The sequence below is a fragment of the Aethalodelphis obliquidens genome, unplaced genomic scaffold (assembly GCF_003676395.1).
Source record: "Aethalodelphis obliquidens isolate GAN/ISIS:26980383/991018 unplaced genomic scaffold, ASM367639v1 scaffold32, whole genome shotgun sequence".
NCBI classification, from domain to species: Eukaryota; Metazoa; Chordata; class Mammalia; order Artiodactyla; family Delphinidae; genus Aethalodelphis; species Aethalodelphis obliquidens.
The window spans coordinates 311326-599683 of record NW_020837976.1 but is presented as its reverse complement, the minus strand read 5'-3'; the positions used below and the strand labels follow the sequence as shown (position 1 = coordinate 599683).

Sequence of the window (288358 nt, the reverse complement as noted above, 5' to 3'; positions counted from 1 at the left end):
GTTACCCAGTACCCTGTTACTAAAGACTGTTAAAATTATGCCTAATTAATAAAACCTTAGTAAATATTAAATGATTATTAAGATATTAACCAGACATGGTTAATAATAGAATGATCTATTTATTCTCCTTCCCAACAGCTATCGTGTTCCCAATAGCTTTCTTTTATCCATGAAGGTTGCCCAAAAGCTAATTCTTAGAAGAAAATTTTTATCATTGGCCAGGTGAAATTTAAATGACTTTCTGTTTTTTTATTCATCTTACAGAAAAAGGTTTTGAACAATCTTGCATTCTGAAGCAACTTATAAGACATTCTTATCTTCATTTATAGTGAAAGAAAGCAGTCTCGCAAGCTTTCTGAAAGTAATTTTTAGAAGTTGCTGGAAATAACCTTGTTACAAAATTAATTAGCATCCAAGCAAGAAGAAACTAGAATTATACAATCTTAGAGCTTGGAAAAGTTTAGAAGTAAAGTTAAAGGCCTCATGTAGCTGTGTGTCTGTAATGACGTTCTGAGCACTAATAAAGTTGTCATTTATGAGGCAGAAAAAAAGCTGTGGTCTAATGGTAATGCACAATTCGCTCAGCACAGATAAGAAACAAGAATGAATAGAATATAGTCCCTTTAGTCCAGCTTAGAGAAGAAATTATACGTGAAAATTCATGAGGTGAGGGAGGGGCCAGCAGCCGGGCTAGCTACAGGATTTGTGGGGCCGATGCAAAATAAAATGTGAGACTCACTTCAAACATTATTAAGAATTTCAAGGCAGTGACAGCAGAGCATTAAATCAAGCACAATGTGCTTGCCCTTGAAGCCAGCCAGCCTTGGATAGTGGTAACCACTGCCCTGTTGCACCAAATACAGGTGCTGGGGCTTTTCCTCTCTTACCAAGGCCACCTCTCTGGATGTCAAGAAGCTCACCCTCTGTTTTCCAGTACTTACAAGTATTTCAGGCCTTAAAAGGCCCACGAAGGACTCTATCTGCCCCGACAGATGTCAGGACAGGAGTGATCTAAAGCGGCTCAAGGGCATCTTTGTGTAGAACCATACTCTGCATTAAAGAGAAGTCTGCCTTTTAGGGTTCCTTTCCCTGAGTGGTCTGCTCTATTTGACCAGCAACAGTCTCAACGAATCTTAAGGCAATGGGAGCAAAGCAAAGCTTTTTTTGGTCACATCCCTCCCAGATCCCGCATAGCTCAGCAATTCCGGGCCCTGCCTTAGAAGTCCCACCCAGCCCACCCCACCTCACAAGCTTTGCCTTTACAGTTCTCGCTCTGAAATGTTTTGGCTAAAACCTCGTCCTCTTAAAACGTCCTCGGAAAAGGAACGGCACACAGCCATGAACAGCTCTGGAGGGAGGGCTTTGGCAAGTTACGTGGGTTTAGGAGCCCCTCCTGCAGAATAATGAGCACACATGTGGCATTTGGGCCATGAGACAAACTTCCCACGGCAACTGCACCTGGACCTCCCCTGTGCCTTGTTCACTTGATCAATGAAAACAGACATGCCTTTTTCTTTGGACAGATGGAATCTGACACCAAATTGACAAGCTGTTGGGATGGGTGCGAATCAGGAGTGTGGTGCAGGGTAGTGAAAAGGGCTTTGAACTAGAACCCAAGGGTCCCACCTTCTTAATTTGTCACAGCCTCTTCCCAGCTGTGTGAGTTTAGGTAAATTACATCTCTCTCTGGGTCTCAATGACCTTGTCTGTTTAATGAGGAGCTTGGACTATCAACTTTTGGGTCTCTTCCTGTGAAAGAAGAGAAGCTCTACACACATTTTCTTGCAAAGGTGTTGAGGGAAGATAGGGCAAGGAAAGAGGAAAGAGTCTGTTGAAGGGACAGAGTTTGTTCGTTGACATAAACAATGAAATACCCAGGGAGAGTGAATCATGTCCAGGAAACCTGAGAAGACAAGAGAAAAGACTAATATTTAGGGATTGAGATAATTAGCTACAGAACATGTCAGGGTGGTAGGCCAGGGAATTGAAGTATGTTCAAGGGCAAGTTCTTGGCTTGGCGTAATGTAAGAGGCGGGAAAAGGGCTGGATAGGATACAGATTTTAATTTCAAACTTCCAAGAGGTTATTATAAACAACTGGAGAGAAGGTTGTTTTAAATTGTGTTTAATGGGAGTATTCACTTGTTGGCAGTGATCAGCATTTCCTATAAATACCACTTACATCTTACGGAATGAAGCTGTAACGTGTAATGTGTAAGGAGAAGAGGTGAAGAAAGAGCAGTGAGGGAAACTTGGAGCCCGAGCTCTTGGCATGAAAAAATGGGGAAATTGAATTCCCCTCCTTTTATTCTTTTTGGAACTGATGGTGAACAATTGCCTTTTGAATGGCTGTGTTCTTATTAATATACATTTTTGCTTTGCTTTCGGGTATTTAATGTGCTCCTCAGAGAATTGTTCAAAGCATTTAAAACAGCATTTGCCAATTTCTCCTTCTAATTAATACCAAGTGGTTTCATTCAAACTGAAGTTTCAAGCTGATTCTACGTAGGCTACAAAAGTAAGTGTAGAGTCAGGCTTCAGAGCCAGAATGACCTGGATTCCGATTCCTGCCCCACCCCTTACTAGCTGTGTGACCTTAGGAAAATGATTTAACGTATCAGAATTTCAAATGCATCTTTCTTATAAAGAGGATTGTTCTGATTATTAAATATGATAGGCAAGGTATGTAAAACATCTAACACATGTCTTGACACACAGTAGGAACTCAACAAACAGGAACTATTCCTCTTTCCCCACTCACTCTTCCCTAGAGGAGACGCGTGTAATTTTGGAGGTCTGAGCTATTCGTCCAGATACTGACATTGGTCACAGTTACCAAGGATGACCACATCCCCTGTTCCACTTAAGGCCTGCAGAGGAAGGTTGGGTAAGAGCCTCTCCTAAACATCTTTGCTCCTTATTTAGCTCGCATGAGTACCCCATGCATTGGCTCTTGCAGCCCCACGGGCCCACAGCAACCACCCAACCCCACCTTCAGTCTCATCCCAGCAGGTAACTCACGCAGAAGCCTTCCCAATCCTTTCAATTACAAGTCGTCTCACAGAGCCCAGGGCACACAGTGATGAATCACCTCTTTTTATTGCCACGACCTATGTATGTGCCAGGCTTCCCCCACTGGTCTGTGTGTCCTGAAGGTAGGAACTTGGTTCCCAGTACATGATGGGCATGCCATATTTGTTGAGTGAAAGAATAAAAATCATCGTACCTAAAACTACCTTTTCCCATAAACTTCAGTTTCTTCCTGGCTTTCCCATTTTGGTTGTTGCCAGCCAGCTCTTCCAGGAATGCTTCTCCAAAGATCCAGCCAAGTTTTCCTCACTTCCTGTTACCCAAAATAGGACTGTGTGACAGTCTCTGACCAGGAATACTGACCAGAGGCTGAGATTATGTGATTAGCTGAGTCATACACCCAGCTCTTTCATGCAAGCATGTAATCTTTTCCCCTAAAGCTTGCACTTGGGTGGGTGGATATTTAAATTAACATTGGAATGGATATCAGGAAAAAGGGGAATGGATGTTGGGAAGACAGCCACTAATAACTAGTTGATTGAAGGGTAAAGCTAGTTGGTGATGATGCCCATTCGATTTTGCCTGAGACTGGTGTTGCTTTCATGTTTCCCTCTATGATTTGACACACTTATGTAATTTTGGTTGAGTTCTGATCTACTGAAGCTGAAACTGGGGGAAATATGTATGGACCCTAGCAATGGCCTCGGTGCCAATATGTTAGGGGTACTCAGTTCCAAACTGGATTCCACCGTGTTCAGGAAGTGAAAGTGGGAAGCCAAGCGCCCCAAGAATGAACATCACTGGATTATACCTACAAAGACAAGCATCTCTTAACTGGGGGAAAAGTCCTGGCGACAGGCTGGCTCCTCCTGTCCCTCTAGACAAGGCTCCTGTACCTTTTCACGATAATGGGAAGATGAACTGAGAACAGATTTTCAAATGTAGACTTAGAAAATGGGATTACGTTATATACGACACTTTGTCAAAATTCACTTCTTAAAGTTAAGCTTGGAACATTGCCTTGCCTCTGCCTGACTCCGTGAAACCAGTATAAAGGTTCTGGGGTTCTTCGTGTCAGACTGGCTTTCCCCCTCAACCTCAGAGAAGCCATAAAACTAGGACCCTTTGTCCTAGAAGTAGAAATATGTTTTCACTCTCCTGCTCAAAAATTTGCAATGGGGGTTTCCCTGGTGGTGCAGTGGTTAAGAATCCGCCTGCCAATGCAGGGGACATGGGATCGATCCCTGGTCCGGGAAGATCCCACGTGCCGTGGGGAAACTAAGCCCGTGCACCACAACTACTGAGCCTGCGCTCTAGAGCCGATGAGCCACAACTATTGAGCCCACATGCCACAACTACTGAAGCCCATGTGCATAGAGCCTGTGCTCCACAAGAGAAGCCACCACAATGAGAAGCCCATGCACCTCAATGAAGAGTAGCCCCCGCTCACCGCAACTAGAGAAAGCCCACGCGCAGCAACAAAGACCCAACGCGGCCAAAAATAAATAAATTTATTTTTTAAAAAAGCTCAATTTATTTTGTACCTTCTTTTACATCAACATCTTCTTTCCTGCTTTAAAAAGGCTTACATTCTCAGTTGAAACCCCAAATGTCAGTTTGTGGGACACAATGTTATTTTCTGGGTAAAAACTGAAGTGCTGATATTAATTAACCTTGATTAATTACAAAGCAGTTCTTCTCCCCTTCCCTTTTTTATATGCCCCCTTCTCTCTCTCCTCTTTGAATCCGCACGTAGGCATGGTGATTCTGCCGAATGAGTAAGTTGAAATGAAAAAATTTTTTTTTTCTCAGCCAGAAGCGTGTCAGCATTGACCTCGGGGGGGAAAGGGGCTGATAAGTGTCCTGGCGGACCCTGTCACAGGAGAAGCACCAAGGGTGTCTGAGGGAAATCTAGCCTAAGTCCGTGGATTGTCTGATGGTTTAATAAGTGTGCTTGCACTAAACGGTCTAAAACTGGCTGTCTTTCCAAATGAAGTATGAGCAGGCTAGATGCATGACTAGAATTATTCCAAGCCTGTATTGGTTCTAAATTTTAGTTGAGCACGTATCCAGAGCAGCAGGCACAGAAGGAGTTGTCATTCTGACTGTGCAGTTTTCTGCACGGGCCACTACTAAGGAGTTCCATAAGAAAGCTGTGAGAATGGCTTGTGACTATTTTATCACATGTATAGCCAGCCAAAGTCCTATATGTAGGTCCCAGCAGGAGCTTTTCTACTTACATCAATTAATCCAAAACTACTAGCAATTTTTGAATGTGTATCAACACCGACAGGTGGCACCGATCCCAGGGGCAAATTCACGGAGCAAATTCCTACTGTGAGTCCTGACACAGGTGCCCCCAGAACTCAGAGGCTTCTGCTATATTTGCTTATGAGAAAATTAAGAAAATGGATGAACTGTGAGCAAGCTGCTTTGGGGTGAGGGTCTGGGATGCTAAGGGGTTAATATGACCTGAGTGATTCATGGGAATTATGGTCGTGCACTCAGGGGGAGGGAGACCCGAGACTCGTCCACCCATCCCCCACTACAGTTAGTGATAACTTTGCAAGGTGGAGAGGGCAGGACAGGCAAACCAAAAATGAGACTCGGGCCATCCCCTACCCCCCACTCCCTCCTCTGCCATCTAGAGCACTGGCCTTGTGGTGTGTGAGAAGGAAAACAATAAGATTTCTGCCTTTATTAAAATTCCATTTTAAAAATAAGAAAAATAATGATTTCCTAATACTTAACATAAACTGCCATTGAAACCCATGTTCCCACAGTTTGTTAGGTTCACACACATTCTGTTTACGCAAAAAGAATTTTTGGGTTCACTTTCAGTATCTTTCAGGGTTTTAAAAAGATGTCTTTGTTGAGATGATTTTATAAAAATAAGATTGTAGTGAGATGGAAAAATGACAAAGAAAGTCTAAAAAAATTAAGCATTAGAGTTACCATATGATCCAGCAATTCCACCAAAAGAAGGGAAAGCAAGGACTTGAATGGATATTTGTACACCCGTGTTCATAGTAGCATTATTCACAATAGCCAAACTGTGGAAACAACACAAATGTCCATAGAAGAAAGGGTAAACAAAATGTGATACATACATATTACAGAATATTATTCAGCCTTAAAAAGGAAGGAAATTGGCTAAATGAACTAAGCCAGTTACAAAAGGACAAATATTGTATGATTCCATTTATATAAGGTACTTAGAGTAACCAAATTCATAGAGACAGCAAAGAGAATGGTAGCTGCTGGGGGCTGGAGGGAGAGGGAAATGGGGACTTACTGTTTAATGAGTACAGATTTTCAGGTTTGCAAGATGAAATATTCTAGAGATGGCAGGTCATGATGGTTGCACAACAATATGAATATTCCCCCTGAACTGTACACTTTAAAATGATTAAAATGGTAATTTTATGCTATATATGTTTTACCACAATAAAGAAATAGATAAATAAATTAAAATAAACTCTTTTACTCTGTCACTTCATTATAAAGGTGATACGTTCACAATGAATGAGAAAGTAAATATTGTCTAAATGCAATTTGTGCTATGAAAAAAGCATTGTGAAACTGGATTTCTGGAAGTATTTCCATGATTATGAACTTCTGTTTCCAAAAGTAGTATATGTGTCACCTATAAAACTCTGATACCTGCTCTTTTTAAAAGCTTGGAAAAAGACAACTTCATAGCTTCTTTTGAAGAGTTTCAGTGGGTTTTTAATCCATCTTCAAATGCACATACAGAAATGCAACACTTTAAATTGCAGGAACCAACTGATTTAACATCAGGAAATATTTAGGTTTGCTAAATGGATTTGAACAAAAAGCTTTGTATAACGGGTTGATATAATTGAAAATTAGTATCATTTTTTAGAAAATTCAATGATACAATTCTACTTTAGGGCTATTTTCTCTGTGTTGTCTGTTAAAAACCAATTATCATGCGTGGAAATGTGAGTTAGTGTACGTATCTCTGTGTGTGTGCTCTAGTTCTGTCTGCTAAATGGGCCTAGAAGTAATGACACCCCAAAAGCAATGAACAGACAGTGATTTCTAAATACCATTTTCCAATAAAAGGCACCAGGACTCCTCAGAGAAATGACTAATTCCAGGGCTGGGCAGGGAAAGTACAAGATGAACCTGGTGTATTGTGTAGTAGCAGCAAGTGAGGAATTGCCTCCAAAAAAAAGAAAGTGGGTTGGTATGTCAAAAGGATAGAAGAACCAGCCTAAGAGAACTCCCAATGGCCAAAGCTGGAAAAATTGAGCAAAAAAATAGATAGCATAGTATTGGATTATAACCCAATCTATAAAATAAATATCCATGAGTCAGTGCTGATAGACATAAATGATTGAATAAATCAATAAACGGGATGAGAAGAGACAAGGCTCACAGAAGAATCCCAAACAACGTGTGTAGATACAACCCATCTACCCAGGAGGTAGAGCTTAATTCCAACCATCATGTCCTCTGCCATGAGGATAGGTTAGACACACTTCCAAAGAATAGGTGGGAAAAAGGAAAAATAGTAACTCTACGGTAGAGAAACTTGGCAAACACTGTCTTAACCAAGTGATGGCTAACATCCCTGTGATGTCATATAACTCTCATGTCCTCCTGACATAATATAACGAGAAGAGCACTTTACCTCTGTGTTATTCATTCCATAAAAACATCACCCCAGTCTAATCATGAGAAACACATCAGACGAGCACAGATTGAGAGGCATTCTGCAGGGTACGTGGTTAATAGTTCTCAAGACTGTCAAGGTCAGGAAAAACAAAGCCTGAGAAGCTGTCACAGACCAGAGGAGACTGGGAGACATGACAACAAACGTAATGGGAGACCTTGCATTGGATCCTGGAGCAGAAATAGGACATTAATGGCAAAACTCATGAAATCCAAATCCGTCTGGAGTTTGCTTAACAATAATGCACTAATGTCAGTCTCTAAGTTTTGACAAATAAACCACAGTAATGTAAGATGTTAACAATGGGGGGAACTGGGTGAAAGGTACACAACTCTATTATCTAAGCAACTTTTTACAAATCTAAAATTATTCCAAAATAAAAAGGTTATTTTTTAAAAAGAACTAAAATACATTAAATTGAGGGCTAAACTCGAAAAGCACTACATCACAAAGTAGTCACCAAAATTGTCATAAATACTAAAGCTTTGACCATCACAGTATCTTCCTAAAAATTAACATTAATAATTGTAGTTAGGGCAAAATTTGTTTTTGCTTAATTAATAAACTAAATGAAATATTTTTTAAACAGCATTTCCCTTATTTTTTTACCCTTTCATGTCTTTTTTTGTATTTTCTATAATGTACTTAGTATATTAACATTGTCATACTTTTTTTTTTGGCTACGTTGGGTCTTTGTTGCTGCGCATGGGCTTTCTCTAGTTGCAGCAAGTGGGCTCTACTCTTCATTGTGGTGCACGGGCTTCTCGTTGCGGTGGCTTCTCTTGTTGCGGAGCACGGGCTGTAGGTGCGCAGGCTTCAGTAGTTGCAGCACGTGGGCTCAGTAGTTGCGGCTTGCAGGCTCTAGAGTGCAGGCTCAGTAGTTGTGGCTCATGGGCTTAGTTGCTCTGCAGCATGTGGGATTTTCCAGGACCAGGGCTCAAACCCATGTCCCCTGAATTGGCAGGTGGATTCTTAACCACTGTGCCACCAGGGAAGTCCCTGTCATACATTTTACAATTTGTAGATAAGTCGACATACATATGTTTGGAGTACACACTCAAATATTTTCACAGGAATATGAGGCTTAAAAAAGTGTGTCTAGGAATTCCCTGGTTTCCCAGTGGTTAGGACTTGGCGCTTTCACTGCCTTGGCCCGGGTTCAATCTCTGGTTAGGGAACTAAGATCCCACAAGCCACGTGGTGCGGCCAAAAATAAATAAATAAAGGAGGAAAAAACAAAATTGTGTCTATCAGTGGTTTAAGGGTATAACCAACACATCAAAACAGAAATCAGACCAGAACATCCAGGTTCAGGTTCTGGCTCCACTGCCTACGAGCTGAGAGAGCGTGTGCAGGTGACTTCACTTCTCTGAGCCTCATTTTTCTCATCCGTGCAATCGGAATAATGACAGCACCTACACCCCAGGGTGTTTATGTTGGCCAAATGAGACCATGAATATGAAAGGCTTTATAAACAGAAGGTGCTCCATAAAGGTGAGCAGGAAATCAGACTAAAAGAAGATGGGGCGTCCAGGGTACTAACACTGAAAGCTGAAATCAAAGGTCCGAAAAGGCACAAAGTAGAGAATTTTTACAAACTGAAGAAACCTAGCTGACTTTAAAACATGCCCCCTTGGTCTTCTCCTGGGCTCTCGAGGTGTCTGGAGTCACAGCTGTGCCCTGCACTCCTTCTGGTCAGCTGGGGGCTTTTGAGCAGCTGAGGTCATGAGGTCACAGAGGCCTGGAGGCTGGGCCTCATATTTTACTTTTTGTTGAAAACCTTGCTGTAATCAGTTCATTCGGGGGTGTCGGAATCTGGAGAACGACTGTCTACACTAACCAAACTTCAGAAAAATGATTTATGAACCGGGAACACATCTCTCAATTATGATAGCCGATGTGTGCCATGGAGAGGGTCATAGTTGGCCTGCAGGCCAGGGCCCGCCTTTTCTTGTAAGTTTGCCTGGAGAATGGAGGATTCGACTACAAAGAGTTAGCTTTTCATCTGGCGGGATCCAAGTCTGTTCTGTGGCAGGAATCACCTGCTACACACATCAGAATTCCCTGGTGTGCTAGACGGAAGCTTCCATTTCCGGGTTCCCAGATGACCGTCTCTTTCTGTTGCCATGACAACATGCCGTCTTCTCTGTACCATCCAGTTTTCACTGTGGGTGACAATTCAGGGACAAAACGTGACAGAGATGGTACCTGCTTCTTCTGATAGCTCCAGAGGCATGTTAATTTCATCAGTAACGTCTCTAAGCTCCACGGCAGGGCCGTTTCATTCTGAGAGGGCTTCAGACCATCTGGACCTGTCTGGGTGAATTTCAGTAGCTTCAATCTTGGAAACTATTGCTGTTGTAATGGTTGTCATTTTTTTAAAAAATGCTCAGGGGGTGGTATTTCCCTCACTGGGACATTGTCACATCCCACTCCTGACCTCCCCCTCCAGACGTGTCCTGTCTTAAATCTCAGGGCCTTTCTTGAGGCTGTTTGTATTTCCTCCACGATCAGTAAGACGTGATGCTTGTGTGTGCGGGCATTCAGGCACTTCTGTTTACCGTCTCACTGATCTTCAGAGATTTGAGCCTGGAACCTACTGCTGAGATTTCCTGTCCAGTGACTTCCTGTGTAAACAAAAGCAGCTCATCAAGATCCAAACAAAAAAATACAAACATCTTTTGTAGCCCAGTTATACCATTCATTCCTCCTCGAGAAAGACTTTACATCTTATCCCAGTAAGAAGCTGGGTGCCCCAAACTATGATTATTAAGATTCTCTTCACATAAGGTTTTGAACAAAGTTGGGCCTCTTTTTTTTTTTTAATTGTTGGGGCCGCACAGAACACAACCACCTCTTTCATCTAAGTGTTTTGAAAAGAAAAGCTACAGAAGTTATGGATTCCACTGTCAGAAGGAGACTCCTTTGATAGAGGAATGTTTTTAATTATTTAAATACCTTCACAGCGAGAGCTCACGGTGGGTTGGTTTCTAAAAGTATTATGAGAATCTCACTGCAGGTAACCATGTAACTTGGTCAGAGGCGTTGATTAAACAACCTGGCATGAGGTGAAGTATCCTCGTGAGAGTGTGCATCCTGCATGTAAACATGCCGTGCTGAATGTTTGCAGCCATTTGTTCACTAGGCTTTATTCACTTTCCCTTCTAGCTCTGAGTATCTGAACCCTCCAGGGACTTCCAGGGCAGAGGCAGAGGAGCATCATCCAGCAACAAACCTCTGCTGGCTTGTTATCTTTTAAAAGACAGTGAAAGAATAATATGAAAGACAAAGGATTATTTTCCAATCCAGAGGCAATGAGAGGTAGCCTTGAGACTCTCTGAAAATAGAATTCACTCGTTCCTCTGGCCCTTGGGAAAACATTTTCACATAGAGAGAGGTAATCGCCATCCTGAGAATCTTTTTTGACTGCTCTCATGAAAAATAAGCATGGAAAGGCTTTAAATAAGGTCAAAGTTGAACTGGCCAAATCTACCAAGCATTCCTTTTAACTAAAACATCCAGACAAGAACATATACAATTATTCTCTGTCTCCTTTTCTCCTCTCTGTTTCTTTCTTCCCGAAAATATTTAGCACCTATTATGCACAGGCATTATGCTACATACTTGGGATACAGAAATGAATAAGAAGTGGTCCCTCCCGTCAAATCATGGTCTACGGAGGAAGTCAAACACAAGGTCATTCATTCATTCATACATTTGCCCGTCCATTACCTATTGAGAGCCTACTGCATATGCATATGCCTACTGTATGGCAATTACCATGAAACACAGTTTCTAGGGGTGTAAGTGAATGCTGAGGTCACCTGGGTCAAAACAAAGGGAGAGTGGATGGTCATAGTCTCAATTTCTCTACCTGCCAGTTAGATGTAAATAATGATAATAAATAAAAATAAGCTTTTTAAAACAATCCACTGTCTAGATTTCTGACATTAAAAAACTATGATTAAGATGAAATGTCAGGCTTCCCCGGTGGCTCAGTGGTTAGGAATCCACCTGCCAATGCAAGGGACATGGGTTCGAGTCCTGGTCCAGGAAGATCCCACATGCTGCAGAGCAACTAAGCCTCTGCGCCACAACTACTGATCCTGCACTCTAGAGTCTGAGCCACAACTGCTGAGCCCACGTGCTTAGAGCCCATGCTCCACAAGAGAAGCCACCGCAATGAGAACCCCGCTCACCGCAACTAGAGAAAGTCAGTGTGCAGCAAAGAAGACCCAACGCAACCAAAAGTAAAAATAAATAAAATGTTAAAAAAAAGATGAAATGTCAGAGACAGTAGTCTGCCATATTCTTGGCCTGCCGGCTTTCCTAATAAAGTTGTATTCCTTACCTCAAAAAAAAAAGATGAAGTGTAGTGAAATACCCACAAGGCAGTAGGAGGCTTCAGCTGAACTAAAACTTAGTAAAATGTTTTATGTCCAAGATAAAAAATAGAGAAAAGATAGCTTCTGCACAGTATGTTTAGAAATCTTTCCATGATTATGTAACTTTCTTGCCCAAAAGATGTGTTTCAGCTCTTAGAACTCTTTTATCTGCCTGCTTAGACTTGGGAAAAGATTATTTTTTTAACTCTTCCAGATGAAGAACGTCAGTAGTTTTTGAACCACTTGTCAAATATAGATAAAACAACATCCTCAGATCAGCAGATCAGCGTAGATGGAAATTTCCTAACCACATATTAAGAAAAACTTTGCATAATTTTTGCCTGGAACTTAAAAAAATGGATACCATCATCTGTAAGTGCACCCAATGATGCACATTTTTCATTTTGGTATTTATATATATTTTGTGAGGTATCTTTTTCAGCTAAGATAGTCATTAACATCAAGTATAGAAATAAACTGAACTTAGAACCAGTACAACTACTTTCAAGTAGTTATATCATAAGCTATTAAACCAAAAATTTAAAATATGAAGTGTATTAACTATTTTGACAAAGTGACAGCAAAGATTGCTTAACCTTAATAAAAGTTTTAAATATCTAATATTAATGATTATTTCTAATTATTAAACATTGAAATATTTTAAAGGGGAGTAGAAAAATGTTATAGCCTTAAATGCATTAAAGTAAAGAATAAAGGCTGGGGGCTTCCCTGGAGGTGCAGTGGTTAAGAATCCGCCTGCCAGTGCAGGGGACACGGGTTCGAGCCCTGGTCCGGGAAGATCCCACATGCCGTGGAGCAACTAAGCCTGAGTGCCACAACTTCTGAGCCTGTGCTCTAGAGCCCGTGAGCCACAACTACTGAGCCCATGTGCCACAACCACTGAAGCCCACGCACCGAGAGCCCATGCTCTGCAACAAGAGAAGCCACTGCAATGAGAAGCCTGCACACCGCAACTAAAAGAAAGCCTGCATACAGCAACAAGGACCCAACGCAGCCAAAAAAAAAAAGAATAAAGCCTGAAAATTTGTGAACTAGGCATGCTGCTTAAGGAGTTAAAAAGAGTAGCAGGAGAAGAAAAAAGAAAGTAGAAGGAAGAAAATAATAAAGATAGAAGAAATTAATGGGGGAAAACACTATACGAAAGAGGATCAACAAAGCCAATGCTTGGTTATTTGAAAAGACTAATAAAATTGCCAAATCTCTGGCAAGACTGGCCAAGAAAAAAGATAAAGCATTCATAAATAATGTTAGGAATAGAAAAGATAAGGCATTCATAAATAACGTTAGGAATAGTAACAGAAGAGATTTAAAACACTATGTAATAATACTATGTACAACTTTGTGCCAATAAATTTCAAAATTGTAAGTGAAACACAAATTACTACAAAAATTTAAATGATCAAAATCATAATATTTCTATATACATTAAAGAAATTGAGCCATAAAAGAAATCATTAAGGAAATTGAATTCATAAAAGGAATTGAAGTAATTAAAAATGTTTCCTCAAAGAAAATACCAGATGTATTGTTTTACTGTTGAGGTCTACCAAACATTCGAGGATTTAAAAGTTCCAAGCTTTACAATGTTTTCAGATTATAGAAAAAGAGAAATTAATCCCAAACTTATATTATGATGCTAGCTTAACCTTAACACCCAAAGCTGACCAGGAAAAAAAGCATTGGCTGGGCTTCCCTGGTGGCGCAGTGGTTGAGAGTCCGCCTGCTGATGCAGGGGACACGGGTTCATGCCCCGGTCCGGGAAGATCCCTCATGCCGTGGAGCGGCTGGGCCTGTGAGCCATGGCCGCTGAGCCTACGCGTCCGGAAACTGTGCTCCGCAACGGGAGAGGCCACAACAGTGAGAGGCCCGCGTACCGCAAAAAAAAAAAAACGAAAAAAGAAAAAGCATTGGCTAATCTCGCTCAGGAACATAGATGCAAAAATCCTAAACAAAATACTAGCAAACTGTAGCCAATGATGTATGAAAAATATAATATATTATGACCAAGTTAGATTTATTCTAAGAATATAAGGTGGGCTCAATATTAAAAAGTCAAGTAATATAACAGTATAAAAGAGGAAAACATATTCGTAGAACACGCAGGAAAATAATAAAATCCAGTTACCACTCAGGATTATAAAACAAACACCTAACCAACTAGACGGAGAAGAGAATATCTTTAATCTGATTATAATACACACACACACACACACACACACAGAAGAAACATTATAATCAATCATGAAACTTAAAAAGTAAACCTTTTAGAATCATGACAAAGATAAGGATTTTCACGTAGCACTTGATGGTCCTTGCAACAGATTAGATTTTTTTTAATTTTATTTTATTTATTTATTTATTTATTTTGGCCGTGTTGGGTCTTCATTGCCGTGCATGGGCTTTCTCTGGTTGTGGCAAGCAGGAGCTACTTTTTGTTGTGGTGCATGGGCTTCTCGTTGCAGTGGCTTCTCTTGTTGCAGAGCACGGGCTCTAGGTGCACAGGCTTCAGTAGTTGCAGCTCATGGGCTCAGTAGTTACAGCACGTGGGCTCTATGGCACGCAGGCTTCAGTAGTTGTGGCATGCAGACTCAGTAGTTGTGGCTCATGGGCTCTAGAGCACAGGCTCAGTAGTTGTGGCACACAGGGTTAGTTGCTCCGCGCCATGTGGGATCTTCCCAGACCAGGGATCAAACCCATGTCCCCTGCATTGGCAGGTGGATTCTTAACCACTGTGCTACCAGGGAAGTCCAGATTCGATTTTTTTTTTTTAATTATAGGGGTTGGAAAAGGGAAAACAAAACGGCTATTCAGAGATGATATAGTTGTACGTGGAAGATCCAAATAAATTTACACATTATTAGAATTAAAATAAGATTAGCAAGATTCCCAAAATACTAAATCAGTATACCAAGCCAACTGGATTTCTCTTCATCAGCTACTGCCAGTTAGAATGTTCAAATAAAAGAAAAAAATACCATTAAAACTAGCAACAAGAAATATAAACTACTTAGGAACAAGTCCAATAAGAGATGTGCAAGGCATATGTAGAAAATCATACAACTTTTAAAAAAAGACCTTAAAGAAAACTTTCTTAAAAATGAAGAGAGAGATGTTTATAGATTTAAACACACAATATTTAGGACATAAATCCGCCCCTCCCAAAAGATTTATGGAGTCAATGCAAATCCAATCAAAAATCCCAAAGAGAATTCATTATGGTATTCAACAAGATGATAAATAAAATTTATAAAGAAGTCCAAACAGTCAAGAATATAACCAAGACATTCATGAAAAATAAAAGAGATTTGCCCTACCAGAGATTAAGACTTATTGTAAAACTGTAGTAATTTAAACAGTGAGAGATTCAGGTGTAGCGACAGACAAACAGAATTAAATGTCCAGCCACAGACTCAGCGTACTTGGGAAACTGATACAACCATTCAAACTATGATGCTCAAACAGTTTTCCAAATGGAAAAAAAGGAAAATGGACCCCATTCAAGATAGATTAAGAAACTTAAATGTGAAACATAAAACTTTGAAACTTTTAGTAGAAAATACACTAAATTAAAGTAGAAACAGATCTCTCAAATAACATATTAAAAGCACTAACCATAAAAGAAAATCTTGGAAAATTCAACTATAGTATAAGTCAGAACTTTTGACAGTGAACAGATAACATAGAGAGAGTAAAAAAGCCAGACATTGGGAGAAGACTTTTAGAAACATATACAATAAATTGTTTCTATTATCTATGGTATAACAAACTATTCCAAAACTTGTTGGCTGGAAACAATTATTTTATTGCCCATGATTCTGTGGGTCAGGAATTCAGGCTGAGCTCAGATGGCCAGTTCTTCTGCTTCCAGAGGCATTAGCTGAGGTCATATATGCATCCAGCTGGGAGCTTGGCTGGAGCTAGAACTTCCAAGACAGCTTCACACACATGTACACCACATGAGCTGCGGTGGCTGGAAAGGTTAGGGGGTGACTGGTCCTCCCTTTCCCCCTGCACGGTCTCTCATCTTGAAGAACCTCTCTTTCTACATGGTCTCTCTCACCAGCAGGAGAGCTGGAACTTTTCACAAGACAGCTGGCTTCCAAGAGGGTGGAATGGAAGCTGTAAGGCCTCTAGGCTGAGGCCTCGGGGTCACACAGTATCACTGCTGCTCCATTCTATTGATCAAAGCAAGACACAGGGTCAGCTCAGAACCAAGAGGAGGAGATACAGATCCCAGCTCCTGATGAAGGGGATATGTGCCTACAATAATGGGAGAAATTGCTGGCAGCCTTCTTTGCAGATATTCCATGTGCCAACAAAGTTTTAGTATTCAAAATATGTAAAGAACTCCTATGAATCATCAAGGAAAAGACCCCAAAAAGTGAAAACACAGACATTCATAGACAAGAAAATATGAAGGGACCATAAACATATGAAAAGATGCTTACTCTCATTACTCATCGAGGAAAAAGATTAAACGGACCAAAGGACAAAAATTCAAAAGTCTGGTAAGACCAAGTGTTGGTGGGAACTATTGTACAGAGATAATAGGAATGTAAAATGATACACTACTTTAGAAAACAATTTTGCATCACCTAGTAAAGATGAATTCATATACATAAGCAATTCCACTCTGGAGAAATTCTTGAACAGATGCCCTGAAGACCAGTACAATAATATTCTTAGGAGGTTTTCTGGGAGGAAAAACACTAAGAACAGCCCAAATGTCAATCAACAATAGAAGGCATAAATAATTTGCAGTAGACTCTATCATGAAATACTATAATGCAGTGAAAATGAATGGTTGACAGCTAGACATGCATTAACGTGGATGAATATCAAAAATATAATGTTGGAGTGGAAAGAAGTCACAGAATACTTCAGTGTAATCGTATTTATATGAAAAGCTCACAATAGTCAAAACACAACAATATATTGTTTAGAGGTCCAAATTTACATATGGTGAATACACACACACACACACACACTCACTGAGCTATGATTAGCCCAAATTTCAGGACAGAGGGTAACTAGAGGAGACAAAAAGGGAAAGAAAACAACGTGCTTCAAAAACACTGGTAAGGGGCTTCCCTGGTGGCGCAGTGGTTGAGAGTCTGCCTGCTGATGCAGGGGACATGGGTTCGTGCCCCGGTCCAGGAGGATCCCACATGCCACAGCGTGGCTGGGCCCGTGAGCCATGGACGCTGGGCCTGCATGTCCGGAGCCTGTGCTCCACAATGGGAAAGGCCACAACAGTGAGAGGCCCATGTACTGCAAAAAAAAAAAAAAAAAAAAAAAAAACCACACAAAAAAAACACTGGTAAAATGTTCTTGGATTGGAAGACTCAACATTGTGAAAATGACTGTACTACCCAAAGCAATCTACAGATTCAGTGCAATCCCTATCAAACTACCAATGGCATTTTTCACAGAACTAGAACAAAAAATTTCACAATTTGTATGGAAACACAAAAGACCCCAAATAGCCAAAGCAATCTTGAGAAAGAAAAACGGAGCTGGAGGAATCAGGCTCCCACTACTGGGCATATACACTGAGAAAACCATAATTCAAAAAGAGTCATGTACCACAATGTTCACTGCAACACTATTTACAATAGCCAGGACATGGAAGCAACCTAAGTGTCCATTGACCGATGAATGGATAAAGAAGATGTGACACATATATACAATGGAATATTACTTAGCCATAAAAAGAAACGAAATTGAGTTATTTGTAGTGAGGTAGATGGACCTAGAGTCTGTCATACAGAGTGAAGTAAGTCAGAAAGAGAAAAACAAATACCACATGCTAACACATATATATGGAATAAAAAAAAAAGATTCTGAAGAGCCTAGGGGCAAGACGGGAATAAATATGCAGATCTACTAGAGAATGGACTTGAGGACACAGGGAGGGGGAAGGGTAAGCTGGGATGAAGTGAGAGAGTGGCACAGACATATATACACTACCGAATGTAAAATAGATAGCTAGTGGGAAGCAGCCACATAGCACAGGGAGATCAGCTCGGTGCTTTGGGACCACCTAGAGGGGTGGAATGGGGGGGTGGGAGGGAGACGCAAGAGAGAGGGGATATGGGGATATATGTATATGTATAGCTGATTCACTTTGTTATAAAGCAGAAACTAACACCACTGTAAAGCAATTATACTCCAATAAAGATGTTAAAAAAAATAACATTTAAAAAAAAAAGACTAAAAAAAACACTGGTAATGTTCTTTCTCTTTCTTTAGCTCAATCATGGTTACATGGGTGTTTGTTGTAATGTTATTCTAATATTTTTAGTTCTAATGTTATATGTTACATAAACATTTAGCATAGATAATGCTTTTTCAAGTGGTAAATAGCCTTACAATAAATTGCTCACTGAGAACACTCTGATGGCAACGAACAGAAAAATAATACTTTTAAATATGGCCAGGGGGCTGGGATAGGGACATCAGATTGTCACAGGAATCAAATCTTTCTTAGTTTATACTGAACTATTTATAGATGAAATGTCTGGAACTAGTTTCAGAATGACCTATGGATGGGTGTAGTGATGAAACGGTTATGCCCATGAGTGGGTAAGTGTTGAAGCTGGGTGATAGGCTAATGGGGGTTCATTTATACTATTCTCCCTTCTATTGTGTGTGCCAGAGAAAGAGGAGGAGGCGTAGGGGGTGGAGGACAAGAAATCTCTCACAAGAGAACTGAAATAATGAGGGTATTTACAGATTAACTGAACAGTAAGCATTCCTTGATATAAAGAATAAAACATAGAGTAGATTAGAAAGGAAAAGGAGGGCTTCCCTGGTGGCCCAGTGGTTAAGAATCCGCCTGCCAATGCAGGGGACATGGGTCCGATCCCTCATCCAGGAAGATCCCACATGCCGTGGAGCAGCTAAGTCCAGGTGCCACAACTACTGAGCCTGTGCTCTAGAGCCTGCAAGCCGCAACTACTGAGCCCACATGCCACAACTACTGAAGCCTGCACTCCTAGAGCCCATGCTCCGCAACAAGAGGAGCCACCACAGTGAGAAGCCCGTGCACCGCAACGAAGAGTAGCCCCCGCTCACTGCAACTAGAGAAAGCCCGCGTGCAGCAACGAAGACCCAACGCAGCCAAAGATAATAAATATTTTTAAAATTAAAAAAAAAAGAAGGGGAACAAATTTAAGGGGGACTTGCCAGTTTTTTACTCATGGGGAAGAGTCTAGTTGGCTAGAACACATCCAATGGGCAGGCATGAAGGTCCAGCCAGGTAGGCAGGGTATTGTGGGCGGAAGTGAGACCTTGAAGGGGGCCGTGGAAGATCCTATGAGCTGTGTGAGAGGCTGTCCCCTCTCCTGCTGCTGCTGCTGCTGCTGATGACCTTCACGGCCTTGCAGTGGACCTGGGCCTGTGGGCTGGCCACAGAAAGTGCACAAGCAGATGAAACGCTATGGTCGTCCTGCTGTGCTGCACCTGCCAGCAGCCGCCTGCCAGGGTTGGTCTACGACAGGACACCCGGATCTCCCCCAGACCATCCCATTCCACGACTCCGACTCTCATTCCCAGGATTTCTGTGGCTGGTACCTGCCACCCCCATGCCTTCCACGCATGGGCGCCCCGCAGACCTCCATCCCTGGCCAGCCCCACCCTCCTATTCACACGCACACACATCCAGTACTCCACCAGGAAGGCCACCTGTGGCTCTGGACTTGCTGTTCACTTTCTTGCTTCTACTCCTTTGTGTGTGTTTTTCCCTCTACCTGACAGTCTTCTGCTCCCGGACAATTCACAGCTACCCTGCCAGAGTGGGCTCCAGTGGGGCCTTCTGTAGGAGGCACTCCCTGACTGCAGGCGGAGAGCTACGATTATTTACAGCGATTCTCACTCCTTTCACCCTGCGGAACTGGCCCTTACTGAGTATTCCACAATCGTGGAAGAACTCTTTTCTCGTGTCTCTGCGGTCATCGTTATACCTAGAGACATCGTTTCCAAAAAGCACACGTTCACTATTTAAGAGACTGTAGACGGTATCAGAGGAAGGTTATTATGCACACAAGGGGATGTTGTAGTTTAATCCTAGTTTTGCTCCTGATTTTCTGTAATTGCACATTGCTGGGATTTAGATGGAATTAGCCTAGAGAAGTTTCTGCTGAGATAAAGGACCATGGTGGTTGCCTTCCTCACCCTTTAGCCCTATGTCACATTAAACGGCATCCCTCACCAACACCGGCATCTGCAAAGCCAGGCCAAGAGAGCCAGGCATGGGGGAGACGGCAGAGCAGGTACCGGTTTTTAGAACGTTACAATGCTAATGCCCTTCTTACAAGAAAAGAGGTATCTGGCTCATTAAATATTAAGCCATTCCAAAAAAAAAAAAGGCAACCTATATTACATCATGAAATCTATGCTAAACCGAAGCAGGATGCACTTGAACTGAAGTTCGTTTTTCTGCTCCACTTTAGAACTCCCATGTTTATTACTCCTGGGAGAAGAACAGTGCCGGCTCTAGCCAGACTTGGCAATTTAAGCTTCTGTCATTTCTACAGTATCTGTTTTTATTTAGTGACGTAACATATTTTTATCCAGTGCTGTTCTATTTCGCATATGACATTTTGGTGCATGTTCAGTGTTTTGGACTGTATCTATGGTACAGAGGGCAGTCACTTTAATTTATGGGTGATCCCAATTGTCACTTCCCCCAACCAGCAATGGAATTTTTCAATATCCTCAGAATAAATCCCTCCTCTGGAGCAGTAAACATAATATGACAGCGTGTCAACCACGGATTTGTTTCAAGATTATTTACTTACAATTCAACAACACTGCTGGCCCACGGAGTGCCCCATCAGCAAAAGCTGCATTGTTTGAAGTAGCTCGGGGAAACAGCCAGGGTTTCAGAATCCAAAGAATGCAGTTTTCCTAAATACCTCAGGATTACAAGATGCTATAGAACTAATAAATTTGCTTCTTAAAATAGTCCAGAGAAATCCTTAATGTTTGAAAGTGTAGGTTATTGATGGGGAGAGGGAATGCAGTTTTGTCCCTTAGGCTCACGTAACGTATCATGAGAAACATTTTTCTGCTTTCTTCTCTTTCGGATTATTTTTAAAGGATAAATTCCAGAGGTAGATAATCTTTTGAAAGAGAAGGACATTAAGAGAGAGTATCTCCAAAAACCCACTTTAGGGCAACCTTTTAAGCAGCGAATGTTTATCTCATGCTGATCACTGTTTCCCGGGATGGTGGGCTGGGCAACCTCGCCCACCTCTGGGGTGAATTGGATCCTGCGCTGTAGGTGTATCTGTCTGGCAATCTAACTACAGAATGAAATGGGACATTCTGCCACTGGTTTTTTGTTTACATTTAGGCTGTAACCAAATCTAGCCTATATCTCATCTTTTTTCTGTTTTAAAGCACTTTCCCATCTGCAATCTCATTTTTCTCACCACTACCCAGAGAAAAGAGTTATTACTATCACCATTTCACAAATGAGGAAATTTAGGCCCGGAAGACTTAAGCAACTTGCTTAAGTTAACACAGAAAATGGGTGGAAGAGCTTGGACAAAAACTCAGGTCCCACCTCTCTGGTCCATCCACGATGTATTGTGCAAATTCAAATTCATCTAACTAAGAGAAATATCCATATGAAGCGTGTGCAGAGATGTCATCCATTCCAATGGATTTTTTAAGTGGGAGCGTGGCCACTCAGAATAAAGAAGTCATTTCTTAGCCTCCCTTGCAGCTACACGTGGTCCATGGATTGTGACAGAAGGGATGGGGGCAACTTCCTGTTCATAGGACCGTGTGGTCCCCTCTCTCCTCCTAGGTTCCCCTGAGAGTAGAATCTGAAGGTAAAGGTCAACTGCAGGTTTATTTGGGAAGTGGCTTCTGGGAGCAGGAGTGAGGTGACAAGGAGGGGTGTGAGGAGGAACCAGGGAGAGCCCACACGAGAACGCGTTACTGCACGGGCCAGTATCATAGGTGAACGGCGCTCAGTCCCACAGGACCTTCTGATGGGGAGATACAAAGGGGGAAACACCAACTGACAACCAACTGCCATTGGTCAAGGTGTAAATTCTCCTACACCGCTAGGTTGCACTTCCTGTACAGGCCTAGAAGCCCCAGAACAGAAAGTGGAAAACCTGGAGTATGGACTAAGATGAGGCATTGCCTGGATGCAGTTGTGCAAAATAGCAAAGGCTGCACAGCTGTGGGCAGCCAGGAGTGGTTAGGTGGGGCTGAGAGGATTAGAAGTGCTGCTCAAAACAGTGTGATACATCCCCCTTCCTGCTGGCTCAGATGCTAGTGGAGAGCTGTCTCAGACCTGAAACCAGAGCAAACTACCTGGGAGGGTTGGAACAATGATATCGAAGGTTGTTGGCACCCTGGGAATGTCTGAGTAGCCATGTGAGCTTGGACTGTATGAGAGAGAGAAATAAATTTCTTTTATTGAAGCAACTGTTATTTGGGGAACTAAAAAAAGATAAGTCTGATAATCACAAGCTGTAAACATCAAACTGGAGGGATTTGTTTAGACAGTGAATACAAATTTTAGGTGTCAGTAAACAGTTGGCAGACCCATGGTCTACATGACAATCATGCTGAGAATCTCAGCACCGTGTGGCTCAGTCCATGACACCAAAGAACAGTCTAACAACTTGGTACTGAATCAACTGGGTGGTGTTGCCATCCAAACAGAGCTCCTCCAAATACCTTATTAAATATACACATTCTTGCCTTGCCAAAGTATTTTAAGCTGAAACAATGCATTCTTTTACAAATATGATTATCTTATATCACCGATCACACCAACTCTTAAGAATGAAATAGCCCATGGAACACTAAATACATTTCCACTGAATAATTAAACTTTGTAGCTAATGGCTAATAAGCGACCATACTGGACAGAGCGTTGAGGATAACATTCCTTCAAAGTGCCTACGGTGATCTAAGGGGAACTGGGTGCCACATCATGAAGGAAGAGATAGGGACAGAGAGGTGGGACGGCACAACCTGGAAGTGGTGGAGCTGGGATTTGAACCCAGGTTTGTTTGCCTCAAAAGCCCATGCTTTACCCATTACGCTAGATCTGATTGAGGTAAACTGTGAGCTTTGCTATTCTCTGGGACTTTAGAAGGTCTAAAATAAGTAGTTCACCTGCCTTGTGCTTAAAAGGCAGGAGTGGGGATGGGGGGGAGGATGGGGGGCGATGGGGGTTGAAGATTGTAAGGGAGGAGCACAGGAGTTGAGCTGAGTACATGGGCTGAGTCCTTGCCCTGCTGCTTGCTTGCTGTGTGAATAGGAAAATGGCTGAGAATCTCTAACCTCAGGTGCTTCACTGAGAAAATGGCAACAATAAAATGTACCTGTACCTCGCAGGCTTTTTTGAGAAGTGAAACAAGGCTACGTATATATAATATTAGAAGTGCTTTGTAAACCATAATGCCCTACATTTCCTGAGCATTTACGGTGGACCAGACATGGTGTTAAACACTTTAGACGGATTATCTCATTTAATCACCACTGCAACACTATGAGCTAACTGCTTTTCCACCCCGTTTTCCAGGAATTTGAAGCTTAGCTTGCCCGAGGTCACGTGACTATTAGTGGGCGGCGCTGGCATTGGAAGGTGGTACCCCGGGCTCTGGGCTACTCTCATCACACAGATGCCTGTGCACCTGGGCCATATGAGCACCCCCTATATGCAGACCACTGACATAATGTAGACAACTTGTCTCAGATTAAAATGTACCCTAGGGACTTACCTGGTGGCCCAGTGGTTAAGAATCCACCTGCCAATGCAGGGGACACGGGTTCCAGCCCTGGTCTGGGAAGATCCCACAAGCCGCGGAGCAACTAAGCCCATGCGCCACAACTACTGAGCCTGCACTCTGGAGCCTGTGCTCCGCAACAAGAGAAGCCAACGCAATGAGAAACCTATGCACCGTAAGGAAGAGTAGTCCCCACTCGCCACAACTAGAGAAAGCCGGTGCACAGCAACGAAGACCCAACACAGCCATTAATTAATTAATTAATTGATTGATTTAAAAAAATAAATGTACCCTAGAGCTGCAAGATCTCCGGCTTCTCCTGTTGGGGCTGCCCCGGCCGAGATGCAGGAGAGACATCTCTCTGCCTGTGAGCTCTTCACTAAGATGAAGAATACAGTTTCTGAACATGTTCTTAATCTTATTCCATTTATCTAGCCGTTAATCCCAGCCTTGTAAATGTCTGCAGAGCCCCCATGCTAAATGTATGTATTTGGTTTTGTGCTTTCTCATTAATCCTAATGAACTGGGGATTCTAAGGCATTCTTTCTTTTATTTTGAACCATATGTAAGCATAAAATTGTTTATGTCTTAGTCTCTAAAATTTGACTGTGTTGGGAAATTAGGATGTTCACAGTTTTAAAGCAGAAGGAGAGGCTAAATAATGTCTATCACTTTCTTAGGATTCGCTAAATATTCACGATTTTGATAAAGTCACAAAAAGGCCTGGAGTGAAATATGCATCCTCCTTGCCTTTTTCAACCCAACTTGGTGGATGAGGTTGAAATGTGAGTTTATATCTGAGAGCCAGCTTTCTCCCCTTGCCTCATTCCCATCTGCTATCCTTAAAATATTATTGAAAATGCCTGTGTGAAATTCTTAGAGGATGTGAGAGCTTTAAAATCAACTAACTAACTATAGGCTCCCATTAATGCACTGAAGCCTGAAATCACCTTGGCAGACAGACATTTTGTATGAGGTGTAACTGAAAAAAATACCACGAGTAAACCACTTCTTTTTCATTTTAAGCTTTGTCCCATTCACAGTACTCAGGGCAAAAGAAACCCTGACCTATGCCAAAGGAAAAAAACAAAAGAACATGGATTTCAGATAAGAATGATCCAGAAACCAAAGGAATTTGGAAAGGGCTTTGTAGATGCAAAGTAGCAAATGCAGAACATGAAGGCAAGTAGGGGGGCCAGCAACTCTGGGTGGTGAACCCACCAAGTTTCAATAGACGTTTTCACCAACATCTAAACGAAAAACCACCGCGGGGATGGTCAGTTGCCAGCTGGAAAGGATGAGGGAGACATCATCTCCTCCTGCCCAGATTGCACCCCTTTCCTATTTAGAGGCTTCACAGGAGGGAGCTGTAATATGATTATTTGTTGATGAAGGGATTTCTAATTGCTGCTTCAGAGGAGACTAACATGACCTATTGGTTTCCTTTGATGTTTTGTTTGCTGACACAATTGCTAAACTTTGAAATGCAGTCAAACTGTAATTTAGTTCAGAAGCTTCTTTTTAAACGTATATTGCAGCACAGAACTGATTTTTAGTGGAAATCTACTTCTCAATTTTTTGTTAATGCAAATCCTTTCTTCATAAAAGGCATACGTGGGCTTCACTGGTGGCACAGTGGTTAAGAATCAGCCTGCCAATGCAGGAGACATGGGTTTGATCCCTGGCCCAGGAAGATCCCACATGCTACGGAGCAGCTAAACCCATGCGCCACAAGTACTGAGCCTGTGCTCTAGAGCCCATGTGCCACAACTACTGAAGCCCGTGCTCCGCAACAAGGGAAGCCACTGCAATGAGAAGCCCGCGTACCGCAACGAGGAGTAGCCCCCGTTCACCACAACTAGAGGAAGCCCGCACGCAGCAATGAAGACCCAACACAGCCAAAAAAAAAAAAAAAGATAAGATAAAAACTTTAAAAAAAAAAAGCATACGTTTTCTCTACCATCTACTGTCACCTTCATTTGGTTTCCTCAATCCCCAGTGAATTGAGGAGCAGACCTCTGATAACAGGGCAGTTGTGTCATACGTGCAGGAGGGGTACAGTCCCTCGCTATCCTGCTCCCTCATGGTGCCAAGCACGGGACTCAAGAGTAGCCTCTAGGGTCCTACCTGGATCAGCCTCACTGCCAATCACAGGGGCCCTCTATTCCCAAAGGGGTGCTTGTGGAAAAGGCCACAGGGACATGGGCAGGCAAAGTGGGCTCCTCTCCTACCAAGCTGGTTCAGGGGAGAAAATCAAACAGATTATTGCTACATCTGCAGTAGTTCACTTTCCCTATGGGCTGCTCCTATAGCAGGGTCTATACTTCAATAAAGATATTGATGCTGCGGGGACTTCCCTGGCGGTCAAGTGGTTAAGACTCCATGCTGCCAATGCAGGGGGCTTGGGTTCAATCCCAGTTGGGGAACTAAGATCTCACATGCCTTGTGGTCAAAAATTTTAAAAAAAAAAAAAAAAAAAAAAGATACTGATGCTGTGCTAAAGGAACTAGGCATGAGTAGGCTTGAGGCCAGAATTCAAGTTTCCCTCTGTCTGTCCTTTTCTCTGAGAAGTGTCCTTACTACTTGAACCCCAGTGACCAGTACAAGGACTGGACAAACACCATGCAGCCAACAGGCCAAGTTCTGCCTGACCTGTATTCCACAAGACCTGTTTTCTTGGGCCTGCACAGTTATTTTTTTTTTTTAATTTGAATTTCAATGTCTTTTAAAAGGGCACAAGCTCTCCAGGTCACTGCTAATCCCTAAATATACCCTTAACATGCAGGTCACTTGGCTAATTCTGTGTCACTAACACCCCCGTGGGCTTTTGACCTTTCTGCCTCTGGTGACCAGAAAATTCTCCTTAGTTAACAGAGGACTCAGCTTTTGACACTGAAGTCTCAGGGGCCTTGGATAATGAAAAAGGGTGGATCAAAGAGGAAACCAATAGCTTAGTCTATGAGATATTTTAAAAATCCAACTAAGCCACTCGGGTCCTCTTAGTTCTGCATTTTCTGTTGTGTGCCTTAACTTGGTGGCTCTTGGCAGACTACTTACAGGGTGGTCACCTTCTGGGTCATAAACCCCATGAGGTTCTGCTTTGAATTTATGTCAACATAGACTGTGTCTTTTCTCAGCTTGTTGCCAGCAAAGCAATGCTTAAGTTGGGCTGATTTGGGCTCTGGGAAGAGAGGGCAGCCATTCTTTCAATGGATGCATTTCATTTTGCCCCACCTCTCAAGTTCCAAATGCTCTGGAGATTCATTCATCTTCCTTCTTCTCCTCCTCACACTTTTCCTTCCTTCTTTTTCTTTGACACCCAAATCCAAATGATGTATAAGTGGAGCAGATCTTGGTTGGGTAGGAGTGGGAAACATTGTCCATCTTTATTTTTTTCACTGCAAACTCCACGTTAGATCCAAGTTTGCTAAAACATACAAGGTCCTCCTAACCCCTGGAGGTATACTTAAACTCAGCAAATAAGCACAGTGCATTTTTTTTGAAAGCAATCAATTCCTCGATGATCAGTCATTTAAAACTATACTAAGACCAGCAAACTTGCAGTGAAGCAGAAAGCAAAATTCACTTTTTAAAAAGACAAAACACAGGATCATAAAGACATTTCATTCCTCCTGTAGGCTTCTTCCAAATGTTTCCCTGGATCCCAAGGGAGTGCTTTACATCTCCATTGCTATTAGGAGTATCTGGGTGAAAGTTTGAGAAGCAGTGTGAGATTCTGGTAAATTCTTTTCTAAAACACAGTCTGCTTTTGTATCTGAGAGGAGTATTTCTTTATTTCTGGGGTTCGTGGAATGAGAAATTATGTAGTCCTTGGCTGGACACTTAAGTCTGTTCCTGGACTTGCCAAAAAGGCTTGGGTTGAGTTACTGGACTGGACTACATATTCCCACTCTGAGACCACCGGGATTGTAAAACTGTTGATGCTGAGTCCATTTCTTGTAAATGGCTCCACATATTCACGAATAAATAGTTTAGTTCTGTTATTGTTGGTTTTGGAGTCACACACACACACACACACGCACACAGTTATCTTGTTTATGCAGAAGTATCAAGCATTGGCATTCTCTCTGTTCCGCATTTGTTGGAAGGTAAAGAGGCACCAATAAAGAAATTGTATGATGCATGTTTTCTGCATTGGGTGGCACCTGGAATTTGCTGAATTTGCTGAGAGCACCTTAAATTTTAAAAGGTCCCTGAGCCTCACCTTTTTCATGCCATTTGAGTCAGATGGAAAACCAAATAATTAGAATAAGCTAGCTGTGTGGGTCCTTTCTCTTGCTCTCAGCTGACTCCAGACCCTGCTGTGGAATTCTAGCACCTCTTCCCCACCCCCGCTTCCAGCTGCTAAACTTCCATGACCAGATCTAAACAACTATCTTCCCTCCTCTCCCCATCTCAGATAATCAACAACTGAGTTAGCATATTACCTAGGACATCGCAGTACAAAAAATGTTCAGAGTAGAAAACAAAACAAAACAAAACCACTCCTAACCATTGGTTTATCAGAACATCTCATTTACTTTATGTTGGTCTTCTTCAAACTTGAAAAATGACTTTAAAGCAATGAAGCTGATTTTCACCAGCATTATATAGACTCTGACTAATGCCGACCAAAAACACTTTGCCCAGACTGCTTCCCACTAACTCGTACCCAGAGGGGATGGGGTGAAGCAGAATTGAAGAACAAATGTAAACAAAAGTCCAGACATACTGCTCTTTCTTTCAGTGACTCACCCCCGAATGGGACCCTGTCTGAGATCCCACAAAATCCTGTTAAATCTTTCTAGGCAAGATGCTTAACTGCTGTTAGGCTTAGGGAAGAAAATCAGTATCATAGCTTCCCAGTGATACTGCATTTTGGTAATGATCTCAACTTCTGGAGAAGGCAGCATGGTGTGGTGAACGAAGATTCAGCATCAGACTCAGACCAGCCAAGGTTTAAATCCCAGAGCCACCGTTTTTTCGCTGTGCACCATTAGATACGTGACAGGTCCTCCTGGGCCTCTTTTTTTTTTTTCTTTTTCCCATCTGCAAAATGAGAAATGATGACAAGGATTAAATGAGACAGCAGATGAGAGAAGCAAGCCCAGTGCTAGGCACACTATCAATGTAAGCATCCCTTCTTTTTTAAAATCAGATCACAGGCTATGCACATAAAGTAACTCCCCACCAAGAGCTGACTCTGGCCGAGGGCACTGTTTTCTACGAAGGGAGCTCTTGGTGGCCCTTAGTTGTGACTGCTGATTGCACACATCTGGAAACTATGACAACTGTTTTGCTTTGAGCTCAACTTGGCCCAAATATAGCTCTATATAAAGCAGCTTCTATCCCTCAGTTTTTCCCAACACATCATAGCTTGGCATGAATTTGGGCAGAAGAGTGGGTGTCAAAAGAAATGCAAAATATCTGGGAGGAATTCAGATTCAACTAAGAATCACCCAGCCCTGTATGGCCCCTGGAGTAGCTCCCTGTAGTAACTGTCCCTGGAGTAGTTCATTCAACACTCACAGGAGCCTAGTACGAAGCTCTATTATTATGCCTACTTTGCAGAAGTTTCAGCTGAGTCTGGGAGGTTAAGTGGCTTTCTCAGGGTCACAGAAATAATAAGGTTTGAGATAAGACCCCAGGCTTTTTGACCTGGTTAAGAAAGCAGGAGGATTTACAGAGTTGGAAGATGGGCAATGGCAGTGTCTACTTGCCAAAGCCTGCTTTGAGTTGACACCATCCACAACACGTGCCGGGAAGGGGGGTTGTTGAGAGGAATGTCCCAGGTAAGGTGCTTTTACCTTTAGAAACCCTGTGCCGAGGCCCTCTGTCCATTATGTCACGTATCAACTGGGGCAGGTAGTGAGATCTGGCTACTTAAACATGTCATGTAAAAAATATCTGATCACTAACTTTAAAAACAATTTGTAAGGGCTTCCCTGGTGGTTCGGTGGTTAAGAATCCATCTGCCAATGCAGGGGACACGGGTTCGAACCCTGGTCTGGGAAGATCCCACATGCTACGGAGCAACTAAGCCCGTGCGCCACAACTACTGAGCCTGCACTCTAAAGCCCGCAAGCCACAACTATTGAACACTTGTGCCACAGCTACTGAAGCCCACGTGTCCGTGCTCTGCAACAAGAGAAGCCACCGCAATGAGAAGCCCACGCACCGCAACGAAGAGTAGCCCCTGCTCACCACAACTAGAGAAAGCCCGCGCACAGCGGCGAAGACCCAATGCAGCCAAAAATAAATAAATTTATTTTTAAAAAAAGAATGCTACCATTGTCAGCTTTCTGGGGTTTTTTTTAACTGTTTAAAGAAATACAGAGCAATTCTTTTCTTTTTTACCACCAAAAGCAACAATAGTTTATTCGAATTATTTTTAATTCTTTAGCAAGAAACATTCATTTTTTTTATGTGAAGGGAAAACCCTGAAGATGTCCAGCCTTAGGTCAGACAAAAATAGCTGAGTCTTAGCACCTACAGAGCAGTTCTAAACACAGTTCCCTTATGGGTTTAACTGATGAATTTGTTCTTTCTTTTCACCTGAAAAGCTTCCATTTTCCTCTTGCCCCTTTGTTCTCAGGAGGCAGTTTTGAGTCCCAACATGCCCTGCATCACCTCCTCCTGTGTCCACTGCCGAAGCAGGGCAATCAGAGTGTGGGCTTCAGCACAACCCCAATTGGATGACAAACAGTGAGAGTGATAGGCTGGTAGAGTTTTTAAAATTCCAGAATACCAGAATACAGTACTGCAGCCCCCCTCTCTCCAAATCAAAGCCTACTGAATGAAATGATGACTGTACTCAAGTGCAATTATACTGAGCATGTAAAATTGAAACACTGAAAGTAAATCTTACATTCGGATATTGCATTTCGTATTTCAGCCTATGCCAAATAAGCTAGTGACATTTTTATCATTGTTGAGTGTAATGTCAGGAGACAAACGTCTACAAATTTTCTACATAAGTTTTTCCATTTTATCTGTTTTCCATTTATGGAGTTGAACACATGGTGTGACTTTTAATATTCTCTCCTCCTTCTTCCCCGCATTTTATGACAAGGGATCAAACTCAATCTTGATTATCCTAAATTTACCCTTAGGTAACCTCAGACCCAGAGGGGTTTTTTGTTTTGTTTTGTTTGTTTGTTTTAATTTGTATGGAAAAAGAGAGGAAAAACTTCCAAATTACCCTGTAAACCTGGTCCTATGGATGCTGGCAAATGGCCTGGAAAGAACAGGTGCAGCATGTTATAGAAGACCATGTGGCTGGTGGCTACCAGCTCAGGTCTCTCAGGTCGTGGAAACTCGGTAATAACTGAGGGAACTGTGGGTTTTAACGTATGTCAGATTTCGAAGATGGGGCGGGCTTAGTTGAGCGGGGTCTCCCTGGGGGCGCACAAGGGAAGCGGTTGGGAATGAATGAGCCGAGGCCCCGAGCCCGCGTTCCTGGCGGTGGCGCCCTAGCTCCAGCGCCGTGACAACAAGCGTTAAGGTAACAACCGCCGCCGCCGCCGCCGCCGCCGCCGCCAGAGGATGGCTTCCAGCTTCAAGAAGTCAAACGTGGCCTCCACCAGCCAGAAAAGAAAGGTGGAGCCTAAGCCCGAGCTCACTGAAGATCAGAAGCAAGAAATTCGCGAAGCGTTTGCCCTCTTCGATGCCGACGGCAGCGGCACCATCGACGTGAAGGAGCTGAAGGTGGCCTTGAGGGCGCTGGGCTTTGAACCCAGGAAGGAGGAGATGAAGAGGATAATCGCCGAGGTGGACAAGGAAAGCACAGGGAAAGTCAGCTTCAATGACTTCTTGGCTGTGATGACTCAGAAGATGGCCGAGAAAGACACCAAGGAAGAAATCCTGAAGGCTTTCAGGCTCTTTGATGATGATGAAACCGGGAAGATCTCTTTCAAAAACCTAAAGCGCGTGGCCACCGAGTTGGGGGAAAACCTCACTGATGAGGAGCTGCAGGAAATGATTGACGAAGCAGATCGGGATGGAGACGGTGAAGTGAACGAGGAAGAGTTTCTTCGGATCATGAAAAAGACCAGCCTCTACTGAAGTCGGTTTCTCCCGCAAGCATGTGTAGGGAGATTGAGTTGACTTGCTGGGTTCCCTGTTTCTGTTTTGTGAAACCTTGAGGTAGAGCCCAGCACTGTCTCTCCTCTTACCCCCAGCTGGTCTAGATAGTTCTATTTCCAAATCTCTAGCTCAATTATAGAATTTTAAAGATGCTTTTAATGTGAGTTTTGGTTTTTCATTGCCAAGAGCAGACCTGGAGGAGTGTAGGTTGAATCAAAGATTCTGAAACTTCTTTCCATCCACCATTTGCCTTGCATTGGTGGACACCCATTAAACTGAAGGCAAGACATACTGCCTTCAGTTTATATATATATATATAATATATGGTTCATATATTATTCCTTAAATTCAAGTCATTGTTCTCGCATGATAAGGTGGAATCCCCAGCAGGTCATCCTAGCCATTGATTTTCACTTAACTGAATACTGGTTTGAAGGAAAACAGTGCAGCCATTTATTGGGCTCAGGAAAGGTACTGCTCTAAAGGATAGGCTTGCCTTTGGCTGGTGGTAAATGGTGCTATTTAAACTGTTCTCTGGTTTCATCACATGCAAATGATTCTTGATTTGTGTGTACATTATCTACTGTGGATATCGGGGCCACAATGTATTCTTGGGCTACAGAATAAAAACAGAATTTAATATTGGCCCAAGCAAAGTATGATTGGCTTAAGAGATTAAGCTTACTAATGACTTTGAGTAAATATTTATAAATGTAAGATCTTAGCTTAGGAAGTTGTAAAAAAAATATCTGTAACATACTTTGAGCTACTTATCTGTCCTTGGAAAGATAAACTAGTGTTTTAGTTATTAGACGAGTTATACTATAACCTTAGTCATTTTATTATTGCGTTATTACAAGCCACTGTCTACCTTCTAATTCTTAGAACATCTTGGTTCTTGATACTTAATTTCCCCTCCTCTGGTGTATAGTTGATGCCAGAATGTCTGGCATTTAAGTAGTTCTCTATTTTATAATCCCAGGAAACTATTTGTTATGGCTTGTGTATGCATTAATACTACTTGTTCTCTGTTATAAATTAAACCTTTCTTGTTTTGAAATAAAATACCTACCCATTTGAACATCTACAAATATGAAGTTAGAGAAAAGTTAAATAATATAGCTGTGGGAAGATAATGAAATCTATCTGCTGAGATGGAGGCCTGGACAAATGTTTTGATAATAGGCAACAAAACTAGCAAACAGGCAAGATATTTTGGTCACAACTAAATTAAGTCTTCATACAAAGTCCCATTAAAATAAATGTGAAATTCTGGAAAATTTTTCACTTGCTTTGCCAGCAGTTTTACCCTTCAGAGGATTGTTAATCCAATCAGGAAAACTACTACTCTGGGTTTAATTCTCATTAACAGGGACTAATTTGTCAAAGCAGCAGTACTAGCTGAAGTGATGGGTATGTGGGCATTTACTGTGAGAAAGGATTTTGCTGAGGCGGCTGGCACAGGGCAGGGGAACTCACCCAGACTGCAAATGCTAACAGTTCAGGTTCAATGTCTTAGTGTGGATTCAGGTGCAGTTGTAGGGGATACAGGTGCAGCTTGGACCAGCGACAGCATGAGGGGCCCGATCTGAGGGCAAGGGGAGGAGCGTGGCATTCTGGGAAACAAGAGTTCCTGGCATCCTGATGACCAGAGTCTCGGCCCAAGGATCTACATATGGATCAAGGTAGAAAAAACAGAAACAAAGAAAGTTGGCAGGAACTAGGAGAAAGGGTCAGAGCCTTGGCCAACTGGACTGGGTTCAGTCTTGGCTCCCCGCCCAGCAGAGGATAGAAGCGAAAACCAGGAACCCAGGCTGAAGCCCAGGAATCAAGCTGCCCAGACACCATGGGGTCAACTGTGGAGGCTGTAGCCCAGGACTTAAAGGGTTGCCTTAAAGACACAGTCCGTCCTACACACAGGAAGGGGCTCCAGAATATTCCTGAATCCCATTCACTGCTAAGGAAGAACCTCTCATGGACTACTAGTTTTGCTTCTCAGTCGGCACGTATTCTGGGAGATGGAGGGTAAATCGGGGGCAGGGGAACAACTAGAGCAGACCTAGATTGACATTTGAATTTTAAGAGAAGTAAATCATACACGTCTGGCTGGGTCAGACATGTATCCCAGTCTTTACACAAGTAGAACACAAAAAGTTCAATGAAAATTTAAAAACACCTTTTTGCAGATGAGTAAACTCAGCTATAAAGGTTGGGAAGAACTCAGAAAGTAGTTTTCACTTTACTGGCACTATTACAAATGGTCCCAATAAAGAAGCAGGAAGTATAGCAAAGAAACTGTGTAGGGAGCTCATTGATAAACTCTTGCTTTCTAATGATAAATGTTAACAGGCGAAAAGCAGAGCATCAGGCCAAGGATAAAAACATGACAGTCTCAAGGTTGTATTGCTATCAAGGGAGCTAATGCCCCAAATGAGCAGAGGACAGTAAAGGAATTTTTTTTTTTCCTTAAAGGCATCTTAGTTATGTCTAAGATGAGAAGATTGAGGATGGGATAGGTCCAACTCTTTAAACTGTTGCAGGTTGGTTTCCATGGGAAGCAGGCTCTTTGAGTCTTAGGTGTGTGTACAGGAAGTTTATTTGAGTTCTCTGGATCCCACGGGTGAGGGGGAAAGAAACCAAGACAGGGCAGAGGGAGAAATTGGGCTATGATATGGTCACTAACAGAGGCCTCAGCTGATCTCATGGGGAGCTCTGGGGCAAGGGTGACCCTGCAGATGACCCAAATTGTGACGAGGAAGCTGGGCCTTTAAAACTTGTCATTGACTGACAGTCACTGGACATGAGCTGTCCCTAGGAAGAGGGTATGACCTTGAGCAAGGTGGCTGGCCTCAGTCAAGGGCAGTCAATCTCTGGGAGAGGGAATTCAGTTGCAAACTATTAGCTGTCAAGACTGCCAGCACCTGGGGGATGACTTCAGTTCTGAGGGACAGGCCAGAGGGGAGATCTGGGCAGGGCCCCACGGTGTCCACTACACCCCACACCTTATACCACTTAGATCTACTGGCTAATTCAGGATTCTGATGGATCTTTCTAGATCTAGAAGGAAATCTAGAGGGATGAACTTCAGCCTCTGTCACAGCAGCTGGTCTCGAGACCACAAGTAGTGCTCATCCCAACCACGCGGTCTGGATTCCCCTCACCCTCAGCACCTCTGCTGACATATGACTTGCCTTGTGGGATGACCCAGATCCTCATCCCTGAGGAGTCTGGGCCCCTAATCACCATGCCCCTCTCAGGCTCTGGTTGCTGCACACATCTCTCTGCCCTCAAAATTGACTACAGGAGCCCCAAGAGACGTTCAAGTGTGTCACCTGGGTGCCAAGCATACCGTCCCCACGTTCTGCCCACAGCTCTGCATCCTCCTGATGTCCAGGAGCAGTTACCCATGGTGGTGGCACCTTCCCTGGACTGCCGCCCTCTCAGCACGAGGAACCCAGCGTAACTGGGTGGCACGCATAGTTTGACATTTAATGGGACTCTCGCTGTGCCTACTGAGGGGAACATTCCCCCTCTGGGAGCCAAGATCTCTAAACGCACAGAGACCAGAGTTGTGGGGACGGGCAGCACAAATTAAAGGGTAAATGCCTGGCAGCTGTGGTAAGAATGACTTCCGCCCTTGAGTTGCTGGACTCAGGTGACACCACACCATATAATGGCCATCAGTTTTGCTGCATCCTGGAGGGTGGCAAGGCATCCTCACTGGTTGTGATGCCCAAGCTGGCCCCTCAGCAGCATCGCCAGCAGGCTTTTCCACTGCTCCATCAGGTCAAAAGCTTCTGTGTGTTATTGGACCAGTAGACTCTGGGCCTGAATTCCCACTGTTGCACTTCCTTTCCTATAAAGTGGGTGCCTCGGTCCAATGGAATATTATGTGGGATCTTATGTCAGTAAATACTCAGCTGTGGTCCTGGCTGAAGCTCCACAAGCAAGAGAGGCAAACCCTTGACCAAAATATGTGTCAAGTCCAGTCAAGATGAGTCGCTCATCTTTCCAGGTGGAAGGGATCCAGTTAGACTACTTGACACCAGGAGGCCTATTGGCCTCCTTGGGGGATGGTGCTGTTCCCATTTGGTGGCCACAGTAGCTATATCACCCTTCCTGAAGGGGAGTCCGAGCTGCTGGACCCACGCACAGCCTCCATCTCTGCCCAATGACTACTCCATTCATGTGCGTATTGTGCCAGCCCTGGGGTGGCAATGACAGAGGTAGACTGGCATCAACTGGCCAAGTCATTCTATCTTCCTAGTTGTTTGGCATCTCTTATATGATACAAATGCTCTGATAGGTGTTAATATGAATTCCTTACACTTCCTACCCATTGCCATAAATCCATCTATGTACCTTTTTTCCAGATCTTTTTTTTTTTTACATCTTTATTGGAGTACAGTTGCTTTACAATGGTGTGTTAGTTTCTGCTTTATAACAAAGTGAATCACTTATACATATGCTCCCGTATCTCTTCCCTCTTGCGTCTCCCTCCCTCCCACCCTCCCTATCCCACCCCTCCAGGCGGTCACAAAGCACCGAGCTGATCTCCCTGTACTATGCGGCTGTTTCTAGATCTTTTTATTCCTGATGTTTCCTTTTCCAGAGTCCTGAACAATCAGCCAACTGATTGGTCACCACTGTTAGAGCCCACATGTATTCTAATTTCAGGCCACTTTTCTTTCCACACAAAGTGGATTCTGGTCTATCAGAAATTCTGTCCATTGGGAGGGTTTCCTCTTTCACTGATATCTTTCTGGTCCACCTTTGAGTGTAATGAACCTATGGTCCGTTGTACCAAAGCTGACGTATCCCTGAACCAACTTCAGCATTTTTACTCTTCCAACAGCTAGTCATAATGGACCACCTACCCTCACGTGGACACAGGTATGAACTGAGGGAGGGGCTCTGGTGCAATTTGATGGATGACAGGGGCTTTCTCCTCACGCAGCTTACTTGGGTCCTCTAGACTTGCCTATGCCGGATCCCAGGCATGCGGGTTCTTAGTTCCCCAACCAGGGATCGAACCCATGCCTCCTGCAGTGGAAGCATGGAGTGCTAACCACTGGACCACCAAGGAATTTCCCCAGATATACCACTTCTTTTTCTAGTTTCCCAAGGTAGCAGATTACACTATTGATTGTAGATCTTTCTTCTTTTCTAACATATGCATTCAGTGCTATTCATTTCCCTCCACTTTTCGTTGTATCCCACTGCATTTTTTTTAAAAGATTTTTTGATGTGGACCATTTTTAAAGTCTTTTATTGAATTTGTTACAATATTGCTTCTGTTTTATGTTTTGGTTTTTTGGCCCTGAGGCATGTGGGATCTTAGCTCCCTGGCCAGGAATGGAACCTGCACCCCTGCATTGGAAGGTGAAGTCTTAACCACTGGACCACCAGGGAAGTCCCCCCCACTGCATTTTTATTTAGTTCCAAATATGTTTTAATTTCTCTTGAGCCTTCTTCTTTGACCCATGTGTTATTGTTTGATCTCAAATATTTTGCAATTTTCCTGCTATTTTTCTATCTTTTCTAATTTAATTCTCTGTGGTCTGAGAGCATGCTTTTTTTTTTTAAAGCACTGTGTTTTTTTGTTTGGTTGTTTTTCTGTTTTTGTGGGTTTTTAAAATTTATTTTTGGCTGTGTTGGGTCTTCATTGCTGCGCGCGGGCTTTCTCTAGTTGCAGTGAGCGGCGGCTACTCTTCGTTGCGGTGCGCAGGCTTCTCATTGCGGTGGCTTGAGAGCATGCTTTTTGAGATTTATTCTTTTTAATGGGTTAAGGTGTGTTTTATGCCCCATAATGTAGTCCATCTTGGTGAAAGTTCTGCATGAGCTTGAGAAGAACATGTCATCTGCTGTTCTCAGATGCGGTCGTCTATCGATGTCAATCATATCCAATAGATTGATGGTGCTGTTGAGTTTAGCTATGTCCTCACTGAATTTCTGCCTCCTAGATCTGTCCATTTCTGATACAGGGGTGTTAACGTCTCCAGTTGTAATAGTGGATTCATCTATTTCTCTTCACACATGGATCAGTTTTTGCCTCATATTTTGATGCTCTGTTTTTCGGTGCATAAGAATTTTATGTCTTCTTGGAGAATTGACCTTTTCATCATTATTTAATGCCCCTCTAGATCCCGGATAATTTTCCTTGCTCTGAAGTCTGCCTTATCTGAAATTAATGTTATTACTTCAGCTTTCTTTTGATTACTATTAGCATGGAATATCTTGACTTTTAACCAACCAGTGTCTTTATATTTCAGGTAGGTTTCTTATAGACAACATATAGTTGGGTATTGTTTTTTTTATCCACTCTGTCAGTTTCTGTCTTTTAATTGGTGTTAGATCACTTAAGAACAAGAAAAATAAAAGATTTTATTTTATCTTCATTTATTTCTTCTATAATGCTCTTCTTTTTGTTCTTCCAGCTTTATTGAGCTATAATTGAAACATAGCACTGCATAAGTTTAAGGTGTACAGCATAATGATTTGACTTACATACATCATGACGTGATTATCACAAGAAGTTTAGTGAACATCACCATCTCATATAGATGCAAAATAAAGGAAAAAGAAAAAAAATATTTTTCCTTGTGATGAGAACACTTGGGATTTACTCTCTTAACTTCCATAACATACAGAAGTGTTAAGTATATATTAATCATGTTGTACATTACAAACCTAGTACTTTTTATCTTATAGCTGGAAGTTTATATATTTTGACCACCTTCATCCAATTCGCCTTCCCCCTACCCCCTGCCTCTGGTCCTTTTCCTATGAGTTTGTTTGTCTGTTTGTTTTTATATTGTCTTGTATAAATTTATTTATTTTTGGCTGCATTGGGTCTTCATTGCTGTACGGGGGCTTTCTCTAGTTGCGGTGAGCGGGGGCTACTCATTGTTGAGGTGCACGGGCTTCTCAGAGCGGTGGCTTCTCATTGCAGAGAATGGGCTCTAGGCACACAGGCTTCAGTAGTCGTGGCTCCCGGGCTCTAGAGCGCAGGCTCAGTAGTTGTGGCGCACGGGCTTTGTTGCTCCACGGCATGTGGGATCTTCCCGGACCAGGGCTCAAACCCGTGTCCCCTGCATTGGCAGGTGGATTCCTAACCACTGCGCCACCAGGGAAGCCCTTTCCTTCACTTTTGAAGGATTACTTCACTGAAACCAGAATTCTAAGTTAATGTTTTTTATTTTCAGCACTTTAAAAGTTTCACTCCACTTTCTTCTTCCTTGCCTGGTTTCTGAAGAGAAGTCAGTACAATTCTTATCCTGGTTTCCCTAAAAGTAAGGTGTTTCCCCCACTCCGCCTCTGGCCTCTTTGGGGAATTTCTCTTTATCTTTGATTTTCTGCAGTTTTTTTTTTTAATTTGATAATGAAAGGCTTTAATTGTAATGTCATTGGCACATGTCATTGCTTTATAGTTTCACAACTTAAGTTTAAATATTAAGAGATACTTGGACTTTTTTTTTTTTTTTTTTTGCGGAACTCGGGCCTCTCACTGTTGTGGCCTTTCCTGCTGCGGAGCACAGGCTCCAGACGCACAGGCTCAGCGGCCATGGCTCACGGGCCCAGCCACTCCGCGGCATGTGGGATCTTCCCAAACCGGGGCACGAACCTGTGTCCCCTGCATCGGCAGGTGGACTCTCAACCACTGTGCCACCAGGGAAGCCCAGACATTTTTTAACCAAATAGGAAGCATTAAAATACCATGGTGTTTAGCTAATGTGTATTTAAAAGTATAAAGGAGATTCATAAAAATAAAAAGATGTTTTAAACATAGGGTCTGTAAATACACCCTATTTTATCATTTATGGTAACATAGTATGGTATTTATTTGTTTATTTATTATTTTATTAATTAAAGTATAATTGACCTACAACATTCTTTGTTCCAGGTGCACAACACAGTGACTCAATATTTCTATACATTACAAAAGGCTCACCACTTCTACAGTTTGATAATTACATGCAGATTTTTGGTGTTGTCTGAGATTCCTGGATCTGTGGTTTGTGTCCATCATTAATTTTGGAAAATTCTCAGCCATCATCATTTTCAATATTTATTCTTTTCCTTTCTCTCTTTCTTCTCCTTCTGGTATTCCCTTCATACATATGTTATTGTGGTGGCTTCTCTTGTTGTGGAGCACGGACTCTAGGGTGTGCAGGCTTCAGTAGCTGTGGCACGTGGGCTTTGTTGCTCCGCGGCATGGGGGATCTTCCCAGACCAGGGCTTGAACCCGTGTCCCCTGCATTGGCAGGAGGATTCTTAACCACTGCGCCATCAGGCAAGTCTGCTTACACATTCTGATCTATCTTTTTCATTCTTTCTTCTCTTTACATTTCAGTTTTTGAAGTTTCTATTGACATATCTTCAAGCTCACTGATTCTTTCCTTGGTTATTAATGAGCCCAAAAAAGGCATTCTTCATTTCTGTTTCAGTGTTTTTGATTTCTAGCATTTCCTTTTGACTATTTTCTAGAGTTTCCATCTCTCTACTTACATACACATCTGTTCTTTCATAATGTCCACTTTTTTCATTAGTGCCCTTAGCATATCTGTTATTTAAATGATGATTAAGTCCTGTTGGTTGTTGGTGATGTTGAGTTTTTCTACAACCCTGCTGACTTTCTGTCCACTTATTCTATCAATCTGTTGAGAGAGAGATATTGAAGTCTCCAGTTATAATTCAGGATCTGTCTATTTCTCCTTTCAGTTCTATTAGTTTTTGCCTCACGTATTTTGCCGCTCTGTTGTTTGGTGCACAGGCATGTAGGATTGCTGTGACTTCTCAGGGGATTGACCCTTTTACTATTATATAACATTTGTCTCAGTCCCTGATAATTTTATGAGCTCTGAAGCCTATGTTATATGATATAAATATATCACTTCTGCTTCCTTTGATTAATGTTTGCAAGATATATCATTTTACATCCTTTTACTTTCAACTTGCCTATACCATTATATTTGGATTGAATTTCTTGTAGAATGTATTTAGTTTTAATCCACTCTATCAATATCTGTCTTTTAATCAGTTTATTTAGGCCCATTCTTTTAGTGTAGATCTGCTAATGACAAATTCTCTTAGTTATTTTCTCTTTCTCTGAGAATAACTTCATTTCCCCCTTCATCCTGAAGGACACCTTCACAGGATACAGGATTCTGGGTAATCAGTTCTTTTCTTTTGGCACTTTAGTGTGCAGAGATGCTGTCAAAGTAAGGACTAAACTAAAATAAAAATGAATGTGTTCCCAGGCTACATTCATAAAAGCGCGATTCACCGAATGAGGAGGGAGACCCATTTCTATGGTCTGGAGGACTGTGCTCACTTGTAGGTTTTACATCTTAAAAGGAACTGAAGAAATCAAGGCCTGTTGACAGCAGTGAGATAAATAGGGTGAGGGGATACAAAACCACATCCTAAGAGAAATGGCTTAAAATAACTAAGGCTGTTTCTCCTGAAAAGAAAATTCTCTCGAGGAATATGACTTCCAAAGAAATAGGACTTGTTCCACGGGGCTCCAAGGGGTTTCAGAGAGAAGGAATGATAAGGGAAAGAGATTTCAATTTCGTATCAGGAAGAATTTTCAGCAACCAAAGCTGCACAAAGATGGACTGCACTGCGTAAAGATTATGTTCCTGTCATAAAGGTTCAGAGGTATGGGTTGGATGAATATTTTGCCAGTATGCCACAGGTATTTCAAGATATTGATATTGTGATACCTTACCAAGCATCTCTATTTTCATTTGGGATTCCTGGATGTAAAATGAAATGGAGTGTATTTATTTATTTATACATTTTTATTGAAGTATAGTTGATTTACAATATTGTGTTAGTTTCAGGTTTACAGCATAGTGCTTCGAGTTTTTTACAGATTATATCTGAAATGCAGTGTATTTAGATAGAGAACCTTTAGACGTGGCAAATTCCACTTTGATTTTAACAACCAGACAAAATTATTTATCCTACATAAGAACATTTTATTACCACAGTTGGTGATGACACTTATAGAAAATGTCTGCCCTGTTACGGATCTTGCCTGATACATTTATAATTCGAGGTGATGCTATAAAGTGCTATGTGTGATTTTAACAATAGCCAACACTTAAATAGCACTTACTCTGTACCACCCACTGTTCTAGGAGCTTCTACATATTCAATAATTATCTCCACTTTACAAAAGCAGTAACTGAGACACGAAGAGATTAAGTAATCTGTGCAAGGTCACACAGCTAGTAAGTGGTAAAAGGAAGTCTGTCTGACTCCTAAGTCTAGACTTGAAATGTATACATTGCCCACCACCCTAACTCTTTAATTTAATCAGCTTGTCAGGACCTGTCTACTTACTCCCCAATGCATGTGTCCCTTTCAAAAGTCACGCTTAACCAATGGTACTGCTGGGCTCAGAATATTTTTGGAAGTTCTCTTTTGGATACAATCTAAACACCTCCAGCATATTCTCTGGAACATTCTCAAGAGGCAAATCTAACTCCACTGAGACTGGACTTAAGCTTTGGAAATAGCCTCAAGTGATTTGTAGTCAAATCTGATGGACAGAGTGGCTGGAAAAGCTGGATGTTATCATTTGACATTTAAAACCATCAATGCCACTGAAATGATGAGCCTAATTTCTCTGAATGGTTTGTAAACTGGCTTTGAAGTTTCTTCCAAAAGAGAAGAAAGGTGGTGACTGATGACAGTATGGCTGGAATAAGTCTCTAATCACCATAGCAACCCAGTGTTTTGAAAGAACAACACTCACTGGGATATGTCCATCTGGTGATGTTGTTATTTTCAAAGTTATACACTACACAGATGCATCCTTTGCTTGGTAAAAGAACTGTTCTTGCTTTTTTCTTTTTTTTGGCCATGTAGCATGTGGGATCCTAGTTCCCCGACCAGGGATCGAACCCGCACCCCCGGCATTGGAATCGCAGAGTCTTAACCACTGGATCTCCAAGGAAGTCCCTGTTCTTGCATTTATCAAGAAATAAAAAGGAGAAGGGAGAAGGCACCAAATAGGAGATTTCCATGCATCATGTACTTGAATAACACAGATCTTGATTAGGTGCCATTAGGGAGAAAAGCTAAAGCCTTTGGAATCTCAGTTAGAAGTAACAGAGTCATCATATCATCATAGGGCAGCAATAGCTTCCTAGTGACAGACCTAAGTTTGAAGCCCAGAACAGAGCCAGTTCCTAGCTGGTTTTGGCAGAAAAATTACTTCTCTGAGCCTTAGTATCTTTATCTGTACAACAACATCTTTTCAGGATGTTGTCAGAGTTAGAAATAATTTCTATAAAGGGATCTGATCCATACTAGACCAATAGAGGGAACATGTTAAAAATAATTGTAGATGAAGTGTACTAAGAAAGGCAAAGTAGATAAACGAGTACATCCTCCTCACATACAGAGTTCAATAACCTCAGAAAAATGCTGTCTAAAATAAACTCTCCTACTGATTCACCGTTCACCCCCCAGGACCACTGAGAGCAAGTTTGGGACACAGCGTAGAAAAACTATTTTAAACTTTTATGGCTCCTTAGCAAGTATAGGCCTGCAATTTCTGTTGGCCTCCTGGCTCACTTGCTCCCTCCTCCATCACCCAGAGTTTGTGAATCTGCCCGCCCCCCGCGGAGGCCCAGGGGCAGAATCTGGCCTGTAGAGACTGACTTGGCGGCTGAAGGAGAGCTGCCTTCAGCTATGCACGGTGTACCTCGCACAGCGCGCAGCCAGCGGGCAAGTGGAAGCTGAACCCTGGCCAGGACGCTCTCGTTAAACCCAGCGCCTGGCACAAGGAACAACTGCCCAGAAGTGCCTTTTACTTGGCACACATGCACTGACTGCTTTTTTTTTTTCCCCTGCTTTATCTGCCCAGAGGGGTGCTTTTTTTCTAATTTGCACAAAGCATTGTATATATTACGCATGGGCCTGCCATCAGAGGGGTCTTTTTGTTTTTCTTTTTTAACCAAGTTAGTTTGCCAAGTTTGAAAAGTCAGGGATTTCATGCAAGATTCTATATTCCTAGCTTCTTTCGGAAAATGGGATGTTCTTTCCACAGTAGGCCCATATTCCTTCCTGACAACATTTTAGCTGGAGCCAGATGGCCACTGCTCGCTGCAGACCCAGATGGCTGGTTCTCCGCAGGCCAGGGAGCCTCCTAGGTTCCCCCCCGCCACCGGGGGTTGAGACGGGTTGGGGGGTCACGGATGGGGCTGGGGGTGGAGGGGAAACGAACGCTCTGGGCTAACAGGTCTGATTTCCAGCTAGTGGCACAGCTGGTGAACGTCTTCAGGGGGCAGCACGTGCCCGCATATGAGTGATAGGTGAGGCATGATGTCCTTTAGGAGGAAGAAATTTCTCTCCTTACCAAAAGCCAGAGAAAGGCACTGTCTGGTCACGCAAACCCCGTGGATATGGGGCCTCTCCGGTGTAGGCAGAACAAAGCCACCCCCTGTTCTTTTTCCTGGGGAACGTGCAAACAGTGGTGGCTACTTCAGAGGCTGCCAGCAAAACTCAGGCCACCTCCTGGGCTATTCCAGGACGTTTCTTCTCTTTATCAAAACAGCCGGGAGGAGGAGGTAGATGCTAGGAGACAACCCATCCCTACAAATCTATTGGCAAAAAAAAAAAAAAAAAAAAGACAGCGGAAGAATCGCTCTGACACTTGTGTATCAGTGTCAGGCAGTTCATGGCATTCTCCGCGCAGGTGGCTAAATCAGCATCAGAGGAAACCGCGAAAGGGCCCAGTGATTTCAATCCACATTCCTGATGGGCCCTGGTTAATGATGTTAATGAAATGAAGAGCTGCATACACTATTTATGGCTAGATTAAGCCGATTACTCTAGCTTAGCCTACTTTCAATGTACAAATCTCACCAGTGGACAAGGCAAGGCTCTGTTATCTGTTTTTGTCTCCCTGGGACTTTTCTCTGGACATTGGAAACAGGAATCCTAATAAGACCATTTTTTACCTGTCTCATTTGAGAACAGGATTTTCAAACTCTCCCTTCAACATTAATGAAAATCCCTCAGTCCCTGACAGTGACCGCAGAAGCTTCCAAAAATATGCAGCAGCACAATTACTAGGAGAGATGAGATGTTGTTAACTAATAAAGGTGCCATAAATAAAGAATGATGAACCACCATGGGAAATGAATCGACAGAGAAGGACACGTCGGAATGTGGGAGAGTAAAAATCACTTAAACTTTGCATGACCTTGCAGAAAGTCATGGTGATGTTCTGCCAGGTCCCTGGGAGAGTGGATTGAGATATGGCTGTTTCCCAAGACTTACTATCTAGTAGGCTGTGTTTAGACCCGCTCTGAGCCTTCTTCCTTGGACAGCCTGGAGTCTCTCTCGTGTCTAAAGGGTTATCTGAGTTCCTCTCTGCACTTTACAACCTTTAGGCAGGAGCAGTTAATGAGACTATCAATTCCATGGGAGCATCTTGTTTGTAGCAATGGGGACGGGGGTGCCTCTTTGATAATTTAGAACAGTGCTGAGCAGAGGGTCAGATCTCCCTGGGGTGGTGTTACAAACTGGAAAAGTGGCTGTGGCACTGCGTTCCTCTACGGTTTTCTACAGCTGTTCCAGATTTTCCATGGGCTCACCTTTAAATTAAAAGAATTTCTGCACTTTCAAGAATTTGAAAACAAAGCCATGTGTGAGAATATGAGACCCGCTCCTATGCCCTTGCAAGAAATAGGTTGCATTCCTTTTTCTGCACTCAAAAAAACAGTACCTCCTCTTTTTTTGTTTTAGAATGCCATATATGTAAATGATCCCAAATTAATCTTTAGCATGTGCCCATGTTGTTTTGATTTACTAAACTTTATAAATATGCCCATTGTTCCCTTTTAACAGCTTTCGGCAACATTTTCAGAAATGGAAATATATGAGCAAATTAGTAAATGAGTAGAATTAGCCAGTACCATTCAGCAAGCATTCAAGGTACGAATACTTCTACAATACACAAAAAGCATCAGTATAGATCTTATAAGGTTTCTTATTTAACTTCACTCTTAATTAGCAACATACAATGAAGATTATATAGAGAGAAGCAAAATAATATAGTCACTGGAATAGTATTTTTACACACTTTTAAGTGATTTTGGTTTTGTTTTTAAGGGAATTGTGTGATATAGTGGAGAGAACAAAAAGATCTGGTTTAGATAGAATTTTAGTTCTCTGCCTTAACAGTTTTGTGACATTGGGCAAATTACTTAACTTCTCTGATCCTCGTTTTATTAAACTGTGAGGTGGAGTTGGTAATACTCATATAACAGGGTTGAAAGGATTAAATGAGATTCTGTGTAAAATGTCTAACGGTGCCTGACACAGTGTAAGATGTTCAATTAAGGTAACTCTCATTATTTGTAGTTTTCTCAGGTGATGGTGACTTCAGATGCTTAAGTAAATTTTTTTAAAGCTTTAGAAATAGTTGATTTTTCAAATTATTTAAATGATGTGGTGATCATTTTATAATGTACAGAAATATCAAATCACTAGGTTGTACACTAGGAAATAACATAGTGTTGCAGGTCAATTATGTCAATACTTCCAAAAAAAAAAAAAAAAACCAAACTCATAGAAAAAGAGATCAGATTTGTGGTTACCAGAGGCTGAATTGGATGAAGGTGGTCAAAAGGTACAGACTTCCAGTTACAAGATAAATAAGTACTAGGGATGTGATGTACAACATGATAAATATAACTAACACTGCGGCATGTTATATATGAAAGTTATTAAGAGAGTAAATCCTAAGGGTTTTCATCACAAGAAAAAATTTTTTTCTATTTCTTTAATTTCGTGTCTATATGAGATGATAGATTTCCACTAAACTTCTCATGGTAATCATTACTTCTTGTGGTAGTGATGGATGTAAGACAAATCATTATTCTGTACTTTATACAGTGCTGTATGTCAATTATATCTCAATAAAACTGGAAGAAAAAAGGATATAACTCACATATCACACAATTCCTTCATTAAAAGTATACCGCCCAAGGGGCTTCCCTGGTGGCGCAGTGGTTGAGAGTCCGCCTGCCGATGCAGGGGACACGGCTTCGTGCCCCGGTCCGGGAAGATCCCACATGCCGCGGAGCGGCTGGGCCCGTGAGCCGTGGCCGCTGAGCCTGCGCGTCTGGAGCCTGCGCTCCGCAACGGGAGAGGCCACAACAGTGAGAGACCCGCGTACCGCAAAAAAATAAATAAATAAATAAAATAAAGTATACCCCCCAAAACTATTTAAAGGATTTATTTTTAGCACCAAAAATGTCAGTGACATTTTTGTCACTATCATGGAATTGTCATATTGTCACAATTATAAAACTTAATAATGATTTAAATCAGGGGTCCCCAACCCCCGGGCCACAGCAGACTGGTACCGGTCCGCGGCCTGCTGGGAACCGGGCAGTACAACAGGAGGTGAGTGACAGACAAGTGAGCGAAGCTTCACCTGCCACTCCCCATCGCTTGCATTACCGCCTGAACTATCCTCCCCACACCCTGGTCCGTGGAAGAATTGTCTTCCACGAAGCCGGTCCCTGGTGCAAAAAAGGTTGGGGACTGCTGATCTAAATTAACTTTAATTTAATAAATAATTTAATTAAAGTATTAATGAAATTATTTCCCTTAGTGTCACATCACAGAGGCAAATCTTAATTTTGGTGACTGGAATGGGGTAACTATTCCTCTTATTTGCAAACTATCACTTGTTGTTACTGTATATACAGCAGTTGGATTTTTGTTTTTAATTTACTTCAGTAGCTTTAGCCTTTCCCACCAAGATTCAAGGCAATCCATTTGCCAATTTTTTTTCTAAAAATCTCTCATAAATTATAAATACTATACACAGGCTAAATCTTTCCTGTACTTCCATATAGGACATAAATCAGTATCTATATGATGTTTCTCACTAATAAAAGGAGTGTATCTGGTTCCAGAACCAGGCAGTTTTATTGCAATACTGAGTTTCCACAGTTCAGCCAAAAGTTTGAGGATGAAGACTTGCTGCAAAAAGCCTTAACTAGTTCTCAACTGCTTTCTCACTTGGCATATAAATACAAAAGTTAGAAATGGCCACTGGTATAATAGCTGTGAGTGCATATTCCTCCCGTAGAATATCAGAAGAGACTTGCAGTTTACAGACAAGGCTGGCAAGGTGTTCGGAAATATATCCAGAAACCTGAGGAAATTAGTGGAAAGAGAAGCTTGTTATTTCTGTAAATATGCTAGAGTACATTTTGATTTTACACCTGAGGAACCAATTAGATTAAGTATGTTTGTAAGGTTTGGGGTTAAGAAAATACTGTCAGTGGAGGGTTTTTCTTAGGACTTCTTAATTGATTCATCAGCAAAGTTACCAGATCCCAGTCAAAGAAGATTCTAAGTTTTACAAAACTCAAGATAACTGTCAAAGAGCTAGAATAGCTTTATCACCTCTGAATAATGCCTCAATGAAGCTATATCGTGAGGAATCTATCTATCTATCTATCTATCTATCTATATATATATATATATATTTTTTTTTTTTTTTTTTGGAAGGGCAACAAATGTTTATTAGCTTCTCTACGAGCCGGGCTGGAGACGCAGCTCCTCTCCCAGACGGTGGCTGCCCACCATGTGCGAGGTGGTCCCCCTCCGAGCTCCCTGGAGCCACCCCGGTGACGGGGCAGACCCCAGGGGAGAGGAAGACAGCGTTCCGCACCCCACGTGAGGGACGGGGACAGGGAGGAAAATAATCAGGAGAAGCAAACACTTTGCAAGGTTTTGTTTGTTAGTCTGACAGCAGGTACGGGTAGAGGGCGCTCCCGGGCAGGGCTACCGCCCCGTGTTCCGCGTGGCCGCGTGAAGAGACCCACGCGGAACCAGCCAGACAAGATCAGCTGGAACGCGCTGATTTCGAAGCTTTGTGTTCATTTCGCCCTGGGCCCCTTCTCGATCGGCTTCCCAATGTCTTTCCCCCGGAGCTTAAGGCCGATGGCTCTCTCGATTTTGCCCAGAGCCTGGTTGTTAGAAATGGCCCGGCCCCTCTCACGGTCAGCGACGACCTGTGGCTTTTCGTTGATTTTCGTCGCCAGGTCCTTCTGCGTCAGCCCTTTGCTCTGCCGGCCCTGCGGGATCACCTTGCCCACCTCCAGGCTCACCCGGTCGTGATGCAGCTTCTCAGTCCCCAGGTCCAGCTTGGCTGTGTTCTTGGTGATCCAATGCTGTTTGTTCTGGCCGGCGGCCCATTTCTTGGAAGCCTCCACATATTCTCCTCCTCTCTGAGCTGCTAGAGAGGAGGACTTGGCCTTGGCCTGGGCGGCCATGGGGCCCTTTTCGGGCCAGTCACTCTCAGCCATGGTGGGGCAGGTGGTCCGTCCGGCGGCTCCGAGGCAGCTGCTCGAGACCCGGCGACGAGACGTCCCCTTGTTGCTCGGCCGCTTCCGGCGCTCGCCGCAGCCCCGCCCCCTAAATCTGTATTTTTTAATTAACCCTAATTGTAGGGTGAACAACTGTCCCAGCTGACCTGAGACAGAAGGTTTCTCAGGCTGAAGGATTTCAGTACTAAAACCAGGACAGTCCCAGGCAAACCAGGATGGTTGGTCACCCTACGCAATGGCCTGATGTATATCATTAGATAGAGTATCTGGATTCTTTCATGCCTCAAAAATCTACACGGCTTGCCTGACTCTAGACAGTCAGCAAGCTTTTATTCATTGCCTGCTGGGGGCCAGGATCTGGAGATGATGTTGTACAATTAGTAGACAAGCATCCCTAACTGAAATATTTTGTGTGTCTCACGCCCTGTGTCTTATGCTGATAGCCCCACGTGGATACAACTATTTCCAGGTTCGTGTTGCTTTTGGAGCTATTAGACTGAACTCAGCAAAGCAAGATGACCAAAATTAGCCTTTCCAGTGGATTCTGTCTTGGTTGTGCTGTTGTCATCTAAGTTAGATATGATATCAAGAAACGTATAAAAACAGTTCCATGTGAAAGCAAATTAAAATGGGCCAAAGATAGATTGTAAACAGCTTGCCTGCCTTCCCGCCTACTTTCCTATAAATATTAAGTTAAATATAGTATATGCCCTAACATTGTAATTCACTTCCACGAGGATTTATTGGATGATTATCCTGGGTCAAGCCCTGTGCTAGGTGCTGGGACTACAAGAACGAATGAGAAATGGTCCTGCCCTCAGGAACCTTCCATCTAATGGGGAGAGAAACATGTGTCACTTGGTCTCTATTTGCCACTGTCTCCCCCAGATCCATTCTCGCCCTCTCTCTGCCTTGCTCAACGCCTCAAGGATTGATCTCTATGAGCTGCATCTCTGGGGCTGTCTTGCTCTGTGGCTTCTGGTTGAGTTCAGCCAATGGGAGGCATTGTTTTGGCTTGAAGCTCTGGCCGTTGCTCTGTGATTGTAATTCTCTCCTCCAAGCCTCCAGCACTTGCAGGGCTCCCTTAGCCAATAATCAATTTCCTTACCTCTGCCCACTTCTGTGAATAGTCCCTTCATAAAGTTAGTTTCATGATTTCATCTGAGTGTGCCTTCTGTTTCCTGTACAAACCCTGACTGATTCAATAGGTAAATAAACTACTGAATTAAAGGAGGTAAGTGAAGTAATAGAGGTATATACATAAGTAGAATGGTGTGATACAGGAGGGCATGCTCAAGAATGCCCAGAGAATGGGAATGAGTAAATGCTTCTTGATCTGAACACTGAAGGATAAATAATAAGTGGGAGAAAGACCTGGAAGGGGCAATGTCTAGCATGGAGAGAAAACTCACCAGGATGTATTCATGCAACTGTTAGCAGGTTAGGGCAGCTGGAGCACTAAGTATAGGGAAGGCAGCAGAGGGAGATAGTGTGGAGAAATAGACTGGGTTCAGGACGTGTACGGATGTTAAGCAATTCTGTTCATTTCACACGCACACTGCCTGCCTCTCTCTCTCTCTCTCTCTCTCTCTCTCTGCCAAACACTGTTCCAGGCACTGGAGATTCATTAGACCATAAAACAACAATCCCTGCTCTTAGGGGATCTAAAACAGGGCAGCAGTAGAGATGTAAAAGAGGGGACACATATTGTAAAGGAAATCAAAAAGGAGGACAATGCCCAGGACAGTGCAGACAAATCTGAGAATTTTTTTAATTTTTAATTTTGAAATAATTATAGATTCCCAGGAGGTTACAAGGAAATGTATAGGGAAACCCCATGTACACTTCACCCAGCCTCCGGCAATGTTCACCTCTTATACAATTATAGTAAAATATCAAAACCAAGAAATTGTCATTAATATAATCACAGTGTTTTCAGATCTCATCAGTTATACACACACTCGTGTGTATGTGTGGCATCGCCACCATAATCAACATGCTCAAGCCATCATGTTACCTCTTGATAGCCACATCCATCTGCCATCCCTAACCCCTGAAAACTACTAATCTGTTCTTCATCTCTATAATTATGGTATTTCATGAATGTTACATAAATGGAATCATGTATCATGGATCCTTCGGGGACTGGCTTTTTTCACTCAGCATAATTTGCTTGTGGCTCATCTAAGTTGTGTGTATCAATATTTCACTCCTTTTTCTTGCTGAGTAGTATTCCATGGATGTACCAGTGTTTGTTCAACCCACTGAACCCACCAAAGGACATGTGGGTAGTTTCCAGTGTGGGGTTATTATGAACAAAGCTGCTATGAAGAATTGTATACAGCCTAGATACTTTTTGAGTGAATGAATGAGATAAAATGGATAGAATGCAGTGACCAGCTGTAGGGGATGAAGCCTGACATTGTTAGTAAAAAATGAACCCCAAAGCACGTGCAGCCACCAAGTACTACAAAAAGGGTTTATTTTGTTTCATATATGTATGTGTCTTATACATGTGTATACATATACTTTATTAATAATCAAATGGTATCTTTTAAAATAAAACAATTTAAGATAAGCAAACTGAATTTAAAACTCTAAAGTAAAACTTGACAACATATTTATGTTGTCAAGAGACAACAGCTCTCAGTACAATCATTTTAAATATTTAAGTAAATTTTAAAGGATCTTTGTTGTGATCTGGCATTTTTAAAATTCTGATGCTTTACAAATTCTGTTTTGTTAGTTGCTTGAGTTCCTGTTCTGCAATGTGCTATTATTATTATGCAGGATTGTATCCGTGCTCCTGAAAGAGTTTTAAAATTAATTCTAATTTGAAGAAAGAACATTCTACCCATAGAAAGTTCAAAAATAAAAATGATGAAGGACACATTTCAGGAAAACACACATGGTATTTTACGTCACCTACTTTAGAATAATTCCAGGATAGTTTCTTTTACTTTTATTTTATTTATTCTACTTTTTAATGAATTTACAAATAACCCAAAATGTTCCCTAGTTTTTTTGCCTTCCAGAGTCACAATTTCCTTCAATACTCAAATAAGGATAATTTATCCTGGCAAGTCTGTTGCCTCCTTTTGGATAAAAATCTGGCAATAACCCAAAGACCATTTGTAAGGGCTCCTGATCTATCTACAAGATACGTGTATAATTTCTTTGCCCATTTTAATATTTTAGGTGTGTTGCCTTCTTCTAAAAATTTGCAGTCAGTACCCATGAAGAATTCTTTTTTTCCATGTAGAAAAAGCCTAGTTTGGACTTCCCTGGTGGCGCAATGGTTAAGAATCCGCCTGCCAATGCAGGGGACATGGGTTTGATCCCTGATCCAGGAAGATCCCACATGCCGTGGAGCAACTAAGCTCGTGCGCCACAACTACTGAAGCCCACTCACCCTAGAGCCTGTGCTCCACAAGAAGAGAAGCCACCGCAATGAGAAGCCCGCGCACCACAACAAAGAGTAGCCCCCGCTCGCCACAACTAGAGAAAGCCCACGCACAGCAACGAAGACCCAACGCAGCCAAAAAATTAAAAAAAAAATAAAAGACCTTAAACAAAAAAGTCCAGTTTGCTCAGAAAAACCCAACAAGCCAGGTGATATATTCTATTATTTATATGCTCTTGTTCATATTTTATTATTTAATTTGGACTTGCAACTACTTAGGCAGTTATGGATCAGAAGGTGAGGCTGAAATGTACTATCCACAACTGATAGAATGATTTATTCCTCCATAGGTCATTGGTATAGGCTCCAGTTGTCATCAAATACATATGGTATTTTACCTATCCTGTTGCCATGGAGATCAAGAACCAAATTAAAACACATTTGCCAGGGTCATAATAATGTAGCCAGAATTTAAAGAAAAACCTGATTTGCAGTTATATATAATTTTGCTTGTTTGCTCTGACGGTCTGTTGACTTCTACGTGCTTTAGCTTATCAATAATAATAAAGCTTCTCGAGCCATTAACTCACATGGGTCTTGACATTCCATGAGCCCAAATTCAACACATCGTCTGGCAGTCTGCTTGGGTTGGCCCCTGGATTGAAGAAGAGAGGGAAGTCTGGGATAATTTTCAAATATCTGGATCTGGTGACTGGGATCCCATGGTAAGGCAAGCTTGAGGAGAAAAAGCTGGATTAGGAACTGTTGAGTCTGAAATCCCTGTGGGCCAGGCAGTCCGAGAGGCAGCCAGTAGAAGGCTGGCTATGAGTGTCTGAGGTTCCAGGTCACATCAGCCAAAGAGTGTGGCTTGGCATTTTCCCCAAGAAGAGAATCCTGGGGAATATAAACATCTAAGGCTGGGACAGAGGAAGAAGGTCAGGAAAAAGACCGAGCAGGTGTCTAATGTCTGATAAAGTGCCTGGCACACAAACGGCACTCTGCAAATACTGTGAAAGAATACGGAACGCAGCCATGGGGATCTACAGCAGGATGGTTGGGCAAACAGGCTCAGCTCACTCTTACCTGCAACTAGTCAGAAATGTGCCTGGGGCTTCCCTGGTGGCGCAGCGGTTGAGAGTCTGCCTGCCAGTGCAGGGGACACGGGTTCGAGCCCTGGTCTGGGAAGATCCCACATGCCGCGGAGCAACTGGGCCCGTGAGCCACAACTACTGAGCCTGCGCGTCTGGAGCCTGTGCTCCACAACAAGAGAGGCCGTGACAGTGAGAGGCCCGCGCACCGCGATGAAGAGTAGCCCCCACTCACTGCAACTAGAGAAAGCCCTCACACAGAAACGAAGACCCAACACAGCCAATCAATCAATCAATCAATAGAAATGCTGTAGAATTATTTAAAAAAAAAAAGAAATATGCCTGGACCCAGAGGTTCATGTAACATATCGACCACTCTTCTCAGATCACTTCTGGTCAGTGCTGCGTCCACGTCACATGCCCTTGGTCTCCCTTACATGTGCCTCTTCTCCATTTCTCTGGGGTCCTGGCTTGGTTCACCCCAGGGATCTCTTCCCGCCTGCCTGTGTCATCATACCCTTGCAGGGGGAGCAGTATACACTGCCTCTCACAGCATAATTGCGGTTTGTTATTATCCTAAAAGACCCTCTTCCTGCGGAGGGGTTGGGATGGATGAGATAAAGGAGATTTAGAAGATGGAGAACCCAGTGAGACTAGGTGGAATTAAAAGAATGAAGGGGAAGGTGAACCCCATCCTGCTACAAATAAAAGGAACAGTCTGAGGAGTAAGAGGAGAACCCAGAGAGAATGGTTCAGTAATACCAAAGACCAGCTGCTTTAAAAAATAGTTGCGGGGGCTTCCCTGGTGGCACAGTGGTTGAGAGTCTGCCTGCCGGTGCAGGGGACACGGGTTCGTGCCCCGGTCCGGGAAGATTCCACATGCCGCGGAGCGGCTGGGCCAGTAAGCCATGGACGCTGAGCCTGCGCATCCGGAGCCTGTGCTCCGCAACGGGAGAGGCCACAACAGTGAGAGGCCCGCATACCGCAAAAAAAAAAAAAAAAAATAGTTGCGGGACTTCCCTGGTGGTGCAGTGGTTAAGAATCCGCCTGCCAATGCAGGGGACATGGGTTCGAGCCCTGGTCCAGGAGGATCCCACATGCTGCGGAGCAGCTGGGCCCGTGAGCCACAACTACTGAGCCTGCACTCTGGAGCCCGCGAGCCACCACTATTGAAGCCCGTGCACCTAGAGCCCATGCTCTGCAACAAGAGAAGCCACCGCAATGAGAAGCCCGCGCACAGCAACGAAGATCCAACATAGCCAAAAATAAATAAACAAATTTATATTTAAAAAAAAGTAGTTGCTAGTCAACTGTGCCAAATGCCACGTGGAGGACAAGAAAGAGGACAAAAAGTAAGCCGTGGATTTGGTGATCAGTAGCTCCGTGATGCGTTTAACAATAAAACTTCCCACTGGCAGAGAGAGTGAAATCCAGGCTGCAGGTCAGGAGTCGTGGGAAATGAGGGAGGGCTACACGCCCCAGGCTTTCTCATCCGGGGCAGGGCATCGTTGGACACACTTAGTGCATCACAACCCCAGCAGTCCCCAGTGATTCTGCTCCTTCCCTCAGCTCACAATCCAGTCCTGCCTCCAAAATAAGTCCCAAGCCTGACCACTTCTCACTCCACCCAAGGAGCCACCCTTGTGTGGCCATCTGTCCGGGTGATGGAAACTCCCTCCCCCCTGGTTCCCCTCCCACCTGACTGTCCCATAATCGGTCCTTCACAGTGGCCACAGGGGTCTGTTAAAACCAGTCAATCAGACCATATCATTGCCCTTTGTAAATTCTCCACAGTGATCCTGTTATTAAAAATAATTGTTCATGCCTGACCCTGCCATACTACATGATCCGCACTTTCTGCCTCTTAGCATCCTACTTCCCCTTCCTCTCGCTGCCCTCCACCACATGCGCCTATTTTCAGTTCCTCAAACGTGCAGGGTTTGTTCCTACCCTTGCACTTGCTATTCCATCTTTCAGGCAGGGCTTGCTTCTTGCGCATGAGTCCTGCACCCCCTGATCCCTATGGCCCCGTATTGGTTTAATGCTCCGCTGTTAGCATCTTGAAATTCTTCATTTTTGAACTGAGGGGCCTCACCTTTCCATTTTGCACTAGGCTCTGCTCTCAAGGATCGTGTTAGATAGACGTCCCCTCCTCAGAGAGGCCTCCCTTGGCTTCCCAGACTAAAGCTGCCCCCACTTTCCAAAACACAGGCAATCCCCTTATCCCGTTTTATTTTCTTTGTAACAGCTTTCACGCTCTGATACGTTCTTGCTTAGGTACTTATTTGCGTGGTGGCCACTTCCCTCCCCCTGGAATGTAACAGGAGCTCCTACAGGGCAGGGACCATCTATTCTGTCTCGCCCCAACGTCCATAGAACCTCAGTGTGTGGAACACAAGGCTGCCCAACATGTATTTGCTGATAAATGAGCTGTTCCAAGACTGAACTCCCTGGACGCAAGAGAAGAACCGTGCTCGGTGTCATGGAAATTCTAGAATGTTTTTGGTATTTATATACATCCTGATCAATAATTAAATTTTTGTGGTGCTGGTCTGTTCTGATAAATTCTGATTTCATGATGAGGTTAAATGGGATATAAATTCTTCATATTATATTCAAGGTTGGTCTTTTTCATGAAAGATTTTGAAATCTGGATTCAATGCCTACTTTTGCTGCCTATGTTATATGAGCCTAAAACAATCATTTTAGTTTAGTCTGAATTTTTTAAAAGAGGTTGTTGGTCTACCTTCCAATTACATTGTGCTCTATGGCTCAATAAATCATTTTCGTTTGTATTAACTAATTTGACCTGTTCAGTAACTCTATACAAGAGATAAGGTGGCTGTGTTATTTTACAGATGGACTCAAACTATGTTGAAGCTTGATGAGAATACAAGAATAATAATCACAGATATTTAGAGCTGGGAGTAAGTGTTGAGATTATTTCTTCCAATAATTTCTCATTTTTAGATGAGGACACAGAGAAATCCAGAGCCCACCACGAGGCAAGGATTTTGACAGAACCTGATTCTTAAATCAGTGAACTTTATACTTTACCCTTGGTCCTCTCTGCCAACATTTGCCCCAAAAGAGTATTTACAGTCTACTTCAAAATTTTGCTTTTTGATATGAATTATATCTTTAATTTTATTAAATGAATGGCTGAATAGATGAAGATAAAGAAAGAAAGAAGGAGGGAAGAAAAGGAGGGAGGGAGGGAGGGAGGAAGGAAGGAAGCAGAGCTAGGGAAATTATTACTATTGTTACTGAACCAGGATCGTTTTGCCTGACACTCAGCAAGCGAAAACACTGAGTTGCCAAGTTTTGCAGCAAAGAGAAGGTTTATTCACAAGGCAGTCAAGTGAGGAGATGGGAGAACAAGTCTCAGACCATCCTCCCCCTTTGGGGTGCAAAGGCCTTGGGGTATTTGGGAGATAAAGAATAAAGAAGCAGGATGGTCTGAGGGGTAAGGAACGTGGGGAGCATGAGGAAAGTGCTTGGGAAAAGGTGTGGTAATCGTCATCGTTCTATGAAGGCCTCTGCACATTCAAAACTGGAGGTGCTTAACATGGTCCTGAGGGTGGAGTTTTTGGCCCTCTGACATCGAAACGTCACTGACTGGACACTCACACATGCCCAGTTGGAGGGTTGGTGGTCCTAACCAGTGTTAACCACTTCAGCTTGGTCCTATCCAGCTCATCTCCAACTAGACACAGCTGACTCCAAGTACCTGGAAAATAACTTGGGCAAACATCTTATTGCTTCAGCTGCCTGCTGCTTGGAGGATGTGCAAGTCTTAAAATGACCTTGATTAGCAAAGGCAGGTAAAATGGATTTGACTAATAATTACCCACGGTTTAATTATAATCTACATAAGTCATTTATTTGGATCTTTATGCTCTTGTATTTTACTTCTCTTATGCAATCCCTCCTTGATTTTTTTTTTTTTTTTTTTGGTGGGAAGGGAAGGGACTTCTGCCAGAGTAGCACTCCCTCCCAAGCGGGAGTGGGTTGACACACGGGAGAATCCAAGTTGTGGCAAAAGCATTAAGGCTTCGCTCTCTTTCCTCCCCTTTCTGACCTCACTGGTGCAAGACAGCAAATCCCAACTTATCCACAGGACACATGCAGGGCTGCCGGATTACACAGCTCCACGGACCATGGACATCATATCCTGGAGTTGGGCTCCACAGAAGAAACAGCACAAGTGGCACAGGTTTCCTGGCCTGCTCTGTGCCAAGTAGTTACCCGAAGGGAAGCCCAGAGGTTGTCTAGCTATGCCAGTGGCAGGGTGGGCCGATATAATCAGGGGTGACATAGTAGCAAGTCCATTATGGGCACACATCTAAGATGCTCTGTCCAAGCCCAAACTTACCAACAATAAACCTGACATTTTGAAGTCCATCTGTCTGACTTCTCTATTTTTCAGTTAATACCCTGTGCCTCTTTTTGTTGTCCTTCTTAATTAAGATGACCTTGCTTCTAGGTGTCCTTAGTTACTGACTAGCTATAATATTTTACAACCCACTTAAATCTTGAATGTAATGATGTCATAATTATGAAAGTAACCAGATTCACACGAAGTGTTACCTAATCTTAAGAACAAAATGGCATCTGTGAAAACAGCTGAAACAATTAGAGGAAGAAAGTTTTTGGAAGCTTCAGGATTTTTTTTTTTTTTTTGCGGTACACGGGCCTCTCACTGTTGTGGCCTCTCCCGTTGCGGAGCACAGGCTCCGGACGTGCAGGCCCAGCGGCCATGGCTCACGGGCCCAGCCGCTCCACGGTATGTGGGATCTTCCTGGACCGGGGTACGAACCCGTGTCCCCGGCATCGGCAGGTGGACTCTCAACCACTGCACCACCAGGGAAGCCCTGCTTCAGGCTATTTTAAAAGTAATTAGTACTAGTTAGCAATAAAGTTCTCTTCTAGGAAATTACACTTAAAGGGGGAACATGGAATACAGAAAAAAATCTACCACTAGAGCATGAACCACCAGTCTTCCTAAACATTGGTTCCACTTTCAACAAAATGTGGGTTGTCGAAAAAGAGCATGTAGATGCCAGCCAGGACTTCAAATGGGTCCAAACTTGGACAACAGCAAACTAACAAGAAAGGTTCTCAGGGTCAGAGTTTGCACTGATGCTGCACAATTTCCTATGATTGACTTTCCCAGAACTGTGCTCTCCTCTTCCTGAGAAAAATACCCAAAGTACTGCTTCTTCCTTTGGCCAACCAATCACCTCTCAGGATAGGACACATCTGTTTGTAGGTGTGGATTGTAGTTGCTCAAAAATGACGTGAGGCTTCTTAAAATGATAATAGGTCAATTTGCTTTGAGCTGATCTGTTTTCCAACAGAGCTAAGAGGTTTTCCACTAAATCAGAGATTCAGCAGGTAGTCAAAACAGCTGAAATGAGGTGTAGGCAGGACTTCACGTGTGTCCTGTAATTGCCCATCCCTATGTCCAAGCAGAGCAGAGATAAACTCCAGACTGCAAGTTACTCAGACACAAGGATCAACTTCTAAGGGCCCTGAAAGGCAGGTGAACCAGTTCAAAACAATGTGACCTGCTTAGAAAGTATTGAGTATCTAATAAGTATTGATTGGCTAATCCTTCAAAACTTGCAAAGGGGGCCCAAGACAATCTTGAGATTTCAGTAGCCAGAGAGACCCAGACAACACCTGGCTATGGTGACTCTCTAAATTGCTTTTAAATGAATCATTTGCTGAATTTTCAGTTCAGCTAATCAATTATCAAATTGTAGTAAAATACTCATTTATATGCTCAATGTTATCACTTTAGTTAAAATGTGTTTGCATGTATTTTTTAAAATGCCAAATGACTATGTAAATAATCTTCAAAATGTTTTTAAATTAATTTTTATTGGAGTATAGTTGATTTACAATGTTGTGTTAGTTTTTGCTGTACAGCAAAGTGAATCAGTTATACATATATGTATATCTACTCTTTTTTAGATTCTATTTCCATATAGGTCATTACAGAGTATTGAGTAGAGTTCCCTGTGCTATATAGTAGGTCCTTATTAGTTATCTCAAAATGTTTTAACTAAGCATTTACTTTATTTCATATTGTTGCTTATACTTTCAATCAAAGAAATTTGTTTGGCCTATAGAAGAATATACATAGAATAAATTTCTATTTTATTTATTTTATTATATTATTATTTTTTGGCTGCGTCCAGTCTTAGTTGCAGCACGTGGGATCTTTCGTTGCAGCAGGCAGGCTCTCTTGTTGTGGCACGCAGGCTCCAGAGCATGTGGGCTCAGTAGGTGTGGCAGGCAGGCTTAGTTGCCCAACAAAGGATTGAACCTGCATCCTCTGCATTGGAAGGTGGATTCTTGACCACTGGACCACCAGAGAAGTCCCATAAATTTCAAATTAAAAAAAAAAATATATATATATATATATATATATATTTTTAAGGCTTTAATGAGTCCTATCAAAACATATTTGTGGGGACTTCCCTGGCAGTCCAGTGGTTAAGACTTCACCTTCCAGGGGGTGTGGGTTCAATCCCTGATCAGGGAGCTAAGATCCCACATGCCTCGCGAGACATGCCTCGAGGCCAAAAAGCCAAAACATAAAACAGAAGCAATATTGTAACAAATTCAATAAAGACTTTAAAAATGATCCACATCAAAAAAATCTTAAAAAAAAAAATTGTGTGTGCTCACTTCGGCAGTACATATAAATACTAAAATTGGAATGATACAGAGAAGATTAGCTTGGCCCCTACACAAGGATGATATGCAAATTCATGAAGCATTCCATATTAAAAAAAAAAAATTTGTGTAAGATAAAGTAACTCAAGGTCATTGTTCCTGATCGTGTAGACAGCCCGCCCTCTAGTGTTTCTTTCTAAACCCTACCGCATTTTAAACCATAATCTCAAAATGCTAGGTTAATAGGATTAAGAACTGTGTCATCAAATTAATAGAACAAGGCAAAATCCCTGACACAGACAAAAATTAAATCAGAGAAAAGTGAAGGTCCTTCCAGAAGCTGGTGACAACCTCACTGGGGAGAGCCTGCAAAGTTGGTGGTAAATATATTAAAACTTCATTTGGTAAATAGGGTCTTAATAGAAAGAGAATTAGTCCAAATGATAACCGTAGATATAAAATGTGATAGCTTTGTAAATATTAGTATTTTTAAAAGATATTCCAAATGTTGATTAAATAATGGAGTTTTTTTTTAATAACAAATATACATAAAGCAGATAAATATCCCCTTTGGGAGGAATTAAGATAATCTAAGTTATTTTATAGATATAACTTTATGAAAGCATACATTTTTATTTGGAATGTTTGCAACTAATATTTATCAAATTAAATTTAAAAGGAAATTTATTATCTGAGAAGAAACAAATTTAACTGTGCATGATTCATACATCCTGATGGACTTTATAAGATGTATGAGAAAAATCTGAGGGGTTTTTGCTTTCATAAAAAAATAAGTAGTAAGCCATTTAGTTAAAACTTACTTGTGGACTCTGAATTTTGAAAAAAACAGTCCCTTTGACATACCTAATTCTGTGTTTGGGGATATTTACTGTTGACAAGGAAATAAAATGTAGTTTGGATTCTATGGGGCTGTTATTCATGCTATTGGTTGCCCTAAATTTCAAATGCTTCAGATGATGACCTTATTTAACTGTCAGGAAGAATGTAAACAAAATAGGGACTTGGGTTGTCTTTTTTAAAAATTTATTTAGATTTCAGGTTTCCTTATGTCTCAGCCATATCAGCATACATTGTCTAAAGTCATAAAGAAAAACTGACAGAAAAATGCTTTGGATCACCATGTGTTTTCAATTGATGCCAGTAGAAACTAACTTAACCTAAGGCATTTGATGCAGGCTTATTTTTCCTTTGCAGTCACAACGGAAACATGAAGCTGCCACTCTTGGTGTTTATTGTGTATCTGCTGTGGTTGAAAGATTGTCACTGTGCACCTACGTGGAAGGACAAAACTGCTATCCATGGAGGCCTGAAGGGTAATGTTTGGTTTTTTTATCTGCGCTGTGTCCCGTTTGCCTGTTTGCATGTTCTGCTGGCATTTACGGTGATTTACAGTTGAGAGATAACCGTATTCAGGATGCCCTCTAGTTTCACGGTGAGATGTTCTCCAGGCACTTAAGCCAAGTAGACAAGACGCCAAGCATCTGGATAAAAATAGAAAATTCCAAATGCGTCTCTGAGAATGGTCCACATATCCAGATGTTTGCCATCACAGAGATAAAACTTGCCAACGTTTTGAGTTGCATTGCTTGGTCTCATCCAGATGTTTGGTGTCCTCTGAGCACAGTTTTAATGAACAGTGAAATTCTTTTCTAGCATTTGAAAAATTTAAACAATTAAAGTAATCCATGCAGTTATTCTTGAGATAGTGAAAGAATGGGTTATAATGACATTGAATCTTGTTGGTCTGTGCTCACTAACTTGTGGCCTTTGCTTGATGAGATATGCTTTGAGTACTTAACAGGAAAATAAATTAGTTTAAACGTTTCTTTTTTGGGGATCTGTAATTAAATTTGGAGGCCAGATTAAGCTCCTCTGGTGGCCACATTGGCTATTGTGAAGAGAGAATGACAAACCATGAATTTCATACTCGCTAAAGGCTTATTAAAGGGGTATAAGAGATGTCCAGTAGGTTATTAAAGAATCTTGCATTATACAAGATGCTTTCTAGGTTTTATGCCTCCTGGGAAGGTAACTGAAGCTGAAAGAAAAGGAAATTGTTCACTCTGTTTAAGGTTCCCAGTTGGGCATTTAATATAAATTGTCTGTGAAGAAAATTCAATGTTTTCTTCTAATATAAACACACTTGAGTTTTAAGGGAAAGAAAAACAATTGGATAAATGAAAACAGGCCCTGAGGAAAATGATAAGAATAGGGTTAAATGAACTCTGACTTGGCTAGCAGTTCAGAAGTGAGGAACAGAAGATATCACCCGGGTGGTAGCCATGTCCATGTGGCAGCTGACAGCCCAAATCATTGTGATCTGCTTTCAAAGTTTGATGCTGTTAAAAAAAAAGAACAATTAAGCCTCTGCTGGGGGATCATGAAAAGTTGGCGAACTCATTGTGTTTTGATACATTGTAATCCGATCAGATCTCAAAAGAAAAAACTACAACTACATCGTAATCTTTTAGGTTTTTCCAAGGCTGGGGAGATAGATATAGATGAAGAGGTGAAGAAGGCTTTGACTGGCATGAAGCAAATGAAAATCCTGATGGAAAGAAGAGAGGAGGAACATAGCAACCTAATGAGAACCCTGAAGAAATGCAGAGAAGAAAAGCAGGTACAGTCATTGAAAATCACACCTGTCCTTAACTATATCTGGACCATAAATAGTGCATGTCTAAGTGCACTGGAGGAATTACTTATTTACCCTAATCATAGATTTTCTGGAGAGCAGCCCTTACTGGAGGAAGAGTTTGAAGAAAATTTCAAATTTCTTCAAAGAAGATATTCCTTGTAGATCAGGCCTTCGCTGGCCTCCAAACTCGGGAATTTGGGGGATTCGGCTTTGTTTGGGAAGTGCTGCTTTCTTAAAAATGCTTTATTGGTGCCTTTTGAGTTGCGATATTGTGTCAAAAGTGTCTGGGAGTTTTTGGCTACATCAGTGGCCTCCAAAGATTTTTTCTTTCCCATCCCTATTACCATAATTATTGTTAGCATCCACTCCTGAATATATGCATTTTAATTTATTTATTAAATTAGACACATGAATTGCTACTGTTATTATCTCAAGGCACAGAACGCACTTAGGGATCATCATTAGCTTGGGTAGATGTAAGTCCATATTTCAAATCATCTAGATATTTTGAAAATATTTTAGCTTATTGCCAAATCTGATTAGATCATCATATTTTTACTGACACAAGGCCAAAGAGCTTGTAATGAAAAAGTGGCAGCCCTGTCATTTGCTTCTTACCTACTTGAGCTTAAGTTATTCATATTTTTTAATCTGCTGGGGGTTTTTTTCAAGAAACTTTTAAAGCCTCCTGTTCATTTTGTGAGGGCTAGTTTAGTTAAAAGTAGTTTAAAAACATCATTTACCTGAGTTCTCTTAAATGGCAAGTCATTGCAATTGGCTCCAAGTGAACAGAGAGAGGCAACCAGTGTCTCTTCCGCAGGGTCCTCACGCACAGCTAGCCACACACAATGGCCTGACACAAGCACCAGTGCATGTGAAATAGTACATCAGCCTCATCAATTTTTTAAATTCAAATACCTTTACTTAATAGTTGTTGTCCAAACTATGTATCTTATCAATGGAGAATATACATTATATTCAAATGTCTATGGGCCATATTAAAAACTGTTCATATGTTATAGTATAAAGCTCAATACATTTCTAAATTATAGACATTGCATGGCTCATAGTTTAATATCATTAACCGTTAACATAACACTCAGAACAGTTAAAAAATTTTTAAATTTATTTTCCAACATACCCTTATAGAGAATATCAAAACTATAAAAATAATTTGGAAAATATTTTAAATTTTAAAATTGGGAGTAAATTACTTTTAAATTTTATCTTCATGAAAACATTTTTAATTATGGTAAAATATGCATAACATAAAATTTGCCATCTTAACCACTTTTATGAGTACAGTTCAACAGTATTAAATACATTCACAGTAATTCCCTGGTGGCGCAGTGGTTAAGACTCATGCTCCCAATGCAGGGGTCCCAGCTTTGATCCCTGGCCAGGCAACTAGATCTTGCATGCATGCCGCAACTAAGACCAGCGAGCTGCAACTAAGACCCGGCTCAACCAAATAAATAAAGAAATATATATTTTTAAATGCACTCACATTATTGGACAACCAATCTCCAGAATTCATCCCATTTTGCAAAACTGAAACTCTATACCCATTAAACAACTCCCCATTTCTCCTTTCCATAGTTGATTTTTAAATTTAAAAAACACAAATACAAGTTCTAATATCTCTTCTCTAGACCTTGATCTACACCTAGACCTGTAGACCTATAAAGTTGGGGGTTACCAAGCTCCGGAGCTGCTGGAATTCACGGTGGCCACTGGGTGTCCCCTGACCCATTGGAGCAGGGCTACATCACAGGCTGGGACCCCAAAGCTGTAGTCAGCCTGTCACCAGCTGGTTGATTTTGCAGCCATCCCTCTCCCTGCACCACACAGGGTCCCTGTCGAGGAAAGGAGATTGCTTGACCAGCAGCTGGAAGCCCTCCTCCCTTTTGGCAGAGATCAAAAGACCTTGAGGAAATGAAAACCAGCTCCTCATGAGGAAAATGTGGAAGCCCCTCTAGCTGTGTTCTTCCCTGGTGGGCTTGTGAGTCTGGCCACCGGGAGTAACCACACTAGATATCATTCACAGGCCCTTTATAAAACACATTATCACCTGCAGTCCTTCCAACATCTGAGTAAACCATCACTTTCATTTTACAGCTAAGGAAACTGAGTTTTGAGATGTTAATTAATGTGTTGTTGTTGTTGTTTTAAATTTTTATTGGAGTATGGTTGCTTTACAATGTTGTAACCCTGTCATGACTGACCCAGGACAAAGTCCACTGGTGCTGTGCCTGTGGAAGACCCAGTGACTTTCTGTTTTTCTCCCTTTCCCGGGCCTCCTGGCAAGCCAAGGAGGGAGCACATGCTATGGAAAGAATGCTTGGTGTAAGTCAGGTTAGCAAGTGTTAGTTCCATTTCTGACCCTGAAGAATCCCAGGAGCTAGTGGAATTTTTATTATTTCTTAAGACGTACTTATTTTATTTTTTAAAAAATCATTGAATTATACTCTTAAGGTTTGGGTACTCATTTAAAAAAGGAAAAACCGGGCTTCCCTGGTGGCGCAGTAGTTGAGAGTCCGCCTGCTGATGAAGGGGACACAGGTTCGTGCCCCAGTCCAGGAGGATCCCACATGCCACAGAGCGGCTAGGCCCGTGAGCCATGGCCGCTGAGCCTGCACGTCCGGAGCCTGTGCTCCGCAACGGGAGAGGCCACAGCGGTGAGAGGCCCGCGTACCGCAAAAAAAAAAAAAAAAAAAAGGAAACACCGGTTTAACCCTGAGTTTCCCTCCCTAAAATTATTTTCAATCTAAAATAAAGGATACTTCACACAAATCACGAATTGACAAATGTGGGGTGGGTGCCCCCAAGTCTCCCAGAACAAAACACATCCCATCCTCAGGTGATCCAGTGTAATCTCGATCCTCCTCATCAGCTTCTCCCTATTTATATTTAGTGGGAGCATCTGAAACTTGCTCTTACTAAAGTGGGAAACCCTAAAGCAGCTTCAAGTGATTCCCCACGCCCCACACCCCCATTGTGTGGGACTTTGAACTGCAGGAAGAGAGTTCTAAGTATGGAATCTATCGCTGGGTGGGACATTTAGGGGGAAGCAGAAGGCATGGACAAGGCATTCCTAAACCAGAGACCTTCTTCCTCCATGGCAACATTTCAGTACCAAAACTTGGGCCATGTGATTTGGTCATTGGTTCTTGTTACACTCTTGGAGGTGAGTGGAAGGAAATCAGATGATTACGGACTATGTGCCTTGCTTGCTCATCTCACTTAATACGAAACCTTAAGAGGTAGATCCTACAGTTATTGCTATTTGCTAAGAAGGAGACAGGGGCTCAGAGATATTAAATAATTTGCCCAAGGGTCCACAGTGAGTGTAGTTTGTAATTGGAAATATTGGGATTTCGGTTTATAGTGACAATGGGCAGAATATTTAAAAGACTGATTGAGAAAATCTGGGCAGTACTGTTGCCTGTCCTGGTGAGGCAACCTTTCTTGAGAAGTTGTAGGATTCCAAAATTGTTCTGCAAAGCCCAAAGAGACAAGTTAAACCTGTCTGGATCACGAGGTGCATTTGGCGGACTGGAGCCCTGCCAGGTTTCTTATGTGGGACGTAGCAAATGACACCCAGCTTAGCCCCAGGATTCTGCCATGAGGGCAGCTGAAAAATCCGAGCCCTGCAGAGGAAATGTGGGGGGATTGTCAGTGCCCAGGTGTTTCTTTGGACTTAATATGCCAGGAAAGGGTGATTTCTTTTTCTTTTGCCGTAGGTAAAAGTGCATAGTACATTGGTGTTAGAAACTGTGCTCCCTCGTGTTTTTTTTCACTTAAGGGAGTCTTCATCCGCTCTGAGGCTTTCTCCTTATGGACAGGTCCATTATATCCCCTAAATCCCCTGAACTACTTCTCAGGCCTGGAGGGAGCCGGTCTGCAGAAGCCCACGCTTGCAGGGAGACGGGGGTTGGGGGCGTCTACGTGGGGCTGGCCTTGGGGGAGCTCTGGTGGCAGGGTTGACGTTCTCAGGGACAGGTGTCGCTTCTGCTGGGCGGGACCTGGCCGAGTACAGCAGGCACCACAAGGGGGAGTGCTTGGAATGTGGATGAGAAGAACGAAGCCCCTCAGAATCCAGCATCTTTGCCATTAGAATGCAACTCACTACAAGAATTGTGATATACAGTACACAGGAATTTGATATACAAGATTTGATTTGATACACAAGAATTGTGCTTCCTTGCAGTGTTTAAGAACATACAAAAATTAAAAGCAGCATAAATGAAGGAAATAAATGTATCAACTTTGTAAGCCTTAAAAACCCATCTTCCACATCCTTCAAGGACTAGAAGTGAATACAGACAAGTAAACAGATCAGTTACAGTCATTCAGCAGAGATGGGGCTGTGTCTTCATTGTTGCTTCACCCACAGGCAGTGAATGTCCATCCCATAGCAAGCACTCAATAAATAGCTGTTGACTGTATGAATGAACAGGTGAATAAGAACTGCCCGGTCTTCAATAGAGATCAAGCAGTGCTCTTAAGTTAACAGAAAGCTTCAGGGTAGATCTGTCAGACGCTAAGGGCTTGAAGAAGGAATGAGGTTTAGTATTTTTTGTTTTTGTTTTAATCTTTGGCTGCCCCACAGGGCTTGTGGGATGTTAGTTCCCCGGCCAGGGATCGTGGAACCCGGGCCCTTGGCAGTGAGAGTGCCGAGTCCTAACCACTGGACCACCAGGAAATTCCCAGAGGTTTAGTTTAGAATACGCACATTTTGTAAAAAGTGAAATCAACTAAGGTACAACACATAGAGTCATGAAATGGAAATAGGGTGTGTGTTTCTACTTTTTAATTAGGAGGCTCTGAAACTTATGAATGAAGTTCAAGAACATCTAGAAGAGGAAGAAAGGCTATGCCAGGTGTCTTTGACAGGTTCCTGGGATGAATGCAAATCTTGCCTGGAAAGTAACTGCATGAGATTTTATACAACCTGCCCAAACAGTTGGTCCTCTATGAAAAACAAGGTAAGGGAAAAATAGAGCTCAAGCTTTCTAAGTTCTTAAGGTATGTGCTTCAGCTTACTTTTAAAAATTAACTTATGTTAATATTTAGAATAGATATGGATGATCTGATGTTGGCCTTTTGCAACCTAGAATCTAGCATTCATGCTTATGTATGAATCACTTGTGGATATATAATTTTTAAGTTAGAACAGCCATCCAGTGCTTGCCCTCCCTTTCAGGACACTGTGTGTATCTCTCAGAAACACCCTGACTCTTTCTGCCTTGTATTTGTTATTTATGAACACATTCCCACTAGATTGTAAGCTCTTTGAGGGCAGGAACCATATCTTATCTGCCTTCATTTAAGCATTGTAGGCATTCAATAAATGTTTGCTGAATTGCATTCTGAATAATAGTATTATAGTCTCTGATTTCAACCTGCTTTAATGTTTTCTCTGGAGGCCAAGCCTTTGAAGGTGTCCTCTGCCTCCTGAGTCTCTCCTTCAACGGGCTTGCCCTCTTGTGGCAGCACACACATGCCCGTGCACACACGTACCCACATTCACGTCCCCTTTACCCCAATCCATGCACATCCTGTAGGACTGGCATGTTTTCTTTTTTGTCCTCTTTGGCTCTCTTCTGGGCAGAGGGAATCACAGAGGGTGGTGACCTGATTAGGATGAGCTCTGACCCATAAAAAGCTCCTATTCTCTTGGCCTGAATTTCCCTTCCCCTTCAAGAAGTGGGCTGAGTAGGCAATGCAGAGAAATTCCCCTCTCCATATCAGAGCATGCAGTAATCAGAGTCTGCGCCTGGCTTGGCAATGCCTTCCCCAATTACAGAAGGAACAACCCCTAGGATAATTCATATGCCAAGTTAATTTGCCTCCACTGTTAATTGCATCTGCTCTATTTTTATAGCCACTCTCTAACATACCAGAGTATACTGGAATGAGCACTGGCTGGAAGTCAGGAGCTTTGGAGACCATTCCTATCTGCACCTTTTGTGTGACCTTATGACAATTTCTTGGGCCTTTAAAGTTTCATTTTTGTGGCTGGGTTCAGGTAAACAGAAGCTGGCAGAGGGAGAGGCAGATGATCCACCCAGATTACTTTTTGAGAAAGGCATGAGTCTTCTAAGAATCCCTGGAGAATTCTTTGAACAGCCCTTGAGCAGGGGTGGGGAGTGCTCCCACAGTGATGTTTGATGGTTGCTACATTCCAAAACATACAACAGGGTCATATCACTATCATACAAGGGCAACTGTGTTCTGGCACGAATTTATGTGTCACATAGATGAAGTAGAACATGGTGTGACTGCTGGAAGATCTCCCCCTGAATAGGAAATTCTATAATTAGAGCTTCATTCCTTTGACTACAGCCAAGGAGGGCTTTGATCACTGGTAATATGTAACATCTCGAAGTAACCTATTTAGCTGTATTAAGCATCTATAGTTCAGTGTGAATGTATTGATCTTTTCCCTGGACTAATTTATGAGATGAGAGAGAGGAGAGCATAAAGACACGAATAGCATGCCACTGAAGGAAAAAAAAAAAAAAGAAGAACTAAGGCAGAGGTGAAAGACAAGAGCCTTCTTCACAGTTTTCAGGCTGCACGGTCTAAAACCATGCATGCCAACCACCACCAGTACATCAGGACTGTGGCTTGTCAATAATATTGAAAACTTGGCCTTCTTAGGCCTTGGTAGACAAACAGAAACCAGGAGGAACTTCAGACCCTATTTCCATAGTCAAAGCCAAAGCCAGGTACATGAATGTTAATAAATTATCTTAAAGTGGATCACCTTTTCCTAGTTTGCCCGGAACTGTTCTTGATTTGGAATGACTACTTGTAAGTTGACATAAAAATTCACAATAAAAAAATAGTCCAAAAGAAAATTAATTTATTTCATTTCTGTCCCCCATCCCACCCCACAGCTTGAACATTTTTTCGGGAAGATATATCAGTTTCTGTTTCCTTTCCATGAAGATAATGAAAAAGACCTTCCCATCGGTGAGAAGTTCGTTGAGGAAGATGCACAACTGACCCAGATAGAGAACATGTTCAACCAACTGACTGTGGATGTGGGATTTCTCTATAACAGGAGTTTTGACGTCTTCAAACAGATGCAGCAAGAATTTGACCAGGCTTTTCAATCGTATTTCATGTCAGATACAGACTTCATGGAGCCTTACTTTTTTCCAGCTTTTTCCAAAGAGCCAGCAAAAAAAGCACATCCTGTGCAAAGCTGGGACATTCCCAGCTTCTTCCAGCTGTTTTGTAATTTCAGTCTCTCTATTTATCAAAGTGTCAGTGCAACAGTTACTGAGATGCTGAAGGCAATCGAGGATTTATCAAAACAAGACAAAGGCAAGTATTAAAAGATTATTTAGATATCTGTACTAAAGTTGAGTTTTATTTAACTTTGGAAATGGTAGCCATTTCTAAGTCATTGTACAATGTTTCTGAGAGTGATGGTTTATGGATGATCAAAGTCTCACAGCCTCTTAGAAAAAGCTTTGAGGTCTGCCAAACACTAGCCTTCTCCCGTCTTTGTCGAGAGCTCTGTGGGGCTGTTCTCTATTTCTAAAGCAAATTTTCAAAGCTGAGAAAGAAAATGCTGGTAAGGTGAGAACTTGAAAAAGACAGTTGCCTCCTTTATTAAAACTCAGGCAGATGCTTGGCTCTATTCTGCTTGAACACCATGGGGTTTCTTTAAAATCAGTCCAGGCTCCTCAACTTCCAGTTTGGGGAGAAAGCTTAGTGCCATGTAAAACCAGGTCATATTTAGTGCCTTCCAGGACCTCCTCTGCATCGCTACTGTAATCCCTTAGATCACATCTTTTATGCACAAAACCAGAGAAAATACTCAGAGAAATGATAGAGAAATTTCTGTAAATGATAATAATCGCCTTCTACCAATACCACTCATGCCCTCTGATATTCCATATTGGAAAAAGCAATGCTGCTTTATGTTGTTAAGGCAGAAGGAGGTAACTTCTTTGGGCTTCTGTGGAGAGCTGGGAGGCAGCATCTCAGAAATGAGAGTTGCCGTGGGGGCCACAGGTAGAATCTGTGTTTCCTTGGACATATCTCTATGGAACATTAAGTCAAGGACAGGGATGCTCTTCTCTAACAAAAAATGAAACGGGCTCCTTCTAGAAATCCCGCCAGTTGTGACAACATGGATGAACCTGGAGGACATTATGCTATGTGAAATAAGCCAGACACAGAAGGACAAATATTATATCCCACTTACATGAGGAACCTAAACTAGTCAATTCCTTCCTTGCACCACCATCACCTCAGTGATAATCTAGAGATCCAGGGTCCCCTGCAAGTGCAGAAAGTAAAAACAAAACAGCAAACAAAAAAAGCCTTTGTTACACCTTTATACTCTTCTCTCTCCAGTGTCCCTACCCTAACCAGACAGAAAGTTCAACAGATTCTCTCCCCAGATGAGTACATGAGGACAGTTTATCAAAAATAGGCAGGCAGGGGCTGTGGGGTATTTGCGTGTAGTTTCCATCACTTTTCTGGACTGGTGGTAGGTGAGGAATAAACCTATTGCCCCTAGAAAATCCACCTAATGAGAATAAACCTTTGCCCCTTGCGGTAGGTGGAATAATATAATAGCTTTCCAAAGATACCCAAATCCTAATCCCCAGAACCTGTGAAATGTTGGGTTACACAGCAGGGAAAAGTAAGGTTGCAGATGGAATTGAGGTTGCTAATCAGCTGACCTTAAAATAGGGAGAGTATTTGGGGTTGTCCAGGTGGCTCCAGTGAAATCACAAGGGCTCCTAAAAGTAGAAGGAGGCAGAAAAGAATCAATAGAGACAGCCTCACGAGAGGAACTTGTCCCTACTTTGCCAGCTTAGAAGATAGAGGAAGGGGAACAGGAGGTAAGGGGGGGGGGGTGGCCTCCAGACTCTGGAAAGGCATGGAGATGGATTCTGCCCTAGAGCCTCCAGAAAAGAACAGCCATGCCAACACCTTCATTTAGCCCACTGAGACCCACTTCAGACTTCTGACCTATAGCACTGTGAAATAATCTATGTTGTTCAAACCACAAAATCTGTGGAATCTGTTACAATAGCACTAGGAAAGCTGCCTCCTGTCAATTACAGTAGTTAATATCTTCTGAGTGTAAACTACGTATCTGGCAGCCTTCACAGATAGGCTTTATTTGTCATGATCATCCTAAGAGCCAAAATTAGAAAAGTAGCTAAAATTGAATAATGAACACTGTTAAAAGGAAAAAGGTGATAAAAATATGAAATATCTTGTGTAATATATTTTTTAATTTTATTGAGTATTGTTTCATTTTAGTCTCCATATGAAAGAATTTCTTTCCCACTTTGTTCTTTCTAGACTTCAGTTGCTGAATCTGTTGAAACAGAATAAGATAGCTTTTGCAGTTGTCCTCGCTTGGCTTACAAATCCCTAGAGAGAATAGATGAGATCCATTCAGTAAAACTGTGGTGTAGTAGCTTCACACAGTGCTGGGTGCTGGGAGCTGGGAGTTCTGGGTTTTAATCCTGCCCTGGAGAATTTTGCTGTCCTTAATTTTCCCATGGGGGAAACAGGCAAGTTGGGAGGGTAGATGATTTACTAGAAGTAACTGCCTAGAAGGGCCCTCAGGCTCTGTTCTGGCATGGCCAAAGGTAGGCGATGGGCTACTCTCATGAGTATAGCATGGGGAATTGGTTTAGATGGCCCTCAATTTGCCATCCTTGAATATACCAAGTATTCATCTAGATGCTGTGAATAAGCAATGATTATGACAGAGATGACACAGCCCCTAACTTTTAGGAGTTTAGTCCAGAGAAAGAAAAACAGGTCAGTGAACAGCTGCACTACCATATCTTAAGTGAAATGACAGAGGAAGTTATGGAAGAATGACAAGATTAAAATGACAAGACCAAATCCCCTCTCTCAAAGGACTCAGAGTCTAATAGAGAAGACAAAATTAACAGCACATAATGCAGAATTGCTCTACAGTAGAACTCACAGGGGTTCTCTGGGGTGAGAGGAGATGCCACTAAATCTATAGGGAATGGGAGAAAATGACTCCTATTCAACCAAGGGGATGGCTGCCTTACCCACCAGATGATCTAGCAAATGCCTCGTAGGTTTTTAAACAATAAACTTCACATCTTTTGTTTGTTGCTTTTGGCTGTGCCACGCGGCCTGCAGGATCCTAGTTCCCTGAGCAGGGATTGAACCCCTGCCCCCCTGCTGTAGAAGCACAGAGTCTTAACCACTGGACCGCCAGGGAAGTCCCAGTAAACTTCACAATTTATCTCGAAATGTTTCATTTTTTTAACATCAAGGATTTAATATAACAGAATATCATCAGGTTAAAAATTAATAACAAATTTTTCCTAATGTGAAACACTCAATTGGGAATTGTCAATTTGCTGTTGGACGACTTCTTTTTACATCATTTTTATATGGATGGCTAATTATTCCAGGAAAAAAAAAAGTTTCTTAAAAGTTGATCTGCTTTAGATGTTTTCCTAAATCTTTGACGTACTATTTATAACATTATATATGTGAAATGCAAAAAAGAATAGTAATAAATACCTACCACCCAGTTTAAAAAACAGACATTTCCAATATCTTTGGAACTCCAATACACATTCGAATTACAGCTTGAAAAAATTAAAATAATTACTAGAAAAAATTTTAATAGAAGCCCAAAGAGAAAAGTGGCTTACAATTCCCTATCTAGTTAACCCCAATGATATCAGAAATAATAATGATAAAAATAAGACACATTAAATTTAAAATAATTTAAATATACAAAGGAACAAAAGAAATGAAAGCTGCCTTCTCCCACCCCATCAAGTCTCTCTTCCAATAGAGTTACTATGAATAATTCCTCACGATTCCTTCCTGAAAATAAAATTATATGCATTAACCTCTGTGTGGGGAGTGGGGTTTGGGGGAAGCAAGTAGTAATAATAGTAATGATGAGTAATAATGACAGTAATGAGACTGCTGGATTAAAGGATACATGCACTTTTTTTTTTTTTGCGGTACGCGGGCCTCTCACTGTTGTGGCCTCTCCCGCTGAGGAGCACAGGCTCCGGATGCGCAGGCTCAACGGCCATGGCTCACGGGCCCAGCCGCTCCGCGGTATGTGGGATTCTCCCGGACCGGGGCACGAAGCCGTGTCCCCTGCTTGGGCAGGCGGACTCTCAACCACTGCGCCACCAGGGAAGCCCGATACATGCACTTTTTAATAGATGCCAAATTGTCCTAGTAACTGGTTGCACCAGTATGCACTCCTACGATTGAATACAGAACAAAGATTTTGCAAGTGCTGGTTAGAAAGAGAAATGATATTCTATCCATGCCTTTAAAGTTCAAACTCTCTAACGACACTGATGTGAAAATGCTGTTGCTTGTAGACTCCGCCCACGGCGGCCTGAGTAGGACGGCATTGCCTGTGCGGGGCCGAGGGCTGTGCGGAGAGCTTCGCCAGAACTCGTCGGAATGTTTCCAATTTCACGCAAGATGCCAAAAATGTCAGGATTACCTACGGGAAGGTAAATGATTATTATGTTCTCAGGGTTTCGATTGTATTCTGGTCAGAGGTCACAAATCTCGCTTTTACAGGCATCGTGGATTCATTTGCTTCCCTTCAAGCTCTTTTTGGCGTGCTCATTGCCGTCTGGGGGTGCTCGGGGCAGGTTTATAAACGTTTATTATTCAAAAGTAGGTCAACTTACTTTTCCCCTTTTAAAAATTCCCTCATTATTCCCGTGAAAAATTTTTATGGTTAAAGACCAAGCGAACACTCTTGTGTGCAAAAGAGAACTCAGCAAATTAGGGTAACTTCTTTCTTCTTACTGCACAGAAAGAAAACCACCAATGAAGAAATCTTCAAAATGTGTAAGCAAATTTTTTGCCAAATAAGTTTTTTTTCAAATGGCATTAACTCTTTCCAGATGGTGGGTTAATTACTAATTAGTATTTAAATACAGATAGTAGCTTCTCCTCCCAAGCCCTGAGCAGCGCGTTTCGCCTCCTCCCAGATCTGACCAAGAGCAGCTTTCATTCCTTCCCCAGGTGAAAAATTCTCTCCACCGGCCCTTCCCCCTTTCCTCCGACCCTCATGTCCCTTCTCCTCCCCAGCTGAAGTCACTTCCCAACCGCTAGGGTCTGAACGCAAATTTTCTTGCAAAATCCAAGAAGAGCTTTTGATTCCTGTGCTTCTGCTTTTTACCTTGCCAAAGCCCTAAGGGAAGGAAATTCTAAAAAATGTGGCTAAGATTTGAAGCAAGAGATTGAACATACACTGGACCTTTTTATTAGAGCAGATGAGGGTCTTATTTCTTCAGAATTGCTCCCTGGGTGACTTTCTGCAGCTCTGTTTCATCATTTGGAAAATGAAATTAATATAGCTACTTCACACAGGTGTTTTGAGGATTAAATAAAATGTCTGAAGTACTCATGATTCTCATTATTCAAGTGTTTGTTTTTCAAGTCACAGTTACAAGGTTGCATACAGACAACAGAAGTTTTTACAAGAGAAAAATATACACTAATATACTGACCTCTTACAAAAATAGTCCCACTCAAACATGCCACCTATGTATGATTAACTTCCTTTAACTTCCAGTTAAAAGCTTTGAAGAATAATCTCTCCCTGACTGTCCTAAGATAATAGAGAAGATGGGGGGTGCGTGTGTGGGAAGTGATTGGAAGAAGGTGATTGAAAGGTACAAACTTCAGTTACAAAATAAATAAGTACTAGGGCTGTAAGGTACAAATGATGACCATAGCTAAAGCTGCTGTGTGATATATAGGAACGTTGTTAAGAGAGTAGATCCTAAGGGTTCTCATCACAAGGAGAATTTATTTTTCTTTTTATTGTATCTGTATGAGATGATGGATGTTAACTAAACCCACAACAGTAATCAATTCAGAATATATTGTGAATACGTAAGCCAAACCATCATGTTGTTTACCTAAAACTTATACAGTGATGTATGTCAATTATTTCTCAACAAAACTGGAAAAAGAAAGACAATATATAAGAAATCAGATAATACAATATAAACACATCAAATAATCAGTATACATCAAGTCACACAGTATACATGCAGCATAAATTGATTGCTGCAAAGGTAAAACACAGAGGAAAGGCTGTCCTAATGTGCTCCCAATTTTGTTTTTTTTGGCTGCTTTGGGTCTTCATTGCTGCGCGCGGGCTTTCTCTAGTTGCGGTGAGCAGGGACTACTCTTTGTTGCGGTGCGTGGGCTTCTCATTGCGGTGGCTTCTCTTGTTGCGGAGCACAGGCTCTAGGCACATGGACTTCAATAGTTGTGGCTCGCGGGCTCTAGAGCACAGGCTCAGTAGTTACGGCGCACGGGCTTAGTTGCTCTGTGGCATGTGGGATCTTCCCGGCCCAGGGCTCGAACCCGTGTGCCCTGCATTGGCAGGCGGATTCTTAACCACTGTGCCACCAGGAAAGCCCTCCCATACAATTTAAACTTTTATATTTTATGATAAATGTATATAGAATAAAATAATAGAAACACATGTGCCTAATACTAGATGAAGAAATAAAACATTACCAAAATAGATGAAGCCCCCGCTGGTGCCCCTTCCACATCACATCCTCTTTATCCCCTTATAAGGAAATCGTTTTGGGTTTTTTTTTTCCTTCCAGTTTTATTGAGATATAATTGACATACAGCACTTATAAATTTAATGATTTGATATTGTGAAATGATTAACACAGTAAGTTTAGTAAACATTCATCATCTCATGTAAAAAAATTTTTAAAAAAGAAAAACATTTTTTCCTTGTGATGAGAACTCTTAGGATTTACTCTCTTAACAATTTTCATATATAACATATACCAGTGTTAATTATATTAATCATGTTGTATATTACATCCCTAGTACTAACATCTTATAACTTGAAGTTTGTAACTTTTAACCACCTTTGTCACCATCACTGACTATATTCCCCATACTGTAGGAAACTTCTGTTTTGAATTTGGTGCTTATTATTTCCTTGTATTTCTTTTTTAAAAATTTATTTTATTGAAATATAGTTGATTTACAATGTGTTAATTTCTACTGTACAGCAAAGTGATTCAGTTATACATATATACATTATTTTTTCATATTCTCTTCCATTATAGTTTATCACAGGATGTTGAATATAATTCCCTGTGCTATACAGTAGGACCTTGTTGTTTTCCTTGTGTTTCTTTATACTTTTATCATGTGTTTATATATAGCACACATACACACATATACCATACATAGCAATGTTCTACATGTTTTTAGTTTTTATATTGTCAAAGTATAACTTTTAAGCTTAAAAATATGACTCATACAAGTACAAAATGAGCATGTTAAGATTGATTTAGGGCTTCCCTGGTGGCGCAGTAGTTGAGAGTCCGCCTGCCCATGCAGGGGACGCGGGTTCGTGCCCCGGTCCGGGAAGATCCTACATGCCTTGGAGCGGCTAGGCCCGTGAGCCATGGCCGCTGAGCCAGCACGTCTGGAGCCTGTGTTCCGCAACGGGAGAGGCCACAGCAGTGAGAGGCCCGCGTACCGCAAAAAAAAAAAAAAAAAATTCAAAAGATTGATTCCATTAACAAGGGAACGAGCAGAATGATTAAGCTGGTTTAAATGAGTACAGGAGAGACTGAAGTATTTACAGTCAAGGACAGAATGTTGAAGTAAGATTGCAAAGTTAGATATAAAACTAGTTGATGTACCAAAGGGTAATAAAACTGTAACTTTTGCAGTTATGATTTCTATCAGACCAAAATAATTTATGTCTCTACTGGACAAAAATTATTTGCAACTTTTCAATCTGTAATTTACATCTAATTTCGTGGAGTCTGGCCCAAATCAACAGTGACTAGTAAATCCAACAAAGGATCATTTCCCTAGAGAATTAAGTAATCTTTGGGTGGACCTCTTAGACAATACTTTATGTGACATTGAAAGGACACACAGCCATTCTTCTGCATTGTTTCCAAGTTTTGGATACTATTTCTTAATAGTATAAATGTTATCGCTTATGTATTCTTTTGCACCTTGGTGTTTCACTCAGTACAGTTTGGGAGATTTAGTCATGTGAATGCGTGTGTTTCTAATTTCACGAATTCATTGTTGTATGTTAGTCTGTGTAAGCACATTACAATTTATTTATCCATTCTCCTGCTGAAGCACATTTAAGTTGCTTCCAGTATTTTACAAACAACTCTTGTATGTTTTGTCAAACAATGATTTTTGCCTCTTTTATCAACATTTAACTCATTCTTTGTTCTAAGACTAAGCATACAGCTGTAATTATAATCTTATATTTGAAAAATATAAGATAAATGAAATATGTTCCAAAACATTATAAATCATTTTTTTCATTATTTACCATACATTTTTGGTCCCAATTTTAAATGGACTCACTGTAAGTAGCTCTTTTCCCATACCAGTTACTGGTACTAGATGTATACACCTAAATTCAAAATAGTAGTTTCAAGATAAAGGAGTTTGATGTGGAATGGTCACAGTGGGGGGTTCATCTGTTTAGGTTATATTTTGTTTCTTAATATAGGAGGTAGGCACATGGAATTTATACCAAGGAATGTCTGTCTCCAGCCCAGTTTTTGTTACATGAGACCATATAATTATCAATTAAACTGAATCTCTTTTGAAAGTGATGTAGGCAATATTAATAATTGCTTGACAACCACAGGTATAAACTGGAAACTCTCACAGGCAGAAGGTGATACATGCACACTAAATTAAAGACAAAACAGCCACAATATTTTGCAGCTCCTCCCATCAAAAGCTGGAGTCTGTTTTTTTCAACCTGAGAATCTGGGCTCGGCCATGGGTCTGTCCTTAAGCAACAAGATATTGGCAAATGTGAGTGGCTTGAAATGTGCTTGTGAATTAAAGTTGTCCTCTCTTGCTACTGGAAGCCTATCCACCACTGCGTGATCAAGCCCAGGCTAGCCTTCTGGAAGATGAGAGGTCCCAGCCATGCCAGCTGAGACCCTCAAAATGTGAGGGTCTAGACCATCCAGCCCCAGCTGAGCTAGCTCAGACTTAAGAATAGTCCAACCAACCCACAAAAACATGAGAAATAATAAATATTTGTTTGTTGTGCAACAAAAGCTAATGGATGCATATTGTCACATTTCATAAGAGACACCTGCTAAATGTGGGTTTTCTTTCTTCCTTTTCTTGAAACACTCATTCTCATGTCTATACGGTGACTAAAAAAATGCCTTAAGGTACTGATCATGTGAGTGTATTTTTTTAAGTAACAGCATTAAGATACAGTTCATATATCATAAAGTATACAATTCAGTGTTTTTTAGTATACTCACAAGGTTGTATAACCATCAGCACTATCTAATTCCAGAACATTTTCACCCCAAAAAGCAACTCCATACTCATTGGCTGTCATTTCCCATTCCCCGCCCCTTTCCCCTACCCAGCCCCTGGCAACCAATAATCTGCTTTCTGTCTCTGATTTTGCCTATTCGGGGTATGTCATATAAATGAAATCATACAATTTGTGGTCTTTTGTGACTGACTTCTTTAACTTGGCATAATTTTTTCAAGGTTTATCCATACTGTAGCATCTCTCAGAACTTCATTCCTTTTTATGGCTGCTTAATATTCCATTGTATGGATATACCACATTCTGTTTATTCGTTCGTTAGCTGATGGATATTTGGTTTGTTTCTACTTTTTGACTATTGTGAGTAATGTTGCTATGAACATTTGTGTACAAGTTTTTGTTTGGACATATGTTTTCAATTTTCTTGGGTATATACCATGAAATATATATGGGTCATACGGTAACTCTATGTTTAACATTTTGAGGAACTACTAAACTCTCTTCCAAAGTGGATGTACCATTTGCATTCTCACAGAAATGTATGAGGGTTCTAATTTCTCCACATCCTTGTCAACACTTGTTATTGCCTATCCTTTTTATCTTAGCCAACCGAGTGGATGTGAAGTGGTATCTCATTGTGATTTTGTCTTGTATTTCTCTAATCACTAATAATATCAAGCATCTTTTCATGTTTTTATTGGCCATTTGCATGTCTTCTTTGGAGAAATGTCTATTTAAATTCTTTGTCCATATTTTAATTTTGTTATTTGTCTTTTTATTGTTGAGTTGTAAGAGTTTTTTTTTTTTTTTACATATTCTAGATACCAAATGCTCATCAGATATATTATTTGAAAATATTTTCTCCCATTCTATGTGCTGTCTTTTCACTTTCTTGATGGTGTCCTTTGAAGCATGGAAGTTTTTTATTTTGATGAAGTCTACTTTATTTCTTCTTTTCTTTTTTTATTTTGGTGTCATATCTAAGAAACCATTGCCCAATCCACGGTCACACAGGTTTATGCTTATGCTTTCTTCTAAGAGTTTTATATATTTAGTTCTTGCATTTAAGTCTGTGATGCATTTTGAGTTAATTTTTGCATATGGTATGAGGTAAGGATCCAGCTTCTTTCTTTTGCAATTGGATATCCCGTTGTCTCAGTTTCACTTGTTAAAAAACTCTATTCTTTCCTGTGTAGAATTGTCTTGGCACTCTTGTTGAAAATCCATGGACAGCAAAAGTAAGGGCTTATTTCTGGACTCCCAATTCTCTTCCATTTATCCATATATCTATCCTATGCCAATTCCATACTGTCTTGATTATTGTACTTTGTAGTAAGTTTTGAAATTGGGAAGTGTGAATGCTCCAATGTTGTTCTTTGTTTTCAAGATTGTTTTGGCTATTATAGATCCTTTGCATTTCCATGTCAATTTTGGGATCAGATTGTCAGTTTCTACAAAAAGGGCAGTTAAGATTTTGATAGGGATTGCATTAAATCTATAGGTCAATTTGTGGAGTATGGCCTTCTTGACAATATTAAGTCTTCCCATTCATGAAAATAGATGTTTTTCCATTTATTTAAATCATCTTTAATTTTTCTCACAGCGTGTTTTAGTTTTCAATACAAGTCTTACCGTTCGTTTAAAACATTTGTTCATAAGCATATGGTTCTTTTTATGCTATTGTGAGTGGAATTTTCTTAATTTCATTTTTGGTTTGTTCATTGTTAGTGTATAGAAATACAACTGATATGTGTATATTGATCTTGTGTTCTGCAACCTTGCTGACTTATTACTTTTTTAAAAACAAAATTTATTTATTTATATATTTTTGGCTGCATTGGGTCTCCGTTGTTGCAGGCGGGCTTTCTCTAGTTGCGGTGAGCGGGGCTACTCTTCATTGAGGTGCGCAGGCTTCTCATTCTGGTGGCTTCTCTTGTTGCAGAGCACAGGCTTTAGGGCACACGGGCATCAGTAGTTGTGGCACACAGACTTAGTTGCTTCACGGCATGTTGGATCTTCCTGGACCAGGGCTCGAACTCATGTCTCCTGCACTGGCAGGCAGATTCTTAACCACTGCACCACCAGGGAAGCCCTGACTTATTACCTTTAATAGTTTTGTGTTTGTGTATGTGTGTGTGTGTATGTATTCCTTAGGATTTTTTGTATACAAGACTATGTCGTCTATGAATAGAGATAGTTTTACTTTTTCCTTTCTCATGCAATTGTGTTTTGCACAAAGTTTCACCTTTATTTTAGGGAAATCTTTTTCCACTCTCTAAAAGAGTAAATGAGTGTCCCTTGTAGAATTCTCCTTGCCTAAGATCATGAGGTAACTCACCACCTTCTTCTCCCATAATTAAAAAAAAAAACAAACTACACCACTATTCTAAAAGTTAACAACTCTAAACTTGCAAATGAAGACATTTTAAAAGAATATCTAGATCTCCTTTCAAATGTATAATGTATCTTGTTAACTGTGACTCTCTTTGTTTTCAAAATATTTTCTTGAATTACTTTTCAAATGTACACTATTGCAAATTTTTTTACCTGCAAGTACAAAGATCTCCCTTTCCTGAAGATCCCAACACAAATTTTGGAAAAGTGTGAAGGCTGGAGGATCTTGCATTATATCTACATATCAAAAAGAAACAATAACTGATTTTTAAGACTTGAGATGAGGTAGTCACCTAGCTTCTGGTTGGTGGATTCTCCCCCACCCCTATCTTCCTGAAGGCATGGTTTCTTAGTAAACAGCAGAAGACATAGTCGAAAGAGCCTGTGATCTTTTTCTACAATAACAATCTTTTATGATCCCAGATGCCCTAACACATAGACACTTCTGTAGTTTGCAGATAAATAATCTTTACACAGTATCAAGATGCTCATCAACGCAGCTCTATAAATTCCTTTAACCCTGTTTCAGTTCAGAAGGACTGTTGTGCAATAATAACACAGAGCTGCAGAATCTTAGTGACTTGTGAACACAAAGGTTTCTTTCTCTCTCTCTGTCTTGTCAGTTACAGCTTGCATGGGAGCTCTGCTGCACATCTCCTCAGGATGATGGAGCCTCCACCATATGGAGCAAAACTAGTTCCACTGTCAGGGGAGGGAGGGTGATAAATCCTAAACCATTCTTAAAGGATTTCTCCAGCAGTAAGACACATCACTTTGAATATGGCCATGCTCAACTTCCAGGTGGCAGAAAAGTGCAATCTCCCATGTGTCCTGATCAGAGTATAAGTGAGCAGCCCTAATGACCTTCAGAGACACTATGGAAAGGAAGACAAGGAAAAGGAACATTTTAAATCTTCAGTGTGTGCTGGCTCTGTGAGCAGGCATTTTGCAGTGTTATTTCATTCATGACGATTGTACCTGGCTGAAAACTCACTCAAGGTCAAAAGGCTGGAAGTAGAAAGCTTAAGGGCTGGGACTTAAATCCACAACACCCAACTCCAAGTCCCACATACCTTTTTCTTTACCATGTTACTTTCTTCTTTGCTAGACTGTCCTGATGTTCCTAAACTATACACAAAAGTAGATGAGGCCCTTGAGTTGGTCAACATATCCAATCAGCAGTATGCCCAGGTTCTCCAGATGACCCAGCATCACTTGGAGGACACTACATACCTGATGGAGAAGATGAGAGAGCAGTTTGGCTGGGTGACAGAACTGGCAAACCAGACCCTAGGAACCAAGAACATCTTCAATTTCATAAAGGTAATGGAGAGACTCAAGAGCAGTTATGGAGACTAAGTGTGCATACATTGATTTTTCTGTTAATTTACTTATTAATTACGTCTGAATTTGAAAACAGGCTCTAGAAGGATATTCTACTTCCATTGTGATTGTACTCAGGCTGACTTGTGCATGGTCTTTAGAAAACAAGAAACTCTATAAAGAAAACCAATTTAAAACACAAAATACTTTCTAATCCAGAGATGGCTAATTCTGCGTAGAGCTATAGTGCTGATACAAGTAACCATGAAGAAACCTGGCTAATGTCATTTTTAAGGGAGAAGACTTTCAGGTAAAGCAACTTGAGATCAAAGGCTGACTCTGAAACCTACCAGCTGAATAAGTTTGGGAAAGTTCCAGAATCTTTCTAGGCCTCAGTTTTTCCATCTAGAAAATGGGAATAATAATAGCTACCTTAAAATTAATGTCTGTAAAACAATGAGTATAAGTTCCTTATCCAAAACAAGAGCTCTGTAAATTATAGCTCTCATTAGCTTTTGACACAACAAGCTACTGACTTACCTTGAAAATTAAACACAGTTATATATTAATATTCACATATAAACATTGCTATCTTAAGTTGCACTTATACCATGTCTCCCACTTGCAATCAATAACTCCTGTTGCATAACATAAAATAGTGATTGAATTTCTTCCCTGATGCACCCCCTTCACACACCATATTACATTAATATACGATGCACCAGGCAAGTGATTTCTGATGAGGTTGGTATTGGTGGGCTCCTAAAAAGACCCAGGTACAAAAATCACCGGCAGAGCAATTGAAGGTACAATATTTTGTGTAACATGTAATGTTAACAATCCCCCGGGATCCCTTTACCAACTCCAGCTGGTGCTGCTGCTAACTGCTCACCCCTGAAATCTTCTCCAAAGGGTTGTCCTTGGGGCCACTTATGCTCCAGAGCTCCCTGCAGGATCAGGCTGAGGCTGGAGGTCACCTGAAGGCCACCTCCCAGATTAGCATCTCCCTCTTCTCTGTCTTGCTCGCCTCATGCCCCTGAAAGTTTTACTGAAAGCACCCTTAATAAATAACTGTCAGAATCTCAGGCTCTGCTTCTAGGCAGTCTGACCTAAGACATTCTGTATCCTAGTGATTCACTCTCTTTCAAGGTACAAGGTTGTGGTTTGAGAAATAAGTTTAGAGAGTCACAACCAGCACATTAAACAAACAAACAAAAGCAGAATAGAACACACCAGAAGAAAAAATATTAGAGTGCATTGCATTTAATAAGTCAGATACATATGTCATGGAACTTTCATTTCCATGATGTGTGTTTATATATGTGTATAACTTATATGTAAGATGTGGTTTATTTTCTTTTTCTATTTGAGTATAGTCGATTTACAATGTTGCATTAGTTTCAGGTGTACAACAAAGTTATTCATTTATATATATGTCAATATATTCTTTTATATATACATTCTTTTTCAGATTCTTTGCCATTATAAGTTATTACAAGATATTGAATGTAGTTCCCTGTGCTATACAGGGTCCTTGTTGTTTATCTATTTTATATATAGTGGTATGTATCTGTTAATCCCAAACTCCTAATTTATCCCTCTGCCGCCTTTCCCCTTTGGTAACCCTAAGTTTGTTTTCTAAGAAATGTGTGTTTTTGAGTCATGATGACAAATGTGTTTATAACTGTAGACCATAGTCAAAAGGTTTTGAAAGCCACTATCAATTCCTGCTGACTCTCTATTACTTCATTAGATAGATCATTCCCTAGGAGAGTAAAATAATGTGATATATTTGATCATTCTCACAAATATAGACTTTTAGTTTAAAGAGGAAAAATTCTTGTAAGGAATAAGAGAAAGAATAAAATTTTAAGAAAAATTTTAGCAATGCTTTCAATCTTTAGAAAAGTAGAGCCAATATTTAACTGTTTTTATCGTCGTCAGGATTTCCATTCTATGCTTCAATTTGCTTCCATTCTAGTGGCTCTGAGTAACATTAATTGATTTAACTAAAATTTTTGATATTGATAACAAAGACACTTCTATACAAAAAACTCCATAGAAAATAAAATTATGGTTTTCAATGGTATATTTTTCTAATAATAATCTCTGCTAAAGAGCACTCAATATTTGTCTGGCAATGTTCTAAGAACTTTTCCCGTGTATTAGATCATTTAATACTCTGTGTTCCTATAAGGTGAGTATGATTGTTTTACAGATTCTTCAGATGAGGTACAGAGAAGTGAAACAACTTGTCTGAGGTCGCACAGCTAGTAAATGGTAGAACTGAGATTCAAGGCCAAACAGCTTTTCTTCAGAATCCTTGGACTTAACCACTTTGCTGAACCACTTGTAAAACTTATTTTTCTTTAAACGGCTCTTATTTCATCATGTAATGGAAAGTGCAAATTTGTAAAACAGCACATACTGAAGAGGAATCTTTTGTAAAAAAAATATACAAATTCCAGCAGGTGAAAAAAGTTATGCTTTTTAGGTTGTAGTTACATGTTAGCGTTATAATTGTTTATTCAACTAGACGTAAACGCTTTATGCAGTTTTTATGTGTGTGACGTGTATCAAAAGGAAAAGGGGGAAAGTTATGTTAGCTTTATAAACTAGAATTAAGAAATCACCAGTGTTGATTTGGCTTCTTAATATTCTGCTTTAGTTTTTTTGATAGGGAAATTTATTTGAACACATTTTCAAAATAGTTCTTTTTTTATATAAATTTATTTATTTTATTTTTGGCTGCGTTGGGTCTTTGTTGCTGTGCGCAGGCTTTCTCTAGTTGCGGCGAGCAGGGACTGCTCTTTTTTACGGTGCGCGGGCTTCTCATTGCAGTGGCTTCTCTTGTGGAGTACAGGCTCTAGGCACACGGTCTTCAGTAGTTGTGGCACATGGGCTCAGTAGTTGTGGCTCGCAGGCTCCAGAGCACAGGCTCAGTAGTTGTGGCGCACGGGCTTAGTTGCTCCGCGGCATGTAGGATCTTCCCAGACCAGGGCTCAAACCCACGTCCCCTGCATTGGCAGGCAGATTCTTCTCCTATTTTTATTTTATTTTATTAATGTTTTGGCCACACCGTGGGCATGCAGGAGCTTAGTTCCCCAACCAGGGATTGAACCTGCACCGCCTGCAGTGGAAGTGCAGAGTCTTAACCACTTGACCTCCAGGGAAGTCTCTCTGGCAGGCAGATTCTTAACCACTGTGCCACCAGGGAAGCCCCAAAATAGTTCTCTTAAGGTTACATCAAGTTGCATGTCATTACAGTTTCGTGTAAATTATTAAAATCAAAGTATATGCCCTTGAGAACTTATTAAGAAAGTAAATGACATGCATTTCAGATGACTGGTTCTTACAAAAATCACACATACAACCATAAATTGTAAATTTCCTGTGGAAACTCAGTACAAAACTTGGTACATCACATTAACATTTGTGACAGACAGTAGTGCTCACCAAATATTCCATCCGCCCACTCACACTTTCTTGCTCCTCTTGCAGTTAAGTGGTGCCATGTGTTAAGTTCTGGCCAATGAAATGGGAACAAAAATGAAAAGAGTTATTTCTAGACTGAGATAGAGAAGAGCCTGTGTGTGATTATCCATTCTCTTTCTCTGATGAGGATGTAAAGAAAGCCATGCGTTATTACATGTGCTACAGCACATGTGAGATGATGTTCCTTTCTCAGCCAGGGTCCTGAGCATCTAGGTGGTTCAGAGCCCTTGTAATGGGCATGTAACATGAGTGAAAAATAAATTATAAGAAGCCACTGGAATGCTGGGGCTAATTTGTTACCTCAGCACAACTTAGCCTATCCTGACTAATGTGGTATTAAATTAATGCTGAATGTGTGCTGGGATTTAGTAATCTTTTGTTGTATAATCCTTCTTCTTAGGTAGTTCCAGGAGTTCATGAAGGAAATTTTTCCAAACGAGATGTAACAATGACAGAGGTAAGCATTCTGCCTTCCCCTAATTTCACACTCACCATCCCTCATGAAGAAAGTGCTGAGAGTTCTAACTTCATTAGCTACATGCTGGCCAAAGCTGTACAGCATTTTTAGGAACATTTTAAATCTTGGTAAGCAGAGTGCTTGATTAGGAGTGCTTGTCAACAGGAATAGATGATTCATAAAAGGGGAAAATGACAAAACTAGTTTTAAAATACCTTGAAAATATATTCAACCTCATTAATAAAGACATGAAAACTAAGACAAGATAGCAATTTTTGCCTATTAAATTTGCAAATTAAAAAAAACCCTGATAGGATGTGATGAAATGAGAATTCCCGTATGTTATTGCCGGGAACATAAACTGTTTTTGCCTTTTTGAAAAGCTATTCAATTATACATATCAAGAGTCATAAAATTTCTTTTTGATACATTAATTCCACTTCTGGAATCAATCAGAAGGAATAAATCTAAATTTGAATAAAAGTTCCTACCCCAAGATCTATATTTGCAAAATTATTTAAAATGTTAAAAACAATCTGAACATCTAAAAATAAGAAAATGGTTAAAAGATTATGGCTAAATATGCTCAGTAAGTCTTATGAAACCATTAAAGATATTTATAAAATTTAAATCATAACATGACAGCTACTGGAACAAGGGTTTATTCTAAGCCTATCTGTGAGGTAGATATTATTATTACCATTTTCCAGAAAGGGAACTTGAGACTCAGGATCCAAGGTTAAATGAATTATTCAAGTCAGCAGGTAGTAGAGCCAAATTTTAACTCAGTTCTCTCTGACTCAAAATTGCCACATTATACTGGTTCCTGTTAGGACATTTGGTAAAAAAAAAAAAAAAAGTACAAAACTCTATAAATGTAATGATCAAAAAAATCTAAAATCTGCATTAAAAATAAAAAGGATTGTCAGGAATTACAATGGGAAATGGATGATTTCTTTTAAAAACTTTCCATTTTCTGATATTTTTACAGTTTTCTGTAGTGAATAAATAATTTTAAGATTTCAAATTAGAAGATGTAATTTTGCTAAAATAGCTAGGTAAATGTAGATTGAACCGTATCAATGTGTTCCGCATCTCTAAACCTTAGTATAAGTACTTCCATTCCATGATAATCCTACATTGAGATAAAATGTAAATCTATTAAGTCTGCAGAGAAAATAAATGAATGACATTTCAGGCATACATTAGTCACCATCTCTGTTAAACTTAGGATGATCTAAATTAGTGGCACAATTAAAACTGTACATAATAGTCTCCTTTGGTAACATGATCAATCTTAAAAGAATAATTTTTAATTCTAAGTTATTATTCATAAGGGATCTTGTTAGTAGGTCACCATCAGTGTATAATTAAGCTGGATATTACTGGATTTGCTGCCTCTCCCTTTACCTCTGAATTTTGGAGAAGTTTCTTTTCAAGTTACATCAATCAACCAATATCTTTTTAGCATCTACTAAGTGAAGGCACAAGACCCAGGTACGGTGGAGGAGAAGATGATGAATTTGAGAGATACAAGACACACAGAAGAGTAATAGGAGGCAGCATTTAGTGAGTGCCCAAGGGGGCCCTCTAGGAGTTGAGGGGAGTGTCTTTACTTTACCATGGAGGAGAAACTTCTCAGTGTGGTACATTTCCATTTTTTTCCTCTTCGTTTTCCATCGGTCTTCTATCTCCCTCATATTTTCCTCTTCTTTTCTCTTTCCCTCCCTCCTTCCCTCCCTCCCCCCCTCTTCTCCCTTCATCCCCCACCAAAATATATATGATATATATCATATATATGTTCGATCATATATATATGATCAAATAATATATTTGATCATATGTGCATATATATATATGGTCAAAATATAAAGGTGAGAATATTCCAAAAAAGATTCCAAAAATAGGGGAAAATGTGAGCAAATGGGGCCAGAAAGACAGGAGTGTCTAGATACTAGGGATGCTGAGAAGTCCTATTAAACGAATCTACTCCCACCAGGGCCCTTTGCACCTCCCTCTATCCAGGAACCTCCCCCATATGAGTTTGTGTTCTTTCTTCACTTGTAAGCATGGAAGGCGGCTTCCCTGGTGGCGCAGTGGTTAAGAATCCGCCTCCCAATGCAGGGGACACAGGTTCGAGCCCTGGTCCGGGAAGATACCACATGCCGCAGAGCAACTAAGCCCATGCACCACAACTACTGAGCCTGAGCTCTAGAGCCTGCGAGCCACAACCACTGAGCCCGCAAGCCACAACTACTGAAGCCCATGTGCCTAGAGCCCATGCTCCGCAACAAAGAGAAGCCACTGCAGTGAGAAGCCCGCGCACCACGATGAAGAGCAGCCCCCGTTCACCACAACTAGAGAAAGCCCACGTGCAGCAACGAAGACACAACGCAGCCACAAATAAATAAACAAAACATAAATAAATTTATTTAAAAAAAAGAATACAGGAAGGGCTTAAACACCTTCCAATATTCTATATATATATTAAAAAAAAAAGACATGGAAGGATACTGTCTGCCTCACAAAATGAGTGGGGAAGCTGGGCAGCTGTGCCTAGGGCCCAAACTCAGTGGGCCACAGTGAGACACTGCAGGATTTTGAGGGAAGAAACAGTGTGCTATTGTTCAAATGGGTATTGATGATTTATTTATGACTGAATAATAAATATATTTTCAATAAAATCTTTTCACAGATTTTGGAATGAAGAGGCTGCAATGACAATGGAAAATATGTTGAAAAATTGAGATAGTGAACAAATTATTTGCTAATATGGCTCACAAAATGATCTTTCATAAAGGCAGTACTAATTTTTTTCTTTTTAATTTATAGTTCTTTAATTCTAAAAGTAACAAAATCACAAATTCCAAAACTTTATTTATTTTTCTTTTAATTTTTTTTTTTTTGCCATGCCACCCAGCTTGCGGGATCTTAGTTCCCCCATCAGGGATCAAACCCAGGCCCCAGCAATGAGAGCACGGAGTCCTAACCACTGAACTGCCAGGGAATTCCCCCCAAAATTTAGAAGGCAAAGATTATCCACAGTCCCACCATCTTCACAAGACTGTTATCATCTTACTATTTTTTCTTATTCACATTTTCCACTTATTTTCTTAGATGGATTCCAAAAAATTGAATTATTTGTTTAAAGGTTAACATTTTATTGATATATATTGCCAAATTTGATAGCAGCAATGTCTAAAGTACTACTTTCTCATATCCTAACATTTCAATTTAAAAAAATCTTTACTAATAAATGAAAACTTTTCTTACTATTACAACTTTTATGTTTTTGATTATAATGTACATTTTTCCAAGTTTGCTTACTACCTGAATTTCTTCTTTTGTGCATCCTATTTAATTCAGTGGGTAAGACTTTGTGTGTTTTGATTAGATCAACATACCAAGCTCTCAAACCTGCCAACAGTGAAATAGCAACATACTAAGGAAAATAACAGGAAAGATGGGGGAAAAGAATCACCCTGTCATTTCCATTCAAATATATGAATATTTGTTAGGCCCTTACTCCAAGAATGTAGCTCGTTAAAACATGAATCCCAATTTTATAGGGTAGAACATATATTAAGAACCCTCTGGAATTCTCATCTAGTCATCTAGCATCCTAAATGCCTAACTTTATTGATTGGTTTGGGATGTGTTTATTTCCCTATTCCAGACTTTCACAGCTGTAACTGTGGTTGGGATCCACAGTTACAGGCTGTAACAGAATGTCTTGCACATCCCAAGTATCCAATAAGCATTTGGTGATTGGTTCTTACCGTCATTATGAGAATGAAGGGCACACAAAGGGAAGAAACACCTTGAATAAAGTAATGTGTCGTAAACAGTAGAAGTTTATCGAACAAGTACTATGTGCATGTAGAATACAGAATGAGTATCTTCACATCAGAGGCAGGGGCAATTGTAAAGGTTTAATAATCCAGGGTTACTGAGAAGATCCCTTTGAATAGTGTTATTAAAAATATCCATACAGATGAGTTTTCTGTTATTTTGCTATGTATTAATTTTTTCAAAAGCCAAGGGTATTTATTCTGTCACTCATTCTGGACTTTATTCCAAGAAAAATGCACTCAGTCTATAAGTAATTTATTAATATTTTGATTATTGATGCTTTTTTAAGGTAAGAACTGATGCATCCTATATGTGGCAAGTAGAATTACCTCTTCAGCTGAGACCTGAAAATCCAGAAATACATAAGATAATGCAGGAAATGTAGCTGCAGGAGAGTATGTCAGTTATATATTGTAAAGTACTGTTAATTGTCTTACGCTGAATGGCAGTTTAATAACTTCAAATTGAGTTAAAATGAAAATTCCTTTTTAAAAAATCAAATGTAAATATTACTGTATTCTATGGTATATTCATAGTTTGTATATTAAATATTAAATCACCAAGGGGTCTGTGTTCTATCACTTCTACTACAAATGTGCCACTTTCTAATTAACAAAGATTCTTTTTTTCAATTTGCTTTTACAATATAAAATATTTGACTTCTTGAAAAAAATCTGTAATTCATTCCTTTGTTTAGTAAAGATCTATAGCTTCTGCATAGATTTTTTTTTGTGGTAAAATATGCATAACAAAATTTACTATTTTAATCATTTTTAAGTGCACAGTTCAGTAGCATTAAGTAAATTCACAATGTTATGCAACTATCACCATTAATCATCTCCAGAACTTTTTTCATCTTCCTAAACTGAAACTCTGTCCCCATTAAGCAATAACTCCCATTTCTCCCCTGTCCCCCAGCCCTTGACAGCCACGATCTGTCCAACTCTGACTACTTTAGGGACCTCAGATAAGTGGAATCATACAGTATTTGTCCTTTTGCAATTGGCTTAGGGTAGTGTCCTCAAGGTTCATCCACGTGGTAGCATATGCTGGAATTCCTTTTCTTTTTAAGGCTGAATACTACTCCATTGTACGTGAGTATCACATTTTGTTTATCCATTCATCTGGAGTTGGACACTTGGGTGGCTTCCTTCTTTTGCCCATAGTGGAGAGTGCTGCCATGCATATGGGTGTACTGCATAGTTTCTTTTAAAAATTAACACAACAGTGCTCTTTTTTAACAAGGTCATACAGATTTTACATAAAACACAAAGTGTTTTTGACTGACTCTTACTTAACCTCAGAATTTGGACCTTGGTGCAATACAAAAGGAGAATCTTTTGCCAGTATATCTCACTAAGGATTACACTGGGGATATATTTATAGTCAGTCTTTCAAATTATAAAAAGAAATATAAAGAGAGAACTTGAAACCTTTAAAGCATTTTTCACCCAGTTGAGCTATTTGGTAGGAAAGCTTGTCGGAGAGACTTAGAGTTCAAAGGCAGCCCATCGAATATAGTCAATTCCAAATGAAGACAAAGCTGTTTTTATCATAACTGAAGGCTATATTTAAAAAAAAGGATACTATTGATAGAATCCTGGATACCGTAATGTACAGTAAATCTCAAATAAATAGAGCCTATTCAGCCATACATTTGATATATTTGTCAGAGAAGGTGCCAAAAAATAAGTTATAAAGGGAACCTGACTATTTTATAGCCAATGTGCCATCAAAACCTTGTAGAGTAAAGAAAGGAAAGGAAGATACTGGCCTCAAAGCACCTGGCAGAGAAAAGCCTTCCCATGCAGGCTGACCTGGATTTTAATCCTGGCTGCCAGATTTCATAGGTGTTTGACTAGGCAAGATCCTTAATCTCTCTGAACCTCTGTGTTTTTAATCTATAAAATGATAAAAGTAATAGTTTTTGTTTTATTGGGTAGTTGTGAGAACTACAGTAAATAATCCATAATGATAAGCATCAATCGATGGTAGCTTTGACTATATAAATAATACTATTATTTAGTATCTGACTCATAGTTGGCTCTCAAAAATTTTAGTTTCCTGCTTTCCTTTACCTAATTGTGCCAACATTTTTGAGAATTTGTCGTGTAAAGAAGAATCAATATCCAGACCAATAATATTCAAATGTTCTTGCTCTCATACACACTGAAAAGGAAACTGAAAAATGTATATATGCTCTTGCACATGATTTTTCAATATAAGTTGAAAGAATAGGGAATTTTAATTTTCCCATGTATTGTAAATAGTAGCATCTTTAAAAATATCTCATCCTTTTTTGAAATGTGCCCAATGGAATCTACATATCATGGCAATTTGATATCCAGTATCATCCATTTAAACAAATACACAAGTTTTTCTTTATCAGTAAGAAATTTTATCTCATTCCATTTTCTCCTTAAACTCTTATATTTTCATTCTATTTTCTCCAGAGAATTTTATTCTAATGTAATATATTTTATGCTTAAACATCTTTATTGATCAATAAAATATAAATATTTTTAAATTTTGAAAATTAAAAATTTCCTGGGACACAAAAATCTAGGTATCAAATATTCATTCTGGATTGAGTTATCATTGTAATTTATTGTACATAATTGATCAAAATAAATATATTACACATTTCTATGGCTATTAAACATAAACAGTGAAATTTTTAACAGAAATAGATCTCTTAATGAGAAGAAAAAGCTTTTTTTCCTCCAGTAAGTTAATGGATCCATTAATAATTATTATTTCTTCCTAGAATGAGATAGGATTCAGCATCAATATCATCCTTATTTTGCGTTTTTATAGATGTGAGTGCTGTGAAAGCTGCTGGTGTAATGCATTTGAGGTTAGAATGCTCTTTCCCCAGATCATCCCCTGCTGGTTTCTTCTCACTATTTAGATCTCAGCTCAAATGTGACCTCCTCAGGGAGGCCTCACCTGATGGTGGGATCTAAAGCGCTCTCTCTGAACCCGGTTATGTAATCATCATAGCACTTGTCGCTCTCTGCAGATGTCTTGTTCTCAGATTTAGAAATTGCTCCTCTAGGCTGTGAGAGTGACCTTGTCTATCTTGCTCCTTGGTGACTCGTGGTAGGCACTATGATGTAAACGCTGTTGGATGAATGAATGAATGAATGAATGATAAGCTTGTCTGAGAGGATCATTTGTTTATAGAGCAGTAACCGGGAAGGAAACCGTTCTCTCTCCATTATCATCAAACCAAGGTCCTCCAAGTACTACAATGGAAGAGGAGTCTCCACACAGGCGGGGGAGTCTACACTTGTGTCCCAAGATTAACCCTGTGGTACAAGTGATATTCAATTGGAACAATTAAACTCAGCTCAAAATAACAAAAGGGAAATAAACACGGAGAGTAACTGCAACTAGGTAATCTGGGAGATTTTCAGCCTGGGACCAGGCACATGGTTGGAAATGTGTGGAGACACTTTTGCTCGGCGTGGGATTGGGGGAATATCTATCTGCATTTAGTTGGCCTTGCACAGGTACCTACAGCCCTGCGGTAATTAATGTGTGGGACGATCCCTCGCAGCGAAGACCACCTCCACATCGCATTTGAGCTTCTCACACCCAGGGGCGCTCTCAAGCTAAGGCAGACAACGTGAGTCCCCATCCCTGTCTAAAGCCTGTTTTCTGAGTTCAGGTTTCCCACAGAGCAGTCTCTGCCCAAATGACCATCAGAAAAAAAGCCCGCCGCGTCTGGAGACAGCCACCACGTCCACCCCATCCAAGCAGTACAGCGCAACACAGGACGGCCATCATCCCCAAAGCAGATACAGGTGACTTTTTAATACTATTATTACACTGGTGTGGGCGTGGGGGGTGGGATGAGGAAGGTGCTGGGGGAGGGGAAGGATGAATCTAGTTGACCTGGGAAAGGCCAGCCTAGCAGGTGACGGATTAGATAGGTTTAATAGATTAAATATATCTAAAACATCTGCTATCCAGTGCATTTCAGTTTACCCTTTGTGAGCACTCATACAACCAAAGAGCAAGAACATTCCACCCAAAAGAAAACACAAATGTAACATTGTTTTTGCCGAGCAGATTAGGCAGAGCTGCAGGTGAAAGATATTTATCTCCTCCCAGAATGTTTTCCTGTTACAAAAATTTTAACCTTGAGTTTGAGAAGTGCCCTTTAGCAGAAAGATTCGAGAATCTTCCACAGACAATAAAGTTGAGATGGGGGAGGAGAGGGGAGAAAAAGGAAAAACCATCGACTTTATTGAATGGAAAGAAATAGTGTTTAGTATGTTTCAGAGAGAGCCCACATCTCCTTCTTGGTAACCCTAGACGCAGCGACATCAAGAAATTTATTGAGCATCTACTATGTGCTCAATAAACAGGTGATTCAAAAGACTGCTGTTGCATGTACATGTATTAGTACCTTTTAAACTCATTATCAAATATTTTCTACCCACCAGTGTTTATACTATAAACGTTACGCTAAAACTGAAAAATTTGGTATTCAAAACTGAAAACGGCTGGCTGTTATTAATCAAGTAAAAAAGCTGCCTTATTCTATTTGCTCCAGCTGCCGGCCTTGAGGGAGGACGGGGGAAAATGGAAATGCAAATCACTTGCAGCAGCCTCCCTCAGTTGTAGGAAACACCGCAGGTAACGGGTTTTGTTTGTTTTTCGATTGCGCGAACACGTGTAAATTGTTTCAGGGTCCTCTTGATCACCTAAACGTGCGGTCGACCCTGAATCTTTCCAACGAGGGCGGCCTGTCTCAGGCAACGCACCAAGATACAGCTTTAGGATTTCCTTCTAGGCCAAAGGTTCTTGACTTTTAAAATGCCATAAAGGTTACGCGATTCGGGAAAGTGATCGCGGTCCCAGCTGGCGGCCCAGCGCGCTCAAGGGACGCGAACGGCGGGGCCCCGAGGGGGTCGGGGCGGGGCCGACGTCATGGAAGAGGCGGAGTCTCAGGAGCGGCGGCGGGAAAAGAGGACCGTTGAAAGCGGCGGGTCGCCTCGCCCGCTGCCGCGCTATGCCCGCCGCCGGCTCCGAGCTGCCGCGCCCGATGTCGCCGCCCGCCGCGCAGGAGCAGGGCGCCGAGTCGCGGCCGCCGCCGCCGCACGGGGAGCTGCAGTACTTGGGGCAGATCGAGCACATTCTCCGCTGCGGCTTTCGGAAGGATGACCGCACAGGCACCGGCACCCTGTCGGTGTTCGGCATGCAGGCGCGCTACAGCCTGAGAGGTGAGGCGGACGCGCCACGGGGGCGGGAAGGCGGGCGCGCCCGGTGCGCACGGAGCTGCGGTGGGGAGAGCGTTCCGGACAGGCCGGGCCCCGCGGTCGGCGTTTATTCAACCTCAACCCCGCGAGGAGGGGAAGCGGCCTTGGCACCACTTTGCAGACGCCGAAACTGAGGCTCGGATTAGAGAGATGACTTGCGTAGGGTCACACGAACTGGAGGGACAGAGCTGGGAGGTAAAACCAGGTCCTCTGGCTCTTAATCACGCAGTTATGCTGTCTCCCCAAAGCGGGCGCGATCCTGCAGCGTTTGCCCCAGATTAGAGGGTGGGAGAGTATCTGCTCGGGCTTGACCGGGGCCTTGGCTGGAGGGCCCCTTTTCTGCCCCTCCTCTTCCCTCCGCGTCTGCTGTTTCGCTTTGCAAAGTTTTTAAAAATTGGAGCCAAGATGACGTGGGCGAGGCCGCGTTGGGAGGAGCGAGCCGAAAAGCAAGGGCGGGAACTTGTGGTTCACTACAGTTTTGCCATTCGGTCCCGCGAACCAGCTTTCCTCTTAAACCTTGAAACAGGAACGCGAGAGTCCGAGTAGGAGTTCATATTTATTTGTCTTTGTCTTTAAAACAGGGTGGCTCCTGGGAAGAAGTGTGTCTAGGGGGCTGTTAGGGTTGGGCTTTCAGGGGACAGAGGGGCGGGGTGGGGGTCGGCACCGGACGAAAGTTGAAACAGGCGTGGAGGGCGGTTGTGAGTGGGGAGACCAACTGTTGGTGCAGCAGATTGACCCAGGTCAGGGGAGAAACCCTCCGCCGCGCACCCATTGGAGAGACTGGAAAATACGGGGCTGCAGTGGCCGATGTGGCTTGGACAGCCTAGGGAGTTTTGTCTGAGCAGAGGGATCCACCTTCCTGCAGCTCCAGCGCAGTGGCCTCCGGGGAAACACAGACCTCGTTTCTACCCCCGCCCCTTTGCTTAGACCTTTGGCAAGTGGCTTAACTTTCCCATCTTCAGCGTCCCCATGTGCTCAAAATGGAGGAAATCATCCTCAAAATGGAGGGAAGCAGGTGCTTGAAGACTCTGTTCTTGTTACATGAGTATCACCTGTACAAGTGATAATGTCGACTGAATAGGTACCAAATTTAGAGAGAAGCTTTTACAGTTTTCTCTGTTGCTTGACGCAAACTTACGTATTACCTCCTGGTGTCTGTAAAAAGGGAGGTCATAATGGAGCCTCAAGGAAGGCTGTTTTGAGGATCAAATAGGATCATGCATATTAAGTGTTTAAACAGTTAACTATTTTTATTACACTTAAAAGAATAGAGGTTAATTTTCTTTGCGACTATCTAGAAACTATTCATTTTGGGCCAGGGCAGTATCTACTATCCCGTGGTCTTGAGCAAGTTATCCCTGGCAGGATAATCATGGAATAGGAGCCTTCAGGCTTTGTCCTAGGTCACATTCTATGTGTTGTCTTCGCACCTCTGTGATGAAGGGTTCACGCTAACCAGGTAGTGGGTGGTAGCTCTTTCCCTGCGTACACGTGCATCCCTGCCTGTTCCCTGCCCCAAATACTGTGTGGAATTCCTGTGTCTGGTGGTCAAGGGGCACAGGAGGGTGGTCTCGGTCTGAATTGTGTCACTGACTTGGGGCTGCAGCCTTGGGAGCTCCACTCTGATCCGGGGGTGCCCACGTGGCAGAGGTTGCAGTTTTCCAGCTGCTCTGTGGTCACTCCAGGGCCTTGTGTCCTGGAGCAGTTTGCTTTTACAGAGAAAGTTGGATGGCATGTTCTGTTTTCCCATCTTGAAATTATACGATAAACTTTGTTTTCCAGATGAATTTCCTCTGCTGACAACCAAACGTGTTTTCTGGAAGGGTGTTTTGGAGGAGTTGCTGTGGTTTATCAAGGTAAAGAAATTGCTGCTATTGGAAATCAATAATCTGTTCTCAGTACAGCATCAGCTAGATCCTTTTAAAAGTCACACCATGTCACTCCTCGGCCTAAAGCCCTTAGTGGCTCCAATTTCACTTAGTAGGAGCCAAGGTCCTTACCATCCTGTCTCAGCTCTGGCCTCCGCCAGAGTCCTGCTCACTCTGCCCCTCCCACCCTGGCCTCCTTGCTAATCTTCGAGCACACCAGGACATTCCCACCTAGGGCCCAGGCACCTGCTGGTCCTGCTCCCTGGAACCTTCTGCTCCATGTAGCATGACTCGCTCCCTCACCCTCAAGTCTCTGCTCAGTGAGCTTTCCCTGCCTCGGATCTAAAACTGTGATTACCTCCCCACCTTCTCCTCCCACCCCTCCTTTGTTTTCTCTACAGAGAAATACCTTATGTATAAGGTCTGCCCTCCCCCTTTACCCCCTTCAAGGGTAAAGGCAGACAATCAAATAAATAAAATTTTTTAAAATGAAAATATATTTAAAAATAATTTTTTTTTAAATTTAGAAAAGTATTAGAAGCTCCATGAGGGCAGAGAATTTCTCTTGTCCACTGTTGCATCCCCTGAGACACAGCCTGCCACACAGTAGGCACTCAACATGGAGTGATCACTGAATATAGATCCCAACTGTGCTCTTGTGTTGGGATAAGCTGGAAGGGTCTCTTGAGTAACAAGCTAGAGTGAAGTGATGATGGGCAGCAGCCACACCTGGGCTTCCCCTCGCTCCATCTGGTTCAGACCAGTGATATTCTGGCCAGTGCTGGTCACAGGGTACCTGAGGAAATGGGCTCTGTTCTGGGCTGGGCTAGAGGTTGGGATCCCTTCTACAGGGCACTTATGTGGCTTGTATTGTCTTGGGCCAAAGCAGGCCCAAGGCCTCTTAACACCTTTTAGAAAAGGTTTAGATTTGGATTCAATCCAGTCTCCCTTAGTTCTGTATTCTCGGGGTATTTTCTTCTGCATTGGCCTATCTCAACTGAGAGTGAGCTTCTACTTCCAAATACACCAGCGCAAATCTCAGAAGAGGACGTTTGTAAAGCAGCTAGAGCCCAGTCTGAATAGATGGGAAGGGAGACTTTTGAAGCCACATGCGAAAGGTTGAGAAATGAGTTGTTGGAAGTGAAAAAAATTAGTACAAACTCAGTGACAGAAAGGGTGGAACTGAGATGCTCAGAAATAAAATGTATTCGCTTGTTTTATCTTAAAGCTTGAGTGCAGGATTCTAATAAATCCTTGTCAGGAACACATCAAACTCACCTCTGATCATCACTCCATGGGTGACTCAAAAATACAGGAGTTAGGGATTTCCCTGGCAGTCCAGTGGTTAAGACTCCGTGCTTCCACTGCAGGGGGCACGGGTTTGACCCTTGGTCGAGGAAGTTCCACGTGCTGTGTGGTGCAAAAAAAAAAAAAAAAAAAATACGGCAGTCAGAGTTTACCTGCACTTCAGCTGGGATCTTTGGGCAATATGGAGATGTATGGTCTGTGCAATAGTTAATATTGGGTCGAGTGCCAAGCGTTTTGCTTGTATTTTCTACTCACAGTAATATGGGTGGTGGTTACTACTGCTGTGCTCTTTTTTGGGTGCAGATGGTGAGGCTAGAGGGGTCAGGAAGCTGGTCAGAGAAGGGAGGAAGAGAGGCATGGGGCCCAGGTGTGTGTGGCCTCATAGCCTTGCTTGGAACCTTACAGCATATCATACCCAGAGGCCAGTGGGGTCTGTCCTTGACCTGGATGCACCATCAGAATACAGGTTAGGATGACATGGGCCAAATCTAATGAGGTAAAATATATAAGAGGAAAATAAAGCTTGTACTTGGCACCAAAAAAATAAATAAATAACCCCCCAAAACCCACACCTTAACTTTGCAAATATAGGCTGGGGGTAAACATGACTTGATAGTGGCACTTGTAAGATGTGTGACTGACATATTTGCCAGAAAAGCTAAGACTGATTAGGCCAATCGGTGGAAATATCTGATATACCAGGTCTAAGATACACCAAACAGATTGCACATGAGGCATTAGATTCATCCTGGGGCATCACACTTAGACACAGAACACATTTAGTTAAGAAACACAAAACTGTTAGATGAGATGGAAGTAATTAAAGGACTTGGAGGTGTTTCGAATTTTAGTTGAGGGGAATAGGAAAAAAGATTTGAGATCGTGATTGCAAAGAAGGATTGGACCATCCTGGGGGCCCTCAGAAAGTTTGGACTGGGACCAGCCTGCTTAATGATGGGATGTGTCAGGTGCTGTCCCCTGTCTGTCAGCACAGGCCCACTTGGGAGGAGGCTTTTGGGGGATCGACTGATGGCACAGAATTCACTGGATGCTGCTCTCTCCCATCTCTTCCAGGGATCCACAAACGCTAAGGAGCTGTCTTCCAAGGGAGTGAAAATCTGGGATGCTAATGGGTCCCGAGACTTCTTGGACAGCCTGGGATTCTCCACCAGAGCAGAAGGGGATTTAGGCCCAGTTTATGGCTTTCAGTGGAGGCATTTTGGGGCCGAATACAAAGAGATGGATTCAGGTGAGGAGACGGAGTGGGGCCTCAAATTTCCTGAGTGCCTCTCACAGCCTGAGTTTGTTCCAATGTTGCAAGTGGAGCCTGGGGGATAGGAAACCGGTGATGGGGAAGTGGATGTATAATTTGGACCTTGTGAGGGGCGCTTCAGATTCAGGTGGAGGATCAGATCAGATCATAGCAGGGTGGTTAGCACTTGCTGGGTCTTAGCACCTTCCATACCTTGTTCATCAGCAGATAGTGACCCGGTTGGTGGTTGGTCAGTGTGTTGGGTGTAGGGTTGGAAGTTCATCTGGGGGACAAGAGTGTCAGGGATTGCCCTGTGGTGGCCTTGATCTCCCCTTTTAAAGACTGAGCTGCCCAGCACACTGTAGTGGTGCTGGGGACCGGTCTCTGGTCACCCTCTCTTCCCCATCCTGGTGGGATGGAGGAAGGTGAAACATCTCACCCCTGGGCGCCCACCCTCCTCTGTCACTTGGTGGCTCCACTTGCTGACTGTCACAGAATCCAGTCCAGGTCCTTTGACCCTTCCTGTCCCCCCATCCCTAGGTCAGGAGTTGCAAAAGCAAATGCCTACCTCGGGGTGGGTGTGTGTGTGCGCGCACGCCGCGCATGTGCATACACACAGGAAGTAACAGTTTGCTGGCTGGGCAAAAACCAGTTACCTGGAAAGCCTGTGCCATCTAAAGGGGACAGTCACACCTCAGCTCTAGCCAGCTGGAGGGATTTGGGCCTGATGTTGTTGGGTTTTTCAATAAATGGCTAAGTCTTTGGAATGGTGGCAACTTTGGTAAGTTCAAAATGCCATGCCAACCTGAAACAGGCAAATTCACAGAGACCAAAAGTGGATGGGGAGTTGTTTAATGGGTACAGAATTTCATTTTAGGAAAATGAAGAAGATTTAGAATGGATAGTGGTGATGGTTGCACAACATTGGGAATGTACTTAATGCCACCGACTGCACACCTTTAAATGGTTAAAATGGTCAACTTAATGTTATATAAATTTTGCCACACACCAAAAAAAATGCTCTGTGGGCCAAACAATTTCTCTGCAGGTGAATGGTCTTTCTGTTGTTAGAATGTAGCCCCCGTCCTAGGACATCCTCAGGATGTGAGGCTACACCCCTGGCTTAATTGTGCCTTAAATCCTGCCTCATGTTCAATTATTTATTCTTCCTTGAGGGACCTGATGAAATTATGGCCTTAGTTTAGAGTTGTATGAACGCTTAGCTGTTGGATTTCAGTACAAGAGTTTTTGTTTTGTTTTGTTTTTAATTTTTACCCTGAAATAATTATAGGTTCACAGGAAATTGCCCAAGAAAATGTAACCTCTCACATAAATTAACATTTGTAAAACCCACAGCACTTACCAGATTTCTCCAGCTTTATAGATTTGTGTGCAGTTTTAGCACCTGTAGATTTAGGTAACCACCACCACAATCAAGATACAGAACTGTTCCTTCACAGTTCATCTTTTTTTAAATCTTTGATGTTACTTTTCTGGAACTGTGATGGTGATAGGACTTTCTTCCCCAAATTTGGAACTACTGGACTTGAGCATAGTCTGACTCCAATAAGTGGAAGTTTAACCAGAGGGGTGTGAAGCTCTGCACATCTCGGCTTCCAGTTCATTTCAGAAGGAGGCAGGGACTTAAAAGTCCAGAGACCAGAAATGGGACAAAAGTATAAGGTGGTATAATAATTAGAGGTTTCCTGATATTTACAGTCAGTAGGTATTTAGCTGTTAAATTGTAATTTTAGGTGGGAGTGTTGGAAGGATAGTGTCTAGATGACAAAAAGGAATTCTCATCCTCTGTTAGTTGGACCGTGTATTGTAGGGTAAATTAGTGAAGATCCAGCCCTGTGCCTGGCAGTGGAGCGTGACAAGATTGGTTGATGGTATAGAGACTACGTCCTGTGGGGACCACTGGAAGAAACAGATTGTTAAGGCTGAAGAAGGTTAGCGATAGGAGAAGGGGGAGGAGGGGCACCACGGCCAAGTATTTAAATGACTCTTAAGTAGGTAAGAAATAGACATTGTTACGGTTCCAGAGGACAGACCTAGGAGCCAAGACTCAATATAACCCGACGAAATATAAGACATTTGTATTGTTCATTGGCTATCATGTAACTGTGCGCCAGGGGAGGCCGTGGGAGGACAGTGTGGTCGATGACCTCTGAGACCCTCTCATGGGATGCTGTGATTCACGTGTGAGGTGTTCTCTCTTTTTGCCAATTCTGCAGATTATTCAGATAAAGGAGTAGATCAACTGCAAAAAGTGATTGACACAATCAAAACCAACCCTGACGACAGAAGAATCATCCTGTGTGCTTGGAATCCAAAAGGTTGATTGCATCCCAGTCACCCTGCCATGTCTTAATTGTACCTCCTGCAGAGGCTGCCCGGCTGCCCCTGTGACCCTGGCCATGTCGCACGTGGTCCCATTTTCACCTTCAGAGGGTGAGGTTGGGCCCAGATGAAATTTGTATTTTATGGGCTTTAAATTGCCTATAAAATTACACATGAAAATTTTAACATTTTAAATTGAGGCAGATGGAATTTCAGATCACCTCCCCCTCACTATTATGAACATTTTAAACAATTATATTGTAAAACTAAACTCTACCAAGGTGTACTAAATACCCAGAGTGGAATATTTGCATTTATGATAGAGATTTTGAATACGGGAAGGTGTGCCTGAGTGGCCAATGTCCTGTGGCCCCTGCAAATGAATTCATTCCTCCTATACTTGTGGTTTGGTGCCATGGTGGTAGCACAAGTAATTCATTTCAGCTCGGGTGGAAGAGCATGGCTTCAGTTGTCAGCATGCATCCATAGAAGTCTCACGTTGATGGACAGGTCTCTGTTGTCGACCGTATGCCATCCCTGGGGTTGGAACGGTCTGTGAGGGTCATGGGGGTCGCTGGCCCAGTGGCTCTTTCTCACCATCTCCGCTGTATGAGTTGGTTCTGTTTCGCTTTGCCTAGAGCTGTGTTCTTTAAAACCACTGCCCCTCCTGACTTTCCTCTGCCGTCTCCTCAGATGTCCCTCTCATGGCCCTACCCCCGTGCCATGCCCTTTGCCAGTTCTACGTGGTGAACGGTGAGCTGTCCTGCCAGCTGTACCAGAGGTCAGGAGACATGGGCCTGGGTGTGCCCTTTAACATCGCCAGCTACGCCCTGCTCACCTACATGATCGCACACATCACGGGCCTGAAGGTGGGCTCCTCTCGGGGAGGAACGGCTGTTGCCAGCCTAAAGCACTGAGCTCTTATTTTCAATGATTTTTTTTTAATTAATTAATTAATTTTTGGCCGCATTGGGTCTGCGTTGCTGCGCGCGGGCTTTCTCTAGTTGTGGCGAGCGGGGACTACTCTTTGTTGCGGTGCGTGGGCTTCTCATTGTGGTGGCTTCTCTTTTGCGGAGCGTGGGCTCTAGGCGCATGGGCTTCAGTAGTTGTGGCACGTGGGCTCAGTAGTTGTGGCTCATGGGCTCTAGAGCGCAGGCTCAGTAGTTGTGGCACACGGGCTTAGTTGCTCCATAGCATGTGGGATCTTCCCAGGCCAGGGCTCAAACCTGTGTCCCCTGCATTGGCAGGCAGATTCTTAACCACTGTGCCACCAGGGAAGTCCCAAGCACTGAGCTCTTAGATCCTGTAACGTGGAAGAACTAATTGCAGAGAATTTCGTCTCCAATTAGTCTTTAAATGTGATAGATGTAAATGAGGAACTGGCTTACTCTGTAACCTCCTTGGAGCTTTCCCGTCCTTTTGCTCTGTATAAACTAACAGGATCGTATAGGTTATTTATTATAACTTTGATGAATCAACTTTTCTCAAAATTGACGCTGGTTAAATTCCTTGTGAAAAGCTTTGGGATGTCTGCATACTCTATCATGTGTTTCTACATGATGTGTTTTAAAGGAATTCAAACTAAAGAATTTACTGTTCTGCTTTCTCCCGTGGGGTTTAGCCAGGTGACTTTGTACACACTTTGGGAGATGCACACATTTACCTGAATCACATTGAGCCGCTGAAAATTCAGGTAAGAAATGTATCTGTCACACTTTGGGGTTTGGTACCTTCTCTTGATAAAAGGTCGATATGGAAAACATCCCTCCTGTAATAAGTGTTCTCCTCGGTGCTCTGACAGAGATAAGAGGACCTGCTTCCAGGTTTGCGGGTGGTGGTGGGCAGGCAGGGACAAGGCAGACAGGCCTCAATGGCCACAGACACTTTACATGACACGTGCTGTGAGGTATTAAGTACCAGTACCAGAGAGGAGGAGCCATCTTTGGACCAGAAGGTTTAGGACCTTCCCAGAGGTGGCATTTTAATTCATTGTTTTACTTGGAAGAGTGTTTAAATGCAAATATTTTCCCTTAGTTTTATGCTAACATACAGTATTTAGGTCTGAACTTTGAAAAGTCTGTGTTCACTTCCATCATTTACAGCAGCCAACAAAGGATTTGTTTTTTGGATGTTTTTTGTTGTTGTTTTGTTAATTGAAGTATAGTTGATTTACAGTGTTGTATTAATTACTGTTGTACAGCAGACTCAGTTATACATGTATATACATTTTTTTCATATTCTTTTCCATTATGGTTTCACAGGATATTGAATATACTTCTCTGTACTATACAGTAGGACCTTGTTTATCCATTTATATATACTAGTTTGCATCTGCTAATCCTGAACTCCCACCCCTTCCCCACCTTGGCAGCCACCAGTCTATTCTCTCTGTTCGTGTTTCTGTTTCATAGATAGGTTCATTTCTGTCATATTTTAGATTTCACATGAGTGATATCTCATGGTATTTGCCTTTCCCTTTCTGACTTCACTTAGTATGATAATCTCCAGTTGCATCCATGTTGCTGCAAGTGGCATTATTTCATTCTTTTTTATGGCTGAGTAGTAGTCCATTGTATATATGTATTGCATCTTCTTTATCCATTCATCTGTCCATCGACATTTAGCTTGTTTCCATGTCTTGGCTATTGTGAATAGTGCTGCTGTGAACATAGAGGTGCGTGTATCCTTGAATTACAGTTTTGTCTGGATATATGCCCAGGAGTGGGATTGCTGGATTATATGGTAATATTATTTTCCATTTTCTGAGGAACCTCCATATTTTCCACAGTGGCTGCACCAACTTACATTCCCACCAACAGTGTAGGAGGTTTCCCTTTTCTCCACACCCTCTCCAGCATTTGTTATTTGTAGACTTTTTAATGATGGCCACTCTAACTGGTGTGAGATAGTACTTCATTTTAGTTTTGATTTGCATTTCTGTAATAATCAGCGATGTTGAGCATCTTTTCATGTGCCTATTGGCTATCTGTGTTTCGTCTGTGGAGAAATGTCTTTTGGTGTTGTTTATGGTTTCCTTTGCTATGCAAAAGCTTGTAGTTAGTTTAGGTCCCATTTGTTTATTTTTGTTTTTATTTCCATTGCTTTGGGAGACTGACCTAAGAACATTGATACAATTTATGTCAGAATATTTTACCTATGTTCTCTTCTAGGCGTTTTATGGTGTCATGTCTTATGTATTTCCAACAAAGGATGATTTAAGATGGCAATAAAAATATGAGTGTGCTTAATGAACCTCAAGGAAAAAAATTCAAACCAAAAACCTTTAGCCCCTTATGGATTAGGTCTGGGTTTGGCAAGTCTTTGAGGAGCTTGGCTGCTGTGATTAGAGGGTGACCCAGGGCTCATCCAAATGCTCCTCTCTGGCAGTCTGCTCCAGTCATGCTGGACGGAATACTATGTGGTCGTGACCTGTGTCCATGTCCTCATTGCTGCTGTCTGTTCATCCCAGGAGTCCTGGCTTGCATCCCTTTCTGTTGTCAACACGTGTCATCTTCTTTGCCCTTTCTGCCAGGGACAGTTGGGCTAGGGTTCAAGGGACTCAAGTAACCATTCTGTAGCTACTTTTTATTAAAGTAGAAGGCTAGGCCCTGTCTTTAACAAATTTACCAAGAGCAGTCGATTATAAGAACTTAAACCTGGTGAGCCACCAAGGCTCCTGACACCATGTGATTCTACTAAACACCCTTCACTCTCCATGTGGGTGAAAGAATTGGTCAGCAGCATTGAATAACCAGGGACAAGGTATCTGTAGTATTCCACCCCTGAAAAATAATATTGATACTTTATTGGTAAAATACTGTTATTTGTTTCATGAAGGGACACAGGGAGCAAAATTAAAGCAGGTTGTATGGATCTGGCAAAATAATGGCCTTATGTTGTTTTTAGCTTCAGCGAGAACCAAGGCCTTTCCCCAAGCTCAAAATACTTCGAAAAGTTGAGAAAATTGATGACTTCAAGGCTGAAGACTTTCAGATTGAAGGCTACAATCCTCACCCGACCATTAAAATGGAAATGGCTGTTTAGAGTGCTTTTGAAGGAGTTGTTTGAAGGATATTTACAGGTGAAAGTTCATTTTGCTCTAAAGGAGAAGGAACTAGGTCAAAACCTGTTGGTGATCTATCAGTTATTATTCATTAACTTTTAAGGATGTTGCCACTGGCAAATAGAACTGTGCTGGTTCTCTTAGTAATAAAAGACCTGGAGTTAGGGTAACTCACTGAGGATGTATGTAAATGTAGAGATTGTGAATACAGACAGGAAGGAGAAAATATATATACTCTTAATTCAAACTTTGTTTTTATGAAAATGGTCAGTGAATTTCAAGAATTATGTATAACTATTGCCCAAATTGGAGCAAGCTGGATAACACCATCAGTCATAATGCTTAGTGTGGTTATGAACATATTTGTTTTATATCTTGCTGTAATGTTCTGCATTCATGTTTTGTTTTGTTTTTTAATTCCATGTTGCCATTTATCTGCTCAGTTCCTGCCTAAAACAGATTTAACTGAACCCTCCTAAACAAACATACCTGTGCTGTGTTCTCTTTTGGATGCTGCTTAGATGGGTAAAGTATATTTTAGAAATGCTGACTAAGCTGTATTTCACCCTATTTTTCTATGATTCATCTAATTCTAGCTGCATTTTATCATTAAAATACAATGATTATTTGGGATAAAGGCTTTAAGGGTTATAAAAATAGTCTATGAAATATCCCTTTACCCTCATTAGCTTCAGCATGGTGAATTCTCTAATAACAGTGCTTAGACTGAGCAAGAGAAAGATGCTAAACCACCTCAGGGCTGATCAGTGAATGTTTTTACCTTTGCTGCATATCAGATACCTCATAGTGCTGCACGACTGTTTTATTATGCTAATTTATGACAAGTGTGTTTTTTAAAAAGATTAAGGAATTATTCCAACATGCTGCTTATTTTCAAAGTTTAATGTCTAGGTACCAGCACTTGATAGAAATTTTAACATCTTCCTGGACTTTGAGACAGTTGGATCTACTTTTGTTTAAAGATTACATAGGAGAATGTTTTTTGCTGAAAGAATCAAGTAATGATGACTAAGCTGATGCCTGAGGTTAGTATGACTTTCAGCTGAACTTGTTCTGATTGGTAGGATGAATTTTTTTTTCTATTTTTGTAAAACCATACCCAAGAAATTTTAAGCCTTTTCACTTAAAGCAAAAGCTGTTAAGCATTCAGCTCTAATTCCCTTGAGCAGCAAGGAGCTTCTCCCAAACTTCACCATCTGGATACTGGTGTTTCTTTACAGACTCCTCCTTCATTTCTGTTGAATAACCAGCATCCTATCAAAGACAAAAAATGGAATCATGTTAATAACCACCTAGAACAAAAGTCATTTATTTTACTTATTTCTGCTGTTCCTAGAAATGCTTTTAAATCTAAGTCAGAGGCAACTGAATTAATGTTTTAAAAATAAGTTTGCAGGTTGTTTGAAATGGGGGAGAGGGACGTCCTTTATTGGCTGCTTCTCAGGATTAGTGAACTATTCACACCCTTTGATAGTTCAACCTCTGTTGGTGAAAATGAGCCCCGATCTCTTGAATAGACGGATAAATGGCGCAGACAACACAACTGCAGTCAGAACCTTTCACTAACTTGCTAGATGGTGCCGGGGTTTTTTTTTAGTTTTGTTTTGTTTGGGGCAGGAAGGACCCAAGGAGTGCATGTTTTCAGGTCCAGCTGGTGAGGAAAGGCTGGCGTGAGAGAAGCCTTGTCGGGGGCATCCTGACCTTCAGGTCTGGGGAATTTGACTAAAGAGCGATATGTTTCTAGATATTGAAAACAGACTTGAAGGAGACAAAGCTTTGTGCTCTGGGGTCTAGCTCCTGAGAAGAGTAGGGCAGGGCTGGCAGTGCCTCCTCGGGGATGGGGGTGGGGCCTCCCTGGCCAAACTCACCTTAGGAGGCATGTAGGAAGCCTTCTTGATTATCACGGGGTACTTGAAGTGCTCGTGCAGGTGGTCGACGTATTCACACATCCTGGGAGGAAGGAATCGGGTTGGGGTAAAAATGCCTTCAGTTAGATAGTTCATGTGGTGCTGTTAGGGCAAAGGGGCGAGCACCACTAAGAAAGGATGGACTCTGCCAAGGCCTGGCTGATACCATGTATTTCTATGTAAGTCCCTCAGCCTCTGGACTTCAGGTTCTTCTCTGTAAGGTAAAGCAGTATGGGGGATTGGATGAAATGAACTGTGAAGTATCTTTTAACTTAAGGTTTTGGGAACCAAAAGGCATCAATTTAGACTTAGACGTATCTGGGATTTGGGTGCCTCTAGCCAAAAGGTGAACAGATTAAAGTCACCAAATGAGGTCCCTTCCAGCTACACAAATGATTTAGAAGAGCACAGGTTTTAGGATCAGACCAATCTGTTCAAATTTGGTGTCAGCCACTGTCTAGTTTTGTGACTTGGGGCAAGTGACCTAACTCTACTGCCTTACTTCAGCCATTGGTTAATGAACAGCTGAGATGAGCAGGCCATGTGTCCAGTGCTGGGGACACAAAGGAACTGGTAAGAGAGGGCCTTGTGGTTTCAATGGCCGTAGATACCAAGTTGTTGACTATAATATGTACTGTGTATAATCTATAAAGAACAGGCTACAGATGAAGAACCGGCCGCTTGGGAGAGGACAGCGGGCCTTGAAGAATGAATAGGGAAGCGGTGCTCCACACACAGGGTTACAAAGCAGGTGACAGCACACGGCATCTCTGTCTGGTGGCTGTCCCTCCTGCATGGTGGCATTCCCAAACAGTGAGGTCTGCTTTCAGGGGGTGGCATGAGGTTCTCACCCACTCATGGGCGGGCATAGTGCCCAGTGGGTCAGAGCTGACCCTCTTTTGTATTCCTCAAAACTTTGCAGGACCTGTCAAGGTTGGTTGGAGCCCCTCCCTTAGTCCTGCTTTAAGGAACTGAAATGAGGGGGCAAAAGCAGAATAACCCAGGAGTGTTCGTTTTTCTAGTTTAAAATATCTCAGGTTTAAAATACCCAGCTGCAGAAAGAACCATTACTTTATAGTTGAAGTCCCCGTAGACCCTCACAGGTCCCACTTCTCAATCCTGAACTTGATGTTCACCTTTCCCGTGCATGTCCTCATGCTTTCACTGTATACTCCTAGTGATCTTTCTGCACTATTGCATTTAATTCTTGGAGGAGAGAAAGGCATAATAAAGTTGTATGTCTGCAGGTGACTGGAAGGAGACTGTCCTAATTTAAAGCTCACCTGGCACATGCTGAGAAATAAGACGGAACTAAAAGATGCAGCCAGATCCTGAAGACTCCAGTGTTGGGAAGAAATTGGACAGAAGCAGAGAGTATACATATGAAAGCGGGGCTTTAGAAAATCAGAAACAGGAGCTGTTTCTGGTTTCCATTTGGTTGCAGACTCTCCCCATCCCCCTTATGTACCTAGAAAACAGTAAGTCAGCTACCAGGAAACCACCCTCTAGAAGAAAAAAGACTATTCAGTAGTGGGGCTCAAACTGCCTTTGAGTTATGGGATGTGCCAGTGGCCAGGGGTCTGGCCTGGAGTGAGAGACAGTACTGAAGTTAATGCCACATCACTGACCTGTCTTTGAGGCTTGCAGAGACTGATATGAAGTCAAATATAATCAGGTGCTGCACCAGTTCACAGAGGCCAACTCCACCAGCATGCGGGCACACAGGAACTAAAAGTGAAGACAGATTTCCACTGAGTGCTAAGTAGGGCAGCGAGGGAGAAGTGAAGGAGAACCTGTGGCTTTTCTTGTTGCCTGCAGGTGATTAAATCGTTAATAGTTAGGAATGAAAATCATCAAAGATTCCCTGATTAAGCCTAACTCAGAGTTAGAAAAAAGTCAAAATGGGAAACTCCAGAGGGAACCAGGCAGGGAAATGGTGTTTGGTCCGCGACCCCGCGGTGCCCTTACTGTCAAACTTTTTGGCCATCAGCAGCACTGAGAGGTTCTCATTTACACTCCCCAGCCTGCAGCTGTCGATCTGGAGAAACTGCAGGGCTTTTGCCTGTAGGAGTTGCTTAAATATCACTCTATTGTGGCACTGGAAATAGAATTAAAATACACCAACAGAAGAGTCAGCCTCGGCCTTCAGGATCTGTATACCTGGCACTGCCCCCATTCCAAGTCTCTCATTGGTGGCCTCCTGGAAGCCCGGACTGTATTCATTTTTTGTTCTCACTTGGCATGAGGTGAGCCCTGACAAGCCAGGCAGGGACCTTCTGATCACTTTGTTACAGATTTGCTGGCGGAACCACGTGTGTGTCATGTAAAAGTCACACCACTCACCATCTATCAGTGCATAACCGCCACCTCTAAGTGGGAGATAAAGCATCAGGATGAAATAAGGGGATGGCGATGAGCAGGTGGCACGGGCGACAAAACAGAAGTGTGGCAGAACAGCACTGCTCCTTTTGCTGGGAAAGCCGAGAATCTGTTCCCTCACAGAGCTCTACTCGTGGGCCGCCTGCCGCGGGCTTTGGCAGGCACTTGTGCTTCGTTTATAAGCACAAAAAGGGAACGCAATCATGTTTACCCAGTTTGGAAGCTGGCTTTCTTAAAACCACATGGTGCACATTAGGCCCCTACAGCTTTAAATTGCTGCCTTGTAAATTCCGAGGAGCTACTTTGAAAAAGATAAATGACCTTAGTCATAGGAATTGTAGAAGAACATGCAAACTCGACTATATATATGTCTTACTCCAGACTATGAAGTGATCTAAGGTGACCCAATTTCTAAGATGAAGAAAATCTCCCAACTCAGAACAACAACACAGGTGATGGAGCCTAGCATATGCCAGTGTCCCCAGTCGGTGGCCAGTGTGTGCTGACCCTGAGGAGACATCTCTTACCTGTTCTCCGGTGGCAACGCCAATTCCCAGGGGGACCAGTGCCTGTAAAATATAAGGCAACCTGATGTTATTTTCCTAAGTTTTTGAACTGAGACTCCTAATGTTTAAAAATATTTAGAGCTGTTCAGCTATTTAGAGCTGAAGAAGGAAACAGCCCTGCCGTCGAGCCGTGTGAAGTTTAAGGAGCCACAGAAAGTGGTAGAGCAGGTGGGGGAGGTACACTGGGCCATCTCTGTCTGACGCCAGCACGTGTTCCATCCCACAACCGGTACCTCCCTGATTTCTCACCCATCTGGCAGCCTTTGGTTTAAATAGGGCTGCTCATGGAGCTCACTCTGTCAGAGGATGCAAAAATATAGGGCTCCCAGAAGTTACACTTTCTCCTATGAGTGACCCACCTGGCGCTCTGGCTTATAGATCTGTGCTGTGAACCCGGCTAATGGGAGACTCCCTGAGAGACAGGATATTTCTCACATATTCTTACATATGAAAGGGAGAGAAGCCGGCCCAAATTCAGGTGAGTTTGCCCAGGAAGCACCCTGGTTAAAGGGCTCTGTGGAAACGGATGGGCAGCCTTCTCATGGGGAGGCCTGAACTTGACATTAGCTAAGCAAACCTTTGCTTGTGAATCAGCCAGAGGAATCTACACTTTGTTTCAATCTGGGTGAGTAAAATATTTGAGTATCAGTCAGATTTCTGTATTTACAAAGTATGGGAATCAGGTCTGTTAACCTTTGGATTGCTGGTAGCCTTTCAACTGGTAGCAATTTAGTTTCTCTAAAATAAATAGAACTGTGAAAGGGAATAAGCCCAGCAATCTTAGGATCTGTGACCACCACTCTAGCAGCAGCAGCAGGTTTTTTACCTTGGAAATGGTGGCATGCCCCAGAATGTCATCAGGGGAGGTGGGCTCCTCAATCCACAGGGGCTTGAACTCCGCCAGCTTCGCCATCCACTCCACGGCCTCAGGCACATCCCAGCGCTGGTTGGCATCCATCATCTGAAAGGAGGGAGAGACCCTTCATGGGGAGGTGTGCCCGCTGCTGACCTTGCTGCAGGCTGTGGCTCCCAGGGAGGAAACGCTGTCACTTGGTGCCCCTGACTGCTGGGGCCCAGCACACACCCATAACAAAGGGAGCCCAAGAGCAGCCACCAAGACGAACTCTGGCTCCAGATACTGTCTCAGGAGATGCAAGCTGCTCAGGGAGCCACTGTCAGGTCCAGAAGTGCTTGCTGGCCCTGGAGCTCCAGCCTGATCTACATTTAGAAACCACCCAAATACATTTGTCTTGCAGGGTTCATCATTTGTAGGAACTGTTTTATCACATTCTGAATCATGCACAGTTAATACCGAGTTTGTTCAATAGTCACTTATTGGCTATTACCTACTATGTGTTTGGCACAATAATAAACCCAAACTCTACCATTAATTAGGCATCTACTCCACTAGGCATTTAATGGATTTTGTTCCATTTAATATTTATAATAACTCTATGAGGCAGTTCACATTAACCCATCTTACAGACAAGAAAACATAAGCAGAGAAGTAACTTGCTCAAGGACGATAAGTAAATGGCGAGTTCAAATCCAGGCCTCTCACTCTAAGGCCTGGGCCCTCTGTGTGCAGTGAGACTGCCAGGAAGCCAGGGTGTGCAGAGACAAGAAAGGGCCCCTCCATCCCCGATATCATCACACTTGGAGAAGCCAGACACAGAGATGGAATTCTTTAGTAGAATGTGCTGAGTGGCAAGAGGTCCCTTGTGGGACTCTGTGGGAACCAGAGGATAGTGCGCCCAGAATCTATTCCTGTCATAAATTATTTAGATGAGCATGACCTCACAAGACAAAAGTAACATTAATTCATGTATAAATAGTGGGACTTTTGATCTTAGGTCCAGGACTCAAACTTCTATTTTAATATATGAAACATGCCTCCAAAAAAGATATAAAAACATCTTATTGTGACTATTTTATGAAAATATTTTACACATAGGAAGAAATGTTTTATAAAAATAGGTAGGAATGACTGATATTTAACATTTATCTCGGCAAAAGTTCCAGCATTTATTGAGCAATGGCTCCCTGAGACCCACCTACCTGAAGGCGGGTTGGCGGATTTAAGAAGTGGGGGGGGGTTGAATGGTTGACACACCTGGGGCGCCAATGGGAGACCTGTTTGCTCAGGCGCATCTGTCCTAGCACAAAGGAACAATCCCTAAACCTGATCTTACTTAGTTCCGCAGAATAAAAAACTATCAATCAGCCCCCTCAGTTTTTTGTTTTTTTAAACAATTCGCCTACTCCAAGAGCTCAAAGCTGTACTTCTGACATACGGTGTTAAAGTTCCCAATGTTCTTTAATCCTTGCTTGAAACAAGTTGTATTTTGGCCCTGGACAAGGCTTCTCACATACAGCTGCTTACTTCTCAGTGGCAGGGAGGTTACTTACCAGCGTCTTCTCAGGGCCGATCATGTTTCTGATGAGTCGGCATCTACGGATGTCATCCTGGAGATCAGCACCAACTTTTACCTTAAACCTATAAAATAAGTTTGGTCTCATAATTTAGATCTGTCCCCTGACTTGGCAAAGACACGTGGCTTTTCTGCAGAAGTAACTGTTTCTGTCAATAATTCACAGGTCACATTTTCTAGTAAACTCTTGCCCTTTCCCAATCAATCTTCAGACAAGCCACTCAAAAATAACCCTGTAAGTGTATCTTTTTACTCAGTATCAGGGCAGTAACTCTAAATTACCTGCTGTCCTGAAGTCCAGCAATGGACAGAGCAGCTAGATCTTTAATAACATTAACTGAGTTTTTTGCTGTGCCATGAAGAAGAGTTAAGAACGGAAAAGGCATAGTCAGACTTGGCGGGTGAGCTGGCATCCTCTGCCTCACTCACCAGCCTCTCTGTCCTACACACGGACATCAGGCTGCCGCTTTGGAGCCAGGATGGCCCAAGGTCCTCCTCTCCACAACGCCCACCCGCTGTGCTAACAAAAAAGCCCCTCTCACAGCCTGTGCTGTTCTCTCCCCTGTGCTCAACACCAAACACACTAAAGATGACCTTTCTATCCTGGGTGGAAGCCTTAGCTTCTGGATGCTGGGCTTCCCATGCTCAGGGGCCTAGGAATCTCTCCTCGGCCTTCTCTGACTCCTAGCGGTGTCTGCTCCAGCCTTTCCTGGGCACATGGAGGGAGGGAAGGTGCCAGCACTCACTGAGCACCTGCTACCAATCCTGGCTGTGCTGGTCCTTTTCAGAGACAGCAACCTTGAAAACCATGAGATATTATGATTCCCATTTTATAGAGAGAAAATGAGGTTCAGAGAGGTTGAACAATTTGCCCATGGTCACACAGCAGGCAGGCACTGCAGGAGATGAAAGGAAAAGGCATGATGTTGATTCCAAATCCACCACATCCCAAGCCTCTCCACTGCTTCATGCTGCCTCCATCAAGTTCTCAGTCCCCAACCCTTTACTTAGCTGAGGATTCAACCATAACTCAGTGCCTCTCACAGTTCAGTGGGTATGCAGATCACCCAGGGATCTTGTTAGAATGCAGATTCTGATGCAGCAGGTCTGGGGTGAGGCCCAAGATTCTGCACTTGTTTTTTAAAGTTGATGGGAGATCTTGTTTTTGGTTCTTACTTATTAAGCAACCTATACAAATGGTTTTCTAAATCTACCGCGAGCAGCAGGGCACGCTAGTGCTGCTGCTCCACAGACCACACCTGGAGCGACAGGAGGCGGGTGGCCAGACTGTCGCGCAGAGAGCCTGGTGACGGCTCACAGGCACAATGTCCACCTTGAGCCGCATGGATGGGCTCAGTGACCAGATCAAAAGGTGATGGTCCCTGTGTCCTGCACAGCTTCGGGATTCGGGGCCACTGCCCACCGTAGTTTACCCCAAGGAAACCCCAGGATGCCCAGGGGTCCATAACCATGAGGGAGAAGGAGAAGAGAAGGCAGAGGCTTGGTCTGGAGAGGAGGTGGCCTGGGGAAGAGGGGGGCCAGACTCTTGGGAGAAGAACTCCGAAGATAATTATTGCGACCAGTGGCTGGAAGTTATAGGGAAGCAAAGGGTCTGCTACATTGAAGCTCTTCCAACACTCAGAGCCTTCCAACAACGCACAAGCTCGCTGCCTCTGGAGGTTTTCACATAGAAGCTGAATCAACGCTTGTTATATAGTAAAGAGTAGATTTCTAGATCGGGGCTGGAAATCAATTATCTTTTTCAACTCTGATGTTCCACGATTCTAACTAGACTCATAGCTCGTCTTTGGAGAAAGAGCTTCAGCTGAAATTTCCCTGGTGTGTCCCTACACACCAGACTGCCCCGGGCGAATCCTGGCCTCCTTGGTACTTTTGGATCCTGGCTCCTCTCCACCGACCAGCCTCTCTCGCTAACTGGAGAGTCAAGTTCACCCAAATAAGTTACCTGGTCCAGCCGTCCTCCAGCGCCTTGCTGCAGAGCTGTGGGGAGAGGAGCAGAGCCATCACCACACACACACTCCTAGATCTAAGCAGCACCTTGGCCATCTCTGATTTGGCTTCACAAATGCTACGGCTGTACCATGAACCAGAAGAACCACCATGTGTTGAAATTCAGAGCAGAAACAGCTTAGCCAACAGAGCATGACCACTTGGTGACTTTCTTTCCTCATCTCTATGGGAACCATTTCATTAATGGTCACAACATTCCTGGTTGGGGAATGGAGCATTTCTGTCCCTCTTTTTAAAGCCAGGATGTTCTGTGGTATCCACAGGAAGAGTGGATAAAAGAGTAACGAACAGAAGCTAGTCTCCCCTCTCTCTCGCTCTCAGCGGCAGGTGAGCACAGGGTGATGGGAAAGGGCAGTAAAGCAGGAAGGCGCTGACCACCCACCAGGTGCCACCACGTGCTGCGAGCATCACACCACGGCAGCATTCATCGGAATCCTCAACCCCCTCCACCCCGGACAGCTATTATTTCCCCACTTCGCAGTGAGGAAACTGAGGCAGAGCACGGTTAGGGCTCACATTGCACCATGTTATGCTGCTGCCTCTGCCCGGGAATCAGCTTCCCCCTCCAGGGCCGAGGTGGGGCTCACCAGCTCACGGGCCCAGCGTCCACAACGGAAACGGCTTTCCTTTTGCTCACATCCAAGGACCTCCAGGGCAAGGCCTGGGATCCTTAACGATTCAGAAAGGCTAAGAGGAAAACATGATGTCCCTCCAGAAAGCCTGTCTAGAAAACCAGGTTCAAGCACCCACCTGCTTCAGCGTGGTGTCCGAGTAGCCCAGCCAGGCGCACGACGTGGTGTAGGCGGGGTAGCCGTGCACCAGCATTTGTTCTTCTGTGGAAACACAACGCTCGTCAACATTTTGTGTTTGCGGGACCTTCAGCTTTAGACTTGCCCGTGGCTAAGGCGCTGCCCATGGAGAATCCAGCTGTTCTCCTGCCCGCCCTGCACAGGCACCTGGAGGCGGTGCGGATCCCAAGGATGTCACACCCAGGTCCCGGGATACCCTCTGGGACGCCCTGCTGGCCAAGGCCTTGCCCGTGGCGTGTGGTGTAACCCTAAAAACAGCCTTGCTCCCAGCAGTGGCCGAAGTGAACTCTGACCTAAGAGGTCACACCAGGAGGCCGCTGCATCTAGACTCAACCGTCTGTCCGTGGGCCTGCTGCAGGGGGATGATGTGAACCCCTGGACACTCAAGGACGGGGACACTCAAAAGTGCACAATGATAGCAAAAATAATGAAGAGAATTTCCTCACAACCCACCTCGCTCTTTTTTCCCAACTTGACCTTTCTGCAGGATTTCTGGAAAAAATAAAAAGCATTATCACTCTTTTAGACAACAAAGCACTCGGCCCTGTTGCTTCCATATAAGAATGGACCAGAAAGCTCCCAGCTCCTGGGGATGACTCACCATAGGCTTCCTCCTCTGTCAGGACGTCAGTGATGTACCTAAAATCTAGGCAGGATACCAGCTTCCTGGGGTCCTGGCAGCAAGAGAGCAGGTAGGAAAGGCCCACATCAATTCACAAGTGGATTATGTTTCTAAGAATCTGCTGGACATGGGCTTATTCTGACCGGGAAAGGACCTTTGGGTCCCCTTCTCCTCCCTCCCCGAAGTCGGGGCTTTGGCCTCACTGGGGAGGCCCACATTCTAGGCTGGGTCTCTGGCGAGACCTCCCCACCCCAATCTAAGTCAGTCAGTTTGGAAGCAGGTTGCACTGTGACCAATAGTACTCCGCTGTAACCCTTAAATATCATAAAAGCTCTCAATGCCGAGATTCTGCTTCTTTTAAGACCACTGGCATTGAAACGGAATAGGATCCAAAAGAATGAAAAGTCCACAGGTGGGATTTCAGGCACCTTCCTAGTGGCCCCAAATCATTCAGTTCTGGGGGCCACCTCCAACACCCCTCTCAGAGGCCAACCTTGAGCCTGCAGGTGGCTCAAGAGGTCCACGTCCTTCCCCTTCAGATGGCGCCCCCATGCCACCCGCAACCATGTCAGAGAGATGATGTTACAGCCTCTCATTTTCACTTTCCTCCAGAGAAGAGACAACGTCTGCCGGCCCAACAGTCTTCAAGGCCGTGGTTCTTTGTTTTTTCTTTTTTTTTTTTTAGTAAATTTATTTATTTATTTTATTTTTGGCTGCGTTGGGTCTTCATTGCTGCACGCGGGCTTTCTCTACCTGCGGCGAGTGGGGGCTACTCTTCGTTGCAGTGCGCAGGCTTCTCATTGCGGTGGTTTCTCTTGTTGCAGAGCACAGGCTCTAGGGCACACGGGCTCAGTAGTTGTGGCTCGTGGGCTCCAGAGTGCAGGCTCAGTAGTTGTGGCACACAGGCTTAGTTACTCTGAGGCATGTGGGATCTTCCTGGACTAGGGCTTGAACCCGTGTCCCCTGTACTGGCATGCGGATTCTTAACCATTGCACCACCAGGGAAGTCCCAGGACCTTCGTTTGTTAACCACCAGATTTTCAGCAACCATCTAAGGCATTACCCCAAGCAAGATGATGCTCAGAGAGGTTAAGCAGCATGCTCAAGGTCACACAGCCAGGAAGTGGTGGAGTCCAGATTCAAAGCCAGGTCTGCCTGGGTCTGAAGTTCACTCCCCTTAACCTGCCCAGAGTTTTTTCCTCCTTGGCAGCCAGGTGCTCATCCCTGATATCAACAGGTCAGGGAGAAAGGAAACGGCAGGGGCACATCTTTAGAATTCACTGTGGGCTCCTTGCTCAAGAGTCTGATCTGCCATTTGCTCTTGGAGTTAAAGTGACCAGATAATATTTCAATAATAACATCTTGCTCGTCAGAGTTTGTAAAGCACTTTTCTCAATTGGTCTTTAAACCAATTCTATGGAATTTCTAGAGAAGTTATGATTATCCCCTTTTCACAGTTAGGAAGCGGAAACTCAAGAATTTGTGTTACATGTGGAAACAAGTGCCACAGTGGGGGAGGTGGGACCATCGGACCTCCCTGCCTGTGTGAGCACAGCTCTTCGTTACTTCAAATACCAGAAAAAGAATATTAGACTTGGGACTTCCCTGGTGGTCCAGTGGTATAGAATCCATCCTGCAATGCAGGGGACGTGGGTTTAATCCCTAGTTGGGGAACTAAGATCCCACATGCTGCGGGGCAACTAAGCCTGTGTGCCACAACTACTGAGCCCACGCGCTCTGGAGCCCATGAGCCACAACTAGAGAGAAGCCCGCACGCCACAACTGGAGAGAGAAAAGACCCACACGCCACAACTGGAGAGAGAAAAAACCCACACGTCACAGCTAGAGAGAAGCCCACATGCCGCAATGAAGAGCCCGCGCGCGGCAAAGAAACATCCCGTGTGCCACAACTAAAGACCCGACGCAGCCAAAAAAAAAAAGAATATTAGACTTTACTGGGTTTTGTTTGATCAGCACTATAGTGATTGATCCAGAGGCAGTGCTGAATGTATTTACTGATTATCAAAAGGCAAGTAATCCATGAAATCCATTTCATTTACAGAAACAATGAGAATATTAAAGAATTTACTTACCATGTCAACAAGTAACTTCCACAGAGGCTTGAAGAAAAGAAAAGATTTGTAAAATGTGTGAAGTACCCAAAACGTGTTAAGTACCCACTTGTTTTCTGACAGTAAATGCACTAGTGGCGAATTCCCACTATCAGACTAACACCTGCCTCCCAGCCCCTCGCCTCTGCTACCCCTTCTTGCTCAGCCCTTTCTAACCTACTCCAACAACAACCTGACTGTGGCCAGTACCTCTCAGCGGAGACGAATAATCGAACAATTCTCCATATGTCACTTGGGAGCCTGCTGTGCGTTTGCCTTTGCTCATAGAGGAAGTGTCTGTGCTGCAGGGTCACAGAGGTGCTGCCTGGAGGATTACCTTTCCCTCCTGCTTGGCCCACAGGTCCCACACGGCATTGAGAACGGCCGACGTGGCCAGATGCACCACACCCTTCTCGGGACCGATCTGGTTAGGAAGCAAAACACACCAGCACTTCTTAGAAAAGAAAAAGATATTTAGGTCTTCTAGCCAGGGACATGTTTCATGAATTAAAAGGCAGCGATGGAAACTCACTTAGAGGATAAGCTCTTTTTCAATAGTTTCTAACCTATAGAAGATTTGCAAGAATAGTACAAAGAACTCCTATATATTTCTCTGTCTCTCTCTTTGTATATACATATATACACATATACACATATGTACAGAAAAATAAAATATATTATATAAACTTATTTTACTGAGTCATTTGAGAGTAAGTTGCAAATATCATGCCCCTTTAACCCTAAATACTTCAGAATGTAGCTCCTAAAAACAAGGACATTCTCTTACATGACCATAGAACAAGGATCAAATTCAGGGAATATAACATTGATAGAATACTATTACCTACAAAGACAGTCTATAATCAAATTTCACCAACTGTCCCAATAACGTACTTTCTTGTATTCACATATTAGATTTAGCTGACATTTCACTTTAGTCTCTCTTTATCTGGAGCAAATTTTCTTCTTTTTAAAAATGATATCAATATTCTCAAAGAGTACAGGCCAGTTGACTTACACAATGTTCCTCCACCTGGGTTGGTCTGCAGCCCCATCATGATTAGATTGCAACGTTGCCACCACATTTTTTTGTTAGGGCTATTATCTTTTAGCACTTGGGTAAGGCGTATCCTTTAGGCTTCCCCACTGTGTGGTTACCATTTCCCTTTCTAAGTAAGGAGATTAATATTGCCCCCAAGTTTTACCATCCATTGGTGATTCTTGCCTCAGTCAATTACAGGTATGGTTGTAATATGGTGGTTTTCTAAATTCCTGTTACATTAGTGTGTATTCGATTGTAATGACAAAGTTTCCCTTGTTGGTTGGTTGTTTGCTATCTGAACAGACTCATGGAGTCTTAGGTTATTCAGTGACTTGTACACATCACCACCACATTTCTCTTGATGCTTGAATTGTCCCAGATTCGACCAGTGGGAACTCCTTCAAGGGGATGCTTTAAAAGCAAGTTTCACTTGGTTGGCAGAAGTTAAGAATGAAATTCGAGGCAATGTGGACAATAAGCCTTTCTCTGTGCATGGACAGGAGACTGAGCGCTTAGGAAAAGACAGAGCTGATGTCAGGAGACATTGGCAAGGTCTCTGCTGCTAGACTGACCTTACTGTGATAAAATCCTCTCTCTAGAACCTCATTTTCTTCATGCTTTGAACTTAGGGTTCAAATATAGCCCTATACACATAAAGGTGCTCTGGTCTTTCTCTTCTTAACCTTTGTTCTTCTCTTACGTTTGTCCTTAATAAGTGCCTCCCACAACTTCAATTCTACTCACATTATGTCTCCCTTAAAATGGTTGCCCATGGGCTTCCCTGGTGGTGCAATGGTTGAGAGTCCGCCTGCCGATGCAGGGGACGCGGGTTCGTGCCCCGGTCCGGGAGGATCCCACATGCCGCGGAGTGGCTGGACCTGTGAGCCATGGCCGCTGAGCCTGCGCGTCCGGAGCTCCACAACGGGAGAGGCCACAACAGTGAGAGGCCCGCGTACCACAAAAAAAAAAAAAAAAAAAATGTTGCCCATTCAGCACTTTATCCTCTAGAGAGTCTAGACCACTTCTCCCCATCCAGGGAGCAGAGATGAGGTCCATAAGGGCAGAGATAGCTCTCAGGATCCAAATATGTCCAGATTCAAGTCTTACAGAAAGGAACAGATTACCTCAAAATACTGATTGTCCAAATGGTTCAAGCCCTAATTTATCTGAATAAAATGTTTTACCTTAAAATTGTAAACCTGTCTCTATTTTCACAAATGCTGCAATCAAAGGACAAGAGACCTGAGTTATTTATAGAAGTGTTTTACAAAACAGGTGCCTTACCCATCTGAGCTGGCTGTCGCTCGTGAGCTGTCTGTAGAAGCCTCTGAAATCACCAACAATGTCCCCGAGGTCCTTGTTAAGCAGGTGGGGGGCCAGGGCATTCACAGCACAGACAACTATTAAAGGGGATTTAATTCTTGTTTAGTTTTGGTGTAAATAAATTAAGACACGCAAGCACCACAAACAATCTAATGTGGGCATTAATGAAAATAATTTTAAATACAAAAGGTACATGCCTTTAAAAATTGCCCCAAATATGTCTTCTATGGTTGTCATAACTAATAGCACACGATAGAATGACTGTTAATCTATATACTGAGCTTAATTTCTGAAAAAAGCAAACCCATTTTGATTGACAGAGCCATAGATCTGAAAGTTTAAATCACGTTCCCAAATCATTTTCCTGTTCACTTTGTAAAGTGTCCATATGTCAGCTTCAAAACCAAACCTTGCTAATTCATTGTTCCTAAGGAATAAGACTCTGACTTACAGAATTTTTTTAAAAAATGCCTTTTGATCATTGTCAAGTATAGAAAGTATCTTGAATTCACAGCATAACTCTATTAAAAATGAAATGAATTTGCAAATGGCTTAATACTTACATGTAAAATGTTAAACTACATGAAAACACTTTTCATAAACATTAAATTTCTTACCATTGACTTGTGATAGACTACATTTTTCATAATTTCAAAGTTAATCTGCATTTGGGTCAGCATTACCATCAATTACTTATTTTTGGTGTTCTACTTAAAAAAGACTTTATTGTGTTATTTCAGATGAACAAGTAAAGTAACAAACTGTATGGGAAAGATCCTTCTATCCTTTGCTCAGTCTATAAAACACTCAGTCTATGTGTAAAAGGCCAAAATAATCAAACCAAGTCATCAACTTAGCCCTAAAGCAATGAATTTATTATAAAAAATTTTGATCGACTTTTGTTTGGTATAGCCACTGCTTCAATATTAAAATTCTCACATCATTTCACAGGATAGTTGTAGAGGCAGTTTTACTATCAGTCAGATCTTAGGAGAAAGATGTTTTGAAAGTATTTAAAACATGTTCTTAGGATCTGCTTGGTCTCTGTGACGCAGCCCTCAGATGATTCGCACTGGCTCTCACATACAGCATTTAGGGCTGATCCACACTTTCTGTGTTCTCTAGGGCTTTTGTTAATGGAATGCAGACTGATTCCAGTTCAGGTGCTCAGTCCCTAGAACTGTGAGAAGACAGAGTGCTCCTCAGTCCTTGATGGTTGGTGCTCTTGGATTAAAGACATCTGAAGAGTAAGTCAGCGACTCTCGTATCATTATCTGCATTAAACCTCTGTTCTACTGAGATGGTTGCTGAAAACCATGGACTGTTCGCATCACAAAGCAAACACATTTAACAAATGTTAAGGATGGGCTCATCTTTCACAGCTCTAAGAGAAGCGCAAGCAACACTAATACATTCATCTAGAGGATGTGGATTCTCCTTGCTCAAACTGAGGCCACTGCAGGAAGTTTACTAAAATTTGGTGCCTTCCACAGAAATTCGGGCGGTGGTGGTCTGACTCCAGTGTGGAGAACAGTCTGCTTCAGGTGTGCACATCTGAAGCAATGGGTGGGAAATCTGTCTGGAAACACTCGGCCTTGAAGGCAGCTCCGTGCTGACTGAGGCCAGGGTTCTCTCCTGTGACTACATCTGTCCAGGACTCACTTCCTGGGACCTCCTGCCCGGGAGGGACAAGTCAGTAAAGGCTATGGAGGACCGTGGGTCTGAGCTCTCATGCTGGCAAGAACGCTTGTGGCCATCTTTTCTCTTTAAAAATTATGCTTTTTTCACCTCTTTTTCTTTTCCTATTAAAAGAAACTATATTGGTCTCATTTATACATAAAAAATCAACCATAACTTCCCCGCTCTCTCACATACAGGCGCTTTCTTCACAGTAATGAGGAAAGCATTGTTTTCTTTCTGTTTTCTTGGATCATAAAAGATGATTAGGTAAGTAGGCTGATAAAGGCTGCAGAAGAACCGTGATGAGCTAATGGAATTTTTTTCAACTTTAATTTGAACACCACGTAACACGTTCAGTGAGACGGCAGTGGCAGTGAAAAATGCAACAAGGTTAAAATTAAAATGGGTTCCGTCATGCTGTGGTCTGAAACAGGCGGAAGCCACCTCCATCACCACAAAAGAGCCATTTGTTCCAGGCACAGAGAGATGGAAATTGATTTCTCCTGCTCGAGGCATCCATTGGGACAGTGTGGGGGAGGGGAGGGGTCAGGGAGGTCCCCACACAGTGAACTCAGCAACACATCTGTCCCAGGGACCACGTGACAGTGCAGCGTCCCTCCACTGCAGGCCCAGTTCCAGGTCCTGGCTGTTAACAGAGAGTGGTTCTCATGGCTTGTCCCAGAACACATCTTGTAAGCCTGCTGAGTTTTGTACAAACTTTGGGGGCTGCCCTGTATGGCTGGAGAAAGCAGCTTCATAAAGTGCTCAACTTACACCAGTGAATTAAAGTTGCAGGAGAAGCTGATACACAGCTCAGCAACCTGTGGGGGTCAGCGGTCACTGCCTGGGAGAAAACATCAGCAGTGAATGGTTGACTTAGGGGGAGGGGGTCAGGGAATCATTGCCGAGGTGCCTCCTTCTGCCCAGCCAATTCCTAGTTACCCCTCAAGGCTCATCTCAAAACCTCACCATTGCTCTGAAGCCGTCCTGACCCTCCTGGACAATGAACTAAACTTCTTTCCGTGTAGCTTGTACTCAAAAAAAAAAAAAAAAATAGTCCTTCTCGCACTGCACTATTGATTCTTTTATGTCTGTCTCCCTGAGAAGTTCGTGATTTCCTTCTCCTTGTACGTGGGACTCTGTCCCCTTTCTCTCTCTTTGTTTGTAAAGTCATTTCTGCAGTGCCTGGCAGAGCGCCTAGCACACAGGAGGTGTCTGCGGAAGGCCCAGCTGACGGATGACTGGACGGCAGCCCTGGGAGGAGCTGGAAGAGCCTGATGGCATCCACATAACGCTCAAGAAAGGTTCCCTTGTCCTACACACACACACACACACACACACACACATACATACACATACACACACACATACATATACACACACACACACCCCTTTTATCTGCTCGATGATACTAAAATCGTTCGGTGGGTCAAGAGTTTTCTTCTACAACTAGGCAAGGGCTGACAGTACAAATATCCATGAGGGAGGTATCGCATCACCACCAAAGTTAGAGAATCTATTTCCTCCCTTCCTGGACCCTCACCCTTCAACCTATCATAATTCGGCTTCAGCTCCTAATGAGCCATTGAAATTGATCTGTCAGAGGTCTTCTTTTTGTACATATTGAATTTTGTACACTGTGCGTGCATTAAAAAAAACAATTATGCATTTAAAAAAAAACAAGCAAATAATTTGTATGTAAATATTCCGGAGAGAAAGCACTTCGGGCAGTCAGGACTAACCGAGCAGCTGTCTGGGCCTCAGTTTCCTTATCTCCAAAAATGTGGACTCTCAAGACTGCTGAGCCCTCGTCCAGCTCTGAGAAAAGACAGGCTTACTCACGGCTCAATGTGCATTCTTCACTATCTGCTCTTCCAGATGAGAGTTCTGAAACTGGGCAGGACCTACAGCCTTTTCTGCCCAGAAGAGCAGTGAACTTGAAACCAACTCAGTGTGGAATATTCAGAAAAGCAAGTAGGCTCTCTGCACACAACAATAAGCCTTGTTCTGTGAATGCATGCCTGCCTACGTCACGTCCCTCACTCACTCACACAGTTCAGGTCCTCAAAGCTCTGCACAGAAATCGGCTGAGATTCAAGGATTCACCTGTAGTCTATGGATGACTACAAGGAGAGAAGCCAAAATCTGCTATTTAAAAATTTATCCCAATGAAATAAACCATTAAACATTGTTTTTACTCACTTCAAGCAGTGTAAATACGGAGGAAAATAAGGTCAGAACTGGAATGTAAATGAAACTTAAGCATTCTGGAACCTCAAGGGATGTTCAACTCACCAACTTCAGTGCCTTTTCCCAGAGTGAAGCTGATTCCGTAGCCCTTGAGTCCATCTTCCGCATCCGTCTCCAAGACAACATAGGCAGCTGAGTAATCAGGGTCTGTGTGCTGGAGGGGAAATGATCCCCCCAAATCCGCAAACGTGAGAAATCCCCAAATAAACCCGGGAATGACGTCACGTAAGAACAGAAAACACCAAAAAGAGTTCCCATCAGAGGGAACTGTTCATGTTCCCCAAAGGAAACACAGGAGCTCTGAATGGACAAAAGGAATGTCCTCCTGAAGGATGGCAGTTGGACTTGAGGTGACAGTGAAGATCCAGGAATGAGATCTGGGAGTCTTTGGCATAAAAGTGGTCACTGAAGCCATGAACACAGAGGGGGTCTTAATGGGAGTGTGTGATGAGACAGGAAAGGCATTGAGGCCTGAGCCTTGAGAGGGAAGAAGGGGGTCAGTATAGGACGGAGCAGCCAGAGAGGCAAGTGGTCAGCGAGGGAGGGATGGGCAGCAGACAGCAAGAAATGTAGACCAGGGTGAAGGACACTGGAAGCAGAAATAGAAAGGGCAGTTCCAAGAGAAGGAAGGAGACACAGGTCGACTTCAGGTTAAGGAGGAAGTAGATGAACGGATGGAGGCAACAGGCATGGACCAGTAATCTAGGGTTCGGTGGGGAAGGGACAGAAAGGGGGTGGAGAGGCCAAGTAAAGACTATTCCAAAGTGGGAAGCCCTGTCCATGTGGGATGGAGGGGGGCCACTAGAAAAGGAGAGACTTAAAATGAAAAGGGAACAGGCCCTGGCAGTCAGAAAAGGTGGGCATGGGGACACAGGCATAAATCAGTTCTGGAGAAGGACATGCCTTACAGAATAAAGGGAAAGGTGAGAGGGATGGCTGGAGGCTGATGTGCAGAGATGGGGCCAAGGGCGCATTAGTCTTCAGTCTTTGTGGCGACACAGTGGCACAGGACTGGGTGGCAGAGGCGGGAGAGAGTGGTCTGGACAGTAGCTCCAGGAAGCTCAGCAGACAACGGGGAATGGAGAGGAAAAGTATGGCTGGGACAAGACATGGAAGCAACCTAAGTGTCCATTGACAGATGAATGGATAAAGAAGATGTGGTACATATATACAATGGAATATTACTCGGCTGTAAAAAAAAAGAATGAAGTAATGTCATTTGCAGCAACATGGACGGACCTAGAGATTATCACACTAAGTGAAGTCAGTCAGACAGAGAAAGACAAATACCATATGATATCACTTATATGTGGAATCTAAAATATGACACACAAATGGACTTTACAAAACAGAAACAGAGTCACAGACATAGACAACAAACTTATGCTTACCAAAGGAGAAGGCAGGTAAGGATAAATTAGGAGTTTAGAATTAACATATACAAACTACTATATATAAAATAGATAAACAAGAAGTATTTACTGTATAGCAGAAGGAACTACATTCAATATCTAATATAAACTATAATGGAAAAGAAAAAAAAAAGTCGGGCTGGGAAGTGGCAGGCTCAGCTAGAGCTGGGCTCTCTGGAATCGTAGTTAGCTCCTGCATAAGTGCTGGTAAGAGCACTGCAGGCCCAAGGGCTCCATGTTTCTTAAAAGGCTGGTAAGAAATCGTAACTGGAACCCACTGCTTGAACAAATATGGGGAACAGTTTCAGGGCTCCTTCATGAAAATACCCTACTTGTGATCAGGAAGACTCGCTCTGCTGCTAAGTGCTAAGGGAGCTGAACTGCTGAGTGCTGCGTGCAGTGAGGGTGCGGGGAGCAATCCTCAGTCATGGCAGTACTGCTGAGGACTGACAAGCAGACTTGCGATTAAGAAGGCACTTGGGGGGAGTTCCCTGGTGGTCCAGTGGTTAGGACTCTGCGCTTCCACTGCAGGGGGCACGAGTTAGATCTCCTAAGATCCTGCATGCCTCGGGGTGGCCAAATAAATAAGTTAATTAATTAATTAATTAAAAGGAAGGCACTTGGAAATCAGCATACAACACACACCATATCTCTGGGAGATAATACTTCAGTATTTATGAGCTTTGCAATACAGCTGTCAGATAATAACCTCTCCTGACCCAGAGGTCATAAACCACTCAGGCCAGAGACAAATTCCATTTCCTAAGTTATTCCACAGTAAGCCAGCAACCTTAACACTTCACAAATTCAAAGAAGAGAAAAATGGAGGTCAGCACTCTTCTGCTTCAGTTTCTTCATATGTAAACAGTAATTACAGCCACAGTTATTGCCAGCCTTCTCTGTGTCAGGCTCTCTACACACATCTCATTTACATGTATAAAGCAGACACTGTTATACCCATTTTACAGATGAGAAAACCCAGGCCTGGAGAGATTGTGTGGTTTCCCCACAGCCGCTACACCTCAGAGGGGCAGAGGCGATAGCACATGATCAGGTATTTGAATTTTACAAGTCAGTAAAATTTCAAATATTTGTTTGGAGATCCACAAAGGATTGCCCAGTGGGTGTTTTTTGTCATTTACCATAACATCATATAAGAAAGAACAAATAAGGGTTTTTAAAAGCAGGAAGAACCTAATCTAAGAATAAAGGACATTCTTTTAAGTAACTTTAGCACTTTTTAACAAAAGGTCATTTCAGGTACACAAAGAGCATAGGGAATGTAATACACATCAAGGTGTCCTCCACCCAGCTTAAGAGGCAAAACTTTACAGTGTGAATGAAAGCCCTTGGGTACCCAATTCCCCTCCCTCCATACAAGTAACAAATAATCATTATCCTAACACGGATGTTTCACACATTCATTACATACCCTGCAACTTTGTTTTTCCAGTGTGCCATGTGTGAGTGGGCCGGGAGGGGCAGTGAGGATCCAGTGGGGACAGGCCTGGAGGAGACCCTGCACAGGACTCATATTTGGGAACCACTGCACTAGAAGGTGGTGGTGGCGTGGGCTGTCCCGCTAACACTCTCAGGGAGCAAAAATGCCCTTCAGTGCTTACTTTACTGCATCTCCAAAGGCTGACATCTACTTAACTCTTTATGTGACACATCCTCTATAATCATGTTTTCAGGTAATTTCATGAGAGCCCCCTCTTACACGACCCAGTTACTGCGAGTTTGTTCGTCTGGTTTTCCAACCAGACTGTGACTCCTTCACTTCGCAGATGGGCCTCTTGGGTTAGGAGCTTTCCCAGGTCACACAGCAAGCTGTGGCGGAAGCAGGATCACCACCTAACACCCTGCCCGGGTCTTCCTGGTCTCCTTCTGGTTGAGAAGCTAGCGCTGTGTTTTAGGGTTTCACTGGTGGGAACCTAACAACATCGTTTTGCAAATACGATTCGCATTTCCAGCAAAATGAGAATTGTAAATGTAAAAACAGGCAATACTAAATGTCAGCAAAGAAAGGAACAGTAAGAAAAGAGAAAAAAACCTAGGAGGGTGGAGAGTCTCTAGATACCTTCATTCCCCTTCCCGACCTCTCCACTTACAAAAGCAACGGTTCCAAGGTTGGGAACCTTCCTGGGGCCTGTGGGGTGCCCCGAGCCTAAACGGCCCAGCGTCGGAGGGGCGGGAGGGCACCGGCGGTCAGGCAGCGCTTACCATAGCGTCCGAGCCGTGGCCCCCGAGCGATGTGGGGAAGCGCACGTCGCGAACCGAGAGCCGAGAGATCCTGCCGCGCACCATGTCGCCCGCACCCCGAGGCTGCCAACTCTGCGGGACACCCTCTGCACCGAGGCGCGCGCGCGTGCGTGCGTGCGTGCGTGCGTGTGTGTGTGTGTGTGTGCGCGCGCCCGCGCGCGCAGCCCGGCGCTGTGGGCGCTGATTGGCCGCGCGGCCACACGGCCGCGCTCAAGAACTTGGCGAACTCGGTGAACTTGGCCCAACTGGAGTGGCCAGCCCAGTTCAGGGTCCCATGACTCCTACGTTTTTCGCGCCAAGTTTCCGCCCGTACTGGGGGAGCTGCACCACAGGCGGACTCGTTCGGGTTCTCCACCCACCTCGCTCCGCGTCGGCAACCCCGCAGGACCCTGCTCCGCCCAGACTAGAAACACGCAAAGTGACCTTACCGGGAGCGGTGCCCGAGAGTGCGAGCCCGAGAGTGCGTGTCCGGTCAGAGTGAGATCGCCTAGCAGCAGATTCGGGTCAGCTCAGCGCCTGCCCTCAGTCGGAAGGTCAGCCAGGATAGCCTTGGGCTAGAAGATCCTAAGGGTCTTTTAAGTGACCTCAGCCTGTTTACCACCTGATAAATAAAGAGGCGGCTCACGATTTATTACACCCTTGCTGATGCAGAGTGCTTTAAATACATGACCTCTTATCCGCCCAACTCTACAAGTAGGCAGGTCATGTCCATTTTATTGGTGAAGGAATGGGGATTTGGAGAGATTGATTTAAGAGACTTGCCCAAGGCCACAAAGCTAGTTAAGTGGCTGAGAGTTCTAGCTGCAAACCCAGGGCTCTGTCCTCTGGGTTGCAGGAACTCTGGGGTTCAGAGCTATAGGATCCCTCTGACAGCATGGTGAAGGCTATGGACACCGCCCCCTCCAACGTGCACATGTAAGTTTTTATACCATTTTGGGGGGGGGCGGGGGTCACTGACCCCTTGCCTTGTAGTACAGCAGGCCACCTTTCAGTTCCTACTTCTGGGGACTGCTTTGAAAATTAAATGTTTGGGAAGCAGTGCTGTATAGATATTCCATTAATATATGTTCCTGTTGGTATGGCAAGGATGTTTTCAGGGATACCCAGGTCACCTCTGCTGCTCAAGGATGCAAACCCCGTTGAATGAATTCCTTTGGCTAAAGACTGAGATGGTTAACTCAAACGCCTACAGAGGCTGCATGGACACCAAGAAGCAAAGGTGTGTGTGGGGGCGGGGCGTGAGGCAAGAGGCAGTCACTGCAGCTAAGGGGCAGCCAGTTAGCTCCAGCTGATTGTGGCCCTGTGGGAATTAGAGCCCGGATTGCTGCATCTTCACATTTTCCAAGGGAAGTCTGAAATTCGGATGTTAATAGGAAATAGCCCTTCTTTTCCCTGTCCTACCCACTTTGCCATTTAGATAGAGATAATTTTACATATGGATCAACATTTATTAACACTTAATTGTGTTACCTATTTGTTCACCCCTATTTTTTGCTTTCTTGATTTTGGGGGTTGGGGGTATGTGGCTGGAATATATGCTCAATTTATTTTTTTCAGAATGGGTCTCTGGCCTGGGTGATATATTCCGAGTACTTTGTGTTCTGAAGATGTCTTTTTCTTTCAGATCTGAAGGATTTTATTGTATAGAATTCTTAGTTCAAATGAATACTTTTTAAAGTAATGTTAAGTCTCATTCTTTAAAGAATACGCTGAGTTTTGGGGTTTTTTTCCACTCTCTGGAAAATGTTTGGATTTTCTCTTTATGGTTTAAAAATATTACTAATATATGTTTAGGATGAACTTAAGTATTAATCTTACTCTACAACTGATGGATTCTTTCAAGCCAGAAGCAATGTATTGCTCTGGAAAGTTTTCTCTACTGTTCCTTTCATTGGTTCTTCCTCTTCATCTGGAACTTACGTTGGTTTGTTAAGTTCAAATCTGAATCTGTCACCCATGCTTTAACTTAAACAAAAACAAAAAATCCACAATTTTTTTGACTCTTTGTTGAGTTCTGGGCATATCCTTTGGTTTAATATTCCAGCTTACTGACTGGATCAGTTTATCATACAGGGAGAGGCCTGGCTACCCAGCTATTCCAAATGCTGACCACACCCCCCATCCAAATCCCTATAATTAATAGCCCCATTACTTCTAGGAAAAATAAAGTAAAAGGGACAGGATTTATACTCCCATCTTACACAGCTAGAAAACCAGTTAAAATATTTGGAAGAAAGGACTTCAGACACTGGACCACAGGAGAGCAGAACTGTGATCTTGGAGAGAAGAAAAACAAAGCACCCTACAGTTGCACCAGCTTACTGTCTGGAGGCTGGAGGCTACTGGAAAGGGGGGTCCCAAACTGAGCCTAGCAGCGTTACTGACTTGAGAAGACTAATATTAGTGTTTGAGGAGGCCAATGTGGCTGTAATTTTAGAGGCAGAAAACAGAAGGATCTCTTCTAATCTTTGGCTGAGTGTGGATATGCACATGAATTAGAGGAAATTATTCAAATTTGAGGAAAGTCACCAGAAAGGAATAGGCAAAAAAATTATTGGAGGTTGCACAAGGTAGGGAATGGTACCTATTCCTGCCAGCCAGAGTGAGAAGATTTAGTAATACATGGGGCATCAGGTAGAACCCTCAACGGGGTATTGCCTTACTGGCAGAAAAAGTCTCCTAAGACTAAAGACTGTTTTGGATCTAACAGAACTTGAATGCAAAACTTGGAAGGATTCAACTGATTCCAAGTTAAGACTAGACAAAATAATACCTGGAGTTTCCACAGGGCTTAAAATAGTTCCTGTCCGCATGAGCCAGGGTAGAAAGTGTACATGAATCAAAATTCAACATTATTTAAAGGAATGCCCCCCTCCAAATTCTAGCAACCAAAAATTACAATTTATAGTGTCCAGCATCCAATCAAATTTACTAGGCATATATAAAAGCGGGAATATATAGCCCATGAACAAGATAAAGGTCAATAAATAGAAACAGACCCAACAGTCCTAAAATTCAGACAAGGACCTTCAAGATGGAAACTACAAGCATAAAGAGGAGAGGTATGAAAGATACAAAAAAGAAAAAAATGAAAGCTACAATTTCTAAGATTAAAAAAATACACTGTATGGGATTATAAGCAGAAAAGACACTTCAAAAGAAAAGATTAGTGAATATGAAGACAGAGTAAAAGAAAGTATCCATAATGAAGCAAAAAGAAGGATTAAACAGAAAAAGAATAGAAGAGAGCATCACTGACCTGTGAGACAATAGTAAATGGCCCAATAGACACGTAGAGGTCCAGAAGTGAATACAGAAAACAAATTGAAAAATAATGGCCCCAAATTCCCAACTTTGATGAAAACTATAATCCACTGAATCAAGCATCTTAAACTCTAAGTAGAATAACCTTTAAGAAAGTCATGTGAAGGTACATCATAAATAAATTGCTGAAAACCAGGAATAAAAGACTATTTTTAGGGACTTCCCTGGCGGTCCAGTGGTTGAGACTTCGCCTTCCAATGCAGGGGGCGCAGGTTCAATCCTTGGTCAGGGAGCTAAGATTCCACATGCCTCGCAGCCAAAAAACCAAAAACATAAAGCAGAAGCAATACTGTAACAAATTCAATAAAGACTTTAAAAATGGTCCACATCAAAAAAAAAAATCTTTAAAAAAAAAAAAAACTATTTTTAAAAAAATCTGAAAAAAAAAAAACACTACATTTAAAGAAATAAAATTGAGGACAACAGAAGACTTTTTGTCAGGAATAATGCAAGTTAGAAGACAGTGAAGAGACATCTATAAAGTACTAAAGGGAAAAAAAAAACCCTGTCAACCTAGAATTCTTAACTGAACTAAAACATTTCAAAAAGGAAGTCAAATAAAAACTTTTAAAATGCAGTACTATCAGACCTGTGCAAGAAGAAATATTAAAGGAAGCACTTCATGGAGAAGGAAAATGATATCAGAAGAAATCTGGATCTATGCAAAGGAATATTACCAAGGATAAAGGGAAATATTTAATAATGATAAAGGAGTCAATTTGTCCTGTGACACAATAATCATAAATGTATATGCACCTAATAAGAGTTACACATGAAACAAAAAAGATAGAATTAAAAGGAGAAACAGAAAAATCTACAATTATAGTTGAGGATTTCAACATTCCTCTTTCAGTAATTGATAGGAAAAGCCAACAGAAAAGCAACAAAAATATAGAAGACTGAGCAATACTATCAATTAATTTGACCAAACTGACATTTCTAGAACACTCTAGCTGACAAAAGCAGGATGCATATTATTTTCAAGTACAAACAGAACATACATCAAGGTAGAACATATTCTGGGCCATAAAACAGAGTTTTAATACAGGTATACATTTGAGAGGATTGAAATTATACAAAATATGTTCTCTGGCCAAAACAGAAATAAACTAGAATAAGAGATTTCTGGAAAATCCCCAAATAATTAACAATTAAATAGCAAACATATAAATAAGCCACGAGTCAAAAAAGAACTCAGAAGGGAAATTAGAAAATATTTTGATATGATAAGAACATATCAAAATATGTGGAATGCAGTTAAAGTAGTATTTAAACGGAAATTTATAATATTAAATGTATTAGAAAAGAAGGAAAGTCTCAAATCAATGATCTGAACTTCCACCTTAAAAAAAGCTAGAAAAAGAAGAGTAAACTCCAAAATGACAGAGCAAATAAAACCCAAAAGGATGAAATAAGTGAAGATAGGAAATCAGTGAAACAGAACACACATGCACATGGGTGATCGTGCACACATGCACACATACACACACATAAATACACGCATATAGAGCAAATCAATGAAACCAAAAGCTAGTTCTTTGAGACAAATCACTAAAATAGATAAACCACTAGCCAGACTAATGAGGAAAAACAACGGAGAGAAGACACAAATTACCAAGATTACAAATAAAAGTGGAGGCAGCACTACAGATCCTACAAACACTAAACAATAATAAGGGAAGATTATGTACAAACCACCAAAGTTCATTCAAGAAGAAATAGAGGGTAGGAGGGAGGGAGACGCAAGAGGGAAGAGATATGGGAACATATGTATATGTATAACTGATTCACTTTGTTATAAAGCAGAAACTAACACACCATTGTAAAGCAATTATACTCCAATAAATATGTTAAAAAAATAAATAATCCTATAACTATTACAAAGTTTAATAATTTAATTCAAAGTGAAAATTTTTCCCTCAAAGTAAATTCCAGGCCATCTCAGCTTCACTGTTTACCAAACATTTATGAAACAATAGCAATTCTATGTAAACTCCTCAAAAAAATATGAGAGAACATTTCCCAGCTTTTAAATAAAGAGGTTAGTATTATCCTGATATTAAAACAAAGATATTATAAGAAAACAAAACTGCAGAACAATAGCACTCATGAACATATTCACAAAAATCTTTTTAAAAAATAGCAAATCTGACATTAGCACTATATAAAAAAGACAAAACATCACGACTGGGTGAGATTTATCCCAGTAATGCAAGGTTAGTTTAGCATTCAAAAATCATTAATGTAATTATTCTTCTTAATAATAGACTAAAAAAGAGAAACTATATGATGTTCATACAGACTGAAGAAGTATTTGACAAAATTCAACAATGATTCATGATTTAAAAAAAATCTCTTATCAAAGTAGCAAAAGAAGAAACTTCTTCAACCTGATAAAGGACATTTGGAAAAAACTATTGCCACCATCTGACATTATAGTAAAAAATTAATGCTTTCCCCATAAGATTAGAAACAAGCGCAGTGGTTGGGAGTCCGCCTGCCGATGCGGGGGACACGGGTTCGTGCTCCAGTCTGGGAGGATCCCACATGCCGCGGAGCGGCTGGGTCTGTGAGCCATGGCCGCTGGGCCTGCGCGTCCGGAGCCTGTGCTCCGCGGTGGGAGAGGCCACAGCAGTGAGAGGCCCACGTACCGCAAAAAAAAAAAAGAAACAAGGCAAGGATATCTGCTTTCACCACTTCTATTCAATATAGTTCTGAAAGTCCTAGTTAGTGTAATATGGCAAGAAAAAGAAACAAAAGGCATATTGGAAAGAATAAAGTAAGCCTCTTTATTCTTGGATGACATGATTGATGGTTTTTGTAGAAAATCAACTTTGACTCACAGACATAGAGAACAAACTTACGGTTACCAAAGGGGAAAGTGGGGGTGGGGGGAGGGATAAATTAGGGGTTTGGGATTAGCAGATACAAACTACTATATATAAAACAGATAAGCAATAAAGTCCTACTGTAGAGTACAGGGAACTCTATTCAATATCTTGTAATAACCTATAACGAAAAAGAATATGAAAAAGAATATATATATATATGTGTATAACTGAATCACTTTGCTGTATACCAGAAACTAACACAACATTGTAAATCAACTATACACCAATAAAACTTTAAAAAAGAAAATCAACTTTGTAGAATTTACCAAAAAAAGCTTCTAGAATTAACGAGTTTAGCAAGTTTTAGGATTCAAAGTCAATTTAAAATCAATTAGGGATTTCCCTGGTGGTCCAGCGGTTAAAACTCCATGCTCCCAATGCAGGGGGCCCTGGTTCAATCCCTGGTTGGTGAACTAGCTCCCATATGCCACAACTAAGAGCCTGCATGCCGCAACTAAAATAGCCTGAATGTCACAACAAAGATCCCGTGTGCCGCAACTAAGACCCAGTGAAGCCAAATTAATTAATTATTAAAAATATAAAATCAATTACATTCAATATAACTAAAAATGGGAAATTAAAATTAGAAAACAATGCCTCTTTGTATTAAAAGTCTGGAATACTTAGACACAAATTTAACAACGACAACAACAACAAAAAAGCAAGATCTATACACTGAAAACTTAAGACCTAAATGTACAGAAAGTTCATAATCTTGGATTGGAAAATTCAATATTGTTAAGATATCAGTTCTTCCCAAACTGAACTACTGATTTGATGCAGTCTAATCAGAATCCCAGCAGGATTTTTTGTAGCTATTAAGGACTTGATTCTAAAATCCCTATGGAAATTTAAAGAACCAGAATAGCCAAAATAATCTTGAAAAGAAGAACAAAGCCAAACAATTTAAACTACTTGATTTTAAGACTTAACTATTATAAAAGCCACATTAATTAAGACAATGTGATATTGGCATAATGATACATGTAGATCAATGAAACAAGAGTCCTGAAATAGACCCACACATATACAGTAAACTGATTTGAAAAAGATGCCAAGGAAATTCAATGGGTAGAAGTCTTTGCAACAAATAGTGCTAGAACAAATGGATATTTGTATGGAAAAACAAACAAAACACTACCCTTGGCCTTTACCTTATATCATATACAAAGTCATCTTGGAATCCAGACATAAACATAAGAGCTAAAATTATAAAACCTCTGTAGAACACAATGGAGAAAATCTTTGTGAACTTGGGTAAGGCAAATTTTCTTAAGATACAAAGAGCGTAAATCATAAAAGGAAAAAAAATGATAAATTGCACTTCATCAAGATTGAAAATGTTTTCTCTTCGACAGACACCATTAAGGACATGAAAATGCAAGGTGCAGAATGGGAGAAAAATATTTGTAAAACATGTATCTGGTAAAGTCCTTGTATCCAGAATATTGAAAGAATTACAACTCAGTAATAAGACAAACAACTTGGTATCAAAAGATGGGCAAAACAGACCCTCCACCAGAGAAGATATATGAATTTGAAATAAGTTTATGAAAAGACTCTTTTTTAATATAGCAGCCTTATTCATGATAGCCCCAAACATCCATCACTTGGTAAATGGACAAAATCAAATTGCAGTATATTCATACAAGGGGAAATTTCTAAGCCATAAGAAGATGAATCTCAAAAGCATATGCTAAGCGAAAGATGCCAGACACAAGTGACTACATACTGTGTGATTCCATTTATGTGAAAACCTAGAAATGTAGAACTGGAGTGGCAGAAGGCCCTCAGTGGTTGCCACGGGTCAGGAGTGAATGGAGAGGACTGACTGTAAGGGGGCATGAGGGAACTTTTTGGAAAGATGAAAAAGTTCTACATCATGATTCTGGCAGCGGTTTCACGACTGTACACGTTTGTCAAGACTCATCTAATTGTACACTTAAAATGGTGAATTTTATTTTATGCAATTATACCTCAATAAAACAAACAAAAAAATGTTGCGCTGGGGCTCCCTCCTCCTTTTATTTGTTAATTTTGAGTTTGAATTCTCTGAAATTGCACTTAAAACTCTCCAAGAATTTTCTCTTGTATTTATTTTGGACTGGGTTTCTTTTGGTTCCAGGAGTTTCTCAAAATTTCTGGATTGATGTCATCTTTCTAATTTTCTAGCAGTGGTAAGGATTACGAAAACAGACAAACCAACAACCCAAGATCTTTGATCCTTTGAAAGAGTTTGGGGGGCTTCCCTGGTGGCACAGTGGTTAAGAATCCGCCTGCCAATGCAGGGAACACGGGTTTGAGCCCTGGTCCGGGAAGATCCCACATGCCGCAGAGCAACTAAGCCAGTGCGCCACAACTACTGAGCCTGAGCTCTAGAGCCCGAGAGCCACAGCTACAGAGCCCGAGAGCCACAGCTACTGAGCCCACGTGCCACAACTACTGAAGCCTGCGTGCCTAGAGCCCTTGCTACGCAACAAGAGAAGCCACTGCAATGAGAAGCCCACGCACCACAATGAAGAGTAGCCCCTGCTTGATGCAGCTAAAGAAAGCCTGTGTGCAGAAACAAAGACCCAACACAGTCAAAAATAAATAAATAAATAAATTTATGGGGGGGGGGGGGAACAAACAACTTTATAAAAAAAAAAAGAAAGAAAGAGTTTGGGATCGGGAGACGTAAAAGCATACATGTAGTTTGCTAATTCCACAGTATATTCTCTCAATGTTTTAGGAGACCAAGGCTGAGGCTGTCCTTGAAAACAGGGATTATAAATAGCAATTGTAAGTGAATAAAAGGACTCTCATAACATTTAAGGGACACACCACTTTAAATAATTCAGTTTTTCTATTAGGATCACTGTCACTCCTTCTGGCCAACTGCAAAGTTGTTTCTTTTTATTTCTCTTGTCCCTATTACCACTTGGGCTGGGGGCAATTTTTTACTTCGGATTCTCGAAGTCCTCCAGCTTCCTCATGCTAACTTGACCTTTAAGATGTGACTGAAGGTGTACTGAACTGCTCCCCTGTGTATGTGGGAAACCTAGTGTCTGTCCCTCCCAGGGTCTCTGAAGCGCTTGGCGGACTTTTATTTTGTCACAACATTTAAACTCTTACATGTGAAATCCACCCCTCCCCTTTTTTGTACCTTGTCAACCCTCTGGACATTCCCCTAATCCCTTTACTTCCCCAAATGCCACCCACCCAGGGTGTGTAGCAGAGCTGAAGGAAAGTTTGTGGTAACAGAGGAGAGCTAATCAAGCATCTTAGACATCTTGTTTCTTGAAGGTCTGTCAGCCTTTCCTGCTACTGTGGGGTTCTCACACCATTTAACTTGGCTTTTATTGTTTTACTAATTTTCTGGGTACCTCCTTTTTCTTCCATTTCCTCTTTTTCTTAGGTCAGCACTCCCACCCCCTCATTCCTATTCATTTTTCATTCTACCCATGAATTGAATGATTCATTCATGCTTGGAGTGTTACATCTAACACTAGTCTGTTCAATGGAGTTTTAACATATATGGCTACCAATTTTTGAAAAACAGAAATTTAATTGAAAAATTCTTAAAAGGTTCCAATTTAGAAATTAAGAGTTTTGAATATGCTCAACGTTTGGTGTGTTCTCTCCATTTAATAAGGTCTTATGGTAACTTAACATTTAACAGAATATTGTATATTGCTACTGTTCCAAAAATGTTACTGTTTTGCAATAACTCTCACTTTGACATATAACATAAGAGTTTCCAATTTTCTACTGATACATCTAGTGGTGGCATGATGAGCATCAGTCAGGGTCCCAGCTGGAAACAAATGGCACACTCGAATTAAGATAAATCAAGGATATTTACAAACGGGGGCGGGGGCAGGATAAGGGAACCACAAGAATTAATGCAGCAACCAACATTAACAGAAGCACCCCTAAGGCAGAAAAGATAGGGGATGGGAGGTCCCCCAAAGGAGAGGAGGTCCCTTCAGTTGGAGGACATAGCCAGCCCAACCTCACAGGGAGTGAAGCAGGGGAATAAATACCTTGACCTCTCTTTCAGGTTCTCCGGTCTTCTGCTAGAGCTCCTCGTTGGCTCAGCCCAAGAGGAATCCAGAGCAAGGGAACCCACTGGTGAGTACAGGCCAGCCTTCCAGCAGAGTATGGCTGTGGAAGGACAAATGGAAGACACCGGGCATACATTGCTTATTTTAATCAGAAATATTCCTTTCTGTATCGACAATTTGTTAATTAATCGGGACTCTGCTGTTGAAGGAAACCCAACTTGATGTCTTAAAAAAAAAAAAAAAGTAAAGAAAGAAAGAAAATGGAAGAAAGGCAGGGGAGGAGCTGATTTTAGGGAAATAAATGCTGTTCAGGCACACACTCTCCTCCTCATCTCTGCATATGCTTGTTTGTTTTGTATCCAAGTGGGGACCTGGATTCCAAGAGCACTGAGCATTGGGGTAGATCTTTAGAGCAGTATAATCAGACAAAGGATGATTCATCTTCCAACTCCACGGAGAAAAGTCTCAGAGGACTTTACTAGGAGATTTAAATCTTGATTAAAAGAATAAATCAAGGGATGAATAAACATTTGAATAGACAGGATGGGAAGACTGATTGGAAAGATGTTATTTCTTACAAATTAACTTATAAACATAATGTAATCCTAACCAAAATCTCACCTGAACTTTTTTGGAGTATGAAAAATAAAGTCTAAACTTCATCAAGAACTTGCCAGAATACCAAGATGAAGAAAAAAAAAGGAATCGCAAAGGCAACTTGCTTAACTATTAAAATGCATTATCAAGTGATTAGTCATTGAAAGTAGTGACGTCAGAATGGCTAGTTAACTGGACAAAACCAATACAGTGGGCGCGGATTAACCAATAATTGGTGCTGGGAAAATTAACTGTATGGGAAACAATCATGCTAGACTTATAAGTCACATTTTATACCCAAATAACTTCCAAACGAATTAAAGAGTGATGTAAAACACAAAAGCATAAAATGTAACAGATGAGATGAATATTTAATCTTGGGATGCAAAGAACTGTTTAGGCATAAAAAAGATTTGATAACATACAAATGTACAACTTAAATGTCAAAAAAGTTACATGCAAACTTAAAAGGCAAACAGCAAACTAGGAAAACATTCTTAAGTTGAGAAACTATTACCGTACTGTATAAAAATATTTAATAAATGCTTACTAAATGATGTGTTTGTTGATTAAATGTTAATTTTCTGAAATCATTAGGGAAAAACAAAGTTAATAATTTTGATAATATAACAGTAAACGGCAATTAATATTATTACCTTATTGAAAATAACAAATGCTTTTGATTGGCCATTCATAATTTAGTATCTTATTTTCATTAAACCTATAATAGAAGTATAAAACACACATAGAAATAAGGCTCACATATTTTTCATTTTTAGAAAACTGAATCCTTTATGATCAAAAGTAGTTATTCTATTTTATACCCTTCACACAGATTCTTCTGTGAATAGCTTCACTTAAATCACTTAGGTTTCTCTGTATAATACATTAAAACTGTAGTTGCTGATATAATTAAAAAAAAAAAACCTGTAAAAATAATGTAACTCACTCACCTGACATGGAAAATTAACCACACAGAATGAGTTCAATAATGTTCTGAATTTCATAAAGAATTGATTTAACTCTGCTCAAGAGTCATAACTCAACACTTTTTTTCCCCAATGGAAGAAGAAACAGAATATACTTTGCTTTAAATACCAATTCTTAAAAAACTGATGAGAAAGTATTAGTAGTGGCTAAAAAGATAAATCGGTGCATTCAATGAAAATTTTTATTTCAATTATCCACAAAACAATATAATAACACTTTATAAAAATATTAAGTTTTAGGCTACCATTATTCATTTAAAAAAGTGTGCTAGAAGGCTGTTTTTGCCAACTTCCTCTTTTGGTAAGGAAAACACATTAAGAGGTTGAAGAAGAAAAGCTGTTGGAAAAAATCTTCAAATGTACAAAGTTGTTTATTTTTCTCAGCAATTTAAAAATACATAACCATTTAAACTGAATATACATTAAGTTAGTGTTTTATTTCCTAACTATACAATCGATATTATAAAGAACTGCTCCATTCAGTTAAAACCTAATGAATACCATCAACTTTTTCTGGCCTATTTTTCTGAAGAGAATTAGTACATAAACATATAATTTTATCCTTTTTAAAATGCTTAGAAAAATTGTAATATCATAGTTCACACAAAGCCCTTTAAAACTCTGATGTCACAGGTTGTAGACGTTAAAGGTAAGTGATGACAGCAGAATTCTTGGGAAAACCCTCTTGGAAGAGGGATTCAATACTAAGCAGGTTACGTAAACATAAGAAGCCACCACAATTTTTAGTACCAGAACTGTTGCCAACCTGCATGAAGTTCATCTGTCACATTTTAAAATGGTTTGAATCTAAACAGAGAGACCACAGCACAGAATTTTAAACTTAACGATCAAATCTGGTATGTGATGGTGGTCAGTAATAACATTCCTAAAATACTGGGACCTGATGTGTTGCTTTATTTAAAGTGTGACTATAAAAGAGAGTATTTTAAAACGTAAATACCAGACTTTCATTTGTCAGATTCAGTCCCTTTGCTAGACACTTAAACCAGTGATGCTGCTATTCAAATTCGTATTTTGGAATTTTCTTTTTGAGTTAGTCATGAAAATCAGTATTATTCTGTACGTTTCACTTCTGTACTTTAAATAGGCAAAATCTGTCCCCCTCTTTTCACCACTGCTATTATTCCGAATATGTTTTCCTCCTCAAATCAACTAAATTCTCGAAGGGAAAAAATGATCATCATTAAGCATATTTAAAAAGTGAATGTAGATTCAAACATGGATTTGAAACCTGGAGTTCTAAAAATGTTTTGCATAAAAGCTGTATCACTGGAATTAGTGGGAAGCCTTAACTTAGCTATTTTGAGGCTTATAGCACTCATTTAGTATTTATGTTAAGAAAGATTAGTTTTATAGTCATACCTTATAACTCTTAAAATCTCAGAAAATAAGTGAGGAGCTTTGAGTGCCAGCAAAGCCATTTTGTCACTCTGTAACGTCAACATTAAACATTACATTCCATCTCTCTATCTGTAAAACTTTCACATTTTCTTTTCTCATATTTCTTTAAATACATTTTCCTCTCTGTTAGTCTATATTCAATAAGAGCAAAAGTGCATTCAAGTCCCTGATCTAGTGATATTTTATATTTGTGGCACCCATCATCATAAGTACATATTAGCAATCTCACAGTACCAGTCTGTTTTTCAAAAAGGACTATTTAAATGCTGGGTTTATTTTTTTTCATGCTATCTAAAGATTAAAAGATTTCCCCTTGGGTTGGATAGTATGATTTCAATTATATATTGCCTTTAAAAAAAATCAGTGCAACCTTATAAAAGATTAACCCATATTCTAGTTACCTTCATTATTTTAAACTGAGCTATTCAGAAATGATTAAAGTGAAAAATTTCTTCTACTTTCCAGTTCCATGAGTATACTGAGTATTAACATAGTGCATTATACTTTCAAATTCCACTGCTGTTGTCTAACATTTAATCAAGTTTTAGATGCTGTTTATATTCCTTTTTGCTTCTAAAGACCTGGCCCACTTCCATGCAAACAAAGGCATATATTAAGGTTGCATATTAACTGTTCAACTTAGAAAAAACTTTTAATAATAATAAATGCAAGAAATTTTAAAAAATTGGAATGGAATTGTTTGGTCCCGTGAAGTTCTGTAATTCTAGATTTTATTATAGTATAACTTTTTAATCTCCCAAGTTTTGTCTATACTGATTGATAAATTTCTCTTAATTATGAGTTTGGGGAATAAAAGAAAGGTAGTGATTCATAAACAGTAGCCTTGTTGCTCTTCATTGTCATGCTATCACTCACACAGTCATCAATATCTTAACTATACTTTCTTTGGACCCTGAAATAAGCTGAAAAATTCATCATTGGTACTTTATAGAGTTTAACACTTAGGAAAAAAAAAAGTGGTTTTGTGCAACCACATCTGTAATTCCAGTTTACCATCAAAAACATGCAGGGTGAAGATTTTCTTCTTTTGATTCCTGTACGTGAGGAAGTCTACACAAGTTCTTTACATTTTGGCAGATTTGTGCATATAAAATTGGCTTCTCGGATTATAAATTTTCTCCTGGCTGGTACTGTGGCTCTGTAGCAGTGAAGTAGTCTTCCAAGAAGGACTGGATATATTCAAACGTTGGTCTTTCATCAGGGTCCTTCTTCCAACAAAGATTCATCAATTCATGTAGGGACTCTGGACAGCCCTGCGGGCACGGCATCCTGTACCCTCGTTCCACCTGTTCCAGCACCTCGCGGTTTACCATACCTATCACGCAAGATTCAAACACCAAAAAACAGTGACGCCAAACTCCACTAGCAAAAAGAACAAATCCCCTAACCACTAACTAATTAGAGGTATATTCGAGTGAGTTTATTTAGTGAAGCGATTCTTTCAACAAAGAAAGTGAATTTTAAATGTCAAAGTACATCAACAAGAGCTTAGAAAATGCTAACCTGTTTCAACATATCTTTTTTCATTCCACCTAAAATCTGGCTTTTAATACTAATGCCTTCAATGAGAATTCAGAGTGCTACTCTGAGGTACTGATACTTTCTGATACTAACAGTTAATAATGACCAAACTTAGGCTAATGAGGAACAGTGGCCAAGAACTTTCAAACAGGAATTCAGAAGAAAGAGTGCTAGTCCTGGTTTTGCCAAATATACTAATTATGTTATTTTATATCAAGTCACTTCCTTGAAACAGTTTCCTTATCAACTGTCACCTGTTTGACTTACCTCAAGTTATTACACAGTTCCTTTCTTGTATTCCTCTGTAATCCCCACCAACCCCATCAGCAGTGCACCCTGTGTTATCACAGGGTAAGCATACCCTCAATTACCTGGGGAAGGAGAGGACTAGGATATATTTATGCTCATCTCCTAAGAGAACAGCAGAGCGAAAAGGCCCTTTTAGAAAATGCCCTAAAGGGAGAAAACTGAGCACACCTTACCCTATCTCAAGGACTGTGGCTCTCATAGACTGCTCCCCATCCAATGACAAAAAAAAAAATGAGACAGAGAGAGAAAAATAAACGTCTCCCCCAACCCCTTACACTTTTGCTCATAATAAACTCCAGTTACATGAAATGCAAACTTACCTGGATATGGCACTCTGCCCTTTGTTACCAGTTCCGTCTGCAGAATTCCAAATGACCATACATCAGACTTTATTGTAAATCGACCATATAGTGCAGCCTCAGGAGCTGTCCATTTGATTGGAAATTTTGCACCTAAAACAGTATTGACAAGCTTGCTTCAGTAACTTGCTTTTCTCTATTTGTGTAAATATGACATAAGCAAGGTTAATTTTTTGTCACTATCCCTACTGTACATGTCATCAGTGTCAAATTCTTCAAAAGTACAAGATACATGGGAAAATTTTCTTTAATACTATTTAAAATTTGCATTAATAAAAATCACATTTCTTCCTGATAAGATATTCAATGACAGAATGGCTGATGGGGATAGAAAATTATTCAAGAAAATAGAGGTGGGGGCGTCCCTGGTGGCGCAGTGGTTAAGAATCCGCCTGCCAATGCAGGGGACACGAGTTCAAGCCCTGGTCCAGGAAGATCCCACATGCCATGGAGCAACTAAGCCCGTGCACCACAACTACTGAGCCTGTGCTCTAGAGTCCGCAGGCCACAACTACTGAAGCCCATGCGCCTAGAGCCCGTGCTCCGCGACAAGAGAAGCCACTGCAATGAGAAGCCCGTGCACCTCAACAAAGAGTAGCCCGCGCACAGCAACAAAGACCCAACGCAGCCAAAAATAAATAAATAAATAATTTTTTTAAAAAAAGAAAAGAGAGGTAAAAACTCTAGTAAGAAGCAACCAAATACATGGGTTATAGGATCTATAACTTTTAAGTCAGTCTAGCTCCTAGTAGTTCTGTTGGTTGCCAAGAACCTATTCTATCGGTTCTAACGTCTACTGGTTTTCAACCACAATCTCCTTTCTAAATATTTTATGATATCTCTCTGGAAAATTTTATTGTACTATCATTTTTAAAAGCCTAAAAGACTAAAAAGTATTTAGTCAAACATTTAGTGTATACTTACTTTTTATGCACAAGACATTATGCTAATTGTTATAGGAGACACAAAAACATAGCCTTTGTGACGTTTATACACTTATAGTGAAAATGAGATTATAGGTGTCTTAAATACTTGAAGTTCCTTATATATGTATATAATGTTGTAAAACAGTTCTTTAGATGTTCAAACAGAAGATCAATTTTCATTAGCACAATCACAAAAGGTTTCATTTAAAAAGTGGAGGCTAAGTTTAGTCTTAAAGAATGCTTAGAATTTTTGCAGGTAAAGATTAAAGAACAATAGGAAGATATTTCAGCTGGAGGGAACAGCACAAATGTATGGAGATTGAAAAGAAAGCACTGTGTTGAAGACAGGGTTTCTCAACCTGGGGACTACTGGCATTTGGGGCTGGATAATTCTCCGCTTGGTCGGGGCTAGCTTGTACTTTGCAGGGTGTTTAGTGGTATGCTGGGCCGCCCCCAGTAGATGCCAGTAGCAACCTCCCAGTTGTAACAACTAAAAATGTCTAAAGGGACTTCTCTGGCGGTCTAGTGGTTAAGACTCTGCACTTCCACTGCAGGGGGCACAGGTTCGATCCCTGATCGGAGAACTAAGACCCCTCATGATGCGTGGTGCAGCCAAAAAAATAAGTAATAAAATAAAAATAAAAATGTCTCAAGAGGTTGCCAAATGTCCCTCGGCGAGCAGTACCACCACCCCTGGTTGAGAACTGTGATTTAGGGAACAGTTCCCAGTGGTTTGAGTACCAATATGGTCAGTGACAAAAAGATACAGTCCAATGAAAAAAAGAGAAAAAAGATCACACATCAATTCATAAAGCTAAAATCACTAATTTATAGGTATATTCTTTATTCTGAGATTACATTCTTCCTGCTTGTGTAGTGTTAAAATGCTCTTTCTTTTATGAAATGATGGTAATAGTGGATAGCTGAGAAAAGGTTTTTTTGGTATATCTACTAAATAAATCTTTGCTAACCTTTACGTTGGTCTTACTAGTTTGTATTGAAATAGTCTGTTTATAATTCAGTTGCAGACAGACATTAGTCAGTGAGCTCCCTGACAGCAGAAATCATGCCTCTTACAGCTGTGCCCTGACGTCCAGCACGTGGAAGGACTCAAATGTTTGTTAAAGACAAGCTGGAACTAGACAGTAGGAGATGATGAATGCCAAGGTATCTTTTTTATAGGTGTGGAGGCCTGAAGGTTTCATCAGGATGAACAACCTATGTGCTGATCTGCACTCGACCTTACTTACTCTCTGCCTGTCAAAGTTACACTCTTTCTTTTCATAGTGGACTGAGCGTCCACTATGTTAGGTAATGTCAGGCACTCTACATCTATTAATGCATTAAGTTTCACAACAATCTTGAAAAGTAAGTATTACCATCTAATATTTATAAGTGAGGAGACTGAGGCCCAGTCAAAAAGGTTAGGTAACTTGGGTGAAATCTCTGGGCTAACAGGAGATGGAACTGGAACTCAAAAACCCATACTCTTGAACATATGTATATATATAACTGATTCATTTTGTTGTAAAGCAGAAACTAACACACCATTGTAAAGCAATTATACTCCAATAAAGATGTTAAAAAAAATTAAAAAAATAAAAAAAATAAAGAGGGAGGAAAGACACAACCTTGACTTTAAAAAAAAACAAAAACCATACTCTTTGTGTATGCATATATTTTGTCCTTTAAATGTATACTGAATGAGAGCTCAGAGAGATAGACACCAAATAAAAGAAGTGACCTGTTGTAATTTCTGTAAGCTCCCCTCCCTCACTGTTTACAGTGTCAATCTTATAAGTGTTTTTATTTACTACAATTTTATATATAATAAAGAATTATTGTAAATCTGGCACGGAACTGGTTTCCAAAGCCTTTATAAAATTGTATGCTATTTCTTAATACATTAACTCCTAGTCCTTAGTGTAGTAAAAACTGGATGGTTCTGAAGTTCGTTACAAAAGTTATTTTAAAATGTTTCTTATTTGTTGGCATGCCAAAGGAAGTGTGAAGAGAATACTGCTTGCTATATTTATAATGCAAAGAACACCCACAGTTAGATTCTTCCTTGGGGGAAATAACTATCAGAAAGCCACAATACTATGCACCGTGTATAATTTTATGAATAAAAATCAATGTTTTTATGACTTTTTTTTTCTTTTCCTTTCTTTTTTATTGGAGTACAGTTGCTAATGTTTCTATGACTCTTCTGAGCAGACCGAGAGCTGTTCTTCTTATTCTGTAAAACCCTGTATATTCAAAAGAATGGTAAGAAAAATCCATCGAAAATGAGGTTACAAGCATTTATTAAAAAGCCATTTTACCTTGTCTAGCTGTATACTCATTGTCTTCAATTAACCTTGCTAAGCCAAAATCTGCTATTTTGCACACAAGGTTTTCTCCTACAAGAATGTTAGCAGCCCGAAGATCTCGATGAATATAGTTCATTCTTTCAATATATGCCATACCATCAGCAATCTTGGGAAGAAAAAAAACATATGATACAAAGGGAAGGAGGGAGAGGACAATTCTGGTTAATGTTAAGCCAGATCGCTGAAGAATCATATATCTTCAAAAGAGATGATGGTAATGGGGCATAGTCTAGCAGATAATAATAAGAACAGAAAACCTTTTAATGGAGTGGGGGGAGGGAGAGGAGGATATGGAGGGAGAGAGAGGGAAGGAGAGAAGGAGAGGGGATAGGGGAGTAGGAGAAAGGCCCACAAAGCCTGAAGCATTTACCTGGCCCTTTCCAGAAACAGTTTGCTGGCCCCTAGCATAGAGGGGCTCAGAGCCTTGAGCTCAGGTGTGTGGACGAGGCTTGACATATGCTAAAGTCTCACAGGTACGGTTTCTTGGTATAAAGTTTCTCTAAATTGTTAGATCCCATGGACATCTGGACACTCACTGAGAGAAGACTCTTAGACCCAATGTGTCAACCAAAGCCAATAAAAGGCCCCTTGAATACCTACCACACACTTGAATATAACTTTTAATAGTTTTCAGATCCAGAATAGTAAAACTATCCCATCTTTAACTGTATACTGCCATCTTAATTCTTGTTTTGGACTATATTAAATAAGAAATTCAGCATATACTTTATCTTTATTTATTTATTTAAAGACCAATATTATTAATTATTTTAGGTATATTACTTTCCAACCTTCTATCCTGGTAGGATCAGTATGATTCTATGTTGCTTAATATCTGCCTATCTACGGCATCCCACTCCCAGCTTTGTTCAGGGCCTTTTGCAGCACACACTTTAGATTTCTAATATTTTCTTTGGAATAGCGATCATTCATTGACTTAAAATTTATCTACTGAAATATAAATACATATAGATTTTATACTTGTGGATGCATATGTTTCTGAAAGGCCATATGATACAGGAAAGCACTGTACTGGGACTTACTTACCTGATTCTAATACTAATAAGTTATATGACTTTTAGATACCTGGGTCCTCAAGATACTACAGTATCTGTAACATACGAGTTCAGACTGGATTATCTGTAATGTTCCTCCCAGCTATAAAATTCCATGATTTCACTATTTGAACAATAGTATCTACTAAGATTAGTTTACATTTTTAATGTACACTTGCAATTCAAATGGACACATGTATAAACACACAAGTACCTGAGCAGCCATGTCAACCAGTTGTGGGAGCTTCAAGTACTTTCCATCTCCCTCCTTCAGGAAATCTAATAAGCTCCCTGTAACAGACAGCAAGACATTCATAAAAAATAAGCAAATCTTAAATCAGAATTGCAACAAACATTCCCCTACCTCCAAACAAATCATATCACAATACAAAACTTCAGCTTTTTATTCTTCAATATTTTTTGCAGCTTTGGAATTTCTGAATAATTATCTTTAAGATTCTAGAAGAGGGCCCTAAACTGAATTTTTTAAAACTTCTGATAACATGAAAAAAAAAGGGAAAATGCAATCATCTCACCAGATTACAGACATTCTTTCCTTGTTTGCTTTGATCAAAATCAGCCCAATTTTTAGTCAAAAAGTAGTATTAGATACTTATATTTTTAAGTCAATCTGTAACAAGAGCTCAGACAACTTGAGGACATCTTGGGGTACTTGAAACTAAAGCTAGGTGGCTAAATAAATGAGTTGATATGAAGTGTTAGTACAACCAACTTCTCTCAATTTTAGCAGAAGATACCATGCAACAGCAAAGTACTATGCATTACAGCAGAGATAAAGGTTGGAAAGAAAACGTCTAATTGCTATTCTATTACAGGTTAAAAACTTACCATGTACCTGAATTTAATCAAGAGAAAATATCAGACAAACCCAAATTAAGGCACATTTTATGAAGCAACTTTGTTCTCTTAAAAAAATAACGTTATGAAAGACAAGAAAAGCTGAGGACTGCTCCAGATTAAAGGAGACTAAAGAGATGGATGACTAAAAGCAATGCATGACCACGGACTGGATACCAGATCGGTGGGCGGGGTGGGGGGGATTGCTATAATCGTCACTGGGACAATCGGTGAAATCTGAATATGAACTGTATTTTAGGCAACAAAATTGTAACCATGTTACATTTCTTGAATTTGATCATTGTACTGTGGTTATGTAAGACAATGTTCTTGTCTTCAGAAGACAAACTCAAGTATTTAGAGGTAAAGCAAGCATAACGTCTGCAACGTACTCTCAAATGGTTCGGGAAAAAACACTCACATTTATTCATACATATATATAGCACTGGCCGAATCTGGCTGAAACATACATGGTAATTCTTTGTATTATGTTTGCAACTTTTCTGTAAGTTTAAAAGTACTTCAAAATAAAAGTAAAATAAAACAAAAAACAAGGCAAGGCAAAGAAAGCCCTTTCCGTGTTGACAGGACTATGAAGCAAGACATAGTCATGACTTAGTATCTTCATTTATAGAGATTCAAAGTCAGGGAATATCTCTCTTCCTCTGGTCCGTCTATGGCAGGGAGGACATGTTACTGTGTTTCTCCATTTATCTGCCCTTTCAAATATTTACTGAGGGTCTACTACATGTGAGGCACTGTAAAAGGCATAGAAGATACAAAGATAAATAAGATCTTAAAATACTATATGAAAGTATAGTATATAGATCTAGAAACTACATGCACACAAATAAATATTGTCCAGTAGGTGTTATAAAAGTTACTGTAAAAACTACAGTGGAGACACGATGGATCTGGTTAATTCTATGGAAAAATCAGGAAAGGCTTCACAGAGGAGATGCATCTTGAAGAAGAATGGGGTCAGATAGAGAATTCCAGGAAGACAGAATAACAAGTACAAAGGCAGTAATTCATGAAACGGCACAGTAAGTTCAAGGAACTGAAAACGGTCCTTCTTATGCAAGAACATGGGCACAAAGATGGGAACTGATGAGAAAGAGGCTGCAGGAGTCAGAACACAGAAGGCAATGCATAAATGGACTTTATCTTTTTTATATGAAGTTTTATAGAGAAGCAATATGATCAGATTTATGTTGAAAAAGCAATCACTCCAATTTGATGAATGATATTGTACTAAAACTGCATAAAAGGAATAAGTTTAAAAGTTCCTGCAATAGTCTAGGAAAGAGTGAGAAGAGGAACATTTCCAGAGGCACTTAATAAATGGAATTAACAGTCCACAATGGACTATTATTACATAAGGGGGTGGGAAAGTGAAGACTGCGGGGCCTCATTGCCAAAGTCTGTGTTTCTAACAAGTGTCCAGGTGATGCTACTGCTGCCGCACCCAATGTTCCAGAGTCTCTTTCCCCTTTCCAAAAATGGCAAGTACAAGAATATTCACTGCAGCACTGTCTGTGATGGTGCAAACTAAAAGCAACCTAAATGTTCATTGGGAAAGGAATGAATAAACAATGGAACACTCATACAGAATTTCATTCAATAGTTAAAAGTACACAAATGAGATCTTCCCTTATCCACATGAATAACTCTCAAGCACGTGATGCTGAATGAAAATAAAGCTGGTTAAATTTATGTAATTTAAAAATATACAAATACTGTTAATAGGTTAACTATATATTAGTAAAAGTATATCAACAGGAAAAACAGAGATGCGAAAAGCAACAACTTCAAAACTGAGGTTACCTCTGAAGGGAATGGGCTCAAGGAGGGGTAAAAACAAGGATTAAGTTAGATCTTTAATGTGTTGTTTCCTTAGTAGAAAGATCTGAAGCAAATATGGCAAAATGTAAACATTAGTTAAATTTGGATGGTAGGGACATGGGTGTTATGGTATTCTTTGTATGTTTGAAATATTCTGTAATTTAAAAAGAGTAAAATGGCTAGTTAGGAAGTAAAGATGTAATACTGTCTTCTTTAAAGAATCCTGGGGCTTCCCTGGTGGTGCAGTGGTTAAGAATCCACCTGCCAACGCAGGGGGACAGGGGTTCAAGCCCTGATCCCGGAAGATCCCACATGCCACAGAGCAACTAAGCCCGTGCGCCACAACTACTGAGCCTGCTCTAGAGCCCGCGAGCCATAACTACTGGAGGCCATGTGCCTAGAGCCTGTGCTCCGCAACAAGAGAAGCCACTGCAGTGAGAAGCCCACACACCGCAACAAAGAGTAGCCCTCACTTGCCGCAACTAGAGAAAGCCCATGCACAGCAATGAAGACCCAATGCAGCCCAAAATAAATAAATAAATTTAAAAAAAAAAAAGAATCTTGGCTGTGAAGGGAAGCAAAAGGTAAAGAGAAGTCAGTGAAAAGCAGATGTTGGGACCAAGAGAGGGTTTTCTTTTTAAACGAAAGGAAGGATTTAACTGTCCTTAAACAGAGGAAAGAACCTTCTTTTTCTTAGCCTGCAAGACAGACTGATGTTATATAAATACACTGCATGACAATGTTGAATATACAGAAAGAAGCAAAAGCTACAGTTCTTTGTTTCAGGATTTAGAATCTAGATAAGGAGCCATGATCAATCCACTATGTAAAACATCATTCAGTGTAATGATAATTGCTAAAACAGTGCAAAGGCTGCAGAGCACAGAAATCCAGGACTGGAATGTGTGTTATTTTGACAATTCTTTTTTTCTGATCTTTAATTACAACAAATCCCCCCTCCCTTAAAAGTTTCTTATATCCATTTATCAGAACATTTTTGGATCATATCAGTGGGTCCTTAACCTTTTTTTGGTCATGGGTTATTTTGAGAATCTGATGAATGAGAGTCTATGGACTCTCTTTCTAGAAAAACATACATAACTGTGCAAAGATTGACAGAGAACTTCAGAGGAAGTTCACTGACCCTCTGAAGCTCATTCATGGCAGAGAGAGCATGTATTTGATAAGTAATTATGAAACCAATTCAGAGCAGTCCTTAAGTCGGTCTCATATACCTCTCTGGCCTTATTTCCAACCAGTTACCTTCTATACTTTCCACTACCCATGGTTTTGTTCCCCATTTCCTCATAGCTCTGCAGAAAAATACTGGTACCCTTCACTTTACTTATTCATGTCCTTCATAATCTTAAAGGGTATTTCAAGACTTGTCTTTTCTACTGATATTTCTCATTTTATTCCAACCTATGTTATCTCTTCCTCAATTTCTATGTTACTTACTGAATGTGTCAAAACACCTAGAAATCCATTATGCTTTGAACTTGTTTGTTGATAGCGAGCTGTTATTTACTTTTATACTGAAAATTAACTTATCGGGTTAGGTCTTTTCTCTCTTAATTCAATGTAAGTTGGTTAGATGGCTTTATTTCTTTGATACCTTATAATACTGGCACACTGTTTATATATTAGAAGCATTCAATACATTTTAATTGTTAACAATTTCTAGAGCATTCTGATTATAAAGAGAACACACAAAGCAATGAGTCTGGATAGATTATGGAGGGCCAAGTTCTAAGTGCCTGAATAGCAAGATGGGGAATTACAGAGTTTAAAACTAGAAGGGCCTCTCTCGCCTCCCTGCTTCCAAGATGACCAAGAAAAGAAGGAATAATGGTCACCCCAAAAAGGGCTGCGGCCACGTGCAGCCTATTCGCTGCACCAACTGTGCCCGATGTGTGCCCAAGGACAAGGCCATTTAAGAAGCTCATCATTCGGAACATCGTAGAGGCTGCAGCTGTCAGGGACATTTCCGAAGCGAGTGTTTTCAACGCCTGTGTGCTTCCCAAGCTGTATGTGAAACTGCATTACTGGGTGAGTTGTGCCATTCACAGCAAGGTAGTCAGGAATCGTTCTCGGGAAGCCCAGAAAGACCGAACACCTCCACCCCGATTTAGACCCGCGGGTGCTGCCCCATGACCTCCGCCAAAGCCCATGTAAGACGCTAAGTCCTTAAAGACTAAAGAAATAGTGTCCTCTGGAAAGACAATAAAATGGAAATTATATTTAAAAAAAAATTAAAAAACTAGAAGGGGCATTTGTGATCTTGTATACTAAACCTCCCATCTAGAAATAATCCTAACCCAGCAATCTGACAACATAGACTTCTACCATATTCCCCAATTAAATACTTCTTGAAATCAATATACAAAGCTAAACGGACCATTAGCTTTATCTCCACTATATTCTTATGCTATCAATATCCTGATTTAAACTTTCTCCTTGCCCCTTTTCTCCCTTCTAGTTCATCTAATGTACTCTGACATGGGATATTTGGCAGTTGTTTGAAGTAGAGATTCTTTGCCAAAAGTGCCATGTGCTTTGGGAGCTTTAGGTAATGTTTTGGCTCTCAATTAGCAGGCTGTGTCAATTCTTAACTTTTGGTTTTTCTGTTTCTTTTGGGGGGAAATATTTTCTTATGGTCAATGTGTAGCTTGTAGTTGGTCCTGTCACCACTAGATGGAACTACATCACTGATCAAGATGGACAAATGGTGAGGGATGACTCCATCAGTGGCTCTGACTAACGACTCATTAAGACTAAAAAAAGGAGATAAAATTCAAGAGGATAAAAAGCAGGCCTGTCAGCAAGCATATTTGGTGACTTACTAGTTCCTCTTCTAATGCATCATCAGCAAAGGGAAAGAGAGAAGAGCGACAGCCTTCCCTTCTTTCCCTGGCCCTAACCAACCCTGTTACTGAAGATCCCACACCTTGGGGTCTGGGGTTTGGAGAAATGGAGAAATTTCAGTTGACAGTAGTGGCAAAAAGCAGTTTCTAGGATTTCTGAGTGAGATTATATTAAAACTAGATAAAGTTAATTTTCTTAACTTTACCTGATTTCTTTGCTTTAGTACTAAAAATATAAATAGCTTTCTGATTGCATTATTTTAAATCAACTAGTGTGAATACTTCTTTTCTTTTTCACCTTCCCAGCTATTCCACTGACTTTAGTCAAATGGAATGAAGGACTATTTACTTTCAAAATAAATTCAGGGCCTTATTTCCTTTTTAAACTCCGTACTATCATTTGGAATAACTGGAGCTAATTTCCATTAAACAAAATGTCAGGTTTTCTCTTTTCACATGTCTACATAAAAAATCTTAAGTTAGAAAATACAGTAAAAATCTGGATGCATAAAAACAGATGAAGACTTAAAATTTATTAACAACATGAATACCCCATGAAATACTAACATACACATACCTTTTGACATAAATTCAGTGACAATGTAAATTGGCTCTTCAGAAACAACAGCATATAGTGGAACAAGTTTATCATGTCTTAACTTTTTCATTATCTGAGCCTCTTGAAGAAAAGCTTCTGGCATCATTGTACCTGGTTTTAGTGTTTTGATTGCAACTTTTGTGGTTCCATTCCATGTTCCTAGAGAAACAACCCATATTTCACTATTTTAACCTATATTTTAAGAGATTTACAACAAACTTCAATGAGCAGCAGTAACCTCAAATATTTCAACATATCTTATCATAAATTGGGGCATTTTCATCTATGTCTAAACAATGACAAAAAACAAAAGTTCAGGCTCCTTACCCATCCATACTTCACCAAAACATCCTTGTCCTAGTTTAACCTCCAGTCGCAAAGATTCTCGAGGGATTTCCCAAGCATCTTTTGCTAGACCTTGAGTCTGGGGTTTCACAGTTGGACACACAGTTGTTAACTTATGGCATAAGCCATCAGCATGTTCTAGATAAATGAATAAACTACACTGTAAAATGAATAACTTACAAAAATTAAGGTACATATAATTGTACCAGTGTTTTTAAAAGTTTAAATTATAGGAAATAAAAACAATGTTCTATCAGTTTTATTACAAAAGCACAAACACAAAAAGGGAGTTGCATAAAAGAAGCAAAACATACAAGAAGTCAAACATTTTATTAAATACATTTTAAAAGTTATTATTTATTATGTCCCATTATGTCCCAGCTATTGTGCTAATTCAGCCCTTTACAAATATCTCATATAAATAAAAGAGAAAACTTAAGCAACTTTCACAAGGTGACCCAGTAAATACATGATAGAGATGGGTTTCAAACCCTAGATCTGACTGCCTCCAAAGTTCTGCTTTTGACCACTGTGCTTCATTTCTTCCCAAAGAGAATGTTACCATTAATTGTTATTTCTAAAAACCACAAGTGAGGAACTTCCCTGGTGGTGCAGTGGTTAAGAATCTGCCTGCCAATGCAGGGGACACAGGTTTGATCCCTGGTCTGGGAAGATCCCACACGCCACGGAGCAACTAAGCCTGTGCGCCACAACTACTGAGCCTGTGCTCTAGAGCCCGTGCGCCACAACTACTGAGACTGCATGCCACAACTACTGAAGCCTGCACGCCTAGAGCCCTTGGTCCACAACAAGAGAAGCCCCTGCAATGAGGAACCTGTGCACTGCAATGAAAAGTAGCCCCCGCTCTCCGCAACTAGAGAAAGCCCACGTGCAGCAACGAAGACCCAATGCAGCCAAAAAAAAAAATGAACCCAACTCAATAGTATTATCTGTTCCTCATTTTAAAACTAAAATACATTGGGCACATACTGTGTATAAAGTAGCATGTTAGACCCTAAGAGACATGAAGACATGGATGCTGTCCTCATAAAATTGAACATGAGGAAATAATTTTCACCCTTGAAATATTCACGTACCTGTATAGTGTTTTACCAATTTCTGCAGAGTATCAAATTGTGCTCTGGTTGTGATATAGTATCCACCACTGTCAAGTTTCCTAATTTTGTAGTGTTTCACATTGTCACCCCTTACCTCATCCCAATCACGAATAGAGAGGGAATAAGCACCTAGAAGGGAAAATGAACACTTCTACTATACCTTTCTTAAAATACTGCCCAAGAAAATTTTTATACTTATATTAACAATATTCATACCTTTAGTAGTTTCACTCTCTCTTACTAAGAAAATACCTCGTTGATTCCCAGGATTCAGAAGTAATCTTTCAGCATCTTTTCTCCCCATTTTGCCAAAATACCATCTGGAAAAAAAAATGAGTAGTGTTCTGAGTTAGAAGGGTGTAATAAGCATCAGAAAAATTATACATAGATATTAGTAAGAATGGAGTGGGATAGGGAGGATGACAAAGAACAGAACACAGCTTTAAAATACAGTAAAACAGAATGAAAGATCTTTCTTAAATATTACAAGTATTACTATCAGAATATATTGTCATAGTATTTTCATGTATTAACTACTCAGCAAGTCTCTTAAACTCCACCTGGCAGTCACAGGAACCGTAAATATAGAAGGAAAGGCAACAATGACAGTCTTTTAGTCAATGACAGATGATTATAGTAGGAAGAGTAAAAGTGGTTCTCTGGCAACAGTGTGGTCATTTGTATTCAGTAAGATGCAAGTAAACCATGTCCAAATTATTAGAGACTCTAAATTACTGTGGGTTCATTTAATACGGTTTTGTTAATAAAAATGCAATTTTTGCTGAGGAGGAGCCACAGAATAATGGAGAAGAAAGACCAAAGGACAAAATGGAAAGTAACAAGTCCCAAAGCAGAACAGAGAGTTATGGAGACAAATTACACATCACTAATAAAAAAGCAAACAAATATTGATAGAGCACCTACTATGTGCAAGATGCTGGGTCAAGTGCTATGATATGAAGATGATGTATTATTTATGGATCCCAGATAAACCTGCTTTGTCATAAAAGTACAGGCATACCTCATTTTATTGTGTTTTGCTTTACTGCGTCTTTTAAAAAATTGTAGGTTTGTGGCAACCCGGTCAAGCAAGTCTATCAGAGTCATTTTTCCAATAGCATTTGCTAACTTCGCGTCTCTGTGTCACATTTTGCTAAGTCTCGCAGTATTTCAAACATTTTCTTCCACATAAGACAGCAAACTTAACTGCTAAATGTTGTGTGTGATCTGACTGCTCCACCAACTGGCTGTTTCCCCAACTCCCTCTCCTCATGCCTCCCAACTCCCTGAGATACACAATGTTGAAATTAGGCCAAGTAATAACCCTATAATGGTCTAAGTGTTCCTTTCTCTGAGTGAAAGGAAGAGTCGATCAACATGGCAAACTGTTTTTGATTTATTTTAAGAAACTGCCACAGCCACTCCAGCCATCAGCAGCCACCGCTCCGATCAGCAGCCACCAACATGGAGGCAGGACCCTCTACAGCAAAACAATTATGGCTTGCTGAAAGCTCAGACAATGGTTAGCATTTTTTAGCAATAAAGTATTTTTAATTAAGGTATGTACATAGTTTTTTTAGACATAGACTGTTGCACACTTAATATACCACAGTGTAGTGTAACCATAACTTTTATGCACTGGGAAACCAACTCACTTTACTGCAATATTTGCTTTATTATGGCTGTCTAGAACCAAATCCACAATATCTCCGAGTATGCCTGTAATATGTCACTGAAGGTGAACTTTAACTTTTTGAAAGTTGTAAGAATGGTACTTAGAACTCCCATACACACTCCACCCAGGTTTCCTGTTAACATTTTGCTTTGTCATATTCTCTTTTTCCCTGTGTATGTGTGTTTGTGTGGGTGTGTGTATTTCCTTCTGAACTGAATGATAGTTGCAAACATGCTGAATCGTTACCTCTAAATGCTTCAGTGTGTACATCCTAAAAGACAAAGATACTCTCTCTCCATAGCCATGGAGCAAGCACCTAAGTCAAGAAGTTAACACTGATACAATAACATCAATGGAGGATAAATTTTTGGCGTGAAAGAGTCTGCAGAATATAAAAAGGGTTAATGCAATTATTTTAAAGTGAAAAAATGAAGGCTAGGGACTAGGCATAATACAGTATTATAAATGCAGATTCATTTATGATCTTACTGTAAGCAAATACTATGGCATTAATTATTAATTTTCAAGTAACATCTCCTATTAATACGATACATTAGCTGTATTAAGACTGGTATGTAATTGCACGTGTGTAAAGTTGTGGCTAAGTAGAATGTGCATTAAGACATTTTAAAAATCAAAATAATTAATAAAATATGAAGCAGTGCCATACTCTTCTGCCTGAATGGAATCTGCAGGGGCTACATAATTGCTAGGGATATAGCCATTCTTTCCTGTAGCAATTGATCTTGCTTCCCACCAGTCTCCTTCCCTGCAACACATAAAACAACAATTACCACAAGGTAGACCACAGCTCAGGACACGATCTATTGCAGTGCCATCTTGTATCTGAAACAGACAAGAAGTATTACTTCCATTTTTATTTATGCATTCATTTGATCAAGAATTAAACTCCAAGAATAATATTTAAAAAATAGGTTAGAGGACATCACTGGTGGCGCAGTGGTTAAGAATCTGCCTGCCAACCCAGGGGACATGGGTTTAATCCCTGGTCCAGGAAGGTCCCACATGTCATGGAGCAACTAAGCCCCTGCACCACGACTACTGAGCCTGCGCTCTAGAACCGTGAGCCACAACTCCTGAGCCCGTGTGCTGCAACTACTGAAGCCTGAGCGCCTAGAGCCTGTGCCCGGCAACAAGAGAAGCCACCACAATGTGAAGCCCGCACACCACCACGAAGGGTAGCCCCTGCTTGCCGCAACTAGAGAAAACCCGCGTGCAGCAACAAAGATCCAACGCAGCCAAAAAAAAAAAAAAAAAAAAAAAATAGGTAACATAAATTAAGGGAATAAGGCAAAGCAAAATAAAAATTGAATTGTTTCTCCTTCAACCCAAAAAAAAAAAAAAAACCCCAAAAAAAAAAAAAAAACCAAAGCAAAAAAAAAAAAAAAAAAAAAAAAAAAATAGGTTACATGAATTAAGGGAATAAGGCCAAGCAAAATCACAATTGCATTGTTTCTGCTTCAAACCAAAAAACAAAACAAAAACCCTAAAAAACAAAAAAAAAACCACTTTAATTTTAGTTATAAAATCTCTTTTTTACGTAACCTAACCTTTCAACCTAAGACAATAAACTATGCTGAATAAAACAATTTGGGAAGTAAATCTTTCAGATTACTCAGTTTCGATGAAATGTTTTCTCATTTAAAAGCTTTACTGAGATATAATTTGTATACCATAAAATTCCCCCATTTAAGATTTTTTAAGAGTTTTGCAGCCGTTACCACTATCAATTTTAGAACATTTTCATCACCCCCAAAAGAAACCCTGTACCCATTAAGAGTTACTTCCTGGGCTTCCCTGGTGGCGCAGTGGTTGAGAGTCTGCCTGCTGATGCAGGGGACACGGGTTTGTGGCCTGGTCCGGGAAGATCCCACATGCCATGGAGCAGCTGGGCCCGTGAGCCATGGCCGATGAGCGTGCGCATCTGGAGCCTGTGCTCCGCAACGGGAGAGGCCACAACAGTGAGAGGCCACAACAGTGAGAGGCCCTCGTACCACCAAAAAAAAAAAAAAAAAAAGAGTTACTTCCCATCCCACCCCTCCCCCACCATTTCCAACCACTAATCTGCTTTCTATTTCTATGGATATGCCCATTGTGGGGCATTGCATATAAATGGAACAATACAACACCTGGTCTTTTTGACTGGCTTCCTTCACTCAGCATAATTTTTTCAGCATTTATCAGTTGCTCATTCTTTTTTTATTGCTAAATGATTTTCTTTTTTAAAAAAAATTTTTTTATTCTTTATTTTTTTTTTTTGGCTGCATTGGGTCTTCGTTGCTGCGCGAGGGCGTTCTCTAGTTGTGGTAAGCGGTAGCTGCGGCGAGCAGGGGCTACTCTTCGTTGTGGTATGCGTGCTTCTCGTTGCGGTGGCCTCTCTTGTTGCGGTGAACGGGCTTCAGTAGTTGTGGCTCGTGAGCTCAGGAGTTGTGACTTGCAGGCTCTAGAACGCAGGCTCAGTAGTTGACTCAGTAGTTGACTCAGTAGTGACTCACGGGCTTAGCTGCTCTGCGGCATGTGGGATCTTCCCAGACCAGGGATCAAACCCATGTCCCCTGCACTGGCAGGCGGATTCTTAACCACTGTGCCACCAGGGAAGTCCCAATAATTTTCTTTTTAACAATGCATAAAATTACAATGTTTCTTTCTATCATATTAGGAGAAAAAATTCAGATGCCCTAGAACTACTGTAACCAAAATATTAGCAATGAGCAATAATAAAAAGATTTAATTCCTGGAATAAAGTATATTTACAAGAATGTTATCCACGAACATCCAAATAAGACTAAAGTCAATTCAGAACACGAGAACTACATGTAGTTTGTAATAGATAAGCCTTGACTTTTCCAAAATTAATGTGAAAGGAGAGTATATTATCAATCTGCAATGAGGAAGACATATGGGTTCTGCTACTATAGATTAAATGCATGTTTTGCTTTACCAGAAATAAGTATTGAAAATATTTTGTCTACATTGAAATTTCATAAATTCTTGAGGTGAATCTGATCTTTTAAAAATGAAATGGAAAATCCTTTTGTAATTCAAATGTTTACAAACTTATATACTTGGCTTGTAGCTTCCTAGTATATATTAAGTACGTTCAGATATACAAACTGAAAACTTTGATCCTGATAATCATTCACTGATTCATTCAAACATTCACTGAATATCTTTTAAGTAACAGACCTTACAACAGAGTGTGCTAGAAACAGGTAAAAAGTCCTTATCCTCAAGTAACTCCATCTAGAGCAGGATTTCTCAACCTCCGCACGACTGACACTTTGGGCTGGACAATGCTTTGTGGTGGGGGGGCTGTCCTGTGCACCGCAGGATGCTGAGCAGCATCCCTAGCCTCCATCCACTAGATGCCAGTTGTAGCACCATGGATGTAACAACCAAAAATGTCTCCAGACACGGTCAAATGTCCCCTGGCTGATTCTGCCCCCATGCTGAGAACCACTGGTCTAAAAGGATGATAGGCAAGTGATAAATTTTAATTCAAAACTGTGATGACTGCTATAATTGAGGTTTGCACAGGTTGCTATGTAAACATGTAAGAGAGACACCACCAAATCCAGCAGGAGGTGGGGACTGGGCCAGGCAGGAAAGGTAGAAAGCATATCAAGAAAGGCTTCCTTGAGAAAGGACACAGGAATATACACTTTGACGGATGCACAGGGTTGGCCAGATGAAGGAAGAAAAGTGGAGGGACAAGAAGTTACATTCCAGAAAAAAGGAATCGCATGTGTGAAAGCACAGAGAAGGGGAGAACCCCCAGTGTATTCAGAATCATAAATAAGTAATTCACTCTGGCTGGGCAGTGGAGTGAGGAAGGGGAAAAAGCTCAATGAATGACGCCTGCTCTTATTGCTGTTTTATCTTGACAGCAGCCAGTAGCTATTGAAGGATTTTAAAGCCGAGAGACAGAATCACATTTCATGTTCTCAAAAAATAACCGGTAGCAAGTGGGAACAAAGATGGAAGGAAACATGACTGGATGCAAAGAGACCATAAGTGTCTATTCTGAGAAGTTACAAAGTGGTCACTGTGCCTGCTAATGAAATTATGGGATCTATTTTCTGTAACAAGCACTGAATTTTCTATGGTGGCCCACTAAATGACAACAAGTCTGAGAGTCACATAAGGAAACAGCAACGTAACATGGTCAGTTTGGGACTGCAGGAGTTCCTTAGCCTTTTTAGTTTGTTTTTTTAAGAGAAAGAGATTAAGATCTTTAAATCATCTAGTACTTAGATAAATGGGATCATAGAAATATCTTTATAAAGGTTTTTTTTAAGTAAGGTACTTACTTACATATACTCCCTCAATCCTCACTCTTAAATCTCTACTGTTTATGGCAGAACCACAGCAACACCATTTGCAGAAATCATAACTTCTGGCTCCAGCAGTAGTATTATGCCGTATGTCTAAAGAAACCAAATGTATCATCCAATCCAGTGGGCAGAGACCCACGCCCCACTACTCTCGTCTCTGAATCATCATCCAGCTCAGTGGTTTCAGTGTAAAGTAGGCTGTCATTGGTATCTCTCCCCCATAAAATGTTCATAACACTTACGTATTGTTAATTATTTGAAATCTTTCACCCTTCTTAAATGAAAGGTCTTCTGTAGTTCTAGCTTCATAATCATATAAGGCCACAAATACAGTAACACCACCTATTGGGGGAAAAAAAGACCAATGCAAATTATATAGACAAATTAACAACAGAAAAATTTAAAAACATTGCCAACAACAACAAAAAAAGCTTATTAAGCATAGCTCTTTTCCTGGTCTCCAGAATCTATTTTTAAAAGTTGGAGGGGCTTCCCTGGTGGCGCTGTGGTTGAGAGTCTGCCTGCCAATTGCAGGGGTCACGGGTTTGAGCCCTGGTCTGGGAATATCCCACATGCCGCGGAGCAACTAAGCCCGTGCGCCACAACTACTAAGCCTGCGCGTCTGAAGCCTCTGCTCCGCAACAAGAGAGGCCACGATAGTGAGAGGCCCGTGCACTGCGATGAAGAGTGGCCCCCACTTGCCGTAACTAGAGAAAGCCCTCGCACAGAAATGAAGACCCAACACAGCCATAAATAAATAAATAAAATTTAAAAAAAAAAGTTGGAGATTTGGGTTGCTGAAGTTTTCAAGTTATTAAGATGCTATCTTAAGGCCTTCCATGAGACTACTGTACTCTACAAATTCTAAAATTCTATAGACCCAGAGAGACATTTTTAATCTTGATTCACAGCTGCAACATCTCTAGCTTGAAAAGACAAAGTTCAAATCAATTCTTTGGCAGAAAAAGCATTAACGAGTATTATAAACTACTAGCATTGATCATCTCAATTTCTTAAAAACAGTAAGTGAACATTCCCATCCTTAAGACTAATCATTCACTGTATAGCACAGGGAACTCTACTCAATACTCTGTAATGACCCATATGGGAACAGAATTTAAAAAAAGAGTGGATATATGTATAACTGATTCACTTTGCTGTACAGCAGAACACAACACTATAAATCAACTATACTCCAATAAAAATTAATTTAAAAAAAGACTAACAGTAATAACTAGGGTTTTATTAAGATTATTTATTATATTTAACACAAAGATAAAAACAGCATGCTTTTCTTAGAAACTAAATGGTATGGCTGATATGGATTATAAATTCCAAAAGTAATTTTGTCATATAAAGCACTGTATGTAGTTGGTTAAGACATAAGCAACTTAAATAGCCAAACTATTATCTGCAAGCGAAAGAACAGAATCTCATTTATCTGGCTTCTCCCCTGAGGCCCGGTCATATATTAACTACCTATTTGACATCTCAAGTGTCTATCAAGCACTTAAAATTTATTAGGTACAAAACAAAGGTGTTGGGCTTCCCTGGTGCTGCAGTGGTTGAGAGTCCGCCTGCCGATGCAGGGGACATGGGTTTGTGCCCCGGTCCGGGAAGATCCCACATGCCCAGGAGCGGCTGGGCCCGTGAGCCATGGCCGCTGAGCCTGCGCGTCTGGAGCCTGTGCTCCGCAAAGGGAGAGGCCACAGCAGTGAGAGGCCCACGTACCGCAAAAAAAAAAAAAAAAAAAAACAAAAAAACCCCACAAAGGTGTTGACTTTTCTCCTCTAACCTGAAGTATTACTGAAGTCTTCCCTACCTCAGCGAACATTACCAGTCAGGTATTCAAGCCAAGTCCATTACCAGCACTGTCAGTTCTACCTCTAAAGTACCTTATCTACTTCCTTTTCATTTCCAGCTCTTCCACCCTAATCCAAGTCCCTGTTATCTCTTACTGGGAAAGTAATAGCCTAACTCACTTCTATATCTGGTTCCCTACATCCACCCTTCACGCAGCTGCCAGAGGGAAGTTTTTAGAAAGGGAATTCAATCGTGCAAATTCTTTACTGAAATCTCTTCAATAACTTCCTTCTAGCTTTGAATAAAACCCATACTTCTTACTATAGTCTATGAGGTCCTGAGAAATCCTGACTCTTCAACCGCATATCATGTAACTCTACCCTCTGCCCATACTAGTCCTCAAACCTGCCAAGCCCATCTGTACCTCCTAAAGTGCATTTGTTATTCTCTCTTCCCAGAAAGCTCTTTTCCCATTTATGCACATATTTAGGTCATTCTCATCAAACCTCAGCTCAAACGATTTCATCTCAAGATGACTTTCCTTGATCATTTAAAAAGGGCCTTCGCCAATCATTCTAGTTAGTTCCTTCATAGTATTTATGAACCATTAATCATCCTGTTTAGTTGTTTCTATAATTATTATCCAACCCTCATTATAATGTAAACTCCACTGGGGCAGAAATCTTGTTTCTCTTGCTTACAACTCTCTATACCTGGCACACAGACATTCATCAATAAATTAATACCCATGAATGGACTATTTCCCGTAAATAAACTGCTTTAGGTAACTCAAGTATGTCTTCTCAACATTTAATCATTTTGGATTAATATCTTTCCAGAACATATAATCCTGAAAATAAACTTTTACTGGTGACTGAGAAATACCATCATGACCAACTATTACTGAAGTATTTAGAGTTAGGGGACTGGAATTAAGACTATTATTGACTCTTTGATGTCCATAACTTCTCAAATGAACAGTCTAACAGAATTTGTGTATGACATTCTCTAGTCACTATTTTTGGTCTGGAGGTGAGCAGAGTGAAGGGACACATTTATAGTCCATGCTTGTAGAAGAGATTCTTCTTTTGTCCCCTCATGTTGCTCAATTTGGTGCTGGCAGCTGTTTTGCCAAGCCTAAGGATAAAGTGGACACTCCAAGGGCTCCAAGAGAGACACCAAAGAAACTCGAGTCCTTGATGACATCAAGGAACTGCTGGATCAAGGAATCCTGGAGCTCACCCTACCTTTTAAAGCCAGTTGTGCTTTGTTACTCAAGGGAAAAGCATCCCGATAGGGGACCCTTCACAAAAGAACCATCTCTCTTTTTGAAATTTCTGACTACGTTTTTAGAGCATTTCTGACTCCATGAAAGGTTGTTGGCCATCACTTCTTGCTGTTCTCTGAAAGGATACTGTAGGGTAAAAAATGAAGTTCTAGAATAGGGCATTAAATCTGTGCCCTCCTGCTTATTATCTGTGACTCTGAAAAAAAAATCATTTAAACACTGAGCCTCAGGATTTTTCTTTTTTCAGTCAGTAGTGTCTAATCGAAAAAACTGTATTATCATCACGAAACTGCCACTTACCTAACATTTATCAAGTAACTACTATAATACTTTAATAATGGCTAGCACTTTACAATCCTCAGAAGTTGTAATATTCTAGAGGGAGGGGTATACATTTTTCAGGGTGGTTGTTTTTTGGCCGTGCTGCACGGCATGTGGGATCCTAAGTTCCCCAACCAGGGATCGAACCTGCGCCCACTGGACTGCCAGGGAAGTCCACAGGAGGGAGGGGTATACTTTTTTTTAAAATAGATCTTTATTGGAGTATAACTGCTTCACAATACTGTCTCCGTTTCTGTTGTACAACAAAGTGAATCAGCTATACATATACATATATCCCCATATCCCCTCCCTCTTGAGCCTCCCTCCCACCCTCCCTATCCCACCCCTCTAGGTCATTACAAAGCACCAAGCTGATCTCCCTGTGCTATGAGGCTGCTTCCCACTAGCTATCTATTTTACATTTGGTAGTGTATATATGTCCATGCTACTCTCACCTCGACCCAGCTTCCCCCTCCCCCACCGGTCCCCAAGTCCATTCTCTATGTCTATGTCTTTATTCCTGCCCTGCAAGTAGGTTCATCAGTACCATTTTTTTCTCTTTAAGATTCCATATATACGTTAGCATACAGTATTTTTCTCTTTCTGACTTACTTCACTGCATATGACAGAATCTAGGTCCATCCCCCTCACTACAAATAACTCAATTTCATTTCTTTTTATGGCTGAGTAATATTCCATTGTATATATATGCCACATCTTCTTTATCCAGTCATCTGTCGATGGACACTTAGGTTGCTTCCATGTCCTGGCTATTGTAAATAGAGCTGCAATGAACACTGTGGTACATGACTCTTTTTGAATTATGGTTTTCTCGGGGTATATGCCCAGCAGTGGGATTGCTGGGTCATATGGTATTTCTATTTTTAGTTTTTTAAGGACCCTCCATACTGTTCTCCATAGTGGCTGTATCAATTTACATTCCCACCAACGGTGCAGGAGGGTTCTCTTTGGGGTATACGTTTTTAATCTTTATATTTCCAGTGCCTGCCAGTCAGCACTCAATAATTATTTGAAAAATGAATTAGTGAAATAATTATATAACCCAGTACATATATATATATATATATATATATATATATATATATATATAAAATCACCATCAGATTACTACCAAATTTCCCAGATGTACACAATAAGACTTGAATTTATGTTGGAGACTTTAATTTTTACATAAACTTATTTTAATAGTCCCCCAGTAAGTTATTTCTGTTATAGCAGGCAAACTTTATGTATTGCCCAAGGTCACATTCTCAAACCAACAACAGGTTGTCCATTTAAATCTCACCTGTTAAACCAGCAGGATATGAACTTGGCACCACTGAAAATGAGGAAGATGCTCCTCCAAAAGGTGTCACCCCTGAGGATCCTCCAAATGGTGTCATGGAAAGGTTGCTGAAATTAACAGATGTGCTCTTCGTGGAGGATGTTGGTGCCACTGCAGTGTGCTCTGCTCCATAATGGCTGACACTTGTACTGACCGGTTCTGGAGTGTTTTCTGGTCTGTATTTAACGGCTGGACTTTTGTTCTCTTTACTTTTAATGCAGCCCATTATCAAATCTAGAAAGGTGATAAGACAAATTTTGAGAAGCAGTTAACATAAAACATACTTCAAAAGGTGCAATTCAATAGTTGACTTTAAATGAGGCATTTTTCCCCTGCAAATAAGTTAACAATAACAAAACAAACCAAAAAGAACCTAGACAGCTGCAAATAAAGTCTCTCCACATCATTTATCTTTATTACAATTCTGCTAATGTATCATTCCAATCATGTCATTCTCCAGCTCAATCTCCTTTAATGGTTCAATGCCAACATGCCACAGTGTATTGGGAAAACCATGGGCTCTGATGCCAGAGGCAAGAGTTTGAATCCTAGCTTCTTACTTCCTAGTGCAGTGACTGCAGGTATGTTGCTTAACTTCTCTGCACTTCAGTTATTTGAAAAAGGAGAACAATAATATCACCTACTTCATAAGGTTTTCTATAAGGATTAAATTTCTTACAACTTCTAGACAATCTCTGGTTCTACACAGTGGGTACTAGCAAATTCTGGTTGCTTTCCTTCTACCTATACCAGCACTGTGTAACAGAAATATAATCTGAGCCATGCATATAATTCTAAATTTTCTAGTAAATACATTTAAAAAATAAAAACAGGTAAAATTAATTTTAATAATATATTTGATTTGACTCAATAAATCTAAAATATAATTATTTCAACATTATCATCAATATGAAAAAATTTAATGAGATGTTTTATATTCTCTTGTACTAAATCTTAGAAATCTGGTGTGCATTTTAAACTTACAGTACATCTCAATTTGGACCAAGCACATTTTAAGTGCTCAACAGCTGTATGTGGCTAGTAGCTACTACACAGGACAATGCAGCTCTATATCTTTTCCCTTCCCTACCAATGGACGCACTCCCAATGCTTGCCAAATTGGACTTCAATTTATCTTTCCCACTTTATCATTTCCTCACTTACCTTATGCACACATGGAGAAAAAATAAATTCCTGTTTCTCCAATACACATGCCCTGTGCTTTCCCATTTTTGTGTTTTCCCTCCTAAAAGTGCCTCTGTCGGTTAATACTCTCCTCACATCTCTACCTGCTAAAATTTATCCATTCACTGAGGGTTATTACAAATGTTACTTTACCATTCAGGCTGTCTCCATAACTGGTAAAATATCTTCTTCCTTAAAACTTCTAATGTACTTTTGGAGAGATTTTTGTACGAGACTCTCACTTGCATCTTGTTTTCTGCTAATTCCCAGCCTACCCTCAAGTCACTGGCAACACACTTCTTAAAAAGCAACAGTTTCTCACCTCTTATATACTGTACAGCCTACCAACATGACTTGCATATAGTATGTTTACTGATATGACAAAATCTGCATTATTCCATTCACTTCCTGCAGAAGAACTAATGGTGATTTCATTAATTCACTTTGTTTTTTTCCTGGCTGTGACGCGTGGCATGCGGGATCTTAGTTTCCCAACCAGGGACTGAACCCGCACCCCCTTCAGTGGAAGTGCAGAGTTCTAACCACTGAACTGCCAGGGAATTCCCCTAATTCACTTACTTTTTACAGTATTTCCCTTCTTTTACAGCATTCAAAAGGAAGTAGGTGAGTGATAAGATGACTGCTTCATCAATTCTGAAAGACTGAACATTTTTACAAATTCAACTACATAATATTGATTTAAAATGTAGCTATAAATATTAAAAGAGAAACAGTCTCAGAAACTCAAAGTTGGAAGGTTTTCACATCTATCTTAAAACAGGTATATTCTGAAGACATGACAATAAAGCACAGGATTGGAACATGACTGGGACTGGAAACTTACAATATCTACTGAAAACACTATGAGAGAATAATAAGCTAAATATATAAAAGGCAGTCTTCTAAATGTGTTAGAAAAAACTAAAGGTAACCTGTTTCATAATCTAGGAGTTGGAAAAGCCTTTAAAGCGTAAAAGTAGAAACCTTAAAGGAAAAGACTAAGAGATATATGATTAAGTTGGGGGGGCAGGTGTGGACACAGAAACTCTTAAGTGAAACTAAAGACATGAGAAGTAGGGAGAATATCTTTGCACTTGCTCATGCTCTTACTTGCTCTCTCAACACATACATGTACCCATATGAAAACTGGTTGACGTTCTTAATACAGACAACTCTTACACGTTAAAAAACATATATATAAGCCCCTTAGAAAAATAGGAAAGCCTATCAACAGGCAATTCACGAAGGAAATATGAAAGGCCAATTAGCATATGAAGATATGTCCAACCATCCCAGTCTTCTAATAAATGCAAATTTTTAGGGAATTCCCTGGGGGTCCAGTGGTTAGGACTCCACACTCTCACTGCTGAGGGCCTGGGTTTGATCCCTGGTCGGAGAAGTAAAATCCCAAAAGCCACACGGCACGACAATCAACCAATAAATGCAAATTTTTAAAGGTATCCTTTTTGCTTATGAGATTGGCAAATTTTGGCTCAATACTCAAGGCTGAAGGGTGAATTTTAATCAACAATCAATATATACCCACAAAATATGTTAAATTGCAAAAATATTTTAAAATCTATACAAGACTTTCACTATTACCTATATCCAAAGTCTAAATATTAAAAAAATATTTTAACGATTACATAGACTTTGAAAGAACAGTAGTTGTATGACAGAGAAAAAACTATGAAAGCCAGTAACGGTGCTAACATTTTAAATTTGATAACAGACCAACTGAAATACATCAATTCATAACCAAGGTTACTATAACTATTTACCCACCCTCATTTCTATTTCCAGCTTCCTTAGTTCCTCATTTTCACCTTTTTCTTCACTCAGGATCTTTGCTAAGGTCTTTTCGCCCCGTAAGACATCACTCCTAACTTAACTCCTCTTCCTTCAAAAGTCGTATCATCTTTTTTCCCTCACTCTACCAGTTTTTCATTACTACTGTCCTCCAGTCTCTTTTTCTTAAATAGAGTCTTTGGTCCAGCTCCTCACATCTACCCACTTATTCTTTTCAATAGCTCCAGGACAGTTCCAATAGCACCCAGTATCAATACACAGGAGCCATCACGGCTGCCCATCTCCTTTAGAAACATTTATATATATATATATATATATATATATATATATATATATGTGTATATAAGTGTGTGCGTATATATATATATAATATATATATATTGGCCACACTGCATTGCTTGTAGGATCTTAGTTCCCCGACCAGGGATTGAACCTGGGCCCCTGGCAGTGAGAGTGCTGAGTCCTAACCACTGGACTGCCAGGGAATTCCCTAGAAACATTATTATAAATGTAGGATGTGATTTACATTTTTAAGTAAACTTCAGGTGCAATGAGTTATACAGATTTTAATGGACTGTCTTAGAAACATAACATTATTTAAAATATTTACATGGGAAAAGCCTCTTTCAAGTTCCAAGCTACTAACTTACAGATACATATTTATTAACAACATATATTTATGAGACACTATAAAGGGAGCTAAGGATGGCAAGAATGGTTCTTTTTCTTTAAAAAGGTCACACATAAGTGAAGGAAAAAAACACAGTATTGTAAAATTTGAAAGATGTCAGAGTGAAAAAAAAAACACTAGAGCAGAGGTACATACAGAACATCATGGGAATACAACAGAAGTTATGAGCTCTGCCTTGAGTGCTTGGGAAAGAAAATTTTGCAGACAATGGCATCTGAGCTAGGTCTTGAAGAGTTGGAGATTTAGGGAAGAAGAACTAGGATATTCCAGGAAGAATGAAGTGGGAAGAATGGTTCAGATGTTTGGAACAGCATGGTATATTTGGGGAACAGAAAACCCTGTGGCAGGAGTATAACGGGGTGTTTTTGAGAATGGTGGGACAGATGGCTAGTGTTCGAGGAGAATTTACACACAAAGAGGATTATTTGCTAAGCAATAACTTTTAGATTTATCCAGGGAGCACTGGAAAGTTAAGATTCTTAAAAAGATGAATAGGGCTTCCCTGGTGGTGCAGTGGCTGAGAGTCCGCCTGCCGATGCAGGGGACACGGGTTGGTGCCCCGGTCTGGGAAGATCCCACATGCCACGGAGCGGCTGGGCCCGTGAGCCATGGCCGCTGAGCCTGAGTGTCCGGAGCCTATGCTCCACAACGGGGGAGGCCACAAGAGTGAGAGGCCCACGTACCGCAAAAAAAAAAACAAAAGGTGAATCGCAGAAAATATGTTTTAGAATAACTGTGGTAAAAGGACAAATTATAGAGTGGAAAGAAAGAATGGCGGCAGTTAGTCAAGTTACAAAACTACTGCCATGACCCATGGGAGGCAGGACAAAAGCAGGATTACTGGGGCCAAAGATGAGGGGAAATGAAAATAAGTAAAATAATCAACTCTAGGTGATCGGCTGAGTATGGGTGGAGGAGACATGAAAAAGGAGTCATTTACTCAGTCCCTACAATTTACCAAACACTTTAAAAGTAGTTACTATGTGCATGCTAGGGGCTGGATGACGCAAGAGTTTCTAGTTTGAACTGAGTGGAAAGTAACACCATGAGGTAGAGAAAAGAGAAACAGGTTTTTCTGGACCAACCAGTTCAGTTTCAGATGTTAGTTTTAGGGGTCTGTGGGGCATGATGTTAAGAAGTCTAGTGGGGAATGACAGTAAGTGTAAAACTCAGAAAGAGGTAGAAACCAGAGAAAAGTTAAATTTTTTTTCAGTGTTACCACACCTTTTGGAGATAATAAAACTCACCCAAGGCACAGACTTGGAGAGGTGTGAAAAATTAATACAGTGTTGCAAGACACCTACAGATAAGGGACAGACGGGCAAGGAAATTAGGAAGCAGCAATTAAGAGTTGGGAGTGCTTTCATAAATACAAAAACACAATTGGAAAGGATAATCATTAACTTCAAGGTAGTGGAAAGGGTTGGGGAAGAGTTTCAACTGTATCTGTGGCACTTTTTTTTTTTTTTCTTAAAAGATAAATGAAGCAAATAGAGAAAAATGTTAATGTGTTAAACGTAGGTAATAGATATAATTCTTTTTGTTAGTTTGGAGTATTTAATACATTTTTAACAAGCAGAATAATACAGTGGGAATAGAGAAATAGACTTTCAAGAAGAAAATGACTAATAATGGTAAAGACCAACATGAAATCAAGTGGCATTTAAACTGATTTTAAAAGGCCAGCTGATTAGTAATTAGGAGCTCACTGATTACTTTCACAAGAGCATTTCTTAGCATCATGAAGATAAAAGTTAGAGCACAGTTAAGTTGAATAATAAATTAATGACTAGGCCATGAAAATATGGTGAAATCTGGAATGCAACATCTTCATAAGCTGGGAACATACACTTTGTATCAAAACGTTTTATATGATTTCTTTGTCTACTTCACAGATCCTTTCCTTCGCAGTCTTGGCGTAATCTAATTCGGCAGACACTTGGGTTACTCAACAGCCATCCTGCTTTGATAAAAGAACCCTGATTTTGTTTACCTTCCTTCATTTGTCCAGCCCCAGGTAATAAATAATGACTGATTTAAGCCACTCTTGGTCCTATCCCTTTGCCATTAACTGTGTAAGCCATGAGCATGGGCTTCTAGGAAGTTTCTCCTCACTTGTAAAAAGGAATACAAGACAGAAATATTCCATTTCACTCCCTAGATGTTATTGTTGTTGATGCCTAAATCTGAGACCACAAAGCACCCATGTGAAAGGAGGACACAAACATACTGAAAAGGGGAGGGCAGAAAGATGAAAGGAACTTGGGTCCCTGATGCTGCTGCTCAGTTACTGAACTATATAACCCTATAAATAACCCGAGAACACAATTTAGCTAACGAAATCTTACTGTGTGAGATAAATATCTACTGTAAAAGTCAATTTTCTTGTTTGGTTTTCAGTTACTTGCAGCTGAAAGGATCTTAAATAATAAACTACTCAAATCACATGACAATGGTTAATATATTAAATCCCTTTCAACATATCAAGAATCAATAGCTTAACAAAAATAGATCTTCTCTCAAAGTATTTACATAAATCTGAGCTATCCTTAAGACTGTAAAATTTATAGTCTATAAAAGTAAAATTCAATTTTTAAGCAAATGATTTCATATAGATATTTGCTTGAGTATAAGGTGCATGAATATTTGCTGAAAAACAGGCTTTACCTCAATTTGAATATTACTGTTACTTTAAGATTTTCTGAGAAATATGAATTTAAAATTTAGATTACAGAAACTTCTTCCCTTAGACACTATCAGATATTCTTTCCTAAAATGTTCTTTTTTAAAAAAATTAGCTTCGGGACTTCCCTGGTGGCGCAGTGGTTAAGAATCCGCCTGCCAATGCAGAGGACACAGGTTCGATCCCTGGCCCAGGAAGATCCTGCATGCCGTGAGGCAACTAAGCTCGTGCGCCACAACTACCGAGCCTGCGCTCTAGAGCCCACGAGCCACGACTACTGAAGCCCGCACACCTGGAGCCCATGCTCGGCAACAAGAGAAGCCACCGCAATGAGAAGCACGTGTGTTGCATCTAGAGAAAGCCTGCATGCAGCAACGAAGACCCAACGCAGCCAAAAAAAGAAAAAAAAAAAAAAATCAACTTTGGGCTTCCCTGGTGGCGCAGTGGTTGAGAGTCCACCTGCCGATGCAGGGGACATGGGTTCGTGCCCTGGACATGGACATGGGTCCGGGAGGATCCCACATGCCGCAGAGCGGCTGGGCCCGAGAGCCGTGGCCGCTGGGCCTGCGCGTCCGGAGCCTGTGCTCCACAACGGGAGAGGCCACAACAGTGAGAGGCTCGCGTACCGCAAAAAAAAAAAAAAAAAAAAAACACAACTTTGAGGTGTAATTTACATACAATAAAATGCACCCATTTAAAGTGTACAGTTCAATGAGTTTCGGCAAATGTCTATAACTGTGCAACCAATACTATAATTACAATATAGAAGATTCCAATCACCCACAGAAGATTCTGTTGTACCCTTTTCCCAATAGGGAAAATCCCCAACCCCAGCCCTAAGCAATCACTGATTTGTTTTCTCTAACTATACATTTATCTTTTCTAGAGTTTCATATAAATAGAATAATACTATAGTCTTTTTCGTGTCTGCCATTTTTTTAAATTAGGCATTGTGTACCTGAGATACTTCCATATTGCTGCATATATAGGTAGTTCATTAATTTGTATTGCTAAGTAGAACCCCATCATATACCATAATTATTTAGCCATTCACTTGTTGATGGGTATTTGGGTTGTTCCAGTTTGGGGCTATTATAAATAAAACGGCTACAAACATCCCCATACAAGTCTTCGGGTGGGTAGATATGTGCCTCTCCCCCCTCTCCCCATAAATACCTAAGGAATGGAACTGCTTGGTCATATAAAGTTAAGTTACTGTAATAAGCTGCTAAACTGGTTTCCACAGTGACTGTACCATTTTGCATCCCCACCAGCAGTGAATGTGAATCCATTCTCCACATTCTCAACAACACTTCTAAGTCTTTCTTTCCCCTCTCAGAAACCCATCACATGTTTACTTGGGTTTGGATATGATCCAAATAGTCTACACAGCTCTTTGACTTTTTATTCTATCTAAAGAGCTTTGACAATTGAAATCTACTGATACCAAAGGTAGCTGACAATATAAAATGCATATGGTTGAATTGATGTTACACACATTTACAACATGAGCATTACCAAAATCATTAGAACTGTTGATTAACCACTGATTTTAGTTCACTGATATAAACAATGGTCAGGACTTAGGTAACTGCCAAACACCTTTACCACCATTTAATTTGCCAATGCTATCAAGAGCATTTCAATCTCAAGCCTGCCCTCTAAAATCCAGTATTATTTCTACACTCAGATTAGATCCAATGGCAATCTAAGACTGCATGGTTACTAAGATGCAATGATGATTCCTTCATACCTTACTACATCAATAGGTCAGTTTCTCACTTTTAAAACCCTATCTTTAAAAATTAAGGCATAAATGTGTAAAATCCACTCATATTAGTATACAGGTCTGCAAGTTTTGACACATGCATACAGTCGTGCAACTGCCACCTCAATGAAGATAAAGAACAGTTCCATCCCCACCCCCATTCCATGACACCTCCATGCACTTTTTGTAGTCAACCTCCCCCTCCAACCCCAGGCAACCATTAATCTGTTTTCTGTTCTTACAGTTTCACCTTTTTTTCCCCAGATACCATATAGCATGTAGCTTTTTGATTCTGGCTTTTTTCAGTTAGCATAATCCATCTGAGATCCACCCATGTTTTTGCAGGTATCAGTTCATTCCCCTCCCCCACCCCCCTTTTTTTAGTTCGTTCCTTTTTATCGCTGAGTGGTATGCATATACCACAGTTTGTTTATTCATTCCCCAGTTGATCTGGGTTGTTTCCAGTTTTTGAAAATCACAAATAGAGCCACTATGACCACATACACATAGGTTTTTCTGTGAACACAAGTTTTCATTTCATTTGAGTAAATACTTAGGAGGGAAAATGGTGGGCTGTATTGGAAGTATAACTTTATAAAAAACTGCAAACACTTTTCCAAAGCAGCTTTAACATTCTGCATTCTCCCGATCAAAATGAGAATTCCAGTTGCTCTACATCCTCATCAACACTTGTTATTGGTCAGTTGATTTTTTTAGGTGTGTAGTGCTATTGTTAAGGTTTTAATTTTTATTTTCCTAATGACTAAGCACCTGATATTAAGCATCTTTTCATGTGCTTATTTGCTACTCATATCTACTTTGGTGAAGTATCTGTTCAACTCAATTTTTTAATTGGGTTGTCTTCTTTCTAATATATTCTGGAAACAAGAATATTTACTAATATAATACTATTTATTATATTATTTAATATTCCAGAATCAAGTTCTTTGTCAAATATTTTTTCCCAGCCTATAGGTTGCCTTTGCATTTTTATAGCAGTATCCTTGAACATGATTTTTAATTCTGATGCTCAATTAAGAAGTTTTAATTTTATGGTTTGTGCTGTGTCCTAATTGAGGATTCTTCACCAGAAGAATTTCTCCTGTTTTCACCAGAAGTTTTAGCTCTTTATATCAGGCCTACTGAGCCATTTTAAGTGGATTTTTGTGTATGTTGTGAAGTCTGCGATCCCATATTTTTAAATTGGATATACAGTTCTTCAACTGCCATTTGTTGAAAAGACTATCCATTTCCCATTGAATTATCTTGATACCTTTGTCAAAAATCAATTAATCATATACAGCTTCCCCGGTGGCGCAGTGGTTGAGAGTCCGCCTGCCGATGCGGGGGACACAGGTTCGTGCCCCAGTCCAGGAGGATCCCGCATGCCGCGGAGCAGCTGGGCCCGTGAGCCATGGCCGCTGGGCCTGCACATCCGGAGCCTGTGCTCCGCAGTGGGAGAGGCCGCGGCAGTGAGAGGCCCGCATACCACAAAAAAAAAAATCAATTAATCATAAATGCAAGGGTCTGTTTCTATACTATTAGTTCCATTGTTTTATATTATATGTCTATGCTAGTGTCAATTATCACACTGTCTTCATCACTATAGCTTTACAGTAAGTCTTGAAATTAGATAAAATAAGTCCTCCAGGGTTTTTTTTATCTTCTCCAAAATTATTTTGGATACTCTATGGAAGGGGGTCAACAAACTTTTTCTGGAAGGGGTCAAAGAATAGACATTTTAAACTTTGCAAACCAAATGGTCTCTGTCACAACTACCTGACTCCACCATGTTAGTGCAAAAGCATGTTAGTGCATAGACAATACATAAGTGCTAAGTGTGGCAATGTTGTAATAAAACTATTTCCAAAAACAAGCAGCGGGTCAGATTTGGCCTGGAAGTTGCAGTTTGCCTGTGCACTAGGGTCTTTCATTTCCATACAAACTGTAGAGTCAGCTTGTCAATCTCTAGAAAAAATGCCTGCTGGAATGTTGACTGGGATGATATTGAACCTACAGATCAATTTGGGGAGAACCGGCATCTTGAAAATATTGATCTCCTGATCCAAGAATACAGTACTCCATTTATTTAGAACTTTAAAAATTTCTCTCAGCAATGTTCTGCAATTTTCAGTGTATAGATAGATAGGTCTTGTTCAATTTTTGTTAAACTTATCTCTAAGCATTTCATGGTTTTTGGTTATTACTATAAATGGTATTACTTTATTTCTATTTCTAATTGTTCATCACTTATATAAACATATATTAATAATATATATACTTGATACTTATATATTGACCTCATATCCTGTGACCCTAATAATAATAAGTTCACATCTTAATTCTAATAACTTTTTTTTTAGTTCCATAGGATTTTCTATATTAAAGGTCATGTGTACAAATAAACACTTTTACTCTCCCTTAGCACCTCTAGTACAATGCTGAATAGAAGTGAGGAGAGAGAACATCTTTGCCTCGTTCCTGATCTTAAGGGAAAAGCATTTAGTCTATCACCATTAAGTATATTAGCTGTAAGACTGTAGCTGACCTTCATTAGGCTAAGGGACATTCTCTTCTAATTCTGTGTTTGCCTAGAGTTTTTGTCATGAATGGGTGTTAAATTTTGTCAGTTATTTTTATATATCTACTCAGATGATCACATGGGTTTTCTCCTTTACTCAACTGATATATGGTGGATTAAACTAATTGATTTTTGAGTGTTAACCCCACCTTGGCACCTCTGCATTCTTGGAATAAAACCCATTTGGTTATGATATATTACCCTTTTAATATATTCCTAAAGGCTAATATTTTGTTCAATATTTTTATGTCTATAATCAAAGAGATATTGCTCTTTTGTTCTCTTGTAATTTGTCTGTGTTTGGTATCAGGATAATTTTGGCCTCATGAAATAAGTTGGGAAATGTTCCCTTCCTCCTCTATTATTTTAAAGAGTTAAAATTAGTATTACTTCTAAAATGTTCAAAAGAATTCACCAGTGAAGCCATCTGGGCCTTGAGTTTTCAATTACAAATTTAACATACAGGGCTACTCATATTTGATTTTTCTTGTGTTACTTTGGTAACTTTTTCAAGATTTGTCCAATTCACCCAAGTTATTAAATTTATATTAGCATGAAGTTGTTCATAATATTCCTTTGTTAATCTAGTCTAGCACCACAGCCCTTTCAAGGTTTCTATTAGAAGTCCAGAGTAATCAACAAGGACTTTTTCCCCTCCAGTTGGTAAAACCTCAAATGCCTCCCAACCCTCCGTGATCTCAAAGGGCCACCAGCTCACAACAAACTGCTCTTTGCCTGGCTTTACAGTTTCACACTCTGCAGGTACCTTCCAGAATTCAGCAAAAAAATCAGAGAGACTCCTTTGCAGACTGTTAGCGTTATTTTTCTAAATAGTGGTCTTTCTGCTGGAATTCTCCCCTGCAATTTCCAGCTGCCTTGGCCTCCATGAATTCTGATCTCCTCGACTTATTAAGACCACTCTCAGGCTTCCCTGTGGCACAGTAGTTAAGTAACCGCCTGCCAATGCAGGGGACACGGGTTCAAGCCCTGGTCCGGGAAGATCCCACGTGCTGTGGAGCAACTAAGCCTGTGCGCCACAACTACTGAGCCTGCGCTCTAGAGCCTGTGAGCCACAACTACTGAGCCCACGTGCCACAACTACTGAAGCCCACACGCCTAGAGCCCGTGCTCCGAAACAAGACAAGCCACTGCAATGAGAAGCCTGCACACCGCAACAAAGAGCAGCCCCCGCCCCGCTCGCCACAACTAGAGAAAGCCCACGCACAGCAATGAAGACCCAATGCAGCCAAAAATAAATAAGTAAAGTTAATTTTTTAAAAAAGAAAAGAAAAAAAAAAGAACCACCCTCCTTTGCCCAAGATCCCTATCCCTGCTCTGCAATTATGCCTCTAGAGAAAGCTGGGGTGATTAGGTGACTGTCCAGCTTACCTCATTTGTTTCCTGTCTTTCAGGGATCACAGTCCTGTATTGCTGTTGTTCAATGTCTGAAAACAATTGTTTCATATACTTTGTCCAGATTTTCGGTTTTTGGTTTTGGGCGGAGTGGTAAATCCATCATGGCCACTTTAAATGTTCTTAAAGGGGACTTCCCTGGCAGTCCAGTGGTTAAGACTCCACGCTTCCAATGCAGGGAGCATGGGTTCGATCCCTGGTTGGGAAACTAGGGTCCCACATGCTGCAAGGCACGGCCAAAAAAAAAAAAAAGTTCTTAAATTTAATCCCTAAAAAAACATTTCATTCCTTGGTTTTAATATCATTAACATGCAGAGAGTATTATTTCTAAATAAAATTAAGTCAGTTTATATAACAGATAATGGACTTATTCCTTAACAATAACCACTTTCAGGGACTTCCCTGGCGGTCCAGTGGTTGAGACTCTGCGCTTCCACTGCAGGGGGTGTGGGTTCGATCCCTGGTCGGGAAACTAAGATCCCACATGTCACTCCACATGGCCAAAAAAATCATCATCATCATCACTTTCAAACAAATTAACATTTTAAGTGTTTTACTATAATTGAAGTGCTCTGTAGTATTTTTAATTTCAAGAAATAATTTTTAAGGTAGCATTTATGTACTCACTTGCTAAGTCTAAAATTTATACTCAGCTTAATGAGTTAGGCTCTTTTGGACTCCAGAAAGTTTTTATTCTAAACATAAAAATGGTAATAGGGAAGAGGCAAGAGTCTCATAAAAACCATAAACTACAGAACAATCTAATCATATAGATTAATCCCAAAAAGCTGATAGTGTTCAAGTTTGAATGCAGGTCTTGATACTGGGTAATCATTGCTTTATTGTTAGGAGCTTATTGCTTCCCTTCTATAATGTGGATTCAGCATCTCTATTTCCATACCCCCCGATGCTTCAACCAACTATTTCACTCTCTACTGGGATAACAGTTCCCTACTTCTAACCCCTATTTACTCATAATTTTGATTCATTTATGGTCTATTCCAGGTTTCCTCAAACTCCCCCAGCCACTGCCTAATTCACTTATTTGAGTTTGCACTAGCATGAAGAAGAGTAAAAGCAAAAGAATGTAAGTTGCTATCTCATTGCCCTAACCTGCTGACCAGATTTGTCCGTCAGGTGCTCACCCCATGGTCTTACGAGATTGTGGGCCTAGAAGTTACCATGATGATTAGTCTGTTCCGCATAAGCTCTTGCTTTAGTACCTATTAAAAATACATATATTTTAGCAAAATGTACTAAAAGTAAAAACTTTTCCAACTGAAACAAATTTCTGTTAGATTTTTTTTCTTTAGTGGAAAGGAAGTCAGAGATATGGAAGATTAATGTGTAATGCTGATCTAGCCCCACTAAGTCACCAGCCATTACCAGAGGGTAGAGTCAGGCAGGTTAACAAATGCAAAGTTTTACTTTGATCCCTCATCACACCTAAACTATTGTACTTTCTCATCTTCCCTGGATAAAGGGCAAGAGAAGGTAGAGTGGAACTAAAAACATCAACAGAGCTTTGCTGATGGGGCAAATTCTCAAAAGCAGAGAAGTAAAATGGCCCCTTTCTATTTCTCTTATGGCTGTCCTGTCATCCCCCCAAAAGAACATAAATTATAGTACTCGAAAACCTTTTGTTTCAAAATGCTATAGGAAATAAAGCATTGATAAGGTAGTGACAACAAGAAGAAATGCTACCAGATATTTAAGATGGTCAGGCATTCTCTTTTCAAACCTCAGGCCTTCATAATCCTGTCCATTTCAACTTTCCCTCTTCTCTCTACACATCCCACTTATTTTGGCAAAAATTTTTTCTAACTTTCCTATGTTTCTCATACTCACTTAAAATATAATCGGAATTTTCTTGATTTCTGCCCATGCTTGCTGCTTCCACTACATTAAAACTGCTCACTAAGGTCCCCAATTAACTGCACATTGCTAAATCAATCCAGTCCTCATCTCACCTAACCAGTCAGCCACAGTCCATACAAGGGATCCCTCCCTTTTCCACCTAGTTTCTAGGACACACCCTCCTCACCTCCTGACATCTAAACACAGGCCTTATCCATCTACACTCACTCCTTTGCTGGTACACCCAGTCTCATATCTTTAAATACCTGTACAACAGTATACATCAACGGTTACCAAAGTCTCCTCACTTGAACTCCAGATTAGTTTTCTAAATATCTACTCAATATCCCCAACTTGCATGTCTAAAAGCACCTCAAATTTAACATTTCCAAGACTCCTAATCTTTTTCCCCAAACCAGCTCCTGCAATCTTCCCCATATCAGTAAATGTTAATGCTGTTCCTCCAGTTGTTCAGGACAAAAACTCTGAAGTATCCTTTAATCTCTTTATTTCACATCCTATATCCAACTCTACAGCAAATTCCTAGGCTTTATTTTACAAATATATCCAGAATCTGAAAACTTTTCTCCACCTCCACTGCTAATCTGGTCCAAGTCACACCATCTCTCACTAATTCCACAACATGGAATTACTCCCAACGGCCTAGATGGTCTCCCTGTTCCTGCTTTTGCACCCCCTCACGGGCTTTTCTCAAAGTAATAGAGCTATCCTTTTAAAACATGAATCAGGGACTTCCCTGGTGGCGCAGTGGTTAAGAATCCGCCTGCCAAAGCAGGGGACATGGGTTCGATTCCTGGTCTGGAAAGAACCCACATGCCACGGAGCAACTAAGCCCTTGTGCCACAACTACTAAGCCTGCACTCTACAGCCCGAGTGCCACAACTACTGAGGCCACATGCCACAACTACTGAAGCCCGTGCGCCTAGAGCCTGTGCTCTGCAACAAGAGAAGCCACTGCAATGAGAAGTCCACGCACCACAACAAAGAGTAGCACCCGCTCGCCACAACTAGTAAAAAGCCCATGCGCAGCCACAAAGACCCAACGCAGCCATAAATAAATAAATTTATTAAATAAATAAATAAATCACGAGTCATTTCACATCACTCTGTGCCACAATCCAAGACTTTCACTGCACTCAGAGTAAAAGCCGAAGTTCTTACAATCGCCTTCGAGATCCTACTACGGAGCCCCCATTACTTCTCTTACCTCATCTCCTACTACTGTGTCCTTATTTGCCCCATGGCCTTCTTGCTGTCCTTCAGACAGGCCAAGTAACTCCCATCTCAGGCCACTGCCCCTTCTTTTCTCTGCCTGGAAAGCTCTTCTGCTACATACTGGCATGGCTCATACCCTCAGCTTCTTCGGGTCTTTGCACTATTACCACCTTCTCAATAAGAACTTCTCTGACCACCCTATATAAAGCAGCAGTACAACATTCCCTAGAGTACTGCCTATTCCCCTTTAACCTGCTTTATTTTTCTTGATAGCACTTATCACTATATAAAACATAAGCGTTGACAGCACAGACTGTTCTGTTATTTGCTTATTGGATGTACAGCACAGTACTTAAGAACAGATTTTAGAAACAGAATGTCTGGGTTCAAAGTCTGAGTCCAGGGCTTCCCTGGTGGCGCAGTGGTTGAGAGTCCGCCTGCCAATGCAGGGGACACGGGTTCATGCCCCGTCCGGGAAGATCCCACATGCCGCGGAGTGGCTGCGCCCATGAGCCATGGCCGCTGGGCCTGCACGTCCGGAGCCTGTGCTCCGCAACGGGAGAGGCCACAACAGTGAGAGGCCCACATACCGCAAAAAATAAAAAAAGTCTGAGTCCACCGCTCAGCAGCTTCGTGAGCTTTGGCAAGTTACTCAACCTTTCTGTGCCTGTTTCCTCATCTGTAAAATGGGAATAATAAAAGTTAAGACTCAAGAGTTATTGTGAGGATTAAATGAGTTAATACATGTAATGCGCCTACAACAGTGCCTAGCATATAATAACCACTAATGTTTGCTATAATGGTAATGACTTTGAGGATAATGATGGCTCTCCTCTCCAGAATCTAATGGCAAATTTTGTTTTTAAATTTTATTGAAGTATAACATATATGCAGAAAAGTAAATATAACAAATGTACAGCTAGACGAATTAGCACAAACCAAACACCAATGTACTCACCACCCAGATTAAGAAACATACTTAACTGCCAGCAACCATCCTACTGGAAATATACCTTGCAGGAGATTGCTGGGTCACAGAGTACACAGTGCCGAACAGTTTTCCAGGGTGGCTGCACCAGTATATAATCCCATCAGCAGATTATGAGAGTTGCCATTGCTTCACATGTTCATCAATACTTGGCATTTTCAATCTTTTAAAATTTATCTGTTCTGGTGGGTATGTAGTGGTCTCTCACTGTGCTTTAAATTTTATGTTCATAATTATTGATGAAGTGAGCACCTTTTCATATGTTTATTGGCCATTCTCTTTTGTGAAATGTCTATTCAAAACACTTACTCAGTTTCTTATAGGGTTGTCTCTTTTTCTTATTGATCTATAAGGCATTCTCTGTAGTATTCCCAGAACCTAGAACAGAGCCTGGAACATAATAAGCATCAATAATATTTTTTAAATGAATGAATGCCTGCTCTGTTTTTCTTCAGATCCTAATCATCTCTGTTTCTGCAACTATGCTACATAATTGGATAATTTATAGTGATTCTCAACCTCTAATCCAATCCAAGGAGGTTCTAACTTGTGAACTGCTTAATAATTTTTATAAAGGAGACCTTGTCTAGAACACCATCCAGGATTAAATCTTTCAATGGCTTCCTAGTACCTACAGAATAAGAACCCAACTCCTTAACCTGGTATTCCACGTTTACTTCCCCAATTTACCTTCCCAACCTGCTTTCCCTACCACCTGCTAATCTTCCCAAACACAGACCTGGGGTTGGGGGAGACAAAAAAGCCAATTAGACTTTAAGTATGTAAATCAGGGAGCAGAGACTGTCTTTTAGAGGCAGAGCTAGCAGGATGTACAAAAGCCCACAGACAAGACAGAACAAAGTGGGATTTTGAAACCGTAAGTAGTTTGGTGCTGAAGTACAATGTGGAAGAGTAATAAGGGGAAAGATGAGGCCAGAAGAGACAGCAACAGGGAACAGAGCCTATACTACAAGGATCTTCTTCTGCTTAATACAAATTGCTTTAGATGCATGGGTATTCATTTAATTTTTGTTGAAAGAATAAATCAGGGACTTCCCTGGTGGTCCAGTGGTTAAGACTCTGTGCTCCCAATGCAGGGGGCCTGGGTTTGATCCCTGGTCAGGGAACTAGATCCTACATACCGCAACTAAAAAAGGCTGCATGTTGCAACTAAAGATCCCACATGCTGCAACTAAGCCCTGGTGGAGCCAAACAAATAAATAGTTAGAAAAAGAAAGAATAAATCACTGAATTGTAACTTGATTCTGACTTATTCTTTCCAACAACCTGCCTAACATTTGTTTCTCCCCAAAAGGCCAAGCATAGCAAGCATTCTAGAAATACTTGTAGGTTCTTCAACTATTTCCTTAACTTATCAATTCCATAAGTCAGATAAAAGTTTTTCAAATTTCCATCAGGCAGTCATATATCAGAACTGCCTATACTGTATCAGAACCTGCTTTGTAACAGTATGTTTAGTAGAGCTGGAACAGATTTGAAATAATTTTTAAAATGCACCTGGCTCAATCATTAGCAAGTAACACTTCACATTGTACTCTATGTTAAGGTATTCTGTCTTAATAATATTTTACACTTTAACAGTGTTTTATGTCTCCAAAGTATTTTTTATTATTTAATTTGACCCCATAATAATCCTAATATTACCAGGGAAAAAAGAAAGTAGGTATAACCTCTACATCTTTTATTTGAAGAACCTGACATCTGGGTGGGTGAAGTCATTTGCTCAAGGAGATGAAGCTAAAAGTAAGCACAACTGGGGAACTGGGTCTGAGTTCTAGGCTGCCCTCTTTCCACTACCCATACAGCCTCTGGGGAAGCTTGTGTATATTTTCTGTTCTTTGATAAGTTACTGAACATCAGCCCTTTAGAAAATGTTACAAACATGATAATACTATTGGCAGTCAGCCTCACTGCTCTACCCACAACACAAATCTACTAACTCTGAAAACAGCATCCCGCCCCTCTCCACCATAACCGTGTTGTTTTATTATTAGTAATAGTGATTAAAAATTCTCAGATGACTTAACACATTTTTGAACTCTTAAAAAAATTTAAATGTACATTATTTCTATAAACTAACTCTAGCAAGTTAACCAACTGTGACATTATATGCTGTATCCAGTAAGGGGGTAAAAAGCCCTAGTTTGACACAGTGCTCTATGGATCATAAACATAGTCAACGATTTTTTCTCTTACTTTCATTTTTAAATCCCTTCCCTTTAGCATAAAGCACAAAAGATAAGCAGGACCATGAAAGAATAGAAAACAGACGGAGAGGAGGAAACATCACACGACTAAAGGGCGTGCACTTTGTCTAGTAAAAGCAAACAAAGAACTTAATTTCCCAAGAGTCAAAGGAGAATAGAAAATATGAGCAATGGAAAACTGAGCTTGCAGTCTCACTGACAGCAATTTTCTACCACCAATTTTTTCTTTTTTTGCACTTTAGATGTGCAAACAAGTGAACTTAAAGAAAAAGCCAACTCATTCTAAATTCTGGGCTGTTCCGCATGGTTTCTTTAATGAAGTCTGGCACAGGATCAGCCATAAGGACCTGATGTAAAGAACTGTAAAGAACACTTAAAATTTATTGTGTTAGGAAATATAGTAACAAATTACAAATTAATGTAAAGCCCCAAGATATTTATTACTTGTAAGTATTTATAAGCATCATTCTCTCTACAAATTCAGTCAACTCTTGAAAAAATAAGCTGATTTTATACCTATCTTAAGATTTTTTTATCGTTCTTTGTCAAGATTTTTGACCTAGAAATTATAGTAAACAATTAGTTAATACTTTCAAGTCCTTATGGAAATTAAATGCTCCTCAGACACTGTATGGATTCTTCTTTAGTCGTAGTTTTAAGCCTTAAAAATATATCGTTCAGGGCTTCCCTGGTGGCGCAGTGGTTGAGAGTCCGCCTGCCGATGCAGGGGACATGGGTTCGTGCCCTGGTCCGGGAAGATCCCACATGCCGCGGAGCGGCTAGGCCCGTGAGCCATGGCCGCTGAGCCTGCGCGTCCGGAGCCTGTGCTCCGCAACGGGAGAGGCCACAACAGTGAGAGGCCCGCGTACCGCGCAAAAAAAAAATATATATATATATATATCATTCAACTATTTCTATAATAATGTATATATCCCTTCTGTTTATCTTTTTAAGACTAAAGAGAAGAAATTAGATACACACACGATTTTAGAAACATCAGTTTATAAAACTGACCCAGAACTCTTTAGCTTTCTCCAAATTCCTGTAATATTTTTTTTCCACTGTGCTTTTGCTGTAACAATATTTTGAGTTTCAATGCATGTTTTAGTCCATAGATTTAAAACTGAGACATCTATTTGGTAAATAAAATATACAACTGTAAACATGAAATTAATGCAGATCTGAGGAAAGGGAGCTTTAGGAACAGAAGCAACAGCAAGGAATAGTCAGATGTATTTCAAAAATCAAAATAAATCACATGACGAGGGGCACGGCTGGAGATGAGTTTAGGGAAGCAAGGCAAGAAGCGAATCAGTTTAATCTGTTACCACTCTCACAGACCAGGAACCTTTCGGACCTTTGATACCATTTGGTGCAGGTCTTATATTCTGTAAAATCACTAGCCTTTTATCAGGAATAAGCAGAAACTGTATCCTCGCCTCTCGAACTCAGGCTAGTATTTCTACTAGTACGAAAGAAGTTTTTAAAAACACATTTTGGGGAGTTCCCTGGTGGCGCAGTGGTTTAGACGCCACCTGCCAATGCACGGGACACAGGTTCAATCCCTGGTCCGGGAAGATCCCACATGCTGTGGGGGAACTAAGCCCACGTGCCTACACAGCCCGTGCTTTGCGACAAGAGAAGCCACCGTGATGAGAAGCCCGCGCAACGCAACGAGTAGCCCCCGCCTGCCGCAACTAGAGAAAGCCCGCGCACTGCAACCAAGACCCAACGCAGCCAATCAATCAATAATACATTTTGATTGGTATCCAGGAATTTAATTGTAACTTGTGCATATTATATAGGTTTAAAACCATCATTTATTTAAAAACTATTGTGAAATAATTTTAGATGTATGGAAGAATTATAACCTTCTTTTTAAAACACTGTCCTTTTTAGCTTACTTTGCCAACTTCTCAAACAAGATGTTACATTACTACATGAAGTAAACAGTTTACTTTGGTTTTGTCAGAGGTTAATACAGTGTTTTAAAATGCTTGCTTCAAAATTTGAATTACCAAGTATGTTAAAAGATATTTTAATTTTTAACTTCCACGAAGAAAGTTCTGTCCTGTCAGCAATAATTTTTTTTTTAAACTGTGGTTTTGTCATACAATATGTACTCAATAAATGTTTATTTTTCTCTTTCCTGGCACTGATTTTGAAGGAAATAAAAGCTAATGTAATTCTCTGGATATCTACTAGGTAAAAGGATACATGGAGTACCAATTTTGCCTTTAAATAGGTTTTTTTTTCTTCTAAACATAAAAGTCTACAGAATAATGGTAATTACACAGTAGAATGGCAAAGACAATCAATGACTTTCTAGCGATTTGCTGGAAGAGACCGCGATTTTATTTTTTTAAAATTAATGGAAAAAGTCTTTCAGATCCTCTAAAATATCAAAATTCATCAGACACCTATAGGCACTGCCCTCCAGAAACATGAAGGGTGAAGATGAAAGACTAGTTCTCATTTTGTCAACATATCCACTCTCTGCAGGAGGCTTTGTTAGCTGGGACAGCTATCTTCCAAGAACTCAAATTCATCACGTCTGAAATAGAATCTGCCATCTTTCCCACCAAAATCCACTCTTCCTTCTCTGTCACCCAGATGTCAGTGAATGGCGAGTACACTGTTCCAGTCCACCCCGCTGCCTCAGTCAGAAACCTGAGAGTCATTCTTAACTCATACTCCTCCCACGCTCCCACACATCCAGTCAGTCAACAGGAACTGACAATACTACCCTGTAATCTCCAACATTCTTCCACTTTTCCCTCAACTAATTACTACTTCCCTCGGTACTAACCATTTACTGTCTGGATTACTGCAAAAGCTTCCTTCGCTGACCCTCACTGTCTCTAGTGTTAAGAATTTCTCCAGTCTTTTCTGGGTGTAGTGTGAAGGATGTTTGTTTTCTAAAGAGAAAATCTGATTAGGAGCCTTCAATGGCCCTGTCCATATACTGCTCCCAATATAAGGTCTAAATTCCTTAATATGAAATAGGAGTCCCTGCATGATTTGCTTTATTTACCTCTCCTGGCTCACCTCTTTCCTTCCATCTCCTTGCTCCCCGCATATGAATTTTTTTTAGATTCTCAATTGCACCATTTTCTTTTCATAAATGCTCACCACAACCTACCTCTTTCCTTATGCTTGGCTTATGACTACTCAACCTTCAGCTCTTAGCTTAAATGTTCAAGGCATCTTCCCTGACCTCTCACGTGCTCTTATAGCCCATTTTATTCCTTCCCCACAGCATTTACTAAATTGTCACTGCCTGTTGGTCTCTGTTGTACCTTGGCCCGGTGCTAGCCCACAGAAGATGGTCAATAAATGTCTTTAGAGTGAATGAATAAGAACTGACTTGGAATTAGACCACATTTCAATTCTGGTTTTGTTTCTTAATAGCTACTGGGATTCTTGATCAAATTAGTTAATCTCTCCTAAACCCAGGTTCCCTCATTTTTCTGGAGGAATGGTATCTATCATGAAAGGTTGTGAGAATTAACTAATATTGTATGTAGAGCAGCTAGCAGTACCGTAACAAAAACAAGTGTTTGCTTTAGTTAAGACTATTCTGGCTACAAGGACAGAACTAACTAGAGGTAGATTAAGCAAAAAGAGCATTTTAAATAAAGGTTACAGCAGTGTCTCATGGAATCCAATCCAAGGTCATAAGAAAAAACCAGAATCAGGAGCCCAAGCCATAAAAAGTTAGTTTGTTCATTTTTCTCTCTTCCTCCTGAGTCCTCCTCTCTCTGCTCACTCCCTCCCCAACCCCCTCTTCTTTCCTCCTTGTCTCCCTGCCTATTTAATCCCCCTCTCTTCTCCATTCCCTTCCTATATTTGTCTCAGTCCCTCTCCATCTTTCACCTCTGCTACTCTGTTCATCTGTCTTATTCTTTTCTCCTGTGGAAGAATGGCTTTTTGGCTCTTGACGTCACATGGTAGAACAGTTCCAGAGTTATGGCTATCAACAGTTCCAGAGTTATGATCTTCATTTTAGAGCCAGACAGAGGATTCTAAGTATCAATTCCAAATTCCTAAAGGACTCTGGCCCATATTGGGTCAGCTACCTGCTTCTGGGTCTGTCTCTCTAAGCCAAGAGGTGGGATCACCACCGGAAATGGCAGATCCCACTTTAACCATGAGATGGTGGAGAAGGTCCTAGAAAATAAGGGAGTCTGAGCAATCAAAACACTTGGCATTTACTGTTCCACCAAGTGAAAGCTATTAACATTTAGAGAGAATTATTTTACTCGAGTGAATTAGCTACAATAAGAATATATTAGTAATTAGTCATGTTTTAAGTTATACTTCTTTGATTTTAAATTTTATATGAATGGAAAACTTGATAACAGCATATGTAAAAAGGATTATAGGGCTTCCCTGGTGGCGCAGTGGTTGAGAGTCCGCCTGCCGATGCAGGGGACACGGGTTCGTGCCCCGGTCTGGGAAGATCCCACATGCTGCGGAGCGGCTGGGCCCGTGAGCCATGGCCGCTGAGCCTGCGCGTCCGGAGCCTGTGCTCCGCAGCGGGAGAGGCCACAACAGTGAGAGGCCCGCGTACAAAGAAGAGTAAAAACTGTATAATCACTATTAGTACTTGACTAATAAATACATCAATATTATTAAAAAAAAAGAATCCACCTGACAATGCAGGGGAAAAGGGTTCGAGCCCTGGTCTGGGAAGATCTCATGTGCCGCGGAGCAACTAAGCCCGTGTGCTAAAACTACTGAGCCTGCGCGCTAGAGACCGTGCCACAACTACTGAGCCTGTGTGCCACAACTACTGAAGCCTGCACAGCTAGAGCCCGTGCTCCGCAACAAGAGAAGCCACTGCAATGAGAAGCCTGCGCACTGCAACGAAGAGTAGCCCCCACTCGCCGTAACCAGAGAAAGCCCACGCACAGCAACGAAGACCCAACACAGCCAAAAAAAAAAAAAAAAAATCACACTGGTCTGTTAGGGTTCAGAGTTTATTATGATTTAAAGCTAATTCTGTACTAAGCAACATAACTTTGCTAAATTAGGAGAATGGTTTAATTTAACCAAGTAGAACAAAGTAGTTGAAACAAGCAAATGAACAACTCATTCATTTAACTAGGTTTTAAAGGGAAATAAGCCAGTAAGAGTACCACGGGCCTCTTCCCTTACAAAGGGAAGTAAGTACTAGCCTTGGTGGAAGAAATAAGAACGGGCAGAGCTGGCCTGGCTCTAAGTGGCTGGAGGAGAGAGAAGCACTGTAGAAGGTCCGAGTCCTGGTAACAGGGCTGTGGTTGGCATTACGAGCAGCCTGTCTGGATGACACTCTGGACCCAACTGTTCTTTCAGTGTCCCCTGAATGGGAATTCGTTAGGAAGCTGGTCTCAGCATAGCAATTACCAAAATCACAAGGACTCAAAGACGGGAGACTGAGTGGGTGGGTGACTTCCTTGACAGCACAACACCAAACACGGAGGCGTTTTCCTTTTTTCCCCTCTATGGAGTGAGAGGGAGGGGTGCTTAATATAGGAGTACTGAATTTGGGTGACACATGCAGGAGAGCTAAGGAAATCTGAAATAGGACCTTTGTCTCTTGTGGTTAGCCCAGAAGATATTCTGCAACATACACTACTATAAAAATGTCATCATTAATAAATCCTCATTATCATGGATTCCATATTTGCAAAATAGCCTGCTTGTTAAGATTTATTTGTAACTCCCAAACCAATGATAATTTATGGTGTTTTAGCAGACACTTGCAGACATGAGCAGAGCCATGAAAAATGAGTTGCGAGATCCACACGTACCCAGCTCAGGGCAAGCAAGGCTCTCATACTGTAAACTAGTGCCACTTTCTTTTCTTTTTTCTTTTTGTGTTTTTGTTGGTGATGTTACTGTTTAAAATAGTATCCCAGGTGTTGCTGCTGAAGCGCTGTCCTCTCTCTAAACACAAGAAGGCTGTGGTGCACCTTATAGAGAAAATGTGTGCTGGATAAGCTTCATTCAGACACAAGTTATAGGGCTATTTGTTAGTTCAGTGTTATTGAATCAACAATACACATTAAATAAGGTGTGTTTTTAGTAGTTTTCTCCCTACTTGTTGAGCCTTCTAGGGCAGACTTAAGATGTATTACTGGAAGGAATCTTAGTTCTTTCAGGAGAGCTCAAAAAGAAGGCTAGATAACTGTAAACTTGGTGAAATCTAATTGTATTTCTCTGTTTTGCTAGATAAACTATTTGCCTCCTCCAAAAGAAAATATAAATAAGGTGTGTTTTTAAATAGAAGCACACATAAAACAGATTATACATTTATCAGCTGACAAAACGTTGTAATCAGAGGCTCACAGGGACCTAACCTTGTATTTCCTCTAGAAGCAATGGTTAAGTATTCACTAAATCAGTGTTCAAGGTGACTTTCTAGAACATAACTACTGCAAATAATGTAAACTGACTGTATATAAATACTTTGATAGAAAAGACTTCCATAAGCGAGTCAAAAGTTGTGCTTTTTGAAAACTGATTACATACTGCTAAATTTCCCTCTAATAAATTTTTTAAAGGAAAAATCTAAAATGCTGTACTTTTAAAATGTATAGCTTTTTGTTCTGCTTTAAAATTATATCTTTAAATGTACTAAAGCCCTCCAACAATTTCTTTGCCACTTTTGCATTTTTAAGTGAATTAAAATTCATTCAAATGAATTGTTACATTATATTGTTTTGCTCCAAATAGAAAAGTATTGAATTTGCTAGGCATGTATTTAGTCATCAATTACTAAAACAAAAATCAATAATTTAGCAAATCAAGAACAAGTAGTTAAGACATTCTTTTTTTTGTATATCTAATATTGTGCACACCCACTACATTTCAAAATGTTTTTCTGAATAAATGAATGAGCAAAAGTAATATACACAAGGTAATATACCAAAAAGTAGTCTGATTAAGCATGTAGGGTAAAATAACTAATGAATTTAATCATAACCTAGTAATAAATATATTTCTCTTAATTAGATGACAATGATTTCAAAAAGAGCTAACACTTACTGCACAGTTAGTGTGTTATAGCCACTGTGCTTACCACTTAAAATGAATTATCTCATTTAATTCTCAAAACACTCTGAAAAACAATTACTGTTACTTTCCTCATTTACAGATGCAGAACCTGATACACAGAGGATTAAGTAACTTGTCCAAGGTCACACGGCAAGTGAGTAAGACTCCAGACCTCCAGTGGTCTACCACTGTCAAACTGAACATTTTTAAAGCTTCAAGTTGTATAAATGGGTCTCTATTTTCAATTTTTCCATACCACCTGCGTGATAAGGGTCTGAGGTACTTATTACAAATGAAGATTCCTGGCTCTCAGTCCAGGTTTACTGAATTCGAATTTCTGGAAGTAGAACTCAGGAGGCTACACATTAACAGACATCCCAGGTGATGAGCAGGCACTCATTTTTAAGTAATGATGAGAGCCACCATTTTTAAGTATATGATTGACCCCTTATTCCTATGCTCCAAGCATACCTATTTACTATAACCAGAAAGCACCTTGCTTTGTCAATCTTCTCTGTGTCTTTGTTCCTATTACCAGCTTCCTATGGAATGTCCATTTTATTTATCCTTCAAAACCTTCTCAAATCTTACCTTCACCTGGCGTCTCCTGAATGGGCCTTTCTCTTGATCTGCCATTGAACTTTAAGACTCCAATACAATATTTCTCTTAGGTTATCTAAAGAAGTGGAATACTTAATTGATAAACAGAAAGGAGAGTTTCCTTTTTACCTCCTAAAAAGCCTTATTAATATGGTGCCTCGCCTGGAGTAGATGTAAATTTTTTTTAAGTTTGTTTAATTGAATTACAGATTCTTTTCCCCATCAATGTTTAGGACGTGACCCAAAAGATAAATATTAGTCAACAAATTAATGTTTGAATCTGGCTTCTTTAACCAAAGGGAATGGAGATAAAAAGACTGTAGTACAAAAAAAAAAAAAATCACCCTAAGTAAAAATAAATTTAGGGCTTCCCTGGTGGCGCAGTGGTTAAGAATCCACCTGCCAATGCAGGGGACACGGGTTCGAGCCCTGGTCTGGGAAGATCCCACATGTCGCGAAGCAACTAAGTCCATGCGCTACAACTACTAAGCCTGCACTCTAGAGCCCACGAGCCACAACTACTGAAGCCCACACGCCTAGAGCCTGTGCTCCGCAACAAGAGAAGCCACCGCAATGAGAAGCCCAGGCACTACAACGAGGAGTAGCCCCCGCTCACCACAACTAGAGAAAGCCCCTGCTCAGCAACAAAGACCCACCGCAGCCAAGAATAAATAAAAATAAACTTAATCCATAATAATTAACAAGATTAATTTACTAGTTATCTACATCTCCTTTAATCTGTCAAGACTGATAATGCTTATGACCTCAACAACTGCTCTAGCCTCAAAATGTCAGTATAAGGTAGGTGACAAGAAAACAGCAGCTATATGAGAAAGGTAAAATGCATGTTCACCATTTCCAGACATTTCTGACATCATCTTATCAATTCAAGGTGGCAACAACAATTGATAATATCGGTTTTCTGCATTATTATTTAGCCACTGCTATTACTCCACTTAGAAATAGGTAGGAATGTTATAGACACGAGTAAATGAAAACTTATAGGAAAATAAGATTTGGTACTTATCAAATTTTTATATAGTCAAGCTCCAAGGACCATATCTATATCATAAAATCAAACAGATCTACATGACATATTTTCTGAAGGACTTCATTCCATTTACATTTGAATTGCCAAAGAATATCAATTTGCCTGCTTTGGCTCTTGGGAGTAAAAAATTAATGTGGAAGTAGTGTGAATGGTTTTATCATAGTCCAATGGAGCTGTCATATTAAAAGGAGACATGAAGTTTTTGGCCTCTCACCTTCCGAGATGGCCCACACACTGTCTATGGAGCGTGTATCTCCCTGATTAAACCTTCTTTCATTTTAAAAAAAAAAAAAAGGGAGACATGAAATTTTTAATCAAAGAAGAGTTGATGTTTTCTTTCTTTCTACTTTCATATTACATGAGAAGCCTTTTACCCTAGGCTATAAACGATCACAGTCTTTAGTTCCTTAGCATGACCTAAGAATCAAAGCCAGAACCTTGGTACAATATTTCTGAACTGTTCCTTACTTCTGTGCTATACTATTTCAATCCTGAAGTCATTTTTTAAAAACATGTATGTAATAACTATGTGAATATATGTCAACATTTAAAACATCTTATTAAAAAGTTAAAAGACTGCATTTGATTTTTACGGTTTATCATATAAAGGAGTACAAGTTTCCAACAAGAGCCACAAAAACTGTATTAGAATTGGTTAAGATTTTTTGCAATACTGATACTATTTTGTGCTCTTACCAGAATATTACAGTAGTATTAGCAGTATTTGCTTGCTTACAGCAAGTATATAAAAAAGGTGGGTTGTATTATTAGGCCCACATTTTATAGTATTATTTATTTGAGGAATGGGTATTTAAAATTCCATGAGACAAGTTACCTATACATGCATAAACTATTTCTGACTGGAAACAATTTTCTCCTATTTATCATTTTTGAGTATTGACAACAGAATACTATATGCTATAAAACCTAAAGAAATGGCACACGAGTGTTTTTTCAAGTTTTCCTAAATAACATGAATACATAAGATTTTTCATGATCCAATACTCTTGTGTCAAGGAGGAAATGCAAACTGAAATTATAAAATAAAAAGAATAACAACTTCCTACCACATCAATGAGCTATAGCAAAGGTTGTATTCAGAGCAAAATTCATAGTCTTACACACCTATTACTAAAAAGAAATTAATACAAATAAAATTTAGGGAAAAAAACAAAAACTCAAAAAGAGGATTTTTACTTGTAAATCATACTGAGATTTCTTTTCCTGTTGTTTCTAATTAATTTTTCTTTTAATTTTCTTTTATTTCATTATTATAATGGAAAAACTTCCAATGTGATTTACAAATAAAAATCAATGAAATAGATAAATCACTAGATTTAATCTTAATCAAGAAATGAAAAGGGCGAGTACACAGTTTTAGGTGTGAAAAGAATGCTAGAGCAACAGAAGATTTGAAAAAACTATAAACGGGAACTTTAAAAAAGTTTTAACAATCAGATGAAAAGGATGACTATCTAAGCAAATGGAAGTTAATAAAATTAACTCAGTTAAAAGATAGGAGACCTAAATAAATCAATAAGCATGAAAAGGGTTTAAACCTTGTCAAAAATTCCATCAAAAATTGTTAAATATTTTATGGGTAAATTATCTGACACCTGTCAAGAATAAACTAGTTCTATGCCCTTTAATCTCTTCCAAAACATACAGAAAAAAGTTTCCTTATTTTTTTACTGACAGCCGAATCCTGACAGTTGGTTTGGGGTCTCTACAGAGCCAAGAAGTGGGGAAACAAGGGAAAGATCTAGTGAAGAGTTCCTAAGTCAGGGGAATCTTCGCACTCTCTTGGACTGCTAGCAAATATCAGTCCCTAGCAAATTAAGAGTTTTTCTGAGGAAACAACAGCACTGAAAAGCCCTTAAAATACCACAGACACCAAGGACCAGCAGCAGCATGCTCTTCTAGCCCACCACCAGATATTTGATCACTGACTTAGTATTGTTTTTTAGTTTTTTAGGGTTTTTTTTGCAGGCTTAGAGAATTTTTATTGAGAGTCTCGGACAGCCTGGAAAATGCAGTGCAAATAATATATATTTTCTACTTTTTAATCTCAAAATATATCTAATTTGTCTTTTGATTTTTCTAACCTTTTGATATAGATTTTTCCTAAGAGAGAAGTCCACGCCACCTGTCTTTTAGGGATGCAATTTTCTTGGTTGTAATATTTTTTCAACAGACATTCTGGATAATCAAGAAACCTTCCCAATCACTACCTACGTTACTCAAAAACTCTCCATATTCATTTATTCATTCAAAAATTACTGAGAACCTAAGAAGTGGAGATATAGTAGTGAACAAAACAAAGTCCCAGCCCTCATGCAGTTTGCACTCATATTGGGAATAGTAACAGACAACATTAGGCACTTACTATGTGCCAAGCACTGTTCTAAGTACTCTTGCACACATCAACCTACTCAATCTTTAAAACAACCCTGTGAGTTAAAGGCTTTTTCTTTTTACTTTTCCTTTAAAGGTGAGAAAACTGAGGCACAGAGATTATGTAACTTGCTCCAAATCAAAGATAACTCCCAGGCAGCCTGGATCTAGAGCAATGCTATCCAACAAAAATATGATGTGAGTCACATATATAACTTTAAATTTTCTAGTAGCCGCATTAAAAATAGGGGAATTTCCTGGAGGTCCAGCGGTTGGGACTCCGCGCTTTCACTGCAGAGGACCGGGGTTCGATCCCTGGTGGGGGAACAAGGATCCCACAAGCTGCATAGCAGGAAAAAAAAAAAAAAGGTGAAAAATAAACAGGTGAGATTAACTTTAATAATATCTTACTTAACCTAATATATCCAAAATATTATAATTTCAACATGTATCAACCAAAAAAGTTGAATTATTTTACATTCTTTTTATCATATTAAGTCTTCAAAATCTGGATGTATTTCACACTTACAGCACATTTCAACTGCTCAACTGTCCCATGTGGCCAGGAGCTACTTGACACATTGTGATTAACAATAAGAAATATGTATTTAGTTTTCCTCCCTATCCCTAGCCCAGAGCTCCTAAAACCCTTGGAATTTCCTGACGGATAAGAGCAATAAAGGTGAAGGAACACCTTTTGTTATTCACAAGTCCCTGAGTTTGTGTTAGTGGTAACTAGTAGAAAGCCCCTAGGGTGAACCCACCAGTGGACTGAGTGGCTGGAACTTTCAGCCCCACCACACACTCCCACCTCAGGGGAGGGAAGAGGAGCTGGAGCTTGAACTAAACACCAACAGTCAATGGTTTAATCAGTGAAGCCTCTGTAAAGAGGCCTCCATAAAAATCCTAACTGAAGGGGTTCAGAGACCTTCCAGGTGCTGAAGAGACCTGGAGGTTCTGGGAGGGTGGCTTACCTGGAAGCCCCACACCCCTTCCCACATACATTACCCTGTGCATCTCTTCCATTGCCTGTTTCCGAGTTGTATCCTTTTATAATAAACCAGTAACCAAGTAAATAAACTTTTCCTGAGTTGTTAGCCATTACAGCAAATTATCAAACCCAAGGAGGTGTCATGGGAAATCCCAATTTACAGCAGTTGGACAGAAGTTGTGGGTAATGTGTAGACTCACTATTTGCAACCTTGGTATTTTCATAAGTAATGAAATAGAGATAAATGAGATAGGAAATTTTAGGTGAACTCCTAAGGCATAATTATGTTTTAGGTATGTCTATTTAAAACTAGATTCTCCAAGGACTTCCCTGGTGGCCCCGTGGTTAAGACTCCACGCTTCCAACGCAGGGGGCCCGGGTTCCATCCCTGGTCAGGGAACTAAGATCCCACATGCCACGTGGCGTGGCCAAAAATGAAAAAAATAAATTAAAATTTCAAGTAAAAATAGTTTCTCCAGACTTTTGGTAACTTGAAACTTTAAAGTTTTGCTAAATAAAGTTAAATGATGGGAATTCATTGAATATCCAGGTCATTTCAAATAAGATAAAATACTGAAACATTAACTGCTAAACAAGTCTATCTACTTTTGTCTTCTTACGAGAGAAAAACTAAAGACGTTTGGGTTTATTAGACACATCCTGTACCACGTTGAGGAAAGAAACTATGTTATGAGAAACTAACATAATATTGTAAATCAACTATACTTCAATTTAAAAAATTATGCTCTGAGGAAATGTATGTTTCTAGAGGTTATAGAATATGTTCATAAAATTTGCCAATGGGGAAATGGTGGTATGACAAACAGTCCACAATTACTTACTTCTTAGTTTTCATCAGAAATTAAGGTTTTTAAGAGTTGAGAATTTTAATTAATGTAATTAAAACTAAAAATTAATATGGAAAACATCTTTGTATGCAAGGGAAAAGAAGGTATAAGGAATGGAAATGCATTTTGTTAAGGGAAAGAAAGTAGGGGACAAATTAATATGGATACAGAAAGTTGCAGAAGATTTGCAAGAGAAAATAAAGAATCCATAGAAAGGAATTCTATGGGACTTCCCTGGTGGCAAAGTGGTTAAGAACCCACCTGCCAATGCAGGGGACACGGGTTTGATCCCTGGTCCGGGAAGATCCCACATGCCGTGGAGCAACTAAGCCGTGTGCCACACTACTGAGCCCACGCACTGCAACTACTGAAGCCCACATGCTCTAGGGCCCATGTGCTGCAACTACTGAGCCTGTGTGCTGCAACTACTGAAGCCCACGTGCCACAAGAGAAGCCACCACAATGAGAAGCCAGCACACCACAACGAAGAGTAGCTCCCACTCGCCGCAACAAGAGAAAGCCTTCATGCAGCAACGAAGACCCAACGCAGACAAAAATTAAAATCAAAAAAAAAAAGGAATTCTATGTGTGGTCAGGATTAAGATCAGGATGAATTTAATTGAGTCAATGAATTTTAAGATTAAAGGCAATATGGTACAAAACTTGAATATGTTTTCTTTGTTAAGAAAACAAATTTTTTTTGTGGGGAATACTGAGCGGCTAACTTTCTTTACCTTTTAAGTAATTTGTTCTAACTCTATATATTTGCTTTTGAAATCTTTTATTATCACTTTGTTAAGTGAATAAGTATTGTTTCATGGTGACCTATGATCTATTTGACCAAGTGTTTTGAAAGTTGGTATGCAACATTTCCATTCCCCAAATTGAGGCAAGAATACACTCTGTTTCAACAAGAAGTAGCCAGAGCAGCTGTCGCCCCATTCCCTGAAAGATTTGGGGAAAGTTAAAACAGGAGTGGGAACTGAAACCAAGTTCCATTACAAAGTTTATGGTTAATATGTCTATCCAAAACTTTATCCCCTTTCTTGTCCCCTCTGACCTCAATGCCGTGCTAACTGAACACTAATCAACCAGAGTCAGATGCCTAAAGCTGCTGATGTAGATATCATCAGTAATATACAAACTCAGGTCATTTCTCCAGGGCAAGATGAGCTAACAGACCCCCGAGCCATGGACCACCTGGCTAGGAGAATCATAAACCAGAAACATCCTGACTCCCAAAACTATGACTGAAAAATGTCACAAGACCATGTCTCTTTTGTTAATCCCAGCCTCTTTGTTCTTCCCCTTTAAGAATATCCCTAACTCAAAGACCAAGTTGGAGTGGGCCTGAGGCTTGTCTTCCACTCCCCTGCATGGCACCCTGTAACAAATCCTTACTTTGCTACAAACTCCTGCTGTCAGAGTTTGGCTTTCTGCACTGCAGACACACAAGCCCTCTGCTCAGTTTCAGAGCCTGGGACATCTTACACCAAGAAAATTAAGTACTACTCAAAACATGATGTGGATATATCGAAAGTGTACAGGAACCATCTTGAAGAGGCTCTTGCTGGCTAAATACAGGATGAATTTGAGCATCAAAATGAATGACACTAATAGATTATAACCTGTTGACTAAAAAGAAAATCCAAAAATCACTCTGATATAAATGAGTGAGAAGGGAAGATTTTCTTTCAGAATCCCAACTAATAAACATAGAAGGAATTACACAGTTAGAAAAGTATTACTTTGCAGCCATCATTTCAATAATCAATTCAGGCAAGACTCATTCATGGAATCTAAAACTATTTTCCTACAAATCACTTATTAATGAAAAAGAGAAAAATGTTAACTTTACAGTGGAGAAACCTGACAGATATCACCTTACCTAAGCAGAATTAATACTGCTAATAATGGGACTAACAAGGTGTGCCTCCTGATGGGCTATACCAGGAACGACACAATACCCCTGATATATCAGTAGTATTCCTGCCCTAATTCATAATCTAAATCTAATCACGAGAAAGCACAGACAAATCCTCAATAAGGTACCCTGTACAAAACAAGCATTCTGACTTTTCAAAAATATCAACATCATGAAAGATAAAGGCTAAAGAACTATTCAGATTAAAGGAGACTAAAGAGCCATAACTAGATGCAGTGGGTTACATTCTGGATTTTTGTTATAAAGGACACTATTAGGACAACTAGAAAAATTTTGATTATGGACTGCGACATTAACTCCTTAGGGCTGCTGTTTAAAAATAAGTAAATATGGGCTTCCCTGGTGGCACAGTGGTTAAGAATCCGCCTGCCAATGCAGGGGACACGGGTTCGAGCCCTGGCCCGGGAAGATCCCACATGCCGCAGAGCAACTAAGCCTGTGCGCCACAAGTACTGAGCTGCGCTCTAGAGCTCGCGAGCCACAACTACTAAGCCCACGTGCCACAACTACTGAACCCCGCACGCCTAGAGCCCATGCTCTGCAACAAGAGAAGCCAGCGCACCGCAACGAAGAGTAGCCCCCCGCTCGCCGCAACTAGAGAAAGCCCGCACACAGCAACGAAGACCCAACACAGCCAAAATAAATAAATAAATAAATATATTAAAAATAAATAAATAAATTTTTTTAAAAAGGCTTAAAACAACAGAAATGTATTCTCTCACAGTAATGGAGGCCACAAGTCCAAAATCAAGGTGCCAGCGGGACCATGCTCCCTCTGAAACTCTGGATAGAATCTTTCTTGCCTCCTGCTAACTTCTGGTTGTGGCTGGCAATCCTTGGACTCCTTGGCTTGCAGCTGTGTCGCTCCCATCTCTGCCTCTATCGTCACATGGCATTTTCCTCTTCTTATCAGTACACCAGTCATACTGGATTAGGGCCCACCCTAATTCAGTATGACTTCATTTTAACTTGATTACATCTGCAAAGACCCTATTTCCAAATAAGGTCACATTCACAGATACTGGGGATTAGAACTTTTGGGGGAAACACAATTCAACCTACAACAATTATCTATTAGATAACTATGTCATAGTGATGTTAAAATTCCTGAATTTGATTGACTGTACTGTCGGTGTATAAGAAAATGTCCCTGATTTAGAAAATGTACACCGAAGTAATTAAGGGTGATGAGAATGATGTCTGCAACTAACTTTCAAGGTGGGGATGTGGGGAGGATACCCACACACATATACAAGAAAGGAATGACAAAATCAAGTGTGGCAAAATGTTAGCAACTCTTCTGTAACTTTGAAATTATTTCCAAATAACAAGTTTTTCTAAAACCACACATGAAATAATACCTATGAATAAGCTTAACAACAAATGTTCAGAGTCTATATTAAAAAAATAAAACTGTGGGATATAAAGAACCTTAATAAATGAAACAAACCATTTATTTTTAGATAATAAGATCCATTATTATAAAGGTGTCCATTCTTCCCTAAATAAATCAAAATAATTAACATTATCTAGATCAAAAGCACAATGTTCATATGGAAAAGTAAATGCATAAGAATAGCTGAGAAATTTTTTTTTTTTTTTTTTTGCATTACGCGGGCCTCTCACTGTTGTGGCCTCTCCCGTTACGGAGCACAGGCTCCAGACGCGCAGGCTCAGTGGCCATGGCTCACGGGCCTAGCCGCTCCGGCGGCATGTCGGATCTTCCCGGACCAGGACACGAACCTGGGTCCCCTCCATCGGCAGGCGGACTCTCAACCACTGCGCCACCAGGGAAGCCCGAGAAATTTTTAAAAAAAGAAAAATGAGGAAATTTGTCTCACTAGTAATCACAACCTCATGGTTAAGAGTATAGGCTCTAGAGTCAGAGTTGGTGACAGTCCTAGCTTGTAACCTAAATAAATATAACTTCTCAAAACCTACTTCTTCACCTGTAAAAATAAAGATATTGAAAATACTTAACTCAATTGCTTGCTTTGGCAGCACATAAACTAAAATTTGAACGATACAGAGATTAGCATGGCCCCTGTGCAAGGACAGGCACATTTGTGAAGTGTTCCATATTTAAAGAAAGAAAATCCTTTCATTAAATAAGATGGCTACCGGTCAGAACATTTAAGCCAGATTTTCAAAAGAAAAAAGAATACCTAACTCTGGGTTTTGTGAGAAATGAATCAGGTAAAATATGTTAAAGTATTTACCACTGTGACTGGTACACAGGTAATACTCAATACGCATTAGCTGCTGCTCCTGCTGTTGTTATCAGGGTCATGATCATCCTCATCATCAAGCTATGTGGTACTGGCACAGGAATAAACAAGTAAATATCGGGAAAACAAAGAGTGCCCCAAAACAAGCCTGAGAGTAAAAGAATTTGTAAATGCTAAATGTGGCATTTTGAATCTGTGGTAAAAGGAGAGATTTAGATTTAATAAACAGCATTGGTGAGCTCTATCATCTGAGGAAAGAAAAAAGGAACTGGATCCTTATCTTACAACATATATAAGTTTCAGAGTAAACAGCTAAATTATTTGTAACATAAAACAAAACAAAAACCTATAAATAGAATTTTTAAAATTATTGTCAACTGTGGAAAGTATTCTTAGAACACAAAATTCAGAAGTTACAAAAGGAAAATTACTTGTAATACTTTAAGATAAAAGAAAAACATTAAACAAAGACAAGCAGAGATATGAAGTGTTTGCAACATAAAGGATTAATATCCATTGTACACGAAGAATCTGTAAAAATCTATAAGAAAAAGACAACCCAAGAGCAAGATTGGCAATGGTTATGAGCAAGCACAGAAAAATGCACAGGAGACTTCAACTGAAAAAGCAAATAAAAATAACTCTGAGGTATCTTTGTTCATATATATAATAAAAATAAAACAATGTTCACAGATATTACGGGATAAACACACATGCTTATCCCATACTCCAGTTTAATTTTCCTTAAAAAAGAAAAATCCAGAAATACATAAAAAGAGCTTTAAACCTGTTAATATCCCTGACTGAATATCAAAAAGATAAAGCAAAGTCTATAGTGCCATTAGAAGACTTAATTACAGAAAGGGGAAAATAAAACAGACCAAAAAATAAATAAATTGGAAAAGGAATCACTGACCCTTGCTGTTAGAAGGAAACTAAGCTTTATCAGGTCCGACCACTCACCAACACAGGAAAGTACCACTGACAGATGATCTAGAGCCAGTATTTACTCAGACTACAAAGAGGTGGTTCAACAATTCAAGAAAGCACTGCTGGACAACTAACTGTTAAGAATTACTTCTCTGTAACATTCCAATTGTTTATAAATGGTAACTGTTTAATAAACTGTTACAGAATCTTGTCCAGATTTAAAGGCAACTTTCAGTGTCTGCATTTATTAAAATTCACCTTTTAAGGCATCATTTAATCATTTTTCTTTCTTTCTGAGATGTCTGTCTCTATGATTTCTTTCTTTTTCTTTTTAATTTTGTTTTTATTTTTGGCTGCGTTGGGTCTTCGTTGCTGCACGCAGGCTTTCTCTGGTTGTGGCAAGCAGGGACTACTCTTCGTTGCGGTGCACGTGCTTCTCACTGCGGTGGCTTCTCTTTGTTGCAGAGCACGGGCTCTAGGCGTGCGGGCTTCAGTAGTTGCAGTACATGGGGTCAATAGCTGTGGCTTGCAGGCTCTAGAGCGCAGCTCAGTAGTTGTGGCGCACAGGCTTAGCTGCTCCGTGGCATGTGGGATCTTCCCAGACCAGGGATCAAACCTGTGTTCCCTGCACTGGCAGGCAGATTCTTAACCACTGTGTCACCAGGGAAGTCCACCATGATTTCTTTCTATTATCAGTGGGGTCCTGGGAATATCAGAAATGTCTTTTAGAACCTTCAGATGGAATTCTTCTGGACCTAGAAGCCTGAAATCAGTCAAAGCTAGATACCCTCTTACTATCTGCTATCTAGTTTCTTATACTTTTTTTCTAGCTTTTCCATTAAAGAGCATCCTCTTGTTACAGAAGTTAGGAGATTAAAAAGAAGACGTGCTAGTTGTTTCTTATGATCTATCATTTCGACTTTCTGAAGTTGTGGATCTGTGGCTTCTTACTGCTGGCTGTGATTATCTCGAAGAATCGTCTACGTTGTCATTAGTTTTTCCCTCTTCTAAGCATCAATCATCCTAAAAATCCTATTCATCCTCTGACAACCTAAGAGGTTCTTGACTCTCTCTTCTACTTGACCTTTATTACGAGTTCCTCCTTCTGACTTAAGTTCTATTCATTAAAAAAAAAAAAATCAAAAGCTAAGCCCCAGTAGGAGTGGCTTAAGGGGGTGGGGGGAAGGGGAAGTGTGAGGTGAGACTGGAAAGGGAGGTTTAGCTCCATCATAATTTCCACCTGCCACTATTCCCCACCAAATTCTTTGATACGGCTAATTACTGTCTTTTCTCAATCACTAAAAGTGCTATCTAAATATATTTAGATAAAAGCCCCATTCTACTCTGACCCCCTTCCTTACCAGGGTGCTTCTCAAACTTTTCATATAAAAAAGCCTGGGAGGGGCTTCCCTGGTGGCGCAGTGGTTGAGAGTCTGCCTGCCGATGCAGGGGACACGGGTTCGTGCCCCGGCCCGGGAAGATCCCACATGCCGTGGAGCGGCTGGGCCCGTGAGCCATGGCCGCTGAGCCTGCGCGTCCGGAGCCTGTGCTCCGCAACGGGACAGGCCACAACAGTGAGAGGCCCGCGTACCGCAAAAAAAATAAAAAATAAAAAAGCCTGGGAAATTCATTCCTTTAGGTGGTATATTGCCCACTAGAATCTTAAACCATCACCGTTAGTTCGCTCCTGTACTAATATTGTTGCCCGAATTAAGAAAATACCATCTGTGCCCACACCTTTCAAATAAATATTCTAATCATGTTTATACAACTAGATAGTGTATTTCCATATACCTAACTCATTCAACTACTAGGTTACTTCCTGTTCCCTTCTGTGACAGAGACAGCTATGTTTCCACTAAAAATGCCTTCTCCCCTTCTATGGTGTAAAGTTGTCACTGGAAGGTAGCGGCCCTGCCAAGGACTATTTGTCTCAGTTCTACCTACAACCAGATACAAGCATATGACTCAATCAGTGTATGGGGAACCGATGTGTGCTACAGTTTTTAAGAAGCATGGCTGCTAGAGATATAGTTAGAGACTATGATATAAAGAAAAGAAACCCACTTATTCTTACTTCTCCTTAACATTTACAAGTCACTGCTAAATCAAATCTCAGTTTCTTCATCAGACTCAAGTAGAGTGTTTATCTGAATTCATCCTGAGCATTAATGCCATTGTTTAGCACTGGGCCTGCCACTCCAAGGAGTCTTGAGGTTACTTACTGCATGAGTTTTCAGTGAGAAGCTGGCTGCTGACACTCCTTTCTCCTATGCCCATGGCAAGCAAATATGGCCAGCGAACTGCTGTACTTGCCCATATTTTAAAACTATTTAATACGTGCCTACTATGTGCTGTTGTTCTAGATACTTGGGATAACTTCAGTAAACAAAATAAAGATCCTACCCTCGTGGAGCTTACCTAGTGGAAGCCATTCTAAGCTCATAGAGTTGGCACAACAGGGTATTTTATACATTTATTTTTTGACTGCGCTGCGTGGCATGCGGGATTCTAGTTCCCCCAACCAGGGATGGAACCCGTGCTCCCTGCAGTGGGAGCGTGGACTCTTCACCACTGGACCACTGGGGAGTCCCTAGCACAACAGTTTAAACCTATCTGCTAATCCTTATGTAGACTCAATAAACACAGGCAGTGATGGAACTGTTGGCAGTGATGTGTGGAGTTGTACTGCGGATATTCTATGTGGGATAATAATGCAACAAAATCAAGCTGTATTCCCATAGAAAACAATGCTCCAGCTTATAAGAGAGGACAAAGGGTACATTCTTAGATACAACGGAAGAAATAAAAGGAAGCCAAAGAAGAAAAGGCTTCTAAGGTGGTGAAGGAAATCACTGTCAATGGAACTTGACACAGTGGCAAAAGAGTAGCAAACAAAATTTCCATTTAGAGCTTTAGATGAGACTCTTCATGCAGAGAGTGAGGAATTCATGGAACAATAAGATTTAAAGGAACAAGCCAGGGCTTCCCTGGTGGTGCAGTGGTTAAGAATCCACCTGCCAATGCAGGGAACAAGGGTTTGAGCCCTGGTCCGGGAAGATCCCACATGCCACGGAGCAACTAGGCCCGTGCGCCACAACTACTGAGCCTGCGCGCCACAACTACTGAAGCCCACATGCCTAGAGCCCGTGCTCTGCAACAAGAGAAGCCACCACAATGAGAAGCCTGCGCACCGCAACGAAGAGGAGTCCCCCGCTGGCCGCAACCAGAGAAAAGCCCGCGCACAGCAACGAAGACCCAACGCAGCCAAAAAAATAAAATAATAAAAATTTTAAATAAATAAAAGAACAAGCCAATTTGGAAGAATTCTACTGGATTTCCTTAAAAAGGAAGTGCAGCTTTGAATGTTGGTAAGTTTGTACCAAGGTGCAGGAAACCACCATCCTACTGACAGAACAAATCAGAAAGTGTGCTCTCTTTCTGCAGCATGTGCCTGAAACATGATGGAGGACAATTTAGACAATACAGAGCTTCCATCTATTTCTACTAACTCATCTAGGAATAAATCATATACTTAGTAGAAAAGAAGGCAATATTGCACAGTAGAAGGAAAACTGATTTGACCATAAACTATATATATATATAAAAATATATATGGGGGGAGGCTGACTATATACATACAGACTATATATATACTTTACAAACCCAAACTTACAAATGAACCACATTTACTCCAGTTGAGTTAGAGTAATAACCCACTTCTGCATGTTCCTTTGCTCCTTTGATGAATTTTTTTCTTTTTGGCCACGCCACACAGCTTGTGGGAGCCTTGTGGGATCTTGGTTCCCCGACCAGGGATTGAACCCAGGCCCTCCACAGTGAAAGCGTAGACTCCTAACCACTGGACTGCCAGGGAATTCCCTGATGAATTAAATTTAGATAGGAAAAAAACTTGATTGGAAAAACATGCAAACACTGTCTCTGTAATGTGGGCTGTAGCTACAGTTTAGTTAGTGCAATAACCCAATTTTTTAGCTCATACAATAGTTGACCTCAACACCCATTATGAAAGATGCACCACAAAGCTAATTCCATTAAAAAGAAAAGTGTAAGTGTTGAAAATTCTCAGCCGATACAAATGTACAGTTTAAGGAAGGAAAAAGATAAAAAATCTCCCTTTCCATCATTGCTCCTTATCCCTAAGGAAAGTGTCTTATAGGAAACAGTCTTGCTGTCAATTATTCAGTCACATCAACGAGTCATGTGACCTTAGCAAATTACATATACTTACTGGTCCTCAGTTTCTTTGTGTGTAGTAAAAGCCTATCTTATGCATGATTCCTCTGTGTTTTGGGAATGTCTTTTCAAAGATTTAAGTTAAACGTGAAAATGTATATGAATGTATAGCAAAGCATCTGACATAAAACAGGCTTTCTTGGGACTTCCCTGGTGGTCCAGTGGTAAAGAATCCGCCTTCCAATGCAGGGGACGGGGTTCGATCCCTGGTCGGGGAACTAAGATCCCACAAGCTGCAGGGCAACTAAGTCCCCACACCACAACTACTGAGCTCGCGCACCTCAACGAGAGAGCCCATGTGCCGCAAACCACAGAGCCCACGTGCTCTAAAGCCCACACGCCACAACTAGAGCGAAGCCCACGTGCCAAAACAAAGAGCCCGCGCCACAATGAAAGATCCTGCATGCCGCAACTAAGACCCGATGCAGCCAAAAAATTGTTTAAAAGAAAATAAATAAAATCTAAAAATAAAAAATAAAACAGGTTTTCTTCCGTCTTTACCCAATACCTAACAGAAGGAGTGGGAAAAAGAAAAAAGGACACAAAAAAGAAAATTATAAACTTCATACTACATCCACTTCTCATTTCTCCTCTTCTACTCCCCTCATTTTTGTTTCTCATTCCCAATCTTTTGACCTGTTTCCATTTCTCACACCGGGTCAGGGTAGGAAGCAAGTTTCACAGTGCCTAGCAAGCAGGTGGGAGGAACTAGGGAAGCTTCTGTCCTTAAATTAAGCTCAGAGTCCTAGCATCCTAATATGGAGCTCATAACAGTGATTTTTAAATAGTGAAAAGCTGGGAAGGTGAGGACTGGCAAAGCTACAGGTTATCCACTGTATAATCAGAGCATTTAGTAGGCCAAGTATTTCATTTGCTCAAAGAGCTCAGCAAATTTAAAAAAACACACAAAACTTAAAATCAATCAGAACATATTTACCACAGAAACACTGTTATATCTTTATGTTAGGTTTTTACAGGTAAACTCTAATGGGCTGCCCAGAAATCTAACCAAAAAGGCTAACCTTACAAAAAGAACTTTTTCTGGGAAAAATATACTGATTTTCCACCTTATAGTTTTAGTTTCTTTTCTTTTCCTTCCTTCTCTTTCTTTCTACAAAATCTATTATGCAAACCTTAAAAAGCTAACCATCTTCAAATGCCCATGCTTATTTTGTTCTAAATGTTAACTACATGTGTTAAAGAAAAATATCCTAAATAATTAGTCTCCGGTTCTATCGATTAAAAAGATGTTTTAATTAATGTCAGAGGCTCTTTTCCCGATACAATGCAGCAAAGCTGTCATCCAGTCATGACTACCTGTTAACTGACATCACAACTATGTGCTTCAATGAATCATTCAGTCCTTTTCTAACTTTACTGCAAAATAAATCTGAAATGTTTTTTTAAAAGCCTTGCTTTCAAATGTGTTTTCTTATAGTAAAACCTCTGTACAGGTGTTGTGGAACCTGTGTATGTGAGTCACACGTATCTGTAATGAACTAACATCTAGAAAAACATCAAGTCTTCCTGCCTAGAGAACTAAATCGGTTTACTTGAGGCTAAATCTATGTAGTACAAAGGGATTTATTAAAGCTTCAGATGTATCACACCCTAATACCATCAAAAATCAGAGAAGTATTCTAATGGATTATCACACTAAAAAGATCAATCCAAAAAATTTATAACAGCCTCATAATTATAGCCAGTTCCACCCAACTGTGAATTCCTAGAAGGTAGCAGTCATGCTGCAATCATTTTTATAACATCAAAACTGGCATAGTATTTGTTGCACCACAGGTTTAATAAATGTCCACTTAATGAATGGAATACACTTTATTTGCCTGAGAAAGTCCAGGGTCAAGTCTGTGGGTCAGTTTTTTACCCTAACTTTTACTTACCTGATATCTAATTGTATTTCAAATTCTAGACTCTAAAACATTTCCTTAAAATTTTATCAATAAAAAAACTTCAACTGCAGTAGAGCCACATATTTAAATAAGGCTGAAAGAATATTAGAAAACATCTGGCCCAACTGTACCCCCGTTTCAAATGGTGAAACTGAGGCCTATGAAGTTCAGTGAATTGACCAAGGCCACATAGCTCTTCACTGTCACAAGTGGAATTAAAATGCAGATGGTCTTCTACCTTTTAGTCTTGTCCTTATTACATCATGTTACCTTCTCTGCTCCTTTTCAAATGCCTGACTGCTGCTAATTAAAAAGTACCTATAATGTGAAAATACTAATTACATCAGAACAAATGTAAGAAATCAATAAACTTGGGACTTCCCTGGTGGCACAGTGGTTGAGAATCCACCTGCCAATGCAGGGGACACGGGTTCGAGCCCTGGTCCAGGAAGATCCCACATACCGCGGAGCAACTAAGCCCATGCACAGTAACTACTGAGCCTGCGCTCTAGAGCCCACGAGCCACAATTCCTGTGCCCTCGCGCTGCAACTACTGAAGCCCACGTACCTGGAGCCCATGCTTTGCAACAAGAGAAGCCAGCGCACCACAACGAAGAGTAGCCCCCATTCTCCACAACTGGAGAAAGCCCGCGCAGCAATGAAGACCCAATACAGACAAAAAAAACAAAAAACAAATCAATAAACTTGCCATGAAACAGTTTTAAGTATTAACTTATGAAGCAAAAGCCACCAATTTTCTCCACCCCACCCCAATTTCTACTTAACGCTAAGAAACTAAAAGTTACATTAAAAAATTAGAGACGTGACTAGCCTCTGTAATCAGTTTAAGAAAACCTAAGGTCTGCATATATTGTTAGGAACAGAGGCTGAAACCAGACAATCTTTAGGTTTCAGTGGTCAGTCTTTTCCTCCCAGTACTTCCTGCCTCCACCCCCACCAATAATTCAGCAGACATACCCTATGACCTATGCATTCTTTCACAGATTACATCAAGAAAACAAGGATTTCTTTTTCTTTTTGTCCTTGGAATATACGAATATTATCACAATTATAATACTGTCACTAATACCATGATAGGATACCCACCCAAAAAAATTTTTTTTTTAATTTTTGGCTGCACTGCGTGGCACCAGGATCCCCATTCTTCGACTAGAGATCGAACCTGCACCCCCTGCAATGGAAGCATGGAGTCTTAACCATTAGACCACCAGGCAAGTCCCCCAGATGTACTTTTTTTTACAATCTAGGATCTTGGGCTTTCAACATTCACTAAAATAGTAAAAAAAACACTTATTTAAAATAAACCTTACTAGAAACTAGTATAACTTCAACTACAAAGAGTTTCCAGTTTATGTTAGAAATATCAAAATGACCTTTAAGTTCACAAAGTTTAAACTTTTTAAACAGTTTTATAAAATCATTTTCTAGACCAAAACTTATGAGGGTTAAAGATTTAAAGAACTTGTTTTAACATCAGCTTCTGAAAAAGTACTAGGCTACTTTTGTAAAATTTTACTACAGGTATACCTTAAAAACATGTTGTGTGTGAGGAAAGTCTGTATATATAAACTCATATAAATATACACAGAACCACATCCCTGAATACAGCTCAAAAGGATTTATTCTATTAGGGACTGTTCTCAAAGATTCATATAAAACAGTTCCTTGCCACAGCGAGTACTAGGTCAAGTATATCACAGTCATGGAAAGAAATAATTAGAATGCAAGGAGAAATGTGCTTTGATACCAGCGTTCTGTGGGAGCACAGAGAAGGGGGTCAACACACCAATGTCTTGTTAAGTATGTGCCACGATAACAATGTGTACTTGTTAATGTTCAAGTGTACACAGTCTTCCTTACTTGTAACTTCCTTCCTTCTGGTTACACCAGTTTGAGAGCTACTTCTCCCAATACTCTCTATTCCCCATCCCAAATCAGCCAAATCCTGAACCACTAAATTCCAAAGCCAGAACTATCAAAAGGAATTGTCTAGATTTTCCAACGGTAGTGGTAAACGAGAGGACAAGATGCTGCTGCTCTTTGCTTGGCACACTGAGCAACATTTCAGAAGCAGCAAAATTTGCCTGCGGCCTCTTCCAGTCTGGAGCTTGCCATATAGAGCTGATGCTGTATCTGCGTTTGTTGATGTCCATCTTCTCACACCCCAGGAATAAAGAATAACAGGAAAAATAATCTAGGGTTCCTACTTGCAAAACTCCAGCAGTCACAGGGGATATGCCATGTGCAGCTAGTTCTAGAAATAATCCCTTTTGAAGGTCTTCCACTTACTGGAAAAAAAGCAGGGAGTCCAAAGAACATATCAGCTCTGCCACCCGCCAAGCAACAGTAACAGCAGCAGCACTTCAAAGAGACACGGGTTAAAACAGCACAGAGTATATGGTATACGCTTCAGAGAACCTGAAATCACATATATATTCAAATTAGGGAAACTGAAGGGCACTGCTGTCCCGGGTTGGGGGGCGGTGCGGGGGAGCAGAGGCATAGCTCAGCCCATCAGTAACCTCATTGTACATTATCCTGTACTCTGAAATTACAGGATTCCCTTTCTTTCCTGGAGTGAGCTTCAAGATCTTAAAGAATAACACCAGGTAAACCTAACCCAGACCAGGATGTGTTGCTATCAAGTCTGCTAGTTCCAAGACAACAGTGGCGCTGCTGCAGCCAACGATTCCTTGGCACACAGACACGTTAAAATGATCCTGGCAGCGGCACTGGCTCTTCTCTTTCACCCTCTGTTGTTACTCTAGCTCCTTTTGCTAAATCTGCCTCTGAGTATAGACAGGAGCTGGATGGTTCATAATCACCCAGCAGCTGTAGCTGAGCAATAGGCAGCCTAATTGTGGCGCCGGAGCAGCTGAGAGGAAGAAAAGAGAGACTGCATACCCTACCATAGCCACACAAACCACCACACACACTACCAATCAGATACCAGGGTACTTTAACAGGAACAGATGATTTCCTTTAAAGAAAAGCAGTTGTACCTCACTAGAGGAACTTGTATTTGTATTACAGACCTGTTTAAACGTGAACTGAAGGTGACCTAAGCCATGTAGCGTTCTGAACAATGGAAGATCTTAACTAAAACTTCCTGTAAATATTCACACAACAAAGCCAGCACCACAAACATCACCTTTGTAACATAACTGAAAGTTCCTGTGATATAAGAACTTGGTACAGCCATGATCTCTCCTCTTCAGCTCTACATTACCACAATGCAAAGCAACCACACCAACAACTAACACAGCAAGCCATTACACAAAGCAAGTAAAGTAGCATAAGGCAGCGATTCACAGCATTTTGGAAACTCCAACACCATAATGTCATTTGAAACAAAACACCATTTCTTTAGGTGCTATACGGCACATCTTCATAAAGTCTGAGTAAATGACAACTTATTTTATGCTGAGAATTTTAAGACATCCTTAAGAATATCAAATCGCAGGCTGAAATTACCAATCTAAAGAATTATTGTTCCAGAAAACTGAAAATGGATGAAAGACTTATTACCTTGATGCCACAGTTAAATTTTGCGTCTTAACTGTCATGCTACCATAATCTTCTGAAAAATAGGGCATATTTTATATTTGATGATAGAACAGTGTTCCCTAGTTTAATAAACATATTTTGATTACCTACTATTTGTCATGTACAACATACAAAACTGAAGAGGATTTAAAGTTAGTTAAACCTGGTGTCTTTCCTCAAAATATTAACATAATTAACATATGTTATTCACCTGTGAAAGTAGTTACATACGCCAGCTGGTATTTCCCAGTTATGGTTTAATAGGTCTAATCCTGTTTGCAAAGGGCAGCCCAGCAGTATTCTAAAGTCAGTCACCAAATATTAAGTCCTTTAGCGAAACACCTTATACAGTGTAAAGTACATTACACACAGGCTTCTTTAAAAAGGAAATTTTAAAAGTTTCACATAAACTAAAACACAGACACAGAAAAGCAATCATGGCGTAATGAACTATACGCTTGAACTATACCACCATCAGGTTAAAGAACTTTGCCACCACTTCAGGAGCCAGGTCCCAATCACAGCCTCCTCCCTCCTCTTTTATCTTTACTTTTACAAAAATCACTTCCTTGCAGGTTTTTAAAAAATACATAGTTTTACCCCCCGAGTTTGCATTCCTAGATACCAGACCTTAATACTGCTCTTTAAAAATTTTTGACATTAGGCTTTTTTTAATATAATGCTAGTAGAAACTAATAATAAATAACATCTACGCTAAACAGACTCACTAAAGAGCTAAACATATTTATAAAGAAAAATTACATTAATAAATTATTTACTGCCTAAAAGGATGCAAATTTGAACTCTACATAAACAACTCTTAAAGCATGTGTCAGTAATATTTCATTTACACTGGGTCCTTGCTATCTTTTAGAATATTTATTCTTTTAACATTACATACCATGAAAGAGATTTATTTGCATAGACGTTGATTTTTCAGCTTGAGAATTCACTGATTTAAAAAAAAAAAACTTGAACCATGTGTTAATATTATACTTCAGCCATAAGACAAATTCCACCTATCCCAGAAGATAGGTCAAAGCTGTAATTTCACTTTAGGTTGAACAGAATGGAGTCAATTTTGTGGTTTATGAAGTCAGCAAAAATGTACTGCAAAATTAAAGCTATTATAACATTATGGTGGTTACGGCAGAGTACATATTTTAAGAGCCCTTTTATACTTTATCATGGAAACATGAATGTGAACTGTCCTGTACTTAGATTCAGATCAAAGTCTTTTTTTTCAAATTTAGGACCCAATGAATTGTCAACCAGCATTCAAAATCTCCACTGAGGTTTAGCTAATGTCCAAAAGTTAAAATACAATTACACTTCCTTTTCTTAAAACGTCAACTATGGCAGGGGTCTAATATATTAGTAAAGACAGAACAAAACATAAATAATGAAATATAACTTTCTTACAGAACTACAGATGAAAATCTTGTATGTGACACATACAAGGTCCTTGGCTTCTAATACAAGACACTCCTTCATTACCTGTCCATTCAAAATGTTTCCTGTCCACTGTGTGCCAACCATTGTGCTAGTTAATACATTAAATTTACCACACTTTGCCTTAAATGCCTATAGTCACATGTACCTATTTAGTAATATTTTCCTTAGTGTGTAATTTAACCACAGATAATTTAACAGGATGGTTTAAACACACTTAGAATTATCAAGTTAACTTTGCCACTGCAATCCTGCAGTTGCAATGCACGAGTATACCACCATCATACACATGTATATGTGAGATCATCTATGTGAACACACATTCCGGTGGGAACATATATACACATAATAAATGGCTTGAACATAAAGTTTGATTCCAGTGGAGACTCAGCTTTTCATTTCTCTAACAATTTATAAAGCGTCAGACCGTGTGTTATGCCGTGCCTGTTTTAATTAATGAAGCAGAAAATAATTCTACCAAATCCAAACCATGTTGGGTCCCACCCACTACAGAACAAAAATTAAAGCAGTCCCTATCCTACATCGGATTTGATTTTCTAAGAGGTTCTTAAAACAACGTTGCCCCATGCCCAATAAAGCAAAAGCTGGAAGCAATTATCAAGAAGAAAAACACACATTAAAACAAAATTTTCTGTAACACATGTGGACAGAGAACCGAACCAAATGGGAGGCGGAGCGTCATAACACTAAAAGTGCACGCTGAACAGCGTATTTCCCAACCCCCAACCCAAAACAAAGGAAAACTTTAACATGTTGCGGTTTTCAATCAAACCTAGCGCAGCGAGAGGCTCACCCGCTCGCCCCCCCTCCCCCGCCCGCTCTCCCGGCACAGTTGCCACCCCGTGTCCGCCGACAGGCAGACCCCCGAGCCCGGGGACGGGAAGGGGCCGCTGCTCCCGCCCCTTACTTCGGCCAAAAGAAACCTCGCCGACCCCTCGCCGGGCGGCCAGCACGACCTTAGAGACGCGGGTGCGGGTGTCCCGGCGCTCCCAGGACCTTGGGTCGGACTTGGGCGGGACCGGGAAGGAATGGACTGGGCGGAGACCGAGGCAGAGGGCGAGCAGGTAGCGCCGGGAAGGACACACGCCCGTCGGGCGAGCCGGGCCGGGGGAGGGGAGAAGTTTCTCCCAACTTCCCGACTCGGAGCCGGCGGGGAGCGGCGGCGCCTCCGGGCGCAGGCAGGCGCCAGGCCTAGCGCTGCGGGGCCGGGGTCGGCCGCCTCCTGCTCCGCCCGCGGGGCCCCGAAGCGTCCTTACCTGCGCTCCAGCGGCGCTCGCATGAGTCGCCGCAGCGGCGGGGAAGGGTGGCGGGGAGGGGGCGGCGGGCGGAGGGGAGGCCCGTGGGGCCCTCTCCGTCCTCCACCTCCTCGTCCCGGGCGCCGAGGGGCAGCGACGACGGCACAGCCAGCCGGGGACTCGCTACTTCAGGAGGGAATTCCCGGGCTCCCCAACACCGCGGCCTCACGCTCCACCTCCTCCCCGCGCGGTGCCCGCCCTCACTCCCGGCCCCGCCCCCCCGTGTAGGGGCGGGGGAGGGCTACCTGCGCGCGCGGCCGCCCGCTCACCGGAACTCGCGCCGCGCCCGACCGGGCTCCCGCGACCTCGCCTTCCGACGCCGGCGCGCGCCCCCTCGGGTTGCGGGCCGCACTCCAGCTGTCCCGGTCGGCGGCGAGATCGAGTCACTAATCCCGACCCAACATGGCGGCGGGGTCTGGGGCGGATTCCCGAGGCGGCGCAGGCTGAGGGGGCGTGAGGAGGAGGCGCTTCTCCACACGGAAAGCAGGCCCACAGCGCCCCCTCCCCACGCGCGGAACCTGCGGCTCCGCTGCCGCGGAAGATAGGGTGGGGTGCCTCGGCCTTTCTCCTTTCCCCTCGCCCCGCTCTCTGTAGTGCCGAGGGCTTTGTTTTCGTGGGGGAGTATAGGATTTTGAGGGGTTGGCTGTTTGCTCTTCAGTACTATGCTTCCGCACCCTTTGTCGTGGATAGTAAAATCTCAGCCCAGCCAGGGGGGTGTTACTAACACCCTCATCACCAGCCTGATCACCGTCCAGAAACGCTCGCGTCTGGCCGCCTTCCGATCCAGGGATCCTGTCCCAGCCCCAGGAGCTTCCTGTTGACTGTAGGTCGAACCAGCCTTGCCGGGAGAGGGAACCGAAGCCGAGTTTTGTTGGCGACTCTCCCAGTAATGGTGGCCTTGGCTTGTCTTGGGACAGCGTGTTCTTAGGCGATGCTGGCAACGTCCCAGAGGAGGAACTGGGGCAGGTATTATTGTCCCGTTTGACAGCTGTGGAAACTGAGGCTGCCACCCCAATGAACGTGGAGCAGCCACAGCTAGAATCCTGCTCATCTGAATCCAAGCACCTTTCCTACTGGCCTTGCAGCCAGCCGCTGAAGCAGAAGGAAGAGGGTCCAGAAGGTCCAGAAGGACCTGGGAAAAAATGAGGATCAGCCAGTGTCCAGAAGGGCTGAATATTGAGTGTCTTCTGCTGAAATCACTTCTGCCCTGACAGACTCTCAGATTAACTTCCTCTTCGTATTTCCTCTTTGGTGGGGTTATCAGAACTATTAATGTTGGGACTGTTGGTTTCCTTTGTGGTTTTTAGCGAGATTCAGAATCATCTTCGACAAATACGAAATGGTACAATCATATGTGCCAGTATTCGGGTATTCTAGAAACTTAGGAAATGCATATAAAGGTTTGAAAAAAAATTTTTTTCAGCTCACTGAATGAGCCAAAGATAGGCATAGGCATTCACATTAACTAAAAGGTAACATCGTGCTTTATATGATTTAGCTGCTAAAACTTCATTTGCCCTTGACTGTCTTGGTTATTAAATTTTTCATGTAAATTTATATTTAGCTTTTTTTTTTAAACTACAAAATAAATTCCTTGAGCTGCTACTTTTCTAAACTTCTGTGTAAAATAGAGATAGTATTTTTTGTCCTAAACTCTCAGCCTCAAAAAAATCAACTCAAAAATACTAGTTTACTCCAGTTCAAGGGATGAAGTGGCTTTGAAGATGTTCTGTATGGAGTTTCAAGATGGGAGAGGGTGTCAAAATCCTGCATGTTTTGTTATACTCTCTTATCTTCACTTTTCTTCCCTTAACCCTCATTTTAATTCTTTTTATTACTTCATTCCCTGTTTTCTCTTTTGGAATATTTGTCTAACAACATCAAGCTTCAGTCTGTAAATATTCTGGAGATTTTTCAATCTGGAGTCTCACTTATTTCCAGGCGTATTTAAAACAAACGGGACAAAGAATCTCTAAAGCCTCACTGAGTTTGGTATAATAGAAATTGCTTTCAACTGAAAATCTGTTCATTTGTGAAAAGGACAAATGAAGAAGCACACCCCTGTGTCCCTCCCACACAGCAGGGAGGTCTGGTATGTATGGGTTAAGGAGTGATAAGGAACCTAAATCATGGAATCCCTGGGCGAGTCTGCTGGATGAAAAAGCTAGGGGAAAGCTTGAAATAAATTAATGAAATAGGTTAAGTCCCTACAAGAGTGAAACACATTGTTTATTTAAGTTTATTAATGCTTACAATTACCTGACTGGTGGAAAGTCTGAAGGATTTGGAGTTTCCTTGGGGCCCACTCCCCCTCACCCTGGATGTGATTTTGCCAGGAAGTGGTTGTGTGTGAAATAAACCTCTCCCGCCTGTGTCAGTCATCTGCTGCTGTTGCTGCTTGCATCACTGAGGCTGTGATGATGATTTTCTCTTCCTGGTAACTAGAGAGCCTGCAGTCCTACACAGGGTGCAGGCACTGGTCTCTGCTCTTTAATGACTATCCTCACTACCACCCCTTCCCCCCGAAATGCCTTCCACCATAACCATTCAAAGCTTGGATCTCCTTAAGTCACGGTGCCTCGGGTTATCTGCACAACCTCAGCCTTGCCTCCTCCACCTGGCCAATTAGGGCAAATATGAGGAGCCCTCTAAGCAAAGATAGGGAAAATCGAGCAAAAGGCAAGTATCCATCCTTGAATGTTAGGCTTGTTGTGCCAAGCTCTGTGGCGAGATGTCGTACAATTTCTGATGCTTTCATCACCTCCAGGACTGGTGCTCACCTGGGCAAGGTCTGTCTAAGAGAAGCACTCCACTGGATGTGTAAGGACACCTCCTACTATGAATAGATACAAGAAACGGCGATCTTATGTGAGCTGCAGCAAATCCAGCCCATCGTTTTGCCGTGTTTTGTTGCTCTCTCCAGTGTCTAACTTATTGCCTGCCTGGTCTACATCTTAGATTTCCACCCTGTGCCTGGTGTGCCTCCCCAGCTCCGGGACTATTTGTTGGAAATCTAGTCTTTGCTGTTGGAATCTACTTGGGCGTCATCTAGGTTTATTTTTCTGACTTCAGTTCTTCCTAGTTCTCCTGTAGTTTTGTCCCAGGCCTGTTATACCTAGCGAAGTCCCTACCAGTGTCAGCAGCTCTAGCTCCCTGGGTACCACTCTGCCTGTTCCTAGATAGCCTTTGCCATCACTTCAGACTTTCTTGCTCTCAACTTGGTTCATCACTCTGTTCTGTGACAGCAGTTTCTAAGCTGGATGGCACTTGGCGTCTTCTCACATGCTGTCCACCTTGCAGAATATAGCATGCAGTGGACCTTTTGAGGGTGTCTGTTTAACCCAAGGTCCTCTACTCTGAGAACCAGTCCCCTCCCAATAGCCAGAGTGTAGCCCTTTGATCTGAGTACCCCCTACTTTCAGGCTCCAGCTTGGAATTTTGAGGGAGTGACACAAAGGTGACTCAGAGGTTATTCATGATGGTGTGGTGGAGTTCAGGGTCCAGTGGCATAAGGTGGGTGTCCAGGGGTAGGGAGGGCCCAGGAGCAGCAAGTGTCCAGTGCTGCTGGTGCCTGCATCCTAAGCAGACCATCCCTATGGCAGGACCTGGACTCTGCCCCACCTCCCTTGGTTCTTGGCTGAGCCTGCTCCACCAATCCTCCTGTTCATTCTCTAAACTTCCAAAATTAAATTCTCTTTCTGCTTAAATTAAGTAGAGACCTTCTGTTCTTTGCAAATAAGAGCCACTGTCAGTTTCTGCTACTTACTCATACTGCTGACAGTAAACTCAAGTGCTGTGAGGGCAGCACCTCCTGCCCCCTGCACACAGTGGGGGTGGGTGAGGGCTGGGGGGAGCTCGTTTTCAGGGAGAGGATGAAGCAGATGCATAGTGAGAAGTTTTTCCGGGGATAAGAGCTTGTAGGACCCCAATGCCAACTCTAGTTGCCTTGAGCCACATGTAAGACCCCAAGAGTAGAACATAGCTGGCAAATCAGTCCCTCCTCCAGCTGCCAGGGGCAGTCATTTTTTAAAAAAATTTTTTATTTATTTTTGGCTGTGTTGGGTCTTCGTTGCAGTGTGCGGGCTTCTCATTGCAGTGGCTTCTCTTGTTGCGGAGCACGGGCTCTAGGTGTGCAGGCTTCAGTAGTTGCAGCACGCGGGCTCAATAGTTGTGCCTCACGGGCTCTAGAGCGCAGGCTCAGTAGTTGTGGCGCATGGGCTTAGTTGCTCCGAGGCATGTGGGATCTTCCCAGACCAGGGATCGAACCTGTGTCCCCTGCATTGGCAGGTGGATTCTTAACCACTATGCCACCAGGGAAGTCCAGTCATTGCTTTTACATCACAGCAGGCATCTACCCTTTCTCCCAGAGCACTACCTCCATCCTCAAAATCCTTCTCAACACAACGATTCAGGCAGCAAACACCTGAAATTGATGTTAGATATTGCAACCCATTTGATACCTCTGCCCTATAGGCTTATAATTTCCTCCCAAAATCTATATGTGCAAGTCCTGTAGCCATTCCCAAGTGTTTGACCTGATACATTAAGCTGATGTGTGGTCAGTGTCTCTGACAGTGAGTATAAACACGACCGAAATTGCTACCAGATTGCTACTTCCTGGAAATCTTTACAAATGGGTTATAAAAAGTAGAACATAACTTTGCTTAAAGGCAAGAAGTTAGAATGTTTACCTACATCAAAGGTTTAGAAAAGAAACTATACATCAGTCATGCTCTTATCTCTTAAATTAACTAACATCAGATCATGAAACATAAAGGACTGGAATCAGGGAACTCTTTTTTATTAGATATTGTGCAAGCTAACACTGGTTGGGGTTTAAAAATATGTTTGGAATGAATCTATGTCTTTGAAAAACTCTTTTAACATTGTTTTAAAGCTATGCTGTCTTTTTGTACTTTCAGTGGTATAGATCATTATTTTTTGCATTGTGTCTGAGCAATTAAAATCTGACAAGATCGTATTATATGATGTACACCATAACGCACTTTTAATTCTTTAGCAAAGTGTATTTACACTTCTTTTACTTGTATATGAAGAAGGCTTTTGAGTACTTGAAATAGCTACTTAATTGCTCTTCTTTCTAGGGGAATATCTTACATAACAAATATCTAACATAAGATCTATGCTTTGATGAAATGTCTTAGGTCATGTGAATGAATTAATGTGACTGCAACACCGATACCAGGGTTGTAAAAACCATGGCTGTCTCTTATTGAGCCCTTACCATATGCCAGGTGCTTTACCTGAGTCATTCACTGAATCCTCATAATCACTCTGGAGGTTAGTAGTATTATTCCCATTTGCAGATTGGATCCCATTGCAGAAAAGAAATTATTTCTTAAATGTATTTCAATGACTATGTAAAACAGCATTTGTTTCTCCAAATTCTAAAATAATTAAAATTGGTAAACTGCCTTTATAATTAGGAAACATAAATAAGAAATGTGGGATTCTACAAATTTCATAGGAAATTCTTTAATGTATAATCTTGTAACTCTAAGAAAGGGTTGGGGACAAACTTAAAAGATGCATGAGAGGGCTTCCCTGGTGGCACAGTTGCTGAGAGTCCGCCTGCCGATGCAGGGGACACGGGTTCGTGCCCCGGTCCGGGAAGATCCCACATGCCGCAGAGCGGCTGGGCCCGTGAGCCATGGCCACTGAGCCTGAGCATCCAGAGCCTGTGCTCTGCAACAGGAGAGGCCGCAACAGTGAGAGGCCTGCATACCGCAAAAAAAAAAAAAAGATCTTATGCCTTTATTAACTTGAAGGATTGGAAAATTAATGGCAGTATACTTTCTTTGTATTGAAATTCAACAAATTAAATATTAATAGATTTTCAAAGATTTTATGTGGACTTTTTTTTCAGGGAAAAAGGAATTAATATCCTACCACATTTAATGTTAAAATACATAGTTTTCAAAAAAAAATACATAGTTTTCTTTAGGATATTCATTGGAGACTAATACAATCAGTTTTTACACTTTATACCTAATTTAATTTAAAAAATTTTTTTGTTTTGCATAAAAGAGCTAGCCACTTTTTTAAAATTATCTTTTAGCTTTATTGTTATTATCATCATTTTCATTTCTTTATAGTGGACTACTCTACAACCATTTCAAATTTTTGAGCCCTGAGTTCTGGTCATTAATTCCTGTGGGCCTATGTCCTTCTGAATATTTGAAAGCATGTTTACTAAAGAATCAACAGCCATGCACTGAAGAATCAAAGAGTGTACAATGACTCACACTAAAGAGGATGCTATTTAAATAATCCAAATGTGACTAACTTCAAAGTAGAGATTTTTTTTTTTGGACACCTGGTAATTTTGGCATAAAATAGAAAATTGGCACTCATGCTCATTTCACGTAAAATTAATTCCAACAAGTTAAAATAGAAGCAGAGCTGGAGACCAAGGAATGGATGTTTTGTTTTGAAAACCAGACTGGAAATTCTGTTTATATTATAGTAAGGCCCTTTTAAAATTTATTTGAACTTCTGCTCAGGAAAATATTTAGATTTTCCTTAGCCCTCTTAAGGACCTATTGTCTAGTTGTGGATTTTATTTGAAAACCTTGAAACAGAAAAAAAAAATTCCTCCTTTTGTCAAAGTCTCCAAGCCTCACATATTCTCTTTAAAAATCACCAGTCTCATTTCCTTTGAGATGATGAGCTATACATCCAAAGAACAAAGCATTTCCTGAGTCTGTTTAGAGTACATAGGATTAGTTCCTAAGTGTTTGTCATGTACCCTCAAGAACCTGGTAGAAAGCAAAAAACAAAACAAGAAAGCCAGAAACCTCCCAAAGAATACAGAAATTTATATAAAATCTTGAGATGGTAAATAGCACAGAATTACGTAAAGTCCCAGGAAGTATTTGATAAGTTTGGTCATTTAGACATATAAACACTTATTAAGCTTTACGTTCCTTAAGATAGAAAGCTATGACAGTGGAAAGATGTTTGGACTGGGAATAAATACTAATTCTGGTCCAACTGCTAGTGGATATGGGGTTTCTTTTCTTTTTTTTTAAATTTGTTTGTCATTTATTTATTTATTTATTTATTTATTTTTATTTTTTTTTGGTCGGTACGCGGGCCTCTCACTGTTGTGGCCTCTCCCGTTGCGGAGCACAGGCTCCGGACGCGCAGGCTCAGCGGCCATGGCTCACGGGCCCCGCCGCTCCGAGGCATGTGGGATCTTCCCGGACCGGGGCACGAACCCGTGTCCCCTGCATCGGCAGGCGGACTCTCAACTACTGCGCCACCAGGGAAGCCCCCTGTCATTTATTTTTATTATTGAGCTGTAATTATTCTTTGTACATTCTGGATACAAGTGCCTTATGAGACATAATGATTTGCAGGAATGTTCTCCCATTCTGTAGATTGTCTTTTCACTTTTTAAAAATCAATTATTTATTTATTTATGACTGTGTTGGGTCTTCGTTGCTGCACGCGGGCTCTCTCTAGTTGTGGAGAGTGGGGCCTATTCTTCTTTGCGGTGCGCGGGCTTCTCATTTCGGTGGCTTCTCTTGTTGCGGAGCACAGGCTCTAGGTGCGCGGGCTTCAGCAGTTGTGGTACACGGGCTTAGTTGCTCCACGGCATGTGGGATCTTCCTGGACCAGGGATTGAACCTGCGTCCCCTGCATTGACAGGTAGATTCCTAACCACTGTGCCACCAGGGAAGTCCTGGACATGGGGTTTCTTTAGGGGTGAAGAAAGTATCCTGGAATCAGATAGTGGTAATGGTTGCACAACTTTGTGAATAAACTAAAAACCACTGAATTGTACACTTTAAAGGGTGAATTCTGTGTCATGTAAATTGTATCTTGATTAAAAGAAAATTCTGGTTCCAGAATTTTATTCCCTTCTGTAACTATGTAATCTTTTTTCCCCAGCTTTATTGAGGTATAATTGACACATAACAATTATGTGTTATAATTGCAAGGCTTGCAAGGTGATGATTTTGATACCCGTATATATTGTGAAATGATTACCACAATAAGGTTAGTTAGCACATCAAACACCATTTATGCTACATAGATCAAAGAAATAAGTATAAAGTACATAAATGTAGGGAAATCAATGCCATTATGTAATTTGCAATGGAAAGAGTAGGATACTGGGACAACTGACTATCCATTTGGAGAAAGAAAAATTTCTCTTGAAGATTTTGTGTAAATTTATTGGCCATTCATATTTCTAATTTTGTGAATTGTCCTTTACCAACTTTGCAATTAGGTGTGATTGTCTTTATGAATTTGTAAGTGTCCTATTTTGAGATTTTGAATTCTTCATTTTTCATAAACGACGGCAACATTTCCCCCAAGTTTTCATGTGCCATTTAACTTTATTTGTAGGTTTTCTTTTAATACAGAGAACTTGAGAAATATTTTATTCCATTTATCAATCTCTTCCTTTTTGGTTTCTTTTAAATCCCAGTCTTAAAATTTCCTTTCCAACCTAAAATTATTTATATATTTTTTCCTAGTATTTTTGTGATTTTTTTGCATTAAAAAATTTAGTCCGTTTGAATATGATTGATGTTGTAGGACATGAAGTAGCAATCTTATTTTTCTTTTTTTTCTAAATGGATAGTCAGTTGTCCCACTATTCTCTTCTTTCCACTAGGATTACATTTATCTCTTTTTCTTGCCTGATTGTTCTGACTAGGAGTTCCAGGACTAGGTTGAATAGGAATTGTGAGAATGGGCACTTTTGTCTCATTCCTGATTTTATAGGAAAAGCTTTTTGCTTTTCACTATTGAGTGTGATGTTAGCTATGAGTTTCTTAGATATAGTTTATATTATGTGAGCTATGTTCCTTCTACACTCAATTTCTTGAGAGCTTTGATCATGAAGGGGTGTTGAATTTTGTCAAATGTTTTTTCTGCATCTATTGAGAAGATTATATAATTTTTATCCTTCATTCTATTAATGTGATGTATCACGTTTCTTAGCTATATAATCTTAAGTAAGTTTCCCAGGTCCTTAAGACTTCAGTTTTTCCACTGTAAAGTGAAGGGGTTTTATTAGAGCAATGCTTTTTACACCGTGGTTTGCGATCCTTAGTGAGTGGCAAAATCAATTTAGTGGAGGGCAACCAGCATCTTAAAAAAAAAAGAAAAAGAAACAAATATCTGAGTGTATTGCATATAAGAAGTATTATTTTGCCAAACTCTTATTTCCCTTATATGCGAATACATAAGGAGTCATGATGTAAAATATGTTTTTTTTTCACTGTTGGTTACAATAAAAAGTTAGCTGATTTGTAATCTCCCTCTTATAAAATTCTGTCAGTTTACACTGTTCAATTTGGTAGCAGCAAAATCTCCAATCCTTACTGCAAACAATGAAGCAGTATAATCATTATGATCATTCCCATTTTATAGGCAAAGAAAATGCGGGAAAGAGAAGTTAATAAGACAAAAACATACAGCTAGAAGTGATAGAGCTGGTAATTGAACCCAAGTAGCTTAATTTTAAAGCTGCCACTTTTAACCACTATATCATTCTATCTAGAATTCTGGCAATAAATTTTTAAAGTTTTAAATTGACCTACAATCCCATAGCCCTTCTCCACTTAATATTATAGAATTTTGTATTTTTGGTGAGTATTGGTTTTGTATTTTTGGTGAATATTGGTTTAGAAAAAATAAGTTTCCTTGATATTAAATTAACCTCATCTGAGAAATCATTAAAAAGAGTGGGGGAGGGAGTATCAACACATCAGTTCAGACCATCAACTCACTTCTTAATGCCCTTTGTAGATCCCAAGATTTTGGCTGAGTAGTAGAAACTTTTCACTTTCAAACAAACAAAACAGGGACTTCCCTGGTGGCGCAGTGGTTGGGAATCCACCTGCCGGTGCAGGGGACACGGGTTCGATCCCTGGTCCGGGAGGATCCCACGTGCTGTGGAGCAGCTGGGCCCATGTGCCACAACTACTGAGCCTGTGCGCCACAACTACTGGAGCCTGCACGCCTAGAGCCCATGCTCCACAACAAGAGAAGCCATTGCGATGGGAGGCACGTGCACCGCAATGAAGAGCGGCCCCCACTCACCACAACTAGAGAAAGCCCGCACGCAGCAACAAAGACCCAACACAGCCAAAACTAAATAAATTAATTAAAAACAAAACAAAACAAACAAACAAAGGTGTTTCTGCAATAAAGAATCTTCCCCTAAGAATAAAGCTCCTATAATTCCTTTGCTACATTCTATTGAAATAACGAGTTGTTCAACTTTAGCTCAGTTGAATTTGGCCACAAAAATATCTAGTATTCTTCCTCAGATCAGAATTGTTCTAATTAGCTCCCCAGGAAGGCAAAAGATCATAAGAAGCCTGAGAAATAAGAAGCAGAATTTAGATGATGCACTGAAGTCAATGCAATGAAAACAGTAACAGCAAAGGTCAAGTTCTGTCTTCCTATCTTATTTCTTCTTGATGATAGCTGTATCCTGTGACACATACACATACTCACTCTTCTACTAATGCAACAAACACAACGTTATTTTGACACAGTCCCAGCTTCTCAAGATGACTCCAATCTCTTGGCAATAAAAATTGGAAACCATCATTTGTTAAGTGCTTGTTTTTACTAGACTTTTGCCCTGATTTATATACTGATTTAAATGGTCTTCACCACAGTTTGTGAGATTACTCCACTTTTTATTTTCTTTTTTAAAATGTATTTATTTATTTATTTGGCTGCACTGTGTCTTAGTTTCAGCACGCTGTGTCTTCATTGCTGCATGCAGGATCTAGTTCCCTCACCAGGGATCGAACCCAGATGCCCCAACCCCTTCATTGGGAGCCCAGAGTCTTAACCACTGGACCACCAGGGAAGTCCCTACTCTACTTTTTATCTTATTTTATTTTAAATTATTTATTTATTTTTGGCTGCGTTGGGTCTTTGTTGCTGCACACGGGCTTTCTCTCTTTTTTTTTTTTAACATCTTTATTGAAGTATAATTGCTTTACAATGTTGTGTTCGTTTCTGCCGTATAACAAAGTGAATCAGCTATATGTATACATATGTTCCCATACCCCCTCCCTCATGCATCTCCCTCCCACCCTCCCTATCCCACCCCTCTAGGTGGTCACAAAGCACCGAGCTGATCTCCCCATGCACTGCAGCTGCTTCCCACTAGCTATCTATTTTACATTTGGCAGTGTATATATGTCATTGCTACTCTCTCACTTCATCCCAGCTTACCCTTCCCCCCTCCCCGTGTCCTCAAGTCCCTTCTCTACATCTGTGTCTTTATTCCTGTCCTGTCCCTAGGTTCTTCAGAACCTTTTATTTTAAGATTCCATATATATGTGTTAGCATACAGTATTTGTTTTTCTCTTTCTGATTTACTTCACTCTGTATGAGACTCTAGGTCTATCCACCTCACTGCAAATAACTCAATTTTGTCTCTTTTTACGGCTGTGTAATATTCCATTGTATATATGTGCCACATCTTCTTTATCCAGTCATCTGTCGATGGACACTTAGGTTGCTTCCATGTCCTGGCTATTGTAAATAGTGCTGCAATGAACATTGTGGTACATGACTCTTTTTGAATTATGGTTTTCTCAGGGTATATGCCCAGTAGTGGGATTGCTGGGTCGTATGGTAGTTCTAGTTTTAGTTTTTTAAGGAACCTCCATACTGTTCTCCATAGTGGCTGTATCAATTTACATTCCCACCAACAATGCAAGAGGGTTCCTTTTTCTCCACACCCTCTCCAGCATTTATTGTTTGTGGATTTTTTGATGATGGCCATTCTGACTGGTGTGAGGTGATACCTCATTGTAGTTTTGATTTGTATTTCTCTAATGGTTAATGATGTTGAGCATCCTTTCATGTGTTTGTTGGCAATCTGTATATCTTCTTTGGAGAAATGTCTATTTAGATCTTCTGCCCATTTTTGGATTGGGTTGTTTGTTTTTTTGATATTGAGCTGCATGAGCTGCTTGTATATTTTGGAGATTAATCCTTTGCAGTTGCTTCGTTTGCAAATATTTTCTCCCATTCTGAGGGTTGTCTTTTTGTCTTGTTTATGGTTTCCTTTGTTGTGCAAAAGCTTTTAAGTTTCATTAGGTCCCATTTGTTTATTTTTGTTTTTATTTCCATTTCTCTAGGAGGCGGGTCAAAAAGGATCTTGCTGTGATTTATGTCATAGAGTGTTCTGCCTATGTTTTCCTCTAAGAGTTTTATAGTGTCTGTCCTTACATTTAGGTCTTTAATCTATTTTGAGTTTATTTTTGTGTGTGGTGTTAGGGAGTGTTCTAATTTCATTCTTTTACATGTAGCTGTCCAGTTTTCCCAGCACCACTTACTGAAGAGGCTGTCTTTTCTCCTTTGTATATTCTTGCCTCCTTTATCAAAGATAAGGTGACCATATGTGCGTGGGTTTATCTCTGACCATATGTGCATGGGTTTATCTCTGGGCTTTCTATCCTGTTCCATTGATCTATATTTCTGTTTTTATGCCAGTACCATACTGTCTTGATTACTGTAGCTTTGGAGTATAGTCTAAAGCCAGGGAGCCTGATTCCTTCAGCTCTGTTTTTCTTTCTCAAGATTGCTTTGGCTATTCGGGGCCTTTTGTGTGTCAATGCAAATTGTGAAATTTTTTGTTCTAGTTCTGTGAAAAATGTCATTGGTAGTTTGACAGGGATTGCATTGAATCTGTAGATTGCTTTGGGTAGTATAGTCCTTTTCACAATGTTGAGTCTTCCAATCCAAGAACGTCGTATATCTCTCCATCTGTTTGTAACATCTTTAAATTCTTTCATCAGTGTCTTATAGTTTTCTGTATACAGGTCTTTTGTTTCCTTAGGTAGCTTTATTCCTAGGTATTTTATTCTTTTTGTTGCAATGGTAAATGGGAGTGTTTCCTTAATTTCTCTTTCATATTTTTCATCATTAGTGTATAGGAATGCAAGAGGTTTCTGTGCATTAATTTTGTATCCCGCTACTTTACCAAATTCACTGATTAGCTCTAGTAGTTTTCTGGTAGCATTTTTAGGATTCTCTATGTATAGTGTCATGTCATCTGCAAACAGTGACAGCTTTATTTCTTCTTTTCCGATTTGGATTCCTTTTATTTCTTTTTCTTCTCTGATTGCTGTGGCTAAAACTTCCAAAACTATGTTGAATAATAGTGGTGAGAGTGGGCAGCCTTGTCTTGTTCCTGATCTTAGAGGAAATTGTTTCAGTTTTTCACCATTGAGAACGATGCTGGCTGTGGGTTTGTCATATATGGCCTTTATTATGTTGAGGTAAGTTCCCATATGCCTACTTTCTGGAGAGTTTTTATCATAAATGAGTTGGGCTTTCTCAGTGGCCATGGCTCATGGGCCTAGCCGCTCCGTGGCATGTGGGATTTCCTGGACCGGGGCACGAACCCTTGTCCCCTGCATTGGCAGGCGGACTCTCAACCACTGCCCCACCAGGGAAGCCCAGGTGGCTATTCTTCATTGTGGTGCATGGGTTTCTTTCTCTTTGCAGTGGCTTCTCTTGTAGCGGAGCACGGGCTCTAGGTATGCGGGCTTCAGTAGTTGCAGTGCATGGGCTCAGTAGTTATGGTGTGTGGGCTCTGTAGTTGTGGCGCATGGGCTTAGTTGCTCGGTGGCATGTGGGATCTTCCTGGACAAGGGAGCGAACCCGTGTTCCCTGCAGTGGCAGGTGGATCCTTTTTTAAAAATATTTATTTATTTATTTTTGGCTGCGTTGGGTCTTCCTTACTGCATGTGTGCTTTCTCTAAGTTGTGGCGAGCGGGGGCTACTCTTGGTTGCAGTGCATGGGCTTCTCATTGAGGTGGCTTCTCTCGTTGCAGTGCACAGGCTCTAGGCATATGGGCTTCAGTAGTTGTGGCACAGGGGCTCAGCAGTTGTGGCTCATGGGCTCAGGAGTTGTGGCTCACGGGTTCTAGAGAGCAGGGTCAGTAGTTGTGGCACACGGGCTTAGCTGCTCTGCAGCATGTGGGATCTTCCTGGATCAGGGCTCGGATCCATGTCCCCTGCATTGGCAGGTGGATTCTTAACCACTGTGCCACCAGGGAAGTCCTGTACTTTTTAAAAACTGAAACTCAGTTAAGATAATTTGGTATTAAATGATCTGGCTTGAGTTAAATCCCACATTCTTTGGGCCAAGCCTGGTAGTTTTTCCCACTGTCCGGCTCTGAAGTGTTGCCCCTCACTCAATGCACCTCTGTACACAGCATACATGTATTTAGTATGGTTTCTGTTGTTGTGATTATTTGAAATAAACATAACATGTTTACCCAGACATTTCCATTTTTTAGCTTCCATCTGCTATAGGATCTATGTTTTGCTAATACAGAATATTTAGAAGATTTAGTTTAAACACAAGGACTTTTATCTTTGGTTCAGCTCAAATCTTGACTATTTCCTTTATATTTGCAGTCACATACACATTTTTCACATTTCCTTTTTAATGCTTTGCTATGAATTGTTAAACTTAAATCCTGCAGCTAATGCCTAATGGGCCAGGAACAATGTAGCTATTTAGACAGAATTTTGCAAATTAATCGTGAAACTTAAAGAGGAATGGAGACCCCGTGTTGAGTTAAAAAAAAACCAAACCAACAACTATAATCCTATTCTTGGAGCAAGGCTTAAGATAATGATCCCCACAAAGAAGGTAAGTGACATAAAGAAAAAGCATTTGTATAAAGCATAAAATAAGAAATGAACTTCAAACTTATAAAACCTAGATTTCCCTTGTGGTCCAGTGGGTAAGACTCCACACTCCCAACGCAAATGGGCCCAGGTTCAATCCCTGGTCGGGGAACTAGCACCCACGTGACTGCTGCAACTAAGAGTTCGCATGCCGCAACTAAGAAGCCCACATGCTGCAAGTCAGAGTCAGCGTGCAGCAACTAAGACCCGCCGCAGCCAAAATAAATAAATAATAAATAAATTTTAAAAAATTATAAAAACTATTTTGGAAAAATCAGATTATAAACTTCAAGACACAGGAAGAACACATTTAACAGAGATTTTAGCCAAGTAGGAATAACGCAGAACCAGTGTGAGAAATGTAATGGGTCTAGCCACATACAAGCTTTCTGGCCATTTATTTTCTAAGGCAGATATCATTAATTTCACAGTTACTAAGTGCCAGGCAAATTTCCTGTACTTTAAATCATCTTAACCCATTTAACCCCTCACAACAATCCTATAAATTTAGGTATAAATGAAGCTAAAATCTCCAGAGAGTTAGAACTATTCTTTTGTGATGAATATCCTTTTCATTTTATACCAAGTAAGAAGACAGAGATTAAAATTCTTGTTCATTTTTTTGGCCGTGGCCTATGGGCTCTTACTCCCCCCCAACCAGGTGTCAAACCCGGGCCCGTGGCAATGAGAGCACCGAGTCTTAACCACTGGACTGCCAGGGAATTCCCAAGAATAAAATTTTAATTGATGAATTTTAAAGAAACTAAGCCTTAGCAAAGCTAATATGTCCAAGTGTGTGCAGTTATAACAAATGGCATCACTATTTTACTCTGAGTCTGAGTCACGATCACTATTCTCCCCCACAAATGAGAAAGGTGCTGCCAGTCCTGCCCTTTTCCTTAGAGAACTCAAGTCCTTAACCTCATATCAATAACATTTAACTGCAAATTATATATGGCTTAGGACTTTTTCAAAACTTAGAATTTACTTATTGATTAAATAAGATTAGAATAAGTAAGATTAGAATCCTTATATAAGGGACTACTTTTGGATATTTGTCATGAACAGGAGATATTTAATTTCAGTAATAGATGTTGATTAATTTCCTTATTGCCATAATGACTGTAAACAAATTATGATATTTTAAATTTATTTGGTCTTTTTTTTCCCACTTGGAAACCAATAATATTGTACACAAAATTTCCATTTTAATTGTTTTCTTCATTGTGTAACTTATCAAAAATCAGGACATTGAAATGAAGTGATTTTCCAGTTTCTTTTACTGAGTCAACAGTAGCAAATCATTGTTACTCAAGAAATGCTTAGTGTACAGAATGAAACAAAGAAATATCAAATTATATGCTGCTTGTAGAAGCTTAACAACTAGAATATTATATACAAAGATGAATAATAGCTCATATTTGATACATGCTAATGAAGAGCATAAAGAAGAAAATCTTTGGGAATTCTCAGTTAGAGGAAGATCTGAGTACGGTGAGGCAGTTAAAAAGAGCTCTGGGGCTTCCCTGGTGGCTCAGTGGTTGAGAGTCCGCCTGCCGATGCAGGGGACACGGGTTCGTGCCCTGGTCCGGGAAGATGCCACATGCCGCGGAGCAGCTGGACCCGTGAGCCATGGCCGCTGAGCCTGCGTGTCCAGAGCCTGTGCTCTGCAACGGGAGAGGCCACTACAGTGAGAGGCCCGCGTACTGCAAAAAAAAAAGAGCTCTGAAAAGGTAGTGGGACATAATTGGGAAAGACAATTCCATAAAGGCATTCCTCAAAGGGAAGGTGATGGCTTAGGCAGAGTTTCAGAGCCCCAGATGTGTGTTCAGATAGAATGCTACCAGGGCCAAAAGTCGAGGGTTTGTGCAGGAATAGCATAGGAGATAAAGGTTCCTGATGATCCAGCATTTACAACTTTTGACTTCAAACATGAATTTTCCTATCAAATGACTCCAGCTCTCACACTACGGAACTTTTCGAGGGTGGGCATTTATCTTATCTACCCTGATGTTTTCAGTGCTAACACAGTACTTTGAGTGCCTGACTCAGAAAAGACATTCTGCAAGTATTTGTTGAATGGATGGATGAATGAATGAATGAATGAGTCTCAGATAGATTCAGTGAATTACTCAAGGTCAAACAACTAGAAAGTGAGTTACAGCTGGCACAAACTGTTGCTTTTTATTCTATTCAGATGTGAACTATACAGTGTTACAGAATCATTATTTTTCCATTCTCCTTGTCTTTTTGGAAATTTTCTTGGATAGACCTTAAGAAGATTGTATTAGTTAAGGTTCTGCACAGAAACAGAACCAATGGGATATGTGTGTGTAGTTGTATGTGTATGTGTGTATTGAGAGAGACACACACACACACACACACAGAGAGAGAGAGAGAGAGAGAGAGAGAGAGAGAGAGAGAGATTGATGATAAGGAATTGGCTCATGCAACTATGGAGGCAGACAAGTCCCAAGGTCTGCAGGGTGACTCAGCAAACTGGGACCCAGAAGAGCCAATGGTGTAGTTCCAGTTCTAGTCCAAAGACCTGAGAACAGGAAGAGCTGATGTTTCAGCTCTAGTTTGAAGACAGGAAAAAGTCAGTGTCCCAGTTTGAAGTCAGTCCAGCAGGAGGAATTCTCCCTTACTTGGGGGAGGGTCAGTTTTTTTTGTTCTACTTAGGCTTTCACCTGATTGGATGAGGCCCACCCAGATTAGGGAGGGCAATTCACATAATGTTTTTAATTAAAAAAAAAATTATTTACTTATTTTTGGCTGCGTTGGGTCTTCGTTGCTGTGCGTGGGCTTTCTCTAGTTGCGGCGAGTGGGGGCTACTCTTCCTTGCAGTGCGTGAGCTTATCATTGCGGTGGCTTCTCTTTGTTGCAGAGCACGGGCTCTAGGGGCGCGGGCTTCAGTAGTTGTGGATCGTGGGCTCTAGAGAACAGGCTCAGTAATTGTGGTGCACGGGCTTAGTTGCTTCGCGGCATGTGGGATCTTCCCGGACCAGGGCTCAAAACCACGTCCCCTGCATTGGCACGTGGATTCTTAACCACTGTGCCACCGGGGAAGTCCCCATGTAATGTTAATCTCATCCAGAAACACCCTCACAGACGTGGTCCAGAATAATGTTTGACCAAGTATCTTGGCATCACATGGCTCAGGCAAGTTGACACATAAAATTAACCATCACAGATCTTTACCACTCACAAGTCATGTAGTCAGTTGAATATCCCAAATCTATTCCACTAAAACATCATGGGCTACATATTTAGTCCTCAATGTGTATTTATACAAGTTCCTTTTGTTGAGATAGTACAACATGATGGTGAGGAGCACCTCTGGTTCAAATTCAAGTTATCAGATGTGTGACCTTGACAAGTTACTTCTCTTAGTGTCAGTTTCTTTATCCATTAATTGGGAGTAATAATTGTTCCTCCATCTTAGAGTTGTTGTTATGAGAATTAAATAAAATAAGAGCATAAAATACTGAGTACAGTGCATGGCTCATAGTATTCACTCAATAAATGATGGCTACTGTTTAATAAAAAATACTAATGCAGGGACTTCCCTCGTGGTCCAGTGGGTAAGACTCCGAGCTCCCAATGCAGAGGGCCTGGGTTCGATCCCTGGTCAGGGAACTAGATCCTGCATGCATGTTGCAACTAACAGTCCACATGTTGCAACTAAAGGTCCCGCGTGCTGCAGGGAAGATCCCACATGCTGCAACTAAGACCCAGCGCAGTCAAAAAAAAAAAAAAAGAGAAATACTAATACAAATTTAATGAATGTGGCATACCATTACCACTTGTTTGATTTGATCCCATAAATATTCTTTTAAAATGTCAAGTTATGTTTTTAATTTTAAACACTCAAGTGAAATAATAATTCTTGGCAGGTACCATTCATTTATATTTCTATCTTTAATTCCTAGTGCAACACCTGATACACAGTAAGCACATGATAACAATTTTAAGAATACTTAATATTGTATCAGAAAATATAATTTAGGGTGTTTGAATTCTGTCACCCTAAAAATATAGAAAATTTGAGAATAATTTTTATGCACAAATGCTAATTTGATTTGAAACAAAACATTTGGAGAGGTTATAATAGTAGAAGGCAGGTATTTTCATTTATTTAATATTTGTTAATTATGTTGCCCTATAAACCCGTGAGCCTATAAACAGTTTCCATAAACAACTAAAGATGACATGAACTTTTCATTGACTGAATCAATAAAGTAAATAATTTTTATCACATTTTAAAACCACAGTGGCATAAATATAATGAAAATAATACCTTACATTGAATAATACTTTACACTTTTCAAATTATTCAAATACACTCTCACATTTGATTCTTAAAACAACCTTGAAGAGTGGGTAAGTAGATGTTATTATCCTCATTTCAGGGTCAGTAAACTAGAAATGAGAGATTCAAATTAGTATGCCTAACAACAAGCAGCAAATTAATGACTAAGCTAGAAGCTTTTAACTTAGTATACTTTCTAATACACCAAACCTCATTAGACTAAATTCCACTCTCCTAAGTAAAAAATATCAGCGTGGTCTTCAGTTAAGAAGGGATTTTTCTTCAATACATGTGATTATTAGGCAGTGTTTATCCCATGCTAAAATCTCAAAATTTTATTTTAATAAGAATGCAAAGTAGTTTTTCTACATATCACATCAATACCAAAAAACTATAATCACAGTGATGAATTTTATACTCTTGAGTACTATTTAAGGTAGTTTGGGTCACTAAATAACATCATATAATTTAGATGATAGTTTTTCTCACATTAGAGTCTTGGGTTTGACACAACTGTCTTTTTCTATGTTACTATAACATTTTCCCTTTTGATGTGATACTGTTTACTGTGTTGTCTTAAACTCACTCAAAAAAAAAAAAAATCGGACTTCCCTGGGTGGCACAGTGGTTAAGAATCTGCCTGCCACTGCAGGGGACATGGATTTGATCCCTGGTCCGGGAAGATCCCACATGCCACGAAGCAACTAAGCCCGTGCACCACAATTACTGAGCCTGTGCTCTAGAGCCTGCGCGCCACAACTACTGAAGCCCACATGCCCTAGAGCCCACGCCACAACTGCTGAGCCCACGTGCTGCAACTACTGAAGCCCACACGCCTAGAGGCCGTGCTCCGCAACAAGAGAAGCCACCGCAATGAGAAGCCTGCGCACCACAACGAAGAGTAGCCCCGGCTCGCTGCAACTAGAGAAAGCCCGCGCACAGCAACGAAGACCCAATGCAGCCAAAAAAATAAATAAATAAAAATAAAATTAAATTAAAATAAATTCTTTTTTTAATAGGAGCGTGGTATGCACTGGAAATAATAGTTTTTGTAATTTGGTGTAAGGGTCATATCCTTAACACCAATTTAAGAGTCAACTTTTTTTTGTTGAAATTATAATTTTGACAAGATGATAAAATAATTAGAATGACCCCAAGTCTGCCACTCTGATGGTGTAGTTATTTGGTTATCATTGCATAATTTTCTCCTGCTAGTTCATCCCCCAAGTTGCTTTTCCAAAACCCCAACATAAACAGCTACCTGGTAGTTTTGAGTTCGAGGACCATGTCTTTCATGTTATATGCCCTCTTACAGTACCCAGAATCATGCCCTGCATGCAGAAGGTGCTTAATATGTGCTTGAGCAATGAATATATAAATGAAGTTCTTTTGGAAGAGACCTGGGAATACTTCTTTTGTTAGAAGTAAAGATGAATAGATACCTCAACGCTGGGACGTCAAGAACGACAGTCCCGTGCAGAAGTGGAGAGAAGCAGCAAACAGCACGGGAAAATACAGTAGAGGCAGCACAGAAATGAAGCCCAAGGAAATGAAGGCAAACTGGGACCCGGAAACTAAAGATAGGGGCAAGTCAGGGAAGGGGATGATGTCATCAGAACAACAACAGAGGAAGATAGTTTTGGCAGCAGCTTTTGAATAGACGTTGAAGAAAAAAAATGAGAGAGAGGGGAAAAAGGAAACGGGAAAAGGAAGTCTGCTCAGCACGCAGGATGACATTGTGGTGGGAGGAGAGCTTCCTGTCACAGCTTGATGTTTGCAACATCTGGTCACCTCTTATAACAAGGAAACTTTAGAAACTGGAGCCTTCTCAAGCAACCAGGTTAGAATATGTACGGATTCCATGGCCGTTAACAGTGCTGGCAGACAGGCACATCCGAAGAAAGAAAAAAATATAGATGGAAGACAATTGTGTCTCTTACACTGAGAACACTCCCACTAGTTTTCCAGTGTAAGTATTCATATTTGGAAAAGTATATGCTTTACGTGTTTTGGGAATTTATTAGTTTTGTATTAAAATTAAAGTGTTGAAATTTTCTCTTAATTCAGTGATCTCAAATGGCAAAATGTAGCTAAGAAATTTGCAAAGAAAACAGTTGTTTCCAAAGCTAATGATTTTCATGACCCATTTTTCTGTCGCACTGTTTAATTTTTGCGAGATTCCATACCTTGCTTCATTTACAGTATTGGCCAGTTTTCCACAACGCAATTGTGCCCTCTAGCGTTTCTTAGTATTTAACGATGGCTACTTTGGAGTTTTAGAAAGTGGTCACAGGTAGAACTGATTTGATGAGTAGGGAAAATAGTAAGGATTTCCACCTTATCATTTGTATCAGTCAGTAGAAGTGTGGCTATGTTATGGTAACAAATAAACCCCCGAATCTCAGTGGCTAAAAACACAATTTTTTTTCCTCACGGAAGGTCCAATGCAGGCTGGCCAGGCCTGTCTACAAGCAGCATCTTGAGAATCCAGGCTTCCTGATCTTGTGAACTCTGCTACCGTGTCAACTGCCAGACTCAACAGGACAGGGAAACAGATGGAGGGGGCCCACTGGCTTTCACCTGCTCCATCTTGGAAGGGACACATGTCACCTTGCTACTTTCCACTGGCCAGAACTAGTCCCCAGCCCAATGGCAAGGTGGCCTGGAGGGTGGGAGAGGCAAATGGAGGTTCTGGGAGCACCAATGGCCTCTGATAAAGCTTCTACAAGAGCGGCTGGGGGACTTCCCTGGAGGTCCAGTGGTTAAGACTCTGCACTTCCACGGCAGGGGGCGCAGGTTCGATCCTTGCTCAGGGAACTAAGATCTCACATGCCACGTGGCACAGCCAAAAAAAAAAAAAAAAAATTTTTTTTGATTTGAAGTTTTCCATTAGGAAATTATTCTATCAAAAAGAGAATAACAAGAGCAATTTTGATGTTCACAATTCTTCATTTTTGACACTCAAAATTAAATATCCCCTTTTGTATAATGGCAGAAGTGTAGCGACAGACTTTTATATTACAATTTCTGTTCTGATTGACTTTTGTATAAAATAAAATGTCCTTTGCTCCTTTATTCTTTGAGAGAACTATCTTCCTTCTCCTGCATCTCTTCCTTGGATGTTTAAGTTATGATTTTTATTGTAATTACCTCTTTCCAACTTTAATTGGATATACTGGAAAGCTGTTTCCCAAACTGTTGTCCTTACTGACATCCCATCTTGGAGACGTATATTACATTTATTTATGAAATTTTACAAATTTTATCTATTACTAGGAAAAATATATTTAAGGAAACTTTATAGTTATTTATTAAGTATTGAGCTTGATGGCTCTTCTTTTGATTTTTTTTATTGTGGTAAAATATATATAACCAAAATTTACCACTTTAACCATTTGTAAGTGTCTATTTCAGAGGCACTAAGTACATTCACTTTGTTGTGCAATCATCACCACTATTTATCTCTGGAACTTTTTCATCATTCTGAACTCACACTGTACCCATTAAAAACTAGCTCCTCATTCCCTCCTACCCCCGAGCCCCTGGCAACCAGCATTCTACTTTCTGTTTCTATGAATTTGACTACTTTGGGTACCTCGTATAAGTGGAATCATACAATATTTGTCATTCTGTGTCTGGCTTATTTCACTTAGCATGTTTTCAAGATTCAGCCATGTTGTACCATGTATTAGTACTTCATTCCTTTTTAAGGCTGAATAGTATCTCATTGTATGTTTATACATTTTGTTTATCCATTCATAATGGCTCATCTTTGACAATATCACATTAATTTTGTTTAGTCAGTAAATCATTAATACATCTTTTGAGAGTCTTCTATAATCTCTAGCACATCTTGATTAGAGAGACGTAAAACTGTTCAACCCTTGGTCATCTGTGTCCTCTTAGACTGTATATCTGAAATATCTTGCTATTTCTACCTTTTGTTAGGTCTTCTGGCAAGGCTCCACTTTTCAAAGGAAGTTTTCTTCTGGGGATAATCAACCATAGTGTTTGGCTTCCAGTATGAGCATGTTCCATCATTAAGCTTTTCCTTTTCCACTTCAGTATTTAAGAGACAAGTTTTTAAAGTTATCTTAAATATGGAGATGCTGTAGAGTGACAGATACTTCATCTCTGGCTTCATCATATTTCTAAAAGTCTTTGTCATAATTCTAGTTTTATAATTTTATTGTTAATAATATTATTAACCCTCATAGAACAATAATAGCTACTAGGCACTGTTCTAAGTACCTGATACACACAGGACATGATGATACTGGCTTCTGAAATAGAAAATACAGGAGGAAAAGCAGGGTGGAAAGAGGGAAAATGATAACTCAAGTTTTGGACGTGTTGGCTTTGAGACGCTGGAGGAAAGTCGGTGCCTTGTGTAAGAGAGCAGGCGGGAGATGTGAATTTGTATCAGGACTCAGGAGCACTGCTGGGGCTGCAGGGGGATTTAGGAACGAATAATATGTAGGGAAGAGCTGCAGCTGTGGAACAAATGAGATTTCTAAGGGAGAGAGAGAATGCAGAGGGTCCACTTAGCCCAGCAGCAGCCAGGAGCTGAGCCGGATTGATGAGCAGGAATTAGCCAGGCAGGAAGGGTGATGGTCTGGAGCCTGCATGGCCCCTGGTGGCTCTGTTCTACTTTCCGTCTCCATGAATCTGACTACTTGGGTACTTCATATAAGTGGAATCGTGCATATTTACCATGGGAGCAGGGAGCAGTGGTCGCAGCCAAACCACCCGAGGAGCTTTGCAAAACTACTCCAGAGCCAGAGATTCTGAGTCACGGGGTCTGAGATAGGCTTCAAAAAAACCAAGTGAGAACATTGTTGTGGAAGAAGACCAGAGGAGGACAGTGTCCTGTAAGCTCAAGGAGGTGAGGCTGCAGGGAGGGGACAACAGTGACAAAGAAGGGAGAGGAACGGGGCACCCACTGGGCCTGACAAACCAGGCTTATCAGGAGCTTCAGTGGGGCAGTTTCCGTAGAGGGATGAGGGGAGAATAATTGTCCTCTGGGACACTGAGAGACACCGGGATCAGAATTACCAGTAGAAAGAGAAGGATTCAAGGCTGGGGGGAGATGCAGATAATGATGAGGTAGAAGGGATGGAAATGGAGGGACTGGATGCCTGGTAGCTTGGGTTTTCTAAGAGAAGCTGCAGGCACATTCACTGGAGGCCACTGCTGGGTGTGTTAAGCCATGGGGATAACACAGGCTTGAGGCTCAAACTGCAGCTCTGCCATTTCCCCACTCTGAGATGTCTGTGCCTCAGGCTTCTCATCTGTAAAATGGGGATTTAATTTAATTTGTTTATTTTAAAATGGGGATTCTAAATACTCTTTTCTGCCCTATAGGACCGCTGTGAAGGTTAGGATGAGTTAGTACATGTCATACTCTTAGGACAGCACCTGGAGGACTCAGGTGTGTTCTGTGCTGTGGAGGCAGGGTCTGGTGGCTGGGTATCCTCGGAGGGGATTAGAAAAAGAAACATCCAGAGGAGAGAGGTTGTTTTGGTTTGAAAACCACTGCCCTTTGGTGGAATGAATTTGGGATTGACAGTGTTGACACAAGGACTTTTATCCTGCCTTTGGCACAATATCGCTGTGGTTTGGGTCGGGTCCCTTACCTTCTTTGGGTGGCAGTTTTCTCCTTGGTGAAACGCGTGGGCTGCTCCCTGGCACCCCTGGTTCAGGCTCGCGGAGTGTGGGATTCCCAGCACAGCCGCGCAGCGCCTTTCGAGGTTCGCGGGTGCCACCCTGTGGTAGAAACGGATAGTGTTGTCAACAGGCTCCGCAAGGCTGAAGACCCAGCGATCCAGCTTTCTAGATGGGTTTTTATTATGTACAGAAAAATCTCTCCAGGGACAAGGGACCCTATCTAGGGTGAGAGTGCTCTCTTATTAGCATAAATGGAGTATGAGTTGGATATGGCACAGTAGCCAGAATTTCATTATGGCCATGATGAATAACTTAACACACGTGAATAATTTATAGCGTGCTCAGCCCATTTGAGCAAGAGGGCCAATAACACTAGCTAAAACTTGGAATCTGTTTACTTCAGTGCATTTTTTCGTTGTTGAAACAGTGACCTTGAAAATGACCCCATCTCCATAGTTAGGCCTATCTCACGAGTTTCCCAGTAGAGTTGTAAATCTGCTCTGTGTGTGTCCCGGCATTCTGTCCCTGTCCCGCCGGCATTTGTTGAGCTGAGAGAAGTCAAGGTCACTCTGCCATGAGCCCCAGCAGCCTCTTCTGTCTCTAAAGGATTTTTAAATGACTGATTAGTAATATTGGAGAACCAGTTGTATGATTCAGAAAGGTTACTGAGACAAAAGCTTCTGGGAATGGCCTTGCTTACGAATTCCCTGCCATGGGCAGAGAGAGTGTCTGCAACAAAGGCTGTCAGGAAACAAATATAATAAAACAATAATAGACCGGAGGGAGGTTCTCTGTCATTTTGCAAATTTTATTTTATTTTATTTTATCTTTTTGCGGTACACGGGCCTCTCACTGTTGTGGCCTCTCCCTGTTGTGGAGCACAGGCTCCGGACACACAGGCTCAGCGGCCACGGCTCACGGGCCCAGCCACTCCGTGGCATGTGGGATCCTCCCGGACCGGGGCACGAACCTGTGTCCCCTGCACCGGCAGGCGGACTCTCAACCACTGCGCCACCAGGGAAGCCCCATTTTGCAAATTTTTGAATCCTGGAAGCACAAGAGCCATGCCTCTGGCTTGGGACTGCATATATCTGCTCCCTAGGTTTAATCCCACCTTTTTTTTCCCCCAGCAAAACTTCAGACTGATATTTTACCATCCAAAGAGCCAGCTTCAAAAGTTGCTCAGGGGACTTCCCTGGTGGCGCAGTGGATAAGACTCTGCGCTCCCAATGTAGGGGGCCTGGGTTCTATCCCTGGACAGGGAACTAGATTCCACATGCATGATGCAACTAAGGAGCTTGCGTGCCACAACTAATAAGCCCATGTGCTGCAGCTAAGGAGCCCTGGATCCACAACTAAGGAGCCCGCCTGCCACAACTAAGACCTAGTGCAACCAAATAAATAAATATATATATATTTTTTAATTGCTCAGAATATCTCCTGTTCCTTTATATTGGGTTGGCCAAAAAGTTCGTTCGGGGTTTTCCATAACATCATGAGGAAACGAACATTTTGGCCAACCCAATATTTGGATCATTTTATTCCCTCTATAAAGAAATTTGTGGATTAAAAACTATAGCATCCTGGGAGTTCCCTGGTGGCCAAGTGGTTAGGATTCTAAGCTTTCACTGCTGTGGCCTGTGTTCAATCCCTGGTCGTGGAACTGAGATCCTGCAAGTGGTGCGGTATGGCCAAAACAAACAAACAAAACCCCTCATCCCCCACCAAACCGGATAGTATCCAAAAATTGTTACAGGACGATATCAAATCCATCACCCACTTTTGTAGTTCCATACATCAATCCTGTCAACCTACCCGTTAATTCCTTGTCCCTCAGTCTCAGATCTAACTTCCCAGGCAAATGTAGTACACCCTGAGAAATTTAAACTCTCTACTCCCATCTGTAAAAGGTTAGGATATTTATACTCATTCCTATTTCCTTCTCATTTCACAACAAAAGGTGTGCACCCTCCACTCGTGTTCTGGGTCCTATGACCTCTTACCTCCTACCTATACATCAACTATCATCGTCTTCTGTATTTTCAGCTTCTCCTCAGCATATAATCATGTGTAAGTGATTCGCATCTTTAAACAAAGATGCAAACTTGATCCTATTCTCCACTTCAGTTACTGTCTTGGGTCTCTGCTCCTGGTCTGAGCCGACCTTCTTAACAGGGCAGGTATGTTATCTTTCTGCATTTCCACGTATGAGAATAATTCCTCAGACAGTCATAAGGCTTCCAACTCAGCCATGATAGTGAAGCTACTCTGCTAAAATGACCATGGCCAGATTCAGTGGTTGCTTTTCTGAGCCCTCTTACATACTCACATGTAATGATGGCAGAACAACCAGATCCTCACGCTGTGATTTCCTTTCCGGAACAACCTGAGATCATTTTCTCTACTAATTACATGTCTCAAAGGGGCGATCTGATATTTCTAATGACATTTCATTCATGAAAGTCAGAGGGTCACATGTTAGTTACTGGGCTAGATGTCAAAATATAGAATTCAGCACTGGTTTCCACTCTCTGGTTTACAGTAAATTCTGTACATCATGTGCCCACTTAACATCAAAATGTCTGTCATCTTTCATAAGGATACAAGGACAATAAAAGTTAAAGCACTTATTTAAAAAAAACCCATTTCACACCGCTGACCACCTTCATCTTTTAACTCTCTCCTCCTGGCTTCAGTGACACCAGACTCTTCTTTTTCCTCTTTAGAAATTCCTTCTCAGTTTCTTTTTTAGGCTTATGGGTGTGTGTGTGTGTGTGTGTGTGTGTGTGTGTGTGTGCGCGTGCGCGCACGCGATGCTTATGATTTATCAACCCCCTACTAAATGCACACATTATCTCATTTAATCCTCAAACAACCTTATAAGGTAGGTGTTTTTAATCTCCATTTTATGTGAGGAAGCCAAGACTCAGAGAGGTTAAATAACTCTGAGTAACATAATCAAACCCAGGGTCATCTGTCTTGAGGTTAAGTTCTTACCCTCTGATGTTATAGCGCCGCTTCAACTTTAACACACCTGAAGGCCATCACACGTGCTATTCTCTTTTACTGCAATGTTCTTACCGCATTTGGCTCCTTCACATACTTCATGCCTCAGCCTAATTGCCATCTCTTCAGAGGAACTTTCCTGATCATCTGATCTGTAGAAGTCTTTCTCTCTTTAGTTTTTCTCCATCACACCATCCTCTATAATTATTTTGGGTTTGTTTGGTTATTGTCTAACTGCCCCCCTAAGAAATAAGGTCATTGAAGTCAAGTCACTTGTCCAGGGTCACCATGAACATTTGCACAGGTTGTGCACTGTATAAGGATGCCTAGTTGAGGTAAGTGAATGGGCTAAAATCTGCCTTTACTTACCCACCAGAAGGGTTGTCTTAAAAAAAAATTGTCCAAAGATATCCAGGCTGGCAGTGGATGTGATTTTGCCTATCTTGTTCAATAGTTTATATCCAGAGCCTAGAACAGTGACTGGTGTGTATTGGACTTTCATAAACTATTTAGTGAGTGGAAGGGAGTAATGTAGCTGCAGGACTGGTTTATACCAGAAAACAACCAAGGAGTCCTTAATAAATAAAAAGTCTTCCAATGAGTTTCATTATACGTAGAGTAAAATCAAAATTCTTTTTTTTTTTTTTTTTTGGCTGTGCCGCGAGGCATGTGGGATATTAGCTGCCCGACCAGGGATTGAACACTTGCCCCCTGCAATGGAAGTTTGGAGTCTTAACCACTGGATCGCCAGGGAAGTCCCCAAATCAAAATTCTTTGCATGGCCCATTGCATAGCACCCTTCTCCTGATTGTGATGAAAAATTGCAGTAGTTCTAACCTACTTCACAAAAGACAATCTTCCAGGTATCTTTTGATAATCAAATTCATGATAAGTCCAGAATCCACACATAACACAAGGAATGCTGTTTCCTGCTATATTTCAACTTGCATGAAGGGATAGTCTGTATTTCTTTTTCTTTATTTCTTTTTTTATTTTTGGCCACACTGCGAGGCATGTGGGTTTTTAGTTCCCTGACCAGGGATGGAACCTGTGCCCCCTGCAGTGAGAGCACAGAGTCTTAACCAGTGGACTGCCAGGAAGTCCCAATATTCTGTATCTCAGAAGTCAGTTGAAGATGCCTTGAACACTTGCATTTTCTCCCTATTATAGGATGGCTTTTGATGGGACTCTTCACCAAAAAACTACGTAGTAACATTAGTTCACTCAGGTCTTGTGATTCCAATCAAATTTCCCTGGGAATGTTTCCTTGTCCATTTTTATTAGAATAGCCACTTACATGGGAATTCTGTACCAATTCTGGAATTTCTTTGACCCTTTCTTTGATAGCTATCTCGAACCACTTGGACCCTCACGGTATGTAATTCCTCCTTAGATGTCCACTTTAGCTTTCTCTTTGCGGATGACCCAGCTCTTTTACTAGATTCATCCTCATCGAATTCCATTCCAGCAGTCACATAACCATCTGCTTCTGTCTGACTTTTTACTGTGTTCTTGCCCTTATCCATTTTTACAAGGGTTGCCCACCAGTGCAGGGGAGACTCTGATCCCAGTGGTAATAGTAATTCAGCAGCTGTGGAATCACCTCCCTTCAAGCTCCCTGGGCAGATGAGGTTTTTTTCTGATTCTGAAGGTGACTGGGAATTCATTGCCTGATGACTAACTTCCTCTTTTGTAATGTGATAGGTGGGGAAGCAAGGCAAAAATCTCAACCTCTAAACTCCCTGTGAGGCTTTAATAAGATGTGTTTACAAAGGAACAATTTTAGAACACCAAACCAAGCCAAACAAAATCCCAGGGCCAAAGTTTTCGATTTTTCCTTGTTCATTCATCTGGAAAAGTAAGTGGCAGCCGTGGTGTTTGGCGTGGCCAGGATGGCCTTAGTTAACATCAAGAACATGTGATTTCTCCTAGTCCGTATTTTCGGTTAGTCCTGCTTGAACATACACACGCCTCTTAAATGCTATGCATTTAGAGCTTCAGATCTGGAACAAATGTGATGACCTCCGAGGCCCTCATTAGCTTGCCTACTAACTTTAGGAAATTTGGGCACTGGCCCCCTCTAAGCCTCAACCACAGGAAGCGTGGGGTGGAGAGACCGCTTTCCTACGGCCCGTTACTCAGAATACTTGCTTGAACCAAATGGAAACCATCTGGCCAAGTGGATTTATTGTCATGAGCTAACAACACTGTATATTTTCATGTAGATGTAAAGGGCTAGGTTTCTGAAAAAATTTAAAAAATTGGCACTTTAATCCACTTAAGCCATTTGTTACTTATTTCAGTTTGCAGTAGATATTTTATTTTATATTTTTGGCCGTGCTGCGGGGCTTGTGAGATCTCAGTTCCCCGACCAGGGATTGAACCCGGGCCCTTGACAGTGAAATCACCAAGCTCTAACTGCTGGACCGCCAGGGAATTCCTGAGGTAGATATTGTAGATCAAATTAAAAGTGATCATTTTCCTTTTTAAGTATATTTGGCCCCTCAGTATTGCTGCTTTTCGAAAGTGTGTCTGACAATTCTCAATACAAATAGTAAGATGATGAAAAAAATGCTAAGAAGAAGTAGGCATCTTTCTAATCCCATGAGTAAATTTTCTACCCAAAGTGTTTCCGGCAGAGAATTCCATTTTATATAGTAACAACATTTTAGACAGCCTGGAAACAGCCTAGATTACCTGGTGTAATAATAACTATCAGTTATTAAGCATAGAATGCATGCTCTGCTAAATATATGTGCTAAGTCTTTTACATGAGCTATAGCTCATTTAATCCGTATACTGTGAATATAGGGTAGCTACCAGTTTTATTTTACAGATAAAGAAACTAAAGTTTGGAGGAACAGAGTAAATTGCGTCAGGCAAGATGGGTGAAAAGCAGGAAAGTGGGACCTGAACCAAGGTCTGTCTGACTCTAAACTCTGCCTGCCAAGTGCAAGAGCGATATAATTATGTTTATTTTTTCTGGGCTCAGAGCGGCCAGGGCATTAAAATAAATCCTAAACTTGTGAAATAATGACAGTTGCTTTGCAGATATGTTATATTGTGCAATTATCATGCTTATGTAAGGGGTGTATTATTGTGACCATTTCACAGATATGAAACTGAATCTCAGAGATAATTTATCACACAATTATTGATTGAATCACATGCAAACCCAGATTGGTCCTGGCTCACAAATCTCCTCCTGGGAGCTTGTTAGATGCAGAATCTCAGGGGCCCACCCCCTCCCTCACCTGTTGAATCAGAATCTGCATTTTATGAATTTGGTAAAGTTGCAGGATACAAAATTAATGCACAAAAATCTCTTGCATTCCTATACACTAATGATGAAAAATATGAAAGAGAAATTAAGGAAACACTCCCATTTACCACTGCAACAAAAAGAATAAAATACCTAGGAATAAACCTACCTAGGAAGATAAAAGACCTGTATGCAGAAAACTGACACTGATGAAAGAAATTAAAGACAAAACAAACAGGTGGAGAGATATACCATGTTTTGGACTGGAAGAATCAATATTGTGAAAATGACTATGCCCTCCAAAGTGATCTACAGATTCAATGCAATCCCCATCAAATTACCAATGGCATTTTTTACAGAACTAGAACAAAAAATCTTAAAATTTGTATGGAGACACAAAAGACCCTGAATAGCCAAAGCAGTCTTGAGGGAAAAAAACAGATCTGGAGGAATCAGACTCCCTGACTTCAGACTATACTACAAAGCTACAGTAATCAAGACAATATGGTACTGGCACAAAAACAGAAACATAGATCAATGGAACAGGATAGGAAGCCCAGAGATAAACCCATGCACCTATGGTCAACTATGACAAAGGAGGCAAGGATATACAATGGAGAAAAGATAGTCTCTTCAATAAGTGGTGCTGGGAAAACTGGACAGCTACATGTAAAAGAATGAAATTAGAACACTCCCTAATACCATACACAAAAATAAACTCAAAATGGATTACAGACCTAAATGTAAGACTGGACACTATAAAACTCTTAGAGGAAAACATAGGAAGAACACTTTTTGACATAAATCACAGCAAGATCTTTTTGATCTACCTCCTAGAGTAATGGAAATAAAAACAAAAATAAACAAATGGGACCTAATGAAACTCAAAAGCTTTTGCAAAGCAAAGGAAACTACAAACAAGACGAAAAGACAACCCTCAGAATGGGAGAAAATATTTGCAAACGAATCAACGGACAAAGGATTAATCTCCAAAATATATAAACAGCTCATGCAGCTCAATATTAAAAAAACAAACAACCCAATCAAAAAATGGGCAGAAGACTTAAATAGACATTTCTCCAAAGAGGACATACAAATGGCTAAGAAGCACATGAAAAGCTGCTCAACATCACTAATTATTAGAGAAGTGCAAATCAAAACTACAATGAGTATCACCTCATACCAGTTAGAATGGGCATCATCAGGAAACCTACAAACAACAAATGCTGGAGAGGGTGTGGAGAAAAGGGAACCCTCTTGCACTGTTGGTGGGAATGTAAATTGATACAGCCACTATGGAGAACAGTATGGAGGTTCCTTAAAAAACTAAAAATAGAATTATCATATGACCCAGCAATCCTGCTACTGGGCATATACCCAGAGAAAACCATAATTCAAAAAGACACATGCACCCCAGTGTTCACTGCAGCACTATTTACAATAGCCAGATCATGGAAGCAACCTAAATGCCCACCAACAGACAAATGGATAAAGAAGATGTGGTACATATATACAATGGAATATTACTCAGCCATAAAAAGGAATGAAATTGGGTCATTTGTAGAGATGTGGATGGACCTAGAGACTGTCATACAGAGTGAGGTGAGTCAGAAAGAGAAAAACAATATCGTATGTTAACGCATATATGTGGAACCTAGAAAAATGGTACAGATGAACCGGTTTTCAGGGCAGAAATAAAGAGACAGATGTAGAGAACAAATGTATAGACACCAAGGGGGGAAAGTGGTGGGGGTGGTGGTGGGATGAATTGGACGATTGGGATTGACATGTATACACTGATATGTATAAAATGGATGACTAATAAAAACCTGCTATATAAAAAAAAAAATATTTAAAAATTAAAAAAAAGGAAGAAGTAAACTATCCTTATTTACATGACATGATTCTTTACACAGAAAAGCTTACGTAAATCCAAAAAATAATTCCTAAGACTAATAAGTGAATTCAGCAAGGTCACAGAATATAAGATTAACATAAAAACCCAAATATACTAACAATGATCATGTAGAAGCTGAAATTAAAACAACACAATTTACAATTGCTCAAAAAATGTATATAAATCTAATAAAACAGAAATGGGACTAATATGATGAAAATCCTGATGAAAGAAATCAAAGATCTAAATAAGTAAGAGATGTACCATTCTCATGGGCTGAAAGACTCAACAAGGATGTCAATTCTTCCAAATTAATACAGTTCCTATCAAAATTCCAGCAAGACTTTTTCTTTGGTAGATAAGTTTATTCTAAAATTCACATGGAAAGGCAAAGGAACTAGAAGAGCTAAAAGAATATTGAAGTTCTTTTTCCTGTTATTTTTCTGACTCTATTAAGGAAATTTTATGTCTTGAATCTAGTAATTAAAAAAATTGGGGGCTTCCCTGGTGGTGCAGTGGTTGAGAGTCCGCCTGCCGATGCAGGGGACACGGGTTCGTGCCCCGGTCCGCGAAGATCCCACATGCCGTGGAGCGGCTGGGCCCGTGAGCCATGGCCGCTAAGCCTGTGCGTCCGGAGCCTGTGCTCCGCATCGGGAGAGGCCACAACAGTGAGAGGCCCGCGTACCGAAAAAAAAAAAAAAATTGGAATGCGAAAAAAAAAAAGAATCTGCATTTTAACAAGATTCCCAGGTGATTAGTGTGCCCGTTAACGTTTGGAATTAGATTACATAGAGATTTTGGAAGCTACTTGAGGTGTCCCTCCTCTGCCTCCCCCTGCCCCATTTTTTCTCCTTAATCTGTAAAAATAACCAAAAAAAAAAATCTGTTTAGTCACTATCACTCACCAATACTTCATAAACATGGTCTCATTTAAGCCTCATAACAACTCCACAGTGTCAATACTATCATCCTCACTTACAGGTAAGGAAATTGAGTCTTGGGGAGAACAGAGTGCTAATGTAGGAACCGGAAAAGGTAATATAATTCCTCTCAGGTGAAATTAAGGTTCAAAATGGTATAAAATACTGCTTCTTTTGATTTTCCTTTTAACTAATGTTTAATAATAAAAAAGCTGAAAATTGGAGCTATTTGTTGAGTACTCATAATTTACTCAGCACTACACTAAGTGCCTTACCTTATCTAAATATGTAAAACTATTATATAAATGGAATTTATTCTCTCTGACAAGTAGACAAATATCATGGAAGCATTTGACTTGTTTATCACAAACTAATGGGTTAAAAGAAGGAATGATAACTGTTGATTAACTGTTATCAGCAAGACCATCTGACCATCCGCCAGCGACTCAGTCAGGTGTGGGGTTCCCTCCAAGGGACATTTGGAACCATACGGCGGCCCTTTAAGGTTGTCACAATGCATGGGAGGTACAACAGGCATTTAGTGTCTTGGGATGAGGGATGCTAAATGCTCTGTCAAGTATGGATTCCAGCACAACCAAATATCATCCCACCCCAAATGCCACTGGTACTCTCCTTGAGGAATGGAGACCTTTACCACAGTTTTTGTGTTTATAAAACAAGACTCAACCTTGGAGAGAACTGTACTAATTATTTCCGTTCCCAAAGACTTAACACGTTCCGCTACCAAATCATTGTGATAAACCCACTAGGACACAGATATACTGAGAACCCGGGGGCTGTGAGGCCATCAGAAATGATTTAATGGTCAGAGGGACCACTTGGATAAATCTCTTCTCCACCTACCTAGACTTCCACCGCCTCTCTCAGACAGGAAACCTCCGCTTCCTCACCACCCTGTCTGGTGTTGGAGAATAAGGCACAGCCGGGTCCCACCCATTCCTGGGTAGAGGCGCGACCAGTTTGAGCGTGAGCCTCGGATCCCTCTGAGGCAGGTTTTCCTAGCGGGTGGGGCTACGTGCTTGAGCTCACCCTTCCTGCTTCACTTCCTACTGTAGGAGTTCCTGCCCGAGCCCCAGGCTAAAAGGTGAAGGTCAGGAGCCGGGCCAGGGGCAGCTGAAAGTGATGGATCTCGTGCTGTTTTGCAGGTTGCTCTGGCACCTGGAATGCAGGCGTTTCCAACTGGCCTTTCCTGGCTCCACAGTAGTTTCATCTACCCTTGGATTTGGAGGTGAAACGGGCAGCTATGTATGAGGAAAGCGGTCGGAAGCTGCACTCTACCCTCAGGCCTAAGCCTTTCTCCAGACCTGCTTTTAAGAGAATTTATGTTAACGGCTTGCTTAGCTATTAAAAAAGTGCCACTGTCTTTCCTTCTGTGTTCCTTCCCACTGCGCATGCTCGTCAGTGAGCCTGGGAAAGGAGCTGGGGGGAGGTGGAGGAGGGCTGCACAGAGGGGCAGCTGAACCTTGAGCATGTTCAGTCGCAGTAGTAGCTGCCATGTCCATGAAGTGCCTACGCTGTTCTCAGCACTTTTATTTACATTATTTTCTTTCCTCAAAACAACTCTGATAGGTCTTGTTCCTGATGTGGAAGGAGAAACTTTGAGACATTAGTAACTTGTCCAGGGCTACTTAATTATTAGATACAAGAATTGGAATTCAAATAGTTTTCTGTAGTCCAAAGACATTAAACATTTTAAAATTAAAAGACAAAGCTCAGCTTCCCTGGTGGTGCAGTGGTTAAGAATCCGCCTGCCAATGCAGGGGACACGGGTTTGAGCCCTGGTCCAGGAAGATCCCATATGCCCCGGATCAACTAAACCCGTGTGCCACAGCTACTGAACCTGTGCTCTAGAGACTGCAAGCCACAACTACTGAGCCCGGTTGCCACAGCTACTGAACCTGCAATCTAGAGCCCATGCTCCACAACAAGAGAAGCCGTGGCAATGAAAAGCCTACGCACCACAACCAAGAGTAGCCTCCGCTCTCCCGCAACTAGAGAAAAGCCTGCTTGCAGCACCCAACGCAGCCAAAAATAAAAGAAATAATAAAGAAATGAAATAAAAAAATAAAAAGACAAAGGAATTTCTTCCATGTTTTATGATGCAGATTTATCAATAAAGCACTTTATTTTTGAGTTTATGAGTAGATCCTGTTGACTGAAATAAGAACACATGATGCAAAAGTTGTGAATTAAGTTTTATTCAGGGACCTTACTGAGGACTGTAGCTCGGGACACAGGCTCTCAAGGAAGCTCTGAAGAACTTCTCTGAAGAGGTGAGGGAGGAGCCAGGTTATAGATGAATTTTTTTGCTGGGAAAAACATATAGTCAAGCACAAAAAGATTATTGCTGATCCCAAAGAACAGACATCTCAAATTAATGATTTTAGTGTTTTTCTAAGTATGGGAAGATGCAAGAATCTGGGGTCATTGAAATTTTTCCTTAGATAAGTATCTTATCTAGGGACTGGTATATTCAAAGCACAGAATGCTTTCTGTTTTTCTCCATCCTGAATTCCCCTCAGGATGCACTGTCGGTGGCTGACTGCAGTGACTAATGGCTTGATCTCTGTAGAACTGGAATGGCAAGCAACATTTTTTTCTTTACAATCCAAAGCTGTATTTTGAGAAAAAAAATACATGGTTTCTGGTAGCTTCCCTAGGAATGTAGGCTGCTCTGTCTCTGGCAAGAATGTGGATCAGGTTCCTAAATTTTCCCAACACTTTCGACTGTGCCATCTGCATGTCTGGGATCTAAAGCATATGTATTTTCCTCCATTCAACAACACAGAAGACTGGCATTTTAGTTATTTGTCACTACGAATTGATTGCAATTCAGCCCTTGCCAGAGTTTGCTTGTGACATCTGATAAGAGAGAGAAAGAGAAAGGAAGAATATGAAAAAAGATTTGTGGGAATTGTGATTATCTGTTCTTCCAGGGTCTCCAAGTTATTGGACTGTATTATCTTAGGTAATCAGAGGATAATGTTCTTGAATCTGTGTGTGTGTGTGTTTGTGTGAGTGTGTGTGTGTAATCACAGTTCCTTTAAAAATATCCTTATAGGAGTAACAAAACAATGCTGTTAGGTTAATCTGTCATTTTACTAATTTCTAGGGCTGCTTTAATTGCTCTTGCAGAAATGACAGGTGTCCCTTTCTTTTCTCACTGTTTAGGGTCTGTTTCACAAAATTGGATGTTTGAGGGGGGAAGACTTTTTTTTTTTGGCCTCTCCCCATGGCTTGTGAGATCTTAATTCCCCAACCAGGGATCGAACCTGTACCCTTGGCAGTGAAAGCACGGAGTCCTGACCACTGGACCACCGGGGAAGTCCCAATGGAGGAAAACTTCCTTTTCAGATACAGAAGGCTGGTTCTTCAGTCAAGGTATACAAATGTCCAGGCTTTTACAGTATATGAATAATTATCCGTTATATTATTCAATGTATTTATATAAGGATCCCTTTGAGACATTCCTGCTGGAGTCTAGTTCACCTTTATGGAAGAATTCATGTGCCTTATTCTATTCGGAAGTGAGACTTCATACTAAATATCTTTGCTTTATTGTTTTGGTTCCCAGAAAACTCATTGCCAAATGAGTACTTGACTATATTGCTTAATTAATTCCAGATGCTAAGTATACATATTGTTCCTTAAAAATTACATTAAAAATTTTAATTGTCAGCTTGTGTCTTAATATTTGTAAGTTATCTAAAACACCCTCTCCCACTTAATTTTTTTGGCAATAGGCATAGAATTACCCTATGGTTTACTTGCTAACTGCCAAGGGCAAAAATACCTAAAATGGAGAGATCTGGCTTTCACCACCACAACCCAGTGATCAATTTTACAATCAGTAATAGTAGGACAATCAGGCATTATGTGCCTCCTGACGAGATGCAATATGATGTACATGTTACCACTTGCCAAATATGTTAACTTGAATGTAAGCAAGTCTGTAGGTCTTACTTCCAGTTCCTAGAAATAGAAGGGATAGAGAAATTAAAAAACATCTTGAAGAAACGAAGTTAAAAATAGAATGTGGGAGATTATACAATGAAAATAATTGGGGAGATAGAGTCAGTTCTAGATTAAAAGAGATGGGAGAGGGAATTCCCTGGGGGTCCAGTGGTTAGGACTCCGCACTTTCACTGCTGAGGGCCTTGGTTCAATCCCTGGTCAGGGAACTAAGATCCAGCAAGCTGCGCAGCGTGACCCAAATAAATAAATAAATAATTAAAAGAGATGGGAGAAGGTACCGAAACTAGATCAACGGTGATTGTTTTTAGGCATGTAAAGTGCAGCCACTTTGGAAATAGTTAACAAGTTAAATGTAAATTTGCTCTGTGATCCAGCAATTCCTCTCCTGGGTGTCTTCTACCCGAGAGAAAATATATATCCACACAAGGACTTGTATGTCAATGTTCATAGAAGCATTAACAAAAGCCAAAAACTGGAAACAATCTAAATGTCCATCAACTGATAAGTGGATAAACAAAATGTGATCTATCCATACAATGGAATATTACTCAGCCATAAAAGAAACAAACTATTGATACATGTTATAACATGGGTGAACATCAAAAACCTTATGCTAAGGAAAAATGTCTAGATGCATAAGACCACATATTGTATGATTCTATTGATATGAAATGTCCAGAAAAGGCAAATCTAGAGAGACGTTGGGTAGATTAGTTGTTGTCATGGGCCGAGGATGGAAATGAAGACTTACTGCATACGGTCATAACGGAGCTTTTGGGGGTGGAAAAAGTGTTCTAAAACTGGATTGTGGTGATGGTTTGTGCAACTCTGTACATTTACTAAAAATCATTGAAACGTCCACTTATAATGAGTGGATTTTACAGTACATAAATTCTACCTCAATAAACGGATTAAGAAAGGACTATGGCAGGGCTTCCCTGGTGGCGCAGTGGTTGAGAGTCCGCCTGCCGATGCAGGGGACACAGGTTCATGCCCCGGTCCGGGAGGATCCCACATGCCGCGGAGTGGCTAGGCCCGTGAGCCATGGCCACTGAGCCTGCGCGAACGGAGCCTGTGCTCCGCAACGGGAGAGGCCACAGCAGTGAGAGGCCCGCGTACAGCAAAAAAAAAAAAAAAAAAAAAAGGACTATTGCAGATGTGATGTTCTGTGAGCCTTGCAGCTTTCCCCTTTCTCCTACTGATACTAACCCTGAGACTGTCCTGGAGGAGAACTGAGGGGCTCGGCCAACAGCCAGCACCAACCACTGCACCTGGGAACGAGTCCACCTTGAACTTTTGGGAGCCTGGCCAACCTTCTAGGTGAGTGAGTTCTTCAGTAGTGAGCTCAGGTGAGACCACAGGAGGAAACACTCGGCGGATCCACAGATCATGAGATGTAGTAAGTTGTTTTACATTAATTCTATATTTAAATATATACATTTAAATAAAAATATATACCGGTGAAGTGATATGGCAAAAGATTAACAGCTGTATTTAAATGGTGGATATATGGTTATTGTGCTGTTTCTATTTTCTGTCTGTTTGAAAAATTTTAAATGAAAAGTTAAAATAGACACATAAGGGAAATCATACCTGGAGAGGGAACTAGGCATTTGGGGTAGATACAAAGCCTTCCCTAAATTCATGTCTGCATTTCCACCCACACAATTCTTGAACATATGAGATGGGTCTTGAGTGAGTAGCTGCTGGGGGAGCAGAAGGGATTCTAATTAGAGGAAAGAGCAGATGCAGTGAGATAGAAACAGGAAAGGGTTTGGTTCATTTGGGGCTTATCGCTTATCTATTCCACAAAAATTATTAGCATCTACTATGTGCTCGGCACTGATAAAGGTACTAGGGATTCAACAGTGAACAAATGAGCTAAAATTCCTGCCTAATTGGTGCTTAAACTGTAGTGAAGGAAGACAAATAATAATAAACAAACAAATGAATAGTATATGTGGAATATCAAATAATCAGGAGTGGATCCAGGTTTTGTGAAGTTATACGAAGTTGGAGTATTCATTACTCCAGAAAAACCCCAACATCATCCATGAACATAGGGAGTTCTGATGCTGATGCTTCATGAGCTTCATAGTAAATCTGCTCAAGTATCTTTGTGTGAATTTCTCCAGAAGAAGAACCAGGACAGATAAGTGGTGGATGTGGAAAATAATTCCAGGAAATACTGGTAGTGGGTGGGGCCGTGAAAGAGAAGAAAATTAAGTTGATAAATGTGGTTACTCCAGCCTGGGGAACTGGGAGATGGTATAGAATGAAGGGCAAGGAGCCTGGGGTATATCTGTGCACCATCTCCTGTCAGTCATGGGTTCAAGCTTGCTCTAGGCAGGCCAGTCAAAATTTCTAAAAGATAAACTTATACGGGACGGTTGGAACTCATACTGTAGCTCCCTCTGCTGTAGTTAGTCTCCAAACTGCAATAAACATTCACCACCTTTCTCACCTGCCACCCATTCTAGATTCCCCTCACCTGTGGCTCATCTTTCTGCTGGTCTAGGCTGTTTGCCTAGTGGGAAATCCAGACCTTTACCTGGAGAGGTCTGAGCCCTTAGCTCCTGTGTTCTTGCCAGGCATGGTTGTTGTATATGGAAACAAGTGGGAGCCTGGTGAATCCCTGAATTCCAGACATATTCTTCCCCGCCTTGATTATGTAGCAGCAATCTTATTTCCTCATGCTCTCTAAGGTCAATTACCCCCACCAGCAGAGTAACTCCACTCTGCTTTCTGATCCACTAGCAGAAAAGCCCCAAATGCAGTCAAAGCTTTAGGTTCAGTGGAACTGTTGCTTGGTTTCCTAGGAGAAGTGTTCCTGTGGTCCAGGAGAGCCTAACATTGCAGGGACAGGAACTACTTCCGCTCTTTGGTTCCAGGACCTGTGTGATCTCCTAACAGAGCCACAGCACCTCTTCACGGCCAGTGCTTCAGAGCAATTTTACCCTTTCAACATGGATCGAGAAGCAGTATGCACAGGCAGATAAAAACAGGTTGTTTAAAGGGAGCAAAACATAGGCTTAGACCTCTACGAGTACCAGAAGAAAACAGATCATTGCTGAAACTCCTTGTAGAGAAAAGTGTGCAGTTAGAGAATTTTATGCTTGGCCAGATTGCTGTTTGTTTGGGAAGATTAAAGGAAGATGTTATTATACATGCAAAAATCCTGGTAAAACACCTGTATTAGAAAGAAATTACTTGGACATATAACTCAGTTCATCACGAGATAAACCAACATTTAAAATTTAAGAATTAAGATACCATGTACAATGGAATATTACTCAGCCATAAAAAGGAATGAAACTGGGTCATTTGTAGAGATGTGGATGGACCTAGAGTCTGTCATACAGAGTGAAGTAAGCCAGAAAGAGAAAAACAAATATCATACATTAATGCATATATGTGGAATCTAGAAAAATGGTACAGTTGAACGTATTTGTAGGGCAAGAATAGAGACGTAGACATAGAGAACGGACATGTGGACACAGGGTGGGGAGGGGAGGGTGGGATGAATTGGGAGATTAGGTTTGACAAAAATACACTACCATGTGTAAAATAGCTAGTGGGAACCTGCTGTTATAGCACAGGGAGCTCAGCTCAGTGCTCTGTGATGACCTAGATGGGTGGGATGAGTGGGTGGGGTGGAAGATCCAAGAGAGAGGGGATATAGTTATACATGTAGCTGATTCACTTCATTGTACAGTAGAAAGTAACACAACATCGTAAAGCAATTTTACTCCCAAAAAAAAAAAAAGAAAAAGGAAAAAGATATCTTGGCATATAGAGAACAGACTTGTGATTGCCAAGGGGAGGGGAGGGATGGACTGGAGTTTGGGGTTAGTAGATGCAAACTATTACATATAGAATGGGTGGACGAGGTCCAACTGTATAGCACAGGGAACTGTATTCAATGTCCTGGGATAAACCATAATGTAAAAGAATATAAAAAAGAATGTATATATATGTATAACTGAGTCACTTTGCTGTACAGCAGAAATTAACACAACATTGTAAATCAGCTATACTTCAATTTAAAAGAAAGATATCATGGCATAAAAGACTGGTATCAGTTAAACTTAGATTACAGGACCAAATGCAAACTTTATTGAAAAAACTGAAGAAGACCTAAATAAATGGAGAGATAGAGCATATTTAGAGATGGAAAAACTGTTTTTACTGCTTAATTACTGACCATTCTGTTGGTGGACACTTAATTTTCTTTCTTAATACAAATCAGACTGAAGTGAATGTTCTTTCATATTTCTTCTTAGGCACATAGGCTAGAGTTTCTCTATATACGTTAAAGTGGAATTTCTGGTTCAGAAGACTTTTTTTTTTTTTTTTTTTTTGCGATACGCGGGCCTCTCACTGTTGTGGCCTCTCCCGTTGCGGAGCACAGGCTCTAGACGCGCAGGCTCAGCGGCCATGGCTCACGGGCCCAGCTGCTCCGCGGCATGCGGGATCTTCCAGGACCGGGGCACGAATCCATGTCCCCTGCATCGGCAGGCGGACTCTCAACCACTGCGCCACCAGGGAAGCCCAGAAGACATTCTTATATTCAGTTTTACGAGATGTTCCTAAATCACTCTCCAAAGTGGTTGTAGGAATTTTACTCCCTCAGGTAGCATCCTTGTTTCACATTCTTACCAATACTTAGGTCTTTATCATTGTTGAAATTTGCGTGAGTAGTAGCAAGGCCCAGCACCATGTCATATGTTCATTGTCTATTTGACTTTCCCTTTCTGCCAATTGCCTGTTCATATCTCCTGTTTGTTTTTTTTTTCTTTTTCTTTCTTTCTTTTTTTTTTTCTTTTTTTGTGGTCATGCCCCGCAGCTTGTGGGATCTTAGTTCCCTGACCAGGGATTGAACCTGGGTCACAGCAGTGAAAGCGCTGAGTCCTAACCACTGGACCACCAGGGAATTCCCTCTGTTCATTTTTCTATTGGGTTATTTCTCTCTCTCTTTTTTTGTTTTTTTTTTTGCTTTTGATTTGTAGAATTTCTTAATATGTTCTAGATACTAATCATTGGTAAGTTATATGAATTACAGGTATTTCCTTCTCCTACCACTCTATGGTGTGTCTTTTGATTTTATTTATAACTTTTTGGGAGTTTGTTTTTTTTGGGAGTTTGTTTTGTAGCATTTGAGCCTCGAGGCATCCACTGGAGGGGGTCTCGGTAGATAAAGACCCAGAGATTTTGATCAGGGTGATGAGTGATATGGGTGGATGTGGGTAGGCTCTCATTCCAGACTGCTGAAATTTAAATCCCACTACCACTTGTGTAACCTTGGGCAAGTTATTAATCTTTCTGTGCCTCATTTTTCTTGTATGTAAAGTGGGAATATTAATAGTACATGGATTATTATAAGGATTAGAGTGTATTAGTTTTCTATTGCTGCATAACAAATTACCACAAATTTAGCAGCTTAAACAACACAAATTTATTATCTTACACTTTCTGTGGGTCGGGAGCTGAGTTAGGAAACTCAGTTCTTCCTCCTGTGTCTCTTTTACTCGCACTTTACTAGCAAACTCACAACAGTTCTGACACCCGATGTGTGGGTTTCTTCCCACCAAGCAACTCCATGTGACACTAGCTGGGTATCCTACAATTTAACTTCATTCTGACACTATCTACCTGGGGATAGAGTCAGACCCCACAGGTTAAGGGCTCAGTCCTACAAGACTGCTCCCCTTCCCCTTTGTTTTTGGCCACACCACATGGCTTGGGGGATCTTGTTTCCTCCTTGAAGGATTCAACCCAGGCCCTTGGCAGTGAAAGTGAAAATTCCTAACCACTGGACCACTGGGGAATTCCCTCCCCCACCCCCTTTTAGATGCCAGTGGCAAGTCCAGGTTTTCACCTGTGCTTCTGACCTAAAGGCTGTACATCGAAGGTTCTCACGACCCCCTCTCTGGGTTTGATTAATTTGCTACTTGCTGTTGGCCAACTGGGCAACCTTCTCATATCCTAGAGGCAACCTGCCTTCCCTGCCACGTGGTCCTCTCCCCAGCATGGAAGTTTGCTCCTGTGAGATCAGTAGAAGAATCTCTCTCATCCTCTGAATCTCTTCCCAAAGGAAGTGCCCATCTGATTAGGTCAGGCCCACCTAGGAAGATTCCCCTTTTGATTAACTCAACATCAACTGACGAGGGAACTTAATTACAACTGCAAAATCCCTTCTGCCATGTGATGTAATATAATCATGGGAGTAACTACCCCACCATAGTCACAAGTCACATCCACACTCAAGGGGGATGTGTACGATGGGGAGCAGGAATCTTGGGGACCATCTTACAATTCTACTCGTCATAACATTTCTTCTCACTGGTTAACCCACCTTAGGTTTTCTGTCTATTCCATAAACACATTTGTATTTAGAACTTGAGGAATTTCATATTGGACTTTCCTATTTGTGACCCTCTGGGCCCTTTGGGAAAGGGTTGTCTTGAACAGAATGGAAAGTAATAGTAAGAGTAATTGGGAAGAACCCCCCTGCTGCCCTCGAGAAGTCATGGAGGATAGGGACAAAGCCAAGGAGCCCTGTGCCTTCTTTTCAGGGTGGGACTGACAGCTGAAGCCAATGACACATCTTGTGTCTGACAGTTGGTTGCCCTATTAATTACACAGATGAATAACTTTTCATTAGGTTTCCCCCTTCAAAGTTGAATATGTCTTCATTCTCTTTAGAGTCTTTGGCAAATTAGATTTCTGGGTCATTTTATAAAAATTTAAGTTCGTTATTTTTAATGATGCCTGGAAGAAGGAAGAGAAATCATCATTTATAGAACTTTTAATGGGAAAAGTAATTTCTGTATTCTTTCGGGTGAGCACTTTTGGGCAAAAGTTAGTCACAGAATCCCCATTATTATTACTTCAACTATGAACCTGAGTTAAAAGAAGAAAGATTTGCTGATTTTTGTGTTTGAGATTCATGTACCCGAGGTCCAGGGAGTGTTCAATTTATTATTATACCATAAATTATGCATTAGATTAACATTTTTTAGTGATTCACTTTCTCATTTATTAATTTAATGAACACAATTTTTCAAAGTGAGATTTAATATTGTGAGTAGTACAGTGGTAGTAAGGATCAGATAGAACAATTCATCCTGTGTTAAGTGGGAACATTTTCATAACTTAGAGCATTATCCCTCATATAGAGAGATTGAACTAAATGTCAAGCTTCCTGTATTTGCCCAGAGAGCTTATCAGGTTGGTTTGTTAAAGAGGAAACATCTTGTGTTTGGCTGAAAGTAGCAATTTAGAAAAAAACTCAGGAAACTTTTAGGGACTGAACTGGTTCCATGCCTTTAAGAATTTATAAATGAACTAACTGTGGAAATGAAAAGAAATGGTTGTAAAGATTATTTCTCAACTTGAAAGAATATGAACCAGTGTCATCAAGAACTTAAAAGCCAGTTTGGGTGATACATGTGGTATATAATAAATAATAAAATTCTGTTCTATCTTTTGTTCTAAGTAGCTGTAAGTATAGAACCAACTGCAGATACCATGCCTAGCTCATAGTGAAGCCATGAGTCGCTGGTCTTTATGAAAAACAAAATTCGTCAATAAGCTTTAGAAGAAAGAAAACATACTCAACCTTGGACCCTATGATATGATAATATTACCCAATACGCATGTTGAAAATGCAATTTACTAACATTCCATCTTAAAAACAAATCATAGAGGATTCATTTTTGGGGGGATTAAACATAATTTGAATAGATTTCACCTCAACACATCAATCAGGTGGGATACTTTCAGGTGGAATGATTTTGCTGAAAAAATTTAAAAACTAAGTTATAGTTTAGTTCTAGTTAGTTTAGATTAGTTAGTTTAGTTTAGTTCTAGTTCTTGGTAGTCACAGCTCTGTCAGCTTGCTGCTCACTGCTACCAGTTCTTCTCTCTTTTTTTTTATTTTAAAAGATTATTTTTTAAAATAAATTTATTTAGTTTTGGCTGCATTGGGTCTTTGTTGCTGTGCACAGGCTTTCTCTAGTTGCAGCTAGCAGGGGCTACTCTTCCTTGCGGTATGCGGGCTTCTCATTGCTGTGGCTTCTCTAGGCGTGTGGGCTTCAGTAGTTGTGGCACCCGGGCTCAGTAGTTGTTGCTCCGCGGCACATGGGATCTTCCTGGACCAGGGCTTGAACCCGTGTCCGCTGCATTGGCAGGTGGATTCTTAACCACTGCACCACCAGGGAATCCCCCAGATCTTCTCATTTTTAAAAAGGATTTGATTTATGTGTTTATTGAGAAATGATTGCCACAATAATTTAGTTAACAGAAATCACCTCACATAGTTACAAATCTTTTTCTTGTGATGAGAACTTTTAATTTTTACACCCTTAGCAATTGTCTTTTTTTAATTGAAGTATAGTTGACACACATTATATTCGTTTCAGCTGTGTAACATTGTGATTTGACATTTATGTACATTATGAGTTGATCAAGTTGATATATCATGTACATATATGAGTACATTATAAGTCCAATAACCATCTGTCACCACACAAAGTCATCACAATATTATTGACTATATTCTCTATTCTGTGCATTACATCCCTATGACTTATTTATTTTATAACTAAAAGTTTCTACCTCTTGATCTTCTTATTTCACTCAACCTCCCACCTGCAACTTTCAAATATACAATATTGTTAATTATAGTCACCGTGCTGTACATTACACCCCCAGAACTTATTTGTCTTATAACTGGAAATATGTACCTTTTGACCTCCTTCACGCATTTTGCCCACTGCCCACCTCCTGTCTCTGGCAACCACCATGTCTGTTCTCTGTATCTTTTTTTTTTTTTAAGATTCTACATACACCTGAGATCATATAGTGTTTGTCTCTCTCTGTCTGACTTATTTCACTTAGTATAATGCCCTTAAGTTTCATCCATGTTGTCACAAATGGCAGGATTTACCTCTTTTTTGTTTTAAATAGCTGAATAATATACATATTTCTTCTATTTCTTGCCTATTATAAATAACATTGTAATGAACTTGGGGGTGCAGATATTTTTTTGAGATAGTGATTTTGTTTCCTTTGGATAAATACTGGAAGTGGATTTGCTGGATCATATGGTAGTTCTATTTTTAATTTTTTAAGGAATCTCCATACTGTTTTCTAATTTACATTCCTACCAACAGTGCATAAGGGTTTTCTTTTCCCCACATTGTCCCCAGCACTTATCTCTTGTCATCTTCTAACAGGTGTGAGATGATATCTCTTTGTGGTTTGATTTGCATTTCTCTGATGATTAGTGATGTTGAGCATCTTTTCATGAGCCTGTTGGCCATCTGTATGTCTTCTCAGACCTCCTCATTTTTAATAGAAGCAGAAATCTGTGTTTTGTTTTGCATGAGATCTTCTAATTTTTAAATGTTGGCTCAATTTTTATAAAAAGTACCTTTTGCCTCCAAAAACCCCACAAAAACCCTGTGTGTGGCCCACTGGGGAGAGAGAGCTGTGTGGGGCATTGATATTGATGTGAAATAGAAAGAGAATGGATTCAGGGCTGCTGTGCTCAACTACCTGGCCTCTTAGGGAAGCCTCTTCATCTTCTGAACCCCAGCTTCCATTTATACAAGAGGGGATCTGCAGATGTGTGGTTCCCAGAGATGGGGGTAGGGGTGGAGGGAGGGGGAATTGGATAAAGGTGGTCAAAAGGTACAAACTTTCAGTTATAAGATAAATAAGTACCAGGGATGTAATGTGCAACATGATGACTGTAGTTATGGTATATTTGAAAGTTGTTAATAGATCCTAAGAGTTCTCATCACAAGAAAAAAATAAAAAACAATTTTTTCTTTTTCTTTTTTTATTGTATCTATATGAAATGATGAATGTTAACTAAACTTACTGTGGTAATCATTTCACAATATATGTAAGTCAAATCATTATGCTGTACCCCTTAATACAGTGCTGTATGTCAAATATATCTCAATAAAACTGAAAAAAAAAAAAGAGAGGGGATCAGATGCCATGTTCTCTAAAGAACCCTCCTCTAAAACTCTTGAAGAATTGCTTTTTCTGTTTTGTACCAGCGACATGCTGTTCAGTCAGCATGTTTCTTGATGAATCTTCTACCTAATACATGAAATTCATGAGTTACTTGTTTTTTCATTTATTTTTCTCATGCCCATTATCTTTCACATAGATGTTCTCAGAGCAGGAGCATGCTCTGGACCATCTGTAGCTTATTACTCTTTTGTTTTGACATTTTAGGCTTTTCAAGGATTAGTTTCTTCAGGTGTAGTTCAAGAAACTAACATATCTATAAAGAGAATTAGCATAATAATTCTTTTCTCTCTCCTCCCCTCCTTTTCATTTTGTGTGGCATTATGTCTCGGGCCATAATAGGTAGCAGAAATGAAGCTAAAGTTAGTAGATATTTAGTGAATTTTAGCTTTTCAGGCAGTCATTCTGGTTGATTCAGTTCCAGTTTCTACTTCACCTTTAACAGTGTACAAATTCAAAATATTCTAGAACTAGTTGTAGTAATTACAGTTTTGCAGGTTAGGCCACAAAATATGATTTTTATTAAGACTGATTTCTTAGATTGCTGGAATTATTTCTGTGCCACCTGGGCTTGTTATGCCATCTAAAAGCATTATACCATTTATTATTATTATTTTTAAATTTTATTAGAGTATACTTGATTTACAATGTTGTGTTAAAAAGCATTATACCATTTAAAACAACCACACTCAGGTGTAAGAAAAACAATGAGAAACAGGCAGCCTGATGTAAAATCCTATTCAGCGTCTCTAACCTTTTGTCAGTCTCTCTGCTTTACATATTTGTTGTGAAAAGGTATCCTTAGCAACAAAGATCATTGGCTTGTTATACAAAAGAGACCCCAGACTGTTCTTATAAAGATTCAACTGCTTGACACTGGATTTGCTTTTCCTTCCCAATGATAATAAGCACCCAGATGGCAAGACTGGAGACCTGACAGCAAAAGCACATGGGCCACAGCATTTGAATAAAAAGTAGGATGTGCTTTAGGCCATGTGTCCACGTGCCTGAGGGCCTCCCCTTCTCAGCCCTCTCTTCTTGTCTTTCATCAGAGCCTCTTCTAGCAAAGCTGCCCAACAAAGGCAGTCTGGCATTTCATTATGGCACCAGGGAAATCAAAGGGAAAATAAAAAGGCTCATGAAGCATTTAAAAAACTTCATAATGGAAACAGTTGAGTTCCATCTGAAAGCAAATGTATATTTGTCAACATTTTCAATAATGACAATATTGTCATTATTGAAAAAAAGAATAATAATGAGAAAAAGGAATGATGAGTCCCAAGATGATATTTGGGTGCATTTGAGAAGTAATAACATGGAGGCTGTTTTCTAATTTTTATTCTGAAATTGGTGATTTCTCTAATCAAAGAGAGTTCCCCTGCTTCTACGGTGGTTCTAATTAAGTAGGGGAAAATGTTCAGAAAGAGGGTATTACCTTTGAAATTCCTTTGAGACATTAAATGTCCTTCCCCCTTTCTCCTGAAGGAAACAGCAGCAAATGTCCTGATTTGAGGCGGTGAAAAGAAGCAGGGTCTTCCTGCCTAGAGGCTGCTTTGACACTAGTTAATTTCCTACAGGTCAGAGCTACCTGCTAATTTTGTGAATGAGAAAAGTGGGAGAAGAAGATTGCGATAAAAACAAAACCCTTCCTTTCTTGGCACTCCTGTTTTGGTAGCCCTTTTCGGTCGCTGGGTTGGCACCTAACTGCAGAAAATTTTCCTAGAATTAGCTGTTCACACTTATAGGAGAAACCTCTGCACTGCCCCCCACCCAAAATTGAATTTTTTTCACCTTTTCTTGGCTGCCTGACCATTAAGTGACATTTATAGTTCAGGCAATGCTTTGTGTTTCTGCCCTACTCCTTTCCAGGTGGAATAAGGGCGAGCAGCTTGGGGAATCTCACTCTGAACAAGGCTACCCAGGCCCACAGGGAACTCTGTGTTCCTTCACGAAATGCAGAAATAATGAATTAGCCCAGGCTGTGCAAAGGAGTTTCTCAGACTGTCTCCTCTTGTGGGATTCAGATCTGTTTCATAATCTTCCAGTTTCTGAAAACCCAAGGTGACTTTCAACACAAGGCATCTGGGTGTAATTAAATAATTGTTGGCAATTATTTGCAGAGTCATACACACAGGGAAAACGGGAGACCTTCTGATTGCAGCAGTGTTGCTTACACCTGTGGTTTTTGTTATTTAAACCCAGACATGACTCATTGGATATCCTTCTTATTAATGAGTCCCCCTTAAGGTACTAACTCAAGCAGTTCTATTATCTTTCTGTCTGAAATGACCAAATTTGCTCTTACCTTAATCAAGTAAGTTATCTTTACAATCTTTCTCGGGGGAAATCACCCCTTAGAGAAGCATAAACTTCTTTTATGTGGAATAGAATGTATATACTACCCAGAAGATAAGGCGTGTAAAAGCAAAAATGGTTGGCTGTGGACTTGGGACCAATCTCCCTCAGGCTTGATCCCTCAATAATCAATCAGTCCTTAAGAGGGAGGGTATTTACTTTTAAAATATGTTATTTTGCCTTACATCAAAAGAACATGAGCCCAAGTAAACACAAAGCACAAGAACAAGGGCGTTCAGGTTCAAAGTTAGGATTCCATTAACAGCTAAGTAAACCTGGGGGAAAAAAATCTGATTTTCTCTCTTTCCTAACTATGGTCAGAGATAATCAAGTGCTCCCTTGGCTCAAGACACTAACTTCGGTAAACACATACATGTTATATTTTTCTGTTTCATTTTTGCATTCCTCTTTCTGTCTCACTGAGGGTTTCTGTGAAATAGTGCAATTCAAATTGCTGCTGTCAATTCCAGTTTTGCCTTCTTTTACTCAGCAGTTGGGGAAAAAAAAGTGCAATTGAAATAACTGAGATATTTATTTAAAGTGAAAGATAGAGGGACTTCCCTGGTGGTCCAGTGGTTAAGATGCCACGCTCCCAATGCAGGGGTCGCGGGTTCTATCCCTGGTCAGGGAACTAGATTCTGCATGCCGCAACGAAGATCTCGCATGCTGCAACTAAGACCTGGTGCAGCCAAATAAACAAATAAATATTAAAAAAATAAATAAATAAAGTGAAAGATAATGAAGACTTGAGGATCCTGCTCTAAATTGCTTGTGGTCTCCGTCGCCTTTATGATAGATGGTTCCTATTTGCTTGCTGGATTGTGCTCTGTGAACCAGAGGATTTCCTGTAATGATGTAGAAGTCGTTTCAGGACCCTATCTTGGTCGCTATGTTCGTAAAAATAGTTCGCCGACCCAGAAAGGCCAAGGGCAGTGATTTTGGCAGAGAGCAAGTTCCTCAGAAGAAGCACTAGGTGGCGGTGCTGCGTCGTAAGTGCTAGAAGGCCGAGGCCCGCTGCACTTCAGGGTTGCTAGGATTTCTGTGGAGAGAAAGAACCCTGATCACTGATGTTTGTGCCCCAGAGCGATCAGATTAACTCAAGCAGAGGTGGTCCTTACAGGATATATATCTGGAAAAGGAATTTTCTGTTAAGTTTTCGTTAAGGCTGTGATTTGTTATATCAACAAACCATGGGACTTCCCTGGTGGTCCAGTGATTGAGACTTTGCCTTCCAATGCAGGGGGTACAGGTTTGATCCCTGGTCGGGGAGCTAAGATCCTGCATGGCTCCCGGCCAAAAAACCCAAACATAAAACAGAAACAATACTGTAACAATGAGTCAATAAAGACTTTAAAGACGGTCCACATTGAAAAAAAAAAACTTTATTAAAAAAACATTGTTTCACAGTCTAAAGGCTGGGGTGTTTTGTTTTGAAAAATTGGAAAGGAAATATAAGGGCAAAATTCAGAGTCTGTCAAGATTATAAGTACAATTTTACATTTTTTCTTTTTTCTTTATTTATTTTAAAAATTGAAGTACAGTTAATTTACAATGTTGTGTTAGTTTCAAGTGTACAGCAAAGTGACTCATATATATATATTTTTTTCCACTATAGGTTATTATAAGATATTTAGTATAGTTCCCTGTGCTATACAGTAGGTCCTTGTTGTTTACCTATTTTATATATAGTAGTGTGTATATGTTAATCCTAAACTCCTAATTTATCTCTCCCCACCCCTACATTTTACATTAATTTATGTTTTCCATTGGATGATTAAAATTTTCCTGAGGCTGAAGGCTTTTGATGGCTTACTGGAAAAATAAAGAGCTGGTGGTGGGAGTGGCACTGTGGGATCTGAAGGAGGAGCGAGAAGGTATCTGGTGAGGCATCTACTTGTCCGGCCTGTTCTCAGCTGCAACAGAAGAAATCAGGACTGGAGACCACAAAGCTCCCTTCAGATTCTAACGGTCTATGATTATCTGATTTTAAGCAGTTGCAAAGTATGAGCTCCTGAAAGCCATTTAATTTGATTCCAGTTTACTGTAAAGGCATGTGAATGTTTATAATATGGTATATATGTGAATACTACTCTTGTTGAATGTCAGAAGGGATGTGCATTCCTGGAATTCCAAGATATGGAAGGAAAACTTTGAAGTTTTGGTTGAGGAGGTAATGGAATTGTCTATAATGATATTAGCTCAGTGCTTTATCTTTGCTCTAAATGTTTTGGAAACTGCTGACCTTCTATTTGCTACATGTAAAATTACATTAGGAAGTCAGACAGAGAAAGACAAGGACTGTATGTTTTCACCCATATGTGGAATCTAAAAAAGCTGAACTCAAAGGAGTAGGGAGTTGGAATGGTGGTTGCCAGGGGCTGGGGGTCGGGGCGGGGAGGGGGGGGGGGAACAGGAACATGTTGGTCAAAGGGTACAAACTTCCAGCTGTAAGATGAAGACGTTCTGGGGATATGATGTACAGCATGGTGACTATAATTACAATATTGTATCATATACTTGAAAGTTGTTAAGAGAGTAGATCTTAAAACTTATCACCACACACACAGGTAGTTATGTGAGGGGATGGAGATGTTAATTAACTTTATTGTGGTAATTATTTTACAATATGTACTTGTATCAGATCATCACACTGTACACCTTAAACTTACATATATGTCAATAGTATCTCAATAAAGCTGAAAAAATACCCCAAATCACATTAGAATTTTTGAATCATAAGTCTGACATTACAGAATTATACAAGTTTTTCTTCTAGGGACATGATATATTTTACACATATATATTCTGTTTAAATTAACTTACTAATTTTCTTTTAAATAATTTGTTTATTTATTGAGGGAACCAGTAATGGGCTCTGCCTTCAAGGAGACTACATTTTTCTGGTCAAACAGTGAGTTGGGCAAGCAATTCCAATAATGTGTGGTAACTGAGCTAAGTGGAGAAATACAAGATTCTCTGAGAGAACATAGCAGTAGATATGAAAATTACTATCTGTAGACACTTCACAGGAAAAACTGATTGTTAGATTAGATTGTATGGAGATTTTTATAGAAAAAAAATAATCCTTTAACAGAGGAAACAGAAAAAGACATAAAAACTGAATGTTAGATTAGATTGTATAGGGATATTTATTCAAAAAAATAATCCTTTAACAGAGCAAACAGAAAAAGACATTGTGTGTCTGTGTTAAATGCTGCTTTTCTTTATGGAAACCTGGAAACATGTAAAATTCTTTGACCACTTTGATCATAGATGCCATAGAAAAGCTAATACTAAACACTAAATAATATTAAATACGAAGGGAAATACTAAGGGAATATTTTTCTCTTAATTTTCAAGTCACATAGACAGTTGAATCTGAAAAAAGAAATTTTAAATATCAATAGGCTTTCTATTCTCTGTGAAACTTCTTTTTCCCTCTTGTTATTATTCATATCCTTCCTCTAAGAGAATGATGAATTCCTAATTAGAACTGCATAGTTACCCTAAATTTGAAATTAAAAGGCAACAATTTGCATTTGCAATACAGATCATTTCAGGTTAATGGCAACTTTTGCTAATGCAAGAAATACACTGAAATTGCTCATTCATACTGTGAACAAAACAAGGGAGAAAATATTCATAGAACCAGTGATTCATAGTTATTTTTGTTGGGGTGAAAAACCATCTCTTGAGAAGGACAACAGTTCAACGAACAAATGTCATGGTGCATTGGATGACACAGACAATGCTCGTAGCTGAATGGAGGAGGACAAAAGTTTTTTTACAAGGACAGTTTTGATGCAATTGGAATATTACATTTACAGTACCCTACTCCTTGTTGATGAGTAATCTGATTTCAGTGATGACCCTTTGCTTGAGATACATATATCCTGGCAATTGACTCCTCTTTCCACCCCCAAAATAGAATGTTTGAAGTTTGACATTGTCCTTTATTAATATTTTCAGTATTATTTCCACAACTTGGGCTCCTTCTAAGTGCTACATCCAGTTCTTACAACCAGAATGTTTTGTGAGCCCTTCTCTCCGGGAAAATTTTCAGGGTGATCCTCCTGAATCAGAAAATGTTAGGGGTGGACATGGTTTTAAAGATTGTCTATCTAATCCCTTATCTTACAGATGAAAAATTAAATCTTGAGGAGTTTAGTTACATATTTGATAGGTTGTGGAGCTCCAACTAGAACTCAGAGAGGAGAAACCAGGTGAGAATTTGTATGTATGAAGAATCTACTGTGGTAGCTGTGGACTCATCTTATTTAACTTTAATCCTTACCATAATCTTACGTCACGGGCAAATCCTTTTTTTTCTTTTTTTTTTTGGCCGTGCCACTCAGTTTGTGGGATCTCAGTTCCCCAACCAGAGATTGAACCCAGGCCAGAGCAGTGAAAGCACAGAATCCTTACCCCTGGACCACCAGGGAACTCCCGGTGAATCCTTATTTTTAGACAAAGAGGTTAAGGCTAGAAAAGTAAGGGATACTAGTCCGAATCCAAGTTTGCTGGCTTTTCACTCACTCACTCATCCACTTAAAAAATATTGAGAGGCGGTCTGTGCCAGGCGCCAGGCTGGGGACACAAAGGTGTGCAAACAGAGGTGGATTCTGGTCTTTAGTCGTTTATGGTTTGGCTGCAGAGACAGACACTAATTAAACAATCACACAAAAAAGATGTAAGATTACACTGACGAGGGCTGTGAAGGACACGACGGGTCATTTGTGCCACATCCTGATGTGAAAGCAGCAGTTTCCCATGAAGGTGGTCCTCGCAGAGGCTTGCCCAGCCTGATGCCAGCCTCTTGGAGAGCCAGCTTGGGGGAGAGGCTGGACGGGTTGGTGGGAGGAGAACAGAGGGACAACGTACTGCTCTTTGACTAATTTCTCTGGGGTCTCCTGGTCTTGCTTTCACTTGGCTTCCTCTACTGATTTTTCTGTCATAGTTTGAACAATAACCCTGTCAATGTATTTTTCTTGAAAACATGGTAGACAAGACTTTGCTCTGTGAAATTGTGCTCAGGAGGGTGACAGCTTGCTTTGCTCTCTCCCAGTCACACTTCTGAGTCTTGGTAACACTCCATGGAAATTGTGACATTGACAGTGACTTCTCCTTACTATGAAGTACGATTCTAAAAGGTTAAGTTGGCCTGCTTATCTATGGGTGAATGTCCGTCTATCCATCTGTCCATTCATCCATCCATCTTTCCATCCATTCATTTTTCCATCTTTCCATTCTTTTACCCATTTTTTTTTAGTGGTTTTTCCCTCTTTCTGGCACAATTGCATCCTAAGGAATTTTTGTCATTGGGTACGATAACTCCATCAAATTTTGTTTGCTTATAAGACAAACCAAAGAGAATATGGAGAATGAAATGACTTTGTTTTGACAAAATGGTGGGATCCTGAATGAGTGTTGTCATTTTTATTTTCACTGCTGTCATCATAAAGTCTGTGCAACACAATTTTTTTCTCTTTTGGTGATATCGTTCTAGATATATTTCCTTGCAAATATGTGCATATGCTTACTCATTTCATGAAAATGAAATCACATCCTATAAACATTTTTGTGGCCCTTTTCCCTCTTAGCAATATACCATGAACATTTTAAGTTCAAATTAATAAAGCTCTTCATAATAATTTCAATGGCTGCACGGCATCCCATTGTCAGAATGTGCCATAATTTATTTATTTAATCTCCTGTTGTTAGGGACAGTTTGGAATTTCTCCATTCTCATAAACATTGCTACAATGAACATTCTTGCATGTTTAACTTTGGGCTGTTGTCAACAAATTTCTTTCTGATAGATTTCTGTATTAAATTCTGATAGAATTGCTGTATTAAGGGCTTTTGATACATGCTGCCAAATTCTCATTTTTCATGAGTTTCTCTCAATTTATAATCCCCCTCTAACAAAGCATGAGATGTCTGTCTCTCCAATGATTCCCCGCCATAGTAACGCTAAGCAATGGCAGTGAGCATTTTTAACTATTGAAAACTTTTCCATGTATTATTGACTAGTTGCTTTTCTTGTTTTGCGAACTGTCTGTTCTATATCCTTTGGCCAATTTTGTCCTGAGCTGTTTAGTTTTTGGTAAGGTCTCTTTATATAGAAATGACATTTTCCCAGTTTATTATTTATATTTTGACAATGATGTTTTTGAGTTACAAAATCATTTGAGATAGTCAAATTTATTTACTTTTTCCTTTGTGGTTATTGCATCTGCTGTCATATTGAGGAAAGACTTCCAAGTTTATATAGTTATTCTACATTTTTTTTTTTTTTTTTTTTTTTTTTTGCTGCATCGCATGGCTTGTGGGATCTCAGTTCCCGAACCAGGGATTGAACCCAGGCCACGGCAGTGAAAGACCCGAATCCTAACCACTGGACCACCAGGGAACTCCCTAGTTATTCTACATTTTGTTCTAATAATTTATTTAAAAATATTTTTATATGACTGGAACCTATTTTGGAATATGGTGTGTATTAGGAATATAATCTTTCATTCTAAAATAGTTAGTAGGTTGTTAAAGAACCATTAATGGACTATTTTATTATTTCCTCTGACTTGAAATTTCATCTTTATCATATACATAGATTTCCAATTCACGTATTGTGGCTTATCTCTCTTTTATTCAGGCTTAAATAATTATGCCCTCACTAAAGTTTTGAGCTTATTAGTATAGCTCCTCTGCATTTTTTGCTAAGACTATTCTTAGGTATTTTATAATTTTTACTATTAGTTACTTTTAGTGCGATAGTTTCCATTTTATTTTCCACTGCTTATTGTTGGGACATAGGAAGGCTATTAATTCTTGTATACACATTAATTTGTGTTACCAAGTGCAAACTCGAATAATGTGTATATGATAAATTTTAAACTGTTAGCTAATATTTTAAATTGAAGCACACTGGAATCTTTTATGAATGGATTTTTTTTTGGATTTACTAGATACATATTTAATAGGAAGAAAATTTGCTTTGAAAGATGAAATTGTTGCTGAACATCCATCTCATAAGGAATAGCAACATTTATTTTAAAGGCAGACAGACAGCTTTTTTCTTTAGGAATAATCTTAGTGAGTTTTTGGTCATGGAAGTCTTAGATTGGCGGAGGGTGAAGAAAGGAAAATGAAGGGGACTTCCCTCGCGTTCCAGTGGTTAGGGCTCTGCACTTCCACTGCAGGGGGCATGGGTTCAATCCCTGCTTGGGGAACTAAGATCCCACAAGCCCTGAGGCAAGGCCAAAAAAAAAAAAAAAAGAAAAAGGAAGCTGTTCTGTTTAGTAAAATAACAGGAACATTCCTAAATCTCTCTGCCATCTGAAGAGGCGGGGGTATGGGGAACCCCAAGGATGAGAATAGAAGAAACTATGAGGAGTAATGACCTCAGTGGGGGGAGGAGTACCACGAAAATAGAACTGCTAAAAACTTCCTTGTAAGGGGATTGTTCCTTGTAAAGAACAGTGATATTTATTAATAAATTATAAGTTGATTCCTGTTCTGAACCCTGTTGTGATCTGTTCTAGAATAGAGTATATTCACACAAAATTTGAGATGTAGTAAGGTCAACAGATCAGCAAACGACTGCCACTGAAAAGATAGTTTATTGCTCACAGTTCCGGAGAGAAGTGGGCATGCTATACCACCTGGGGTCACATGAGGAAGCACCAGGGTTGGTCATGAAGAAGAAGAAGGGGGAGGAAGTGTGGGTAAGCACTGATTGTGGTTTATTTGGAAAGAAGCAATTAAGGAGGGGTAAGCAGGCTTAGATTGCTAGTTTGCATAACTTTAGAGGCTCTGGAATACAGAGGCGGTTCCTAGATGTCTGGGGTGATTGGGGCAGGTGGATAATGGCTAAGGATCTGAGAGCCCTATAAAAAGGTGATTGGGAGTGTGGACTCTGTATTGGCTGGTGTGTATTTGAAAGGCATGTCCCCAAACAGAGGACTCCTCTTGAGGGGGCAGGGGTGTTGAAGGAGGCAGAAAGTCAAGACAAGGGCACTCAAACATAAAGCAGAACAAGGTATGTCCAGCACATGTACATAGGGCAAATTAAAGCACTGAGTTTACAGAAGCTATAAACATGCTTAATATTGATATGTAATCCTTCTCAGTTTTTTAAACTTTCAGTAAAGTTCTGTTATATGCAACTGTCTTATATTAATGGTACTTTGGGGAATACAGGAAACAGGGTTACTTTCCATGTTGCAGGTGTTGCTACAGAGAGTGAATAGAGAAGGAAATCAAAGTAGGAGGTGATCAAGAGAAACATAAGCGCTCCCACCAAGAATTCTCAGAAATACTGAGGAGGGCTATGTGGATGGAGGCTCAAGTCAACTTACTTGGAAAATAAATGCTTCAGGGGACTTCCCTGGTGGTCCAGTGGTTAAGACTCCATACTCTCAATGCAGGGGACACAGATTCAATTTCTGCTCGGGGAACTAAGATCCCGCATCCTGCATGACACATGGCGTGACCTAAAAAAAAAAAAAAGCTTCAGGAAGGCTGGAGGAGGTGGAAACACTCAACAGCAGCCCTTTGGGTTATGATGGTAGGAATTATAAATTCTGGAGGCTTTAGGGAATGGTTTGAGGGCTGGTCTGTTCCTAGAGAAGGGCTCTCTTACAAAAGTGATTCTTAGGGCTTTTAAGAGTCATGGTAATGAATTTTGGGAATCTGATGAAACTGATACATTTTCTCTCCATAAAAATGTACAATATTTTATATACCATGTCAGGAGCTTTACAGAAGCCCTAGAGCCCATCTGTAGATGCTGGTCCATGAACCTGGGGAAAATACCTCCCAATATTAAAGTCATAGTAAAAGACGTGAACACTAAATGGTCTCCTTAAATTGGTCACAACACCTATAGTCCAATTACGCATCTTTGATACTCCCACATGTTAAATGAAAAACTACTTTTTCTTTAATCAAGGTTGGTTCCTTACCTATAATGTAGTGTAAAGTCAGGTTGACTTAGAATGACAGAGGTGTGACTTTTATCATAAATGCCAGGACAGTTTTCTAGTATTTATTATTAAGACTTAAGATTTTTCTCTATAGGCAATGAAGTTAAGGACTCATTTTCATACCCTTGTTTCTATCTAAGAGTATGGATAACACCAGAAAATCTAATTCTTTTTGGTTCTGAGTAGAAGAAGAGAAATATGATTATCAAAAGAGATTTTATCTTCAAATTATTGAAAGTTTTCTGAATAGTTCAAAGGAGAAATAAAGATCACATAATGACATAATGAAAGCCTGCTTGACATTTTTCTTAAAATTTTAATGAGGTAATTTGATAACTTATAGCTGTTTAATACCTGCCTCGGGACCACGGATTAGAAGTAATTTCACTGGTAAAATGATACCTAGAGGGAATAAAACAAAGCCATCTATAAGGCTTTCATAAGACATATTTCAGGGGCCTCCATTTATCAACTTATCTATCTTAAGTTGCAGTAAGAAGGTGTTGTATAATAAAGAATTTGTCTGGTCTTTGCCCTAGGTTCCTGGGGTGGAGATTTTAGGCCCTTGGAATTTTCCCAGTGATAGAGGTAACTATTATTCTTAGGGCACCCCTCAGACCACACTTAAGTTTATGCTAATAAGGTGACTCACGGGGCACCTTAGATGGCTTCAGGGTGGGGGCTGGCCTTGCTGGAAAGGCCAACCATGTGATTAGAGGGATGCAGCTCTGAGCCAGGTGATAGCAGCCCAGCCTCTGGCAGTGGGGAGAGCAGCCAGAGATTGAATTCAATCACACTGCCAATGACTTGATCAATCACACCTACCTAATGAAACCCTAATAAGAAAGCTAGACACCAAGTTCGGTCAGCTTCTCAGTTGGTGAACATATTGATATGCCAAGGGGGTCATATGTCCTGATTCCACAAGGAGAGGACGTGGAAGTTTCATATTTGTGAACTTCCTAGACCTCATCCTAAAGGTTTCTTCTTCTGTCTGGTCGTGGTCTACATCCTTATAATAAAAACCACAATCATAAATATAGAGCTTTCCCGAGTCTTATGAATCTTTCTATTAAATTATCAAACCTGAAGGGAGTAGAGGGAACCTCCGAATTTTTAGCCAGTTGGACAGAAGCCTGGGAACTCCAGGTCTTGCATCTCAAGTGAGGGGGTTCCTGTGGAGATTTGCCCTCTCAACCCATGAAGTCTGTGCTAACTCTGGGTAGTTGGGTAGTTAGCATCTAAATTGCAGAAGGAGTTTCGGTGGACATGAGCAGAACTTCCTTCAGTAAGGTAGTTGGACATTGGAACTGGCTACACACTGAATAGGTCTGATCTCTCCTAGAACCTCTGGAGGATGCACAGCCCTGCCAACACCTTGATCTTGGTCTTCTAGCCTCCAGAACTGTGAGAGAGTGAATTCTGTTGTTTGAAGCAAAAATAAAAATTAGCTTTTTTTTAAAAAAAATAGATCTTTATTGGAGTATAATTGCTTCACAATACTGTGTTAGTTTCTGTTGCACAACAAAGCAAATCAACCCTATGCATACACATGTCCCCATATCCCCTCCCTCTTGAGCCTCCCTCCATTGCAGCACTATTTACAATAGTCAGGACATGGAAGCAACCTAAGTGTCCATTGACAGATGAATGGATAAAGAAGATGTGGCACATATATACAATGGAATATTACTCAGCCAGAAAAAGAAACGAAATTGAAAAAATTAGCTTTTATAGAGTAGTTTATGTTGAGATGGTGCCAACTGGGACTTTCAAATTTTACCGCATTGGATTAGGGAACCAACAATTACCCCTTGTTATCCTGTTTAACTCTTTTTTTTTTTTGGCCACGCTGTGCAGCATGTGGGATCTTAGTTTCCCGACCAGGGATAGAACCTGCGACCCCTGCAGTGGAAGCGTGGAGTCTTAACCACTGGACTGCCAGGGAAGTCCCCTGTTTAACTATTAAACAATAATCCCATGAGATCGGTGTGGGGAATGAAGAAAATGGATTTCAAAGAGGTTAAGTAACTTGTCTGAGACCAATTAGAGAGAACATAATGGATCTAGAATTCGACTATAAACCTGTCAGACCTCCTCAAACCCAAGGAAGCTTTGTTACTGTACATACCATGGTCAACATGGAACAATAGTGGTTTCTCTGTTAGAACTTTATAACTGTAGTGACACGAAAGGCTGAATCAAGGTTCCCTCCACTTTAATTTTTTTGTCAAAACTTTTAACTCATTATATCAGTGGAACATTGTTACTTTTGGCAAAGGGTGATACAGTCAAAATAAAAATAATCTTGATAAAAAATAACCTTAGAGTTTCTTTTACAGAGACAATAGATTAGCAAGAAAAGTCTCCGAACACTGAGGCAAGGGTCTGTGCATGTACCACTGCCCCATCAGAGAGGATGAGCTAGTTGGAAAAATTAGTGTTTCAGTGATAGCCGAGGATAGAGTTAACCATTGGTGAAAAGGGTCCCAGTGTCCTGCCTCCTGTCCTTGCACTGTGTGTGTGTGTGTGTGTGTGTGTGTGTGTGTCTGAACATGTGTGTGTGATGACATTATACTCCAGGTAGGCTAGGAGTCTGTGAGTGCTTCCCTTCCCAACTAAGGCCTGAGGAGAAATCCAAGCTTTACAGAGAATCCCCTCCCAAAGTATGGTTTGGCAGTGGCAAATCCCCAGAGGGGAGGTCTGGGCAGAGGGCCTGAGGCTGTCCCCTGAGTCACCTGTGAACCTCGAGGAGTGCAGGAGAGCATTAGAAAGGTCCCTATGTGCTCAAGAGTAGAGTAGGATTGGCTGAGAGAAGGCTGATGGGCTAGAAGTGGTCTCCAGTCATGAATGCAGGGAGGTCATGATGCAGGGAAGCAGTCAACAGATGTCACATGGACCATGTGAATGAGGAACCACCAAGGACCCAGGAAGATGAGGTACATCTCTGTGGATGCTCATGGAGGACAGAGAAACATCAAGAACCAGACACCTCATCTGTGGAAGCACAGGCACTTTCATAAATTCCCCAGCATTTTTGCCCTTGGGTAAAGAGTGGAACAGTGGGTCCCTGGATTTTACTTGGAAAAAAAATTCCTGAATTGACTAACTAAAAACATGGAATGACTGACTGAGTAATCATTGATTTGACTGAGTTTACCTAGAAATTATTAGATGAAATTTTCTGCTGTTGGGTAGTAATAGAAGCTCAGGTAAGAAATTAAATTCAGTTATAGGAAAATAAAATACAGTTTTGCATATATGAGTTTATGACTGTAAATATTCATTCTTCTCTATGCAATAATACAAACCAAATTAGAGTGTTTCCCACCTGCCCCCATGTTTTTCCATAATTTTTCATCAATTCCTCTCTTATTTCCTCCCACGCAGGCTGGATTGCTAGGCTACCCCTGTCAGCTTTCTCAGATTTAGAGGCCAGGAGCACCAGGGGACTTGGAAGATGTCAGGTTGTTAGTTATTATTGTAATAACTGTTTGGTTAAATTAAAGCTCTATGAATTTGTATACTGAAAAATTTCAGATGATTCCTATTTATTTTAGCTCTGTTCCTTTTGCAATAAAAGACTTCTATTTAATTATTAATTTGGCTGTTATTTCTGGCAATTCTTGGCTATAAATAAATGTTTTAAAAATCTTATCCACAGGGCTTCCCTGGTGGCGCAGTGGTTGAGAGTCCGCCTGCCGATGCAGGGGACACGGGTTTGTGCCCCGGTCCGGGAAGATCCCACATGCCGCGGAGCGGCTGGGCCCGTGAGCCATGGCCGCTGAGCCTGCACGTCCGGAGCCTGTGCTCCGCAACGGGAGAGGCCACAACAGTGAGAGGCCCGCGTACCGCAAAAAAAAAAAAAAAAAAAAAAAATCTTATCCACAAACCACTAAGGATTTTTTTCCTGGTGGTAGAGCTGTTATATATGAAATTTTGACTCTGTAAGTAGTGTGTAACCATGAATAAATACTATCAATGTAAATTAAATTTAAATGATAGTTTCTTCATGATTTTGGAAGGACTGGGGACAAAGAATACGATTTAGACACAACTTAAAATGTCTTATTGTGACTCAGTGACAAAAAGTCACTATTAGAGATTGTGCTGGTTAGTTTTATGTGTCAACTCGGCTAGGCTATGGTAGCCAGTTACCAATCAAACACTAAGTCTCTCTGTGAAGGTATTTTGTAAATGTGATTGACATATCCAATTAGTTGACTTTAAGTAAAGGAGATTATCCTTGGTAATGTGGATGGACCTCATTCAATCAGTTGAGAGCCTTAAGAACAAAACAGGTTTCCGTGAGGAAGAAGAAAGTCTGTCTCAAGATAGCAGTGTCAGCTCCTGCCTGAGAGTTCCAGCCTCCACTATGGATTTCAGAGTTGCCAGCCCACACCATCCTGTAAGCCCATTCCTTGAAATCTCTGTCTCTCTGTCTCTGTCTCTGTGTCTCTAATATAAATTATATTAGAACATCTAGAACTACTTTCGGTACCAAAATCTGTATCAGTCAAGGAAAACAGTAAAACTGGTTTTGTTTTCCTTAATTGACACAGATTTTGGTACCGAGAGTAGTTCTAGAGGAACTGAATCTTAAGGATGAGTTTCTGAACTGGCTCTGGGTTTTCTGGAATCAGCAATCTAATATGATTTGATTTAAAGGCACGAATGACTCTATTTCGGGGGCACTGGTAGTCCATGGCATAAAGCAGCAATAGGGATACACAAAATATCACCACTGGATACTCCAAATAGTTTTAGGAGGTAAGGGTATGGGTGACCATGAGCTTGAAACTTTAGAATGTTGTCAAACTGATGAGTATAATGAGATTGACTGTTGTTCTTAAGTGCACCGGAGAAAGTGGGGAAAGAAAAGAAAATGAGCTCAGGGCTTCAAATTCTCAGCTGCATAAATGAGCTCAACGTTTCTATTTCTACCCTGAAAGAAACCCTTATCTCCCATAGCTTCAGAGCTGAGATTTCTAAAAGTCAAGCTGAGAGGATCATCCTGGAAGTGGCTGAATTATAATTCTAGTTGAATTCTCAACCTTGCAGGGTGTCTCCTGTTAAAGTGAAGACATTGACTGGGAAGGAATGGGACATATGGGGAGAGCCTGATGAAGCTGAGGTTTCGTTTTTTTTTTTTTTAATAAATCTATTTATTTATGGCTGCGTTGGGTCTTCGTTGCTGCACACAGAACTTTCTCTAGTTGTGGCGAGCAGGGGATACTCTTCGTTGTGGCGCACAGACTTCTCATTGTGGTGGCTTCTCTTGTTGCAGAGCACGGGCTTTAGGCATGCGGGCTTCAGTAGTTGCAGCGCATGGGCTCAGTAGTTGTGGCGCACGGGCTTAGTTGCTCCGCGGCATGCGGGATCTTCCCAGACCAGGGCTTGAACCCGTATCCCCTGCATTGTCAGGTGGATTCTTAACTACTGCGCTACTAGGGAAGTCCCGAAGCTGAGGTACTTGAATGACTAAATTCTGCTGAATTTCCTTTGACAGTAGATGTAGCCCTTCTATCCCTGTCTGAGGAGGTTAACCTTGCTTTGCTCCAAGAACCTGTAATGACCTCCCCTGAGGTAGTAGCCTGGAAAGAAACTACTGATTCTCCTGAATGATGGTTCTAATTTATAGTGACAGAAATCCGGAGAATATGTGTTAGGAATGGATATTAAAGTTGTAGGATAATGGTGGAAGGAACATAAAGTTTGATCAGGCTGAATTTATTGTTATGGGTCCACTAAGTGTAGATTCTGGAGTCAATGTTGAAGCCCAAGGGGTTAGAATGGGCTCTAACAATTTGTCTGGTTGGTTGGCTAAAACATGGACCAAAAGGTAGCCTCCACAAAATAAAGTTGGAATGCCAGGACTGCCTTGGCATGCTGTAGAGGAGGATATCCAAAGACTGAAGGAGACTGAAATATTAGAGTGGATTTATCATGTTAATTTTCCCCAAGTGAGGGTTCCAGACAACACTCTTTCACCATGGTTATGAGAAACAAATTTGCAAGTGGAGTGCCAGCATACTTAAAGTACTCTGTGGTCATTCTTCTCTTTAGGTCAGAATTTGCAGTGGAACCTGCTGCTACTGAACTGGAATCCTTAAACGCATTGGGGATAATTGGATCCTGGGGCATCAGAGGCCAAGTGGTAGCACTTAATCACCAAAGACACGGGGGCATGATTATTGTTGTGGATCTCTAGGATATAAGCTCCACAAAAACACAGGCCTTGTCTGTTTTTTTTTTTTTTTTAATGCATCCATCTTCAGAACTTTTAACAGTGTCTGGCACATAGTGGATATTAATAAAATATTTGTTGAATGTATTTTCTATTCTTTTTTTTTTTTTGGCCACACTGTGTGGCATGTGGGATCTTAGTTCGAACCTGTGTCCCTTGCACTGTGAACTTGGAGTCTTAACCATTGGACCACCAGGGAAGTCCCTGTATTTTCTATTCTTGATCTGGCTTATGCTGATTTTATTTTATTTTAAAAATAAATTTATTTATTTATTTATTTATTTTTGGTGGTGTTGGGTCTTCATTGCTGCGCAGGCTTCCTCTAGTTGCAGCGAGCTGGGGCTACTCTTTTGTTGAGGTGCGTGGGCTTCTCATTGTGGTGGCTTCTCTTGTTGCAGAGCTTAGGCTCTAGGCACGCCGGCTTCAGTAGTTGTGGCATGTGGGCTCAGTAGTTGTGGCTCGCAGGCTCTAGAGCACAGGCTCAGTAGCTGTGGTGCACGGGCTTAGTTGCTCCACGCCACGTGGGATCTTCCTGGACCAGGGATTGAAACTGTGTCCCCTGCATTGGCAGGTGGATTCTTAACCACTGCGCCACCATAGGGAAGTCCCTATGCTGATTTTAATATGGCATTAAATAAGAGCCAATACTTGGGAATCTACTGTTTCCAGGATTAGCTATATGAATCTTAATAAATATTGATTAAACGAGATAAAATACATGCAGTGTCAAACACATTGTAAGGTAATCAATAAATGACACTTGAATTTGCAATCTGCATGCCGCTGGCTTTCTCTTCATTCAGGTAGAATCATTCGTTAAGCACCTATTATTTTCCAGGCCCTTGGCCAGTGCTGGGGATACATATATGAATAAAACATGAACATTGGCTCCAGTAAGCTCAAGTTTTTATTTATGGAGAACAGAAAGGAAAACAAATATTGAAATCCAAATATCGAAAGTGCTTTAATAGGTCTTAAGTTTATGGTGATCCCAGAGTTGGTACAAAAGAGGGAATAATCAAATTTGCTAAAGTTAGGAAGAAAGTGTTCGCAGGGAAGTTTCCAAAGAAGAGGAGATACTTGAGGGACGAGGAGAGCATTCTGTCAGGGGAAATAGCACTTTAAAAAGCAAAGAGCTAGGGCTTCCCTGGTGGCGCAGTGGTTGAGAGTCCGCCTGCTGATGCAGGGGACACGGGTTTGTGTCCCGGTCCAGGAAGATCCCACATGCCGCAGAGCGGCTGGGCCCATGAGCCATGGCTGCTGAGCCTGCGCGTCCAGAGCCTGTGCTCTGCAACGGGAGAGGCCACAACAGTGAGAGGCCTGCGTACCGAAAAAAAAAAAAAAAAAGCAAAGAGCTAGAAAACTAACTGCTGGGCTTATGAAACTCTAATAAATTGGTGATGCCTACTTAATGGGTAGGATGGAAGGAGTCCCATGGTTGAGATGAGTAAGGGCTAGATCTACACTGTCCAATATGGTAGCTCCCTAGCCTCATGTGGCTGTTGAGTCCTTGAAATGTGGCTAGTCTGAATTGAGATGTGCTATAAGTGTAAAGTACATTTTGGAGTTTGAAGAGTTAATAGAAAAAAATGTAAATCTCACTAATAATTTTTTCACATCAATTACATGTTGAAATGATGATGTTTTGGACAATTGGGTTAAATATATACTTAAAATTAATTTCACTTGTTTCATCTTACTTTTCTAAATATCACTACTGGAGCATTTAAAGTTACATAAGTGGCCCCATTTGTGGGCTGCATTATATTCCTATTTGACTCTGCTGGGCTAGAGATGGATGGATAAATGGATCGGTACATTCTTTGTCCTATGAGCAATGGGAGCCTTAACCAGAGTTGCACTGTGACTAGATTTGAATTTGAGCAGCATTCAGGGGGTTGTGTGGAGGATGTCATGGAGGGAACTGGGACTGCAGGTAGTTAAGTGTGCACTGCAGGAGCCCAGGTGAAGGATGAAGAGGGCCTGAGCTGAGCCTCGGGTGAAGTGGAGGATGATGAAAAGAAGATCTAACAGGGTATGAGTCTGCTATGGGCTTAATTGTAGCCCTTAAAAATGTGTACGTTGAAGTACTAAACCCCAGTATGTAACCTTATTTGGGAATAGGGTCATTGCAGGTGTAATTAGTTAAGATGAGGTTATACAGGCACAGGGTGGCCCCTAATCCAGTATGACCAGTTTCCTTATAAAAAGGGGAAATTTGGACACAGACACACACACAGGGGGAGCATAATGTGGATATGAAGACAAAGATCTGGGTGACATGTCTACAAGCCAAGGAATGCCCAAGATTGCTGGCAAATCACCAGAAGCTCAGGGAGAGGCCTGGAAAAGCTTCTCCCTCTGCCTTCAAAGAAGGAATGAGCCCTGTCAAAACCGTGATTTGGACTTCTGGCCCCTATAAGTGTGAGACAATAACTTGCTGTTGTTTAAGTCCCCTAGTTTGTGGTACTTTGTTCCTGGAGCTCTATAAACCTAATGCAGTGTCTCTTAAAATTTCAGATTTTAGGGAATTCCCTGGTGGTCCGGGGATTAGGATTCGGCGCTTTCACTGCTGGGCCTGGGTTAAGATCCTACAAGCTGCATGGCGTGGCCAAAAAATTCAGATTTTATTTAGACTGAATTAATATTGCCTAGGTTAGCCTATGGGGGTGAGTTCTGTTGTCAAAGGGCCATGATTTTTTCACAGCTGTGGACCAACTTTAAAGAAATTCTTCTTTCCAGGTTTATAGTGGTAGGAATGGAGAGAACCGGGCGCTGGGAAGCTGGGTCAATATCTATATTTTCTTCTGGTCTGTGAACAAGGGGGTGGTGAGAAGTCAGAATAGTCTCTTCAATGCTAAACTCTCTTTTTGGTTGCTGTGATGGATATTTCTCATGGTGTGTTCTTCTACTGAATTCAGTATTCAGGCCCCGAATGGGACTGAGAAACTGCAATAGTTTTCAGTGGCTGCAGCATCGCTGTCCATGGGTCTTAGGTTCCTGGAGCCAGTTATAGGTGATTTTACAGGTGAGGGAAGTCTGGGGTTCAACAGGGTGGCCACAGTCCACTTGTGCTCATTGTGTTTATACAACTGAAAGGAGGTGGGCTTCAGGAAATAATTATTTTTTTTACCGTTGGTCTTTCAGATTCAACTACGGCCAGCAAATAGCCTTGGTTTATGGATAATTCATATTCATGGCCGTGTGGTGTATATTTAACAGTTATATGCATGCCTCAAGGGATCTCATGACTTAAAATATAATAATTTTATTAGTTCTTATTGATTTATAAGTTATCACTTTCTACTGTAATGTGTTATTTATTTATTTATTTTGGCCACCCCATGCGGCATGTGGGATCTTAGTTCCCCAACCAGGGATGAAACCTGTGCCCCCTGCAGTGGAAGCTCAGAGTCCTAACCACTGGACTGCCAGGGAAGTCCCATAATGTGTTACTGCTCTACCTGATTTTGAGCTGGATATGAATATGCTTCAGAGGTAGAAATAAAAGAGTTTACTGAGGTATAACTCAATAAAGTACCCCAAATCTTAAGTTTACAGATCGATAATTTTTACCTATGTATAGATGCATGTAACCATCACCCAGGTTAAGGGGTAGTACATTTCCAGAAGGCTCTCTCCTGCAACTACCTGGTCAATGCCTTCCTCTAAAGGTAACCACTATACCTCTGTCATCATAGGTCAGTATCAGGCACAATTTTAGTGACTTCTTTTAAGCATTATAGATTTCTCTGTATCTGGCCTCTTGCATGTTTTTATGTCAGAGTGATGTGGCTTTCATAAAAGCCATTGAGGGACTTCCCTGATGGCGCAGTGGATAAGACTGCATGCTCCCAATGCAGGGGGCCCGGGTTCGATCCCTGGTCAGGGAACTAGATCCCACATGCATGCTGCAACTAAGAGTTTGCATGCCACAACTAAGGAGCCCACGTGCTGCAACTGAGGAGCTGGCGAGCCACAACTAAGGAGCCAGCAAGCTGCAACTAAGACATGGTGCAACAAAATAAATAGATAAATATTTTTTTTAAAAAGCCATTGAGTACATCAACTATACCACAATAAAAAAGAAAAAATTAAAAGAAAAGGTCAAAACAAAACAAAAAACAAACAAAGCTAATGAAAGCAAGGAAATAGCAGGCAGAAAAGTTTTCTTTAGGATATGTGTTCATGCCGCACAGAATCTTGGGGCAAATCTAAAAAGAAATCAAGTTGCAAGTATAGTGACTTTTTTTTTTTTTTTTGCGGTACGCGGGTCTCTCACTGTTGTGGCCTCTCCCATTTTGGAGCACAGGCTTCGGACACGCAGGCTCCGGACACGCAGGCTTAGCAGCCATGGCTCATGGGCCCAGCTGCTCCGTGGCATGTGGGATCTTCCCGGACTGGGGCACGAACCCGTGTCCCCTGCATCGGCAGACAGACTCTCAACCACTGCGCCACCAGGGAAGCCCTATAGTGACTTTTAATTGCTGCCTCTTCTATTCTATTCTAATTTAATTGTTCATCTGGGCAGAATCTGCTGTGTGATATGAGAGCAATGTAAATGAGGAGTATGTGTGTGTGTGTGTGTGTGTGTGTGTGTTATATGATACTTGTAACAGAAAGAGGTATCTTTTCTGTTAATTTTATTGTGGGATAGGAAGACAGAATAGCCTAGATAAAATCTGTGTTAAGATAATGTAAATTCTGTAGGCCAAGTACAGTCTTTGTAAGCATAGTGATTTTTTTCTTTCACACAATGCCATCTAATTAGAATAGCAGAAACTTGAAAATGCAAAAATCTCTCCAACAGTAATAGATAACTTTCCCATTTTAAAAGAACAGTCTAACACTCTTTAAAACCATTTTGGTTTAGATCACATGGGGACACTGCCATTGATTAGCTGTGGTGAATATAATACGAATTAGAATCTCTTGGGCTAAGATTCTCAAGCACAGGGTGAACTAAACTACTGTAAACACTTCACATCCATTCAGATACACCCATTTCTGGAACTTCAAAACCATCAGCTAAAAACAACTCTTTATTCAAATGACTTTGGGATCGAGGCTACACATACCATGACTTAAAACAAAATGGAGTTTAAACTCTCCCTACAGACTTCTCTGCACTTTGTCAGGACTAATTGATATGAAACCAATGCATTAGACCAGTGGTTCTCAACATTATTCTCCTACTTTTTTATTTTTAAGGTTAGCACAGTGATTTTTATTTTTATTATTTTTAAAATTTTATTTATTTTTGGCCATGTTGGGTCTTCATTGCTGCCTGTGGGCTTCTCATTGCAGTGGCTTCTCTTGTTGCGTAGCACGGGCTCTAGCCACGTGGGCTTCAGTAGTTGTGGCTTGCAGGCTGTAGAGCGCAGGCTCAGTAGTTGTGGCGCACGGGTTTTGTTGCTCCGTGGCATGTGGGACCTTCCCGGACTAGGGATCAAACCCGTGTCTGCTGCATTGGCAGGCAGATTCTTAACCACTGTGCCACCAGGGAAGTCCAGCATAGTGATTTTTAAAAGCAGTTTCATATGTATATGTATAACTGAATTACTTTGTACAGGTTGTACACCTGTACAATGTATAACTGAATTACTTTGTATTTGTACAGGTTGTACAGGTTGTTAGTTTCAGGTTGTACACCTGAAACTAACACAACATTGTAAATCAACTATACTCCAATTTTAAAAAAAGCAG

At 40.8% G+C, this 288358-nt stretch overlaps 5 protein-coding genes, 1 non-coding gene and 3 pseudogenes across 12 annotated transcripts; 6 read left to right on the top strand and 3 right to left on the bottom strand.

Annotated features, from left to right (window-relative positions):
* The first annotated feature begins 31224 nt into the window (after window positions 1-31224).
* Window positions 31225-32140, top strand: CETN1 (centrin 1). The gene has a single exon (XM_027127546.1). The coding sequence runs from the start codon at window positions 31445-31447 to the stop codon at window positions 31961-31963; it is 519 nt and encodes a 172-aa protein (XP_026983347.1). The 5' UTR covers window positions 31225-31444; the 3' UTR covers window positions 31964-32140.
* Window positions 32141-48892: 16752 nt separating this feature from the next.
* LOC113631258 (endothelial differentiation-related factor 1-like) lies at window positions 48893-49338 on the bottom strand. Of its 2 annotated transcripts, XM_027127545.1 has the most exons (2): window positions 49129-49338; window positions 48893-49077 (listed from the first exon to the last, which is right to left on the bottom strand). In XM_027127545.1, exons 1-2 carry the CDS (start codon window positions 49336-49338, stop codon window positions 48910-48912), a joined length of 378 nt encoding a protein of 125 aa, XP_026983346.1. In that variant the 3' UTR covers window positions 48893-48909. The 2 variants fall into 2 exon arrangements, with proteins under 2 accessions (XP_026983346.1, XP_026983345.1); XM_027127544.1 differs by having other exon boundaries at window positions 48893-49338.
* Window positions 49339-60539: 11201 nt separating this feature from the next.
* LOC113631382 (uncharacterized) lies at window positions 60540-60652 on the top strand (annotated as a pseudogene).
* A 172-nt stretch (window positions 60653-60824) lies between these two features.
* CLUL1 (clusterin like 1) lies at window positions 60825-87336 on the top strand. The gene is made up of 8 exons (XM_027127543.1): window positions 60825-60910; window positions 61753-61871; window positions 63030-63178; window positions 68017-68184; window positions 70102-70534; window positions 74584-74721; window positions 83059-83273; window positions 87169-87336. Exons 2-8 carry the CDS (start codon window positions 61766-61768, stop codon window positions 87334-87336), a joined length of 1377 nt encoding a protein of 458 aa, XP_026983344.1. The 5' UTR covers window positions 60825-60910; window positions 61753-61765.
* Window positions 87337-96076: 8740 nt separating this feature from the next.
* On the top strand, window positions 96077-110360 carry TYMS (thymidylate synthetase). 3 transcript variants are annotated; one of them, XR_003437244.1, is made up of 9 exons: window positions 96077-96311; window positions 98130-98203; window positions 100598-100772; window positions 103013-103114; window positions 103812-103987; window positions 104740-104811; window positions 107025-107199; window positions 107625-107706; window positions 108082-110360. XR_003437244.1 is itself a non-coding variant. In XM_027127559.1 (8 exons), the coding sequence occupies exons 1-7, from the start codon at window positions 96101-96103 to the stop codon at window positions 107160-107162; spliced, it is 948 nt and encodes a 315-aa protein (XP_026983360.1). In that variant the 5' UTR covers window positions 96077-96100; the 3' UTR covers window positions 107163-107199; window positions 107625-107816. The 3 variants fall into 3 exon arrangements, 1 of the variants encoding a protein (XP_026983360.1); XR_003437243.1 differs by having other exon boundaries at window positions 107025-107706; XM_027127559.1 differs by lacking the exon at window positions 108082-110360 and having other exon boundaries at window positions 107625-107816.
* Window positions 108066-217415, bottom strand: YES1 (YES proto-oncogene 1, Src family tyrosine kinase). 4 transcript variants are annotated; one of them, XM_027127558.1, is made up of 26 exons: window positions 217203-217415; window positions 168237-168509; window positions 163761-163860; window positions 159834-159932; window positions 157705-157808; window positions 157468-157617; window positions 156353-156508; window positions 156005-156184; window positions 150075-150151; window positions 148758-148911; window positions 145469-145600; window positions 140269-140389; window positions 126400-126508; window positions 120397-120483; window positions 120042-120068; window positions 117928-118000; window positions 117780-117818; window positions 117268-117350; window positions 116453-116487; window positions 114464-114551; window positions 112881-113015; window positions 112016-112057; window positions 111078-111207; window positions 110738-110837; window positions 109071-109152; window positions 108066-108456 (listed from the first exon to the last, which is right to left on the bottom strand). In XM_027127558.1, exons 2-26 carry the CDS (start codon window positions 168499-168501, stop codon window positions 108355-108357), a joined length of 2670 nt encoding a protein of 889 aa, XP_026983359.1. In that variant the 5' UTR covers window positions 168502-168509; window positions 217203-217415; the 3' UTR covers window positions 108066-108354. The 4 variants fall into 4 exon arrangements, with proteins under 4 accessions (XP_026983359.1, XP_026983358.1, XP_026983357.1 ...); XM_027127557.1 differs by lacking the exons at window positions 126400-126508; window positions 140269-140389; window positions 145469-145600; ... (8 more) ...; window positions 168237-168509; window positions 217203-217415 and adding an exon at window positions 121846-121969 and having other exon boundaries at window positions 120270-120483; XM_027127556.1 differs by lacking the exons at window positions 126400-126508; window positions 140269-140389; window positions 145469-145600; ... (8 more) ...; window positions 168237-168509; window positions 217203-217415 and adding an exon at window positions 121846-121969.
* Window positions 153062-155987, top strand: LOC113631278 (40S ribosomal protein S26-like; annotated as a pseudogene).
* LOC113631384 (uncharacterized) lies at window positions 203574-203670 on the top strand (annotated as a pseudogene).
* A 42465-nt stretch (window positions 217416-259880) lies between the features above and the next one.
* TRNAE-UUC (transfer RNA glutamic acid (anticodon UUC)) lies at window positions 259881-259952 on the bottom strand. Its single transcript has one exon. It is a non-coding gene; the product is annotated as a tRNA-Glu (tRNA).
* Between the last annotated feature and the right edge of the window lie 28406 nt (window positions 259953-288358).

Coding starts and splice junctions, on each gene's coding strand:
- CETN1 (XM_027127546.1), top strand. CDS start 31,445: ATGGCTTCCAGCTTCAAGAAGTCAAACGTGGCCTCCACCAGCCAGAAA.
- YES1 (XM_027127558.1), bottom strand. CDS start 168,501: ATGGGCTGCATTAAAAGTAAAGAGAACAAAAGTCCAGCCGTTAAATAC. Junction 157,618..157,704: donor AGAGAGTGAAACTACTAAAG/GTATGAATATTG, acceptor TTTCCCTTCTAG/GTGCTTATTCCCTCTCTATT. Junction 156,185..156,352: donor TTTTGGTGAAGTATGGATGG/GTAAGGAGCCTG, acceptor TTGTTTCTCTAG/GAACATGGAATGGAACCACA.
- CLUL1 (XM_027127543.1), top strand. CDS start 61,766: ATGAAGCTGCCACTCTTGGTGTTTATTGTGTATCTGCTGTGGTTGAAA. Junction 63,179..68,016: donor AATGCAGAGAAGAAAAGCAG/GTACAGTCATTG, acceptor CTTTTTAATTAG/GAGGCTCTGAAACTTATGAA. Junction 74,722..83,058: donor TCAGGATTACCTACGGGAAG/GTAAATGATTAT, acceptor CTTCTTTGCTAG/ACTGTCCTGATGTTCCTAAA.
- TYMS (XM_027127559.1), top strand. CDS start 96,101: ATGCCCGCCGCCGGCTCCGAGCTGCCGCGCCCGATGTCGCCGCCCGCC. Junction 100,773..103,012: donor ATACAAAGAGATGGATTCAG/GTGAGGAGACGG, acceptor CCAATTCTGCAG/ATTATTCAGATAAAGGAGTA. Junction 104,812..107,024: donor TTGAGCCGCTGAAAATTCAG/GTAAGAAATGTA, acceptor TGTTGTTTTTAG/CTTCAGCGAGAACCAAGGCC.
- LOC113631258 (XM_027127544.1), bottom strand. CDS start 49,338: ATGGCTGAGAGTGACTGGCCCGAAAAGGGCCCCATGGCCGCCCAGGCC.